This window comes from Narcine bancroftii, chromosome 1 (genome assembly GCF_036971445.1).
Source record: "Narcine bancroftii isolate sNarBan1 chromosome 1, sNarBan1.hap1, whole genome shotgun sequence".
Classification (NCBI taxonomy): domain Eukaryota; kingdom Metazoa; phylum Chordata; class Chondrichthyes; order Torpediniformes; family Narcinidae; genus Narcine; species Narcine bancroftii.
The window spans coordinates 105,412,846-105,701,203 of record NC_091469.1 but is presented as its reverse complement, the minus strand read 5'-3'; the positions used below and the strand labels follow the sequence as shown (position 1 = coordinate 105,701,203).

General features: G+C 42.4%; 1 protein-coding gene across 9 annotated transcripts; it reads right to left on the bottom strand.

The window, feature by feature from the left end:
* Nucleotides 1-84,884: 84,884 nt before the first annotated feature.
* On the bottom strand, nucleotides 84,885-274,704 carry LOC138762150 (tenascin-like). 9 transcript variants are annotated; one of them, XM_069935624.1, is made up of 30 exons: nucleotides 274,385-274,704; nucleotides 245,978-246,088; nucleotides 226,847-227,400; nucleotides 223,891-225,393; nucleotides 218,462-218,725; nucleotides 204,370-204,485; nucleotides 199,106-199,259; nucleotides 192,395-192,658; nucleotides 183,881-184,066; nucleotides 180,393-180,482; nucleotides 172,538-172,801; nucleotides 167,713-167,979; nucleotides 163,048-163,419; nucleotides 152,990-153,253; nucleotides 148,900-149,169; nucleotides 145,763-146,035; nucleotides 141,593-141,865; nucleotides 136,591-136,863; nucleotides 133,862-134,134; nucleotides 130,963-131,085; nucleotides 128,798-128,941; nucleotides 122,023-122,142; nucleotides 118,663-118,806; nucleotides 114,391-114,521; nucleotides 103,213-103,348; nucleotides 93,763-93,914; nucleotides 92,387-92,483; nucleotides 89,085-89,246; nucleotides 88,005-88,168; nucleotides 84,885-86,036 (listed from the first exon to the last, which is right to left on the bottom strand). In XM_069935624.1, the coding sequence occupies exons 3-30, from the start codon at nucleotides 227,313-227,315 to the stop codon at nucleotides 85,917-85,919; spliced, it is 7,068 nt and encodes a 2,355-aa protein (XP_069791725.1). In that variant the 5' UTR covers nucleotides 227,316-227,400; nucleotides 245,978-246,088; nucleotides 274,385-274,704; the 3' UTR covers nucleotides 84,885-85,916. The 9 variants fall into 9 exon arrangements, with proteins under 9 accessions (XP_069791725.1, XP_069791747.1, XP_069791736.1 ...); XM_069935646.1 differs by lacking the exon at nucleotides 167,713-167,979; XM_069935635.1 differs by lacking the exon at nucleotides 245,978-246,088.
* Nucleotides 274,705-288,358: the final 13,654 nt, after the last annotated feature.

The following is a 288,358-nucleotide window of genomic DNA, read 5'->3' as shown; positions in this document are numbered from 1 at the left end:
TGTTAGCTGTTATGTTGCATGCATTTTACAGGCAGAACAATGCCTTGCAAAGTCCGAGGGTAGGTGCAACAGAAGGTTCTGGGCTTCAGCAACATGTGCAAACATACTCCAGAAACTGAAACATTTGCAGAGAGTTGGGGCCAAGTGTTTTTTGGCAAAGCCTTGAAACTGCATCATTTGCCAACTGAAACCCAAAAAAAAACAGATCTTGGAACATCAGGAGGGGAGGGGCAGAGAATGAGAGAGAAGGAATTAGCAGGAGCCAGTCTGAGAAAAGGCTGGACAGAAGAGGATACTGCTGAAAAGGTTCCTTTTTCAAGACCTGGCAGAGTTCTGATATGGTAGCCCGAATGCACTCTCTGTGGAAATCAGGAGTGGCAGCTAGTCATCCCGGTTTGGCAAAGAGGAGAAGAACTCTGTGAGAAGATCCTGGAAAGAAGATGTTTCTTCTGGAAGACACTCCTGTTTGGGGTGTCCAACAAGCAACCACCATCTTTCTGTAACCCTCCACAACTTTCCTTTAATTCTAAGTAAAGCACTGAAGTTTGCCTGAATGTAATGATTGTTTGATTCTGTGCACAGGATTGAAGATTACTGGAAGCTGTAGCCTTGGAAGCATGGACAGTGGAAGATTGGCCAGTAAAAAAGGACTTCCTTGAAAACACATTTTGCACTTAGATTAGTTTGGAAAGAAGAGATTGTGCAAATAACTTAGGGTTGATAAGTTAAGTGTTGATCTTGTTGTTCTATACTCAGAGAATTAAACTAATTTTGTTTAAGGAACCTTTGCTTTGGTGTATTTCTATTGCTGCTGGTATATGGGTTCACTGAATGGCTTAAGCCTCTTTCTCCACTGAAGGGTTTCGGAGCTCAGCCTTGTAGGGTACGGGAAAAGAAAGCTACTGGCCTGCCCACCTGGTTAGGGGTTGTGGCCAGAGCTACATCGGAGACATCGCTCTCCACCAGGAATGTTGCGTTTGCGTCCACCGCATGCATGATGGCCTTAGCGGTATAGCTCCTGACAGAGCAAAAAGCCACCTGGGCTTTGGCCCATAACAGACAAGAGGTGAGTTTTAAAAGTGGGCGGATCTTGTCAGTCTAATGAGGTACCCACTGGGCATTGCATGGGAAGAAGGCCAGGCACCTCCTTAAAGCTTTCATGGTCCTTGGGATCAGCAGGTCTAAGAGGGGGCACATATGCTCAGGGTCTGGTCCAATGGTGACATTCTCCACCACATAACCCAGGATAGCTAGATGTTTAAACTGGAACACATACTTACTGACATTGTACGTGAGGTTCAGGGATTTGGCTGTGTGGAGAAACTTTTGAAGAGTGGCGTTGTTGTCCTCCAGTTTGTATCTGCAAATGGTGACATTGAGATAAGGGAAGGTAGCCCTTAGTCCATCCTTATCTACCATTTTGTCCATCTACCTCTGGAAAACCGAGACCCCATTTGTAATATGAAAAAGGAACCTCAGGAACTGCTAAAGCTGTCCATCAGCCTCGAATGCTGTCTCGGGACGAGCTTACAAATGGATCGGTAGCTGGTGATGTGCAACTTTCAGGTCAATAGTCAAATAGTCACGGTGCTGCACAATTTCCTTCACCATGTCCGAGATCCGGGGGATGGGGTATGCGTCCAGGAGTGTGAAGCGATTAATAGTTTGGCTACAGTCAATAACTAGCCTGGGCTTTTCTCCCTCTTTTACGACTATTACCTGGGCTCTCCATGGAATGTTGCTGGGTTCAATGATGTTTTCTTTTAGCAGCCGCTGTGTTTCGACTCTAATAAATTCTCGGTCCCCTGCACTGTATCACCTGCTCTTTGTGGCTATTGGCTTACTGTCGGGGGTTAAATTCTGAAATAAGAGGGGTTCGATATTCAACGTGGAAAAACCGCATGTAGTATCTAGGTTTAGGGACCATCCTTCTGCACTGTAATTGGAGGGAGTGGGCTTGAGTACTCCATGGTCACGCTTTTAAGGTGACACATGAAGTCTAGGCCCAGCAACACAGAAGCACATAAATCCCCCAATACATACATTCAGAACTTACAAAATTCTCCCCCCCTTTTATAGTTACTCTACAATACCCCTGAATAATCGCTGAATATGATTGTGATGCTAGATACATACGGTAGTCCATTGGGTAAACCTTTAAGTTGTACTGTCGAGCAGTTGCAGAGTTTATAAAGCTATCATAGAACATAGGAAGTAGGAACAGGAGTAGGCGAAAAATGGCCCATCGAGCCTGCTCCGCCATTCAATACAATCATGGTTGATCTAATTTATGACCTAACTCCACCTACCTGCCTTCTCCCATATCCCCTAATTCCTCTATCATGTAAAAAATTTATCTAACCAAATTTTAAATATGTTTAATGAAGCAGCCTCAACCACTTCCCTGGTTAGAGATTTCCAAACATTCACTACTCTCTGGGAAAAACTATTTTTCCTCAACCCTGTCCTAAATCTACTCCCCTGAATCGTAAGACTGTGTCCTCTCATTTTAGTTTCCCCGGCCAGCTCAAAAAACCTTCCTACATCTATCCTATCCATACCTTTCATAATCCTATATGTTTCTATAAGATCTCTCATTCTTCTGAACTCGAGCAAATACAATCCTGGACGATTTAATCTTTCATCATAAGTCAACCCCTTCATCCCAGGGATCAACCTAGTAAACCTCCTCTGAACCGTCTCCAAAGCCATTATATCCTTCCTCAAATATGGAGACCAGAACTGGACACAGTACTCCAGGTGCAGTCTCACCAGTACCTTATACAGTTGCAACGTTACCTCCCTGCTCTTGAATTCAATTCCTCTAGCGATGAAGGCCAACATTCCATTTGCCTTCTTAATAACCTGCTGCACCTGCAACCTAACTTTGTGCGATTCATGCACAGCACTCTCAAGTCCCACTGCACAACAGCATGCTGTAGTTTTTCACCCTTTAAATAATATTCAGCTCTTTTATTTTTCTTGCCAAAGTGGATAACCTCACACTTACTAACATTGTACTCCATCTGCCAGACCTTTGCCCACTCATCCAGCTTAACTATATCCCTCTGCAGACTCTCCCAATCCTCATTACAATTTGCTCTTCCACTCAATTTGGTGTCATCCGCAAACTTGGCTACACCACATTTTGTCCCCTCCTCCAAGTCATCAATGTAAATGATGAACAGTTGTGGGCCTAGTACCGACCCCTGCGGCACCCCACTTACCACTCTCTGCCAACCTGAAAAACTCCAACTTATCCTGACTCTCTGCCTCCTGTCAGACAACCAATTTTCATCTCTTGTGCGGCACCTTATCAAACGCTTTCTGAAAATCCAAATATACAACATCAACCTGTTCCCCTCTATCCACCGCACCCATTATATCCTCAAAGAATCCTAACAAGTTTGTCAAACAAGATCTTCCCTTTCTAAAACCATGCTGCATCTGCCTGATTGAACCATTACGTTCCAAAAGTTTCACTATTTCATCTTTAATGACGGCTTCAAGCATTTTTCCAACTACAGACGTCAAGCTAATTGGCCAATAATTTCCAGTCTTCTGCCTACATCCCTTCTTAAAAAATGGCATGACATTTGCTGTCTTCCAGTCTGCCGAGACCTGCCCAGAATCCAAGGAATTTTGGTATATGACCATCAATGCATCATCTATAACTTCTGCCATTTCCTTCAGAACCCTTGGATGCATATCATTAGGACCAGGTGATTTGTCTGGTTTTAGTCCCATTAGTTTCTCCATCACTACTTCCTTTGTAACAACTATTTTATCAAGGCCTTCCCCAACATTAGCATCTTTAACTCCACACTTGGGCATGCTGGACGTGTCTTCCACCGTGAAGACTGACACAAAATATTTGTTCAATGCCTCGGCCATTTCCTAATTTTTTGCTACCAGTTTTCCTTTCTCATCCTCCAAGGGTCCTATGTTAACTCTGGCCACCCTCTTCCGTTTTATATATTTATAAAATTTTTTGCTTTCTGTTTTTATATTTTGTGCCAATTTACTTTCATAATCCTTTTTCCCATTTCATATTACCCGCTTTGTAACCCCTTGTTGTCTCTTAAAGTTTTCCCAATCTTCTAGTTTCCCACTGCTCTTTGCAGCTTTGTACACCTGCGCCTTCAATTTTATACTCTCCTTTATTTCCTTTGTTAACCACGATTGATTTTTCCCTCCCTTGCTGCCCTTTTTCCTGACTGGAATATATTTTTGTTGAGCATTACAAAATATTTCTTTGAAAATCTTCCACTGTTCCTCAACTGTTTCATCAATTAGCCTGTGCTCCCAGTCCACTCTGCCAAATTCCTCCCTCATCCTATGGTAGTCACCCCTGTTTAAGCATAATATATTAGTTTTAGATCTAACTATTACCCCTTCCATCTGAATGAGAAATTCAATCATACTATGATCGCTATTTCCCAGATGGTCTCTGACTATTATATCATTTACTCTACCTATCTCATTGCACAACACTAGATCCAGGAGAGCATTTTCTCTTGTTGGTTCCTTAACATGCTGCTCAAGAAAGTTATTGCGGATGCATTCTATGAAGTCCTCTTCCAGACTCCCACGACCAACTTGATTTTCCCAATCTATGTGGAAGTTAAAGTCCCCCATGACTACTGCCATATCATTATTACATGCCTCACTTATCTCTCTATTTATTTCCTGTGCCACTAAACTATTGTTATTTGGTGGGCGATAGATAACACCGACCAATAATTTTTTCCCTTTTTTATTCTTTATCTCTACCCAAATGGACTCAACATTATGCTCTTTAGATCTTATATCATCCCTCACTAGTGCCTGGAGCTCATCTTTGATTAAGAGTGCAACTCCATCTCCCTTACCATCCTATCTCTTTGCACCACCTGATACCCTTGAAAGTTTAATTCCCATTTAGGGTCACCTTGTAGCCATGTTTCCGTGATGGCTACCAAATCATAGGCATGGGTACCGATTTGCGCCTCAAGTTCACTAACCTTATTTCTAATACTGCGGGCATTCAGATAAAGTGCCCTTATGCTCTTTGTCCTTTTAATATCTAGTGACTTCTATAACCTTTTCTTTTGATTTTTCTGCCCACTATTTTTCTTTGTAATTTTCTTAACACTATCATTGTCTCGAAAATTCACCGGACCATCTGATTTTTTACTTTCTCCTCCCAACATTACTTTTCCTATTTTACTTTTCCTGGCCATTTCTTTATCTTCCCTACCCTTTTCCCTATCACTCAGGTTCCATACCCCTGCCAAATTAGTTTAAACCTTGCCCCACTGCTGTACCAAACATACTTGCAAAAATGTTGACACCTTTTGGATTTGGGTGCAACGCTTCCTTCTTGTAAGATCATGCCTTCCCCAAAAGAGATCCCAATGATCCAATGATCTCAGTTGAGCCAGTGTCTATTAAACAGTCTGTCAGATGTCAGTTTATCCTCACCTCCATCATCGAGTTGCTCAGCTGATGGGGTTTTGCCTGGTCGAGGACGACTGATGCCAGTGCTCCAGAGGCTGCATCATTCTCCCCATTGACATCGTCTTTATCCAAGGGCCGGGAAGATGGCGTTGACCATGAGGAGTGGCAAGATGGCTGCTGTTCCTGCCATTGCTTCACTTCTGGATTTCCTCGATGCTTCACTTACTGGAGCAGCTCCCGCCATGAGGTGCAGCAAGATGGTGGTGGTGAGCATCATGGCAATGCAGGGACCTGCACTTCTGGGCTTGAGCACGGAGGGATACGATGGTTTGGGTGTCATGCACAAGGTCGCCTTCCTGGGGTTCCCCTTGGCCCTACAGACTTTTGCTCCATGTCCCCTCACTGCATCCTGAACACACTGAGTCCTTAATGGGGCATCTGGTGCGGGGGTTTTTGGCCTGTCCACAGAAGTTGCTTGTGGCTGTGATAGTCGGTACCAGGGATGGCTGCACTCCACAGGCCTGGTCTTCTGAGAAGGTGCCACTTTCATTAGCGAGGTCATCTGCTCCCATTTGGGCCTGTTCAAGAGATTTCACCAGATCAAGGGTACTGGCAAGGTCCTTCTTCCCCAACTCTAGCAGTTGCTGCCTCACGTACCTCAATCTCAGTCCAGCCATGAGTGTATCCCGGACTTGCTCACCTGGGCTGAGACTGCTTTGTAATGGCACTTTCTCTTCAGTGCCCATTGTTCCAGAACATAGTTGTCCAGCGATTCGCCTGGTCGTGGCCGACATTGAGAAGTCGATGCCTCACCAGCATGTCATTCTGAGGCCTAATGTAGTGGGCCTTCAGGCCTTCGATGGTCATCTTGTACTTCGTACAGTCCCAGATGACTCCGTATCCCTTGGGACCGATTCGGGAGAAGCAGGCCAATCTCCGGCAGCTGTCGGAGTGGAAGACTTCTTGGGTGGCCGTTAGGTAAGACTCAAAGCACTCCAACCAGTAGGCAAATGGGAAGGGGGGGTGGGGGGGAGACCTCATATAAACATTTTGAATGTTGAAATGTGTGGACAGAGTGGATGTGTCAAAGTTGGTTTCCCATGGTGGGGGAGTCCAGAGGGTTGACCTGGAGCATGCCTGGCTGCAATAGGGCTTCCATCCCATTTCCAAAAGTAAGCTAATAAAATTGTAACATGATTGATAGAACTCAGAGACTTGTGTGGAGCACAAACACGCTTTTATTAGCTCATAATGAATGCTGGTATCTATAATGATCCTCAGGTAAATTAAAGGTAAGGCGGGAAAACAGAGTTTGTATTGAGACTGATGGGGGCAGAGCCAAGAGCCAGTTCACTGCACTTTGTCTGGGGTAGATGCGCAAAACATGGCAGTAACCACCTTGCGTGTTGCAACACAAGACTAGCTACTAGATGGGGAAAGGTTCCAGGCTTTAAACACTTCTCAGCAAATTCAGTGAATCTACCCCACGAGAAATATGGGGACAAGTGTTGATTTGGAGTCCTGGTCACCTTTAATTCTTCAAAAATCAAATACTTGCAATAACAACCAGGTTCAACATAGCCACGTTTCCTTCCTCATTACTTACCTACCTGTTGTCCGTGGGCCCCTGCCCATCCCTCACACCATTTTATTCAGGCGCCTGCCGACAGTTTGCTCATTCCTTGATGAAGGGCTCAGCCCAGAACATTGGTTATATATCTTTATCTTTGCCTATATAAGGTATGCTGTGTCACCTGCTGAGTTTCTCCCCCATTGTTTTTTCTACTGACAATTATTGGTTTTGTTACCACGTCAACTTTGAGCTTCCAATCGAAAACCGGATTCCTTAGCTGGAAGAACAATTTGGCAGAAAGTGGATAAAACTATTAAATAGAATTTCACAAAAAGCTCCTAGAAATATATTTGGTCATGGAAAGTTCAACGAGAGGAACATGGTTTCAGGTTACTGACCTTCAGGAATGCTTCACTTCAAAGTGAAATAATAACTCTTTCTCCTTCTACAGATTTTACTGGACCTGCTAATTATTCCCAGATTTTTTAATATCTAAATCATCATGTATATCAAGAAAAAAATCTCCATTTTGTTTGCCAAATCCAAGGTCAATTATTATAATAAGTTGACCACTGCGTGAGCAGGCAAGCAACTTCCATGGTTCTTCAAGTTTTGTGTTAATGATTTGGATTGCAGAATAAGTGGCTTTGTGTCTAAGTTTGCAGATGAATCAGAGATAGGTGGTGAGATGGGAATGGAGAGGAAATGGAAGATCCAGGTACATTAGGAAAATGGGAAAATGAAATACAATGTTGGCAGAAGGAATAAAAGAGAAGACTATTATTTGAATGGGGAGAAAATTCAAAATTCAGAGGTGCAAAGGGACTTGGGAGTCCTTGTGCAGGATACCCTAAAGGTTAACCTTCAGGTTGTCTTGGTGGAGAAGAAGGCTAATGCAGTGTTGGCATTCATATTGAGAACAATAGGATACAAGAGCAGAGATGTCATGTTGAGGATTTATAAGGCAATGGTGAAGCCTCACTTGGGGTAAAGGGTAGAGATTCGTGACAATATTTATAGCAGGATATGCTGGCATTGGAGGGGTTCAGAGAAAATTTACAAGAATGATTCCTGGAATGAAGGGGTTAGCATTAATGTTAGAAGGTACTTGGACTGTACTCCTTGGTGTTCAGAAGAATGGGAAGGGGGGGGGGGAAAGAGACCTCATATAAACATTTTGAATGTTGAAATGTGTGGACAGAGTGGATTTGTCAAAGTTGGTTTCCCATGGTGGGGGAGTCCAGGACAAGAGGGCACAATTTCAGGATTGAACGGGACCCATTTAAAAGCAGGATGTAGAGGAATTCCTTTAGCCAGAGATTTGTGAACCTCTGGAATTTGCTGCCATGAGTGATCGTGGAGACCAAGTCATTGGGTGTATTTAAGCCAGGAGTCAGCAAAGTAGTCTATATTGACCCCTGGGGATCAATGGGAGTGTCCAAGGGGTCGATAAATGTCTAGACTATAGAGAAATTTATTGGTAGTAATATTTATTTATTTTACAAGCTCGGGGGTCTCGATGAGAGATCAAGGATTCCACGAAGAGGTTGATGGTTTAAAAAGTTTGCTGACCTATGATTATGCAGAGATAGATAGGTATCTGAATAGTCATGGTATCAGTGGTTATGGGGAAAAGGCAGGGGAGTGGGGCTAAGTGGGAGAATGGAATGGTGAAGTAGTCTCAACAGGCCAAATGGCCTACTTCTGCTCCTAAAGCATATGGTCTTTTTAGGCCCAGACCTCCAATCCCCTCTCCACCATTGTGTTATCCAATGGGTGCCAGACCACAAAATGCTAATGGATCTTAAAATCCTCCCTGTTCCTGGTTTTACTTTACTGCCTTGGGGAGCACAATGCCATTGTAGAAAGGTTTAAAATTTGATGAGAAATACTTAACTCTTTTCCGAATTTCAAGGGTCCCTATTTGAAATGAATTAACATTGAAACAATTTGGCCTTTGGTTCTAACTCATTATCAAGTTGCCTGTAGCAACCATGTTCAGTGAGCTGTACCATAGTCTTTTAAAATATGATGGCAAAACTCACACTACAGGTTCTCAAACCCCCTGAAGGAGGAGAAAAGAGACTGCATTTTTTTGGTTGTTACACCAAAGTCATTGAGAATGATTAATGCATGAAACATCTTTGTTGTTCTTTATAATACACCAACAGAACATATGTATAAGTAATATCAGACTGGCCAGATCTCCATTAACTTCTTCCAGAATATTTCTTTTCTCAATCATGTGTGCCTGTAAATATTCCTTCCAAATAACAGAATTCAGGCTTGGGAGGAATTGCTGACATGAGGGGCTTGGGATCCTGTTTATTTGGACCTGGAAATTGGTGTACACCATTCTTCATAAAGGACTTGCTCAAGAACTAATGATTCTTTCTGTCATTGGCTTCCATGCACACTGTGGGTGGGGAAGGTGTCCAGAGCAGTAGGGGAGGCTTGGGGGAGTTGACCTGGAGTAACGGGTGGCTTGGGCCAACTGGGGGAAGATCAGCTCTTTATATAGGAGTTGTTGAGAACTTGTTTCCATGAGAGGACACAGGTGTGGGAGTTGGTGTGATCGATAACAAAAGCCGCTGCTCAGATTTCCCTGTTCTAACCTCTCCTGCCACACAGGAGCCTGACTCAATGAGCAATCTCAGATATGAAGCTTGTGAAATTCACATCAGCCACGCAATACAGATCAGAACTGGGATTACACAGCTGCATTTCCAGAATGGACAAAAATATCCCAAAAATCTTTACGTTTTAATCTTAATGTAGACATGCAGCATGGTAACAGGACCTTTTGGCCTAAGAGCCTATGCAATTACACCCAATTGATCTACAACTCCAATACACTTTATAATGATGGGATAAAACTGTAATGTCTGGAAGAAACCCTCACAGACACGGGGAAAACATACAAACTCCTTACAGACAGTGCTGGATTAAATCCCTAGTTACTGATGCTGTAATAGCATTGAGCTAACCTCGATGCTATCTGTGCCATCCCAATTGTTATCATAATTTTTTCCCTGGGTGTGAGCATTACTGAACAAATCAAAGTCTCAGTTCAGATTTATTGTTAAAGTACATACATGACATTACATACATCCCTGAGATTCTTTATCTTGAATCTTGAATCTTGCACATTTCATTAAACTTGCAAGTTTATATTGCAACACAGAATATACATCAGCCTGTAGTGGCCCACTAACCGGGACGTGACCCAATACACAAAATGGCTGAAGAATGCGGCGACAGCCCAGACCCCACAGGTGACCACCTGCATCTGGGAAACAGCAAGCAACAGCGGAAATACGACCAGGTCAGAGATCGGCACTGCCGTGACATCACTCCTGACAGCAGCGAGGAGTGAATATAAGCAAAGATGCCAGTGCAATAAATCAGTCTTTGACTTTGACTCCTCGTGTGTGTGTCTTCTTTCCATACTTTGTGGTAGCGCACATGCTACATTGGTGAGCCCTGACCCCAAAGATTAAGGAATATCCAAGGTTTTACAAGGGGCATGGGTATTTTCAAATGTCGCCCTCATCAGGGGCTATCACCAGATCCCGGTCCATCCCAGTGACATCCCCAGAACCACTATCATTACCCCTTTCGAATTCCTGAGAATGCCCTTTGTACTTAAGAATGCAATCCAGACCTTCCAAAGGCTGAAGGATGTGATGGGTCACGTTCATCTATTTTGATGATATTCTTATTGCATCCAAACCCCACACAGTGAAGAGGTTGCAAGAATTTGCCAGTATGATTAACTTTTATCACCGATTCATACCAGCAACAGCTCGCATCATGCATCCCCTTTTTTGCATTCATGGCAGGGAAAGGTAAGGACATTACCTGGGAGAATGAGGCCTCGGAGGTGTTTCAGGCCAAAGTTGCTCTGGCCAACACCCCAGGCCAGAGGTGCCAATCACCCTCACAGTAGATGTCTCCAGCACAGTGGTAGGGAGTAATGGTCCCTGGCCTTTAGCAGGCACCTCTGGCTACCTGAACTCAAATGCAGTGCCTTTGATCAGGATCTATTGGCATGGTACCTGGCAGTCAGGCATTTCTGGTATTTTCTGGAAGGTAGGCAATTCAAGGTCTTCATGGACCATAGACCGTTGACCTTTGCCTTCCACAAAGTGATTGACCCGTGATTGGGCAGGCAACAGTTATACCTCTCATACATGTCTGAATTCACCAGGGACATCCAACACATCATGGATATGACCAATATGGAGGCTGACACATTGTCCATCCAGGCCCTAGGAATAGACTATTACACCCTAGCTGGGGCACAACAGGAGGACCTGGAGATCCTGGCATACAGAATAACAATTTCAGGCCTCAGGCTGGAGGATGTCACCATTGGCCCAGTAACAGATGCTCCTCTGTGACGTCTCCACTGGAAAACCCCACCCCATCGTGCCAGCAGTGGGGAGGTGGCAGGTTTTCAACACAGTGCACAATCTGGAGCACCCAGCCATCAAGACTTCTGTTAAAATGTTGGCCAGTAGGTTCGTCTGGCATGGCCCCCATCAGGACTTCTGTTGAAATGGTGGCTAGTAGATTCATCTAGCATGGCCTCTGGAGCAGGTCTGTCAATGGCCCAAGACCTGCATGCTGTGCCAGACGTCCAGAGTGCAGACACACATCAGGGCACCCCTCAGACATTCGAGCAAGCATGACGTCATTTCAGCCATGTCCATATTGACATTGTAGGGCCACTGCTGGTGTCCTGTGGAGTGAAATATCTCCTCACTATGATTGACCACTCCATAAGGTGGCCGAGGCAGTCCCACTGGCCAATACAACCACTGAGACCTGTGCCAGGGCACTGATTAATAGCTGGGTATGGAGGTTTGGAGTCCCAGAGCATATGACCTTTGATAGAGGTACACAGTTCTCTTTGGGACTCTGGGTGGTGCTGGCCAAGTTGCTGGGAACCCAGCTCCACCATACCACAGCTAACCACCTTCAGACCAACGCATTGGTGGAGCAGTTCCAAAGACACCTAAAGGTGGCCTTGAAGGCTTGACTCAAGGGCCAAACTGAGCAAACAAGTTTCCCTGGGTCCACCTGGGGATCCACACTACACCAACAGTGGACTTTGCAGTAGCTGAGATGGCATATGGCACACCGTTGGTAATACTGGGGAAGTTCTTGGCCACCGCTAAGGACCTGGAGGACCCCATGGCTTCTTTGACTAAGATGATGGAAATACTGAGCACTCTAATACCTCCACAGCCTCCACTCTATGGCCAGGCCAAAACCTACATCCCCAAAACCTAGAGACCTGTGGGTTCTTTACTTTTCAGAGGGAGACACACCAAACACTTCTGCAATGGCCATACGAGGGGCCATATAAAGTAATCAGGAACAACAGGTCAACACCTGTGCTGGAGATTGGCAGTAAGAAGGATAATTTCACTAATGACCACCTCAAACCTGCACATCTGGACATTAGCCAACTGGTACCCCACAGCCCTTATCACGGAGGTAGGTCACTGAAAGCAATGAACAGGGGTAGAGGGGTCATGTAGCGGCCCGCTAACAAAATGGCCAATGAAGCGGCGACTGCAAAGACCCTGTGGGGGCCAACAACCTCTGTCCCAGGTGACCACCTGCACAGTGGGAAATAGCGAGCAACAGCAGGAACGCCGCCCGGTCAGAGACCAGCGCTGCAATGACGTCACTACCAACATCAGCAGCAAGGAGTGAACGTAAGCAGAGCTGCCAGGGCAGTAGATCAGTCTTCAACTTCAACTCCTCGTGTGTGTGTGTGTGTGTGTGTGTGTGTGTGTGTGTGTGTGTGTGTGTGTGTGTGTGTGTGTGTGTGTGTGTGTGTGTGTGTGTGTGTCGTTCTTTCCACACTACAAGCCTATTAAAGCTTTAGTAGAATTTTTAAACTCCACTGAACGGGAAGGAATTTAGTCAAACAAAATAAGTGGAGTGGCAAGATATCCCAATATAAAGGACTGCAAAGTTGGTGGGACTAATGAAGAAATAACCTATTTGTTGCATCTGAATCTGTAGATTTTCTTGTTTAGGCCATTCATTGGAAGATTGTGCACAGAACAAGGCAATTCAGTGGTGCCTCTGAGAACTCTCCCCACAGTGAGCTGAAAAACATTCCTTTTCAAACACTTCATTAATTCTCTGTTGAAGCCTATGTTGAATTTGTTTCTACTCCCTGCTTGGAAAGCATATACCAGATCACGAGAGTGCTTTGTGGGAAAATAAATGGTCTTCAGCATATTGCCAGTCTTTGACTGAACCATGCCCACTGGTTTACACATTCAGTCTGACTTAGGTTGCTGTCTGTGTGGAGTTTGCATGCTCTCCCTATGACTTCAGGGGCTTTCATCGGGTGCTCTTGTCACCTCCCCTAACAGTTTGCAGATTGGTAAGCACTGGGTTCTTCCTTTCCTCTTCTAACAATATTCACTGGGAGTTTTGCTTAATTAGGGCTCAAAGAATGACTGGACTCTTTCCATCCATCACGCAGTATTGTTGACCCTCTACCACCAGGAAGAAGGTACAGGAGCATCAAAATCAAGACTGCCAGGCTAGGTAATAGCTTCTTCCCACAGCCTGAGAGATTAACAGAGTAAATCATCCCACAATATTTACATATATTGATTTTAAATTATATCTGTATGTATATATTGTATAAGATTACTATGTGCTGTGCATTGTGTATGTTTGAGTGTGCACCATATAGTTGTATATGTACAGTCAGATGATAATAAACTTGAACTTAATTACTGCTGTAAATTTCCCATCATGTATGCATGAGTGGGGGAATCTGGGGATGTTGATGGTAACATGGGAGAAAAATATCATTTTGGGTAAGACCAATGCATGAGTGGCTGGCGCAGGCTTGTAGGGCCAAAAGGCCCATTTTGAGTTGTATTTTTCCACCACAATATTCTGATAGCTGAAGCAGCCACCAGCTTTTATATCTGTACAGTATGAAGTATCCTGTCTGGATGTATCACAGCGTGGGACGGGAACTGCTCTGCCCAAAACCGTAAGAAATTGTAGGATTGTGATCACAGCTCAGACCATAAATCGAACATCCCTCACCTTCATTGGCACCGTCTGTATCTTCAGCTGTCTTAGGAAAGCTGCCCACATATGAAAGGACCCGCCCCACTACTGGCACACTCTCTTCCCCCACTCCTCCCCTCCCTCCTTATGTCACACAGAAGATACACGAGCTTGAAGACAGAAATCTCCAGTTTCTTCCATACTGTTATCGAATCTTGAAGAAGCATCTCACTGGCACAAGCTTGCACTGTTGTAGTTGTGTTTCTACCTGCAAGTATATATTCTATACTTTTGAAGTAAAACACAAAAGTCTACAGACATTGTGATTGAACTAAACACACAATGCTGGAGAAATTCAGCAGGCGAAACAGTGTACTTTATCTAGCATAGATAAAGATACATAACAAACATTTTGGGCTTGAGCCCTTCATCAAGGTATGAGTAAAATATAGGCAGGTGCCTGAACATTTGTACGGTTTTGCAGTAATAGCACTGATGTATGGGATGACCTGTCTGGTTGATGCACAAAACAAAGATTCTCACTGTATTTTGTGACAATAATAAACAATTCAATTCAATAATTTTATTAAAACTCCTCAAAATTTTAATACCACATGAAAATATGCATAACATTTTCAATGAATGTTTAAATCAAATTTTCTTCTTATCAAAGGAAAACAAGAAAATATAGATATCTAACCAAGGTTTCAGGCCTGAGCTGCACTCTTATCCTCTCCCCTTATCTCCTTTCCTCCCCTCCCTGATCAATTCTCAGCTTTTCTCTGCTGTCCATCTGTGGCTGCTTGTCCGTTGGTCTGTGCTCCTCCCCCTGCCCCTTCTTCCCTCCTCCCCCAGCCTTTTTAATCAGGGGTCCATATGATCTTTGTTCATACCTTGACAAAGGGGTCAGGCCCGAAACTTTGGTTATATACTGTATCTTCAATGGACTCTACAGGACTTGCTGAGTTCCTCCAGAACTTTTGTGTGTTTCCTTTTATGAAAGATTTAATTTACTAAAATTGGACATTTATTTGGATAACCTAATCATACCAAATGAATAAGGATGACTCATTTAGGGAAGTGTGAGGTGCTTCATTTTGGGAAGAATAACCAAAATAGGACGTATGCAGTGAAAGGGAGGGCATTGAGGAATACAGAGGAACAGAGGGATCTTGGAATAACAGTTCAGCATTCCTTAAAGGTGGATTCCCATGTGGATAGGGTGGTGAAGAAGGCTTTTGGTATGCTTTATAAATCATAGCATAGAATAAAGGAGCTGGGAGGTGTCGTTGAGATTGTTTCAGGCATTGGTGAGGCCAAGTTTCAATTATTGTGAGCAGTTCTGTTCTTCAAATTATAGGAAGGATATAAATAAGGTAGAGAGGGTGCAAAGAAGGTCTACAAAAATATTGCCTGGATTGCAATATCTTACATACAGAGAAAGACTGAGTAGACTGGGACTTTATTCATTGGAGCATAGAAGGTTGAGAGGGGATATGATAGAGGTATTTAAAATTATGAAGGGAATAGATAGAGTAGATGTGAATAGGTTCTTTCCCCTGAGGATGGGGAGATTGGAACAAGGGGTCATAGGTTAAGGGTTGGGGGAAAAACTTTAGGAGTAGTGTAAGAGGATTCATCTTCACTCAGAGAGTGGTGGCTGAGTGGAATGATCTTCCGGAAGTAGTTGCTGAAGGGACAATTCTATCATTTAAGAGGAGATTAGATGAGTACATGGATGTGAGGGAATTGGAGGGTTATGGGCAAGGGAGTGGGTAGGTGGAACTAGTAGTGTTTCATGTAAATCAGTGCGGACTAGAAGGGCCGATATGGCCTGTTTCTATACTGTAAACTGTTATATAGTTATATGTTATATGGAAGTGCGTCATGAATTTTCCATAGTGATGCAAAAATAGCTGGAAGTAGTCTCTTCACTCCAGTCTAAGTTCACATTCAAAATGCAAAGACTGAACAAAATAAAGAGTCAATAATGATAAACAATGATAAGTTGCACTACAGAGAAGAGATGGAAAATATCATGAAATGGTACGAGAATAACAACCTGAATCTCAACATGGACAAGATGAAGAAGATGATTATGGACTAGGAGGACCAGTAACGATCACCCTCTACTATACATTAATAACTCAATAGTGGAGAGAGTCAACAGCTCAAAGTTCCTCAGACTCCACGTTACAAGTGACTTATCTTGGACACACAACATCTCCTCACTTGTCAGGAAGGCAGAACAGTGACTGCACTTCCTGAGAAGACTAAAGTGGGCAAATACACTGGCCACCATCTTGTTAACTTTCTACAGGAGCTTTATCGAGAGTGTCCTGGCCGGCTCCATCACAGTGTGGTACGGTTGCAGTATATCATTGAATCAGAGGTCAATTCACAGGACCATAAAAGCAGCAGTGAAGATCACTGGGATCTCCCTCCCCTCCATTGAAGTGATCTATCTAGATCGCTGGCTGAAGAGGGCTCTCAAAATTGTTGAGGACCCTTATCACCCGGCACACAGCATCTTCCAGTTACTCCCATCAGGAAAGAGACACAGGAGTATCAGAGCCAGGGCCACCAGGCTGAAAAACAGTTTATTCCTGGTGAGAATGACCCCTCTGAGACTGTACTATACATTTAACAATATTTATTTATATTTATATAGTATATACGTACTGTAGATGAATTGTTTGTAAATATGTGTGTTAAGCCTGGTTCTGTGTTTTTGTACCGAAGACCGGAGAACATCGTTTCGTTGGGATGCATTTGCTTAATCAGTTGATAATAAACTTGAACTTGAGTAATCAAATTCCAGCATCATTCCTTGTTTTAGTCTTCACTTCATCCTTTGTTAAAACTAAGTACTCTTCTTTCTCAGCAGGTGATGCTGCTTGTGACACTTCCAAGAAAGAAACTAATCTCCAGTCAGGTGAATAGGTTAGTGCACTGTGATTTTATACTGTTCTCCATGTATGCATGTGATGTCACGTTGACTTTTCTGCTTGTTCTCTGCTCTTTGTTTCCTGTTTGGTTCATTTTCCGGAAGCTTTTACAATTATTGCACGCTCTCAATTTGCCACAGAGATTCATTCAATGCATTTGATCCAAAACATGAAATAAAACTAGACTCCAGCAGGACTGGTGGAGCCTTAAATTTTAAATTTTATTTACAACACAGTAGAAGCTAATTCTGGCCATTTAAATCTGTGCTGCCCAATTACAGCCTAATTGACCTGCAATATGTTTTTGGAGGTTTGGAGGAAACCAGAGCACCCAGTGAAAACCCATGAACAGATAAACTACTTACAGACAGTGCAATTTTAGAAGCGGGACTGCTGGTACTGTAACAGCGTCACACTAACTGCCATACTAACTGCGTTGCTCATTTTGACTTCTCAGTTTATTCAAAGCATCATTAATGAGTGGTGATCCATGATCTCACCCAAGCAAGTCTGTTTTAACCTTTTCGTCATACATGAATACATGAATAATCTTATTCAGTGAATCCTATTTCTGAAACAATTGGAGCAGGGGTTTGTGAGAAAAGGCAGGAGGAGATTTCCAGAAAATGGGGAAGACAGAATCAGAATCAGAATTTATTGTCATGGACATGTGTCACAAAATTTGTTGTTTTGTGGCAACATTACAGGTGCAAATATTGTGCTAAATTACATTTAAAAAAATAAACAAATTTGAGACAAAGAAGAGAAAATGAGGTAGTGTCTGTGTTCATTGTCCATTCAGAAATCTGATGGAGGAGGGGAAGAAATTGTTTTTGTACCATTGGGTACATTCAGGCTCCTGCACCTCCTTCCTGATGGTAGCAGTGAGAAAAGGACATGGCCTGGGAGGTGAGGATCTTTGAGAATAAAGACCACTTTCTTAAGACACCACCTCTTATAGATGTCCTTGATAAAGTGAAGACTGATGTCCATGATGGCGCTGGTTAAGTTCACATCTCTCTATTGTCCTGTCCAGTGCATTTAGCACCTCCATACCAGACAGTGATGCAAGCATTCAGAATGCTCTCCACAGTACACCTGTAGAAATTTTCACATCTGCAAGTCGATCTTAATACTGTCTGGTTGGAGACTGCTTGAATATTACACCTCCAATTTACTTGTGTCCTCAACCTGGCAGCACGTCAGAAGTAGATAGACATGTTAGTGTGGCAGTGGGGTGTGAAATGGAAGTGGTTAGTCATGGGGAGATCCTGGTACTTGGAAAATGGAGAGAAGGTGCTCAATGAACCTATCCCCCAGTCTCTGCCCAGTTTCTTCATTGTTGTAATCGAAGCACTGTATGCCCTGGAACCACTCTGTGAGATCATCCCTCTTTCTTCAGCATTCTCTGGAAGGGTGATGCAACTCCACCTTCAAATGTGCAAGGGTCATTTACTGTATCAAGTGCTCCCAATATGCCCTCCTTTTCATCGTGGAGACTAGATGCAGACTGGAAGGTCACTTTGTTGAGCACCTAATGAAGGGTTTCTCTCCGAAATGTTGAAATCATAATTTTTTCTAACACCTTGAAAAGAAAACTCCATCGTCATCTATCAAACGCCTTTTCAGCATCTAATGAATAAACCATTGCTAAATCAGATTTTTTCTGAGAAGCATGAATTAAACTAATTAATTTATCAATAATATCTGCAGAATACTGTTTTTTAACAAATCCAGATTGATCTAAATTAATTAAATTTGGTAAATATTTAGCCAACCTATTCACTAAAACTTTAGCTACAATTTTATAATCAACATTTGATAAGAAATTGGTTTATTTCAAAAATGTATGAACTACTTCAAAGAAAAATGTCCAAATTAGATATTTATAATCAGATTAATGTGGGAAATTGATTTAGGTAGAACAATAGATCAAGATGATTGGAAAATGTTATGTAAAGATAATATGACTAAAATTATTAATGTAAGATATAGAGTAATACAATGTAATTTTTTACATCAGTTATATTTAACTCCTCAAAAATGAAAAAGATTTAATTTAATTTCTTCAGAATTATGCTTTAGATGTGATAAAGAGATAGGTTCTTTTTTTCACTCGACTCGGCAGTGTATTAAGATTAGGTTGTTCTGGACACAAATTAAGCATTTTTGGAGAAAGTATTAAAGGTTAAACTTCCTTTGGATCCAATGTTATTTTTGTTGGGAAATATTAAAAAGTTTAGTTTAAAATTAAGGTTAACCATGTATCAAATTGAATTTTCATAATTAACTTTAGCTGTTTCAAGGAAATGTGTAACTATTACTTGGAAGTCTGATATTAGTTTGGGGATGCAGAGATAAAATATTGAAATGAGATTTTGTACTCCTCTGGAAAAAAAAATATAGTTTACTTGGTAAATAGCATTTCTTTTTGAAAATATGGAGCCAATATTTACAAAATGTTGGTTTGAAAATTTAGTCTCTCAATAACTCGTCCTGGTGGTGGTTCTTCATTTCATGGTGGTTGATTTGAATGCATATATTTACTTGATAATCTCCTTTCTTCAATCTTTCTTAGGGTGCTTGGGGGTGAGGGAGGGGGTGTGGAGGAGGGAGGGGTTGATGGGGAGGGAAGGAGGGACTAGTTTATATGCCACATGTATTTTCTTATATATAATTCATTATTAATTGAATGTATTGTGGTTTTAAAATTTTAAATAAAATATCCCAAAAAAAAGAGGGCATGGCCTGGATAGTGATGGTCCTTGAGGATAGAAGCTGCTTTCTTTAGATACCATCTCTTGTAGATGTCCTCTATGGAATGGAGACTGATACCCACTATGGTGCTGGTGGAGTTCACAACACTCTGTAGCCTTTTCCTGTCCTGTGCATTGGCACCTCCATATCAGACAGTGATGCAACTAGTCATATCTGTGGAGGTATACAAAATCTTCCCAAAAACTTACCAAGTATAGACACTGGCATTCTTTCTTCAACATGGAGGCTCCAGGATTAGTCTTCAGACAGCTTGATACACAGGAAGTTCTTAACATTTTCCATTGCTTTTGTTAAAAAAAATGTATATTTTTCCATACACATAATCATATCCATATGTCTAATACAGAAGACAAAGATAAGTGTCAAATCCATTTTGCATGATGGCATAAAACCCCAATGCCCCCCCCCCAACCTCTTCCCCCCAAACAAAGCATCAAGAAAAGAAAGGAAATGAAAACTAAGAAAAAAACAGAAAAGAAAGATAAAGAAAAGTAGGAGAACAAGAATAGAAACCTGGTTGCAAAAGGTCACCCCTCACCTCATGGTTCTAATCATTTATATATTTTAATACTTCCAAGGAGGTTATTGAGGTTCAAAGTTTAGGGAAAACATCTATAAATTAATCCCCTCAATTTGTAAATAAAGTTGTTAATTTTAAAAAAAATTACATGGTATTTATTTTTCATTATAAATAATTTTCTCTAGATGAATGCAGTTATGCATTTCTGCATTCCAATGCTCCATACCCATGTGGGTGTCCAATTTTCAAGATACTGCTATACATTTTTTTGCTACTGCCAAGGCAATCTTTACAAATTCTTTTTGTTATATAGATAATTTCAATATTGGTCTTATCCCTTCAATATTATGTAATAAACATAACATTAAATTAATTCTTCTAACTTGTTATAAAAAAGTTGCCAATTTTAACCAAAAAGATCTCACTTTAGGGCAGGACCAAGTAGAATGTAAAAAAAGTACCTCTCTCCTGACCACATCTAAAACATTGATTGGATAAATCTGATTTCAATCTATTTAATGTCTGTGGCATGAGATATAATTGATGTAAAAATTATATTGAACTAATCTATAACATTATATTATTTGTCATACTTTCTTGGCACAGATCTGACCAATTTTGTTCATCTATGTTAATATTTAGCTCCATCTCACAAAATTGTCTGGATCTATGTATCTCCTATTTGGAAGTCCCCTTCTGAAATAAAGTGTACAGTGTACATAGCAGGAATAAGTTCTTAAAATATATATATACTATGTATCAACATTTCTACATTTTGGTAATAACATTGTTGGACCCAATTTATCTCTCCAGTAAGCTCTTAACTGATAATAACAAAAAATGTATTAATTTGTACCCATATTTATTTTTTAATTGTTCAAATGACATCCATCATACAATTCTTCCATATATCTAATTCCATTCTGAGACCAAATACTTAAAAATTGATTACCATTGAGAATGGAATAAATCAATTTTATATCAAAGGTATTTTAGGTAGAACAGCCCCCCTCATCCCAATTTCATTGTTTACCTTATTCTAGATATTAATCAAATGTTTCCACAAAGATGCTTTCCTCTCCCCACCCAGATATTAATTTTGATTCTCATTTATATAAAAATTATTCTGATATTCTCTCTTCTATTTTTATCAATTTCTATTTTAATCCATGCTGGCTTTTCTCTCTCATCAAAAAAAGAAGCCAAAATTCTGAATTGAGCTGCCTTATAGTTGTTTTAAAAATTTGGTAATTGTAAACCTCCTAACTGAAACTTCCATGTAAACTTGTTTAAAGAAACTCTCAACCTTATACACTTCTAAAGAAAATTTTAATGTATTTACTTAATTATTGAATACACATTTATGGTATCATTATAGGTAATCTTTGAAATAGATTTTAACACAATTAACCCTACCCATTTGTGTTATTGGCAGTATCTTCCAATTATTTAAATCCTCTCCAATTTTCTTAAGTAAAAGTACATAATTCAATTTATATAAATTATCTAACTTATTATCTACCCGTATCCCTAAATATTTTATTCTGTTCATCGGCCATTTAAATTGGGTATCTTGTTGACATGGAGTATAATCCCCTACAGTAAGGGGCATAATTTCACTTTTATCCCAATTTATTTTATAACATAATACTTTCCCATATTCCTTCAATCTTAATATAATTTACATAGTGAACCTATTGGTTCTGTCAAGTAAATCCAAATGTCATCAGAAAATAAAGCAATTTTATATTCTTCTTGATTAATCCTTTAATATCAGGATCAGACCAAATAAATTCTGCTAGAGGTTCAATCACTAAAATAAATAAAGCAGGTGATGATGGACATCCTTGCCTACTAGATCTAGTTAATGGAAATGGTGTTGAAGCCTGCCCATTTGTAGGCCCTTTAGCCTTAGGATTATTATATAAAGCTTTAACCCAGTTCACAAATACCTGTCCATTCCCAAATTTTTCAAATACCTTAAACAAAAAGACCCTTTTTAATCTATCAAAAGCTTTTTCTGCACCTAAAGCCACTGCTACACTTAAGTTTGCCCTCTTTTGTGTTAGATGTATTATACTAAGTAATCTAGTTGCATTATCTGCAGATTTTCTCTTTTTCACGAACCCTGGCTGATCTATATTTATGAACTTTTGTACAAGTTTCGTCAATCTATTAGCTAAATTTTTTGCAATAATCTTGTAATCTACATTTAATAATGAAATAGGTCTATACCAAGCCATATTGAAGACGCTGTTTATATCCGGTACCGCACGGATGGCAGTCTCTTCAATCTGAGGTGCCTGCAAGCTCACACCAAGACACAAGAGAAACTTATCCGTGAACTAATCTTTGCAGACGATGCCGCTTTAGTTGCCCATTCAGAGCCAGCTCTTCCGCGCTTGACGTCCTGTTTTGCGGAAACTGCCAAAATGTTTGGCCTGGAAGTCAGCCTGAAGAAAACTGAGGTCCTCCATCAGCCAGCTCCCCACCATGACTACCAGCCCCCCCACATCTCCAGCGGGCACACAAAACTCAAAACGGTCAACCAGTTTACCTATCTCGGCTGCACCATTTCATCAGATGCAAGGATCGACATCGAGATAGACAACAGACTCGCCAAGGCAAATAGCGCCTTTGGAAGACTACACAAGAGAATCTGGAAAAACAACCAACTGAAAAACCTCACAAAGATAAGCGTATACAGAGCCGTTGTCATACCCACACTCCTGTTCGGCTCCGAATCATGGGTCCTCTACCGGCATCACCTACGGCTCCTAGAACGCTTCCACCAGCGTTGTCTCCGCTCCATCCTCAACATTCATTGGAGCGCTTTCATCCCTAACGTCGAAGTACTCGAGATGGCAGAGGTCGACAGCATTGAGTCCACGCTGCTGAAGATCCAGCTGCGCTGGGTGGGTCACATCTCCAGAATGGAGGACCATCGCCTTCCCAAGATCGTGTTATATGGCCTTCGTGACAGAGGTGCACCAAAGAAGAGGTACAAGGACTGCCTAAAGAAATCTCTTGGTTCCTGCCACATTGACCACTGCCAGTGGGCTGATATCGCCTCAAACCGTGCATCTTGGCGCCTCACAGTTCGGCGGGCAGCAACCTCCTTTGAAGAAGACCGCAGAGCCCACCTCACTGACAAAAGGCAAAGGAGGAAAAACCCAACACCCAACCCCAACCAACCAATTTTACCCTGCAACAGCTGCAACTATGTCTGCCAGTCTTGCATTGGACTTGTCAGCCACAAACGAGCCTGCAGCTGACGTGGACATTTACCCCCTCCATAAATCTTCGTCTGTGAAGCCAAGCCAAAGAAAAAAGGAGGTCTATAGGACAATGGCTTTAGAGGGTCTCTGTCTTTTTTTGGTAAAACCATTATTATTGCAGTATAAAAAGATTCTGGGAGAATATGAGTTACCGCCATCTAATATAAAAGGAGGAATCAGTAAATCTTCAATTTCTTTATAAAATTCAGATGGAAAAGCATCCTCTCCCAGAGATTTATTATTTTGTAATGTGCTTAATGCTTCCCTCACCTCCATTGTGGTGAAAGGAGCATCCAGCTCCACTTGGTCTTGTAAATATAATGTTGGTAACCATATTTGTGACAAGAAATGTTCTATTTTATTATCATCTCTCTGCGACACTCGATTTAACTGAGAATAAAATTGTTTAACAGCTTCATTAAATTGTTGAGGTTTGTAGATCGTCTATGGTCCTTCTTAATTTTAGAAGTGTAACTTATGATTTGTCCTCTTAAATACACTTCCATTGAGTCCCATGAAATAAATTTATCATTACCCAAATTAGAATTAGTTTCAAGAAAATTTTGAATTTGTCTTCTAACAAAATCACAAACATTTGGTCTTTTTAATAACATTAAGTTAAATCATCATCTGTAAATTGATTCTTCTTTATCTAACATTGTAAGTGTCATTAATACATATTGAAAGAATGAAAGTTGATGTAGCTTTTTTGCAAGAGATTCATTTAATTCAAACATAACATCAAAAATCAAAAGAGCCTGGGTGGGATATGTCACAGCTTCTTCATTTAATTCAAAAGCAATGAGTGTTAACTGGCTAAACAGACCTGTGAAGGTAAGAGAATATTGACACATATGAATACTTGGATGGTCGGGGAGGTGCGGGGAGAGATCAGATAAAATTTTTGCTTTATAGTCATCTTGATTGTTTCTACCTTGGAGATTTGCCAATATTAAAAATAAATCTATCCTTGAATAAGAATCATGTCTGTTTGAATATAAAGAATAATCTGTCTCTCTTGGGTGAATTCTCCTCAATATGTCTATTAAATTCACATCTTTCATTAATGCCAAACTGGCTTTGCTGCCTTTGCCCTTGTTACTGCTCTAGTTAATCTATCTAAAACTGGATCTAGATAAAAATTGAAATCCCCAGCTATTAAAATATTCTGATGTGTACTCCTGCCAAATTTAGAAATGATTCTTGTATAAATTTTTTGTCATCCACATTCATTGCAAAAGAGTCCAGAATTCTGAAAAGATTTGTCAATGTACTGTAACATATCTTCCTGAAGGGTCAATCACCATGTTTTGCATCATACCTGGAAGAGTCTTTATCAGGATTGCCACACTCATTGCTTTTGAATTAAATGAAGAAGCTGTGACATATCCTACCCAGGCTCTTTTGATTTCTGATGTTATGTTTGAATTAAATTAAATTCTTGCAGAAAAGCTACATCGACTTTCATTCTTTCAATAAGTGTCAATATTCTCTTCCTCTTCACATGTCCATTTAGCCATTAACATTAAAACTAAGAAAGTTCAATATGTTACTCATTGATATTTGGTTAAGTCCAAATCCAGTGACATTTCCCCTTCACCTCTCTCCCTGTACCTCCCCGACCATCCAAGTATTCATTGTCAACCATGTTAGTGGTCGTCCTCCTCTGCAATCCAGGTAGGAAAAATTATACATTATCAATTTAGCTTTATAACAATTATGATATTCAAAAATAAAAAGAAAAGAAAAATAACACAATCCCCCCATTTAATGTTGTTTAAATAATACACATTACCCCCCCCCCCCCATTTCACAGGTTGCAATGTCTGCCACAAATACACGAGTCAATTGTAGTCAGTCCACAAATCATCCAACCTTCCCCCCCACCCCACCACTCCCCCAACCATGCAGAGAATTTAAAAAAATACTTTATATTAATCAAACATTTTCAAACTCCTTCTTGGTGAGAGTGTTTCGACAACTTCTTCTGCACCAACATGATCTGCAAGAAATCTTCAAAGTGACAGGATAGCGCAAAATGAATCTGTAGCCCTTTTGCCATAAAATATGTTTCACTGTATTAAATTCTTTCCTTCTCTTCAGCAGTTCCAAACTTATGTCAGGATAGAAAAATTCCTTAGTTTCATGAAATTCCAATGGACCTTGTCTATCTTTGGCACCTTGTGCTGCTAGAGCCAATATTTTCTCTCTATCTTGATATTGAAGACATTTTATAAGTATGGATCTTGGCTTCTGATTTGGTGGAGGCCGTGATCTCAAGGCTCAATGTGCCCTTTCAATTTCAATAGTAATTTTGAATTTATCTGGTCCCAGGACCTTTGAAATCCATCATTGAATAATTCTTATCGGGTCATCCCCTTCATCACCTTCTTTAAGGCCAACAATTTTAATGTTATTTCTTCTAATAAAATTCTCCAGTAGATCAACTTTCCTCAGAGTTGCTTCTTTTCAATGGCCCATGCATCATACTCCATTTTCACCATTCTATCCTGTGCCTCCTCCATACCATCCTTCACAGTTTTAACTCTTTCATCTACATTGTCCAATTTATTTTGTAATTCTGTACAATAGCTAAGTACTTCTTCATCCATTAATCTGAACTTTTCACGTCTGTTCTCATCTTCATGAATTCTTTTACTAACTGAGCATTTGTACAATCTTCTTCCTGTGGCATTTTCAGTTTCCTTCCTTTCTCTTCAGAAACCTTCATCTGCATTAGTGCTTCCTCTTCTGGATCTTCTTCCTCTTCATCACTAGCCTGCAAATCAGACAGAGAAATCTCTTCTTGTTCCTGAAATAATGCTGGGTATGTATCTGAGCCACCAAAAATGCTGCAGTCTCCAGCGACATCTTAGAGCTCTTCTGGTCTGTGTATGCGTGTCTTCCTGTGCCTGCGCAGTTCGACATCTCCCTCTTCGATGCCATCACCCCAGAGAATCAGCTGCAACGGCGCTGTGTAGTGTTGGATGGCACCCATAGGCACCCGACTCACTCGGGGATGTGCTCTCACTTCACCTCCTGGATCCTTTGAGACGGTAGGCCTTTTCTCTTCATCTCATCATTGTTCTGTCTGTGTTTGCGACAGGCCAGCGATAGTCTTCCCTCTTTTAAGTGACAGTTAGATCATTGTAAAGTAGTTCTTAAGTAGTTTTTAATAAGTTTGGCTAAATATACTTTGTTTATTTAGCACTGTTTTTTAACTAATTCCCGGGAGAGTCAGATTTCCACTTCCTGACTCTACCTCATCACGTGACGTCCCCCCAACCCTTTTCACTGCAGACCCCTCAGTGAGAACTGGTTTGTGTTCTCCTGGTTTCGTCTTCCTGATTAGTTCCTTAGTTTTGTTACTGTTGAGTGCAAGGTTGTTGTGACACCATCTATCTCACTCCTGTACACTTCCTCATTGCCGTCTCTGATCCTGCTATGTCAAACACAGCATAATCATTTCATTAACATTCATGGAGAAAAACATCAAAGATTCACTGTCTCAGCACCCTCTGAATCCATCACAAATTAATACTGTATAGCAAATAAAAAATAAAGGAAGAAAATAATGTATTCAAAAGATGTCTTTCAAAGAATGAATTATGTTAATCACAGCCTAATTTATTTATAAAATATGTGTAAGCTTTGTTGAAAATAGCAGCTGGATAAATGATCAAGAGTTGTCTGGCAGACAATGATCATGAACATATTTTGTGTTTATGCAGTGAAGTTGTGATTGAGAGAGATGTTAACACAACTAACCAGAGACAGTGCAAAAGCATTAAGAGTTAGCAAGACTTTGTGCAAAAAGTATTGATTCAGATTCAGTTATTGTCAGAGTATATACATGAAATCACATACAACCCTGCTAATCCTTTACTTGTGGATGAGATAGAATTATCACTTATTGGCAGTACAAAAAACCCCAGACTCATTGTACTCACGTAAACAAAGAAATGTAAACAGACTGTGCAATACAGAGAAAAAAAATCAATGAAATGCAAAAGTAAGAGTCCTTAAATAAGTCCTTGATGGAGTTTGTCGTTGAGAAATCTGATGGTGGAGGGGTAGGAGCTGTTCCTGAACCTGGTGGTGCGAGTCTTGTGGTACCTATACCGCTTTCCTGATGGCAGCAGTGAGAACAGAACATGTGCTGTGTGGATCCTTGATTATTGCTGCTGTGCTCCGATGGCAGCGTTCCCTGTAGATGTTCTCGATGGTCGGGAGGGTTTTGCCTGTGATGTCTTGGGCTGTATCAACTACCTTTTGCAGGGATTTACGCTCAGGTGTATTGCAGCCGGTCAGCACACTTGCAGAAATTTCACAAGATAAAAGAACAGAAGCAGGCCACTAGGCTGATCAGTCTGTTTCGTGACTCTACACTAAGCTAAACTATGCTCACACCTAGTTCCAATTTCCAGCCTTTTCCCCATATCTCTTGATACCTTTACTAATGTCATACTTATCCATTTTCTCTTTAAATACTCCCATTGATCTCGACTCCACTGCTTTGTGCGGCAGTGAGTTCCACAGATCCATGACCCTCTCACTAAAGAAGTTCTTCTTTCTCTTTGTTTTAATTGGATAAATTCTAATTTTAAGACTGACCCCTTGTCCTCGATTCACCCATCAAAGGAAACATTTTATCTACATTCACTCTGTCAAAACCTTTCAATATTTGGAATGTCTCTATGAGATCCCCCCTCATTCTTCTATACTCCAATGAATACAACTCAAGAGCTGCCAAACGCTCCCCATACACCAGCCCCTGAATTCCAGGAATCATCCTAGTAAATCTCCTCTGCACCCTCTCCAGGAACATCACATCTTTTCTAAGATAGGGGGCCTAAAACAGTACTCTAGATGGGGTCTCATCAGTGTCCCATAGAATCTCATTAACACCTCTCTACTCTTATACACTATTCCTTTTGGCAGGGTTTCCAATGTTCCGCAAATGCCTGAAGGAAGTAGAAGGACTGACGTGATTTCTTCATGATTCTATTTGTGTGTTGGGTCCAAGATAGATCCTCCAAGATAGTGACTCCCAAGAACTTATATTTGCTCACCCTCTCCATCTCTGATCTTCCGATGATCACTGGATTGTATACCTCTGTCTTTCCTTTCCTGAAGTCAACGATCAGCTCCTTAGTTTTGGTGACATCGAGTGTGAGGTTGTTGTTGTTGCACCATTCACACAAGTTTTTAATCTCCATCCTGTATGCTGACTCATTGCTCCTAATGGGACTAAAGCCAGATAATGGGACTAAAGCCAGACAAATCACCTGGTCCTGATGATATGCATCCAAGGGTTCTGAAGGAAATGGCAGAAGTTATAGTTGATGCATTGGTGGTCATATACCAAAATTCCTTGGATTCTGGGCAGGTCCTGGCAGACTGGAAGACAGCAAATGTCACGCCACTTTTTAAGAAGGGATGTAGACAGAAGACTGGAAATTATCGGCCAATTAGCTTGACGTCTGTAGTTGGAAAAATGCTTGAAGCCATCATTAAAGATGAAATAGTGAAACTTTTGGAACGTAAGGGTTCAATCAGGCAGATGCAGCATGGTTTTAGAAAGGGAAGATCTTGTTTGACAAACTTGTTAGGATTCTTTGAGGATATAATGGGTGCGGTGGATAGAGGGGAACAGGTTGATGTTGTATATTTGGATTTCCAGAAAGCGTTTGATAAGATGCCGCACAAGAGACTTCTCAGTAAGTTACAGGAAAGTGGAGTCTGGGGAAGTATATTGGCCTGGATTAAAAATTGGTTGTCTGACAAGAGGCAGAGAGTCGGGATAAATGGGAGTTTTTCAGGTTGGCAGAGAGTGGTAAGTGGGGTGCCGCAGGGGTCAGTGTTAGGCCCACAACTGTTCATCATTTACATTGATGACTTGGAGGAGGGGACAAAATGTGGTGCAGCCAAGTTTGCGGATGACACCAAATTGAGTGGAAGAGCAAATTGTAATGAGGATTGGGAGAGTCTGCAGAGGGATATAGTTAAGCTGGATGAGTGGGCAAAGGTCTGGCAGATGGAGTACAATGTTAGTAAGTGTGAGGTTATCCACTTTGGCAAGAAAAATAAAAGAGCTGAATATTATTTAAAGGGTGAAAAACTACAGCATGCTGTTGTGCAGAGGGACTTGGGAGTGCTTGTGCATGAATCGCAAAAAGTTAGGTTGCAGGTGCAGCAGGTTATTAAGAAGGCAAATGGAATGTTGGCCTTCATCGCTAGAGGAATTGAATTCAAGAGCAGGGAGGTAATGTTGCAACTGTGTAAGGTACTGGTGAGACCGCACCTGGAGTACTGTGTCCAGTTCTGGTCTCCATATTTGAGGAAGGATATACTGGCTTTGGAGACGGTCCAGAGGAGGTTTACTAGGCTGATCCCTGGGATGAAGGGGTTGACTTATGATGAAAGATTAAATCGTCTAGGATTGTATTGGCTCGAGTTCAGAAGAATGAGAGGAGATCTTATAGAAACATATAGGATTATGAAGGGTATGGATAGGATAGATGTAGGAAGGTTTTTTGAGCTGGCCGGGGAAACTAAAATGAGAGGACACAGTCTCAAGATTCGGGGGAGTAGATTTAGAATAGAGATGAGGAACAATAGTTTTTCCCAGAGAGTTGTGAATGTTTGGAATTCTCTAACCAGGGAAGTGGTTGAGGCTGCCTCATTAAACATGTTTAAAATTTGGTTAGATAAATTTTTACATGATAGAGGAATTAGGGGATATGGGGAGAAGGCAGGTAGGTGGAGTTAGGTCATAAATTGGATCAGCCATGATTGTATTGAATGGCAGAGCAGGCTCGATGGGCCATTTTTGGCCTACTCCTGTTCCTACTTCCTATGTTCCTATGTTCCTTTTTATACAACCCATTTCCGAGGTATCGTCAGTGAACTTGAAGATGATGTTGCAGTCATGCCAAGCCACATAGTTGTAGGTGTAGAGTAAATAGAGTAGAGGGCTAAGAATATAGCCCTATAGCGCTAGATTATGGAGGGGATGTTCTTTTCAATCTTGTAGTCTGGAGGTGAGGAAATCCATGATCTAATTACATAGTGGAATCTTGAGTGTCAAGTCTTGGAGAATGCAAGGATGATGGTGTTAAATGCCAAACTGTACTCAATAAAGAGCATCCTGATGTATACATCCTAGCTTTCCAGGTATTCCAGGACTTTGTAGAGCATCTGCCATGGACCTGTTGCTGTTTGGCAAATTGGGACAGATCCATGTTGCTACTCAAATAGGAGCTGATTTGCTTCATCACAACCCTCTCAAAACACTTCATCACTGTGGATCTGAATGACACTGATCAATTCTAATTTAGGCAGGTTACCACACTCTTCTTGGGCATCTGTGTGATAGATGCCTTTTTGAAACAAGTGGGTACCATGTCCTGCTGGAGTGAGAGGTTAAAGGTATTAGTGAATACATTGGCAAGTTGGTCAGCACAGATTTTTAATACTCGGCCGGGTACTCCATCCGGACCAGATACTTTCCTCGGATCCACTCTCCTGAAGGCAGCCTGCATGTTATCCTAGATTATGGAGAGGAGAGGATCATCAGGGTACATGGGAGTGCATAGAGATGGTTCTTTCTTGTTCTTATGGTCGAATCGGGGGAAGAACACATTGAGTTCATCTGGGAGAGAAGCTTTGCTGTCTCCTACTGCACTGTATTTGGGTTTTTAGCTGGTCAAGTCATTTAGACCCTGTCACAGTTGTTAGGTATCCTTTGTTATTTCCATTTTTCTGAAGGTGGATACTCCACTTGGCTTGGGAGATGGTTTCCTGAAGGTTGTACCTCCCCCTGTAGTGATCTGGAGCTCTGGACTTAAATACCTCTGATCCAGCTCTCAGCAAGTTCTGGATTTCATTATTCATCCAGGCCTTCTAACTGGGGAAAACTGAAAGATTTGTTTGGGACACACTCATCCACTGCTGTTTTGATAAAACCTGTGACAGCCCTGGTGTAATTATTCAGATCATCAGCTTCGTCCTTGAACACTGCCCAATTTGCTGACTCGAGGAATTCCTGTAGGTTCTTCAAACCTCCTGTGACTACCTTTAAGCTGTCCTGATCTCTTGACCCTCTCTTTTTAGGCAGTCAGTATTAAGGCAGAAGAACAGCCAGGTAATCCGACCTCCCAAAATGAGATCTGCGAAAGAACAGTATGCTTTCCTTATCTTGGTGTAGCAGTGATCAAGTGTGCTGGGACCTCTGGTACAGCAGGTTACATGCCAGTGGTAGTTAGAATTTTCTTGACACAGGCCTGGTTAAAGTTGTTGACTAAAATTTGTAGTGCAACAGGCTGGGCCAACTCTTGTTTACTGACCACATCATGCAGCTCTGCAAGTGCCTGTTGTAACTGGCATCGGAAGGAGGATCTGCTTCTAATTGAGGTTTGTCCTAAAGCAGTAGAGCTGGAGGTCATCATCTCCCTTTCCAAAATCAATTCATTCTGTGAACAGTGAAACCCTTTGGTTGGACAACCCTTTGCTGTGCTCTTTGTTAGTGAGGTCTCAGGGCAGCAAATATCTGAAGTTTGTCTCACCGATCTCTGATAAAGCAGCTTTGCCCTTAGGTCATCGATGTGCTAGTTATTGTGTGCAGCTACATCTACAACAGTTGTCCACCTATTCTGATCAACAGAACACCTGACTTAGTGCCACACTGTATCGCCTCCACTGTATGGGTCTCCTGGTCCTTCATGGCATAGTTAATAGAACTACCACTTCCACTGCTCCACAGACCAAGGTTCAACCCCAGTCTCCAGTGCTGTCTGTATAGAGTTTGCATTGCTCTCTCTGACTGCATGGGTGCTCAGGTTGCCTCCCACATTGTAAAGACGTGCGGGTTGGTCGAATAAATGGCCACTCTAAATTGTCCCTATGTTGTAAGTGAGGGGTATACTCTGAGGAAATGTTGATGGGTATGTGAAGGGAAGAAAATGGGTTTGGCTAGGATGTGCAAAAGTGAGTGCTCATGGGCTTGCAGTTACTTGGTGGGTTGAAGGGCCTTTTTATGTGCTGTATCCTCTATATGTAAACAGGAGGTGCATTGATTTCCTAAAATGTTAACTGAATCACTCTGCACACATTCTGCCTAACCTGGTAATTTTTTTCAATATTTTATTTTGATTTTCATAGACTCAGAAAATTCAAACAAAGAGCATAATCTTTCAACAATCATACAATATACAGAATTAGTGTTTATTCTTCCCCACCACCTCCTCACCCCTCCCACCCTTACCCTGCTGAACAAAAACAGTTAATTAAATTGTACATATACAAATTCCGATGGGGTCATAGACCCCCTACAGAACCTAGGGAAAAAAACAACCAGGATGGCTAAATAATAAAGGCTAAAGAAAAAAACTTAAAACTAAACTGAAAAAAAAACTTTGCCGTCCCAATTTTTTGGTCACTTTCGTTTCCATGCTGGGATGAATTGCTAACATATCCCTATTTCAAAGCTGGTGGTAGTGGTGGTGGGGGGGGGGGGGGGGGTGGTCCTTAATCAATCTGTGTGCCAATATATTTCAAGTAAATTTGCCACACTATAATGAATTTGTTGTGTTTCTTCTTTAGGTTGTATGTGATTTCCTCCAGGGGGATGCAACACTGCATTTCCACATTTCATCATGTGGTATTTAGTTGGGAGTCCAACTTCCACGTGACCGCTAAACATTTCCTGGCTACCACCTAGGTGACCTTCATGAACTGAACTTGGTATTTGGACAGTCTAAAGCTCACATCCCCAGTGTCTCCCAAAAGGTACAATTATGGATCCTGTGGAAAAAACACTTTTGTAATTTTTTTCAGAGTGTCTCCTCAGTCTTTCCAGAAGGGTCTCCACTTTGTACACATCCAGGTGGAGTGGACAAAGGTTCCAATCTCCACATGACACCTGTAATGATAGTGATCATGGTTGCAAGGCAACTAGCAATGCCTTACTGTTTGATTAAACTTGGCTGCTACCAGGGGCTGACACAGAGCAGGAGGCACACAGTATGCAGAGCTGTAATGGAGACTTGCAGCCTCATGGCCTCATGGTGCTGTTCATAATAACTTTAAAGTAAAGAACTTTTTCCTTCATCCATGTGTTGTCTTAAGAACTCACACACGAATACAAGATCAAACAACACCTAAAGCACATTCTGAAATTTCAGGCTTTGATTTGTGTAATTTTTGTGGTGTGAGGTACAACTGCTGCAATAAATTGTACTGCACCAAATTGTACTGCATCAATATGACATTGATGACCCCTGTCACACTGTCCAGACACAGGTCTTGCCATTGCACTTCATTGATTGCTGTGCCCAAATCCGACTCATTGATTGCTGTGCCCAAATCCGACTCTCGTCTCTCCCTCAACCTGCGTAAGCTCGTCTTCAGGTCCTCATTTTGGAATATGTAATACATCTTGGAGCTAAATTTACACACATTCCCTTTCAAATTAGAATTTCCATGTCACTACATTTAGGTAGGGTCATAGATGACACCAGTTTTTCCCTTAAGAAAAATCTTATTTGCAGATAGGAGAAGAATGTTCTGTTGGACAAATCATATTTGTTTCTCAACTACTCAAATTACATAAGCTGACACCTTTTATAATAATCCTTTCTGGCACCAGGTGTCCAGGATTTCATTACCCAGAGTTAAGGGTATTAATTTATTCTGGGTCAAACCATATTGGGGGATATCCCCACCTTCCATCATATACATTGGTTTACTCTTTTCTATGTCTGAAGTATATGCTTTAGGATGGAGCTATCCATTTTCTTAGAGACTAATTTGGTATCTCACTTATGTATGAATTCCTCAGCTATCTCTTCGCCTACTGAGTGCAGTTCAATTTGCACCCATGCAGCTGTGGGGGTGGAGGGGGGGGGGTTCTCCTTCAAAGAATGAGGTGATAAACTTCGCCTGGGCTGCCCAGTAACACTTTCTGAAATCAGGTCATTTTAAATCACCCAAGTTGTAATCCCATGTCAACTTTTCCATGGAGATTCTAGCCAGTTTACCCTCCCACATTCACCGAACATCTTAATAAAACAAAATAGGTAACGATTGAAAGGATATTGGAGCCTTGGCATCACCTTCATTCTGACACAGTTGACTCTGCCCATCAATGTTATGGGCAGAGTCCTCCATCTAACCAGGTCCTCCTCAATCTTCTGGAGCAAAGGGAGATAATTACATTTGTATATGTAAATATTTATTTACTTTAACCCCCAGATATTTAGTGCCTTCCTGTAGCCATTTGAATTGACTTCCTTGTTGGTACTGCCCATAATCCCCACCCCTCAAAGGTATTATCTCACTTTTATCCAAATTGACCTTATACCCCAAAGCCTTCCTTTAATCCTGCAGTGTGATCCTTAGTCTGGCCATCATCTCCTTCATGCTGGAGATGAAAGTGATAGAGGAAGTTATATAATTTAAAATTACTTCAGCCTCATTAATACTGGGTTTTGGGGAACTTTACTCCAAATTTATTCAGCAGAAACCCTCTGTGGATAAGATGCCTGAATCCTGGACTGGAGTCACAACCAATTGTTCTCGTTTCAAGCAACTAAAGGTGCCCTGATTAGCGTAGCAGTTAGCATGGCACTGTTACAATGCCTGCAACTCAGATCTGAATCCGACGCAGTCTGTAAAGAGCTTGTATGTTCTCTCCATGACCTACATGGGTTTTCCCTGAGAGTTCCTGTTGTAAAACATATGGGATTGTGGGTTAATTGCATGTAATTAGGCGGCAGAGAGTTTCAATGGCTGGAATTGGCTTCTACCCATGTTGTAAATAAAAAAAATGTCCCCTTTGATAAAGTCAAATTAAGTTTATTGTCATATGATTGCACAAATACAACCCAACGAAGCAACATTCACTGGTCCTCAGTACAAAACATGCAGAGGCTGAAATAACTGCAAGTTCATTACCTACGGTAGTACGCAATGGGGTTCTTGCACTCCTGTCTAAATTCATCAAATTCAAAGGGATCTCTTTATAAAAGCAAAGTTTCAGATAAAATAGGTGCAGAAGACCATTCAGCCCTTCAAGCCTGTTCCACCATCTCACAGCAGATCAAGCTACCTCAGTTCCCTATTCCTGCTTTCTCTTCATGCCCCTGATCACTGTATCCATAAGGGCCACCTCTGACTTTTGAATCTATCTAATGAACTGACCTCAACAACTTTATGTGGAAGGAGGTTCCAGAAGTCCTGATGGCTTTCCCCTTATCCTTAAACTCTGACTCTTTGTTCTGGACTTCCCCAACATCAGGAATGTTCTTCCTGCATCTAACCTGTCCAGTTCTTTCAAAATTGTATGTCTCAATGAGATGTTCCTCATCTGTCAGTCCTGCCGTCCCAGGAATCAGTCAGATGAACCTTCGCTGCACACCCTCAATACAGAATGTCCCTCCTAGGATCAGGAGAGCAAAATTGCACACCAAAGTACGGTACAACTGCAGTAAAACCTCTCTGCTTCCATATTCAAAGCCTCTCGCTATGGAGGTCAACGTGCTGTTTGCTTTCTTCACCGTCTGCTGCAACTGCGTTCTAACCTTCAATGGGTCTTTTTGTAAAGAGAATGCTAATAATATGGGTTTATTGTCACGCACATTGTACAATGAACATATACTTGGAAATTCTTACTTGCTATATCCGAATAGGTACTCCTTGAAAAAAATGACAATAATATGCATAAAGTTAGATCATATATACAAAGGATAGGTAGCTAATGAATATTAAGCTCACACAGTTCAAGAAAAAATAAGCAGGTTTACAAAAGTGCAGACAGTACTTTTCTGGTGTTGGTGCAGTCCCTGTTTAGCGAACCCAGGAGAGGTTCAAGAGCCTGATAGCTGATGGAAAGAAACTGTTCTTGAGCCTAGAAATGCTGGTTTTCAAGCTTCTGTACCTTCTATCCAAAGGTAGCAGTTACCAGGATGATGGGGGTCCTTCATGACATTGGGTGCCTTCCTGAGGCAGCACCTCACATATATGCCTGCAATGGATGGGAGGTTGGAGTGAGAGATGAACTTGGCTATGTTTGTTACAATGTCAGCCTTCTGTGTTTCTGGGCACTTGAATTACAAAATCAGGCTGTGATGTGAACAGTCAGTGTACGTTCCACAGTACATTCTAGAAGTTCAATTGAGAATTGGACATCATGTTAAATCTCCTCAGACTTCTTAGGAAGTAGAGACACTGCTGTGCCTTCTTCATAGTTGCCTTGATGTACTGGCTCCAGGAAAGGTCTTCTCAAATATGGACTTCAAGAAATTGAAGGTAATAATCCTCTTCACCACTGTTCCATCAATGTAGACAGGTGCGTGGTCCTCCGCCACACCTTCCATAAATGTCCAATAATTCCTTGGTCTTGGTCATGTCGAGAGCAACATTGTTGGTATAGTACGACCCAACCAGATTCCTACTGTAACTGATTATAACTCATTGTTTCATGGTATTATGTTCTCTATTTTTTTCAAGTGATGCCTTCCTTTTGTGGGACACAGTACAAAATTGGCCACATTTGTCAGCATAATCAACATGTAAATTCTTGGCAAGCATGACATGACTTTAGTACAATGAAGAATTTATGTAGCTAAGCAAAATAAAAGATCCTAATCAGTTCAAACTGCAACACAGCTGCAGAATGTTTCTTGCACCCATTCCATGCACAAAATAAATAATTTCTGAGCAGACAATCTCACTCTGTTTTCATAATTCAGCATTAATGTTGCAAGAAAAGTGTTAGAAATACTGATTGTTACTTGTCCTTCTGAACAAGGAAGGGACCCTATCTGGGTTGAGAATTTGGGTAGTGCATGGAAACTGCACAAAAGTTTGCTTTCCTCAGAGAAAGTGTTGAATTTAGCAAAATTTTGAGGAAAGAGTGAATAAGTAGGCCAAGATTCTTTACATCTGAATAGTTCACTCAGAAGTCATTCACCCTCAGTGATGATTCTGAGGAAGATCCCATAAATGTGAACGGGTGGGTGTGTTCTCTACACTGTTACAGGACTTTAAATATCTCAAGATGTCAGGTCAATATGATAACCAGGGTTACTTGCTGCGCCATTGGAGTTGCTGAATACATCTTGAGACTCATGACTTGGCCAACTACACTACAGACAGCAAAGATCTCTCCTCCTCCCGGATGATGCCAGTCCCACTCTTCATGGTGTTCCATCTCCAGTCCCACCCATTCCATGATGTTCCATCTCCAGTCCCACCCATTCCATGGTGTTCATCTCCAGTCCCACCCATTCCATGGTGTTCATCTCCAGTCCCACCCATTCCATGGAGTTCCATCTCCAGTCCCACCCATTCCATGGAATTCCATCTCCAGTCCCACCTATTTAATGGTGTTCCATTTCCAGTCCCACCTATTCCATGGTGTTCCATCTCCTGTCCTACATCATTCCATGCTGGGTCAAGCAGTCCACATGGTCACTGACTTTCCAACTTTGGTTAAAAATAAAAGAATTGCAGATGCCACAAACCTGAAATAAAAATATATCATGATGAAACATTCAGTAACTATGAAAATAGAAGCAGATTCAATATTTCAGTTTGAAATCACTGTAAATGGGGTACAATTTTGCAGATAATTTAGTAATGAGGTTGGAGCAAGTATTTGAGAACATCATATCAGAAATAGGAGTTAGAGACAGCCATCGAGCCTGCACTGCCATTGAATTTGATCTTTGCTGATCTGTCAGTCGGCTCAGCTCCACTTACCTGCCTTTTCCCCCATTACCCTTAATTACACTACAATGCCAAGTCTATCTAATTGTGCCTTAAATGTGCTTAATGAGGAAGCCTCTACCCTTTGCTTGGACAGTGAATGCCACAGATTCGCTGTCCTCTCAGTGATTCAGTTTCTCCATTTTAACTCTACTCTGGATCTTGAGGCTAAATCTCCTTGTTTTGGTCTCATGTACAATTGGAGACAACTTTCTGGAATCTGTCTTATCTCCCCCTTTCAGAATTTTGTTTCCATAAGACCCCCTCTAATTTTTCTGAACTCCAGCAAGTGCAGTTCCAGGCGACTCAATTTCTCCTCCTTGGCTAAGCCCCCCCAATCTCTGAATGAACAACCTTTGATTCACCTCCAAAGCCAATGCAGTAAATCCCTTGGCATGGGGCACCTTCAGGGATTGGTAGATCCTGGATAAGTGAGTTTTCCAGTTGCTTTGAGATTATGTGTTGTTCAGATTGGTGAACTAATGGCAAGGTGCGCTAATTTTAAAAGTCAATTTTTTTTACCTACTTATTTTCCGCAATTATTTTGCTTGTTGCTTGAGGCTTCTGGTTGCTTGAACTCAGAAAAATAAGGGTTTGCCTTTCTTAAGTAAGGAGACTATAACTGCTCCCAGTACTCCATGTGCAGCCTCACCTGAACCCTATACAGTTGCAGCAGATCCTCCCTGATCTTAACTTCAATCCCTCTGGCAATGAAGGCCAACATTCCAATTGCTTTTTTGATTATCTGCTGCACCTGTGATTCACGCATTTCCAAGTCTCTCTGCACAACAGCATACCGCAATCTTTCTCCATGTAAATAATAATCTGATCCACTTTTTTTTTCTTTCAAAGTATTTAAATTTACATTTAGACATACAGCATGGTAATAGGCAATTTTGGCTCACGAGTCTTGGCCGCCGAATTACCCCCAATTGACCTACACCCCCAATATATTTTGAGAAAACTGGGGCCCCCGGGAAAACCCCATGCTAACATGGGGAGAATGTACAAACACCTTATGGAGAGGATGGGATTCTAACAAAGGTCCCGATTGCATAGATAATCTCACATTTACCAATATTGCACTCTAAGTGCCAGACCCTCGCCCATTCATCTAACCTATCTATGTCTCTCTGCTGACACTCTGCTCATCTGACCAGTGCTATCCCTTTAGTGATAGTGATTGTATTGAGGTTCTATCACATCCTTAACATCTCTCTTTGGGATGTTAGACGTGTCTTAAACTGAAAAGACCGACAAAAACTAATCATTCAAGGTCTTGGCCATTTCTGGATTATCCAAACTTAATTCCCCCTTTTCATCTTTCAAGGGACCCGCATTCACTTTAACCACAATTGTTTTGCTTTATATAATTATAAAAGCTTTCATGATTTGTTCTTATATTTTGTGTGTTTACTTTCATATTCTATCTTCCTTTGCTTTGTTGCTTCCTTAGTGGCTTGTTATTGCTATTTGAAGTTTTCCCATTGTGAGCACTGTTGTGGAAAGAATTCAGACACAAAATCCAGAGTGTGCAACAGGCTTTAATCAGCTTAAACTTGTGCACACCCGGTCTCTGCACCTTCCTGGCCCCACGTGCCAGAATGACTCCCAAAGGGTGCCGACTTGAGTCTTTATATGGGCCGGTGATTGACAGTATGGAGGTGGGGCCAGCCTCCCCGGTTGCCTACCTGCAGGTACAGTGGTTTCCCCCTGCAGTAGGCTGGTAGGAGTGCAGCCAGTGTAGTGAATGTATCACCACACCCAATCTTCCAATCTCCCTCTATTCTGCGCATGTTTATACACGTGCCTTTAGTTCGATGCCTTAGTTATCCAAGGCTGGCTCTCCCCACCTTTACTGCCCTTGCTTTTAACTGGAATATACTTTTGTAGAACACAATGAAAAATGTATTTGAAGGTCTTCTACTGTTCCTCACTACCTCATTATGTCGCCTGTGCTCCCAATCTACATGCGCAATGCCTTTACAACACCAGCGAATAGGACTGGGATTCGAATCCCACACTGTCTGTAAGGAGTTTGTACGTTCTCCCCATGTCTGCTCTAGCTTTCTATCACTGTTTGAAATGTACCGGGGGTGGGTGGGGGTGTAGGTTAATTGGGTGTAAATTGGGCTGCATGCATGGCCTATGACCGTGCTGCATGTCTAACTTTGAAATTTAATTCCTTCCTCATCTTGTTGTAATTTCCCTTGTTTAAGTACAATACCCAGTTTTAGATTGAACTATTGCATGCTCCATAGTTTGGAGTTGCAGTCTCCACAGTTGCATGAATGCCTGGCCCTGTAATTTCTCCAATACCTTTCCTTTATTGGGTTAATTGCTGCCTGCTTTTGCACTGGAGTTGGGATATTTTAAAATAATGATAACAAATCTCCACAACCCATGTGAAATCTCTCCACCACTTGAGTCTGAGAATCCAGCCACCTGAAATTATTTCATTCTGCATCTGAACTAAGCGTTGACTGGCCCTTTCAGTAGGGGAAAGCAATTGCTCTGTGAGCTGGCATGGATTCGAAAGGCTTAATGGCATCCTACATCAAAGGGAATTATGGAAAATTGAAAGGATGAGTGTGGCTGAGGTGGTGAGAAGGATAGGGAGGTCACCGTGGGAGCCTTTATCTGCTCCTCTCCTTTCCAGTGCTAAATAAATGAATGAAGGCCATAGATCAATAGGAAATACCAGGTGTATTTAGGATGGACATCAGAGGTAGGCTTTTTACACAGAAAGTGGTGGGTGTTTGGAATGCATTGCTGGGGACGGTGGTGGAGGCTGTTTCAATGGAGACATTTAGAAGACTCTTAGGTACATTGATGGAAGAAAAATAGGTTAGATTGTTGTGGAATAGGTCAGCATAACATTACAGGCTGAAGGGCCTGTACTGTGCTGGAATGTTTAATGTTCTAATTATGTTGCGCCTTAGTGCATCAATTGCGATTGGTAATCACTGAAATGTGACAAACAGCATTATTTGCTATGTGATAGGTACTGGACAACTTCAGTTGTGTTAAGGGGTCATAGTACATTGAAATCTACAACATAATACAGGCCCTTCAGCGCACAGTGTTTTGCCTCCTCTAACAACTGCTTGGAATTTCCCTACTGCATACCCCTCCATGTACCTATCTGATAGTCTTCTAAAATATCTCTTGTACATGAATCCATCACCATTGCTGGCAATACATTCCATGCACCCACCATTCTGTGTCTGAAGAATTTATCTCTGACGTCCTTCTTATACTTGCTCTCAAACACCTTAAAACTGTGTCCCCTCGTGTTAGCCACCAGCCTTGGGAAAAAAGCCTCTGTCCAGCCACACAATCAATACCTCTCATCATCTTGTACACCTCTATCCAACTGCTCATTTTCTGTAATTCCAAGGAAAAAAAGACCAATTTCACTCAATCTATCTTTATGAGGCATGCTCTCTAGTCCAGGAAATATCCTTGTGAATCTTCTCTGGACCCTCTCTATCACATCCACATCCTTCCTCTAGTGAGGAGACCAGAAATGAACGCAATATTCCAAGTGCGTTTAACCAAGGTTTTATACAGCTGTGACATTACCCACTTCTCTTTAACTTGATCCCACAGTTAATGAAAGCCAACACACCATATGCATTCTATCAATCTGTGCAACAGCTTTGAGTATCCAAAGGACTCAGTCCCCAAGATCTCTCCGTTCATCCACACTGCTCATTGTATCTTGCCTTCAAATTTGACCTACTGTAATGAACCACCTCATACTTTTTCTGGGTTAAACTCCATCTGTCACTTCTCTGCCCAGCTCTGCATCAATGCTCCTTTGTAACTGTGATAGTACAGATCTATCACCAATGTATATAGTGTATATAGTTACAGTATCTAGACTGTGCTTACAGCGATTGGCTGAGAACTTAGCCACGCCTACTGTCTGGGCTTTAAAGGGTTGTGTCCCTAGCCAGGTTGGATCATTCCAGACTGGTCGGCCACCTGTGAAGAGCTCCTGTCTTTTGCTAATAAAAGCCTTGGTTTGGATCAACAAGTCTTTGATTCTTTCGACGAGCTCTACAGTAACCTATTGCAACCATTCAGACTATTCACATCACCACCAACCTTCCTGTCATCCAAGTCATTTTTAAAAATCACTAATGGGGGGGTGCGGGGGTGGCCCCAGAGTATATCCCTATGGAACAACATTTGTCACTAACTTCTATGCAGAATACGAATGATCTACAACCACCCCATGCCTTCAATGTCAAGCCAGTTGTGTATTCACTCCTTGGGGCCCATGCCTCTTTACTTTCTGAATGACTCTTGCAGGAGAAACCTTATCAAGTGCCTTTCTGAAATCCTTAAAGACAACATCCACCACCTACCTTTACCAATGTGCTTTGTTACATCGTCAAAGAATTTATTCTGGCTCGTGAGACATGGCCTTCCCCTTACAAAGCCATGTTGACAGTCCCTAATCATATTATGCCTCTCTCAATGCTTGTAAATCCTGTCTCTGAGGATCTTCTCCAACAGCATACCTACCACTGCATTAAGACTCACTGTTCCATAATTTCTTGAGTTGTGCATGTAATTCCCAGTTGAAGAACCCGGGAGAGCTGGGAACAGAGACACAGTACTGCCTCACAGGGACTTTCTGCCCAGTCCTGATGACAACAGCTCCGTACAGCCTTTAAACAGCCTGACAGTGATTTTTTAAAATCCTGCAACTGCCAAAATCTGTGCCCAAGATGGCAACACCTGTGCTCGGCAGCACACCACAAGACTCTAGGCAGCAGACCGTCACTGGGAATCAGACATGGGGAGAATACCTCCCCATTGAGGAGGAAAAGCATAGGAGATGACCCTTCAGGGAAGTGACCACGGCAACAGACCAATGAGGGGCTCAACAGCTAAAGGACCCCATAGGTAAAGGGTGATTGATGATGACTTGTGGTCAAAAGAATCATACAGGCTGTGGGCTGCTGGAGATTGACTCATGGGAACCAGGTATGATACAAGAGGGTGCTGAGGGCAAGAAGGGCTCCCAAAGGGTATTGGTCACTGAAGGCTTTCTGAAAATATTGGAGGTTTGGATTTGGAGCTTAGGTTGTCGATGGTTCTATGTGGCTGCAGAGGCTGTGGAAGCACTGCAGGCAAATCCACGGACACTCACAGTCTCTGAAGGGACTCTCTTTTGCTTCTCTTTCTCCTATTGTTCGTGCCAATGCTCATGGTGACTCTTTTACAGCAGGCAAAAGTTGAAGTATATCATGTATATTACAATTTTATCTATTATTGCACTTCAATAAAAGGAACTTTAAATTCCCAACAGGCAAAAAGCAGCCCAGAAATGGTTGCTAGTGAAACTTGTGCAGGAAAAACAGGTGCAGTAGGTTTTAATTTCTTGGTTAATGAAAGGAAATTTAGCTGATGTTAGAAAGATGATTCAGGCAAGTTAAATGGTAGCCCCGTTCAAGTGATTGAATAACTCGTGAGATCGAGAAACAGTCCTGGGCTCCCATTGGATCCAAAACCATACCGATCAAACATCATCAGTCTGGAACAATGATTCTGTATCTCTCTCCACAGATGCTATCTGACCTGTTGAGTGCTTCCAACATTATCTGTTTTGAACAAAGATTTCCAGCATCCCAAGCCATTGGTTGCTTGTGCACTTTGATGTTTAGGAAGACGATCAAAGTTTGTTGACAATCTAAATTTTGTACATTTTTAAATTCTAAACAGGAAGTTGTTTGAATGAGGATTAATTTAATTCTATATCTACGGTGTGGCCTAATGTTGGTTAAAATAAATTTAATTTTGACTTAAGAATTTATTTTAGTTAAAGGAAATGTTTAAAATATTTTTATCTTTTACATTTGGACATATAGCATGGTAACAGACCCTTCCAGCCTGCATGCCTCTGCCACCCAAATACACCACTTAACTTCCAACTTCCATATGTGGTGGAGGGTAGGAAGAAACTGGAGCACCTGGAAGAAACCCATGCAGACATCAAGAGAGCTGTAATAGCACTGTGCCAAATGCTACCCTAACCATGCTGCCCTGAAATGCACAACAAAAGCCGTGAATTCAGTTTCTGTGGAGAATGCTCAATGTCACTTGGAGTAGTCGGACACGGTGAAGGTTATTTTTCTGCCACACCTTGTGTGATCAGCTTTTCACCATTTACCCCTTGGATATGATAGTCAACGTGAACAATAAATATTGATCAGGATGTGGGAAACATTTGAGAAAGGAGATCTCAATTACACCAGAAATAACTGTCATTCAAGTCAGCAAGGAGCAAAGTTTCTAAGCCTATTTTAAAAAAAAGAAATGCATTGTAAATATACAGAAGCTTAAAATATTCATGGCTCTTTTCTTGACCTTGAAATAAATGAATTATCATGAATTGATATTGAACTAGTTTATAGCAAATTGCAATACAAATTCCAGGCATCAAGGATTACAGTTAATAGTATCAATACACTGACACTAATGAGTTGAGTGGATTAATATCTCTTGATTTCATGTTCAATTGGCATTGAAATGGGGTATTATCTTACATGAATTAGTCCAGACATATTGATCCCCGGAAGATCTGACATTTAATCTACCTTGACATTTGGACTTATTCTGTCTTCCCTTCCTGTGTACCCAGGAATGGATATCAGGGCCCTTGCAGGAGATCTCAGAAATGCATCCTGCTCTGAGCTGCTTTCAGAAAATCTGCCAAGAGCAGCTGTGGATTTCCTTACGGGTTGACAAAGGTCAAAGGTAAAGGCCATGAATCAGACAAGATGCAGTTAGCGCTCAGGGCTCAAAGTAGGTGACGCATCCTCTGAGCCCTGCTCTAATGCGAGCTCTTGGCTTCCTACTGGGGGGTGGCTGGAAGTAGATCAGGAAGCCCCACTGATATGTTTTGACTGTCCAAATTATTCTAATGACCCTCTTCCTGTTTCTGCTGAAGCCAGGAGTAAATTCCATTTCTGTCATTATTTGCCACATGGAGCAGGGTGCATGGGAGTTCCAGAATGTTGACTGGAGCTAAATGCAGTGCAGAACCAAGGGCCACAAAAATACCAACATCAATGATAAATATCTTATAGCAGACATAGACATGTTGAGCATTCTCTGAAGTAAGTTGAGGTAGTTATGGGTGTATAATTTAGGAATATAGTATTCTGCTGGTGGATGCTCCAGAGGTGAGTACAATGGAGTTAGTAGCAGGTGTTGAAAAGGGAAAGGGGTTCTCTTAATTATTTTTTTTTCCACCATCAATAATTGATCAATCTTTCTCTATATGGAAAATCAAGGTATTATTTATTTAAAGAAGGTTGTCTAATGTCTTTTGAATAGCTGGCAAGTAAATATGATTTAGCAAATATTCATTTTTTTTAGATATTTACAGATTAGAAATTTCTTAAATACTATATTACCTGACTTTCCATTTGTATATCCACCAGATCTAGTTGATAATATTTTGAATCCTTCTCAGAAAGGTTTAATCGGAATTATATATGATAGAATAATGAAATTATGTCAGTACTTTATGATAAGATTAAAAAAGGCTTGGGAATTGGAACTTGCAAGACCCTTATCGGAGAGTCTATGGGACAAGATTCTTAGACTGGTGAATGCTTCTTCTATATGTGTTCGACATTCATTAATCCACTTCAAAGTGGTGCATCTTTGTACATAAGATGGCTTGTATCTTTTCTAATATTAACTCTACTTGTGACAGATGCAAATCTGATATTGCTACATTGACACATATGTTTTGGTCTTGTCCATCCTTAGAAATCTATTGGAAAGCAATTTTTAATATCTTTTCAACTGTATTTCAGGTGGAGTTACAACCCAATCCAATAACTGCTCTTTTTTGGGTTATTGAACCAGACATAGGGAGTTTTTCTATACCTGCACAATGAGTTGTGGCCTTCTCTACATTGTTGGCTAGAAGAGCCATCCTATTCAAATGGAAAGAATCTAGACCTCCAACAGTGTTTCACTGGTTTTCTAATATTATGTTCTGTTTAAGCTTAAAAAAAAATTAGATATCATGTATTTCATTCATCGGTGAAATTTGAAGGAACATAGTGACCTTTTATGTCTTATTTTCATTTGATGTAGATGCTTTTAATGTGATTAGATGTACTCACTCTTTGAGATGAGATACAGTTTTACCTTTGTTTTTTGATTCACAGTATGAATGAAAAGCTACAAAATGTATGTAACCATCAGGATAAGGTGTTCAGATTATTTTTTTTTAAATTGGTTAATTTTCTTTCTTTCTTGATATGTGTGTGTGTGTGTGTGTGTGTGTGTGTGTGTGTGTGTGTGTGTGTGTGTGTGTGTGTGTGTGTGTGTGTGTGTGTGTGTGTGTGTGTGTGTGTGTGTGTGTGTGTGTGTGTGTGTGAGTGTGTGTGTGTGTGTGTGTGTGTGTGTGATGTTCAGTTTTGTTCCCTTTTCTTTATTGTACTGTATTTATTATAAAAAGATTGAAAAAAAAGGGGAAAGGGGTGTCTAAGTGGGGTAAAACACATAAATGAAAGAGGAACTCAGCAGGTTTCACAGCATCCATGGGAGGTAAAGATATATTACTGATGCTTCGGGACTGAGTCTTTCTCAAGGTATAAGTAAAGTGCAGGAAAGGGAGCCTACATTAAAAAAGGTTGGGGAAAGGGGAAGACTGGGAAGAGGAGGAGTACAGACCAACAGACAAGACATTTAATTTGGATATGATAGGACAGAAAGATAAGAATTGATTTTGGGGAGAGAGGTTTTGGCCTTGTGAAAGGAGACAGGGAAAAGAGAAGAGAGAAACAGAGAGACAAAGCTAGAGGAAAGGAGATGTAGAAAAACATGAGGTTGGGGGGGTGGGGGGAGGGGTAGCTCAGGGATATGTAGAAGTCGATGTTATCACTATTTGGTTGGAGGGTGCCTAGATGGAATATGAGGTGTTGTTCCTCCAATTTGTGCCCAAGTGATGCACTGCTTTGTTGAGCAGGCATTGTCCTTCATGGACTACTGACACATGATTACATAGGATATTGATATTGATGATGAGCTTATTATTGTACACATTGTACAATGCACATATGCACCAAAATTCTTTCTTGCTTCTACCGAACAGGTACTTAATGATAAAACAATGGTATACTACTCTCGAACCTTGAGGTGCTGGTTTTCAGGCTTCTGTGTCTTCTGCCTGAAGGTAGCAGTGAGCAGACATTTTGACCAGGGTGATGGGGATCCTTTTTGATATTGGCTGCCTTCTTGAGGCAGTGCCTCACAAAGATGTCTTCAATGGATGGGAGTTTGGAGCCTGTGATGGACCTGGCCTTATTTGTTACTTTCTGCATTCCTGGGTATTTGAATTAACAAACCAGGTCAATATACTTTAACCATACACCTATAGAAAAGTATGAACGGTGGGCATCCTTGATGGTGGTGCAGCAGTGGTTGAGAGTGTTTGATCTCTTGACCAGCATTTCAGAGGACACACTAGTTTAGGTGACTTTCTTTAAGCTGACTTGGTCAAAATCCCCTGCGATAACTAGGATGTGCCGTGTCATTGAAGAATACAGCACAGGAACAGGTCCATCAGCCCACATGCAATTGTAAAAGAAAATAAAGAAAATGTTGCCTTTTAAAACCCAGGAGATTTTCTGAGATGCACTGGCAATCGACTGATTTGGAAGTGTTTCATTGTCGTGCCCTGGCTATTGATGATGAATGAGAGATACTGGCCACACCGCTTCTGGGAAATAACATGTGTTCCTGCTGCATGGCCTTAAGGTCATGGAACCATTCTGAAGACTGGGTCATCATGGGACAGTGATTCTGAAGAGCAAGTGAGGATGTTACATTTCTATAAGATGTGTTGGAACACATTATTGAACCTTGTGTCATGACCAACTCATCTCCTTCCAGCAGTGTGAAGCAGCTGTCCATTGTGAGCTAAGGAAGATGACATAGAACATTGCACAGTATAGCACAGGAGGCTCAGTAAACTGATTCCCTTTTGTCTGCACATTAGACATATTGCTCTATTCCCTGCATACTCATGTGTTTGTCTGGAACCCTCTTCAACGCTGCAATTGTTTCTGCTTCCACCACTATCCTGGCAGCCCATTTCAGGCACCCACCACTGTGTGTAAAAACATTCCCTGCACATCTCATAGAACATAGAACATTCCAGCACCATGCAGGCCCTTCAGCCCATGATGCTGTGCTGATCTATATAAACCTACTCCACAACAATCAATTTTTCCCTACCTCATACCCAGGACCTTTTATTTTCCTTACATCCATCTGCCAAAGAATCTTTTGAATGTCCTTATTGGATCAGCCGCTACAAACACCCCTGGCAATGTATTCCCAGCACCCACTACTCTCTGGGTTAAAAAAAAAACTTACCTCTGACATCCTCCCTAAACATTCCTCCTCTCACCTTAAACAGATGAAAAAGGTGCTGGCTATCTGCCCCATCTCACCCCCTCATAATTTTAAATCTCCTAAAACCATAAAATCCTTTAAACCTTCCCTTTCTCACTTGACCATCACTATACATGAAAAACTCAGTACTCCTCACTTGTCAGGAAGGTGCAACAGTGAGTACACTTCCTGTGAAGACTGAAGTGGGCAAGACTCTACAGAAGCTCTATTGAGAGCATCCTGGCTGGCTGCATCATGGTGTGATACAGTTGCTGCAGCGAAATGGATCAGAGGTAGTCTATGGGACCATGAGTGGCAAAGAGGATCATTTTTTCGGATGCCCACCGACATTTTTCCATACCTTGATGAAGGGCTCACACCCGGAATGTCCCCTACTTTACTGAAGCTATTAGGGTGTTGACCAGAAACTGCTGAGTCTGCAAGGAGTGCAAACCACACTTCTACCAGCCAGACAAGTCACACGTGATAAAGGCCAGCCAACCCTTAGTATGGATTTCAAGGTACCCCCTGCCCTCCACTAATTGCAACATGTACTTTCTCAAAATTGTTGATGAGTAATCCTGCTTCCCCTCTGCCATCCCCTGCCTGGGCATGACCACGGCCAGCATTGAGAAAGCACTGTGCAACATATTTTCCCTATTTGGGTACTCGAGCTACATTCACAACGAGTTGCATCAGTACCTGTTGACAAGGGGTATCGCCACCAGCAGGACCACCAGTTATAATCCTCGAGGGAATGGCCAGGTAGAGAGGGAGAATGCCAATGTTTGGAAGGCAGTCCTCCTAGCCCTGTAGTCAAAAAGCCTACCCATCTCCCACTGGCCGGGGGACCTCCCTGAGGCACTCCATACTATTAGATTCTTCCTATTGCTCTGGTTCCAATGCTACCCCACATTAAACACTGTTTTCCTTCCCCAGGAAGTCTATGTCGGGGACCATGCTGCCATCCTGGTTGATGTCCCCAGGACCAATCCTGCTCCGGAGCCAGGTAAAGAGCCATAAGTCCTACCCCCTGGTTGAAACGAAAGCGTCCATCTCCTCCATACAAACCCCCAATATGCCTATGTGGCATACCCAGATGGTCGAGAAGATACTCTCTCGGTCTGGGACCTAGTGTATGCAGGAAACCCCAGGACCCCCACCAACCACCCAGTACAGCCTCCTCCCATGATCACCTGCCACACACTAATCCCAAACCCCGGCCCAGCTTCCCCACCTCAGCCGCCGGACACCCTGCACGCTGACACACATAACTTTGCCCAGGGACCAGCAGCTGACTCATAGTCACCACTATGGTGGTCACAGAGGCAGGTGAAACCCCCAGACTGACAGATACTGTGATGAACACTAAACCCACTTCTCCCCCACTGGACATTCTTTTAAAAGAGGGGGTGAATGTGGTGATACCACTGCATTACTATTGGTTACTATCTCTGTATGTATGGCTGGCCCACCTCCGTGCTGACTGTACCAGTGACTCCTCCCCTTGGAATCCCCTAATAAATTATGTTATGCCCAGACCCCTCCCCCATTACGAGCTCTGGACTCGGCCCAAGCAACATGAGTGTACATACAGTTTTAAACAATTACAAACCTATTGTTCTGGCAATTTCTAGCCTTTGAAGTTAATTGAAGTGCATCAGTACATTAAGAAGCAGATAAAGAGTTCTTTAAAGGAGGCAGCACAGATGGACAGAGTTCTGAAGAGAGCATTTGGAATTCTTGCCTTCATCTGTCAGGGCATTGAGTACAAATGTTGGACGTCATGTTGAATTTATACAAGATATTTGTGAGGCTACACTGGAATATTGAATGCCTAACTATTGTAAAGGTTATTATAAAGTTGGAAAGGGCATAGAAGAGTTGTTGCCAGGATTAGGGAAGGTGAGTTATTGTGAGACACTGGATGAACTACATCTGTTTTCCTTAGTGCATAGGAGATTGAGAGGGGATTTTATTGTTATCTATAAAATCATGAGGGGCATTGACAAGGTGAATATGTTTCCCAGAATCTAAGATGAGAGGGCATAACTGTAAGGTGAGAGGTGGGATTAGAAGGGACATGAGGGAAATTCTTCACTCAGAGTGGTGGGCACCTGGAATGACCTGCCAGGCAAGGTGGTGAAGGCAGGGACAGTAAGAAACACTTGAATAACTCCCTGGAGGGGAGGGGATTGGACGGGTATGGGCCTAATGAGGGGAAAGGAGACTAAAGCAGGAGGGCACAATGTTCGGTATAGACAAGTTGTTTCTGTGCTCCACTCATCGAGGACTCGAAAACCAGAGTATAACGTTTAAGATGAGAAAGGAGAAAATTTAATCTGAGGGTTAGATGTTTCATGCAGAGGATTGTGAATATATGGAATGAGCTGCCAGAGGAGATGGTGGAGGCTGATGCAGCAACAGCATTTAAAAGGCATTTCGACAGGCTCTCGAATGGGAAAGGCACAGAGGGATAGGGGACTAAAGTAGACAGGTGGGGGTCAGCATCATGGCCAGCAAGGTTGAGGTGGGTAGCTCAGGCCTGTTTCTGTGCCATATGATTCTGTTACAATTTAAAGCATCAAGGATTCAAATATTTCCATCTTTTCAATGATAACTTGTTCTATATGTACAAAATGATGAGGGATACAGATACAGTAAATGCAAGCAGGGTTTTTCCAATGGTATGACACATACTAGAGTACATGAGTTTAGAGTGAAAGGTGAAATGTTTAAAGAGAACATTATGGGGAGCTACTTCATGTGGAGGGTGGTGAGAGTGTGGAACAAGCTGCCAGCTGAAGTGGCGAATGCAGGCTCCATTTTGAAAATGTCAAAAATGGACATGTACATGGATGGGAGGGGTATGGACGGTTATGATCCATGTGCAAATCAATGGGACAATATAGAATAATTGTTCAGAATGGACTAGATGGGCTGAAGGGTCTGATTCTATGCTCCATGATTCTGTGCTCTTTGGTTATGGGGTTTGAGAATCCCATCTTCCCGCTCCCTGCATTCTCCAGGTTCAATGACCTATTTGTTTACTGAATATAAATAAGGTGTTCTTTTATAGCCTCACCTTTATCCTCTGGCTCCTTTGGTTCTTAATGGCTCCTGCTCTTTCCTTGGTTTTCCCTTCACCTTGTTCATCAGTGAAGTTTTTCCCTCCTTGTTTTTTAGTATACTCCTGTACTTTCTGTACTCCTGAAGATCCTCTCCTTGTCTTCAGTTCCCTATACCTGCCATAAGCTTGGTTTTTATCATTATCAAACCTTTGTCATTTAGGGTTCTTTGGTTCCTTTGACTTGATGTCCTTATCCTTCATCATCACCAGATTAGATTGGCTGACTCTAAATCTCATCTGTGGTCCTAGCTGCTCATGTTTACTTCTGCTAGGCCCTGTCTAAAGTTATTAAAATCAGCCTTCCCCCATTCTGGACTATTGTTACTGACCCATGCTTGTCCTTCACCATTATCAACCTAAACCCTGAGTGTTATAGTCACTGTCTCCATAATGCTCCTACACCCACCACTTGTCTGAAAATATTTCTCTTGGACTTTAAGAATTCTGCTCCATTTCAGCCTTTTACATAAAGATGATTCTGAATAATATTGGGGGCATTGAAATTTCCGTGCAAGTTTGAGATTTGTCACCAAAGACATGCAAATTTCTACAGGTGTACCATGGAGAGCATTCTGACTGGTAACATCTCTGTCTGATATGGAGGTGTCAATGCACAGAACAGGAAAAGACTACACAGAGTTGTGAACTCAACCAGCACCATCACACGCATCAGTTTCCACACTATTGAGGACATCTACAAGACCTGGTGTCTTAAGAAAGCAGTCTTTATCCTCAACAACTTTCACCACCCAGACCATGCCCTCTCCTCACTGTTGCCATCAGTAAGAAGGTGCAGTAGCCTAAAGATGAACACCCAGTGGCAAAAGGACAGCTGCTACCCCACTGCCATCAGATTTCTGAATGGACAATGAACCACAGACACTACCTCTCTTTCTCTTCTTTTTACATTCATTTATTACAGTTTTAAATGTAATTTGATAGCATTAGTTACTCCGTAATGCAGCCACAAAGCAATGAATTTCAAGGCATGTTTATGACAATAAATTCTGATTCAGATTGCAACCACTGATACTCTTATTTTTGTATCTCTCTATGGTTTGTCCACACACATGTTCCTCTTTCTCCAACTGACCGTTGGTAGGTCTGTAGTACATCCTGGTAAAGTGATCACACCTTTTTTTGCCTTTAAGCTCAAGTATCTGAGACTCTGTCCATCTCTCCGCTATCAGATCCTTGACTTCTCAATGGCAGACCCCAATCAGTACAGATCAGCAACATCACTTTCTCCTAACTGACCATCTATGTGGGGGCTTCCCATCCTCTATTCCAGTGGTCCCAACCTTTTCCTTCCCACTCACATACCACTTTAAGTATTCTCTATGTCATTGGTGCTTTGTGATTAGTCAGGGATTGCTTAAGGTGGTATGTGAGTGGGAAGGAAAGGTTGAGAACCATTGCTCTAGACCCAATTGTTACCAAAATATTTTGCTTGAGAAAAATTGTCATTGGCCCATTTCCTTTGGAGTTATGAAACCATGCACATAACGAGTCAATTAGGCACGATTAAAGCAGTGGTTTTCAAATGTATTTCTTTCCACCCACATCCCACCTTAAGCAATCCCTTACTAATAACAGAGCACCTATGGCATAGAGAATACTTAAAGTGGTATGTGAGTTGGAAGAAAGGGTTGGGAACCATTGCTCTATTCCATTCCTGTGCATGCATAATTTGGAAGCAAGTTCAGATCCAACTCTATCTTTCTTTTCTTTCTTTCTTTCTACAAATTCACTGATAACACCACCATTCATGACTGAATATCTGGAAATGATGAGTCAGGATACACGATGGAGAGGGAGAACCTGGTTGAGAGGTGCCAGAACAACAATCTTGCTGTCAGCGTCACCAAAACCAAAGAGCTGATTATCGATTTTATGAAGGAGGGGGCGAGGGGCCAGGTATCTGCATTGATGAAGGGAGATGGAGAGGGCAGTTCCTGGGAAGCCATATTACAGAGGGCCTTTCCTCAAGCCAGCATATCAAAGCAACTGTGAAGAAAGCACAGCAGTACTTCCATAAGTGGCCAATCAGTCAACAACTTACTTCAACACAGTTGGCCAATCACTAGGAGATTGCTTTGATTCCATTGGCAATGGGTCAAACCTATTCAGCTCATTGTTTCTCCTCTGGTGCAGTCATTATGATTCTCCATCAGAAAATGCCAAGGCCATCCACAGACAGATGTATCTCTCTAGCATGCGAGGTTTTCTTGGTACCACAGGAGTAGCCCATGCACAACCTTGGGTTTGTGTTGTAATGGAATATTTGGAGATGTTTTTGGGAGATAAATTGGTAAAATTAGAGTAGCTTACATACATAAACACACTTTAAAACAGATCTTATTTGAAATACTGAAGAATTCAGTGACTTTACAGAAACTATGGAGAATGCCATGGAGATTTCACAAGTGGCTATTAATTGAATGTCTGCCAAGTTACCTGTCTCCCCTCTGGTGAGCCTTGCTGTACTAACATTGGCTCGTAAGAGGATCGTGAGTTTATCAAAGCTGAGACCCAGAGAATGGTTAAAGAGGGTTTTAAAGAGGGTCTTACTGAACTCAGTAAGAGTCTGTGGCGAGCCCAGGTGGTAGTTGTGAAAAATCACAGTAAGAAACGACTGGCTATTGACTACAGCCAGACAAACAACCATTACACTAACCTGGATGCCTACCTCCTGCCACGCATCAATGAAATGATTAATAAGATAGTCCAATACAAAGTGTTCTCCACTATCCACCTCAAAGCAGCTTAACAGCAAATCCTCATTAAAAAAAAGGAATGACCCTATACAGCCTTTGAGGCTGATGGTGGGGATGGGGGGGGGGTGGTTATACCAGTTTAAAAGGGTACCTTTTGGAGTCACTAATTGTGTGTCAGTGTTTCAGAGGGAAATGTATAAGATTGTTAGTACCTATGAGTTACAGGGTATGTTTCCCTATCTGGATAATGTGGGAAAACACAGGCTGAGCACGACAATAACTTAAATAAATTTTTAGCAACAGCTAAAGAACTCAACCTTACATTTAACGAGGGCAAATGTGTGTTCAACGCGACAGAGCTACCCATTCTGGGCTACATTGTCCGCAAGGGCAAAATTCGCCCCGACCTGGAAAGAATGGCCCCCTTAAGAAGTTACCACCCCCAAACTCAGCAAAAGCCCTTAAAAGGTGTATGGGATTCTTTTCCTTCTACTGCAAATGGGTTCGGGGCTTCGCCACGAAGGCACGCCTTCTGTTTGACACTAAATCTTTTCTTCTCTCTCCAATGGCCTTGAAGGCTTTCGAGAGAATTAAAGCTGATATTGCCAAAGCTGCACTCTCGTCCATTGACGAAGATGTCCCATTCGAAGTGGAAACTGATGCCTCAGATTGTGCCTTGGCAGGAACCCTTAATCAAAAGGGCAGACCTGTGGTGTTCTTCTCCCGCACGTTACGTGGACCTGAACTTAAACGTCCTGCCATTGAAAAAGAAGCCCAGGCTATTATTGAAGCTGTTCGCTACTGGAGACACTTTATAGCCAGCAGAAAGTGTACTCTTGTCACTGATCAGAAATCTGTAGCCTACATGTTCAGTACTAAACACAAAAGTAAAATCAAGAATGATAAGATGGCACGCTGGCGAATAAAACTCTCAACTTATAATTATGAGATCCAGTAAAGACTGGGCAGGTTAAATGATCCCTCTGACGCATTGTCACGATTTGCTGCTGGTGCTAAGCTGGAGGGGCTAAAAGAGATCCATAGCAGACTGTGCCTCCCAGGAGTAACGAGATTCTTCCGCTACATAAGGACTAACAATCTTCCTTATTCTCTGGAAGAAGTCAGGAAACTGACTAAAAGCTGTCCTGTTTGCGCAGAATGCAAACCGCAATACTTCAAAGCTCCAGAGGCCACTCACATTAAGGCAACCTGTCCTTTTGAGAGGATTAGCTTAGATTTTAAAGGGCCGTTACCTTCCAACAACAAAAATGTATATTTCCTTACTGTAATTGACGAATATTCCAGGTTTCCCTTTGCAATACCCTTCCCTGACGTCTCATCAATGTCTGAAATTAAGTCACTTGACAGAATTTTCAGCATTTTTGGTTTTCCCAATTACATTCATACTGATAGAGGCTCAGCATTCATGAGCGCTGAACTGCAGCAAGCCCTGCTACGAAAAGGGATTGCCACCAGCTGTACCACAAGCTACAACCTGCAGGGCAATGGGCAGGTTGAAAGAGCTAATGCTACAGTCTGGAAGACTGTTAATTTTGCTTTAAAAACACATAGTTACCCTGTTACCCTGTGGCAGGAGGTGCTACCTGAGGCATTACTTTCTATTCGGCCTTTATTGTGTACTGCACGAAATCAAACACCTCATGAACATATGTTTGCCTTTCCTAGGAAATGAGGAACTGTGATGGACTGGTCAGCCTGTTTATCTGAGCCTGGAACCGTGCTGCTGAAGAGACATGCTCGGGCGCGTAAAACAGACCCCCTAGTCCAACCAGTTCAGCTACTGCATACTAACCCCAACTACACCCATGTTAGATTCCCAGACGAGAGTACTGACACTGTACCCCTAAGAGATCTGGGCTTCCCTAGTTCGCTCCTTCCTCGCACCCCTCCTCAGAGGGAGCCTGAGAGGTTGGACTCACCCTCCCAGCCTGTGACCCCTAGTCAGCTTTCAGGTGGCCATGCTGAGGCTCCACTGCCTCAGGCTGGCGATTCTGAAGCGGGTCCAGAAGTCAGTCCTTCCCACACTACTGACCCAGGACCTGTACCAGTTCCCAAGGTTGCAAAGGAGCCACCTGTTTTGAGACGAAGCACCAGGATTTGTACACAACCTGATAGGCTGACATATTCATAAAACATCTCATTATATTTCGATTGCTTGCTAGATACTGGGATATTTTGGCTGTTAGAGAATCTCAAGGCCAAACATGGTATTCATGTATCGCTTGCTTCAGTCTTTCCTAGCAGCTGTCCTTTTGATTTTAACCCTTCTTCTGTCGGGGTGGGGGGGGGGGGGGGTGTGGGAGACTATGGTGAATGTCTGCCAAGCTGCCTGTCTCCCCTCTGGCGAGCCTTGCTGTACTAACATTGGCTGTGCATTCTCTCTACTGTTAAGGACACTCCCCTTGGGTATAACTGTATATGCACCTATTGTCTTTCATTACTGTACCATGAGTTTCTGCTAATAAAAGCCATGATTATTGTTTGACCACATCGTCTTTGTCAACTTCATCAACTATGTGAGAAACAGAAGTACCTTCACAGAATTTGCTCGAGACAAAAATTGGGAACAAAGAACATTTATTATACAACAATGCAAAGTTGGGTGCTTCCCCTTACCCTGGGAATACACACACATACACTGGGGCTCACCCAACTTTTATACAGTTTATTGCAGTATAGAAGTACCCTCCCCCTTACATTCTGCCTCCTGGATGTTTGGCATTAGGCAATCCTGTCTGCCTACATGCTGTTTCTGTGAACTTGGAGGACCAGGGGGTATCCTGTCGGTGTCCCATCATGTCATTGTCCTTATTCACACCTTCCCGACTCTCAGGGCTAACTAACTTCTTATATGCAGAACTTGCTAATTCTGTCTAAAAGGCTAGAAGACCCTTATTCAGACTAACTTTACTTCCTATTCTATTATCTATCCTTATCCTATTCATACTGGCTTTATTCATTACACATATATCCATACTAGTTTTCTTCATCTTTCATATTTTCATATTAGTTTTACTTATCTCTCACAACTAGCACTTCAGAAGTGAATGAATAGACGATTGTTTTTAAAAGCCACAGCAAGAGATAGGCCGTCTCCTAATACCTCTTCACAGAGAGGTCATTGAGAGGTTATTGTTTACTGTCGGACTCTGGCTTTACCTTACTCTTAATTTAGTCTATGTGTAGTCTGAGTCCAGCGTGTTCTTTGAATGAAGTGATAGGAGAAGGTATTCGGTTCAACAGTCAATTTATTACACAGCACAAGAATAAAACTTAACAGAGCTCTGGGTCAGTCGTTAGTTCATAGGTCACCTGCACAGTGAACTATTCCCCAAGACTGACCCCTATTGTCCAGTTGGCTCAGTTTATATAGATCAACCTTATCATACAGAACAAAAGTTAGCTTCCTTTGCTAGATTTCATTATCATACAGAACAAAAGTTGGCTTCCTTTGCTAGATCTTTTTGCATAAGGGTTATCACAAGTCATCTCCTGTTTTGCAGATATCTGGGGTGTAGCACTCCCATCTTAATCCTCCAAGCCAGACTATCCTGTTGATTGGATCAGAAATTAATTCATCCCCAGATATTTCTAATCACCATTCTGTCCCTGTCTAGCCTATTTCTGCTGTTCTCTTTAACACCTCCTCATGCCTTCATCTCCTAGACTGGTTATCCATTCCCTTTGTTTCTTGCAGGCCATTCTTTGTTCTGGTCTGGCCTGTGTCTCCTGTGCTACTCACCACCTCCTTCAGTTTGAGCATTCCTCCTAAATCGTTTTATGCATTTCCTCTCCCTGTATTTGGGAGCAGACCATTTTGCTCAGCCAACTTTGCTCCATGCTGTGATTGCCACTTAATCACATTCCTCTTTTTCCCTGACTCATGCAGTACATATAAACTTATTAATTAATCATTTGTTCCATAATGTTTTAACCCCTAGATTCCAACAGTCCCCCTTTTGGTCTCATGAAAATGAGACCAACCACCAGTTAACTTATGGGACCAAGACCTCAGGAGTTTTTGCAAGGACCGGCATCTCCAACCCCTTGTTAAACTTAACCTCACAAACTTGGCCATTATGAACACACTTCAGTCCAGTGGGGGCCCCAACACAGTGTTCACGAACGTCAGTCCAATCAGCAAAGTACTGTTTCGGTTCGTTATGGGCCTCCCAGGCTGACCACAAACTCTTCGTACAGTGGTTTTCTTCCCCAGCCCCTTCAAGGGCTTGGAACACCAGTACCCATAGTCCCCACATAGTATTCATCCCAGCTCCCTTCATTGTTTTGATGCCAATAAATCGATTATACCGTCCACCACTGATACACAGTCACCGTAGTCCAATAGTCTCTTTAAAAAGGGACGTGTTAAGTGTTCTTAGTCCGTGGTTTCTTCACAGGTTCTCAGTCATCTCCGTTCGAATCTGTTCCAGTGTCAATGTTGGTGGGTCCGTTGCTGTTCACTGACTCCAATGATACCACGTCTCGCCTTTTCCCAGTAGTCGAACCGCGTTGGACGTCCTCTCCACCACTCTGTAGGGTCCTGTCCACCTGGGCTCCGACCACTTTCTCTTGATGACCTTTAGCAGAACCCACTCCGCGACTGATGGTATCGGTGTTTCCCCTTTTCTTTTGGGACTTGTGACCTGTTTTGAAAAATCTGACACCAGAGCCGTTAGTTTATCATAATAAAGCTTGCACCCCATTGAACTTACCTCATTCTTCGTAGTCTGAATTCCGGCTCCCGGTCCCGGAAACTGGTGCCCCGTTTGTAGTTCATATGGAGTAAATCCTGTCACAGAACTTACCGAACTCCTTATTGACATTAATGCCAGGGGCAACGCATCCACCCAATTTAGTTTGGTCCGTGCCTGTACTTTCCCGATCTTACCTTTTATTGTTTGGTTCATCCTCTCCACTTTCCCTTGGGATTGTGGATGGTACACCGTTCCAAAGGCATGTTTCAATCCCAACATTGCTTCTACCTCCTGTAGATCGTTATTCTTAAAATGACTTCCATTATCGGACCTAATTTTTCTAGGAAATTCATGTCTCGGAATTTACTGGTTGATCAGGAATTAACATACCGTCCTTGCATCTTCTCTTTTGGCAGGGATTGCCTCTGGCCACCCTGTGAACACATCTACTGCCACTAAGAGGTATCGATAGCCACTTACCCTCTCAATCATGTCTGTATAATCAAGTACAATTTCCTGCCCTGGTAACGGGAACTGTCCTTCATGTGGCTTTACAGTCGCCTTTACAGTCGTTTACATCCGGTACCGCACGGATGGCAGTCTCTTCAATCTGAGGCGCCTGCAAGCTCACACCAAGACACAAGAGAAACTTGTCCGTGAACTACTCTTTGCAGATGATGCCGCTTTAGTTGCCCATTCAGAGCCAGCTCTTCAGCGCTTGACGTCCTGCTTTGCGGAAACTGCCAAAATGTTTGGCCTGGAAGTCAGCCTGAAGAAAACTGAGGTCCTCCATCAGCCAGCTCCCCACCATGACTACCAGCCCCCCCACATCTCCATCGGGCACACAAAACTCAAAACGGTCAACCAGTTTACCTATCTCGGCTGCACCATTTCATCAGATGCAAGGATCGACAATGAGATAGACAACAGACTCGCCAAGGCAAATAGCGCCTTTGGAAGACTACACAAAAGAGTCTGGAAAAACAACCAACTGAAAAACCTCACAAAGATAAGCGTATACAGAGCCGTTGTCATACCCACACTCCTGTTCGGCTCCGAATCATGGGTCCTCTACCGGCACCACCTACGGCTCCTAGAACGCTTCCACCAGCGTTGTCTCCGCTCCATCCTCAACATCCATTGGAGCGCTCACACCCCTAACGTCGAGGTACTCGAGATGGCAGAGGTCGACAGCATCGAGTCCACGCTGCTGAAGATCCAGCTGCGCTGGATGGGTCACGTCTCCAGAATGGAGGACCATCGCCTTCCCAAGATCGTATTATATGGCGAGCTCTCCACTGGCCACCGTGACAGAGGTGCACCAAAGAAAAGGTACAAGGACTGCCTAAAGAAATCTCTTGGTGCCTGCCACATTGACCACCGCCAGTGGGCTGATAACGCCTCAAACCGTGCATCTTGGCGCCTCACAGTTTGGCGGGCAGCAGCCTCCTTTGAAGAAGACCGCAGAGCCCACCTCACTGACAAAAGGCAAAGGAGGAAAAACCCAACACCCAACCCCAACCAACCAATTTTCCCTTGCAACCGCTGCAATCGTGTCTGCCTGTCCCGCATCGGACTGGTCAGCCACAAACGAGCCTGCAGCTGACGTGGACTTTTTACCCCCTCCATAAATCTTTGTCCGCGAAGCCAAGCCAAAGAAAGAAGACAGTCGCCTTGACATTGAAAGTTATACATACCTCACACTCTCTAATATGGTTCTCCACCATCGCCGGCAGGAAGGGGTGCCACCAGTGTATCAAGTACCTTATCATCTGCTTCTTTCCACAGTGTGTTAGCTCATGCGCCTCCTCGAGGAGGGGTTTCATGAGTCCAGATGGTAAAACTGGCCTCCCGTCTATCGATCTCCATAGTCCTTGATCCTCGGTTGCCCCCCTTTCCTCCCATACCATCCTTTCCTGAGGTGATGCCTTTGCTTGTTCCTGTATTATTACTTCTACCCTACACGGTGGTAATAAGTCATGTGCTGTTCTGTCTGCCTGTATCATAATAAACTGAGGGCCGTATCCTGCTGCCCTTTTAGCGGCCATGTCCGCTTCCTGATTTCCCCGAGCCACCATCGTATCTGTTCTATCATGTCCTTTACATTTAAGAACTGCTAATGCCCTTGGTTTCAGGAGGGCCTCAGCCAGTTTCCTAACGTCCTTCTCGTGTTTAATTAGGGTCATTGCTGCTGTTAAAAACCCATTTCTAATCCATTGACTAAGCTCAACCTGTATTGTCCCTACCACATATGCCGAGTCTGTATATATATTGACCTCCTTCCCTTCTGTCCATTCTAATGCTGCTATCATTCCCTGTAGTTCTGCGAGTTGTGCTGACTCCTTTCCTCTCACTGTCCCTGTAATGATTTCTTCAAATCCTCCTGTAGTTTTTCGTACCACCGCATAAGCAGCTTTCAATCCATCTGTGGGGTATCTGTAACAACACCCATCTGTAAACAAGGTTTCATCTGGTTCTCTTAAGGGTGTAGCCTGTAAGTCAGGTCTTATTTTAATATCCTTCACTACCCTCTTCTCACAACAGTGTGGTTCTCCCTCTCCCATATTGTCTGCCATGTTAATGCCTTCATGGGTAACCGTAACATTTGGAGCATTCAGGATCTTTTCTAGTCTCGTCTGCCTTGGCGAAGTCATTGTAAATGATGTCGAGCTCACAAATGCTACAATACTATGTGTTGTTAATACCGTCAGGCCATGTCCCATTACTATATGTGCCACCTTTTGTAGAATCTTTGCTACTCCCGCTGCATGTCTCGTACATGGTGGGTGTCTGTCTTCTGTTGGGTCTAGTGTGATACTCACATACATGAGCACACATCTTCCACCCCCTTTTTTCTGAAAAAGAACACCATCAATTGTGTGTGCTTTTTCAGAAACATCCAAAAAGAAAGGTAGTTTATAATTTGGAATCGCCAAATCTATAGCTGTTGTAAGAGCTTGCTTCAATAGAATAAAACTCATCTCAGCCTGTGCAGTCCAATCAAGTGTAGCTCCTAGATTCCTCATCCCCTGTTCATTCAACAAAGTTCGCAGTGGATGTGTCAACTCACCATACGATGGGATAAACTGCCTACTATAACCTGACAAACCCAAAAACGAAAGCATTTCCTTAACTGTCTTTGGTTTTGGATGATGTAGTATTGCTGTTCGATGGGCAGGGGAAATCCCTGTGCCTTTCGCTGAGACCATTCTACTTAAAAAGGTGACCACTTGTCTGCAGCATTGCAGCTTTGAGCGAGAGACTTTAAAGCATGCCTTGAACAGCTGCACTAGCAGGAGACAGGTGGCCTCCAAACAGGAAGTATGATCAGGTGCTGCTAATAGGATGTCATCTACATACTGGATCAGAACTACCCCACCTGGCAGTGCTAGACCCCCCAGCTGTTCTTTCAACACCTGATTGAAAATCCCTGGAGATAAGATAAAGCCCTGCGGAAGCCTAGTATACCGCAACTTTCTACCTCTATACGTGAACGAAAACACATCTCTTAATGGTTCTGCCAGCGGCAAGCAAAAGAAAGCATTCGCTAAATCTATGCAAGAGAACCACTTGTGGTTAGGGGTTAAAGCAGTCATGGCAGTATATGGGTTTGGTACTGGAACTGTGGGTGTTTGCACAATACCATTGATGCACCTTAAGTCATGGGCCATCCGATATTTGCCCGTGTCTTGTTTAGGAACAGGTAAGATGGGTGTATTCCAACTAGAACACGAATGTTCCAACACCCCTGAATACATAAGGCCATCAATGGTATCTGCCAAACCTTCCTCCGCTTCAGGTTTGTGGGGATACTGCATCTGCCAAATAGGGGTGTAATCTGACAGTTCGAAGGTTATGGGATCAACCTGCTGACAAAAACCCACATCTGCTGATCCCACTGACCACAGGTTCTCAGGGAGAGAATCTAGCATAGGGGCCGAGTCGGGGTGATCCATCTTCTCTCTACCATGAAAGCGTTCAATCTGTCTATGCTCAAGGAGGACTTGATCATATGTCGGGGACAAAATCCTGTATGCCTGACCAGATGAGGAGAACTGCACTGTCGGTATTTGGCAAAAGCCTGGTGAGTAGTGCCAATTGCAAGGGTGACATGAGGAATGGCCTCACCCGCCATAACATACCATTCCAGCTGCTCAGATGTCAGTGCCACCGTAGCGGCCACTCCCTCCTTTCTTACCACTATGTAGTCCGAATTAATTTCCCATAGCATGCCCTCTACCTCTTCATAAAAGGCATGCTGATATATTTCATCCCCATCCCTATCGTAAAAGAGGGTCATATGGGGAGGGTCCGAGGAAGGGGTATACGGGTGTAACGTCTGGATCCACGGCTTCCATTGATTATAAAGCTTTAGCAGCCCTCCCTTCTGTGGGTCCTCTGGTTCCAACAGCCCCCAGTAAATGTCAGCCCATTGTCCCTCAGACGCGGATCCTCTAGCTGCCGCCAACAACATCTGAGAACCGGAATGAAGTGTAGTTACTGAACAGTTCATAGAATATCCATTTGGAAAGGTGACCTCTATTCTGCTGGGTCCACAAAGGATCGATGCTCCGCACCTGACCAGCAGGTCTCTGCCCAAAAGATTAGTAGGGCACCTGGCTGACAAAATGTATTGATGTGTAAAAGTCTGTCCCGCCACAGAAGTGACTAGTGGTGTAGAAAACGGCAGATTTTCTGGTGTACCCGAGAACCCTATCAGCTGGACGCTAGAGGATGATGTTTTGGCTTGAAACTCAGCGCCAGTGAATGTTGAAAATCTGGCTCCCGTATCCACTAAAAAGGATACTTCCATGTCCATTACTTTAATCTGCAGGAAAGGGTCTGCCAACCTAGCCTGCTCGTGGGTGCTCGGGCTCCGTCACTGTGGGCAATATAGCTCCTCCTCTGTCAGCAAAGGGAATTGTCTCTTCGGAGCTAAAGCCGCATGGGGTGCCTGATGTACCGAGGGTGGCACTGCCGATCTCTGGGGCTGGACCCAATGCTCATTTTGTTGTGGTCCATATCCCCTTCCCCCAGTGTCCTGAGGACCCCAAACTAGGGGGCAGTCTCTCTTCCAGTGTCCTGGCTGACCGCATACAAAACATACGGCTGGCTGCATTTGTGGAGCACCCCGACCTCTCCCTCTTACTCGGAATCCCCCCATTGGACCTCCCATTCTGCCCACATAGGTGGGACCCGGTGCCCAATATGGGGCCGGGTGCCAACTCATATTATTCCCTTGAGGTGGCTGCAGTGGCTGCTGAATCATCTGGTTCGCACCCTTTGAGGAAATCTTTTTTGCCTCATTTGCCTTTTTCCTAGCCTCTTCCAATTGAAGCTTAAGGAGTTGCACTTGTGCCGACTCCGTAGTTTGTTTGTCCTCCTTTTGCTTAGCCCTGTAACGTTTCATGTGATGGGTCAAATGTTTTTCTCATTGCTCACTCGAGCAGCCAGGAATATCAGGGTTATTCTCTAACGCTTCCCAAACTACAGCTGGCAGTCCACTTGTTACTGCAGCCCTAAAGAGTGTAGTCTGCAAGGGATCTGTGGCTGGGTGTAGTCCTGCTTTATCAGTCCAACTCTCCCTACACTGACTCAAAAAGGTCGAGATCTCCTCATCCTCTGACTCCTTTTGTCTATTGTGAGGAGTGGGGGTGTTGAGATCCTCTGACATTCCTACCGAGAAGGCATTCTCAAGTGTCTGTTCTTGCTCTCTCTCATTTGTTTTTTCCAGTCGCATACTAGTTTCCCTCACTTTACATACATCATTCTGTATTTCCTTTGTTAACTCCTTCATTTCCTCCACGCTTTCCTGCATAACTCTCTTAAGTCTCTCCTTCGCCTCCTGGAGTTCGTGACCTGCTAATTCAGTGACATTCACTATTCCCTCATTTATCTGCATCACTGGCATCTGGGGAATAGGATAAGGTGGTGGCAATGTCTCTGGTAACTTTGGATATAGCGGGGCTGACGGCTTAACCTCCCCCGTTTTCTCCTTTATGATAGGGGTCCCTTTTTAATATCATGTTGAAGGTTCGCTTCCACAGCCATGCAAGCCAATGTCATATTGTGTAAATCTGCCCTTCTCTGTTCCTTCACTTCTTTCTGCTGTTTAAGCCTTCTTCTATTCCATATAGATCCTTGCCCTTTGCCTCATGTTCCTGTACCTTCTTGGCTGCTTCCCTCTCTGCTTCTCCTAAGTACAGTACCAGCCAGATTTTTTCAAACCCTCGTGGTACCTTCCCCTGACTCTGCAGCTCTTTCCATATCTGTTTGTACCGTGCAATAGACTGTACCTCCTCTCCCTTCGGTAATCCTCCCAGTAATTGATTCCTTGTTTTTTCCCACTGTCGGTTTACAGATGGGGGAACCCATCTGTCTTCCCCGAACTCTTGCCCTACATCCCTAATTACTCCTTCCATCTTATGTTCCGATTTTTAACCCTTTAGACTTCATACTTCACTGGGTCTCTCCCCTGGTAGGATTTTGCCACCCTACAATCTACTTCGACCCTTCCCACGTTATTATAAACACCAGCGGCACACTGTACACAATCCTTAAACAAATACTTACTATAAACAATTATGATACACTACACGATTCTTAAACAGATACTTATACACTATAGAAACAAATAACTATCACAATACACCTTATACAGATACTTATTATACACTACTATGGTACACGATCCTTAATCAAATACTTATTACACACTATAGAAACAAATAACTATCACGATACACCTTATTCTAATTGGCCAAGTGTCTAAACCTATCTCTCGAGATCGCTACGAGGGGACTCCAACCCCGTTCTACTAGGGGGACTCTAACCCCATTTTTTTATACAGGGGACTCCAACCCCGTTCTACTAGGGGGACTCCAACCCCCTTTTTTCTACAGGGGACTCCAACCCCGTTCTACTAGGGGGACTCCAACCCCCTTTTTAATACAGGGGACTCCAACCCCGTTCTACTAGGGGGACTTCAACCCCCTTTTGTTTTATTCTTTGGCTTTAACTAGGGCTTTGGCAGAGTAGTGACAACACACAATTTTATCGTTGCCAATAGCAGAATTTTGTTTAAACAGGCGTCTGCTTACCTCCCTTTGTAGAATGGTCACTTGTTGTTATCACCACACCACAATCGACCGGTGTTTCTTATCTTTTTCTTCCGTCACTTCTCCATCTTCATCAGGTCGGGGTCACCAAATTGTCGGACTCTGGCTTTACCTTACTCTTAATTTAGTCTATGTGTAGTCTGAGTCCAGCGTGTTCTTTGAATGAAGTGATAGGAGAAGGTATTCGGTTCAACAGTCAATTTATTACACAGCACAAGAATAAAACTTAACAGAGCTCTGGGTCAGTTGTTAGTTCATAGGTCACCTGCACAGTGAGCTATTCCCCAAGACTGACCCCTATTGTCCAGTTGGCTCAGTTTATATAGATCAACCTTATCATACAGAACAAAAGTTGGCTTCCTTTGCTAGATTTCATTATCATACAGAACAAAAGTTGGCTTCCTTTGCTAGATCTTTTTGCATAAGGGTTATCACAAGTCATCTCCTGTTTTGCAGATATCTGGGGTGTAGCACTCCCATCTTAATCCTCCAAGCCAGACTATCCTGTTGATTGGATCAGAAATTAATTCATCCCCAGATATTTCTAATAACCATTCTGTCCCTGTCTGGCCTATTTCTGCTGTTCTCTTTAACACCTCCTCATGCCTTCATCTCCTAGACTGGTTATCCATTCCCTTTGTTTCTTGCAGGCCATTCTTTGTTCTGGTCTGGCCTGTGTCTCCTGTGCTACTCACCACCTCCTTCAGTTTGAGCATTCCTCCTAAATCGTTTTATGCATTTCCTCTCCCTGTATTTGGGAGCAGACCATTTTGCTCAGCCAACTTTGCTCCATGCTGTGATTGCCACTTAATCACATTCCTCTTTTTCCCTGACTCATGCAGTACATATAAACTTATTAATTAATCATTTGTTCCTTAATGTTTTAACCCCTAGATTCCAACATTACCTAAAACAATAGATGGGAGCAGAAGACTAACTCCTATTGTTTGCTGGAGAAGGTGGTGGGGGGGTGCGGGTTTGCAAGTGAGAGAGAGAAGGACATGTGGCTGGCAGTTGGAATCTCAGAGAATGATAAAATGAACAGTGTCAGCCAGAAAAAGCTTGTTGGAACTGAAACAGAAGCTCCAGAGTGGTGGGTGGCTAGAAGTGCTATCTGTTTGATGTTTTTCTTGGAATAAGCAGAACAGAAGGGAACTCTGTCATAATCTGAAAGAAAGAGGTTATCATCTGGAGAACCCTAATGGGGCAAGTTTCTTCAACAAGACATTGAGGTGATTAATGTTGGTACCTCAGTTGTGGAAATTCTCGAACAACACACCTCTCTCTCTGCAAACATACAAGAACCTCCTGAGCGGTAAACATTTAACTTTCAAGCACTAAAGCCTGGTGAACTTTATACATGTTAAATTCTGTGCACAATATAAGAATTGCCTGCAACCAGTGAACTTGGAAGGAGAAGTGAGATTGAACTGTGAACCAAAGAACTTTTCTTAAATTTACACACACATTACATACATGTGCACTTAGAATTAGAAGGGGGTTAAGTTGGGTTAGTTAAGTTAATAGTGATAAGTTAAAGTTTGATTCTGTTTTCATGTTTAAAGATAATTAAAAACAACTTTTGTTTAAGTAACCATTTGTCATGGTGAACATCTATTGCTGCTGGGTTTTGGGGTCCTTTGGGCTCGTAACAGTGTTCTATGATTAATTATCACCTCATGTAGTTAGCACATTGAAAGCAGGTTGAATTGCCAATAATTGCATGATCTGGGTATTGTATCAGGTCTTTGCAGTGATTTTGGCATACTAAGTGGAAATTCCGTTTGCCTGCAGGAAAAAGAATCTCAGGGTTGTATGTGATGTCATCTATGTACTCTGACAATATATCTGAACTTTGAATCTTATATAAAACCCCAGTTGCAGGCTTCCAACCTCACACACTGATACACAGAGGAATCTGATCTGTTCCTCCTGTTTGTTAAGTTGACTCTCCCTTTGGCTGTAGAAGATTCTGAAGATAAGTTATCATTAATACGTCTTGTGGTTTTGGAGCTCAAACTCAGCTTCCAACTCAATGTTTTTCCCTTCACCAAGATTAGCTCCGTCCACCTTTGTAGCAATCCACCAATTTGCTGTGGAGAACCTCATCATTTCTTTCTAACTTCTTGCCAGCCAACCACGCACAATAAATCCCAGCTCATAAAAAAGCCACCATCTCTTTTTTTTTGGATTTTGACCAGTTGGACAACTGGGCAGAGGAATGGTTGGTGGAATTTAATACAGAGAAATGTGAGGTGCTGCATTTTGGGGGAGTCTAACATGGGTATGACTGACACAATGAATATTTAGGATCAGGGGAGTGTTGTAGAGCAGAGGATCCTGGAGTACAGGGAAATAGTACCTTGAAAGGGAGGACACAGATATACAGGGTGCACAAAATGGCTTTTGGCACATAGGCCTTCATCAGTCAGAGTATTGGGTACAGAGGTTGAGAGGTCATGTTGCAGATATATAAAATGATGATGAGGCCTCATTTAGAGGATTGTGTTCAGCTTTGGTCCACATGCTGCAAGAAAGATGCCGGCAAGCTGGAGAGGGTGCAGAGAAGATTTACAAGGGTGTTGTCAGGACTCAGGGGCCTGAGCTACTGGTAGAGTTGGAACAGCTGGGACTTTATTCCTTAGAGTGCAGGAGGATGAAGGGTGTCTCATAGAGGTGTATAAAATCATGAGAGGAGTAAACACAGTCTTTTGCTCAGAGTAGGGAAATCGGTAACCAGAGGACATAGGTTTAAGGTAAGGGGAGGAGAGATTTTACAGGAACCTGAGGGGTGTCTTTTTAACAGAGAGGAAGGTGCCATTATGAAAGAGGCCATTGGAAGAGGTGGTTGAGACAGGTACTATTTCAACTTTTAAGAAATATTTGGATGGATCATGGATAGGATGGGCTCAAAGGGATATGAACCAAACACAGGCAGATGGGACTAGTGCGGATGGGAAATTTTGGTTGGTGTGGGCAAGTTAAGGATCCTGTTTCCACACTATGTACCTCTGCCTCGACCATTCCCACTCCTCAGTAACTCAGCTTTCTCTGGGTGAATCCTTACAATCAGTTCCTGGCCCACCCCCTCAACTTATCGTTACCTTCCTTGCCCAGCCCATTTACCACTGCATGCCGTGTCCTTAGCACCCTAACACTCTACTTTAATCTTCCCTAATACCCCTCTTGAGACAATAGAAACAAGTGTTCGAGTTTTCTTGTTTTGGAATTTTCCAAGTTCAAACATTTTCCAGCAAATAGGAATTGGATCGAGAGTGGGACAGTTTAAGGAGGTGAGGGGCATAAGCAGAGTGGACATTGTGGGAGTGGCCATTTTGCAAATGAGCCAGATTTAGAGTGGTGAGCTGAGGCTTTGGTGAGAAGAGGCAGAGACTAAGGTAAGACTCTGGTGAGATTTTATTATTATTTATTCTTTGACCTTATATTGGTGCCAACTGGGATAGTGGAATGTTCATTGGTAAGAAATGGGAATTCTGGGAGTCTTACAATCTCCCTGACAGCTACATCTGCACGAGGTACATCGAGATACAGCTCCCATGTTAGGCAACTGGAGCTTCTGCTTGATGACCTTCATATGGGAGAATGAGGAGTTCATAGGTAAGAGCTGCAGGGAGGCAGACACACTGCAGCTGCAGGAGGCAGCTGACTGCCAAGAGAGGGAAAGATAAGGCAAACAAGCAAGTAGAGCAGGGTAACTCTGTGGCTGTTCTTCTCAATAATAAGTATACTGCTTTCTATACTGTTGGGGGAAATGACATACCAGGGTAAAGCTGCAATGTCCAAGTCTCTGGCACTGAGCCTGGCCATGTGGCTGAGACAGGAAGGAGGGAAAAAAAGAGAGCAGAAGTGATTGGACATTCAATAGTTAGAGGAGGAGACAGGAGATTCTGTGGACATGAGAGCAGTGCCCAGATGGTTTGTTGCCAGGGTTAGGGATGTCTCAGTTCAGAACCATGTGTAGTGATGTAATGTATTATGCTGACTGCTTGCTATTGGTTATGACAGTAGATTGGCTCCAACCTACTAGTATAACAGATGGTGCAACTTATCCCACTGGTCAGTAGAAGTGGCTTCTTCTGTTAATAAAAGCCTACAGAATGATATGTCAAGTCTGATCCTTGCTTATGGCATATCATCATAAGGGAGGGTGAGCAACCAGAAGTTGGAAAAGGGATGAGATCCTGAAGAGAGAATGCAGGGAGTTATCTAGGAAGCTGAAAGACAAGACCTCAAGGGTAATTATCTTAGGATTGCTGCCTGTGCCATGCACCAGTGAGTTAAGAATAGGATAGTTAAGAAGGCCTATGGGATGCTAGATTTCATTAATAGGAGAATTGAGTTGAAGACTAGAGAGGTCATGTTGCAACTTTACAAATCTCTGGTGAGACCACACAGAATATTGTGTGCAGTTCTGGTCACCTCATTATAGGAAAGATGTGGAAGCTATGGGAAGGGTGCAGAGGAGATTTACCAGGATGTTACTTGGATTGGAAAATAAGACAAGGTTAGCAGAGCTGGGACTTTTCTCTTTGGAGCATAGAATGATAAGAGGAGACTTAATAGAGGTCTACAAGATTATGAGAGGCATAGATAGGGTGGACAGACAGCACAGGTTTCCCAGGGCAGGAATATCAAACACCAGAGGACATATGTACACAGTGAAGGAATGGAAATTTAGGGGAACATCGAGGGCCGAAGAGCCTGTACTGTGCTGTCATAAGGCAGATGAATGCATGGCTTATATGTCCTCTCTTCCTACACCCTGAACTGGTGGCTTCCTTCGCTGGGAAAAGTCTGACCATCGGGTAAATGTGGAGCCTGATCCCCGAAAACAGTAAGTGCAGCTTGTCTGTGTTGGATGGGATGATCTTGGAGGAGGCTTGCAGAAACATATTGAAGCAGTTTAGCCATAGTCTGAACTTGTTGGATGCTTCTGGAGATCATTGGTCGATTTCCAGCCTCTCTGGTCTCAGCAACTTACCCGTTCCAAAATAAATTATGGTATAACATTGATGCGCTATCAATAACTCTAAAGACTAGAAGTTACCTGACTGAAAGGTTTTTATTACCATAAACTGACAGCACATCTCATGTTGCTGACCTGAGACCCGAGTTTGTTCTGTGGGAGGGGCTATGGCATTACCACTTTTATTAGGGGAATCAAGGGGGAGGAGCCACAGGTACAATCAGCAAGGGGCAGTCCAGCCATACACATACAAAGAATATTAACACCACACCAGGTATCGAAACTGGGACTCAAGGAGACGCCGATGATGCTGAATGGTTCCTGGACGTGTTCAGATCTGGAGCTCGGGTTGTCAATGGTTTGGACTGGACTCTGTGGGGCTGCCAGAGCTGTGGAAGTGCTGGAGGCAAATCTACAGACACTTGGTGTCTCTGGGGGGCGAGGGGTCTCTCTTTTGCTTCTCTTTCTCTGACTGTAAATCTGACTGTAGGAGGCACTTGGGGAATTCCTGCCGGTGGTGAATCTGTCGGCCTTGCAGCAGGCAAAAAGAAATTTCATATAATAGGATTGTTTTATTACTATGATAATAAATTGATGCTTGAATAATTTCCAAAGTTTCGATGGGAGGAGAACAGGAATCAATCCAACCCAAGATGAGAATGAAGAGACGAGGTCGTTGAACAATATCCCTGACAATGGACCCTCTGAGTCTGGGGATCGATACAGGATGTTCCCACCACAATAATAATAAATGGTGGGATTAAATTCCTGATATATACGTATAATCCTTAATAAAGGATAGAATCATTTAAAAGGAGGTTCAAATGCTATTGGAGATGGCGGATGGTGGGTCACGTGCTCGGATCATGCATTGAAAAAGCTAAGCACATGCAATTTCTGCCCGCTCTCTCATGGACACTCTCTCTGAACTCTAGGCTGCAGGCCATGGGTAGCTCTGGAGGGCCGAATGCAATGGGCCTGTCCTAGATCCTGAGCCGTGGGCAATGCTGGAGATCAGGTTCATTTGAACTTTAAGACATGGGTTAAGGGTGAAAAGTGAAACATTTAAAGTGACCATGAGGGTGAATTTCTTCATGCAGAGGATGGTGAGAGTGTGGAACGAGCTGTTAGCTAAAGTGGTAAATATGGGCTCACTTTTGTCATTAGAAAAAAATTTGGATGGGAGGTGCCTTGAGCAGTTGTTCTCAACCTTTTCTTTCCACTCACATACCACTTTAAGTAATCCCTAAGCCCTCGGTGCTCTGTGATTAGTCAGGGTTTGCTCAAGGTAGTTTGTGAGTGGGGAGGGAAGGTTGAGAATCACTGCTCTAAACCCAATTGTTACTGAAATATTTTGCTTGAGAACAATTGTCATTGGCCTATTTCCTTTGGAGCTATGAAACCGTACACATAACGAGTCAATTAGGTACAATTAAAACAGTGGTTTTCAAACTTTTTCTTTGCACCCACATACCTCCTTAAGCAATCCCTTACTAATCACAGGCCACCTCCAGCATAGGGGATACTTAAAGTGGTATGTGAGTGGAAAGAAAAAGGTTGAGAACCACTGGACTAGAGAGATACAGTCTGGGTGCAGGCCAATGGGGACCAGTCAGAACAATACTCCGGCACAGACTAGATGGGAAAAGAGTCTGTTTCCGTGCAGTAGAGTTCTCAAAACTCTAAGCTTGGTTGAACAATGCAAAAAAGATATTTTAAATTTAAATTAATTTTTAAAAATTAACAGGCCCATCCAGCCCATGAAACTGTGCTGCCTCTTTTACTTTTCTTTTACTCTTTTTTTTAACAATTCTGTATCAGAAACTATTCAGCAGTTTCAGTGCCAAGCATTGCTTGCCTATGATTTCCCAAGAATAATTTAATTTGCATTAAAATAGGTTAAAACAGACGAAGAACTAGATTGTCTTACACTGAGTGGAAGTGAGTGATTATTCTTGCTGAAGGTAGGGTTGAAAGTCCATCAACTTACATGTGCGAGGGAGCAGAGATGCAGCGCTCCTGTGGGGTCCAGCCACCCAGTCGACTTCCATCAGCTCTGCACGGGCTTTAAACTGCCCCTTGAGGGAGCTGACGGTGGTTTTCTTTGCCCAAAATGGCGGCACCTATTAATCGGCAGAAGCCACGAGGGGCTGCAGTCTCTGGGGAAGCGGAGGACTGGAGCAGGGCACCAGAGGACAGGAAGATCATGCACCATCTGAGAGAGAGAAGCAGAGGAGACGACCTGCGAGGTCGGTGACCAGGGTGTCGAACCAGTGAGGGGGCTCTGCAGCTGAGGGACCAATGCGTGCAGCGGACTGCTCTGGCTACTTGAGGCGAGGAACCCCACTGAGGCTTTAGGCTGCTGGAGACTGCTGTTGGGAGACTCATGCCAGGCTCTGGACTGGTTCAAACTGGCTGGAGGGATACCAGGTATTGGAACTGGGATGTGAGGAGGTGCCAAGGGCGCTGGAGGGACCCTGACCGTGTCGGAGGTTTGGATCTAGAGCTTGGGTTGAACAAAGATTTGGACTGGACTCTGTGTGGCTGCAAGGGCTGCGGAAGCACTGGAGACGAATCTACAGACACTCGGTGACTGGGGGGGACTCTCTTTTGCTTCTCTCTCTCTGACTGTTGGTGAGAATCTGTTTGCCTTGCAGCAGGAAAATATAAATTGCTTTATTACTATGATAATAAATTGAATCTTGAATCTTGATCATGGATGAATCTGCCCATTAGAAGATTCTAACTTTTTTATTTAAGGTGTGTGTTAATTAGCTGTCTTTGAATCTCCATTGTTTATTTCTAAAACATGAGACAGTGAACTGATGAAGAGAACAGTGGAACTTTGTCACTGGGGTCACTGTGGATGGGAGTACAAGGATTCTCCATTCACCAGCCTGTGGAATTCCTGGTTTGGTGCTGTGGTTCCCCCTGGTGTTAGGATGATAATTGCAACAACTGCTCAACACCTTCAAGCCAAATTGCCCTTGTCTTGTGGAGTTAGATATGAAAGTCTGCAGACACTGTGATTGTAATAAAAACACAAAATTGCTGGAGAAACTCAGCAGGACTCACAGAGTCTGAAACATTGGTTATATATATTTGCCTTCTATAGACATTGCTGAATTTCTCCTGCACTCTGCGTTTGTTTTATGCAAAAAAATTAGAAGCTGGAGAAACTCAGTGGGTCAGGCTACATCTGTGGGCAGAAATTTTCAGGCTCCAAATGCTTTGTCAGTTTGCCCTTTTCAGGATAACAACTCCCCTCATGTTGCTTGTGTGCCTGAGGCTATGGCTTCGGAATAAGATCACAGGACAAAGGAGCAGAAATAGGTTATTCAGCCCATCGAGTCTACTTGTCCTTTTATTTTAGACATCCAGCATGGTAACAGGTCCTTTTGGCCCACAAGCCTCCTAATATCCTGGCTAATCAAGAACCTATCAATCACTGCTTTAAATACACTCAATGACCTGGCCTTCACATCTGCCTGTAGCAACAAATCTCACAGATTTACCTCCTGCTAGCTGAAAAAATTCTTATACAGTCTCTGTTCTAAGTGGACCCCAATCCTAAAGTTGTGCCCTGTTGTCCTAGACATTCTGACCATGGGAAACGACCTTTATACATCTACTCTGTTCTGTCTTCAACATTCAAAATGAGAGCTCCCTTCATTCTCCTTAATTCCAATGAGTAGAGGCCAAGAGCTGTCAAACACTCCTTATATATTAACCCTTTAATTCCCAGAATCATACTTGTGAACCTCTTCTGAACCCTCTCCAACATCAGAACATCCTTTCTTAAATGAGGAGCCCAAAATGCCTTACAATACTCCAAGAGAGGTCACACTAGTGCCTTATGGAATTCTGTGGCCAGAACACTGACAACTAAGGGCAAAACACCAAAGTCTACAGACACGGTGATTGAAGTAAAAACACATAATGCTGAAAAACTCAGCAGGTCAAACAGTGCACTTTGTACAAAGTTTTGGGTATGAGAAAAATGTAGGCAGGCCTCTGAACAAAATGGTGGGGCAGGGGTGGGAGCGCAGCTCCACAGCCAGGAAGTAATAGGTTGATATGGGAGGAGGGTACATCAGCAAATAAGGGGGAGGGGGGATGCCTCTGTGAATGGAGAGGGAAGAGGGTAGAGAGCTTGTGATAGTACAGATTCTATCACCAATGTGTATATGTACATATGTACAGATTGTAGTGTAGGATGACTGTGATTGGCTGAGAGTGTAGCCACACCTACTGGCAGGCCTTAAAGGATTGCTCCTAGCAAGACCAGATCATTCTGGACTGGTTGACCTACTTGTGATATGCTCCAGTCTTTTAGTTAATAAAATTGTAGTGCGTGTCGAAAGAACCAAGACTCGTTGATCCAAACCAAGGCTCTTATTAGCCAGAGCAGCCTTCAACCACATCAAATTGGACATTGCTGCTACAACGCTGCACGCCATCACGAGTCCATTCTGTTCCAAGTCGAGACCGATGCGTCCGACTTTGCACTGGCAGGCACTTTGAATCAGGCTGACCGGCCAGTAACCTTCTTCTCCAGAACCCTCCAAGGTTCTGAGAGCCGACACTCCTCTGTCGAAAAGGAGGCCCAGGCCATAGTCGGAGCCGTATGAGACACTTCCTCACTGGCAGATGCTTTACGCTGCTGACCGACCAACACGCGGTCTCCTTCATGTTTAGCAAAACCCAGCGAGGTAAGATCAAGAATGACAAATTCGCCAGGTGGAGAATCGAGCTCTTCACCTTTAATTATGACATACTGTAACGGCCAGGTAAACTCAACGACCCGCCAGATGTGCTCTCCGGGGGACTTGCGCTAACATACAACTGGACAGGCTGCAGAAACTCCACGAGGAGCTCTGTCATCCAGGGGTCACTAGGTTTGCACACTTTGTCAAAGCTCGCAACCTGCCCTACATGGTCGAGGAGATTCGCTCCATGACCCGAGCCTGCCCAGTGTGCACTGAGTTCAAGCCCCACTTCTTCCGTCCAGAGAACACCCACATCATCAAAGCCGTAGCATCTCACCGTAGACTTCGGGCCCCTACTGTCGACCAACCGTAACACCTACATCCTTACGGCCATCGACGAGTACTCCCGAATCCCATTCGCTGTGCCCTGCTTAGACATGACTGCCTCCTCAGTTATAGAGGCCCTGCACAGCATCTTCGCCTTCTTCAGGTACCCCAGTTGCATCCACAGTAATAGGGGGTCCTCGTTTATGAGCGCAGAGCTGCAGCAGTACCTTCTGGAGCGTGGTATTGCTTCAAGCAGGATCACCAGTTATAACCCACGTGGTAATGGGCAAGACAAAAGAGAGAATGCCACCGTCTGGAAAGTGGTTACCCTTGCCCTCCGGTCCAAAGGTCTTCCCACCTCTCACTGGCAGGAATGCTCACTAGTGCCCTACACTCCATCCACTCCCTCCTATGCACCACGACCAATGCCACCCCCCATGAAAGGATGTTCTCTTTCCCGAGGAAATCCATGTCGGGTGACATGGAGCCACTGGCGTGGCTCATGGTTCCCGGTCTGGTCCTCTTATGACGCCACGTCTGGTACTCAAAGAACGTCCCTTTGGTTGACCGAATGACTCCATGCGAACCCACATTATGCCTACGTTGAGAACCTGGATTGGCGAGAGGACACAGTCTCGGTTAGGGACCTAGCCCAAGCCGGATCAGGTGCAGCAGTGCCTTTAACCCAACCTCCCCCTATTCCTTCTCCCCCAGGTCATGTGCTTGAACAGAGGGACCAGCACCACCCCACCAGCTCAGGCCAGTCTGTCGACAACGCCGTTGGGGAATTGAGCGAAGCAGTGGCCGCCAGCGACATGACTCCGGCGACCCCAATCCAGGTGCCACGGCAGTCACGCTGGATGGTCAGGCCCCCTGACCGGTACAGCCCCTAACCTCCATCCACCCTGGGGTCGGTTCTCAAAGAAGGGGTGAATGTGATAGTACAGATTCCATCACCAATGTGTATATGTACATATGTACAGATTGTAGTGTAGGATGACTGTGATTGGCTGAGAGTGTAGCCACATCTACTGGCAGATCTTAAAGGATTGCTCCTAGCCAGACCAGGTCATTCTGGACTGGTCGACCTACTTGTGATATGCTCCAGTCTTTTAGTTAATAAAAGCCTTGGTTTGGATCAACAAGTCTTTGGTTCTTTCGATGTGCACTACAGAGCTCAACGAAACGATCTCCCAGTCTGCGTCCAGTCTCTCTGATGTAGAGTTGACCACAATGGAAACACCGGATGCAGTAGTTGATCTCTACAGATTCACAAGTGAAGTGTTGCTTCACTTGGAATGACTTTTTTGACTTTGAATGGTGGGCACAAATGGAGCACCACCTGCTGTTACAGAGATAGGTGTCAAGGGGGAAATTGGTGGGAAGAGAGAGTTGGCAAAGGAGTCATGGAGGGAGTGGTGGTAGCCGGAGAGTGGGGTAGATGGGAAGTTGTGTCTGGTGGTGGGATCACATAGTAGGTGGCGGAAATGGCTATTTGGCACCAATTCCTCTCCTGCAAGAAGTCAGGAGACACTTCCAGTTCATTCAACAGTAATAGTGGCATTTTGAGTACAGGTACATTTCATTCAGCAATAATACTGGCAGGTCAGGTACTGGTACATTTCCCAGCCCTTTTCACAAGCCTTTCCTTTCTTCCAATGTTTGTGACCTTGGTTACAGGAAGTTTGAGTCTCTGGGTGTGAATCTTGCTTGCATTGGATATGTGGTGAGGTGTGACATTGTGACTTGGAGCCTGAGAGATGATTTGCCATGTGAATGTTGGAATCCCATTGACTGGTGGAACCTTTCCATACCTCTTCCAGTTTCTTAGCCCAAGCTCCCAATGTCTGTCTCTAATCCTCACGTAGATATAGGAGTCACAAGTTGGTTCTGTGACTTTAAGATCAAGGCTGATCTGATATCAGCATAATGGAAATTCCCAGAAGAATTGTGAGGACTAGCTTAATTTCTTTGGAAAAGCAAGGAAGTGAGCAGATGACGAAAGATCCTCTAGACATTTGTCCCTCTCTTTCCATAGCAGGTATAGGAGCAGAAATAGGCCATTCAGTCTGTTGGATATGCTCCGCCATTCTAACATGAACTGATCGATTCTCTCACTCAGCCCCACTCTCCTGCCTTCTCCTCGTAACCTTTGATACCCTGATTATTCAGATACCTATCAATCTCTGCCTTAAAAACACAAAATGCTGGAGAAGCTCAGCAGGTCCTTTATGCAAAGGTAAAGATATGTAAGTTTCAGGCTTGAAACGTCTTTGCCTTTGCTATTTCAAGAACACTGTTTGACCTGCTGAGCTTCTCCAGCATTTAGTATGGTTTTTTTTATTCCAACCACAGTGTCTACAGAAATTTGTGATTTACTTCTGCCTTAAATACACTCAGTAAATCTTTCTTCTGGATTCCCCAATTATGGGTCCGAATCATGACTCCGAATCATGGGTCCTCTACCGGCATCATCTATGACTCCTAGAACGCTTCCACCAGCGTTGTCTCCGCTCCATTCTCAACATCCATTGGAGCGCTTTCATCCCTAACGTCGAAGTACTCAAGATGGCAGAGGTCGACAGCATCGAGTCCACGCTGCTGAAGATCCAGCTGCGCTGGGTGGGTCACGTCTCCAGAATGGAGGACCATCGCCTTCCCAAGATCGTGTTATATGGTGAGCTCTCCACTGGCCACTGTGACAGAGGTGCACCAAAGAAAAGGTACAAGGACTGCCTAAAGAAATCTCTTGGTGCCTGCCACATTGACCACCGCCAGTGGGCTGATATCGCCTCAAACCGTGCATCTTGGCGCCTCACAGTTTGGTGGGCAGCAACCTCCTTTGAAGAAGACCGCAGAGCCCACCTCACTGACAAAAGGCAAAGGAGGAAAAACCCAACACCCAACCCCAACCAACCAATTTTCCCCTGCAGCCACTGCAACCATGTCTGCCTGTCCCGCATCGGACTTGTCAGCCACAAACGAGCCTGCAGCTGACGTGGACTTTTACCCCCTCCATAAATCTTCGTCCGCGAAGCCAAGCCAAAGAAAAAGAAAATACACTCAACAACCTGGCCTCCACAGATGCCTATGGCAGCAAATTCCAAAGGTTCACCACTCTGGCTAAAGAAATTCCTCCACAATTCTGTTTAAAATGGACACCCTTTAATCCTGAAGTTGTGTCGTCTTGTCCTAGACTCCCCTTACCAGGGGAAATACCTTTGCCACATCTGTTCTGTCCAGTCTTTTCAATATTCAAAATGCTTCTATGAGGTCCCCCTTTATTCTTCTGAACTCCATAGATCACAGTCCAAATCCCATCAATTGTTTCTCATATGGGGTGGGGTGGGCGTGGCAAGATGGGGTAGATCCCACCCCTCTTCAGCCAGTTTTTTAAGCACCCATCTTAAAAGTTTATCTAAGTGATTAAAAGTTGTATCTTTATTTTTGGGAACATTAGTGGGTCATAATGGCGACTAATGTTAAAAAAAATGAAAGCTCAATTACAGAAGAAATTACCTTTTAAAAGTGCTGAAGAATTGAGGTCTACCTGTCCAGCTGAAGCCACGGAATTGTCGTTTGGAACCTCCAAGGCATAGAAAACTCCTGCCAGGCTGAGTATTACACCGGCGCCGACCTTGTCTCCACAAGATGGCGCCGGCATGTTGATGAGCTCTGCCAGAGTTGATTTGCACGTTTGCGATGTCGGACGCACGGGTGACCGGCTGAGAGAAGAGCCCTTGAGCCCAGGCTACCATCGGGTGAGCTGGGGACACGCAGAATGGCGTTGGAAGCTGCCTCTGCACAGTCCCTGACCTTGCCAGGCATGCGCGGTGCTTCAAGGGTCAGTGGACTGCGTGTGGGCTGTGGGGGGCCCGAGTGACGACATGGTCGGGATACAGCCGTCAGGTGTGCAGTCCCACAGCTGTACCGGGAAGGACCTGACAACTTTGGAAGAAGAGGAAGTCTTACCTTTAACGAGCAGTTCAAGGGAACAATTGGAGGTGAAGTCTAGAGAAGGTGGGGCTCAAAATGTGGAACTGGAATCTGGAATGGAGTCTGTTTGTACAGTCTTGGAAGGGATTGCCTATTATATGGACAATATGTCTAAACAAATGACTCAAGGATTTTTGGATGTGACAACTAAAATATCTAATATGTCTGAAGATATATCTTCAGTTAAGAGGGATGGCAGTAAATGTATTAAATCAGTAGATACAGTGCAAGAAAATTTAAAAAAAAATTGAAACAGCTTTTTCTGAATGTAAAATTCAAGTTGTACATAATAGGGAAAAAATAGAGAAAGTGGAAGATTCGTTTGTGGATTGGGGAATCCAGAAAAAAGATTTACTGAAAAAAATTGATTCATTGGAAAATCAAAGTCGGAGAAACAATGTGAAAATTGTGGGTCTTCCAGAAGACATTGAAGAGTCCGATCCAATAAAATTTTTCAAGAGTTGGATTCCCGAGGTGTTGGGCAAAGAGTTTTTTTTTGGAGAGGGCACATAGAGCGTTACGAAAGAAACCGTTACCGGGACAACCACCACGAGCGGTCTTAGTTCAGTGCCTGAACTATCAAGACAGAGAAATGATATTACGGTTGGTGGGACAGAAGGTTCGACAAAGTCAATCTCCAATGATGACTCAAAATAACAGAGTGTTTTTTTACGCAGATTTGAGTCAGGAGATTATTAGGCGACGACGGGAATTTAATTCGGCTAAAGAAGTACTGTGGCGGAAGGGTTATAAATTTGCTTTTCGATATCCTGCTGTGTTAAAAGTCTTTTATGGTAACTTTCAATCTCAATTTTTTGAGAATGACCATGATGCATTAATTTTTGCTAAGTCATTACCAGATTTACGAGGACATGGAAGAGTTTCGCCACCGTCACCTAAAAAGAGGGCAAATGGAAATGTAAATGGGCAGAATGGGAAGAATGGGAAAAATGGAAAGAAAGAAGTTTTAACACAAAGTCTTATTGACATTGAAGATCCGGAACAATAATTGGGAATGGAGTCATTGGGTTGGATATATTTACAGTACTGGATTGTATTAATGTGAATGATGTATTTCTCGCTGGGGGTGCAGGGGTGGATAGCACTGAAATCTTTGATAGTCATTTGCTACTAGAGGGGTTTACCACACCCAGTGTTTTAGGGCGATACTATCTTTGGGTAGTTTTTTTTGGTGGGGGGATAATTAATTTTTTATATATATACTTTCTTTTAAAAAATATTTAGGGGAGGGAGAATGGATTTAATTTACTAGAAGGGGAGTGATATTTTGTAGTAAATGATTATATTGTTAGTTTATAAAGATGTCTAATTTGAAATTTGCAACTTTTAATGTTCAGGGTTTAAATAATCCAATTAAGTGAAAGCGAGTTTTGGCTTATATCAAAAAAATGAAAATTGATATCGCCTTTTTACAAGAAACACATTTGACTGAAAAAGAACATTTGAAATTGAAGAGATTGGGTTGGGCATGTGATTTTTTTTCTTCATTTAATTCTAAGGCAAGGAGTGTAGCAATTTTAATTAATAAGAATTTGTCTTTTGAGTTGCAAACTATGGAAGGGAATGCTGGAAGGGTTTTAAAGGTGGATTGTAAAATTTTTACTGAATTTTGGACTTTTTGCTTAATGTTTATGCTCCTAACGTGGATGAAGAGTGTTTTATTTCGGATGCTTTTTTGTTATTAAATCAAGCTAATAAAAATATTTTTGTTAGGGGAGATTTTAGTTGTGTCTTGGATCCTTTGTTGAATAGATCCCCAAAAAGTATAAAGAAATCAAAGATGGCGATACAAATTGGGGCCTTGATGAAGGATTAAAATTTTGTGGATATTTGGAAAAGGGTTAATCCTATAGAGAAGGATTTTTCTTTTTATTCGTCTCGACATGATTCATTTTCTAGAATAGATTTTTTTTTAGTATCGGCACATTTACAAGGAAGGGTATTACAGGCAGAATATAAAAGTAGGGTTATATCAGATCATTCTTTATTATTTTTTTCTTATGTAAGTTCAGAAGTGGTATGTTCATCTAATAGATGAAGAGTTAACACAATGTTGTTGAAAAAACCAGAGTTCGTTATCTTTGTTAAAAAACAGATTACTTTTTTTGGGTCTGAAATTGCTAATTCAGTAAATAGTCGTTTAGCATTATGGAATGCATTAAAAGCCTATTTAAGAGGACAGATTATTAGCTATTCCACTAAAGTTAAGAAGCAGTATATGGCACAAAGTTTAGAATTAGAAAAGCAAATTGATGAATTGGAGAAGGAATTTCAGAAGGAACTGACAGAAAATAAAATCTTTATACAAGTTAAATTAAGTTCCATTATTTAAAAAAAAGATTAAAGCAGATTTAATTAAGTGGAAAGATCTTCCGTTAACTTTAATCAGTCGAGTTAACTGTATTAAGATGAATATTTTTCCTCGTATTCAATATTTATTTCAATCAATACTGTGTTCTCTTTCAAAGAGTTTCTTTCAGGATTTAAATAAAGTTACAAGAGAATTTTTATGGAAAGGTAAACTACCATGGGTAGCATTATATAAACTTACTTGGAAGTATGCGTTAGGTGGACTTCAATTACCTCATTTTCAAAATTATTATGAAACAGCCCAATTGAAATTTATTAATAGATTGATGGATTTGGACCATTCCCCGAGTTGGGCTAAAGTTGAGATGCCTTGTATTTCTGAAGTTGAGGTGTATCAATTTATATTTCGATGGAATGTAAATTTGTTGAGGGAATATAATATGTCGATATTAAAACATCTATTAAAACTATGGATTAAAAAAAGACTTTAGGATCAAAAGGTAAATTGTCAATTTTAACTCCATTATATAATAATTAGCTTATTTATTTTTCAATGTTTAATAGTCATTTCAAGAGTTGGGATTCTAAGGGTATAAAAACATTACAGGATTGTTTTGTATAAGGACAGTTTCTTTCTTTCAATCAATTGAAAGAGCATTTTGATATTGCTGAAAATTCTTTATTTGTTTATTATGAACTTTGATCTTTGGTGAAAAATATGTACGGTAGAGAGATGATTTTACCTCTATTGACAGAATTCGAGTCTTTGATTCATTCTATACCAAAAAGGGGTTATATTTCTGTTATGTACCAAGTATTACAAGACAATATGGATAAGCCGGAATGGGAGAAGTCTAAGCTTAAATGGGAAAATGATTTAGCTTTTGTTTTTCCTGAAGACTATTGGGAATATGTGTCATTATAGTGTTACTAAATTGACGAATATGCGGTACGGAATGGTTAATTATAATTTTCTACATCAGTTGTATTTAACCCCAGAGAAATTGAAAAAAATATGGTTTTAGTAATTCAGATTCTTGTTTTAGATGTGGTGTATGTACTGGAACATTTTTACATGCTGTTTGGTCTTGTGTGCATGTACAACCATTCTGGGATGAAATTAAGTTAATTTTGGAAAAATTATATAATTTTAAGTTACCATTAGATCCATCTATTTTTTTAATGGGTTATATGATTCCTTTAAGGGAATTAGGGTTGGATAAATTTCAAAATGCATCTATTTATTTAGCATTGTCTGTAGCTCGAAAATGTGTAGCAAATAGATGGAAAGATAATATAGTGATTAATATAATGTGATGGGATAATGAATTGAAAGCTTGTATTGTTATGGAAAAAATTACATATCTGCATGACAATTATTCTTTTTTTGTTAATAAGTGGTTACCATATTTGGAATCTATGCATTTAGATATATCTTGATTTATTATATACTTTTAATTTCTGTTTATATATTTTTAGCTCTCCTTAAGAGAGTTGGCTGATGAGGGGTGGGGATTTGATTTATTTTTTTCCTGTTTTTTTTTCTTTCTTTTTGTTTTTTTTAATTTTTAAAATATATATATTCATATAAAATTTTCTTTATGGAATGTATTTTGTATTACTATTAATGATTCTTCAAATAAATAAAGTTTTTTAAAAAATTGTCCCTCATATGCTAACCCCTGAATTATGTGAATTATTCTTGTGAATCTTCTCTGAACCCTTTCCAGTGCCAGTACATCATTTTATAAATAAAGAGCCCAAAACTGTACCCCATACACTAAGTAAGACCTCATCAGTGCCTTATAAAGCCTCAGGATTATATCCCTGCTCTTATTTATCTTGATGGCACAGTTAACATAGCAGTTAGCTCAATATTGTTACTGTGACAGGGGCCCAGGTTCGAATCCGGTGCTGTCTGTAAGGAGTTTGTATGTTCAAAATAGGTTAATTGGTCAAATGGGTGAATTTGGGTTGTGTGGGCTTGTGGCCCGAAAAGGCCTGTAACTATGCTGTTTCTCTGAATTATACTAAATACAAGCATAGCATATTCAATAAAACACCATTACTTTATTTTAATTAGGAGTACACAAAAACATACATTGAAATTATTCCTGTGAAAAACAGGCATTATTTTACAAATGTATATTATGGTCTTCGTGGTACTGTGTAACCTTAGCCTTGTGATCAGGTTTTTCCAGTTTGGACTTCATATAATCAAGGAAAAAGATTTTTTTTTGTTGAAACACACACACAAAAAAAAAATCATTTATATTTGAGTTGAAAATAGAACTCCTGTAAAGTATTTCATTATTTTCTTGTTATTTCCAGCACAGTCGACATGCTATTTAAATAGATGGAAGATATATTAGGGTGATTCCAGACTTTTTTGGGGGAGAATGTGACTGAAAAATTGCATTAAATTTTGTATCATCAGTTAAGCTTCTGTTTTCCTCTTCAAGGGGACAAGGAGAGTTTGCAAGTGTAACCTCGGTGAGAGTTCCTCGATTTTTTATTTACATTACAAATGTTCCTGAACAGAAGGAACATTTGGTCGATTTTTAAATCGCAGCACCCTGAAGTTGCAAAATGAAAGTAAGAAACAATTTATGCTTTCTTATATTTACGATCCCTCTGTGTGGAAGGTGACAAATGTGGATGGACCTATGTACTTCAAAAGTAAAACCTCCACATCCACATCTTGACAATGAGTTTGTACATTTGATAGTAGAACATGAGGTTTCTGTACATTAAATCTCTCAGAGCGATGGGCCAATTTGTTGCCATGGCAACACCCCCCAATATGATGAAACATAGACAATAGACTTTGATGACTGTGCAAGCATAATGATGTGCATACAAGGCCCACTCTGCACTCTGAGCAACATATATAAAGCTGTGAGCCTAAAAGCGATAGCAACCTATGTTAATTATTGTCAAAATTATCTTTGGTGTTTAAACTGTGTGAATCTAAACACATGTAAGATGACAGAGCTCTCTGAGGGAGGCTCACGTGACTCAATAACTCGAATGACGTTTCTGTACATTATGAACCTTTTAATTTTTCAGCTAATTTGGCTCGTTAGTGGTGTTGCTGCGCTCTCTTCTTTCTCTGAAGGCCTCTGAAGGTCTGTGGTCTCATTTTCATTTCCACAAATTGAATCGAGTGCTCGTGACCTTTCCAATGGTACCAGTTGATGCCCTGTGGCAAATAACACAAAATTTAGTCTTATAACACATTACAGCAAGCCATCCAATAGCCACGTTGGTATTTTACAATGGAGGAGAGGATACATTTTGGACTAGGTTCAATTCATTTATATCCTATGATCATAGTTGTCAGAAAAGTTATCACACAGTTGTCGGTTGCATGGTTAGTGTAGCAATTAGGATGATACTAGCGCAGCGCCAGCGAACCAGGTTAGAATACAGTGCTGTATTCAAGGAGTTTGTACGTTCTTCCTGCCACGTGCATGGGTTTTATTTGGGTGCTCCCAATTAATTCCTTGCTCCAAAAATGCACAGGGTTTGTAGGCGAATTGATGCATTTGGGTAGCACAGGCCTGTTACCGTGCTGTAAATCTTAAAATAAATGCAATCGCAGTCGACTAGTCATGCCAATCAAATAGATTACAATAGGATCCAGAAAAGATGGGAGAAAATAAAAAAAATGGTGGCACTGCTGGAACTGCCGTTACAGCAAAGCTGCCGCTGTTGTGAACCCGTGGAGAGCAGGAAGCAGAGACGCAGCACTCCCCCCGCAGGATCCAACCACCCAGTCTGACTGCCGTCCACTCTGTACAACCTTTATACGGCCTGTTAAAGGAGCCAACAGTGGTTTATTTTAAAATCCTGTGACCACGAGGTGTGGGCCTAAGATGGCAACGCCCGTGCACAGCAGCAGCCTCAAGAGGTTGCAGACTCTGAGGAAGCAGAGGAATGGTGCAGGGCAGCAGGTAATGGAGGACAACCCTCCCATTTGAGAAGGAGAGGCAGGGAGACGATCCATGGGACGATGACCACAACAGTGGTCCCACAAGGGGCTCTGAGGCTGAAGAACACACAGGTGGCAGGTTGTTGGTGACTTGAAGCAAGGAACCTGTGCAGGCTGGAGGCTTCTGTCAACTGCAGTCAAGGGACTCGCACCAGGCTGGCATGAGAATGGCTGAAGGGGTATGCGAGAGAGTGTCAAAGGCGCTGAGGGCTTTCGGATTGCGTCAGAACCTTGGATCTGGAGCTTGGGCTTCCGATAGTTTGGACTGAAGGTGTGTGGCTGCAGAGACTACAGGAGCACTGGAGGTGAATCCACAGTGACTCGGGTGGGGGTTTGTGGTGTTAACTCTCATTTGTTTCTCTTTCTCGGACTTGAGGAGCACCTTCTTCATACATAAGGTGGTGGATGTGTGGAACAAGCAGCCAGAGAAAGTGATAGATGCGGGGACAAGTTTAAGAGATATCTGGAAAAGTATAGATGCAGGTTAGTGGGAAGAAGCAGGGCCTGTTTCTGTGCTGTAATGTTCTCTAGACTGGAGTCGCTCAGAGGGTTATGAGGTGAACACAGGAAGATGGAACCAGTTTGGATTTGTTGGCCAGAAGATGTGCCCATGTTTGTAGATAGAACTCTGACCCTGAACAGCCATTCTCAACCTTTTTCAGGCTGTTGACCCTTTCGGACTCTGCTCGAGGGTTATGGGCCTACTTCTGTGTGAAGTAGTCAAGTTTAGTTGGTGTTTTCTGCATTTCTCTCTTACCAACTACATAAAAAAATCAAAAATATTTTATGGTTTCAGCCCGTGGCCCCCCTTAAATGTGCTGCGGTCCCCCCAGGGGAGGGCTGTATGGCCCTCGATGAGAATGGCTGCTCACAATACCTGATCCATATTTATAGGGGGAAGGTCTTTCAAAACAGGTTCAGAATGTTTGTCTGTATGGTTTACAGCCAGTAAAATAACAGGTACAAAACTATTTTCTTCCACCTTCAATTTTCACGCTTTGATGTTGCCAAGTAGCAGAAAGGTCAAATGGCACATTGTGATTCTCAGAATCATGTCAGCTTTGATTTGATGAAGAGTTGATCATTAAACTGTTTTCCTGGTGCTCAGAGTTAACAATGTCCTGTTGACTTGTTGACATGCGCTGTCTCATACCATGCCTGTTTGCTCTGACGTACCTGGCTGTGGTTCTGGGCTCCATATCGTCCGTTCAAATTTACCCGATGGCAATTTTTGTACCACCAGGCTCCCTTGTAAGACAAGGCGCAGTTGGTCACAGCCACGTCATTGTCTCGGTCCCTGGTGGAGAAGGGCCGGCCTTCATGGTAGCTCAGAGAATCACCTGAGCAGCAAAGTAGAAAAACAGAATCATGAAATGTTGGAGTAGAGTGAGGGCATTCGGCCCATTGAGTCCACTGCGCCATTTCCTCAAAGATGATTTACTGTCATTTTATTCTCCTGCCTCTTCTCTTCCTAATCAATAACCTATCTACCTCTATCTTATATATACCCAATGACAGCCTGCACAGCCACCTGCGGCATCAAATTCCACAGATTTACAACCCTCTGGGTAAATAAATACCTCCTCATCACTGTACTAATGGGACATTTTTGTATTCTGAGGCTGTTCTCTCTGGTCCCAGACTCCCCCATCTTAGGAAACATCCTCTCCACATCCTCTCTATCCTGTCCTCTCAGTCTTCAATAAATTTCAATGACACCCCCCCTCATTTTTCTCATCTCCAGTGAGTACAGTCCCAATGCCATCAAACACTCCTCATATGATGGCTCTTTATTCTGGGCATCATTCTTGTGAACCTCCTCTGGACACTCTTCACTGTCTACGCCTCCTTCCTTAGATAATGAGCACAAAACTGCTCACAATACTCCAAGTGGGTTTAACCAAGACTCAGCATTACATCTCTGCTTTTATATTCTACCCCTCTCAAAATGATTGCATTTGCCTTTCTTACCACCGACTCTACCTGCAAGTTAACCTACAGGGAGTCTTGCGTGAGGACTCCCAAGTCCCTCTGCATCTCTGATTTCTGAACTCATTGCCCATTTAGAAAATTGTCTACATCATTATTTATTCCACCAAAATGCATGATCCTCTCTATGTTCACTCTATCCAGGCCTTTCAGTGTTCAATAGGTTTCAACATTCACAACATTGTCATCCAATGGTTTTCAGCTGTGGATGGCTTCTTTGGTTCTACTTGTACCTTCAACATCACCTTGGGTCCATTGGAAGTTTACCTGCTGTTCCACTGTATGCACCAATATGCAATTTGTATCGACTTTTAGCATTCAAAATTAAGAATTTGTCATAGACTGCGTAAGCGGTGTCTCCTTCATCCCGGAAATCAATGCGGAGTTGGTAGCGTCCCCCAGATGTAATCTTGTGAAGGTTCTCAAGGCCTGGTAAACATACAATGCAAAGATTTTATTCTGATCCCTTCAGTCCAACACAATGCAAGTTTAGTATCAGATACCCGGGTTCTAATCTGCTGCGGTCTGTAAGGAGTTTATACGTTCTCTCCGTGTCTGTGGGGTTTCCTCTAGTTTCTCATTTTTGTTTATTGCATCCTCCAGAATGATGAATGGGGTTACTAGGTTAATTAGTGGATTAGGGCAGCATGGGCCCGTGGGCCAGATGGGCCTGTTACTGTGCTGTATGTCTAAATTAAAAAAATAAAAAGCTGGTAGTGTTATCACTGGAATCTACAATTTGTTGAAAATATAACAGCTGGACAGTGGTTTTGTTTATACTCCTTTCATTGAACCACAGAAGAGGGGATCTTTGTTGTGTGGTGTTAGGTCTGCTTTGTTCATGAATGAGTGAGACAAACACCAGGCTGAGTCGAAATCAGGGTTCTTTGTTCTTTATTACCGGATTGTAACACTTGCAACTAACCATGTTAGTCGGAGAATGCATTCTGCCGTTATCAGCAAAATGGTGATTTTTTATACCCTTGGATACATGCTTAGAACATCATCATATCATTACTTGTCCAATGACTAAAACTGTTGCTATCCTTTCCCTGCTAGCTTCCTGCCTCTCAATCCATCAATGTCTCTCTTATCTTGTAAGTACAAGGATGCATTCACATCTTGTTACAGCCCTGTACAGGGTAACTCCTTACACATTCCCATCTCATGATGTTTTACCTTACAGTGGCCAGAGATGAACTAAACATTGGTTAAAATTCAAACCATGGCTAAAATTTGTTAATATTTAGAAGGAAACAATCCATCCCATTAGAGTCAGTCATAGTGTCACACAGTGGAAACGGACCCTTAGGCCCAACTTGCCCATGCCAACCAAATTGTCCCACCTACTCTGGCCCCACCAGCCTGCATTTGACCCCATATCCCTCTAAACCCATCCTATCCATGCAGCTGTCCATATTTATTCTTAAATGTTGCAATAGTACCTGCCTCAACCACCTCCTTTGGCAGCCCATTCCATGCACCACCACCTTCTGTAAAAAAGTTACTCCTCAGGCTCCTGTTAACTCTTCCCCCCCATCCCCTCACTTTAAACCTATATCCTCTGATTACCAATTCCCCTATTCTGGGCAAAAGACTGCATTCACCTGATCTATTCCTCTCAGGATTTTGCACACCTCCATGAGATCACCCTTCATCCTCTTGCACTCCTAAGGAAAAACCCCCAGCCTGCTCAATCTCTTCCTATAGCTCAGGTCCCCGAGTCCTGGCAACATCTTAATAAATCCTCTTTGCTCCCTCTCCAGCTTGACAACATCTTTCCTGAATCACGATGACCAAAACTGAACACAATTCTCCAAATAAGGCCTCACCAACACCTTATACAACTGCAACATGACCTTCCAACTTCTAGACACAATATTCTGACTGATGAAGGCCAATATATTTACACTGTGTCGCAACTTTCAAGGTCCTAAATACCTGTACTCCTAGATCCCTCTGCTCAACAACACTCCCCAGATTCCCACCCTTCATTGTGTAGTTTCTGTAGTGATATGTAATTACACCACTAGGTCACCAGGGGTCATCCCAGTAACCTTGTATATAAAGCAGTCCAGACCTACAGTCTAGCCTTCTAGGTTTGTCTTGCAGAGAGACAAGACCTTTTAATGTACATATTAGTTTATTAAAGCTGTCTTATACTTGCACTGCTGTTGTGGTTATTGTCAGTACAGGTTCTGACCATGTTAGACCTCCCAAAATACACTTCATATTTCCCCTTATGAAATTCCACCAACCGTTCCTCTACCCACCTGCCCAACAGATCAAGATTGTGCTGCAATCTTTGGCAACTGTCTTCACTATCCACAATAGCAGATATTTTAGTCTCATCGGCAATCTTTCTACTTACATTTTTATCTAAATCATTGTAAATTGTAAATTAAACACATAGGATGATAACAGGCTAATTTGGCCCATGAGCCCATGCCACTCAATTTACACCCAATTAACCTACAACCCCAGTACGTTTTGAATGGTGGGAGGAAACCAGAGTCCTGGGGGAAAACCCACGCAGACATGAGAAGAATGTACAAACTGCTTACAGTCAACGCAGGATTCGAACCCAAAACCCGATTGCTGGAGCTGTAAAGGTGTTACACAAACTGCTAAGTCAACCATGCTGCCCCCCAATATTGATGACAAACAGCAATGGGCTCAACACCGAATCCTGTGGCACATCACTAGTCACAGGCCTCCAGTCCGAGAAACGGGCTTCTATCATCACCCCCTTCTTTCTCCCATGAAGCTAATGGTCGATCCAGGTTGTTTGAAGAAAAATCCACAGAAACTCTGCACTAGCTTATCAGAAGCTAATTTGCAATAACAGACAAGTGATATTTGGAGCATTTACTTTGAGGGTTTTACTGGCTGTGGTGTGCAGGAGGTGATCCCCAACTCCCCCAACCTCACCTGAGCTGTGCCAGTAGATTCATAACACCAATGTTGCACATTGATACATGAAGTGGATAAACCCTACTCTACCGAGCTGATTTGTTTAAGAAAGCACAATTGTTTGACAGTATTAACATAAAATTTACATGTCCTCTCCCACCTAAGGAGAAAATAACATCAATAAATCACAGGCTGGAGCTACAGGGAGCGATTGAGCAGGCTTGGGCTTTATTTCTTGGAGTGCAGGAGGATGAAGGGTGATCTCATGGAGGTATATAAACTCACGAGAGGAGTAGATCAGGCGAATGCACAGCCTTTTGCCCAGAGTAGAGGAACCAGTAACCAGAGGACATAAGATTAAATTGAAGAGGAAGAGATTAAACTGGAACCTCTTTACACAGAGGGTGGTGGGTGTATGGAATGGGCTGCTGGAGGAGGTGGTTGAGGCAGGTACTATTGCAATGCTTAAGAAGCATTTGGATGGGTTCAGAGGGATATGGGCGAAATGCAGGTGGTGGGACCTTTTGGGTCGATCTTGGCAAGTTGGGCCAACAGGCCTGTTTCCATGGTATGTTGCTCTGTGACTTGTAATGTTCCCACTCTCTTTAAAATAAGGAAAAAGAACCACTTTTTTTTACCAATATTACTGCACTTACCTATCCAGAACTCGCCTGATGGATTCCCAAATCCAGCAGTGTAGTTCTTCCAGTTCCTGAAGAAATCCACCCTGCCATTCTCACGCCTCTGGAACACCTGAAATTTATTTTTTACTTGGTCAGTTCAGTTTTTTTTTTATCCGCTGTCACATGGATAACTATTGTTACTTGTGGAAGTTGTATCAGAAGCAGGATGTGTTTCTGAAGTTACAGAAAGGGGATTTCAATAAGTTTTATTATTTGCAGTCAAAGGGCAGGTCAAAGCCTCGAGGTGTGGGCTCTTTGGTCATTGTGTTCATGTACCTTGAAGATGACTGGGGGCTTTGCTCTGTCAGATTGCTGGAATCCACCTGGCTAGATCCCACTGACCTGTACCATTCCATGCCCTATTGTGGCTTCACAAACCACCCTCGCTTTCACCTCCCAGAATCATTGACCTACTCCTCCCACTCCATACAGTGAATGGTAGGGATATGGGGAGTGTTGTAGAGCAACGGGATCCAGTACAGATACATTAAACCTTGAATGTGATGACACAGCTAGTAAGAATGGTCAAAAAGGCTTTTGACACATTGGCCTTCATCAGTCAGAATATTGAGTATAAAAGATGGGAGGTCATGTTACAGTTGTATAAGACATTGTTGAGGCACCAATTCTGGACCCCCATGCAGTAGGAGAGATGTTGTCAAGCTGAGAGGGTACAGAGAAGATTTATGAGGTTGTGGCCTGGACTTGAGGGCCTGATCCATAGGGAAAGGTTGAGCAGGCTGAGGGATTATTTCTTGGAGCACAGGAGGATGAAGGTGAACTCATAGAAGTGTATAAACTCATGAGAAGAATGAACATGAACTTGCCCAGATTGAGGGAATTGATAACCAGAGGAATTGGGTTTAAGGTGAGGGGAGAGAGATTTAACAGGAATCTGAGGGATATTTAGGCATCTATATTCCAGTCGATGGGATCAACCTGAAATGTTGACTGCATTTTACTTTTTAATCAATGCTGAGTTTTTTGTGTATTGCATTCAACCCCAGCATCTCCAGGAGTTCCTCTTTAATCTGAGGGGGCAACCGTTTTGCACAGAATGTGGTGGATGTATGGAATGGGTTCCAGAGGAGATGGTTGAGGCAGGTAATGTTGCAACGTTTCAGAAACATTTGGACAGATCTATGGATAGGATGGCTTTAGAGGGATATGGCCCAAATGCAGGCTGCTGAGACTAGTGTGGGTGGGACATTTTGGCAGGTTTGGGCCAAAGAGCCCCTTTCCACATGTATAACTCCATGGTAATGTTAGCAAATGATCAACACCTTTGTGCTCGAGCTCATGTTTGCCTCTCACACAAGAGAATTAGAGGTTCCCGTGGCAGCACTCACCATCCAGCCCCCTCCATCGGTTGTCATGTCACAGTACACCTGAAGCGGCTGAGAGCGATTTCCATTCAAGAAGATGGTTTGGAGTCCAGATATGGTCTCACCATTCAGCAAGGTTTGAGAACAATCCTTGGGAAAGGGATACAAGAAACCAACTGCAACAAAAAGGGGGAAGCAGGAGCATAGTATCAGTCATAGCATAATCCAGAGAGACAAATAACCAGGTCAATGCAGCATTCCATCTAACACCTTTAAATAATATTTTTGGATAGATAGATAAATATGTGTGTGTGTGTGTGTGTGTGTGTGTGTGTGTGTGTGTGTGTGTGTGTGTGTGTGTGTGTGTGTGTGTGTGTGTGTGTGTGTGTGTGTGTGTGTGTGTGCGCGCGCGCGTGCGGGGGGGTGGGGGAGATAGACAACCCAGAGTACCCCTGTGGCTGTTCCCCTCAATAATGTCTACTGTTTTAGATACTGTTGGGGGGGGGGGAAATGACCTACCAAGGACAAGTAGGGGTGGTCGGGTCTCTAGCATGGAGGTTGGCCCCTTGGCTCAGAAGGGAAAGGGGGGAGAAGAGGAGAGATGTGTTAATCGGGGACTCGTTGGTTAGGAGAGTAGATTGGAGATTTGCTGGACGAGATCAGGGCTCCCTGATATTACATTGCCTCCCAGGTGTCAGGGTCAGGGATGTCTCTAATTGAGTACACAGCATTCTGGAGGAAGAGGGTGACCAGGCAGATCTCATGGACAACATGGCGACCAATTACATAGATAGAAGTGGGGATGATGTCCTGAAGAAAAAATATGGGAAGTTATGGAAGATGTTAAAAAGCAGGACATCAAGGGTGGTAACCTCGGGATTGCTGCCTGTGCCATGTGCTAGAGAGGGTAGGAATAGGAAGATATAGCGGATGAATGTGTGGCTAAAGAGTTGGTGGAGGGGGCAGGTGTTCACATTTGTGGATCATTGGGATCACTTTTGGGGAATGTCTGAACTGTACACAAAGGACAGGTTGCACCTGAACTGGAAAGGGAACAATATCCTGGTGGGCAGGTTTGCTAGATCTGTTGGGGAAGGTTTAAAATAGTTTGGCAGGGAGGTGGGAATCAAACTGAGTGTCTGAAAATTAGGGTAGAAGGACAACTAGATTTGAAGGAAGAGAGGAACCAGACTCCTCAAATTAATGAAGGAGCGGGGGTAGAAAAAGTAAATGGTAATCAAAGGAGTGAATGTGGTGGATGCAAGGAGCATGGTAAGAAAGGTGGATGAGCCTAGAGCATGGATTGACGCATGGAAATATGATATTGTAGCCATCAGTGAAACTTGGTTGTAGGAAGGGAATGATTGGCAGCTAAATATTCCAGGATTCCGTTGCTTAAGGCATAATAGAACATGGGGATAAAAGGTGGAGAAGACACATTGCATGTTAGAGAAAACATTATATCCATTCTATGGCAGGATAGATTGGAGGGCTCATCCAGTAAGGCTATTTGGCCTGAAGCAAGGAATGGGAAAGGCATGAAAAGACTAATGGGAGTGTGTGGTGATATACCACTAGGCTACTGCAGGGGGTACAGCAATGAGCTCTCTAAACCCTTCTCCATTAACAATGGCGTGAAGCAAGGCTGTGTTCTCGCACCAACCCTCTTTTCAATCTTCTTCAGCATGATGCTGAACCAAGCCATGAAAGACCCCAACAATGAAGACGCTGTTTACATCCGGTACCGCACGGATGGCAGTCTCTTCAATCTGAGGCGCCTGCAAGCTCACACCAAGACACAAGAGAAACTTGTCCGTGAACTACTCTTTGCAGACGATGCCGCTTTAGTTGCCCATTCAGAGCCAGCTCTTCAGCGCTTGACGTCCTGCTTTGCGGAAACTGCCAAAATGTTTGGCCTGGAAGTCAGCCTGAAGAAAACTGAGGTCCTCCATCAGCCAGCTCCCCACCATGATTACCAGCCCCCCCACATCTCCATCGGGCACACAAAACTCAAAACGGTCAACCAGTTTACCTATCTCGGCTGCACCATTTCATCAGATGCAAGGATCGACAATGAGATAGACAACAGACTCGCCAAGGCAAATAGCGCCTTTGGAAGACTACACAAAAGAGTCTGGAAAAACAACCAACTGAAAAACCTCACAAAGATAAGCGTATACAGAGCCGTTGTCATACCCACACTCCTGTCCGGCACCACCTACGGCTCCTAGAACGCTTCCACCAGCGTTGTCTCCGCTCCATCCTCAACATCCATTGGAGTGCTTACATCCCTAACGTCGAAGTACTCGAGATGGCAGAGGTCGACAGCATCGAGTCCACGCTGCTGAAGATCCAGCTGCGCTGGATGGGTCACGTCTCCAGAATGGAGGACCATCGCCTTCCCAAGATCGTGTTATATGGCGAGCTCTCCACTGGCCACCGTGACAGAGGTGCACCAAAGAAAAGGTACAAGGACTGCCTAAAGAAATCTTTGGTGCCTGCCACATTGACCACCGCCAGTGGGCTGATAACGCCTCAAACCGTGCATCTTGGCGCCTCACAGTTTGGCGGGCAGCAACATCCTTTGAAGAAGACCGCAGAGCCCACCTCACTGACAAAAGGCAAAGGAGGAAAAACCCAACACCCAACCCCAACCAACCAATTTTCCCCTGCAACCGCTGCAATCGTGTCTGCCTGTCCCGCATCGGACTTGTCAGCCACAAACGAGCCTGCAGCTGACGTGGACTTTTTACCCCCTCCATAAATCTTCGTCCGCGAAGCCAAGCCAAAGAAAAAAAAAAAAAAAAGAAAAAAAAAGACTGCAGGGGGTAACAACTGTACCTGCAGGAAGATCACAGGAGGACAGACAAAACCTGGCTGGCTCTCTGTGGTGGTACACCACCAGCCTACTGCAGGGGGCAACCTCTGTACCTGCAGGAGTGCATGGGAGCAGAACAACACCTGGCCAGCTGCCAATCAGTCAACCTGAATGAATCAAGCCCCACCTGGTCGGATGTCAATCACACTCCAGGATATAAGCCTGCGCCGGCCTCTGAAGTCTCACTCAGAGTTACTGCAGCAACAGCGAGACTGGCTCTGTGGAAGTCTTTGTTGATTAAAGCCTGTTGTACAGTCTTTACCTTGTGTGTGTCTGGTTCTGTCTAACAGTGCACCACAATTTAATCCACAAAGACTTTTTCCCACAGCTGCTATGGAAAAAGTCCTGAGTGCAGGAAGTCTCGAAGTCGACATATGCCACCTGGAAGCCCAAACACCCTTCAAGATCTGGAGGCACACAGTCGAAGCAATCATCGAGGTACACGCAGGTGGCTCAGATCGGAAGAAGCTCATTCTACTGCAATCAAAGCTGGGTCCCCATGCTTTCCAGGCAACCAAAGGCTGCTCCAAGTACAAAGAAGCAATGGACACTCTCGAGACTTTGTACAAGACTCCCATGAATGCGGTCTTTGCAAGATACATCCGCAATACCAGAGCCCAGCAACCCGGGGAGACGGCTGAGTCTTACCTGGGGCACTTGTGAGAGTTGGCCCGACGGTGTCTGGCTGAACCCAGGGTAGGCGCAGAGGAGGTCGAGAGGCTGATCTGAGATGCCTTCGTCTGAGGGCTATGCTCGAGGGCCATCTGGCAGAAGCTGCTGGAAGATAGCATCTATGCCCTGGCCAAGACAGTGGAAGTGGTCCAAACCCTGGAAGCTGCAGCCCTGCACATTGAAGCCTTCGATTCCAGGCTCCCCCAGGCTCCATCATGGCTGCCTCACATGGTATCTGCAGCCCAAGACCAAGCTGGGGAAGAGAACATCGCTGCAGCGGGTGCCTGGTGCCCCTGTAAGCACTGTGGGTCCTGATGTAGTCAGACTGCCCAGCTAGGAATTGGTACTGTTCCCCATGTGGCAAGAAAGGCCACTTTGCTAAAGTGTGCTTCTCAAAGCCAGCCGGCAGCTCAGCGCCCCTCTACAACACCCCCCACCTCCCTTGCGAACCCCTCCACATGCGCGTGCTGGGCGATGCCATTGTCCCCGCTACCACTTCCCCCTTCCCCGATCCCAACGGTGTAGCACCTGGCCCCACCAGCGACAATCGTCGCATGTGCCCCGTGCACTCGGACCAGCCCCTACTCTCGCCAGCGCCGCTTCTCAGACAAGGTCCTCCCACTGGCCCAAGCTACAACTTTTCCCCTCCCATCCGAGGCGGAGGCAACTTTCATGCGCATCAGGCAGGACATCGCAGATGCCACAATGCAGGCCATGGATGAGGTCTCCCCTTTCCAGGTGGAGAGCGATGCCTCCGATGTAGCCCTCGCCCGCTACTCTCAACCAAGCAGGATGCCCTGTCGCCTTCTTCTCTCGGACCCTCCACAGCTCCGAACTAGGACATTCCACCATTGAAAAAGAGGCCCAGGTGATTGTTGAAGTGGTCTGCCACTGGCGCCACTACCTGTTTGGCAGGAGATTCACCCTCCTCACCGATCAGCGGGCCATGACGTTCATGTTTAACACAGCCCACAAGAGCAAGATCAAGAACGACAAGATCTTGTGCTGGAGAGTCAAGCTGGCAACCAACAGCTACAACATCCAGTTCCGCCTGAGAAAGTTTAATGACTCCCCTGATGTCCACTATACAAAAATACAATATTTACAGATGGGTATATACACAACGGCAAACTGCACGAGTCCCTCTGCCATCCGGGTGTCACCAGTTGTATCATTTAATTAAGTCCCGGAACCTGACGTTCACTGTCAGGGACGTCATGGACATGACCGAGGCCTTCCACGTCTGCACGGAGTGTAAACCCCACTTCTTCCGCCCGCCCCAGGCCCATGTCGTAAAAGCCATTCGGCCCTTCGAGTGCCTTGACATGGATGTTAAAGGGACTCTGCCTTCCACGAACTGAAACATCTACTTCCTCACAGTAGAGGATGAGTACTCCCACTTCATTTTCACTATCCCTTGCCCGGACACCTCCATGGCCACCGTCATCAGGGCCCTGGAGCAGATCTTCACCATGTTTGGCTACCCCGCTTTCATCTACAGCGACCGGGGGTCTAGCTTTATGAGTGACAAGCTGCGCCAGTACCTGACGGCGAGGGGCATTGCGACTAGTCACATGACTAGTTATAACCCGAGAGGCAATGGGCAAGTGGAATGTGAAAATGGGGAGAACTGGAAGGCAGTCCTCCTGGCCCTCAAGTCAAAAGGGTGGGCAGTTGAATACTGGCAGGATGCCCTGCCCGAGGCACTCCATGCTATTAGGTCACTTCTGTGTACGGCTACCAATGAGACCCCTCATGAACGCCTGTTTTCATTCCCCAGGAAGTCAGCGACTGGAATGTCCCTCCCAGCATGTCTCACGTCCCCGGGACCGGTGCTCCTGTGTAAGCACGTATGGGCACACAAGGCCAAACCCCTGGTTCTCCTACACGAGAACCACAACTACGCCTATGTTAGGTTCGGCAGTGGCAGGGAGGACACTGTCTCAACCAGGGACCTGGCACCAGCAGGAGCACCCACCATTCCACAGCATCCTTCAGCCCAGGATGACACCGACTGGGCATACATCCCCATCCCCAGCTAGCTATGCGGCGCACAGGACCTCCTTGACCACCAGGGGCACACTTCAGCCATGGGAGATGAACTTGCCCCCCCCCCCCCACCCATCCAATACAACTCTCACATGTCGACCCTGGCCCTCTCGGCCACCCATCTGTGCGGCACCACGCCAGTCACTCAGACCCCTGCCACCAGACCCCCAACCTCCCCTCCGATCAGTGACCAGGAGCCAGTCCTACGACAGTAACAGAGACTCCTGTGGCCGCTGGATTGTCTCAATCTGTAAATATTGTATTTTTGTATAGTGGGAATGATTTTTTTGTTACTGCTCCCCCTCCCTGGGACCATTTTAAAGAAGGGGGTGAATGTGGTGGTACACCACCGGCCTACTGTAGTGGGTAAGCTCTGTACCTGCAGGAGTGTACCGCCGGCCTACTGCAGGGAGAAATCTCTGTACCTGCAAGAGTGTACCGCCGGCCTATGGCAGGGGGAAGCCTCTGTACCTGCTGGAGTTACCGGGGACAGGACAACACCTGGCTGGCTGTCAATCAGTCGACCTGAATAGATCAAGCACCACCCGGTCAGGTGTCAATCACCCTCTGGGATATTAGCCTGCTCTGGCCCCCGAAGTCTCACTCAGAGTTACTGCAGCAACAGCCAGTCTGACTCTGTGGAAGTCTTTGTTGATTAAAGCCTGTTGTACAGTCTTTACCTTGTGTGTGTCTGGTTCTGTCTAACAGCGTACCACACTGTCAATCAGTCGACCTGAATGGACCAAATCCCACCCGGTCAGCTGCCAATCAGCCACCCGGGACATAAGCCACATTCGGCCCCTCTCGAGGTTATTCATTCAGGAGCAAGGCACAGCTAGCCACAGCAGAGACTTTAAGCTGAAGAAAGCCTATTGTTTAAATCTTTGAATCTTGTGTCTGCTTACTGTCACTACAGTGCAACACAGTGTATAATAGATAACCTAATGGGCCGAGGGAATTAGAGGAGCAAATTTGTAAGGAGATAGCACATAAGGTGGTTATTGTAGGAGACTTTAACTTTCCACACATTGACTGGGACACCCATACTGTAAAAGGGCTGGAGAAGGATCAGGTGGGCCTATGATTCAGAGATTGGAATAAGGCTAATTTCGAGGAGATGCAAAAGGATTTAGAGGGTGTGGACTGGATAATTTATTTTCAGTGAAGTATATTCAAAGGGGAAATTTTGAGAGTACAGAGTCTGTCTGTCTGTCCCTGAGAGGATTAAAGGAAAGGTTAGAAAATATAGGGAGCCTTCGTTTTCAAGGGATATTGGGAATTTGGTTCGGTAGAAGAGGGATGTGTACAACAGGTATAGACAGCAGGGAATAAATGTGGTGCTTGAGGAATATAAAGAGTGCAAAAAAAATCTTAAGAAAGAAATTAGAAAGGTTAAAAGGAGATATAGGCTGCTTTGGCAGGCAGGTTAAAAAAAATCCCAAGGGTTTCTACAGGCAAATTGAAAGTAAAAGAATGGTGAAGGATAAAATTGGGCCCCTTGAGAATCAGAAGTGATAGGGGAAATTTAAAATGTTTTTTTTTACTTCAGTATTCACTAAGGAAAGGAATATTGAGTCAGGTGAAGTAAGGAAAACTAGTAGTGAGGTCATCGAAAATATACAGTTTAGTGAGGAGGCAGTACTGTTATTTTAAAGAGAATAGAGGTGGATAAATCTCTAGGTCCTGACAAGATATTCTCTATGACCTTAAGGGAGATTAGTGGGGGCTCTGACAGAAATATTTAAAATGTCACTGGCCATGGAAGAGATGCCGGAAGTTTGGAGGGTAGCTCATGCTGTTCCACTGTTTAAAAAAAGGGTCTAAAAGTAAATCTGGTAATTATAGGTCTGTGAGTCTGACATCGGTGGTGGGTAAATTAATGGAGAGAGTTCTTAGAAATAGTATATACAATTATTTGAATAGAGAGGGATTTTTTAGGAATAATCAACATGATTTTGTCTGTGGTAGATCATGTTTCATTAATTTTATAGAGTTTGTCAAGGAGTTTGTCTATCAGGCCTTTGACAAGTTTCCACAGAAGAGGTTAGTTAGGAAGGTTGAATCATTAGGTATTAATATTGAAGTAGTGAAGTGGATTCAACAATAGCTGGATGGGAGATGCCAGAGAGCAGTGTTGGAAAATTGTTTGTCAAATTGGAGGCTAGTGACTAGTGGAGAGCCTCAGGGATCGGTATTGGGTCCATTGTTGTTTGTCATATATATTTATGATCTGGATGATAGGATGGTAAATTGGATAAATAAATATGCAGATGATATGAAGATTGATGGTGTGGACAGTGAAGTAGGTTTTCAAAGTTTGCAGTGGGATATAGGCCAGTTGGAAGAGTGGGCTGAAGGATGGCAGATGGAGTTTAATACTGATTAGTGTGAGGTGCTACATTTGGTAGGAAAATTCAGCAAAGGTTATACATGTTAAATGGTGGACAATTAAGGAATGCATTGAACAAAGGGATTTAGGAATTCTGGTACATAATTCCCTGAAAGTGGAGTCTCATGTAGATAGGGTGGTGAATAAAGCTTTTGGTATGTTGGCCTTCACAAATCAGAGTCTAGAACACAGGACTTGGGATGTCATATTGAAGTTGTATAAGGCATTGGTAAGGCCAGATTTGGAATATTGTATGCAGTTTTGCACACCGAATTATGGGAAGGATATAAACGGAATAGAGAGAGTGCAGAGGAGATTTATAAAGATGTTGCCTGGGTTTCAGGGTTTGAGTTATAGGGGAAGGTTGAGCAGGCTAGGACTTTATTCCCTAGACTGTAGAAGATTGAGGGGTGATTTGATAAAGGTATTTACAATTACGAGGGGGACAGATAGAGTAAATGTGGATAGGATTTTTTTTCCATTGAGAGTGAGGGAAATTCAAGAGGACATGGATTGAGATTGAAGGGGGAAAAGTTTAGGGGAAACATGAGGGAGAATTTCTTCACTCAGAGGGTGGTGGGAGTATGGCACGAGATCTGACCAAAGTGGTAGATGCTGGTTCGATTTTAATATTTAAGGAAAAGTCGGATAGGTATATGGACAAGAGAGGTACGGGTTAATGGGACTACATGGGAGATGATGTTCAGCATGGATTAGAAGGGCTGAACTGGCCTCTTTCTGAGCTGCAATTGTTATATGATTAGATATGGTGTGTGTGTGTGTGTGTGTGTGTGTGTGTGTGTGTGTGTGTGTGTGTGTGTGTGTGTGCGCGTGCGCGCGTGCGTGCACGCACGCGTGCGTGTTTGTGTATGTGTGCACACTGTTGGCTAAAATTCTTTAATTTGGGGTGTGCATTTAGTTTAATGGGGTGAACTCAGTAGTAAGTATATTAAGAAATTGTGGATTGGTAATTAAAAGCTCTGGGCCATTGAATTATATGCCCTCCAAAGCATTTGGAGGTTTTATATTTTGGTGACTGAATATTTGCTGTTAACAGCTGGTGTCAAGCATCAAACTACTGGATTAGTATAAATCTCCATTTGCTGGATCACCGTCTTCTCTGGAGGTCCCTCTGCCTTCAGTGTCCCGCCATGTGTAATGTGATCAACTCTGCACTGTCTTACCAATGGTCTAGCATAGCACCGAACACGGGGGCACTCAGGAAGGAGCAATAAATCCTAGCTTTCCCAATGGCACTGAGGTCCGATAAAAGAACATGATAAAATGATGTTAATTTGCACAGGTAAAGGAATGCATTCCAGGTACAGAATTCAGCGAGGTATTTCACTGAAAAATTGACTTATTTTTGCAAGTAAAACACAATGGAAATTGGTAATTGAACTGGAAATAAAAAGAGAAAGGCATGCCTCATTGATAATAGGTTCTCAACCATTATTTGGCATATTTCATGGTGTTTTGCTTGTACCTGTTTTGAAGGAAGTCTCGATGGCATTACTCCTTTCTGAGCCAGCATAGGCCTGAAGTCTCACATTGTAGTTCAGCGATGCTTCCAGCTGTGCCAGACTGTATGAGAGCTCTTTAGCTCCAAAATATTCAACTTTCTGTTGAGGCATAAAAGTAAATAGCTCAGTAAGAACAAGGCTTTCTTGTAAAAGTAGCTGAGAATTTATAACTTAAGTGATGTGCATCAATAATCTATCCAGAAATGTGCTAACAATCGGCATTAGTTTTAAGGGAATGGTGCTGGGGTCCCCTCCATGGTTCAGTCTATTTGACCAAAGGCTCAGTACGACAGCTTGTGTATGTGATCTCAGCCACTGGGTTGTGGTCAGAACATAGAACATCATAGCACAGTGCAGGCCCTTTGGCCCATAATGTCATGCTGACCCATGTAAACCTTCTCCGCGACAATCTGACGCTTCCTTACCTCACTCCCATAATACTCTTTTTCTCTTATATTCATGTGGTTATCTGAAAGTGTCTTGACTCTTGGAGGGCTAAAAGTGTGATATAAGGAAGGGTTAGATTGTTGTTGATAAAAACACAATGCTGGAAAAACTCGGGAGGTCAAACATAGCAAAGATAAAGCTATATCACCAACATTTCGGGCTTGAGCCCTTCATCAAGGTATGAAGGTATTATCAAGGTATCATCATACCTTTATCAAGGATGCAAGACTGAAACATTGGTGATGTTTCTTTATCTTTGCTACATAAAGTACATTGTTTGACTTGCTATGTTTCTTCAGCATTTTGTGTTTTTACTTCAATTACAGTGTCTGCAGACTTTTGTGTTTTACTTATGTTTTTCTTGAGTAGGTTTATATATCAGTTGGCATAATGTGGGCTGAAGGGTCTGTACTGTGCTAGAACATACTATGAACTAGGTTAAGGTTCCACCACCAAGATTCAGCAGTCAAAGGGCTCCCTCTAGGTCACGCATGCCATTGGCATCTGATGGCTTGCGAGTATTGGGAGGCAGGGATAGAGGAGGAGCGACAGAGGGAGGGCAGCTGCCTGTGAGACTTGATGTCAGCTAAACTACATGTGGGGGAGATGGAGAACAAGTAACGTTAGTGTGAGAGATGAGTAAAACTAATATAAAAATATGAGAGATGAAGAAAGCTAGTATGGATATATGTGTAATGAATAAAGCCAGTATGAATAGGATAAGGGTAGATAATAGAATGTAGGAAGTAAAGTTAGTCTGAATAAGATAAGGGTCTTCTAGAGAGAGTCAGCAAGTTCCGCATATGTAATTAGTAAGCCTTAGACAGAATTAGCAAGTTCTGCATATAAGAAGTTAGTAAGCCCTGAAGGTTGGGAAGATGTGAATAAGGACAATAAGGACAATGACATGATGGGACACTGACAGGATACCCCCTGGTCCTCCAAGTTCACAGAAACAGCACGTAGGCAGACAGGATTGCCTAATGCCAAACTCATCCAGGAGGCAGAAGAATGTAAGGGGGAGGGTACTTCTATACTGAAATAAACCAAATAAAAGTTGGGTGAGCCCCAGTGTGTGTGTGCATTCCCAGGGTAAGGGGAAGCACCCAACTTTGCAATGTTGTATAATAAATTTTCTTTGTTCTCAATTTTTGTCTCAAGCAAATTCTGTTAAAGTACTTCTGTTTCTCACAAATGGGGGCTCGTTCGGGATCCCACTCCCTCCACTGACAGAGTGCCCGACGACGAGGGTAAGTGCACCCCGGCTGATTCAGCTGGACTCACGGGTGATGGGTGACTGGTCAGTGGATGAAGTGAGTGATATCCAAGAAGAGGCATTGAGAACAAACGACAGGAGGACGTTAAGGAAGCGCGCTAGGAATAGCTACTGGATCCCGGTAAGAGGAATTTTACTTACCTGTTACTATGGGAGGTGTGAGTAGCAAGGGAAATAGTCCTAAGGAAGGACGGGATGATCAGATAACTAAGCAAAGTCCGTTAGGATTAATGCTATCTGATTGGGGTGCGGGGAGAACCCGCGGGAAAGACAAACAGACCATGGTCAGGTATTGCTGTCTGGAATGGGTTAAAAACCCGATAAAAGGGAATTCAGTATATTGGCCAAAGTTCGGATCTGATGAGGACTGGATGTGTCAGGCATTGAACATCTGGCTCTATCAAAATCAAAGAGATAATATTGAGAGCAGAGAATATGCAGCCTAGCCTGCTGGCTCAGTGGATCGGTTGATCAACTGGTTTTGAATGAAAAGGAATGTAAGGACAAGAAGGATGAGGAACCTTTTGTCCCTGAAACACAAGAATGGGATGTGTTACATTCCCTTCCTCCACCTTATGCTCCTCCTATGCCGGCTCCTATCTTTCCCCTATGCTCTACCCTTCTTCACCTTTCCCTCCTCCCCCACAGCTAAAGAAAGGAGAAGAAAGTAGGGGTGGTATGATGACCCTTTCACAAAGTACTAGATTACCACCTCAATTGACAAGAGAGGGAGGAGACTTTGTTTCAGAACAGTGTGAGACCCTCTGGGAGAGAAGGGCAGAACCCTTTGATTCATTTCCCGGAGAGCAGGAACCTAGACATTATAAAGGAGAGGATAAGCCAGAAATTAACTGGATGAGACTTTTACGGGAAGTTCTCATGGGAGGGGGTCTCGGTTTCGTAAATGTGCTCCTGACTAGTATGGAGGTGCGTAACTTTAAGAGAGAAATTACCTCCCTGATAGAGGATCCTCAGGGATGTGCCGAACAATTAGATCAATTTTTGGGACCAAATATATATACATGGGATGAGTTAACATCGATCTTTAGGGCTCTGTTCACTTTGGATGAATGTGGAATGATTCGCCAGGTAGGGATTAGAGTCTGGGATAGGGAACACCAAGGGGGACCAGAGGCGATACCTGGGGAACTTAAATTACCCCTGGCAAAACCAAATTGGAATAAGAATACTAATGATGGTCGCACATTAATGGAGGAATATAGGGTTAATCTGATAAAAGGAATCAGGGAATCTGTTCCAAAGGGACAGAATTTTAAGAAAGCATTTGAGGTTCCCCAAGGTCCCGAGGAGACCCTCTCTGCATTTCTGAATAGATTGCGTATGGCCATACAGCAATATGGGAGTCTGGATATAGAATCCCCAGCGGGTGAACAATTGGTATTAACGGGCTTTGTTACAAATTCAGCCCCAGACATTAGAAGGAAATTGCAGAAGACTGAGAATTGGCATGAACAGGGAATAACATAGCTTTTACAGATCGCACAAAGGGCATACGTCCAGAGATCTGAGGATAAACAGAAAGGAAAGGCTAAGATTTTGATGCAGGCAGTCAAGGAAGTCGTGGAGGGACAACAAGGAAAGGGTAGGGGCTGTGTGCCAGCACATGGACATTGGGAGGAGCGCCGGGAGTGGGAGAGTAGACCAGAGCAGGGGCAAGGGTAGAGGGGAATTCCGGGGACGACGACCGTTCCCGGGACCTCGTGGTAATCCCGGTAGGAATTGGGAAACAGGAGCATTAGTTTGCTACCATTGTAAAAAGGAGGGACATTTTAAGAGAGAATGCCCAATGCGAGCCAGGGAGACGCGATCTTACGCACTGATGGAAGCAGATTATGAATGGGGGGGTCTCGGTTCTCAGTCAATACACACCGTGGGGCTACACGGAGAACCATTGGTAAATTTAAGCATAGGACCCCACAGTGACAAGATGACCTTTTTAATAGATTCTGGGTCAGCCCGGTCTAGTATTTTACAACCACCCGAGGTTGTTAAGATAAAGGGGACAGTGATGATTTCGGGAGTAGGAGGAAGAGATTTTACGGTCCCTGTTTTAAGGGATGTAAGAATACAAATGGGAGAGAAGATAGTAACGGAGGACCTTCTACTAGTTCCCCAAGCTGGAGTTTGTTTGTTAGGACGAGATTTACAGGACCAATTGGCTATTGGCACCAGAACACAGGAATCAGGTATCGGGGTTCAATTGTATGTATTAACCGAGGAGGATCGGGAACTAATAAATCCTGGAGTATGGGCAAAAAGAGGCAATAGAGGAGTGTTAGATATTCCTCCCCCGCAAGTTACTTTAAAAGATCCTGAGCAAGTAATTAGACGAAAACAGTACCCAATTTCTATGGCTGGCCGAAAGGGGCTGCAGCCAGTAATTAACCAGTTGGTGAAAGATGGTATACTTGAACCTTGTATGTCACCTTTTAATACCCCAATTTTACCTGTCCAAAAACCAGACGGTACCTATCGATTAGTGCAGGATTTGAGGGAGCTGAACAAAATTATTCTCACCCGTCACCCGATTGTACCTAATCCCTATACGATAATGGGTAAAATCGATCCCCATAGTAAATGGTTTAGTTTGATTGACCTCAAAGATGCTTTTTGGACCTGTCCATTAGCAATGGAGAGCAGAGACATGTTTGCCTTTGAATGGGAAAATCCTTTTACTGGACGCAAGAATCAATACCGGTGGACGGTCCTTCCCCAGGGTTTTACAGAATCACCAAATTTATTCGGCCAGGTCTCAGAACAAATACTAGATGAGACCCCTCGGAAAGAGAATTGCCAGTTGGTACAATATGTTGATGATTTGTTAATCACGGGAAAAACATACAAATTAGTTAAACAGTATACTGTTGAACTTTTGAATTTTCTGGGGAATAAGGGTCTCAGGGTGAGCGAATCCAAATTACAATTTGTTCAATCAGAAGTTAAATACTTAGGTCATCTGGTGAGTCAGGGGACTAGGAAAATAAGTCCAGAGAGGATATGTGGTATTCTACAGATCCCACCTCCCAAGAATGCCCAAGAACTTAGGAAATTCCTTGGTTTAGTGGGATACTGTAGAATCTGGATTGAAAATTATTCTAGCCTGGTCAGATTTCTCTATGATAAACTCGCGATTCTAGGGGGCGAAGCAGTTGTCTGGACAGAGGAAGAGATTAAAGATTTTAACTTGGTGAAACAGCACCTTATTAGTGCCCCAGTGTTGGCTTTACCCGACCTAAATAAGCCATTTGACCTATATACCAATGCGAAAGAAGGTGTGGCCACCGGAGTACTAATACAAGAGAGGGCAGGCTGTATGTAGACAGCCAGTTGCTTTTCTGTCAAAACTTTTATACCCTATTTGTCGTGGTTGGCCAGAATGTGTGCAAGCCATCGCAGCCACTGCTATTTTAGTTGAGGAAGGTTGAAAGATTACATTTGGTGCCCCGATGATAGTTCACACCCCCTCATACAGTCCGCAATATTCTCTTACAACGTGCTGGAAGGTGGCTTACAGACTCTAGAATTTTAAAATATTAAACAATCCTAATGGATAGGGATGATTACGAATAAAGAACACAATCCAGCAGCTTTCTTGGTTTCTCCAAATTCTGACAATACCATAAATGATTTAGAGCATGTATGTTTAGAGGTAATTGATTTACAGACCAAAATTAGAGAGGATTTAAGCGATGAGCCTTTACAGGAGGGTGAAAGGTGGTTTATTGATGGATCTTCCCGTTGCATTGATGGCACTCGCTATAGCGGGTATAGTGTAGTGGATGGTAAGGAAGGAGTAGTGATTGAAGCCGGTCACCTTCCCGGTCATTGGTCAGCACAATCTTGTGAATTGTATGCCCTCTGTAGAGCTCTCCAGGGTCTAGAGAACAAGGTAGGCACGATCTACACAGAGTCAAAGTATGCTTTTGGTGTAGTGCACACCTTTGGGAAGATCTGGAAAGAGTGGGGAATGATAACTGGGAAAGGACAAAAATTGATCCATGAAAACTTAATTGTCCAATCTCTAGATGCTCTTACATTACCTGAGGAGATAGCTGTAGTTCATGTACGGGGCCATCAAAGTGGTGACAGTTCTGAAGCATAGAGGAACAGACAGGCAAACAGGCTGCGCTCACGGAGAAAATAGACATGCAGCTGTTACTGCCCACCCTATATGAGGTTCAAAAGACTCCTATCTTTACATGGGAAGAGGAAGTTTACATGAAGGACCAGGGAATGCGTCAAATTATTGATGGGTTGTGGTGGACGGCAGAAGTACGCCAAGTGCTGAACAAAGCCTTGGCTCGGCAAATTATTGATCAGCTCCACCAGCAGACACACTGGGGAACACAGGCACTTTGTGGATACTTTTGTACGGTATTTTCATTGCTCGGGAATATACACTATAGCCAAGCAGAGTTCTCGGGGTTGTCCAATCTGTCAGAGAGTAAATAAGAAAGTTATGCACCAGGTAATGTCTGGTGGTCGCGATATAGCTGTACGCCCGTTTCAACGGATACAAATTGATTTTACGGAATTACCTAAGATAGGGGTTTACAAATACCTCCTAGTGATGGTAGATCATTTCACACGATGGGTTGAGGCTTTCCCGACCCCTATCTTAGGGGTGCCAGCACCGTTATCAGGATACTACTGGAGTCTGTGATTCCACGATATGGTATGATTCAAACCATTGACTCAGATCGAGGTACACATTTTACCTCTAAGGTACTCCAGGGTGTGTGTAAAATACTGGGAATAGATTAGCAGTTACATACCCCATGGCACCCCCAGAGCTCAGGCCGTGTTGAACGAATGAATCAGACCTTGAAAAATCAGCTCACTCAACTTCATGAGGAAACTGGCCTCTCCTGGATTAAATGCTTACCCTTAGCTTTAATTAGGACTCGCACAGCTCCTCGTAAGGACCTTGCTGTCTCACCATATGAAATTATGTTTGGTCTTCCTTCCATGAGATTCCACACTGATACCCCTACCCCTGAGGCTAATGACCAGTACATATCTAAATATTTACAGGGACTTTCTACTTCTCTGTACGACTTACGACAGAAGGGTTTATTAGCTCAAACCCCACCCCTGAACTATCCTATTCATTCTATTAAACCTGGTGATTGGGTATATGTAAAAGCATGGCAAGATCACCAACTAAAACCTGTCTGGGATGGCCCCTATTGTGTATTTTTGATTACAGACACTGCAGTGCGAACGAAAGAAAAGGGATGGAGCCACATACAACTAATTAAACGAGCTGCTGATCCACGGACTAACGCCATTGATAATCTACCCTCCACCTGGCGTGCAGTCCCTCATCCTTCTAATCTAAAAGTTACACTACGCCGGGAAAAAGTGCTGTAATGCTGTTTTTACGATTTGTTGTTATGTTCACTTGTTGGTTCCCAATTTTTGGGAAATCACCAAATTGCTCACGATGTATTAAGTCTTCCTGGAACAGGGGCAGCAGAGGTGACAATTATTTACCTTTAGAATGTAGACAGGGTGCAGGTATAGAGTATAGTCATAGTGGGGTATGGGTTAATATAGGATCCCAACATGGACCAGGGGAACAGAACAGCCCTAGGGGAGTAGATTTGATTTGTATTTCGGCCTTGGCTCTACAGGTATTAAAAAGAGGAGTTTTAAAGAGATAGCACAAAGAAGATGGTGGGACAATGACAGACAGAATGATAGTCAGGGTTGTACATGTAGCAGAGATAGAGTGAATACATATGCTAATGTTCACAGACAGGCTGCAACTCACAGGTTCAGTGATACTTATGCTAATGTTCGCAGACAAGCTGCAACTCACAGGTTAAGTGACAAGAAACACCCCTCCCCAACTTGGTCTCTTGTAAATCATCCTTTGGGTCACACAGACATTCGGAATGTTAAGAACCACCACTGCAAGGGGAGTTCCAGTTGTAAACGACGACGTAACCTGCTCCAGAACACCACAGCTGCTTGGCATTTAAATCGTTTAATCAGACTCCAGGCAGCCTTGGAGATCATCACCGAACAGACAGCGATGGCCCTGAATTTATGGGCTGAAGAAAGACGACAGATACGAGCCACAGTTCAACAAATCTGCCTGGCTCTCGATTACTCGTTGGCTGCTGAAGGCAGCGTTTGTGAAAGACTGGTTAATGACAATGCTCACAATGGTCAGGCGGTTAAAGACACTCCTTCAGGAGTTCGAAAATCTTCCCATGCCCAGGTTCAGACTTGGCAACCTTGGTTCGTCCTGTGTGGGATGGACTAGACTTTTTATTGGTAACTGGAGTCTGATACCCACAGCCCTTATAGCAGCTGGACTCGCTACTCTGGCCATTATGGTGCTCCCCTGCCTAAAGACGTGTGCAGTATTTAATTCGATGGACCCCTCATCAGATCACTATAACCCAAAGGATGTATGTTTCCCAAATTCTGTCTGATGATGCTGAGACTGCAGTTCGTTTACTGACTTGCTGGGAAAAAGACCAAGTTTACAAGTAATACATTCCAGTTGAGAATTCACGAAGCGTAGCTAAAAGAAAAGTGAGGATTGTGAGAGATGAGTAAAACTAATATGAAAATATATGTAATGAATAAAGCCAGTATGAATAGGATAAAGGTAGATAATAGAATGTAGGAAGTAAAGTTTTAGTCTGAATAAGATAAGGGTCTTCTAGCCTTAGAGAGAGTCAGCAAGCTCTGCATATGTAATTAGTAATAAGGTAATAAGCCTTAGACAGAATTAGCAAGTTCTGCATATAAGAGTTAGTAAGCCCTGAGGGTCGGGAAGGTGTGAATAAGGACAAAGGCAGGTGAATAAGGACAATGACATGATGGGACACCGACAGGATACCCCCTGGTCCTCCAAGTTCACAGAAACAGCACGTAGGCAGACAGCCTAATGCCAAACTCATCCAGGAGGCAGAAGAATGTAAGTGGGAGGGTACTTCTATACTGAAATAAATTGTATAAAAGTTGGATGAGCCCCAGTGTGTGTGTGTGTATTCCCAGGGTAAGGGGAAGCACCCAACTTTGCATTGTTGTATAATAAATATTCTTTGTTCTCAATTTTTGTCTCGAGCAAATTTTGTGAAGGTACTTCTGTTTCTCACAATAGTCAAGGCAGAGGTTATAAGGGAGGGGGAGGGGGCATGGGAGACAGCTATGTGATTCTTGAGGTCTTGCTGTCTCCAAAAGGTACTTTTTAACCTTTATTTCTTTATTTACCTTATAAAGTGGCACCAGAAAATAAAATGGCAGCACTGTTATTGGTGTGGACCTGGGGAGACCGGGAGGCAGAGACACCATACTCCCCCTTGGGGTCTCACTGCCTGATCCTGATGCAGACAGCTCTGTACAGATGTTAAACGGCCTGTTAATGGAACTGATATTGTATATTTTTTAAAACCCTGCAACCATGGTGTGGTAAACCACTGTTGTACATATTTGTTTGGTTGGGCACATCCATTTGCCGGCTGTACCTCTGGTCCCTCCCATAGACCCCTGTATAAAGGTGACTGTTCCACAGCCCCCTCCTCAGTGCAGGACAGTCAAGAAGGATGGATGTGGCTTTTTTCTTTAGTGAATAAAAGCTCATTAGTTTCTCAACCTTAGACTTTAAGTAATTGATGGTGCATCACATTGGTCTGTGGTCAAGATGGTGGTACCTGTGCCAGCCAGCTTACCACATAGGATTGCAGACTTTGGAGGAGCAGTGGATCTGTGCAAGGCACTGGAAATGGGGAGAATATCCCCGGTTGAGAAGGAGAAACATGGGTGATGGGACATTGGCACCCACAGGATGTTGTTCATGGCAGTGGACCAGTGAAGGCTTAGTGGCGAAAGGACCCACACAGGCTTCAGGCTATTGGTGACTTGCAGAAAGGTCCCACACAGGCTGTGGGCTTTTGGAGACTGGCTCATAGGAACCAGGTCTTGGAACTGGAATTTTAGATGGTGCAGAGGGGAAAGAAGGGCTCCTGAAGGGCCTCAGGTGCTGAAGGGTTGATTGGATCAGAGATTTAGATCTGGATCTGAGATTTGAACAGGCTGCAGAGGCTGTGGGAGGGCTGGAGGCAAATCCACGGACACTCAGTGTCTCTGAAGGGTCTCTTTTTTGTTTCTCTTTTACCTATGGTTATTGGCACTGGGCAATGCTCATGGCGACTCTTTGTTTCCTTACAGCAGACTAAAGTTGAAGCATGTCATGTATATTACATTTTTCTCTACTATTACGTGACAAGAAAAGGGACATTGAACCATGGCGATTCTTTGTCAGCCTTTATTTGGCATGTAGGAGAAAGTTTTTCTAGATGTAAATATAAATTAATTGGACGAAAATATAGGTGGACTGAATGGAAAGTTTGTAGACGACACAGAAATGGGTGGTGGAGTTGAGCATAGCAAGATTGATAAAGGATTCAACAGGATATAGATCAATTGGAATATGGGCAGAGAAGTGGCAGATGGTGTTTAATCTGCATGTGTGAGGTGTTGCACCTTGGAAGATTGAATGTTGGGAAAGGATGTGAGATTGAACAGCATCCTATAACCGGGACTTGAAATGGCAGGACCTTTAAGAGTATAAATGAATAGAGGTTCTTGGGGTGTAAGTTCATAGCTCCCTGAAAAATTCAAGCTCAAATAGTCAGGGGGATAAAGAAGGTGAATGCCTTGTTTGCCTTCATCAGTCTGGGCATCCAGTATAAGATTTGGGAACATTTGCAGCACTTTGGTTTTGATTGATTAGGAGTATTGTGTGCAATTCCAGTCGCAGCACTGTTCGAAGGACATGGCGGCTTTGGAGAGGGTACAAAAGAGATTCATGCAGATGCTTCCTGGATAAGAGAACATTAGCTGTAAGAAGAGGCTGGACAAATTTGGGTTTCTTTCTCGGGAGCGTTGGAGGCTGAGGTGTGACCTGAAAGTTCATAAAATCTTGAGACGCCCAGAAAGGGTGGTCAGGCAGAAACATTTTCATGGGATGGTAATACTAAATACCAAAGGAACTTCAGGTGAGGGGTGAGGCAGAGTTTAAAGGAGGTTTGTGAAGCAAGTGATGGATGCCTGGAATACATGAAAGTTTTTGTTAAATAGTAAAGTTTAAAAAGCATTTGGGCAGACACATGAATCGAGGGATATCGACCACATGCAGGCAGATGGGATCAGTTTGGATTGGCATAATGGTCAGCGCAGACCTGTTGGGCTGAAGGGGCTGTTCCTGGGCTGTGGTGTTCTATGTTCCAAAATACACCATTCAAATAGCAGATCTCGGCTCAGGTCATTGTCAAATTCCCTGGGTGAAGTCTCTGAGAACACGAAAGTTCTGGAGAATGGAAATGTCATCCCCTATGTACCACCTGGATATTCCTCTCTCTCCACACAGACTTACTTGTGTTTTCCCGTCTTCGGTCTCGATTGTCAGAATGTAGCCACTGATCTGAGCATGGGGAGGCTTCCATGAAATGAGGGCACTGTTCATTGAAATTTCACTCGCTTGCAAGTCTCTGGGTGCATCAATGGCTTTGAGAAATGAATAAAAATACGAGAATTAGTTTAAAAAGCTGATTGCATTTAAATCCACTTATCAGCAAATAATCCTTTTAAAATAAACAATAAAATCATGTCAACATAATTGAATCTTTTGCGGCCAAGAAAGCTTTTAGTTCATTGTTGAACATTGTTTAAAGTTTGTTTTCCCCAAGCAGTGATTCCTTCAGATACATTTATTAGAGATTCCTGTTAATGATCTTATTTGTCACAATGTTCTGGTCTTCTTGGATGTAATTTCATTTTGGATCCCTGCCAAAACAAATTCAGCTGTTTGATGATGAATCAAACTGTCTGAGATTGCCCAAATTGTATTTTAATATTAGTATTGTAGCTAGCACACTACTGCGAAGCGTTAAAAGAACGATACACACCCAAGAAGTCGAAGAATGGTTTATTGCTCTGGCAGATCTGGTTATATTCTCTCCCCGCTGCCGATGACAGGAGTGACCTCGGATTTGTCAGCGTTCCCACCATTGGTCGTTGTTTTACCGCCGTGCAGGTGGTCACCTGGGTCGAAGGTCATTGGCCCCTGCTGGGTCTGTGTGGTACATTGGCCATCTTGAGTGCCAGGTTGCATCCAGTTAGTGGGCCGCAACACAACCACTCCCACCCACCCCTCCAGAACCAGTGATTGGGGTGCTGTTCACCACTTTTGGTGGCCTACCTCTGCATCACGGGGGCTGAGTAAAGGGCAATTGGCTAATGATCAGATGTGCTGGCTTGTGGCAGTCGATAGTGAAAATCTCTTCTTTACCACTGATATCCAGCGCACATGTCGATCTGTTGTGTTTGACTTCTTTATACGGCCCCTCGTATGGCTTTTGCAGAGATGTCTGGAGTACCTGAAGGATGGCATTGACCAGTGCGTCATTTGCCTTCTGGTACACCTCTGAGGCCTTAATAAACCAGGTAATATCTTTACCTTTCTCCACCATGAGTGCGAAAAGAGGCCGCATGATAAGGGCTGCTGCCCTTAAGGTATGAATCGATGATAAAATTAATCATACCGGAAAATCCTTGGAACACCTTCACTGTGCGGGGCTTGGCGAGGTGCTGAATGGCCTCTACCCTTTTGGGCTGGGGTTTTGCTCCGTGCCTGTTGATACAATGTCCCAGGGTGATGATACCTGTAGTTTCCAAACCAAACTGGCACTTAGCAGGATTTATAGTTGGTCTTTATTTCTGCAGCCAGATGCTCAGTCACCTTAGGTGGGCCGCAGGCTCTGTGTAATTGTGGCTGGTGATGAGAATATCATCCAGATAGGAGAACGTGAATGGGAGATCCCGGCCCACCCCATCCATCAGCCTCTGGAGGAACAAGGGGCATTCTCAGGAATCAAAGAATCCAAAAAACGTAATGACGGCGGTTTTATGGATGTCATCGGAATGGACCAGGATCTGGTGATAGCCCCATTTGAAAATACTCGTGTCCCTTGTAATTTAGTGGTAAAGACTTGGATATGGCACATGGGTACCTGTCAGGTGTGGTGGCCTCACTGAGGTAGCGATAGTTATCACATGGTCTGCACCCTCCCTGGTACCTTCACTGCCATGTGCAGGGGGGAGACCCAGGGCCTGCTGGAATGCCGCACTATCCCCAGCTCTTCCATTTTTTAAAAACTCCTCCTTTGCTGGGGTGAGCTTCTCAAGGGGGTGGGGGGGGAGGAAGGCAGTGTGCCCTGCCCTGGTATCAAGTGAGGGGTCCTTGGTGAGGATGTGGTGTCTTACCCCATGTTTCAGTTCGGCAGAGGAAAACTGTGGCACCACAATCGTAGGAAACTCCACTGGGTTCTCCATAAAAGCATTATCAGACAAAGTAACGGAGTGGGGAGCAGGAAACTTGGCTTCCCCCGGGGGTGTTGTTTGAAAAGTCCTGGCCTGCACTAATTGCTGTGCTTTAAGATCCACCAGCAGGCAGTGGGCTCGCAGGAAGTCTCCTCCCAGGAGCGGTCGTGCCACAGCTGCAATCATGAATGTCCACATGAACTGATTGCTGCCGAAGCGAAGGAGAATGGTGAGGGTGCCGACATTTGTATGGTGGTGGTGCTTGCTAGCCTCAGTTCCAGGCCTGGTTTGACGTTCTGGGTGTCATAAGCCAAGGGTAGAAGGACACTTATTTTGGTGCTGGTGTCAATGAGGAAGTGCCGACCTGACAGAGAATCCCACATGTGGAGGAAGCTGCCACGTTGGCCAAATGCTGTAGCCATTAACAACATTTGGCCATGGCATTTCACTGAGACACGCAAGGTGTGCAGTATCGACGGGCCCCATCCCCATCATTGGTGATCGTAGCAAGACTGTTGGGTCAGGGGGATCCACTGGCCTCTCTGTTTGCTGTGGACTTGTTGCCGGCTGTGTGCAGGGCCTAGTGATCTGCTCCACTGAGGCGCCATTTTCTTTCTTTGCTGTCCAGAGCACATCTGCCCGGGCTGCGATTTTCCTACGGTTGCTGAAGTCCTCATCAGCGTGAAAGAGTCAGATATCCTAGGGCAGCTGCTCCAGGAAAATCTGCTCGAAGAGCAGATGAGGCCTGTGTCCCTTAGCAAGGGTGAATATCTCGCTCATGAGGGGGAATTGGGCCCTGTCCCCCAATCAGTCCACATGCAACATGCAACAATTGGGCAGTGCGCTAGCACTGTGAGAGCCTGAATGTGCGGGTTAATAGCTCCTTGATAGAATCATATTTTCCTTGATCCGGAAGCTGCTGCATGAAGTCGACGACCCTTGCTGCTATGTCCTGGTCGAGCGAGCTCACCATGTTGTAGTAACGTGTGTCATTGGTGATGATCTGTTGAAAGTGCAACTGTGATGTCCAGAACGTTGACAGCTTCAACGAAACCGCATGAAGAGCCACTTGGCCCACCATCTTCGGGTCCAACTACCGGTTGGACCTGCTGGGGTCACCAATGTAATGTGCACACTATCATGAAGTGTGCAAAGAACGACATTGAAGTCGAAAACTGATTTATTGCACTGGCAGCTCTGCTTATATTCTCTCCCCACTGCTGACAATAGGAGTGACATCACAGCAACACCGGCCTCAGATTGGTTGCTGTTCCTGTTGTTGCTTGATGTTTTCCCCCTGTGCAGGTGGTCATCTGGGATGAAGGTCGTTGGCCCTCGTGGAGTCTGTGCGGTTGCCATGTTCGTCGGCCATCTTGTGTACCGGGTCGTGTCCTGGTTTATGGGCTGCTACAGTATGGGTTTAATGATAAAGGTGCAATTTATTGGATATTTTGTGGTGCCTCTGATGAGCAATGAAATTACAACAGGATTGAGATGAACTGGGCAAGTGGGCCACTGAATGGCAGATGGAATTTAACTTGGAGAAGTGTGAAGTGTTGGATTTTGGCATGTTAAACCAGAGTTGGATTTACACAATCAAGCCAAGGGTTTTGAAGAGTGTTAAATTTAAAAAAAAATTAGTCCTATAGCATGGTACCAGGCATTTCCTACCTAAGATCCCGTGCCATCCAAATACAGCAATTAACCTACAAACCCTGTATGTTTTTGGAGTGAAGGAGGAAACCAGAGCACCCAGAGGAAACTCACACAGTCTCGAGGAGAACATACAAACTCCTTACAGATAGCACCGGATTCAAACTTGGGTCACTGGCTCTGTAATAGTGTTGTGCTAACCACTATATTAACCATGACATGGAACATCAGGGACATGATAGAACCATAGCACACTACAGTACCAAAACAGGTCCTTTGGCCCTTCTAGTCTATGCCAAATTCTTATCCTGTCCTTTCCCATTGACCTGCACCTGGACCATATCTTTCCATGCCCCTCCCCATCCATGTTCCTATCCAAATTTTTCTTAATTGAGCCTGCATTTTCCAATTCACCTGGCAGTTCATTCCACACTCCAACCACTCTCCACATGAAGAATTTCCTCCTAATGGTCCCTTTAAACTTTTCCACTTTCACCATCTAAATTTTATCGCTTGTAACCTCAGTGGAAAACCTGAGATGGGTACCAAATGTGGCCCACACCATCCTGCAACATTCTTTCTCATAATGACTGGAAAAAAATTTTTTGTCCACATCATTATAGTCAGCGTGTTCTCATTCAGCTGGAACCATGTGAGATGGAGCAGAACCTACCAGTGGTGAAAGAGAGGTCAGAGAAAGAACTTCTGAGAGAGCCTTTCACGGTGTAGATCGACACTCTGTAGAGGGTCCCGGGTAAAAGACTAGGTAGTTCCAACTGCACCAGATTTCCCAAAACCTTCTTTGTTACTGGCGACCCTGAAGACAAAGAATATCCTCAGTCAGTGAAACACAAAAATGTGCAGATGCTGTGATTGTAATAAAAACATAAAAATATTGGATGAACTCAGCAGGTCACACATCATCCATTGGAGATAAAGGTATACAGTAAGACCATTGGAATCTGGCCCCTATAGACAATAGACAATAGACAATAGGAGCTGGAGTAGGCCATTTGGCCCGTCGGGCCAGCACCGCCATTTTAGATCATGGCTGATCATTACCATCAGTACCCCTTTCCAGCCTTATCCCCATAACCCTTAACTCCGTTACCCACAAGAGTCTTATCTAACTCTCTTTTGAACATAGTCAGCGAATCCGCCTCTACCACCCTCTGTGGCAGAGCATTCCACAGATTCACACTTCTCTGGGTAAAAAAATGCTTTCTCATCTCCGTCCTAAAGGGACTACCCTGTATTCTTAAACTATGCCCTCTAGTCCTCGTCTCCCCCATCATTGGGAACAAGTAATCAGACTTCACCTTGTCTATCCCCCTGATGATTTTGTATACCTCAATCATGTCCCCCCTCATCCTTCTAAACTCCAATGGATACAAGTCCAGTTTTTCTAGCCTTGCTGCATATGACAACCCTGCCATCCCTGGAACTAACCTTGTAAATCTGACCTGCACACCCTCTATAGCTAGTATGTCCTTCCTCAAGTTTGGAGACCAGAACTGGACGCAATACTCCAGGTGGGGTCTCACCAGGGCCCTGTATAACTGCAGAAGGGCGTCTCTGTTCCTATACTCCAATCCCCTCTTTATGAAAGCCAACATTCCATTTGCCTTCTTCACAACTTTCTGAACCTGCATGCTAGCCTTCAGTGACCGGTGAACAAGTACTCCCAGATCCATTTATTTGTTTGCTTGAGACTGCATGTTGCGTGATTGACGAACAAACCACAAGGGGGCGCCAATTTTAAATGTTTGTATTTTTTTACCTGCAGGTATTTATGTTTGGAGATTGGCCAGTTGCTTGAGGCTGTTGGTTGCTTGAATTCAGATAACAGGAATATTATTGTATAACTAATGTTTCAGGCCTGAGCTCAGCGTTTTCACAAATTTTCTCAGTCAGGTGTTTTGCACTCTTCTGATGCAGAGCCATGCGTGGTCAATACTTAAACCGAAAATTCAAAGAATTTTTTAAAATTTATAAAACAAAAGTTTCTTGAACAAAAGCAGAAGTTTTGTCCTGGTTATTATTTCTCTCTCAGCCTGGTCAGCAAGAGCATAATCACCTGATCACGTGTGCATTTGCGCCATGTTCCTGCTTTAATCTCATCTGCACCTTTTCACCGTCTCAATTAATCTTTTCCCACCCTCTGATCTCAACATTTGACAACAAATGTGTCACGGATCAAACCACATGTTAATCCTCTCCCATCATTTCATCTTCCCCTTTTATTCTTTTTTCATCCTTGCTGAAATATCTATTTTTATTTATCAGGTGCATGAATTCAACCTTGATCCCCACAAATGCTGACTGGCCTGACAGGCTATTATTTTTTTTTCAATTTTTACTTTGAAACTAAATCGGAAGGCCTAAACTTTGAAGCAATACTCCTACCATCGACTGGTTACTTTGTAAAAACTGGTGGCGTTGCTGAAGTACAGCTGCGACTCAATTTCCAAAGTACTTAATTTGCAGTGAGCCACTGAGGCGAAGTTATAGGTAAATGCTGTAAAATGCATGTTCTTCAGTCAATTCTCAGTGAAGGAACCAAGAATCCAAACTGAATGGCAGATCCCTTGGCAATATCAGATCTCCTAGCTGAAGATATCCACTGGTTGGCACATCCCTTGAAATCATGCACAGCTTGCTTGGAGAGCATAGAACACTACAGCACAGCACAGGCTGTGCCTACCGATATTTTCTTTTGAAAAAGTACTAAACCAGTGGTTCTCAACCTTTTTCTTTATACTCACATACCACTTTAAGTATTTTGTATTTCATAAGTGCTCTGTGATTAGTAAGGGATTGCTTAAGGTGGTATGTGAGTGGAAAGAAAAATGTTTGTAAACCACTGTTTTAATCGTACCTAATTGACTCGTTATGTGCACGATTTCATAACTCCAAAGGAAATGGGCCAATGACAATTGTTCTGAAGCAAAATATTTCAGTAACAATTGGGTGTAGAATGGTGATTCTCATCCTTCCCTTCCCCCTCACATCCCACCTTAATCAATCCCTTACTAATCACAGAGCACCGATGGCATAGGGATTATTTGAGGTGGGATGTAAGTGGAAAGAAAAAGGTTGAGAACCATTGGCCTTAATGCTCCCTATCCTGTAACCCTCTTTTTTCCTTCATCCATGTGCCTGTCTAGGATTCTCTTAAATGCCCCTATTGCTTCAGCCTCCACCATCATCCCTAGCCAAGGCATTCCAGGCACCCACAACTTTCTGTGAAAAAAAAATGTACCCTAATGTCTCCCCTAAACTTCCCTCCCTTTACTTTGTACACATGTCCTCTGGTGTTTGCTGTTCTTGCCCTGGGAAACAGGGGTGTCCACCCTTTCTTGAAGTTTTTAGAAAGGAAATTCTGGTAATTTGCAGATTATTACCATTAATCATAAACCATTATGGAATAAGACTGGAATATTAGCACTTTCCTCCTGTTATCATTTGTTCACCTCGCTGCCAGGAATATCAATTTGTACTAGAAGCAAAAAATGGTGGAAATACTCAGACAGACATCATCTGTGGGAAGGAAATCAGAATGAATGTTTCAGCTTGAAGGCTCTTCATCTTCGCCTTCCACCTGAAATGCTCATTCCACTTTTCTTTCTACAAATGTTTGATCTGTTGAGTGTTTCCAGTCATTTATGTGCTTCTCAGCACCAATTTCTAAAGACACATCTCAAATGCAATTTGCAAAGTTATATAAGCTAATTTTGTGCAGGGTATTTTTTCTTTGCTGTTTGCCATGTGATTTGGTTCAACAGAGAATGCTGGAGGAACTCAGCAAGCAGGGCAGCCTCAATGGGTGATAAAGAATGTTTGACATTTTGGGCCGGAACCCTTTATCAGTTCAGAATGTTAACCATTCTTTCTCTCCTACAGATACTACTCGACCTTTGAGTTCCTTCAGAAGATTGTGTGTTGCTCCAGATTCCAGTATCTCCTATCTCCTGTCTATCTGATGTGATTTGATTTCCAGTCCATCTACCACAAGGGAGTGATTTGCCCTTACCTTCCTCAGCGTGATAGGTGATGATGTATTCGTCCACCGCTGCAATGCTGGGCTTCCAGACCAGCAGGGCTTTGGAATCTGTCACATTCAAAACTCTTAGTTCAGATGGACTGTCCAACACTGTTTGGGGGGAGATAAAGGGTACAGGAGAATCAAAATCAGGACTGCAAAATAACTTCTTCCCACAGGCTATGAGGTTGCTGAATGGTATCCTGCAACCCTGGGCCTCTCATGTAAGAAATTAGTCAATTATTCCAATCATATATATATATATATATATATATATATCTTTTATTATTTTTTATGTATATATGTAATTTTTATGTGTTATGACGAGTATAGGTGTGTTCAAGTTTAAATTTATTCTCATCTCATTGTCTAAGTATAACCCGTTGAAACAGCACTCTCTGATCCTTGGTGCAAAACATGCAGACACACATCCAGACGTAACCTACATACAGACAAATGATACATATGCAGTATGTATATAAAAATAAATAAATATTGCTTAATCAATAGTAGAGTCTCAGAGGGTTTGTATGATCAATTCATTCAGTCGTTCAGTCTCTCTGCCCATGGGAAGAGTGTGTGTGTGAGCACATCATGGTTCGTCAGGTTGTATATGTACACTCAGATGATAATAAACTTGAACTTAAAATGATCACAAGATATTGCTTTGAGCCTACTTAATTTATACCCTGGAAAATGGCTCTTACTGAAGCTTTTAACATTTGTTTCAACATTCGTCACCCTCATTATGACAAGGATCTCCAGACAAATGTGCGACATGCCCTGTCTATCTTCTGAAGCCTTTTAAACCATGTTTCATCACTGTACAAAGACACAGAGATGCTGGAGGGGGTTAAGGATACAGTATATTGCCCAATGATTCGGGCCTGAGTCCTTCTTCAAAGTATGAGCAAAAAACAGATGGGCACCTGCATTAAAAAACTGGTAAGAATAGAAGAATGGAAGAGGGGGGAGTTCAGACCAACAGTCACAAGATGTTAATTGGATATGAGAAGAGGACAGGAGAGAGGAAAGGTGAGAATTGATTGGGGAGGGGGTTGTTTTTGTCTCTGAAAGAAGACAGAGGAAAGAGAGAGAGAAAGAGAAAGCTAGAGGAAAAAAGACAAAGGAAAGATGAGGGTGGGGGGGGCTAATGAAACTGGAGAAGTTGATGTTAATGCCATCTGGTTGGAGAGTGCACAGACAGAATATGAGGTGTTGTTTCTCCAATTTGTGGATGGTCTCAGCCTGACAGTTCATGAGACCATGGACAGACATGTCACCAAGTGAATGGGATGGAGAATTGAAATGGGTGGCCATTGCAAGATCCACATCATTGCACCAGGCAGAGTTGAGGTGCTCTACAGCAATTTGCCAGTCTGCGCCTAGACTCTCCAATGTAGAGGAGACCACAGGAGAGCTTCGGATATGGTACATGAACCCTGCAGATGAAATGTTGCTTCACTTGGAAGGACTGTTTGGGGCCTGAAAAGGTGATGAGGAAGAAGGTGTAGGCACAAGTGTAGTATCTCCTATGGGCACAGGGGTAGGTGCCAAGGGGGTCTTTACAGGGGATCTGTTGCCCCATTTACTTCATCACTATACACCCAGAATATCAGTATTTTTCACCTGTGTTTAGTAGAAGGACACCTACGGTTCCTAGAATGCTTCCACCAGCGTTGTCTCCGCTCCATCCTCAACATCCATTGGAGCGCTTTCATCCCTAAGGTCGAAGTACTCGAGATGTCAGAGGTTGACAGCATTGAGTCCACGCTGCTGAAGATCCAGCTGCGCTGGGTGGGTCACGTCTCCAGAATGGAGGACCATCGCCTTCCCAAGATCGTGTTATATGGCGAGCTCTCCACTGGCCACCGTGACAGAGGTGCACCAAAGAAAAGGTACAAGGACTGCCTAAAGAAATCTCTTGGTGCCTGCCCCATTGACCACCGCCAGTGGGCTGATCTCGCCTCAAACCGTGCATCTTGGCGCCTCACAGTTCGGTGGGCAGCAACCTCCTTTGAAGAAGACTGCAGAGCCCACCTCACTGACAAAAGGCAAAGGAGGAAAAACCCAACACCCAACCCCAACCCACCAATTTTCCCCTGCAGCCGCTGCAACCGTGTCTGCCTGTCCCGCATCGGACTTGTCAGCCACAAACGAGCCTGCAGCTGACGTGGACTTTATACCCCCTCCATAAATCTTCGTCCGCGAAGCCAAGCCAAAGAAAGAAGAGTAGAAAGACAATGATGGATTATTATTCCCTACTTACCAGTTTTTACCCACCCAATTTTGACCTCTGCTCTCTCAATTACTTCCTTACAACTTTAGAGACTTGACCTCAGGTCAGTGAAACTCAGCTCACTGTTTTGAGACTGGTTGAGAATGTCAAATAACAGCATCATTTGTGACTACAGCAAAGGTGCATTCACGGATTGGTTATCATTTAATTCTGATATCCCTTCCAAATATTGCTCCCACTTTTATATTCAAAAGAACACTAGTCTCTATAATTCTGTGCCTTAGAAGACCCACACAAAAAATATGCCAACCTGAATTCTTCTACATTCAGACAGCAAACCTTTGTACCTGACATTAGTCAGAGGCCCACAGTTTCATGGCTCTATGACGTCATTGAATGTTGGAAGATCAGATGATTTACACCCAGGTTTACCGCCAACAGAGATGGAGATGGAAAGGCCTTTGCATCTTTAGACATTACAGCAGTGCAAAAATATTTTGAAAGGCACTTTGGAAAGTTTTGCATAACTAAACTAGAAAATACAGGGCTCCGGGTTAATGCATATTGTCAGAGACTCCAGTCTGATGAACCACAGATCTCTTGTCAGATTTTCAGTTAGGAATAAAATTAAATTGCAAATATTCAAGTGGGTTTTACTCACATTAGATTGCAAAAACCTCCAGAAGAAAATGCTGTACATGTACAAAACACAGTATTTATTGTCACTCTTGCCATGAGAAACACAAAAGTCCGTAGACACTATGATTGTAGTAAAAACACAGAAATGCAGGAGGAACTCAAGCCAGTCTCGCAGCGTCCACAGGAGGTAAAGATGCATTACTGATGTTTAGGGCCTGCGCCCCTGTGATGAATGTCTGCCAAGCTGCCTGTCTCCCCTCTGGCGAGCCTTGCTGTACTAACATTGGCTGTGCATTATCTCTACTGTTAAAGACACTCCCCTTGGATATAACTGTATATGCATCTATTGTCTTTCATTATTGTACCATGAGTTTCTGCTAATAAAAGCCATGATTATTGTTTGACCACATTGTCTTTGTCAACTTCATCAACTGGCTCTTCAGTTTTATTAGCAGAAATGGATGTAGCACTCAAGCCAGAGCGGCTGATAATCGACCAGTCTGCCCCGAGGGCCAGAGAAATTTTCAACCACTGGATCGCTTGTTTCGATTACTACACAACTCAAAACAATGTGGTCGATGAGGCGATACAGTGGGGCCACCTGAACTCTCTGCTGGGTGAGGTCCCTTTCGCCGTAATGCAAGGAGCTAACACTCTGGCTATAACCTGGGAACGTCTGACTGCTTAATATGCAGCGCCACGGAATGTGGTGCTTGCTCGACACCAGTTGCTGACTAGACGCCAGAAACCTGGGGAAAGTGATGCTGCCTATGCACTGGCCCTCGACTCATTGGCAAATGAATGTAATATCAGGGCAGTCAATGTGCAACAACACCGCAATCCCTTGAAGCTGGATGCTTTAGTCAATGGGATTGACTCCAGTTACATCTGTCAGAGGCTGCTGGAGACGGAGCCTTTAACCTACGACTGGGCAATAATTCTAGCCAAAACACTGAGAAGTGCCATGCGGTCCAGTGAAATGCTAGAAACCTAAAAGGAAACACCCAGGAGTGCTGGAACCCCGAAGGAAAGAAAAAGGCGAACTCTTGAAAAATGCAACTTCTGTGATAAGAGCTGGCACCTCCGACAGAAGTGCCGGGCTCGATTTGCTACCTGCAGCTATTGTGGGAAATTTGGCCACTTCGCTAAAGTGTGTAAAGCGAAAAGTACACCCACTGATAAGAAGAAGAGAAGCACCAAGAAAATGTGTCCTGGAGCAGCAGGAATGGAAGACAAATGTGAAAAGGAGGAATCTTCTGATGAGCAGGCTGAATTGACTTCAAGTGACGGCGAGGTGAGATCCCCTGTGATAGCTCAATTTACTCCAAAGTTTGGGGGATGTTATGGACTGGAACGATCGACTATAAAGGGGGAGGTGAATGGTGAGACTCTTGATTGTCTAATAGACTCGGGGAGTACTGATAGCTACATCCACGAGAAAGTTGCCAGAGCCTTAAATTTGCGGAGATATCCAGCGAACCGAAAGCTATTGATGGCTTGTAGTGAACTTACAAAAATTGTACAGGACAAGTGTAAAGTTACTTTAAATTTGCAGGGAGATTGCCTGGCTGATGTGTGGCTCTTTATTATGCCAGAGCTCTGCGCCCCTGTGGTGCTGGGGTTAGATATTCAATCTGAGATGAATAGTGTAGTGTTAAATTTCGGAGGGCTACTACCCACACTTACTATCCCCCGCACTAGTTACTGTGGGCTGTCCACATTAAAGATCAAAGCTCCCTCCCTTTTCAGTGATTTATCCCCCCGAGTGTCGGCTGATTGCCACTAAGAGCCGTTTTTACAGCAAAGAGGATCATGAGTTTATCGAAGTTGAGACCCAGAGATTGCTTAAAGAGGGAGTAATTGAACCCAGTAGGAGTCCGTGGAGAGCCCAGGTAGTAGTTGTGAAAAATCACAGTAAGAAACGACTGGCTATTGACTACAGCCAGACAATCAACCATTACACTAACCTGGATGCCTACCCCCTGCCATGCATCAATGAAATGATTAATGAGATAGCGCAATATAAAGTGTTGGCTATCGGCCTCAAATCAGCTTATCACCAAATCCCCATTGAAAAAAGGAATGACCCTATACAGCCTTTGAGGCTGATGGGGGGTTGTAACAGTTTAAAAGGGTACCTTTTGGAGTCACTAATGGTGTGTCAGTGTTTCTGAGGGAAATGGATAAGATTGTTAGGACGTATGAGTTACAGAGTACGTTTCCCTATTTGGATAATGTCGCTATCTGTGGGAAAACACAGGCTGAGCATGACAACAACTTTAAGAAATTTTTAGCAACATCTAAAGAACTCAACCTTACATTTAACGAGGACAAATGTATGTTCAACGTGACAGAGCTACGCTCATGTTAAATTCCCATATGGGAGTACTGACACTGTATCCCTAAGAGATCTGGCCTTGCCTGGTTCACCCCTTCCTCACACCCCTACTCAGAGTGAGCCTGAGAGGTTGGACTCAGCCCCCCAGCCTGTGACCCTGAGTAAGCTTTCAGATGGCCATGGTGAGGCTCCACTGCCTCACGCTGGCGATTCTGGAGCGGTCCAGAAGCCAGTCCTTCCCACACTACAGACCCAGGACCTGTACCAGTTCCCAAGGTTGCAAAGGAGCCACCTATTTTGAGACGAAGCACCAGAATTCGTAAACAACCTGATAGGCTGACATATTCATAAAACATCTCATTATATTTCAATTGCTTGCTAGATACTGGTGTATTTTGGCTGTTAGAGTATCTCAAGGCCAAGCGTGGTATTCATGTATCGCTTGCTTCAGTTTTTCCTAGCAGCTGTCCTTTTGATTTTAACCCTTCTTCTGCTGGGGGGAGACTGTGGTGAATGTCTGCCAAGCTGCCTGTCTCCCCTCAGGCGAGCCTTGCTGTACTATGATTGGCTGTGCATTATCTCTACTGTTAAGGACACTCCCCTTGGATATAACTGTATACGCATCTATTGTCTTTCATTACTGTACCATGAGTTTCTGCTAATAAAAGCCATGATTATTGTTTGACCACATCGTCTTTGTCTACTTCATCAACTGGCACTTCAGCCCCTCACTGTGAGTTTGGCTAATCTGAATATTCCAAAGATATGAGGAAGATTCCAAGAGGCTGCAGGGTGTCTTGGACCGATGAGAGTTGACAAATGCAGATGTAGTACAATGTAGATAAATTATCCACTCTGGCAGCAATAAGGATAAGGCAGATTATCGTGAGAATGATGAGAAATTAGGAAAAAGGTAGGTGCAATGAGAGCTGAGGATCATGGTGCATCAGTTTGAAGGTTGGAATGAAGATGCAGCTGGGTGGTGAAGAAAGCATCTGGTTTTTATTGCAAGAGGGTTTGAATATGGAAGCAGGGAGATCTAACTGCAGTTGTGTAGGGTCTTGGTAAGGTGATATCTTGAGAACTGTGTGCAGATTTTCTCCCAATCTGAGGAAGGACATTCTTGCTGTTGAGGAGGGTGCAGCAATGATTCCTGGGAATGGTAAGTTATACTCACTGCAATTTGGCAGAATGAGGGAGGAACTCATTGAGATGAATACAATTCTGACAGGACTAGGCAGGTTAGATGCAGGAAGAATATTCTCAGTGCTGGGGAAGTTCAGAACAAGGGACGTGTCTAAGAATAAGGGGAAAGCCATTTATCTCTATGACAGAAAGCTGTTGAGCCCATTTTATTAGATACTTATATTCAAAGGGAAGCTGGATTTAGCTCTTATGGGTAAAAAAAAAGATCACGGCCTATAGAAAGAAAGTAGAAATAGAGTACAGTCAATTTAACAATGTTGAATTGTGGAGCAGGCTCGAAGAGCTGAATTGCCTTTAGGTTTCTATATTTTGCCTGTATGATGGTGGTACATTCTGTAACTTACCTGTTCTCACCGTGCCTGAAACTGGTTCACTCTCCTCAAATCCTTTAACAGAGATGACTTTAATTTCATACTCAGTGGCTGGGATTAGATTGTGTAATACAGTTTCTGTCTTGTGGCCCCCAACAGTCACAGTGTTGCTTTCACCTACAAAATTCAGAGGGACACATGAAAATCTTTCACTGCACTGAGAGACCATTGTCCATCGTTGAAATAGCTTCTGCAGGAGATATCATTGCAAAGTCAGTGATAAATGACTGGATATATACGCTCTAGTCTCAACCATAGGACAGAAAAGTTAAATTAGTCCATTTAGCCTATCAATTCCACCCACCATTCCATCATGGCTGATTTTTGATGGCTGTGGCAACAAATTCCATTGTTTCATCAACCTCTGGGTAAAGAAAATCCTCTTAATCTCTTTTTTAAAGGGATGTTTTTGTAGGCTGTGCCCTCTGTTCTAGAATCCCCTACCACAGGAAACATCATCTCCATGTCTACTTTATCCAGGTTTTTCAGAATTCAATGGCCTTCAATGAGATCCCCCTCATTCTTCTAAACTCCAGCAAGTGCAGTCCCAGAGCCATCAAATGCTCCTCATATGATAACCATTTCATTCCAGGAACCATTGCAGTGAACATCCTCTGGCCCCTCTCCAACTGTAACACACCTTTCCCTAAATAATGAACCAGAACTGCTCACCATACTCCAAGTGGGTCTGACCAATGTCTTATAAAGCCTCAGCATAACGTTCCTGTGTTTATATTCTATCCCTTTTAAAATGAATGTGACATTGCATTTGCCTTCCTTCCCACAAATCTACCTGCAAGTTGACCTTACAGGAGTCTTGCATGAGGACTCCCAGGTCCGATGCATGACCAAGCAATGGTGGCACTCCTGCTGGTGTAGACCTGGAAGAGCATGGAGCAGGGATTGGAGATGCAGCACTGCTCTGAAGGGTTCAACTACACAGGCTTTAATTGGCCTGTTAAGGGAACCAATGGTGTTTATAAATAAAATCCTGCAACTATGAGGTCTGTGCCCAATCTTCGGCAGCAGCCATGAGCAGTTGCTGACTTCATGGGAGCAGTGGACCAGTGCAGGGTACCAAAAATGGGGAGGTCACCTCTACTGAGAAGGAGAAGCAGAGGAAACAACCCTACAGGACAGTAATCACAGTAACAGACCAGCAAGGGGTTCAGGAGCTCAAGGACAGACTGCCAGTGACCTAAGGTCAAGGGACCCGCTCGGGCTGCGGGCTGCTAGCAACTGGCTCATGAGAACCAGGTATCGGAGCCAGGGTTAATGAGGGTTCTGGGGGCAATAAGGAGATTTTGAAGAGTCTCAAGCACTGAAGACATCTGATCATTTCAGAGATTGGGATCTGGAGAGTTGCCGAGCAATCATTGGATGTGAATCCATGGACACTTAGTGACTCTGAAGGTACTCTCTTTTGGTTCTCTTTCTCCTAATGTTAGGGGCACCAGGCTCATGGAAGCTCTTGTTTCATCTTATGGCAGACAAAAACTTAAGTTAATCATGCATATTACATTTTAATATTTTATTACATGACAATAAAATGAAACTTGAACCTTGATTTGTTAATGTACTGCCCAGTTAGAAAATAGTCTACGCTTTTATCCCCTCAACCAGAATGGAAGATTGTATTCTTCTCTACGTGATATTCCATCTGCTATTTCTTTGCCAATTCTGCTTATCTGTCTCAGTACTTCTGCAGACTACATGTCCTTCATCCTGTCTATCTATCAATCATCTACAAACTTGGCCAAAAGCCGCCACTCCGTTGTCCAAATAAATAACCCTAGACAGAAGGTGGCTCACAACCTTTGCAGTATCACTTCTCTCTTTTCATTCGAACTGCATGACAATTTCAAACAGTCATACGAAATAGAATTAAAGAGCAAGAATAAATATTTATCAACTGTTCTGTGCAAAATGCCATTCACTTCAATGGAGCCAAATATCAGAAGCAATGTTTATCACCGATATTGCTGCATTGATACCAGAGGGGATTCACACCCCCAAAGAGTTGGAATGGCAACTCAGTACCTTTCGAGCATCACTTCTTTCTTCTAATTGTAACTGGAAGGCAGCATAAATATGTTTAAGTATATGGTCCTTCCAGAGACAGAGACCAATCTGCTTACCTCCATCAGTAGGGTCATAAATGATCTTGAAACTGGTCATGTAGGTTCTGGGAAGGTCCCACTGGACTGTCACTGTGGTGTCCATGACATTGGAAAACCGTAGACCTTTCGGAGCTCCTACCCCTGTGCAAAAAGTTTGGAGAAGGCACACATCTTTAAATTCTGATCTGAAGGGGCAGGTTAGTTGGTCTAGGCTACATGGGGGATGGTGACCTGGCTCAATGATAAGTTGGAGAGAGAGAGAGAGTGAGAAAACCTGTTAATGATTCAGATCAATGGTTCAAAATCAAGGCAGAATGATGACTGGCTTAAATCTATTTTGTTTCACGGCTGTGTCTGACCTGAAAAATGGGCCAGTTTCTTCATTTAATCTCAGGTTTCCATTTCTTGCAGCATTTTATATTCGTGAAGATTAAGAGAACTCATTTTCACTGTTAACAGATTGGAGGAGTTGTAAATATACAGTCAACATGTGAACAGCATTAAGCACTTCCCAGAATATTTAGGTTATGGGTACAGATGGATCTGAAAATATTATATATATGTATATATATAGATCTATATATATAGATCTATATATATATGTATATATCCATCTCTATTGTAGAACACTAAGCCATGCACTTGCTTCCAAACTTAGAGCCTTGTTGCTGAACCATTTTTGCCTAATCCTTAAAAGGACTGCTGCAGTTCCATTGAAATATATATGGAATGTTTATGTCCATTTATTTCCCAAACATTAAATGGTAATATGTCCATTGTGTTCTCCCCAAATCAACATGTTTTCTGAACACATTTCATGGAGGGAATGGCCTTTCAAGCAACTTAACTGGAAATGTGTAATTGTTTAACATCTCCAGGCTTGCTACATGGTAATATTTGGTCGTCAGTGCAATGCACCAAAGATATCAGGCTTTTAGCATGGTTGACCAGCGATAAACTTCTGAGCAATTATCTTTCTCTTCAGCGTTCAGCTCCTTAGTTGCACAAAGATGCAAAGATTCTTGCATGCAGCATATATATTTATTTAACTCTGTCTCATTTTTCCAATGTTTCACAATACAAAGAGCAGGATATCACTGCCAGCCAAAGCTCTGTCCAGACCAGCAGCAGAAACAGATGGAAAAGGCTTTCTAACCAAAGGTCGTCAATCTGAAAAGCTGTTTCCCACTATATTGATGAACTTGCTGAGGATTTAGAGCAGTTTCTGCTTTCAATTGTAAAATACATTCGCATTGTAAAGGAAAAGTATTTGTTAGGCCTGAACCCACCTCATTGCCTTGCTACACTTATAGACACCACCCTTCAACCTAAGACAAGGAATTAAAGTAGCATGTTGAGCCATCAAAAAATGTCAAAAAGAGCCTGAGGAAACAGCAATATTTACTTGGTAGAATGCAGGGATAATTGTCTGAAAAAATTGCAATCATTTAATGAGAGCCAACAAAGAGATATCAGAGGTACCAGAGCCAGCTCCACCAGGTTGAGGAACAGCTTCTTCCCATGGGCAGTGAGAATGCTTAACGACCAAAGGAACTGCTCACACTAACCATCCGAGACTCTCATTAGTAGAAAACAGTATCTATTTATTGATTTGTATAGATAAAATACTTGACTGTTTGTGTGTTTTGTCTATTGTATGCCTGCATATTGTGCATTGAGGACCAGAGAACGAACGCTATTTCATCAGGTTCTACTTGTACAATCAGATGACAATAAACTTGACTTGACTTGAAAATGCAAGGGCTCTTTGGCTGAAATCCTACAGGTCAGATGTTGTAGAACCTGATATGTCCTGTGCTGTGATGAGGAGAATCATTGTGAATGGTCAAGCTTGTAACCGGATTAAGAACCTCCAGTATATTTGATTGACCCACAGCCTGCAATTCCATGACCCCTCACCAATTCATCACTCACACCAGTCACTCCAACCAATAAGTGAATGCCAGTTACAAACAGCCATATGAAACATTTACCATGCTTAATAAAGAGAAAGAAAAGAAATTCATCAATGGGAAAGATAGTGAACTCAATATCATTCACTTCAATTGAATCAAAGATCAACACGGATGCTGGTGACATGAGCATTCAGTCCATACCACTCTCAACAGGGGGCATACTACCTCCCGGGCTGGGGGGGGGGGGGGGGTGGGGAACCACAGTACATTTAAGAGAGGGCCACAGAGTTAAATCATAAAAAAAAAATTATGTTTATATATAGATGGTAGGAGAGAAGTAAGGAAGAAACCAACTAAACTTGACTGTTTCACAAGGAAGGGGGTTCCATAAATTTTGAATACAGTCCCAAGGGGTCAATAGCCAAAAATAAAGGTTGATAATGACTGGCATAAATTTATTTAAAAAAAATTATTTACAGCACAGTCAGAATGTCACACTAACCCCTATGCTAACCGTACCACAAAGAGTTAACTCAGAACCTTGACAACATTATTTATTTCTTCTAATTCCAACAGCACGACAACTTAAACACATCCCAGAGACAGAGCATAATAGACTAAGGAAGAGCTAAGCTGAAAACATCATGGGCATCATGGAGCCAAGCATCTTTACCATTGGTTCCCTGGATAGAACTCAAATATCCTTCCTCTCAGCATCTGGGCTCACTGCTCTAATTGGTGATTGGTCAACTGCCCACAATAGAAATATTCTTGCTCCAATGTGATTTGTATTGGAAGACTCCATTTCTCAATTTGCCCTGCCTTGAGGGAGAAACAGAAGAGGAAATATTCATGCACAAAGTTTGGAAAATGATTGACTGGATGCCGGGCGTGGTCTGAGTTAACATCGTTTTCAGAATGACAGCCTAGAATAAAAATCATTGATCCATTCGATGAGAAAGAGAAAATAGAGTTAGAGGTTCTCAAACATAAAGTAATACCTGTAATTGCAATGGCATTTAATGGCTGCGATTGCCGTCTCTCTGTAACACCAACTAAGGAAATATCATATTCAGTACCATCTTGTAGGTCTTGCACGTAAGTGGTACGAAGGTCACCTGGAACTGTGTAGACCAGAGGAGGAAATTCCTTTTTGGAATCTCTAACTCTAATATTAAAGTGATCAAAGTGTTTGTCATCTGTTGTCCAAGAAAGTTTGAAGCCATTTGAGGTAACTTCAGAAACGTACAAGTGATCCACTTCAGGTTCTGCCTCTGAGAGAGAAACATGTTTTTAGAACATATAACATTCCAGTACAGTACAGACCCTTTGACCCACAATGTTGCCATGACTCATTAATAACAACCCTTCCCTAACTCACTCATAAGCCTCATTTTTTTGTACATCCATGTGCCTATCTAAGTAATTTGAATGTCCCCATTGTACCAGCTTCTACCACCACATCTAGCACCAATCATTCTCTGTGTAAAAAATTTGCCTCCACTAAACTCCCTCCACTATCCTTAAACAGATGTCCTCTGGTATTTGCTATTGTCACCCCAATAAAAAAAAAGTATTGGCTACCTATCTAAGCAACTCATAATTTTAAATACTTCTACTAAGTCACCTTATTGTTCCAAAGACAAAATCCCTAATGCTGTCAACAATATAACATGTACTCCAATCCTGGCCAATCCTGGTAAATCTTCTCTGCACTCTCTTGAAAGCATCCACATCTTTCTTGTAACGACGTGATGAGATCTGAGCACAATACAGTTGTATCTGGAGTAACCAGAGATTTACAGAGTTGCACCATCACCTCTTGGCAATTCTATGTACTGACCCATGCTCTAAATTCATTGCCCTTTATCTTATTACTTCTTGCATTAAAATACACCTATTTCAACCCATCCAACTGACGGCATTTATGCTCCATCCACTGTCTGTCCTTCCTCACCCTCTCACTACACATCGCATCGACCTTTCCACAAACTGCACAATCATCTCACCTAGCTCCTACCTCCCCACCTGTTTAACCCCTCCCCAACAGCTTTTGTAAACTTGCCTGCATGGATATTGGTCCCTCTCCAGTTCTGGTGAAACCATTCCCTTTTGAATAGGTCATACCTTCCCCAGAAGAGGTCCCAGTGATCCACAGTTCTAGTCCTATCTTTCAGATCTATGACATAGTTCATGTTAATGCATTAATTACTAAACAAAATAAAATTGCTATGGTTAAAAAATAAGGCTAATTGAGAATCTAAAGATGCACTTTTAATTAATGTAAATACCCTGTTACTAATTCTGCAGAATATTTGGGTAATTTCCAAACATTACACAATAATTTATTTGGAATATCAAGTGGTTTAGTTAACACTATGAAATAAAACAGAACAGCCATAAACCTAAAAGGGAAATCAGTTAACAATTAATTAGATAGCAGAAATGTGTCTCTGCGAGCTCAAGGAATTCAGAAAATCTGAACTTCTTATTTTGTTTCCCCACTGAGGATGGTTTTATCATGCAGAATACTGAGCGTCTCAATTAATTTTTCTTTGAAATATTTAAGAAATGAGAGCTGATGTATTAAGAAATTGTATTCAACACAAGCGACAATGTAGACAGATGAGAAATATTCAAAGCAATTAATAACCACAAAAGACACAGATGTCAATTAGATCCTGTACAAGGAATGGTACGTACACGATCACTAGTTTGTTAAACACAGCCAACATCAAATGTGAAGAAAGTACCTCAACACACAAAAGAAATATTTTAACTATTAACACAAACGAATATCAGCGTATAACCATCAGCAGTTAAGGTTATCCCAAGACAAACATGACCATAAGGGCATAAAGATTAGCATAACAATGATTAGATCAAGTTTTCATTGACCATAAAAATTTAAACACAACATAAATAGTAGTTAAAATTTTCAGTGCAAGTTCCACGTTATGGAGGTCATAATTCAAGTGCATTCTGAGGAGACTGGTGAACAGGTTAAACATAATCCACCACTGTAGTATTTCAAGAGAAGACTGAAGGACAAGTTAAATGATTCAGAAAAGACCATGCGGTGGCATGATGGAGTATTGCTTTCTCAACAGGTCACTCTGATCTTGCACGGTCCCCCTTATCCCAATACCAAGTTATCCTTTGCTTTGTCTAGTAGAGTAAATACTCTCTCATCAAATCAAGGGATCCCTGAAAATTGAGTATTTTTACATTTTCATCCCACTCTTGGAAGAACTTTTGCAGAGCACCAGTTCTCCATTCCAACCTCAGCCTGTTAGGCCAGGGATGTGGAAATAGGACTGATGCTACATTTTAAGAGATGATGGAATGAATGAAGTGATGCTTAATAGAACTCGATGGTGACAATGTGAACTCCACTTCAAATGCAATGTGAGGAACAAAGATTAAAATAAACCTAAAATATTTCAAATTAATGTTTTAAAATCAAATTTCAATGTCATTTTTACTTGTGAATTGATATAATCCAAAACAACTGTTTCATCCATGGCCTCCCTTTCCTTAAGATTAATTTAAACTCTTTATTTCTGGAAAAAAAACACAGCACAATCATTAAATGTTGAGATAATGGTGGATGTTCTCAACCTAAATAAAGTTTTCAGTGTTAAAAAGTTATGCCGAAAATAGAAAAAAAATCCTTGAGAGCAAAGGCATGCATTAACAAGCAATGGAGCCCTCTGCTGATTCGAAATACCTGTTGTGGTCTTAGTAAAGAGGGGCTTAGAGAGCTTCCCCTTGGCTACACCATAGATATTAACATCATAATCAATCCCGGTGATCAGGCCTGTGATGTTACTGGAGCGACGATCGCCTGATACTCTTTGCTCCATTGGCTCCAACAACCTGCCCGAATCTCTAACCACTACCACAAAACTTTCATAGGCCCCATCCGTGGCATTCCAAGAGATTTTGAATCCATGAGACTTTATGTTTGAAACCACAAGGTTTTCCATTTTTGTTTTGTCCTCTGGAGAAACAGGGAATTATTTTAGAAAAAATATTAATTGCGAATGTCACATTCATAAGTTGTCGGTTCTTCCACAATGATTACATTTTAAGCTAATTTGCACATTACATATTTCCATCCAGAGATGTCTGTGTACTAAGTATGTAAAGCAAAGAAAGTAATTAATTGCAAAGTTAATAGTTTGCAGAAACAAATCATTACCGGGGAGTATATTTCTGAAGCAACTTCACTTTGGCATAATGAGAGGGGAGCATTTCAAATAAGATTTCTGGGCTCTGAACACATCGAGCAAAACCGATGTGTGTCGATTACTGGGGGCATGAATAAGCCAGGCCTACAGGTAACAAATGCAATTGATCTTAATCTTCATAGGGTAGGAGAAAAATAAATACCTCTCCATTTCTTTCCATTGCAGGTGAACTTGTGAGAACTTAAGGAAAAGTTGCATCAAACACACGTGGCTTTTGCCAAAGACATGGAGCCTACAACATGCAGGTGTACATATAATGAATGGGCACTTTCAAGGACTCCGTGGACCACATGACAATGTGAGGACGAAAGTGAAAAACAAAAATAAATCTAATGATTCTTGACTGTACCACAGTTGACATCCAAATGAATAGGAAACAAGTCCTTTCAAAGGGACACATGCATATCTCATTGACATATCCATGCAAAGCTAATCATAACCTCATGATTCTAGCTTAGAGCTGTGACATGTTAAACCCACATTTAGAAAATGCAAACTGTTGGAAACAAGTGGGATAGTCTGGAAGAATGGCTATAGAAGCCTGTCCACTGTCTTAACCACAAAATACCAAAAGGAAGTTGACACTCACAAAGCAAATCCCATTGGATTAGGACTGCTGTAAATGAACACTGCATGCAAGAAATAGTTACGATGTTATTGGAGGATTCACAGGAGATAGGGGTATGCAACAACTTGTGTCACTTAAAATGTTTCATGAGCATGCAAAGGCATAATGATAGTAAGTATCACATGCTTTTCTCATCCTTGTACAGCACGGAAAGAGGTCCTTCTGCTCAACTTGGTCATGCTGACTGAATTGCCAGTCCCATTTACCTGCATTTGCCCATATGCCGCTGGCCCTTTCCTAGCCATGTACCTGTCCACATGTCTTTTCAAAGTTTTAATTGAACATGATTCTACTAATTTATTTGCAGCTCGTTCTATACACCCACTATCCTCTGTGTGAAAAAGTCTGTTTTAAATCTTCCCCCCTCCCCAATTCCAAAATGTGCCCTCCAGTTTTAGACTCTCCTACCCTGGAGGATATTCAGTTTATCCATACCCCTCATGATTTCATAATGCTCTATAAATTCACACACTGCAAGGTCAAGAGCCTTACCCTATCCAGCCTCTCCTTATAACTCAACCCGTCCAGTCACAGCAACACCTGTGTGAATCTTTGTGGGACCCTTTCTGATATCCTTATCACAGTTGAGTGACTAGAGAGAGAGCTTTCCAAATGTGGTCTCACCATATTTGTACAGCTGTTACGTGACATCCCAGCCTCTGCACTTAATGCTGTTAACAATGAAGGTAAGCTTGTTAAATGCCTTCTTCACTAGTTATCTACTTGTGCCCGCACTTTCATGGAATTTGGTACCTGAACCCGTTGGTTTCTTTTCCCTGGTTTGACTTAGCAAAGTGCAACACCTCTCACTTATCTGAGCAAACCGATTAGCACAGTTGACCATGGTCCCATTGCAGCCTTGGAAACCTTATTCATTGTCCACTATATCATCAATTTTATTGTCTTATTAACTAGGCCATCTGCCTTCTCATCTAGATCGTTAATGTAAATGACAAACAACGGTGGACCTGGTGCCACTTCCTATAGCACACCACAGGTCACAGGCCTCCATTCTAGGAACCAACCCTGGACCACCACCCTCTATAAATTACCAGCAAGCCAATTCAGCATCCAGTTGGTGAGCACTCTCTGGATTCCATATGATCTGATTTCCAGACCAGCATACCTTGTGAGTCCTTGATTAAGAGATAGATTAATGTTTACTGCCCTGCCTCATATATTTTCATAGTCATCTCTAAAAAAAGTCATCAAACTTGTGAGAAATAATTTCTCATGCTCAAAAATCATACTGACCAACCCTATTGCCCTTTCATATGCTGATAGATCCTGTCTTAAAGCACTCCCTTCAGTAACCTAGCCAACCACTGATGTCAAGTTCACTGATTTATAGTTTCCAGGCTTGTTCCTTGCCTACTTCCTTAAGTAAAGGCACAACATTAGCCATGCTTCTTTTAGTATCAGTGGCAGAGAAGGGCTTCTGAAGGGCCTTAAATGTTGAAGGCTTCCTGATCGTGTTGGAGATTCAGATCTGGAGCTCAGTTGCTGATGGATCGGACAAGAGTCTGTGCAGCTGCAGAGATGGCAGGAGCACTGGAGGCGAATCCAAGGACACTCTAATTTTCTGAAGAGATGCACTTTTGATTCTCTTTCTCTCTTACTGCAAGGGGCACCAGGAGACACTAATGGCGACTCTCTGCTTTACGGCAGGCAGAAGGGAATTTTGTGTATATTACTTGTTCTGTATTATTACATAGCAATAAAGAAATCTTGAAAATGATGATTAAAATATCTCTGCCAGGACTCCTGCTTCCCTCAGATCCCTTGATCAGACCCAAGGGAATGAACAACCTAAATCTTGCAAAATGTCTAGTCTATGAGGATTTCAGTAAGGCATTTGACAAGGTCCCATATGATATACTCATTCAGAAAGCCATGAGGCTCGGGATCCATGGAACCTTGGCTGTATGGATTTTTAAAAAAAATTAGCTTGCATGTAGAAATCAGAGAGTAGGAGTGGAAGGAAAGAATTCTGCCTGGAGGTCAGTGACGAGAATAGTTCTACAGGGTTCTGTTTTGGGACCCCTGTTCTTTGTGATTTTTATAAATGATTTAGATGAAAAGGCAAAAGGATGGGTCAGTAAGTTTGCCAATGATATGAAGGTTCGAGGAGTTGTGGATGATGCTGAAGGCTGTCATAAGAAACTAAAGGATATAGACAGGATTCAGAGTTGGATGGAAAAGTGGCAGATGGCGTTCAGTCCAGTTGAGTGTGAGGTGATGTATTCTGGAAGGACAAATCAGAAGGCTGAGTACAGGGTTAATGGTCTGTTACTTTAGAGTGTGGATAAACAGAGGAACCTTGGGATCCATACATCCCTCAAGGTCACCACACAGGTTGACAGGATAGTTAAGAAGGCCTATGGGATGCTGGGATTCATTAAAAGGGGGATTAAGTTCAAGAATGAAGAGGTCGTGCTACAACTCTACAAATCTCTACAAACTTCTGGTGAGACTACACTTATTTGTGGTCAGAGTATTGCATTCAGTTCTATTTACCTCATTATAGGAAGGATTTGAATATGGAAAGGGTGTTCAGTAAATTTACCAAGATGTTGCCTGGATTGGCAAATAAGTCTGACGAAAGGTGAGCAGAGCTGGGAAATTTCTCTTTGGAGCGTTGAAGGATGAAAGGGCTATGAGAGGCATAGATAGGGTGGACAAGTGCCTGTTTCCCAGGGCAGGAATAGCAAACACCAGTGGACATATATACAAAGTGAAAGGAGGGAAATTTAGGGGACACACCAGGGGAATGTTTTTTACATGAGTTGTGGGTGCCTGGAATGCCTTGCCAGAGATGGTGGTGGAGGCTGAAACATTTCAGGCATTTAAAAGACTTTTTGACAGACACATGGATGGAAGAAAAATAGAGAGTTATGAGGTAGGAAGGGTTTAGCAATTGTTTTTAAGAAATTAATGGTTTGGCATGACATTGAAGGCTGAAGGGCCTGTATTGTGCTGTAGGGATATTCTAGAAGGTCACCTTGTCTGTTATTTCCCATCCCATATATGTCTTTTCAATGCATGGGGTAATTGAGCCACCTTTGTGTAAGGTTGTTCAACATAGCATTTATTTCCCTATGAATGCCCTTGAGAAGCAGACATTGATAAACTTGAACCTTTCATTAATGAACCAATTCGTTGGAAGAGGAAAGGCAACTTAAATCAATTCATTGGCAGTGAAGATCATTTGATGTCATTTGATGATTTGAGGCAATCTTGGGACGTTCACCTTGTGCAAGGACACACATGCAGTACGGACTTCAATAATGACGTTAGAAACTGATCTTTGCACAATATAGTCACTACGTCTTAACTCTTCAATGAGCCAGTGAAAGCCTGGTTTAGTCCGAGTGTTTACCTCTCTATCTGCACCTATTTTATCTCAACCTAACAACATTGAAGGTAACAAATATCAAAGCATGAGGTGGGAAGTTTTTTGCACCTTCACTCTAAAACAATAGTGCACAGACAATAGAAATTAGTACTGGCAAAGAATATAACTCAGTTGGACTGGTTTAACTTTCTCGATGCTGTTTGTACTTTCGCAATGTCATTGCTCCTCTGTGCCCCATCACTTTTTAGATTGTCAACCCAATCAAATCTACATCTTTGAGCCGAAAGTGTTTAAAGTGTTGTTAGATGGATCTCAGGAGAGGGAGAAATAGGAACAAAATTAAGGAATACATGCAGGGAAAGAGTCTGAGCTTCTTCGAACTACATTGGAGTTGTTAAGTGCAGTCATTAACAGGAAGTTGCATTTTTCAAAAGGGAAAGTTATTCTTCCTTAAACCATGAAAGAGGCTGTCTGTTGCATGCTTTAAGTGATGTACCTGTTGCAATGACAGCAGTGAGAGGCTGTATATGCCAACCTTGGATTACACCAGTAACATTAACTTGGTATCCCGTGCCTTCTATTAGGCCTGAGATGTCAGTAGTTCGTGTTTTCCCTGATAAAACTTGCTGTATGGGCTCAAGCGAGCTTTCAGAATCGCTAATGTCTATGAGAAAGTATTCAAACGCCCCATCCTCTGCTGTCCAAGAGAGTGTGAAGCTTTCCGAGGTAATATCTGAAACAATTAGGTTCTCTAGTTCAGGTTCTTCTTCTAAAGGAAGGAAGATTTATGGAAATATTTATTTTAGTCATACTCATTGAAGCAAAATACCATTTTAGAGCAATTCTAATTTCAACATGAAGTGTGCAGTAGATTAATATATAACTTGTACATGCAAACCAATAAGATGGATTAAGACTCATGAAAAATGTGCCAGGATTTAAATGTGTTCTAAAATTTCCTGGTCCCTCTCACAAAACATTTGCAATGATCTCCAGTCAAGGGGCAAAGATAAAATAAACTTCTTTGATCCTTGTAAACTGATTGTGCTGGACGGTTTTGGTCTATGTGGATGCTAAGCTGTATTGCACTGGCTACTTCTGATATTACTGGAACTACATTAGCAGTGAAGATGGCACAGCAAGTACTCGACAATCTGTATACTGCGACTGATTGGGGGTGTCTTTCTCGATGCATATCTTTAGCAGCAAGCAGTAGGAAAGGATTAAAATGAAGAAAAATTGCAAGTGTAAGTGAACTTGTTAATTTGCCAGGAACCAGAGACAGATAATACAACAATTGCTTGGATTGCTAAGGCAATCAAATTGAATTAACTGTTCAGCATAAAATTAAAAACTTCTCTTTAGATGAGTCATTGGTTATTTTCAATGAATAACATTTTATCTGCAGGGTCGGTGCCAGAATGAATGTTAGAGGGGGGCATTAGCATGTTGGGGGGGCACAGTTCAATGCTCATAAACTTGCTCAGTGGGGTGGGGGGTGCTGTTGGATACTGAGACCTACCTGCCAATGAACATTAACATGATCCATCCCTCCGATGTAGGTGACGGGAGCGCTGCTTTTATTGCATCACTAGACACTAGTGGTGCTTGATGCACACTAGTGATGCAGCCTGGGGCGGGTGGAGAGTCACTAGTGTGCATCAAGCTGGACTCTAGTGACACCTGACACATGCTAGTGATGCCGGAGGGGGTGGAGGACAGGTCTGACAGTGAACGATGGCTGTAACTGTATGGGAGGGGGCAATGCCCACAGTTCCCCCCCCCCTCTGGAACCGAACCTGTTTATCTGCTTCTGTATTTCTTAATCAAAACACTTTTAGCCCCCTTGTCACCTCCCCTGTGTCCGCAGGAAGTGCTCCACATGTTCCCAACCTCTTCCCTCACCACCATTTGGGCCTCTTTAAATATGTACACGTAGTTAGTGGTTTTACAAACTAGTTTTTAAAGCCTAGGCCAGGCAGTCTAAATGTGCTTTTACAATCATAACAGGATCTTTAATCAAGGCACAACAGATTTCCAAATACTGTTGCTTGTTCAGGCTTACTAATTACAACACAGAAGGAGCCACCAGTAGAAGAATCACACAAATCTCATTCCTCCTTGTCTTTTTTCTCTGATCCTGCAATTTTGCAATTTATTTTCCTCAACTGCCTACTGTCTTCTCCTTTGGCTGTTTCCCTACAGTTAGCCAGTTAACCAACCCCCCATGTCCTTGGGATGTGGGAGGAAACCAGTACAGCTAGGAAAAACCCATCTGCTCAAAGGGAGAATGTGCACACTTCACAGACAGAATCCAAGGTCAATGGCAGGATTTAAAGGCAGTAGCTACACTGCATCTCTTAAAACAGCACCACAGTCTGGGGAAGAATACTGCTTCAAGATTCAAGATTTTTTTTGTCATGTAATAAAACAGAAATATAATATTACATGAAATTGGTGTAAGGCAGAGAAAGATTTGACATCAGCTGTCCACCGCCTCTTACATTCAGAGAAATATTATGCCAAATTCCAGCCAATTTAGAGTGCCGTGGTTAGCGCACATCTTTACACCGCCAGTGGTCGGAACTGGACCAGGGTTTGAGATCTTGCACTCTCCGTAAAGAGTTTGTACATTTTTCTCCTGTCTGCGTGGGTTTTGTCTGGGGGCTCCAGTTTCCTCCCAATATTCAACACGTAGATTAATGAGGTGTAAATTGGGTGGGACGGACCTGTGGGCCAAAATGTCCTGTTGCCATCCTGTATGTCTAAATTAAAAAAAATAAATTAAAAAAATATCTTTGCAGTGTGTCCACTTTCAGACATTTGGAGTTTTAATTTAATTCCCCCGAGATTTGGATTTACTGCATTCATATCTATAAAGGTCATAAGGTTGAATTAAAAATAGATTTTGGCAACTATCTATAATACTAATTCTTACTAAGCTAATTACAACTTGTTGCCTTCAGCAAATCCATTGTTTAAATAAAGCATTGCCATGCAGTTTAACAGAGAATGTCTTAACACAGATATATTTCTGTATGCAATTTCCAAACTCTGCTTCAAGAAACACAGCATGCTAAATTTCTACTAGTGAAGCAAAACTGTATGCCACTGCGCTGAAAGGTGATGTACTGCCAGATAGAATTGATATCCTTCTATGGGATGAAGCTTCCCAACCTGATAGCATCACATGCAATCTTTGAAAAAATTGGATTTGCTATCAGTGCAATGCCAACACCATTCAATCACTCAGCTCCATCAAACTCTGAGAAAATTTAGTTACCAATTGAAGTGGAGATAAAGGAACTTGTAAGCAATGAGCCTTTGAGTAAACACTCATTTAGATTTCTCAGTAAATGCAGGGGACCTACTCCAATGCTGTTTGAAGTGTGAATTTTGAAGCTGTGTTTCTCTTTTGAAGTACACTATTATTCACAGCTCATGTCCCCTGTGAATATTCAAATTTCCTGGATAAGTTACATCATGCTTCTGAGTTTTACAGTTGCTGTGTGACAATGAAATAAGCAAAACAGTCAGATGAAGTTGATTGTATGTTGGCATGGCTGTGCTACTTTACCTTCTCAGAGTAAATCTGGCAACAGGAAGCAAACAACAAAATAAAAGAATTCTCTTACTCAGCAGCTTATCAGTTAGAAGCTTTCAAACATAGCTGGAAATTATATCACATAGAAACTGGGTTCATCAGCGAGAGCCCAGGGTGTTTTGCGTACCATTCTTCATGCAAATTGTGTTTCAATTTACGCCTCAAAACATGTAGAACACTCAATGATTGATGCATGCCCCATTTGTAATTAGAGCCCCTTAATGCATATCGCAAATATTATGCAAAGCATGCAATGCATAAGTAAGACTCCATTATAAAAACCTCACTGATGTCTTTGACAAGCTGAAGATCATGGGATAGGACATGCAGCCACAGCAGTGGTGGGTTCAATACACCTGCCTGTCGTAGATCGTGAATCAGTCAGCAATTTGTGATGAGGAAGATGAATAAAGAAGCAGAAATTATTAGACAATTAATCTCAAGAGTCTCCAGAGGGAGCTTTCCTGCATTAGTTATGGCTGAGAACAGATCAGTGCTTTTCCTTGTCCAGCAATGATATTTAACCTTTCTAGTCACTTTCCCTTGGGTGCATCTCCTGACTCTCAATCAAATCAATCTTCCCTTATTCTTATTTCCTTTATCTTCCCACCTTCTTTGTATTTCATCCCATTTTTTGGTCTGTCGTTCCCATTTTGTTATCAGTCTTTAAGTCCCATTGGTTAAGGAGATACCTTGTTGGCACTGGCAATACATGGGTGAATTAAATTGGAGAATAACATTGCCAATAGTATTTTTCAGTTCAAAGATGGCTATGGTTGAAGGTATAGGAATGGTGTATGGGAATTCTATCTAATGGACTGTCCAGCAAGTTCTGAGCCATTCTATTAAGACACAAATCACCAAAAAAAGAACCCAAAAGATCAAACTATTATTGACGCTGAACCAATCTTCCTTTGTTACAAAGAGCATCTCAAGAAAAGGTAAGAAATCCTGCACACAAATGAAGCCAAAGATGGCAAATGATCTGTGCTAACATTTGCTTGATATTGTTCAATAAAAATTGAGAGACAATAAAATGATTTTGTGATAAAATACAGATACCTGTCAATGCTACAGTGGTCAGAGGGTTTGTTCGTCGACCATTGACAATGCCGTATAAATAAATCACGTAATTAGTGCCAGCTATGAGGTCGGAGAGTTTAGTAGTTTGCTGGGTGCCCGGTACTCTGTACTCCACTGAGTCTGAGAAATGGTCAGAATCTATAAGTTCTATAACAAAGCTTTCAAATGCCTCGTCCTTTCCCATCCAAGAGAGGCTGAAGCTGTTTGAGGTAATGTCTGAAACGACTAGGTTGTTGACTTCAGGTTCTGCTTCTATAGGGATTGTTTTGGAAATAAAACTTCAGCACTTTTAAAGCAATATAACAAAAGAACACAGATTAGCATAAAATTAAATGGAAAAGTCTAAAAATCAACTTGATTATTACCATGCACCTCCGGTTACAATGAGATGACTCCAGATCAGCCATTATCAACGTGGGCCCTCCAGTGCCCTTGGTCGCCATTGCACTTTTGAGTAAAAACCTTGCTTTCTTTTAATCTCTCATGTAATATAAATACTTTTATGTTTTTTATGTGAGAAGTACAGAAGAAACCAAAACTTGATTGCTTCATAGGGAAGCCAGCCCATAGAGTAGAGTCCTCAGTTTAAAAAATGGTTGAGAATGGCTGCTCTAGATAATTCACCTGCCACCTGTCTTGGAATTTTATCTTAACAGTTACTTGACCAGAATGCACCTTCAAGCGGTTTAACATGCCATTGTACACCACCAAGCTTTTGCCTTCTGATGAAGCAGTTACCTTTCATGCTCTATCTAAACATGTCAAAATTCACTTGGCTCTCCTGAACTGGAAGGCATATCACTACCATGTAGCAAATGTATTGTTGAGCTTGATAATTTGTATATTTGCATTATTTCTGAAAGTTACAATATTGTCCATACCATTACCTGTGATATCTCATTTATGAAGTCAATACTAATCTATGGTTGGACTGATTAGACCTATTGCATGCAAAAACCACCTGAGCATGTTCGTTGGTTGCTAATTGGACATCTATGAAAATATAATTTTATCTAATTGAAAAGAGCATCAAGAATTGTAAATACCATATATTTCAGCGTATAAGTCATATCTTGAAACCCTCAAAAATCTCTAAAAAAAATGGGAGTCGACCAGATATACTTTTCAGTCCTTAAATTCAACTCAAAAATATTGCTCAATGCCGATTCGGTGTACAAGTTGACCCTTGAAAAACCGAAGCCCCAACTACAAGAAATTTTCATGCTACCCCAGTATATTAGAACAATTTTTTATTGAAAAAAAAACATATTTAGAAATCTTCAAAATCACTATCATCCATCTGAGGCAAATATTGTGGCAAGTAACTCTCACAGTGAACATACTCTCACTGTTTAAACAGTCATCATACAGGTCCCAGTCTGTGTCTGATGAGGTGATTTCAGCTTCGTCACCGGTGTCCCACAATAAATCGTCTTCCATCAATTGCACAAGGGGTACTGCAATTTTAAAATGTTTTTACTAGAGTTTCAACTTTCACTTTGTCCCATGCCTTGAGCACGAAGTTACACAGCACATTAACTGATGCACCACGCATTGCCCTGCCTTTTGTAAATGACTTTTCTGCACTCGACATCCATGTATTCCATTCCTCGTGCACATGGCCTTTGAATGGCTTGTTCAAGCAGACTTTGAGAGGTGGCAATATAGACGTCAAACCACCCGGGATAATCACCATGTAAGTATTATGTAATGCTATTCTACTTTCAGTTTTCTCAGTTAAGTAGCTACAAAACATATCCCAGGCCAGCAAACTCCATTATTTGCGTAAACTGCCTTGCCATCTGTTCCACACATTGCCTCTCCATCGTTTTACACCATTTTCATCCATCCATCCTTTTTCATGAAAATGTACAAAAATACCTAGAGGGAATTTCATTTTCAGTTTAATTTTCCATTTGAAGATTACCATGGGTCTTAACTTTGTCCCGTCGGCCATGCACGATAACACCATGGTAAACCTGGTCCTTTCATGACCTGTACTTCTGGTTTGCACAGTTTTATCATCTTTCCATTCCACTGTTCTATTGCCTGTCATGTCAAAATTCATGGGGATTTCATCCATCTTTCTGATATTCGTCAATGCAAACGGTATTTCTGCCAATTACGTATAATAAACTGGTGAAAACATACAACTTTATGATCGTTTGGTAGTTTTTGTTGTAATACTATATTTTTCCTGTTCATGAAACGATTGCACCAGTCGACTGTAGCCTCAAAATCATCATTGCATTCTGGGTGCAATTTTGCTCACTTCAATGCAAATGCTCTTATTTTATTTTGGGTGACTCTGTAGCAATCTTGCCTCTATTCACATACCCATTCTCCTACGTGATTTTCCAATTCTGGCCAACAAGTGATTCCTCCTCTAATTGAACATTGCTTTTTTGGTATTTTTCTTAAAGTCTCTTCGTTCTTCTTCCAATGTCTTACCAACTTCTCATACACATCAATTTTTTTGCAGCTTGGCCATTTCTATCACTTTCAACAAAACACGCTTCATACTTTCATTGTTTTGCTGGAGCCTCCATGATAACAACCACCCTCAGCCAACGCTCAACAGCTCAGTCATCGCAATTTTTGAGGGTCGACATATGCTCGATATATAATAAAACTATTAAAATGAGACTGAAAATTGGAACACGACTTATCTGCTGGTCAACTTATACTCTTAAATATATGGTAATATGCTTGACAAAAAGGTACATATGATTTTTTAAAAACGAAACATGAAAGAAATGACATGCATTTGTGTTACTGCAATAATTTAGAATGAATTTATGCACAAGTTATTTATAGCACACTGCTCTTTTTCTCTTTTCTACTGAAGTCTGAATGCTAATCAGAACTTCACTTAAGAATGGAGATTGATTTTGAAAGTTTACATTATCATCCACTATAGTTGGAATAGAGAAGAATTATTGTCTATCCTGAACCACTGCTAAATTTTGGAGGGAGAAATCCGAATAAAAGTTTAAGTACTTATTTACTTCACTATGGCTAAATAAGCAGGTGTGTTATAAAAACTGGTTGTGTGAAAGAAATTAGTGATGTAGAATCAAATGATAGCCAGATGTCTCTAGCTGGAACTCAAATACCTGTTGTAGCAACTGCACTAAGCGTGTGCAAATGCTGTCCTTGATACAGGCCAGTGAGGTAAATGACATAATCAGTGTTGGCTGAGAGATTTATGATGTCAACAGAACGAAGATTGCCTGATACAGTGTACTCCAAGGTTTCAAAGACCCTGTTGGGATCTGTGACGTCTACTATAAAGCTTTCAAAGCTGCCATTTGCTATCCAAGAGACAGTGAAACCATCTGAGGTGATATTGGAAATCATTACGTTGCTAATTTCAGGTTTGGTGGCTGAGGAAAGGAAATAATTGTTTGGGGAAAAAGAAAATTAATCAGTATGTCACAAATAATAACTCTTCCCAACATGCAAACCACAGGTTTGTGTGATTAACTTCGATTGCATCTGACAATAAATTGAAGATCTCTAAAGTCTTACGCATTTCTGCACACAAAAAATATAAATGAATACAAGCAGAAAAGAGATGAAAGTGGTTCCAACATGCCAACGAGATAGGATTCTTCCAATATTTAGCCAGATATAAATTAATTAAAAGGTGAATCATATAGTAAAATATAAAAATAATAGGATGCAATTTATTCATAATTAAGGATTTTGTTATTTTATGTTTTTTCTAATTTTGTGATTGTGATTTTTTTAATTTTGAAAAATTTAGACATACAGCACAGTAACAGGCCTCTCTGGCCCATATACCCGTACTGTCCAGATACCCAAATTAACCTACAACCTCAGTATGTTTCGGAGGGTGGGAGGAAACCAGAGCACCCGGAGGAAACCCATGCGGACACAGATAAGACGTACAAACTCTTTACAGATTCGAACCTGGGTTCCAATCGTGCCATCCCTTTTCAGAAAGAGTTACATTAACAACATACCATGTTAAAACTTCTTGTCAAATTATTAGATTGAAGTTATGGGAAGACTATCTGAATGACTCATTCCTGTGTTTTATGGCTGCAGTCCCATGGCCTCTATTGGTGCAAGAACTGATCAGCTGTTATGTGGCCCAGACGGTTCTAGGATTTATGTGTTGAGTTAGCTGATTTAATTGTGAGTCAAGTTAGGAGCACCAAGCTGAAGCAAGTTGGACAATGATCCCTGCTCCTCTTTGCCAATCAATGACCCCAGTCTGGCATCATGAAAGGCTGGCATCTGCCTGTCTGTGATAGCTCAGTGGTGAAACATGCACTTGCATTTTTCGAGTATCACCGTGGCTATGGAACTACCAATATTGGACAGAGCAACTGCAGAATTCAGTGTAGCTTGGGCAGAGGGATCAAATAAGGGAATGACATACAATATGAAGGATCAGAGCCCATGGACCATTTGGAAACAGAGGGATCTTGGTGTACAGGTCCAACAATCTCTGAAAATGGCAGCAGAAGGAGGTAGGATCGTGAAGGAATCAAATGGGATGCTGGCGTTTATTGGCAATAAGCCTTGGGCAACACTGTTAGTGTAACGGATGATGCAACGGTACTGCAGCGCCAGAAACCCAGGTTTGAATCTGCCGCTGTCCATAAGGCATTTGCAGTTCTCCTTATGATCTGTGTGAGTTTTCCCTGGGTGCTCCAGATTTTTTCCACATTCCAAAGATGTACGGGGTTGGTAAGTCAATTGGATGTAATTGGGCAGCACGGGTTTCATAAGTGGAAATGGGCCTTCTACTGTTCTGCATGCAGTTCTGATCATCACTCCATAGAGAGGGTGTGAGAGCAGGGGCGCAGAAGATATTCACCCAGGATGTGGCCAGGAATGGAGTGGTTCAACTAGGAGGAGAAACTGGATAGCTTTAGAGTGGAGAAATCTGAGGGGAATACGTGAGAGAGTAATCGACATCCCAGAAGCATCAGTAGAGCAGAGAGTGAGAAACATTTCCCCATGCAGTGATGTCTAAGACTGGAGGGAAGAGGTTTTAAATGGAGCAGTAGGAAATATAGAGGTGATCTTGGGGAAGGACATTTTCACCTAGAAGTTGGATACAGTTTTGAATGGACTGGCGAGATGGTGGTGAGATAGAGACTAATTACATTTTAGAAGCATTGGATGAGCACTTGAATCCCCAAGGTAGAGTAGGCCAAGGACTAAGTGTGGGATGATGGGATTAATGTGGATTGATACCAGTGCAGACATAGTGGGTTGAATGGCCTGCTTCTCTGCTGTAATTCAAAGAAAGAAAGGAGAAGGAAACGACTCTGAAATATCATCTGATTGGCTGGGGAGGGGGGGGGGGGTCAGAAATGGCTGCTGATGTAGTCATTAGAAAATGGGAGAAGATTTTTAAAAATTGACACTATTTTGTATTTTTGACAAAGAATCAGACAGATTTGAAAATTAACCTTATGTTTTGGTACCAACACAGTATTATTCACACAAACATTTGAGCTGATTATGAAATTTAATCAGCTTTGGATATCCTTGTGTAATATCATATTTTTTAAGTAACATTTATAAATCCAATCTATTAACTTGATCTTTCAACTATAGAATTGTTAACATGCTTTATATCAGTGGTTCTCAGCCTTTATTTCTCCACTCATGTACCACTTTAAGTATTTCCTATGCCATAGGTGCTCTGTGATTAGTAAAGGAATGCTTAAGATGGTATGTGGGTGGAAAGAAAAAGTTTGAAAACCACTGTTTTAATCGTACCTAATTAACTCGTTAAGTGCACAGTTTTATAACTCCAAAGGAAATGGACCAATGACAATTTTTCTCAAGCAAAATATTTCAGTAACAATTGGGTCTTGAGTAGCGATTTTCAACCTTCCCTTCCCACTCACGATCCCTTACTAATCAGAGAGCACCGATGGCATAGGGATTACTTAAAGTGGTATTTAAGTGGAAAGAAAAAAGTTGTGAACCAGTGCTTTAGATGATTCTGATTTATTGAGAATTGAAAGTGTACGTTGTTGTAGATTTTTGATGTTAATTCAGAATGAGCACGCGCACAAAATCAGAAACAGATATTGCGATCCATTACTTCATTGCCACGTGTAGAAATTGTATTTCTCATGCAACCATGCAGTTTTGCAGTTTGCATTGCAGGCTTGCAAACTGTCACACTTCCTTTGTAGCACACATACTTCAATGCCACAACACAGAAAGGTAGAAATGGGAATTGGGATGTTTGAAAATAGTATACATTTAGCAGGTATTTGAGAGAACTGGGCATCATGAGCATACAACTAACATTTATCTGCTAATTATTGGAGGTACAACATCAATGGTTAAATAGTTATGATCATCTGTAGGTTTGCCACCCATTGGATTTATTGACTGAGCGCCTCCAAAATTTTTAAATCAATCTTTGCTTGCAGGAACTGTTCAGATTTTCAGTGATTGTCCAATGCAGTGAAGGAATTAAAGAACCAGTCAAAATTCCACAAAGCACAAAGTGGCAGTCCTACAACTGATTGAGATTGGGTGCGTCCCCAGGAATAGACAAAAACAAAGCCAAGTGACCTGTATCTGAGAAATAAAAAGATATATTTTCACACAGATACAAGGCCACACAAACAAATGATATTTCTAGGCCCCAAATCATTTTTGGGGTGGAGTTGGGAGGAGAGTCAACCTTGTTAGTACAGTGTGGTGCCTCCACTTGGGCTTTTGATGCAATTCCTTGCTGTTGTACAGAAAAGTTTAATGGCTGTGATATCAAAGCAAAACAACATTAAATTTCAGTTAAAGAAGGAGGTCTGCAGATGCTGGGGTTGAGTGCAATATACAAACGTGCTGGAGAAACTCAGCAGGTCATACAACATCCATGGGGAATAAAGGGTTACTGACGTCTCAGGCCTGGGCCCTTCATCAAATATGAGGCAACATTAAAATTCATGCAGTTTTAGGATGGCTGAGAAACATTCCATCACTCAAACAGCCATTCAGCACAGATCAGCTTCTAAACGTTCCCAATGAAATTAGTGAATGATTTGAGGGTGAGGAGAGGTGTTTGACTTTGAAACGCAGAACCTGCAATAAAAATGAATCAAAGGCATAACCTGGAGAGGCTGCAATGAAAAATAAACCGTGATAGACCTGGTTCATTTCTGTCTGAAAAAGAAGTCAGGAAAATAAATATTAAAGTACCTGTCTGAGCTTCAGTGTAAACTGGCTTTGTTGGCTGACCATGGATTGTACCATAAATGGAAATCTCATAGTCAGTTCCAGCAGGAAGATCTGGGATGACTACGGAACGTTGATCACCAGGCAGTGTGTATGTTAGTGGTTCGAACAGCCCATCAGAGTCAGTAATTTCTATAACAAAGTTTTCAAATGGCCCGTCAGAAGTCCAAGAGAGTCTGAAGCTGCCTGCGGTAACATCTGATACCGTTAAGTTGTCAAGTTCAGGTTCTGGCAAGGTAATTAATTATACAAAATATTATTATCTGCTGCAAACGTGTGCCCACGAGACACAAGTTACCAATCACTAACACAACTCTGAAAAATATTGAGGTAGATGGAATGTCCATGTCAGGCAATAATAAAATGGTGATATCTAACCAGATGTAATAATTTATAAAGCACAATGGGAATATACACATAAATTGGCAGAGGGAACCTGAAAAATAATACAGATCATGAGGTAGAACTGTAACAGTGGGTTAGTGCCATATCGAGCAAGGAGGGAGAAAGCAGCAGATTTTATTTGATTAGCAATGTGGTCAGAAATCCAAACCAGAAAACATTCACCTGTAAATTAACAGAATCATAGTGCATTCTTGCACTTTCAAATTGAATCTGCTCCTTCTCTGCAAAGTACAGCAATAATGATGCAGTTATTCTTTAATTAGAAATGTCCAAACCAAACATGCAGGAAGTGATCAGAAAATGTTTGATACTGTGGGATGTTAATGCCATTCATTTGAGACAGTGGGTCTCCATTGCACTTTTACTCTGAAGTAAAAACTGGATCATTGGACATCATATTTCACTAATTTTTTCAATCTGAAATTACTCAAAATGCACGGTTATTGACACACAGGAAAATTTCAATTGGGCTCAAATTTGGACCTGCTCAGCTCCTGGCACATTGCACAGTGGGCAAATGGGAACCACTGTCCCAACAAACTTCCCAGTGCAATGCTGGAGAAACTTAGCAGGTCATACAGCATCCATATGTAGTAAAGAGCAACCAGGTCTGGGCCCTTCATTGGCTATAAGCAAAAACACACATGCTTGAAGGGGGAGGAGAGGAGAGAGCAACGGACAAGGGGAGAGGCACAGGCTAACAGGGAAGAGGTCATAGGTGGATACAAGTGGAAGGTATCTGTGAAGGGGTTCTCTGATAGGAGAGGGATGGGGAGGAGGAAGAGAGCTGGAAGAAAGGAGACAGAGGGGTATGGAAAGAGAAAGACTGGGGACAAAGTAAATGGAAATTGGAACAGTTGATGTCAATGGCTGGGGGGGGGGGTAGGTGGGGGAGGGGGAAGGTGGGGTATTCAAGATGGACTAAGTTTCAGCCTTCTGCTCTCTCTGGGGTAGGGGGGAAAAACTGCCAAGTTCTTGATTTGAAGCTCCCATTGAACCACCTGTGGTGGGACATTATGTTACGTCCACTTGGGAGTGCATGCTCAGACTTAATTGAAAGTCTTTGCACTGTCCCACATTGCACAGAATTTCAGCTCACAGGAGGTCAGTGCTTTAAAAGAACTACAGGTAGGAGAGGAAATTCTGCGAACAGCAGGTATTTTTCACAAAGGTCCTGATTCTCAGTGAGTGACATGTCACTTTGTCATGGAAAGCAATGAGTCTTTTTTTCCCCAATGTTGTTGAACGAGACTCACAACATCAGCTCTCAGCAGCCGATTAGTAACTTAGCTTCATGAGGGAATATGGTTTCAGTGGATTTTTAGACTTAGTTTATGAGCAACTATTACATTCTTTTGACCAAATAATACTCGGAGATTAAAAAATAACAACCATTAGACAACTGATATCTGTTCAAATCTAAATACTATTTGTTTGCTGAAACTATCATTTTGGAACTAAAGCCCATTCTGTACACTGTGTGCAGTACACAGGAACAGTATACCACAGATATGCCTTGTAAATGGGTCTAGTGTCCATGCTACCTTGTTTAAAACAAAATGCCATCTTGTGGCAATGGGGATTAATAAACAATTGGGAGAGTTGGACGTGTGGAGTAGGTGGCAACTTCTCCTAATCCAAAATGAGACCGAGTTGGCACTCAGAGACGGGGGAGGAAGTTCCCCCAGTAGGGGGAATGCAGTCACGGGGATGGCAGTCTGCACAGGATGTGATTCTCCCTCTGGCTTGAGTGACAAAATGGAAAAGGGATGAAGAGGTGTTGAGGAATACCTGTTCTTGCAATCTCTGTCAGGGGTTGTGACAGCTGGCCTTGAATAATTCCATAAAGATCAATTTTGTAATCTCTACCCGGCACCAGACCTGTCACATGAGCATCGCGTTGACGGGCCAGCCGGGGTATCTTCAAAGGCCAGCCCAGTCCATTAACATCCTTTATAGTTAAAAGAAAACCATCAAAAGCTCCGCTCTGGGCAGCCCATGTTAACTGAAAGCTGGTGGAGGTCACATTTGTGAACACAAGATTCTCTGGTTTGGCGATGTCTGCACTTGGAGAGTGTGCAGTGGTGTTGTCAAGAGATTCTGCAATAGATGTCTTTGGATTAGAATCAATTAGTCCATCAATGGGATAGCTTCCTTCACAAGGTGATTGTAAGATGCAAAGATACCCTCAGATACCATCTACCCCCAGAGTTGGCGTGCGGTCATCAGATAATACTTTCCTTTAATTCCACCTCATCGCCCACAAAAACCTCCCCGGAAAATAAAAGCTCAGATTTTGATGTTGATGGAACCTTGGAATAAAAGTCTGAGGAAACACACCAGAAACAACGTTTATTTATGCTTTGACATTTGTACAAAAACATGTCTTTGCTCTTAGTTTTGATTTTCCGCCTATGCTGTTTAAGTGAGTTGTGGAAGGATCCTTAGGTTTGCAGCACATGGTGGCACTGTGCAGTAACTGGGTTATCAGGAGCTCTCTTGGTTAGCAATGGGCAATCAATGGTGGCTCAGCTGCAATATCTATGTCCCATTGGAAGAAAGTCTGCATCTGTGTTTTTATTCCCTTGCACAAGGATGGCTTGATATCCTAAAGGCAATCCACTCCTCAAGGCCCCAACCCAACACCCCAGTCCTCCTCAATACATTTCCACAGACAAATTCCTGTGTTCCCTTCTTTCAGATTATTAACCTGCCTATGAGCACAGCTGGCCTGTAATCTGACCGCAGGAGAACACTTTTACTTGTTCTTTGCCATGACACAGGCCAAGTCTTTGGCTGGATTCCCCGGACCAGGGAGATGTGTGGAAGCCTGGCTGATGTTCATGATGCACAGCTGCATTCCACTAAGGCTAACTTCGTGTCTGTCCTTCAACCAGACTGAGAAGTAACCCAGTGCACACAGGGGTTTGGAGAGACTTTCTATGAGCTGGAACCAAGCTATTGTGTGGTCAGGAACAACCAATACATTATACTTGCTGGACAATATTAATCTTCTTAAAATATAATCTACAAATTAAACTGCAACTTTGAACCCATCAAAACTGTCAATGAATGGGATTATTAGCAGGTTTGTAGAAAAGGATCTCGCTGTCAGTGTTGATAGATTTGAAGGAAAGCGGTGGAAATCTGGGAGGCCCAAATACTCATTGCTATCATTAGGAAGTTGGAGGGGTTTTAACATGGCTACAATCACTTGGTCTGCTCTGGGGTTCAGTGTTAAGGTTTGTTTGAACTACTTTGATGCACCCAGCCATACAAATGCTCAACACTGTTGTTGAAATAATTCCACATTCTAACTCACTCTACTCTGAAGGAATAATACTGTTGAACTTTATGATATAATTCCAATATTCTGCTTTTCCTCACCAGAAGAAATGTTTTATCTTTACACACTGAACTCCAAAATTGTTAAAAGATCTAGCCAGTAAAAGATGACTTGATGTATGCTTTCACCACTTAAACCCTGACATCATTCTGGTGCAGCAGCTTTGAATCTCCTCCAAGGCTAATATATCGCTCCTGAGTTTAACAGAACATAGCGTTCCAGATGGCAGGAGACCAAGGCTTTGTAAAACTTCAGCATTAACCTCCTTGTGCCTGATTCTTCACATCTTGTGATGAGGAGCATTGGTCTTTCAACTTTTACATTAGTTTTTGCAACTTTTCACAAGCGTTAATGAATGATCACTGGACACAACATAAAACATAGGATTAGGCCTTTAAGTTTTCCCCATTCAATAACATCATGCCTGATATACCTCTGGCCTCAATTCCTCTTCTGTACCAGTCCTACATTGTCTTCAATTAGTCAGTCTATTACAAATGTATCTAACTGCTCTTTAACTAGCTCTAATGATCCAGTCTCCACAACTGTCCTGGGTAGAGAACTCCAAAGATTCCATACCCTCCATAAAAAGTTCTTTGGTGCATTGGCTTTAAATGTTGAGACCCTTTTCTTGTAAACTTTTCCATTAGTCAAGATTTTCCCATGAAGGGAAATATCTCAAGTGCTACTCTATCATTCTTCCTCAGCATCTTGTATCTTTCAGTTAGGTCACCCCTCCGTTTTCTTAACTGCAAATAATATAGATCTAATGTCTTTAGATTTTGGAAGAACCCTCTCAATCCAAGAATTTGTCTGGTCAGTTTCTTCAGATCTGCTTTCAGTGCTGGTATATCTTTGCATCCATGTGGGTGCAGAGATTTTTCAGGATATTGCCTGGATTGGAAAACATGTCTTATAAAGCACAGGTTGTAGGGCTGGAATTTTCTCTTTGAAGTGAAGAAGGATGAAGAGTGACTTAATAGGTGTCTACAAGATTAAGAGAGACATAGATAAGGTGAACAACCAGCATCTTTTCCCCAGGATAGGAGTAACTAACACTGGAAAACATGTGTACAAAATGAAGGGAGGAAGGTTTAGGGAAGACATCAGGGACAATTTAGTTACACAGAAAGTTGTGGGTGCCTGGGATGCATTGCCAGGTTTGGTGGTGGAGGCTGGAACAATAAGGGCATTTAAGAGACACTTAGGCACATGGATAAAAGAAAAATAGAGGCTTATGAAGTAGGAAGGGTTTAGTTAATTTATAGGCATATATAGATCGGCACAACATCGTTGGATGAAAGGCCTGCACTGTGCTGCAATGTTCTACGTTCTATGAAGGGATTGAAACTGTCTACACTCCAGTGTGGCCCCACCTACACTTTGGACAATTGTAACAAACCTCCCCCATTGTTAAATTCCATCTCCCTTCCAATAGAGGCCAATGTGCCACTTGCCTAACCCTTGCTGCACCTGCCTGTAATCATTATGATTCATGCCCAAGAACACTTGGATCCTTCTGACCACAATCTTTCTAAGTTTGGATAGGAGTCTGTCTTGAGATACCTCTTACCAAAGTCCATGATCTCACCTTTTCCTCCTTCAAATCCAGAGGTGAGAAATATTACACCAGCTGGGTAACACAAATTAAATGTGAAACCATTAAAAAAAACCCTCTCTTGCTTTGTCTAGCACCTGCAAATCAACTGTCTCTCAACTTCACCCCTCACCCTCCATATGTGTCCGTCATCCTTCACCCCTCCCTGGCACCTCCATCCCAGTCATTACACTGGCTATCTCTCCACTGCCCTCTCAGTCTTGATGAAGGTCTCTGACCCAAAAAGTTGACCATTCCTTTCCTCACTCTGATGTTGCTTGATCTGCTGTGTTCCCTTGTGTGTCCTATCAGAAAAATCATCTGATTTTCCGAATCTCTTACAAGAAACAAAATCTATTGTTCTTACTTGGCCTTGTAATCTGAGAGTGAAACTTGAAGAAATACCCCAGGACTGGGAATAACTGCTGTCCTTGCCCTGGCTCTTTTAGTCCTGAGACACGCCAGGCTACACTTATCTTCATTCTACCTATTGGGCTGGGTGATGCTACCCCAGGTCCATGCTTGGCATTAGTTCCCTTGCCCTTGCCCCATTGCTGTGGGCTGCTCCTGAGGGGTTGAACTGTCTAGTTATGTAGAGTGACTAGGTGAATAGTCTGCGGTAAATGGAACTGGGATACCACCCACAGGTGACCCTGACAATTGCACTCAAACTCCTCCAACTCTCCCTGATCATCTGGGGCATTCAGGAAAAGCTGAGAAACATCTAACGATTCAATAAATATTAATAACAAAGTTAAAACTTAAATTAAAAAAGAATGCATATTGATTGAGATGTATAGAAATGAATTAATATATTAATATTAATGAAAACAGAGCAAAAATGAACAAACCACTGATCTTCTCAGGGAAGGTTCACTGCCCAAGGGGTCAGATAGGAAGACCTCCTGCTCTTCTCAGTTCAATGTGTTAAGGATAGGCCCAGAAGCAATTGAGGGTAGGAGGGGGGTGCAGGCATGGGATTCACAATGCTCTGCAGCCAGCCACTGCTCATCTAAGGAACTGCCAGTGAGACATCAGCATGTTCCAACCCAATCCACCTAGTTGTGTCCTTTGGCAAATTTTATTTCCCCCGGATGCTACTAATTGCATTCCCTAATTTGCCACCTGCACATCTGGGCAAGCAATTCTTCTTCCTTATGAGAACTCACAAAAGCTGAGACTTTGGTGGAGGTTCCCGGCAGACACATCTTATCAATTTGGCCATTTAAAGTTTTCCGCTTCACCCTTCCACTTTGTTTCCTCGTTCCCAATCCATTTCATGGAAACTCTTATTACATGGGCTTTCTTTGTCACTAACAACTTCTTATGTAGGATTTTGTTGAATGGAATGAATTTAAAAATATTTACATCCACCAGCTTAAGATAGAAAGATAAAGGTTGTACTGACAACCTAAAGATTGGGAGTGCTTATACTATCCAAAATTAATTTCCTTACAGCTCTTATTTGTAATAAATGCCAATTGGTGAATTGTATTTTTAAATGTTTTAATTAGCACGGACTGCCAAGTTTGAGACTTTAATCTTGAATCCATTGCAAGAAGACAGCAACATTTAAAAGTACAAAGTGTGGGTCCTTCCATTCAACATTTTAGCATATTGTGAATGATATTCCAGATTGAACAAAGGACAAATTTGACATCTTTCCCTCCAACCCCTGGTAGGCTGCAATACCCATGCATCTTGTGTGAACCCTAAACTGATAACATTTGAAAGTGCACCATTTGAAAGTCCATCAAGCAGCCTTCCAGCATTTATTTTTTTGCTAGCTTGGTTATCAGTCGATACCAAATATTGTATTGGATGCAGACTTCTACTTGAATAAGCAAATATGTGAAGAACCTTCCAGCCAAAGAACCTCTGCTCTCCATGACAACCCTTGTCCATTCAGAAACTGACCATTTGCTGAAATTCTCTGTTAGTTTCTTCTTTCACTGGAGATTGAGAAAAATATAAAATAGGCATTGATAGTGGAAGTGCAAGGCCATAAGGCCTTAGAGGAGGCTATTCAGCCCATTGTGTCTGCCCCACTATTCAATTATGAGCTGATCCATTTCCCCACTCAGCCCCACTGCCCACCCTTCTCCCCATAACCTTTGCTGCTCCAGCTAAACAAGAATCTATAAATCTCTGCCTTAATTACATCCAATAACCCGGCCTCCACAACCACCTAAGGCATCCTTCCATTTGTTTTCCTAAATATTGCAAAAGTACCTGCCTCAATCAACTCCTCCAGTAGCCTGTTCAATAAACCCACCACCCTCAATGTAAAAAAAAGCTGCCTCTCAAGTTCCTTCCTTCACCTCTCTTTCCCCTCACCTTAAACCTATGTTACTATGCCCCTACTCTGGGCAAAAGGCTCTCTCTGTTCATCCTCTTGTTATTTTTGCACTCATATGTAAGTTCTGTGCAATGAATGTTACATACATTCTTTGTATTGAGGTTCAGGTGAAGGTACAAAGCTTCTCTTGTGCCCACGTACATCCAGCAACCAGTATCTCGACAACTAATCTCCAGAGAGATCAATCTTCAAGCATGGTCTGAATATCAAAGGTGAATCCTTCCTGATAGTTCAGGCTTAACTATCTGTTGGAATCTATCAGGGAGTATCAAAAATTCATTTCAACTTTTAGGAGACCTATTTTCCTTTTCACTGTAATCCTGTACTCTATAAATTGTTCTCTTCACTCAGCTGTATGAACGCTAGAGATAACCTGTTGGCCTAATCGCAAAGGAGCTCTTCTCACTGCACCAAATATTTTGTGACAAATAACCTTAAACTAAACTATCTGAATATATTGATCATTTGAACACCAAATTTTGGAGCAGTATTGATTACCATATGAGATCTAATTTCTCTGCAATTCTCCATAGTAGGCCATGAAAAATATTTTCTTGCCATTGGACTTAAAGTTGACAACAATATTTACATGATGTTGGAGCTGGGATAGTTGCAGGAGCCATGGTGTTCTTATTGATGGGGAGTGATCTTTGCTTGTACCGTTTTCACAGGAGTTGGCTTCATCCCCATGTAATAAACATACAAAGCTGAGAAATACAGTAAACACCCTGGAGATACACTTCAGAAGCAGAGAACAACATGCACAGATGTCGTCCACACAAGAACAGGGCTGAGCTTCTTCCTCCCTTGTCTCACCCTATGTTACCTCACATCTAAACGTGCAACCTTGTTTACCATCGACACGCGAAGACATGCTTTGATTCACAGAATTGTTAAAAAAAAGGGGGGGTTCATACACAATCGTAATGAGAAGAAGAAGAAAAAGGGATGTAGAGGGAAATATTGTGAATAAAAACAATACCTGTTGTGGCTTCTGCGTTCAAAGGTTCTGAACGCCAATCTCCCACAAATCCGTACAAATATACCTTATATTGTGTACTATCCAAGAGACCAGTTACCTCCGTGCTACGTGTGTCACCATGAAGGGACATTTCCATTGGTCCATACAACCCAGTGTAATCTGTGGCCACTATCAGAAAGGCATCAAATGATCCATTTTGCAAAGTCCAGTAAAGCCCAATACTTTCAGAGGTAGTGTTTATCACAGTAAGGTTTCCCAGTCTACTATGCAACACCCCTTTCTCTGAATCATTTGTGGGCCCAAGATTAAAACCTCCATCTTTGTGCAGCCGAGAAGTGAGGGGCGTTGGGTGATTTATTTGATCACCAAGTGCGTTGTTTAAGTCAGCTAAAAACAATTTGGAAGGAATAATGTTTCAAAATTCTGTGCCGTCACGAGAACAATAGACAACATGTTTCCAGTTATATATACCATGGACAGAGATGGTTGGCAATATATTTTGCAATTTCTTGACCGGTTGCAAGAAATGGGTTTCCCGTGCCAATTAATTTTTTAGCAATTTCTGTTTGATGCATGCAAGAAACCAAGTGTGTTACAACTTCAACTGTAGATGGAAACAATTTGGTAATCTGTTTAGAGATTACAAATGGTAGGCAACAGTTCCTGACACTTAGGAGAAGCACTTGTTAAGGATTTCAGCACACAGGTCATTATTAAGTAAAATAACTTTAGGACAAATAAAAATTGAAGGGAATTATTAATTAAACAGGTTCAAACTATTCACTATTTAGTATTGAACAGGCTTTATTAAACCAATGCAACATTAATAACATGGTTATGTCTCAAATCAACATGCTTTTGTCTTCTTCTAACCTCAATAATTTCTTCTGAGCCACAACCTCAGAAAATAGACACAGGGTCCTCCCAACGGGCACAAGCAAGGAGAAAGGGATATCACCCCTTCGTTTCATGCTCCTTTGCATCCACATACATTCTGCCCCGGTGCACAAGACCTGAATGATTTTTGACCATTCAGTGCATTACAAAGGGATGCAACGCAATGCAAAACTGACCCACTCACCTCAGAACAATTAATAAGCCATGCAGGCCTAGGTCTCCTTCAGTCAGAGGGTGCATGCATTTCGAAACTCGAACTGCAGCCTGTTGACAGGGGAAGTCTCCTGGTGAACATATTAGTGCTCAGTCACACAGGCAAAAGCTCAACTAGTTGTTCAAACAGAGCAGGGATTCTCCACACAACTAGTTTTAGAAGAGGTTCAGTGCAAAATGAAAGCCAGTCTAGAGACAAGAATCAAAAGACTAAATACTGTACCTGTGGTGGCTATAATGTTCAGTCGTTCTGAAGTTTGACCACCAGCAGTTCCATAAAGAGTTATTTTATAAGGAGTAGAAGTCATGAGGCCTGTTATTTCAGAAGTTAAAACATCACCAGGCACGTAGATTTCTGCCTCATTGTCAACTCCAAGCTCACTCCTGTACTTTATGATAAAATAATCGTAGTATCCTGCTTCCGTCATCCAGGAAAGTTTGAAACCATCCGCGGTCACTTTAGAAACAGTTAGATTACTGATTTGACCATCACCAGCCCCAGAAAACTCAGGCACAGAAGCTTCTGATGTCACAGGAACTGGGATGGTGCCCCTTCCAAACGGACGAGCAGTGACAACTCCTTCCTCTGATATCGCTAGAAAAAGGCATTTCGAACGTTTGTTTAGTACAATTCTGTTCCGCGTACATGTCAAGGACACGACTGCTCACATTAATCGGTCAATGGCTGGATGTAAATATCGCTATGCTTAAATCCTTAAAACAAAAAAAAATTAATTGCCTGCAAAAGATAGTGAATGAATTAGCTTTCATGTCGTTTCCTGTAAGTGACCTAAGTAGATGGAAATAAGAAAAGAAACAACATTAAAGAAAATCACTTGGCTTTCTTAATATAGCAGAATGGAAGTTTACTGAAAATAAGGGTGTTTTGGGAGATGATCATCATCTGAAATGCAGCAAATGTGCCTCACCTCAGTTAGATTGGTGGGATGGGCCATAGGTTCTCCATCTCCTGGTTCAATGACCCGTCACGTACATGGGTGCTCTAAACACATGACACCGTAACACCATAAGACATAAGAGGAGATATAAGCTATTCACCCCATCAAGTCTGACCAGCCATTTAATCATGAGCTGAACCATTTTCCCACTCAGCCCCACTGCCTGGTCTTCTTCCCATAACCTTTGATGCCCTGGCTAATCAAGAATCTATAAATCTCTGCCTTAAATACACCCAATTTCTTGGCCTCCACAACAGACTGTGGCAACAAATTCCACAGATTTACCATCCTCTGGCTGAAGAAATTCTTCTGCATCTCTGTTTACACTTTTTTCTAAAAATTTATTTACAGCACGGTAGAAGCAAATTCCGGCCATTTAAACCCATGCTGTCCAGTTACACCCAAATTAACCTACAACCTGTATGTTTTTGGAAAGTGGGAGGAATCAGAGCCCCCAGGGAAAACTCACACAGTCACGGGGAGAACATACAAACTCCTTACAGACAGTTCTGGATTCAAACCCGGGATGCTGGAGCTGTAATGGCATTGTGCTAACCATTATGTTAACTGTGCTGCCCTAAACATAGAACAGTGGCAGATGGAGTTCCTTTAATCATATTGCAAACACAGGGCCCTGGCCTGGATGATGGCTGTAACCTGGATAATCATATTTCATGGGAAAAACAACAGTACCACACAGGAACAGGCTCTTCGGCCCACATGTCAGTGCTGAACTCGATACCTGAATCAAACTAATTGTACCTGATATCCCTTCACTCCCTTCACATCTTCGTGCCTATCTGGAAACCTCCTGAACACAACTATTGTATCTACTTCCACCACTACACCTGGCACCCCCTTCCAGGGACCCACCACTCTCTTTGCAAAATGTAAAGATACATGGCCTACCAAACCACAAGCTTGCTCCGCCAACATACACCAATTAATCTACCAACACCATACGTTTCTGGAGGATGGAAGGAAACCAGAGCACCTGGAGGAAACTCATGCTGGTCAAACTCTTTACAGACAACGTCGAATTCAAACCCATTTTGTTGGCTCTCTGGTAGCGTTTCTCACTTTTGAAAATATTTGCCCCACACATCTCCTTTAAATTCCCTACCTCCCCCAAATATGCATTAAGATCTAAAGTGTGTAAATGGGAAAAAGATTCTGACTGTCTGCCCTATCAATGACCATCTTGATTTTATACACCTCTATCAGGTCACCCTCAGCTTTCTTTAAAGTTTGAAGCTTAATCACAATGTTGATATGCTCAGAATTTTAAAAAAGAGAGCCTTTGAGCTAATGCTCAAAACTTTGGAAAATCAGAAACAGCTGCGGGCTTTGTCTGCCCCTTTCATCAAGGTGAGACCCTTCCAATGGAGATGGGCAGAACCATTGAGTTCCCCTAAGGCCACACAAATGACAGGTTAAATCCACCCAGGGTGCAGAGCTCCTGACCTGCACTGGACCAGAGGTCAGGGGCCGTGTTGGTGAACACAGTTAGAAACTATTTGGTGTACAGAGCAGACTGATGACTGCATACAGGGCTTGTTTGAGAAAGGAATCTGAGTGTTCATTGAGCCAGTACATTTCACAATTGTCACTTTTGATCAGTTGCATGCAATTAAATAATTTTTAGCATCTGTTGGCAGTAGCCTTTACACTGGGATGTTTTGTTTAGAATGAATTAAAAGAGCAAATTACAATAAAATCAAAATGTTCTAAGCAGGGGTTTGGTGCAGAAATAATGTTTAAATGAATAGATTTAATAATGTTACTCTGGAATATCTTTCTAATATTTTTGTTTAAATTTAAAATTTATGAACATAGCACAATAAAAGGCCCTTCTGTCCACGAGCCAGCACCGTCCAAATACACCAGTTAACCCCATACATCTTTGGAGGGAGAGAGGAAGCCGGAGCACACGGAGGAAACCCATGCAGACAAAAGGAGAACATGCAAACTCCTTACAGATAGCGAAGGATTTGAACCCACGTCGTTGGCACTGTAACAGTGCTGTTGTCCACTGTGGACTGAAATAATTTTTATCATGGCACATGCAACATCGGAATGATTGTTGAATGATACACAACTTGAGGAAATTATTTTGGTGACTCAAAGGAATCCAATAAGCATATTTTTAATCTCTAATATTGTTAAAAATAAAGGGGTAGGAGCATACAAAACTTAGAGGCGCCTCGAAATGTCTTCTTGGACAGTGGTGGATCTTTGAAATTCTCTACACTATTGGCAGCTAGATCAATATGGGTAAATGGAATATGGGGTAGGCTTGAGGGGGTGAATGGCCTACCCCGCTCCTGTGTTAGAACATAGAAATCTAAAGCAGAGTGCAGACCCTTTGGCCCACTGTGTTGTGCTGACCTAATAACCCACTCTAAAAACTGCTTAGAATTTCCCATCTGCATAACCCTCCATTTTTTCTTAGTTCCATGAACCTAATAGTTTCTTAAAATATCTTATTGTACCTGCCTCCACCACCATTGCTGGCAGCACATTCCATGCACTCATCACTCTGAGGGAAAAACTTACCTTACATCCCCCCTGTACTAACTCCCAATTACCTTAAAACTATGCTCCTTCATGTTAGCTATTTCAGCCCTGGGATAAAGCCTCTGGCCATCCACATGATCAATGCCTCTTATCATCTATACCTCTATCAGGTCATCCCTTATTATCCATCGGGCCAAGGAGAAAAAAACCAAGTTCACTCAATCTATCCTCAAGGCTTGCTCTCCAATCCAGGAAACATCCTTGTAAATACCCCCTGTACCTTTTCTATAGCATCCACATCTTTCCTGTACTGAGGTGACTGAAACTGAACACAATATCCCAAGTGGGGTCTAACCAAGGTCTTGTATAGCTGCAACTATAGCTCGCGACTCTTGAACTCGATCCCATGGTTAATGATTGCCAACACATCATACGTCTTCTGAATAACACTATTAACCTGCAAGGTCTCCAAGATCTCTCATTTTATCCACACTGCTCAGATTTGATCCACCAAAATGAACACTTCACACTTTTCTGGGTTAAACTTCATCTGCCACTGTGTTTCTATGTTTTGTAACTATACCAACCTGAAATGGAGTTAATACCACATGCCACATGAGGTTTTACCTGAAAGCATTGTAACAGGCTTAATAAAAGCTGCAGTATCAGACTTATTACTGAGCTTTGTCAAAATTCAATATCATTCAGAATTCTCTTTCCTGGTAATAAATACATGATTAAATAAAATTACAGAAACACTTTTCAATGTATAATTTAGTTTGATGTTATGTTCATGCTTGGATGCATGACATTAGTTAGTTAGTAATGATGGATAAAGTCTTGAAATACAACAATGCTCGCATAACCACGAGAGTGGAAAGCTTTTGTTTTAGTATTCCTACGAGGCCAATCTTCATGCTGGATAAAGCAGCCATCACTTAAATCTCTATCAGTTCCATCCAATCTATAAATGACACAGTGAGATGTACAAGTTTGTTTTACACATGCCATTGATTCTACAAGCAGCTTTTGGGATCCAAGTATTTAGAGCAAAGAGGTGCATCTAGAAATGTAAGTGAAATCATCCAAGACCTGTGAGAAGATTAAAAGCGATGATGGCACAGTGAGGAAATCCTCACTAAAAAGTTTTTGTTCGGCGAGGAGGCTTTCACTTGCCACGTTTTAGGCTGAACAACCACGGCTGAGGAAAGTTAGTGTTCTGCGATCTACATCCAGCAGGAGCAGGTGAGAGGAGACAACTACAGGGAAGGCCCATACATTTCAAATGAATCCTTATTCTCTGAAGGATTCCTGAAATGGGAAGCAGCACATGACTTGCCTTTCTACATACAACAGCAAGCAGATGACTGAACTATCGACAGACAGTGCCAAAATGATTATCTGGCAAGTACCTGTTGTGACAGATCCAACCAAGGGCTCTGTTCTTGCTGTGCCTTGAAGAGCCATAAGCGTCACCACATACTCTGTACCAGGTTTCAGATCAGTGAGAGCGACTGTATTCTGGTCTCCCTTCACAATGACCTGCTGGGTTTCTCCGTGCGTTTTAGGATTATAATTCACCACAAACATGTCAACAGGAGCTAAGGGAGCATCCCAAGCCACTGAGGTACTTGTAGGAGTTATCTCAGAAAATTTAAGACCTCGTAGCGGTTCAAGGCCTGTGGAATTTTGTTCAGAGAATAAAGAATTGCACATGAATCCATTCATCTTAAAACACTTCAATGTTACACCCTCTTCAGAAAGATGAGCATCAACCAAAAATGTACAATGTAACAGAGGTATTTTAATTACATTTAAACATGCAATGCAGGCCCTTCTGGCCCATGAGTCCGTAGCGCCCAAAATACCCCTACTAACCTACAACTCCTGAACGTTTTGGAGGGTGGGAGATAACCAGAGCCCCTGGAGGAAACCCACAAAGACACGAGTAGAACATACAAACTTCTCAAAGACAGTGACAGATTTGAACCCAAGTCACTGGTGCTGTAATAACATTGCACTAACCACTACATTAACCATGTTGTGTTCTCACCATGTTCTGAATTTAGCCCATGCTATCTTGGAAAACTCCATTTTCATTTCCTGTGAGTTATATCTGAGTATATTTAGTAAAGCATTATCTTGAAGAAAACACTCCAAAAATGATCGAGGGAGCTGGAACCGCAAGAAAAAGGACACCAAAGAAGTTGATGTAATATCAAAATTCCATGGCAAAGCCTATTGTAAATCAGATTTTCACAGATCAGAATTTAATAAAAAGAGCTTGCTCCAAAAAAAAAGATTGTTCGTGCTAGGAAAATGAGAAATACATTTTAAAATAACAAGCATGAGTTTCGGATCTTAAAAACATGCAAATTATTATGGTTCAATGTTGCAATCTACAGCTATTTTCATATTCTTGCATTATTCTCTCTTGAATTGAGCAGTTATTTTTCCATAAAGATGAAACCTGCACATTAAAAAATGGAATTGACTGAAAGAGACTGAGTGATTAATGAGAAAGGAACTTCTAAAATTTGTTTGATTTAGCTGAAACCTTCGTTCCAGAAATTCGGAAGTGGTCAGCTGTCACAATACCAAAATTGCAAGTTTCTGAAAATAGATATGTCAATCAGCTTTCTAAAAGGGGAAAAAAAGGTTTATCATCACAGAGAAATCCTTTGTTTTAATTTTAATAAAGTGAAAGTCATCTCCACATCAATTCACCTTGAACCTTTTTATGCCAGAAAATACTTGTTCACTGTGCTTCTAATCTTTTATTGGAACTCTGGCATTATTCAAGGTCATATCCTCCCTTCATTTTGAAAACATTAAAGTAGCATTTAATCTTGTTATTAAATTCACAGTTTGTTTTACCATATTACACAAAGGATTTATACTTTGATGTACAAGTTAACCTACAGCAAACCTTCATTGTGATCCTAGCCTATTAAAATCAGTCAAATGCCTGGAGTTTATGGGCCTTCCTCAGAGAGTGAGGAAGGCTGAGAATATCTCCAGACATCCAGAAGAATAGTGGGAAGCAGCTTTCGGAGAATTGGATAAAGGGAATGGGTCCGGGAGGAGGATTATGGTCCTTGACAGGCCATTCAGCCCAACACATTTCATGAGTCATTAAGGACCTAGCTCGATCTAATCTTATTTGATTCTCCCCTTCGACTCCCTCCCGATTCTCCCACGAAGGGCTCTTTTACTTTCTATCAGATGCCTACCTCTTCATACTGTTAACAATGTCATGCCAGTTTCTTTACTCTGGATCTGATCGAAAGGCCAATGAGTTTCTTTAGGCCCTAACAGTGGCTTAGACAGATCAGGATCTTGTGCATGCTTCTTGCATCAAACCCTGCAGTTTTAATAATTTGCTAATCCTTAAACATTTCCTTAATCTACCCCAGTAAATTTTTCTCATTGTTTATCTCGATACCCTTACTTGTTTTTTGAGGGGCTCTGGAAATAACTATTCAGAACCAGGCACATAGAACCTGAATAAATGATTTCAAACAGGAATCAGGGCTTCCTATAATTTTCAAGATTGTATCACAATGAGAACTTTTGGCAAGAGTGTCTATTAGTTTAAATTATATCTGAAACGCTTTTAAATTGAGAGTGGACTGAACCAAAACCCTGTAAATATCATTCCTTTATTAAATTTTACAGACTAATTTTGGAAAGATGAATTATTTGAGCCAGCAGCCAATTAGATTTAATCAACCAGAATGTTTGTCTTAATATTCATGTAAGATTGTGTGATGGGTCCCACATGAGCCTTAATTGAACCTGCTGTGCTGAAGAAGATGCACGTGGAGGATTCTCGACTGAAGAAATACTGTACTTTGTATTTTTGTTCCTTTGTGCCCTGCCAATTTTCCATTTTCCATCTTTTCCCTTCACAAGTCACTGATTATGTGAGGCGCTGCCTCAATAAGGCAGCCAATGTCAGGAGGGGACCCCCCCCCCCCACTTCCCCCTCCCAACACATCAACCTGAAATCTGGCACATCTAGGTTAAGGACAAATTTTTAACAACTACTATCAAGCTCTTTAAAACCTTAATCAGAGCACTGCCTGCACTACCAACTCAGCACCTTTTTAGAACCATTGCCATTTTTTGGTTTTATCACAAAAAAACCGTTGGCAAGGTTTTTTCACCACCTTTTATAGCATTATTCTAGTTTTCTCTTATGTGTTGTCATGTGATGTGTGTTTTATGCACCTGCTTGGTTGCAGCAAGCAAAGCTTTCATTGCATCTGTACATAGTGCTTATGTACAGTAAAACCCCAGATATCCAGCACCTATGGGAATTTGTAGATGCTGGATAGTGTGTTTCCGGTTGCTTGAAGTTTCACGGTGGCTTGGATTGACAAATTAACAGTGAGGCGCACCAATCTTAAACTTGCGTGTTTTTTTTAACCTTTTTATTTTCCTCAGTTTTTTATGCTGGCTGCTTAAATTTTGGATTTTACTGATTATGACAATAAACCATCAACTGATGTAGTTTCTTCAAGGTGTCGTGAGTTGAGACGTGGTCTCAAAGTTGCTGTTTTTTCTGTCAGAACATGAGCAATGAGTGTCAGCAGGCCTACAGGAGCTGATGAAGTTCACAGCGATCAACCACACGTGACCGGTTCCACGGTGATTTAAAGAAAGTTTTCCTACTTTTATTTCTATTGAGGAGCATCAGCCCAGCTCTTGTCGCTCTTGCACCTCTCGCTTAACATCAGTGAATACCGTGCTCATACCTCGGGCTTTGTTCGTGTGCTCCAGCTCACGCAGGAGAAAGGAAGACAATTTCCTGAGCACAGAAACCCATTCACCTTTGCACATGTCAGAAATTCCCTCACGCTCCACACCCCTCTGTAAATTCTAAACTATTCCATAAGCTGAATTTTTCAATAATGTGTAAAAAAATGCACTCGAAGGTCAGGAAAGCATTGCTTCCAACAAGAAAGCTGACACTGTATGAATTCTATCAGTGAAAGCCTTCTGTGAACTTACTCTGAAGGGAAACACTTGCAGACCATACGTCTGGCACTCCAAAGGTTTCCAACTGGGAATAATAATCTTTTATTATTTTAAATAATTTCCATCTTCCACTTTCTGCCACATTCGACAGCCAGAGAAGTTAGAGTCGAGTGGAATAAGGGAGCTGCTCTTATCCTAAAGCAAACATTGAACTTACTTCATGCCACACAGACAAGAACAAACATATAAATCTTGTTATTTTTGCTCTAGCCTTCACATCATGTGGTGCACATAACAAATAAATCTTTGGCTTTCTATGACTTTGTGCCAGCTTTATCTAGTTCTCATAACACAGGATAAAGCTAATCCACTTTATTTCTGCTCCTTTCATTTAACAGTGAGCCTGAATAATCTAGGAATCATTTTTCGATCACAATCTTACATGAACATTAAAATAAAGCTTGAGTATCTGATTGTATTAAAGGTTCACAGCTACTTGTAACAACTAATAAAGCCCAAATGTTGTACTAAAACATGGCATTGTAAGTTAACCCAGCTTTTCATTCCATTTTGAAACCGAGGTGGTAAATTCTATATCATCAAATTGTAGAACGTTGAATTTAAAATTAGAATTTGAAAATGAAAATGAATGAGTCTACATCCTGAATTTCTGAAAGTGCATAGATTCTACAAAATCACACTACCAATAAAATGACTTGGATTTACTGTTAATGCTTGGGACTCTGTTGAGGCAAAAATATTTTGCTAAGTTTGTCTACTATGTTATTGCATTACCACCGAACTCAATGATGGGTTGCCTGATTGCAAGAACTGGTACTATGGATCAAGGATACCCATTACGTTGTGAAATAAATAATCATCACCCCCAAATATATGAGTTAATATGGGTTTACTTTGATCTCTTCCAAACAAAACATTTGGAGTACAGCTAAACAACTCATCAGGAAAGGTAAGGGGGGAGGGATGGTTTAAAATCGCACCTATTTCTTTCGATGGATAGTAATATCAGGAGCACAGGAAAGGGTTAAAACTTTCTCTTCCACCCAACGAGAGAGAGAGAGAGAGAGAGAGAGAGAGAGAGAGAGAGAGAGAGAGAGAGAGAGACTGTAGCAATAAGACACTGATGAAACATTTGGCTCAGGTGCAGGTTGTGGAAATTAAATAGCAGAATAGAGACGCCAGGTAATTAAGTTACAGGTAAAGGAGGATGTAGAACATTCCTTGTGTTCTTACTTGTGGAGGCTTTGGTGGTGGAGGCACTGCTCTTCTGTCTCCCTTGGTGTGCTGTAAGTTTGATGGTGTACTCAGCCGTGGGTTCGAGCCCAGTAAGGATGTAAGACACTACGTCGGCAGCGACTGTTTCTTCAGTCCTCTCACCCACGGATGAGATATAGACAATGATATATCGGTCAATGTCTGCCAGCGGGCGTTTCCACTCTACAGTAATTGTGTCCTCTGTTGTCTTGGTCACTCTCAGGTCTTTTGGACTATCCAAATCTACAGCAGCAGCAAGTAATGAGAATCAGAATTTATTGTCATGAATATGTCACAACATTTGTTGCTTTGAAGCAGCGTGACAGGTTCAAACATTGCCATAAATTACTTTACAAATAAATAAATTAGTGCAAAAAGGTGAGATAGTGTCTGTGGTTCATTGCCCATTCATAAATCTGATGGCAGAGAGGAAGAAGCTGTCCTTGTGCCACCGGGTGTTCGTCTTCAGGCTCCTTTATCTCCTTCCTGATAGTAGCAGGTGAAGAGGAAATGTTCTGGGTGGTGAGGGCCCTTCAAGGTAGAGGCTTCTTTCTTGAGACACTACCTCTTGTAGATGCCTTTAATGGAGTGAAGACTAACGCCCATGATGGCACTGGCCGAGTTCACAACCCTCTGTAGCCTTTTCCTGCCCTGTGCTTTTGCACCTCCATACCGGGCAGCAATGAAACCTGTCAGAATGCTCGCCACAGTACACCTGTAGAAATTTGCAAGGGTCTTTGGAGACGTACCAAATCTCCTCAAACTCCCCGTGAAGTATAGCTGCTGGCGAGCATTCATGATCGAATCGACATGGAGGCCCCTGGAAGGATCCTCAGGGATGCTGACACCCAGGAACTTTAAATTCTTAACTCTTTCCACTACTGACCCCCTCAATGAGGTCTTGTTCGTGTTCTCCTGATTTCCCCCTCCTGAAGTCCACAATCAGCTCCTTGGTTTTGCTAACATTGAGTGGATGGTTTTTGTTGTGGCACCACTAAATCAAGTGATCTATCTCCCTCCTGCACACTTCCTCATTGCTGTCTGTGTTTCTATTGACTACCATGGTGTCATCAGCAAATTTGAGGATGGCGTTTGAACTGAGCCTAGTAACACAGTCATGGGTCTATAGTAAATAGAGCAGTGGGCTCAACACATCCTTGAGGTGCGGCTGTACTGATTGTCAGTGATGAGGAGACATTGTTTTCCATTTATACTGACTGTGGTCTTCCAATGAGGAAGTCAAAGATTCATTTGCAAAGGGGGAGGGGGTGCAGAGGCCCTGCTTTTGGAGCTTGTTGACCACCACTGAGGGTAGGATGGTATTGAAAGCTGAGTTGTAATCAACAAAAAGCAGCCTGATGTACATTGCTGTAGTCTAGGTGAACCAGAGACAAGATGAGAGCCAGAGATATTGCATCTGCTGTTGAGCAATGGTGACTGTAGATGAATTGCAGCGGGTCCAGATCTTTACTTTAGGTGCGAGCTAATTCTGGCCATGACCAACCTCTCAAAGCATTTCACCACAGTTGCTGTGGGTGCTACTGGGCGATTGTCATTGAGGGAGCTGACTCTCCTCTTGGGCACAAGGGTGATTGATGCCCTTTTGAAGCAAGTGGGACCCTCTCACTGCAGCAATGAGAGAATGAAAATGTTCATGAGCACTCTGGCTTGTTGGTTGGCACAGATTTTCAGTACCCCGCCAGGTACGCCGTCAGGGCCTGACACTTGTGTGAAGTGTGAGTGCCAGCCTTCGACAAACCCTTGGTTAGGGACATTATTATGCAGTGTTGGACTTCCTGACACTGGCCAGCGTTTTATGTCAGGAACCTGTTGGTGAACCTTGGAACAGGATAAGCTGCTTGGGAACACGATGAACTTCAAGCTCCATCCTGGTTTCCCTGGCCAGGATATATACAGCAGTCATGCGGGGGTCAAGACCCAGAAACATCTAATGAAACTTACAGCAACTCGGGAAGAGAGCTTAACACCAACATTTCGAGAGGTGGGATTTAAATGTAGGTTATCACATCATTGAATCAAAATAAATTACAATTGGCTTCAGCGAATCTGACCCACAATGAGACAAAAGAGATTGCTGATTGCATTTGGATGATATAATCTCCCATGATTCACTGGGCTGAAAATCACAGTCAACTGCCCACCCTTTTGACTCTGTGTTGCGGTTTCCAGAAACTCCCAAAAAACGCATAGACTCCATGACCCCATTTTCCAAGACTGGTTTTATACCCAACCACCTGCTGGTTTGCATAGGTGTTCATTCTGTAATTTACCCATGGACCCAGTCTGGAGTATACATTATGGAAGGTTAAAAATGGCTGGAATCCAAAGGATTAAGAAAGGAAGTGGTGATGTTGGAGAGGATTCAGAGGAGGTTCACAAGGATGGTTCTAAGAATGAAAAGGTTATAATTTGAGGAACGTTTGTCTGTTCTTCGTCTGTACTTATTGGAATTTAGGAGAATGCGGGGAGGGGAGGGATTTCATTGAAACATTTTGAATGTTAAAAAGCATTGGCAGAGTGAATGTAAAAAGGTTGTTTCCCATGGTGGGAGAGTCAAGGACAAGAGGGCATAACTTCAGGATGGAAGGGCTTCTACTTCGAACCGAGATGTGTAGGAATTTATTTAGCCAGAGGGTGGTAAATCTGTGGAATTTGTTGCCACAGTCTGTTGTGGAGGCCAGGTTATTCAGCATATTTAAGACAGAAATTGATAGCTTCTTGATTAGCCAGGGGATCATACGTTATGGGGAGAAGACCGGGGAGTGGGGCTGAATGGTAAAATGGATCAGCTCATGATTAAATGATGGGGCAGACCGATGGGCTGAATCGCCTATTTCTTTTCCTATTTCTTATGGTCTTATAACAGGTGACAAACTAGTGTTACTGATCCTTAGGGAAATAACAGTTATGCCACGCTATAGAGCTTCTGAATAAGTGACATTTTGCATAAAATAACCTTTTGCCATTGCAGAATTATAATTACAAGATCATCTTTGTGCGATGCAGTACAAATATGATGCCTCATATGCCAGGCTGGTGTTCATGGACTTCAGCCTGGCGTTCAACACGATCATGCCTCAACGGCTGGTGGATAAATTGCCCTCAGGCGACTCAGTACCCGTCCCTGAACTGGGTTCTAGACTTCTTGACTGAAAGATCACAATCAGTCTGAGATGGCAGCTATATCTCGAATCCCATCGCGCTGAGAACTGGCGCACCTCAGGAACGTCTGCTTAGTCCGCTAGTGTTCATGCTGCCGACTCCTGACTGCATCACCAGATTAATTTTTAGCAGAATCATCCAATTTGCAGACGACACAACAGTAGTTGGCCCCATTGGTAACAATAATGAATCAGCTGACAGAAACAAGATCGGAAGGCTTGTAAAATAGAGTGGGAAAATGAACAAGACAAAAAAGATGATTGTGAACTTCAGGACCATGAAGTTTGATCACTCTCCATTACACATATCATGAAAAGAGTGGAGGGCACAACATTTCTTAATGGGCATATAACGGACGACCTATCCTGGACCCACAACACCTCCTCATTAGTCAGGGAGGCACAGTAGGGCCTACAAGAGATTGAGGAGGGCAAGGCAACGAGCCCCCATCTTGACAACATGTGCTGTGTATTATGTGTGTATGTGAATGTCACCCCTCTGAGACAATGTTACTCCCTTAATGCTCAGGTCCCACTCTTAACCCCTAATCCTCTGATTTCCCCCAACCCCACCCCACCTCCTCCTACCATAATTATGTCTTCTTGCAGATCCTGGATCTTGGGCTGATCACCCCTCCACACAGCCCCAAACCCCTGACAAGATCTGGTCCCTCATCCTCCCCACCACCCATCTCCCAATTCAAGTCGGGACCTTTGATCCTGGACCCCTACCCTTCAACTGGATCCAGTTCCTGTCTCCCATTTCCTGTGACCCTAGATCGTGAGCAGAGGAATAGCCCTTGATCCTCTCCACTTTCATTCACATCCAAAGCAGAGGTTCCAGATGGGCTTCTCCCCATCCTGAATGGAACATACAACATGCAACATTACAGCACAGTACAGGCCCTTAAGCCATTGATGTTGTGCCGACCAATGCAAACTTACTCTGCAACAATCTACCTCTATTTCTCTTACATTCTGTCCAAGTGTTTCAGCCTCCACCACCACCTCTAGCAATGCATTCCATACACCCACCACTCTCTGTGGAAAAAAAACTTACCTCTGATGTTTTCCCTAAAATTTCCTCTCTTCATCTTAAACAGATGTCCTCTGGTATTTAACTAATGTCCCCAGGAAAACAGTGTTGGCTGTCATCCCTATCTCAGCCCCTCATCATCCTTTATACCTCAATTAAGTGACTGTTTATTTCCTCACAAACCAACATTAAGACCCAGCTGTAATACGCATTAAGTGCAAACAAATGAACCGACTTGAGCTTCCAGACCAATCGAATGTTTTCATATGCAACTTAGCTACCAGGATTTTTTTTAATGGTATGCAATACACTGAATAAAATTCATTCCAAAATGGGAACATTTCCATAACTCCCAAAGCCTCAATAAATCTACAACAGGAGAAGCCATGATAGAGGTCTTCCTGAGTGGAATTAGACTCATTCCAAAGTTCCTGTGCAATTTGTTATACTCATAAATGTACTAAACATCTGTTTTCCTTTTAAATATTATTCAGACCATTTTTTTCACTCGTAAAACGCATGGGTTGTATTGGTAGTTTCAAATGACTTCATAGAACAAAGAGCAGAACGGCACAAGTTTTGCTTGCAGATGTCCCATTTTCCTTTCTTCCTGGCCTGCTCATATGGTCATATTAATGTCATGGGTGTATGGGGACTCTTTGGTTAAGGGGGAGGGAGGGGTTGATTTGCCCCAAATTTTACACAGATAAAAATGCAAGTACAAATTTCTAATAAAAAGGTTTTTTGTTACTCAATGGACAATAGGCAGTTAGCACAAATCACACTGTTCTGACAAATTGGGGGGAGGGGGGGCAGGATGAGCCCCCTGCACCCTGAGTCACTCAACCTTGCTTAATGCCTCTTGTATACCAATGTTATGTCTGCTCTCACCACTTCCCCTGGCCACACAGTCCAGGTGGAGTGAAACACAAAAGTCTGCAGATGTGATTGCTGTAGAAAAACAGAAATGCTGGAGGAACTCAGCAGATCTCATAGCATCCAGAGGCGATAAAGATAAATTAACGATATTTCAGGCCTGACTCAAAACATTAGTTACATACCTTTATCGCCTCTAGAACCTGCGAGACTGGCTGAGCATCTCCAGCATTTTTGTACTTTATCGTGTTCCAAGCATCCATCACTCTGTGTGTTTAAAGAAAAACCTGCCTTGCAAATTTCCCTTAAACTTTCCCCTTCTCACCTTAAACCTACACCCTCTAATATTTGACTATCTACCCTATCTATGCCTCTCACAATCTTATTAACATCTTTTATATATTGCCCTTGAAACAATTCTGAGATGCCAGAGAGAATGTTTGTTGCAGTTATGACCAGCTTGCAGTGGTTAGCATCTCAGTCTCTTGATGCCTGACTGGAATCCTATCTGGTGCTGTGATTAATTCCATTAAAAACAGAGTCTCCTCTAGAAAATGTTTCTCAGTGTGAAATATAAAGTGTTCACAATCACTACTCTCGAGACAAAGTCTTGGAGAACAGGTTCAGCTTTATTTCGAGTCTGCAGAGTCGGGTGTCCCTGGTCTGGAGACACACTGGAGGTTCAGAATCATCACTCTTTTGTACAGTCCTGCACTCAACATCACCCCACCTTCATTTACTCTCTTCCAATCAGAATCTCAATACATTACAACCTTCTCCTTTTCCCTTCCATCGCTGTAGATACCACACAGTCCCTTCCTCATCATACATCGCATGTTATGCTAATTAGTCCATCCCCTCCTTAGGGGTGTCTAAGTTAATATTCATGTCTTTATTAAGCAAGCACAGTAGTGGCCATGGGTACCTTAGGTCACTGTGCCAGTCCATACCAGATTCCTGCATCCTTGAGGCTTCTGATAAGAAGGGGCCCACTAGCTAGTACGATCTACTCTCAAGCTCTAATCTACATACTTTGCATTCAATCACTTTCAATCATTTTTCACATTAGTAATGACTGTAGTGTTACCCTCTAGAAGACAGGGAACCAAAGTGAAGCTGAACAAGAAAATCTGCCGATGATGTGGTCTAGTGTGGTGCGTAAAAACACTGGAGAAAGTCGGCAGGGCGCGCAGCATTCACAGGAAGTAATGCGGCTGTTGATGTTTTGGGTTTGAGCCTTTCATCAGGATTCTTGATGACCCAAATTATCAACTCTCTTTTACTTCCTATCCATACTGCATACAGCACTTTTCTGTACCTCAAGAAACCAAGGTGATTTGGAAATTTTGAGAGTCTCAATTATAAAAGTTGACAAGTCTATTATGAAAAAGCATTTCTCTGGACCATAGTGCACACACAATACATTTCCCACACAGCACATAATAATCACATACATAAAAATGTAATATAAAATAAATGTATAAATATTCTGAAATAATTTATTCAGTTTCATTTACAAGAGATCCAAGGTCATCAAGTTGCTAGGTGTCAACATCTCTGAAGATCTATTCAGGGGTCTCCACATTGATGGAATCATGAAGTAGGCTCGCCAGTGGCTATGCTTTATTAGGGCTTTGAGGAAATTTGGTATGTCACTAAAGACTCTTGCAAATTTCTGTAGTGAAGAGCGTTCTGAGCAGTTGCAGAGTTGCACTATTGTCTCGTATGGAGAAGCCAATGCACAGGGCAGGAAAAGACTGCAGAGAGCTATGAACTCGGACAGCACCATCATGGGCATTAGTCTTCACTCCACTGAGGACATTTACAAGAAGTGGTGGCTTAAGAAAGCAGCCTTTATCCTCAAGGACCCTCACCACTCAGGCCATGCCCTCTTCTCACTGTGACCATCAGGAAGGAGGTACAGGAACCTGAAGACAAACACCCAGCAGTACAAGAACAGCTTCTTCCCCTCCACCATCAGATTTCTGATTGGACAATGAACCACAGACATTACTTCATTTGCTCTTCTTTTTCCACTAATTTATTTAGTTTTTAATAAAATTTGTAACTTGAATATTTGCATCTGTAATGATGCCGCAAAACAACAAATTTTGTGGCATGTTCATGACCATAAATTTTTATTCTGCTTCTAATCAATCCGACAGCCTGCAGGTAGAAGCTATTCCCAGTCTGGCCATCCTGATTTTGATGCTCCTGTACCTCCTTCCTGATGGTGGTGGGTCAAACATCCTGTGTGAGGATGGGAAGAATCCTCAATAATTCATTAATTAACAAACAAATGAAGGAGGTTGGGGTATCTTTTTAGGGAAGGAGAAAGTGTAATTGAAGCTGAGCAAAGGTACTGGGGAGTTCATTGAAATAAATTATGATAAAGATGAATTTCAGAACTAGTTTTACCTGCCTTTATAACCTCTAGCAAGATGTATAGTGTGAAAAAGCAGACTGGTTTAGCAATGGGAGGCAAGTATCCAACCTGCTCATGCACAAATCCCAATGATTAATGTATAGGGCTAGTTCTTTGGTACTAACATCTGTTGGTGCTAACATCCCTACAAGGTTTATTCTTGGTGCGTGTCTATTGTGTTGAGCTAATGTCTATGACCTGAAATGAATTTCTATGGTGGGGCAAGTTTTCACAACTATCACCATCCTGCCCAGGGTAATTGCCCCAACCACTTGATCTGTGCTCAGCTTATATTACAGGATTCTCGACTCTTACCTGTGGCTACGTTAATGGTAGCGGGGGCACTCTCCCTGCTGTCTTTGATGGAACTGACTCCAAAACCATATTCTGTCCCTGGCAGCAGATCTGAATAAAACAGGTTCACATTTCATCACTCATTGGGTGTAGAAAATTAGCACTCTTGTCTACATTCAATTAATGAAAGAATAAAATGCAGACAAAATAATAATCTCCATTGAGAAAGAAAAGCATGGGAGACAACCCTACAGGACAGTGACTATGGCAGCAGACTGCTGAGGGTGTCAGTGGCTGAAGAGCCCGGACAGACTGTGGGAAACTTGCGGTCAGGGGACCCACATGGGCTGCTGGAGACTGGCTCATGGGAACCAGGAGTTGGAGCCAGAATTCAAGAGGGTACTGAGGGCAAGAAGGGCTGCTGAAGGACCTCGGGCACTGAAGGCTTCCTGATCATGTCGGAGGTTTGGATCTAGAGCTCATGTTGCCAATGAATGGAATAGGAGTCTGTGCAGCTGCAGAGTGTGTGGGAGAACTGGAGGTGGATCCACAGACACTCAGTGACTCAGTGACCCACACATGTGGGTTGAACTGGATAATTTACTGGGTCCGTACCCTGTAATTGCACAGGTGTGAAACATCTGAACCTGGCAGGGTGAGTTAAATTCAACCTGCTCTCACATTGTCACCCCCCTTAAAATGCCAGATTGCCAATTAACCAGGTAACTCATGGTGCAGTGGGAAAGGCTCCAAATGCTGCATGCCCCGTAGGTTTACCTGCATCCTAGGAGGGTGGGCAGTGTTTATCTTTCTCTCATACTGTAAAGGGCTCCGCGCGACACTAATGGCAGCTCTTTGCCTGCCTTACAGCGGTCAGAAGTTAAAGTATTTTATGGATTTGGGCTGCTGATCACGAAAATCACCTTAAAATGTTCCTTTTAAATACTGTTGTTAAGAGAAAACCTATTTTTGTGATTTGCTGTCATATTTTTATCACGCTTCAAGCATACAGAGCTATGAAATGCAACATGTCATTGAAAATTCATTTTCTGCATTCGTTCATGGACTTCTTCCCTGCTGACCTTGGTGCAGTCAGTGATGAACACGGTGAAAGGTTTCACCAGGACATTGTGACCATGGAAAAGTAATATTGGGGCAACTGGAATCCATCAATGCTGGCCGACTACTGTTGGAGACTAACATGGGAGGAATCAGAAGTTGAGCACGTGAAAATAAGCGGCAAAACAACTTTACTAACACAACGTGTCAGCATCATTATGCAAGTAAACTTACTACATTCAATAAAAGTTAATTTAATGTTTCTCCAACTTCCTATGGTGTACAGCAAATCTGAAATAATCTTTTTGTTCAGACTGAAGTTGTCTATCATAATCCCCAGATTTTTTTAGGGAAGCAAACCTTTTCAAGACATGTGTTGTCCAGTGTAATTGGAGCACCTGCCAACAAGACAATAGGAGTGAAATGTGTCCCGCACATTGGAAATAACACAGCTTTTGACTTGTCTTCTGTTCATCTCGTGGGTCAGCAAAAAAAAAGACTACTTTAGCCCAAAGGATTCCGGAATAAAAGCACAATTGCGCTGGAGAAACTTAGCAGGTCGTGCAGCATACACAGGAAGTAACAGGTACCCAAAGTCTCGGGCCTGGTCCTTTCATCAGGATCAAGGGGAAAAAAACAGGCAGGTGCCTGAATAAAAAGGTAGCAGGAGGGGAGGGAGGTGAGGAGGGAGGAAGGGATGGGGCGGTGGAGCTCAGGCTGACAGGTAAGAGGTCATAGGTGGATATTGGTGGGAGGGTAGAAGCTGAGAAGTGATGGGGAGAGGACAGAGGGCAGGTCTCCGAATAGAGAAGGGAGGGGTGGGGAGCCAGAGGGAAGGAGACAGAGAGATAGGGAAAGAGAGAGACATGGAGGAGGGGGTAAATGGAAATTGCAGGTTGACGTTAATGCCACCTGGTTGGAACGTGGAGACGGAATACAAAGAGTTATTCCTCCAATGTGCAAGTGGCCTTGATTTGGCAGCACAAGGCCATGGACAGACATGTCGACATGGAAATGGTGTGTGGTATTGAAATGGATGGTCACTGCTGCTAATTCTGTAAACAACTCTTTCCAAACCACCAGGTTTGTGAAAATCAAAAGGCAAGTAAACAATCCACTTCTATTATATTAAAAAAGCTGGAGAATAAGGACTGGATTGACAGGATGTGAACAAGAAAATTTGCAGATGCTGGGGTCTAGCTCAGCACTCAAAAGCATTGAAGAAACTCAGCAAATCACGCAGCATCCGTAGGAAGGAAAAGGCAGTCGGCATTTCAGGCCTGAGCTCTTCATCAGGAAAGCTAAAAACCAGGCAGATGGCTGAATGAAAAGCGCTGGGGAGTGGAAAAAATTCAGTTTATTGTCATGTATTAAAAACATATGTATTATATGAAATTGCTTTTTCTTCCTCACAGCAGACAGATTTTCATCACAGAAATTGCTTGAAGGGCCTCTTACAGTCAGTCGGAGAAAGAGACGTAAAAGATAGTTTCCCTCCAGAGTCTCTGAGAGTCCGTGGATTTGCCCCAGTGCTCCAGCAGCCTCTGCACCCATGCAGAGTCCATTCCAAATTATTGACAACCCGAGATCAAGATCTGAACCTCCAATACGATTAGGAACCCTTCAACCCCCTCGGCATCCCCTTGCATCCCGGTTCCGATACCCGGTGCACCCTTCAGCCAGTTTCCAGCAGTCCGTAACCATGTGTGAGTCCCTTGACCGGAGTCTCCAGCAGCCCACAGCCTCCATGGGTTCTTTGCCTCAAGCCACCAGCAACCTGTTGCCTGTATGGTTCCTTCAGCTGCAGAACCCCTCATTGGTCCGCCACCAGGGTCACCATCCCACAGTTTGTCTCCTTCTCAGACTGGGATGGTCTCTCCATTTTTTGGTGACTCTGCTTCCCTGGAGTCTGGAACCCCTCGTGGCTGCAGCTGATCAGAGGCGCCACCATCTTGGGCTCAGGGTTGCGGGATTTTAAATAAAACTACCATTGACTCCTTTAACAGCTGTTTAAAACCTGTATGAAGCTGATGGCATACAGAATGGGAGGTTGGACCACACAGGAGCACTGTGTCTCCACTCCCCGCTCTATGTGGGTCCGCACCTGCGGCAGCGTTGCTGATACAACAGCTCTGGCAGCACTGCCGTTTTTTCTTGGGGAGGGGGAGAAGCATAGGCAAACAAGTATGAGGTAATTGGTGGATACATTTTCATTCATGTGTCTGTCAAATATTCAACAGGCCCGAAACGACGGCTACCTCTCACTTCCTGTAGATGGCACATGACCTGCTGAGTTTCTCCAGCGTGTTTGTGTACTGAACTGGATTGTCATGAGGCAATCTGAATTTTTCTGGCAATAATTGAATAGATCCTACCCCTGGAGAAAATGAACCACAGTGTCTTTGTTTAATACAAGCTAAAAGCACCCAAACTAATACCAATGACCTTACCTGGAATCTTAACAATGGTGCTGGGCTGTGCACTTCTCTCCACAGTGATCTCCTTATGTTCACCTCCTGCCAGTGGTGAAAATTTCACCTTGTAATTGCTGGCGGCAGCTTTGCTATTCTTCCACTTCAAAGTGATGGTGTCTTCTGTCTGAGACACGTTGCGGAGGTTTCTGGGAGCATCGAGGTCTGCGTGAAAAGAGAAGGTTTGAGAGCTTTATGAAGGAAGTCATATTGTATTTTAATATCTTTACTCAGACACTCTTGCCTCAGAATGGTTGAACTATGCACGCTGCCCAGTATTGGTCATACATTCCACTCCACTCTGCACAATGGGGTCACACATTACAATTGGGGCAGCATTCACTGCCACCACAATTTAGTGCTGCTTGTGAGGTTATGGTGGAACCATTGTATAGCTATTAGTACTGTCTTACGAATGTACTGTATGGTCTGGCCCACCCCTGCACCTGTGACTCTGCCCCTCGGAATCCCCATAAAGGCTGTTATGCCCAAACCCCTCCCTCAGTACCTGCCTTAGAACTGGGCCAGCAACATGTGAGATGTGCTGATGTTTTATGCTGATTGAAGCCTATTAATCACAACCCTCAGTGTAATGTAGCGCTACAATTTGATCACCATAATTTTCATGCCATGGACAAGGCAATATGGGCAGATAAACTGGACACCAACCCTAAAGACCTGGAGGCCTCCATCAAATTCAATCAGTGGTTGCACTGCCTCAATGCCTTCAAGAGACACAGCAACTTGCAGAGTGAGGAAAATAAACCTGACCTACTCTTCACTCAGGTTGGTCACCATGTTTTTCAGATGATCAGGGACTGCAATAATTACTTGGCCGGAATGGAACCCCTGCATAGACACTATCAGACTCCGACAAATGTTATCTATGTCAGGTACCTTCTCGGCAGTCATGGACAAGCGCCTAATGAGTCTGTGGATGAATACATGTGGGTCTTGTGGGAGCTGGGATGAGTCGGCGGCTGCAGAATTGTCTCTGCTGCAGTCCACTTAGAAGAACTGATACAAGATGCATGTGTGGCTGGATTGAAGTCTGATCACATCAGACAAAGACTCCTAGAAAAGGGCAATTGAAGCCTGCAGGAAGTCATTGGCCTGGCAATATCGCTCGAGACAGCACAACTAAATGCGCAGGTCTTCTCCTCTGGCAACGCGCCACCACGTGGGGAGCACAGGCGCTGCCATCTTGGGACATGGAGTCTCAGGTCAGCACCGCTGCCTTTGAGCACCTGAAGTGCTACATCTATGGCCATGCTAAACATTCCCAGAAGAGCTGCCCGGCCGGAAGCGTGACATGTTCTGCCTGTGGGAAGAAGGAACACTATGGGAAGGTATGTAGGTCCATTCCTTACTCCATCAGCTGCCATCATCTTGGACCACGTCACTTCCGGCAACACTTTCAGTCATGGGGAATGGCTCAGTGGGACTATGGGGACGGCTAACTGGGACAGCATCACTTTCACCAGTGAGGAACAGCACTGCATGCATGGTATGGGTGCAGCCATCTTGGACGGCACCCCTGAACCAGCACTACAACAGTGATTCAGACAGTGACCAGATGTTGGCCTCGATCACGCTGGACCAGGAACCCACTTTAACTAGCCAGGGCCATGATGGACATCGAGGTAAGCAGTCGCCTCACTAACTACCTATTTGTTACTGGGAGCATGGAGAGCTTTATTCCCCGGGCATAGTGCAGTGCTACTCACTCGTGGTAACCCCGGCAAAGTATAAAGTCGCCCTGGCCTCCAAATCCCATTTGGCCAAGATCCACAGCATGACTGCATGTGCCCCCTTCTGGAGCTTCCACTGCCCCACAACCTCAAGTCCCTGAAAAGGTGCTTGGGGTTCTTTTCCTACTATGCCCAGTTGGTCCCTAATTATACAGACAAAGCCCGTCCCCTGATGAAACAACCACCTGCCTCCTGTCGGGATAAGCCCAAGCCGCCTTCATACTTATCAAGGGCGACATCGCCAGGGCAGCGATGCACACTGTGGATGAATCGATCCCATTCCAGGTGGAGCATCCAACTTTGCTCGAGCTGCAACATTTAATAAGGCAGGCAGGCCTGTGACAATTTTTTTCCCTGACCCTCCAGGGTCCCGAACTCCAGCACTCAGCCATCAAGAAGGAGCCTAACTGCTTGCTATCATTCTACAAGATGTGAAGGAAGTGTGAGCATGAGAAATTTTTCTTTAAATTTGTATCTCTATATATCTTTGTGTTTTTAGAGCAATCTTTAGCTATTGCTTTTGTAATGACAACTTTTGAGTAATTAGAGACTAAAGGATTATCTTTATACGGTAAATGCTTTGTTATTCATCATTATGAAAGTCTTGTTGTGAAGCTATACAAATTGTTTATCTGTTCTATCAATGAATTAAAACTACATAAAGTAACAGCCACAGAGTTTGATTTGTTACATTAAAGAGATCTAAATTTGGGATATTGCAGTTTACGCTTTGGAAGATGATACTTTGAAATTAGGATATATTAGAATAAAGAAAATGTCTTCTACAGGGGGGTTAAAGAGGCGGGTCAGTGTGACACCATTACAGTGCTCGTAACTTGGGTTTAAATCCAGCCCTGTCTGTGAGGAGTTTGTGTGTTTCCCCATGGCTGCATGGGTTTCCTCCAGGTGCTCCTGTTATAGCTCACTTTCCAAAAATGTATGGGGTTGGTAGGTAAACCACTGGGTTTTACCTTCCCCCCATCAATGTGATCTGCTGGGATTGTTGTTTGAAGATGGCTTGCAAAATTTTCAAGGACCCCTACCATCCCACATACAGCATATTTGAGATACTTCCATCAGGAAAGATATCAGAACCAGCACCACCAGGGTGAGTAATAGCTTCTTCCCACGGTTGGCGAGAATGCTGAACGACTGAATGACCTACTCAGACAAACCTTCTGTGACTCTACTATTTATTAAACAATATTTATTTTTACATATGTCATTTGCCTGTATGTGTGTTATGTCTGTACATGTGTCTGCATGTTTTTGCACTGAGGACCGGAGAACGCTGTTTTGTTGGGTTGTACTTGTACAATCGGATTATAATAAACTTGAACTGTAATCAGGCAGCATGGGCCTCAGTGGATAGAATCAGCTTCTACCCAGTGGTAAATAAATAACCAAACAAACATCAATAAAAATTTTTAACAGATTACTTTACTTCCACCTCACAGTTGTGTGGGTTGCCTGTGTAATAACAATATACAATATATAATGACACAGTAACAATAGACTAACATTCCTCCCTTTGGATCGAACCCATTGACCGCATTAACTGAAACATCTGTTAGAATGACATTCACAGGCTTTTCATGAACTCCAAAGAATTAATACTGTGACATCAGTAACACACTGGCTGATAGAGTCGACAGAAACTGTTTCACAGCACAGAATTCTGCAGCAGTTGTTGAAAGTTGGATTCAGCTTGATTTTGAATGAAAGAATAATCATTCCTCTTTAAAAAGTTATTGCATGATTGAAAAAATTGAAATGACACAGAGTTTCAGCTCTCAAAGTTCCAGGGCATATCAGAATCAGAGAATTGTTTTGCAGCAATAATTACAGTGCAAATATTGATAAAAGTTAGACTCAAGAATAAATAAATTAATGCAAAAAATAAGAGAAAGTGAGATAGTGTCTGTGGTTCATTGTCCATTCAGAAATCTGATGGCAGAGGAAAGAAGCTGTCCTTGTGCCATTGGGTGTTCATCTTCAGGCTCTTGTACTTCCTTCCTGATGGTAGCAGAAGAGGACCAGGACACTCTTGATAGAGCTCCTGTAGAAAATTGACATAAATGGTGGCCGATAGCCTTGCCCATCTCAGTTTCTCAGGAAGTGCATTCAATGTTGTGCTTTCATGACATGTGAGGAGATGTTTTGTGTCCTGGATAGGTTACTACTTAAGTGAACTCTGAGGAACATGGTGCTCTCCACTCTCTCCACTACTGATCTATTAGTGTGTAGTGGAGTTTGGACATTCAAGGTCCTCCCGAAGTCCACGATCATCTTTGTCTTGTCCATGTTGAGACTCAGGTTGCTACTCACACCATAACATGAGATTTTCCATTTGTTGTGCGACTCATTGCTGTTGGCTAATGAGGCAAACTACTGTCGTGCCATGTGCCAACTTGATTCTATCCATGTACCTGTCTAAACTTCTTCTAAGTGTTGTAATTATACCTGATGATACTGTTTCTGCTGACAGCTCCTTCAAGTTCAATTTCAAGTTTATTATCATCCGATTGCACAAGTATAACACAACAAACAGTATTCTCCGGTCCTTGGTGCAAAACATGTAGACATACAGCCAGACATAATACACATACAGACAAATGATACATACACAGGACAAACATACATATATAAAAACAAATAAATAACTACAGTTTAGTACACGTGAGAGGCTCGGATGGTGAGTGTGAACAGTTCCTTTCATAGTTCAGCATTCTCACTGCCCGTGGGAAGAAGCTGTTTCTTAGCCTGGTGGTGGTGGCTATGATACTCCTGCATCTCTTTCCCAATGGGAGTAGCTGAAAGATGCTGTGTAAGGGGTGATAGGGGTCCTCAAAAATTTTGCATACTCTCTTCAAACAATGATTCCAGTAGATCACATGGATTGGGGAGGGGGGAGGGGGAAGGTGTGGGGAGGGAAACTCCAGTGATCCTCTCTGCCACTCTTCTGGTCCTGTGGATTGACCTCCAATCAAATTCTGTACAGCAACCAATCCACACATCCACCAACCTCTGGCCCCCTTTAAATACTTCTCCTCTAAACCTAAACCCAGATGCTCCACTTATAGACTCCCCTGACCTACGTAAAAACTGTAACTATCTCCTCTATCAATGCCCCTCATGATTTGATTATATAAACTTCTAAAAGGTCACCCCTCAGCCAAATGGAGGTAAACAAGGTAAGCTTGTAGATGCTGGGTTCCATAGTGCAGTGCACAAAGGTGCTGGAGAAACTCAATAGGTCAGGCAGCTCCCACAGGAAATAAAAAACAGTCAATGTCTCAGGCCTGAGCTCTTTTTCAAAAGAGTTGAAAATCAGGAAGACACCTGATTAAAAAGTTGGGGGGAGGATGGAGGAAGGATGAAGGGAGAGCACAGGCAACAGGTATGGGGTAGCAGGTGGATACAGAAGGAAGGGCAGAGGTGAATGAAGTGCTATAGGGAAGAGGAGTCTCTGATAGGATTAGGGAGAGGAATGCAGTTGGGAGCTGGAGAAAAGGAGACAGAGGGAGACTGGGGGAGAGGGTTAATGGAAATGAGGTTGATATTTAATGCCATCAGGTTGGAGAGTGCTGGAAACGAAATATAAAATGTCATTCCTCCAATTTGCAGGTAGCCTCCATTTGGCAGTGCATGAACCCATGAACAGACATGTTGGTGTGGGAATGGTATGTGGAATTAAAATGATTGGCCACTGGGAGGGTCCTTGTTATTATGGTGGACAGAGCACAAGTGCTCAACGAAATGATCTCCCAGTCTGCATCCAGTCTTTCTGACATAAAGGAGACCACAAAGGGGGTATTGGATGCAGCAGATGACCCCTGCAGATTTACAAGAGAAGAGTTTCTTCATTTGGAAGGACTGTTTGAGGACCCGAATAATGGTCAGGGAGAAGGTGTGGGTACATTGAAGCACCTCCTGTGGTCACAGGGGTAGGTGCCAAGGCAGGGGGATTAGTGGACAAGTGACCAAGGGAGGTCCTGAGGGAGCAGTCCCTGCAGAAAGCAGAAAGGAGAGGCCAGTGGAGGGGAGCTGTCCTCCTTTTGTGTTCTGCTCCCCTCACCCTTCTACCCTCCAGGAAAAATATCCTATTCCAATATCTCCTTGTAATTCAAGCCTTCCAGCTATTGCATTGAAGATGCTGGAGATTGTGCCATTTGCTTCACATAATCGATGCCATGCTGTGTCTTGAAGAAGTGCTTGGATAAGGCTGCATATTTTCCCTCTGGACAATTGGAGGCTGAGAGATGACCAGAGAGAAGTTTCTAAAGTTATGAGTGGCGTAGATTTGTTCAAGATAAAAAAGTCAGGAAATGAAGGTGAGAGGGGAAAAATTTAAAGCAAATATGCAAGGTGTTTTTTTTTACACAGTGGAAGGTGGATGGAAGGGGCTGCTGGAGAGATAGTGGAAGCAAATAGAGTAGTGATGTCTAAGAGGCATTTAGATAGACACATGATCAGGAAGACGAAAGAGGGACGTGGATTGTACAGGAAGATCATTTTTAACTTCATTTAATTTTAGAGATGCATCATCTTAACAGGCCCTTCCAGCTCACAAGCCCATACTGCCCAAATAAACTATGTGATCAATGCACCTACTAACCCTGTATCTCTTTGGAACATGGGAGGAAACCGGAAGAAACAAATGCAGACATGTGGAGAATGTACAAACTCCTTACGGTCAGCACTGGACTAGAACCTGGGACGTTGATGCTGTAATAGCGTTGCACTAACTGCTAAACTTTGATTTGGTATCACATTAAGATGAGGACCCTGTTCCTGTGCTGTACTGTCCTATGTTCTACGCACATTCAAATCCAGGTCATTAATATGCTTCACAAGCAGCAGGGGTCCCAGCAATGATCTCTATGGTTCAATCACAAACCACCCTTCCACCACGACCCTCTACCCATCAAGACAACATTAGATCCAAAATTCTCCAAGATTACTTTTCATCCTCGGCCAGAACATATTCTGCCTGAACTCTTTTAAACAAAAGCTCCCACTTGCCAGATGTTCTATTACCCACAAATATCTACTCCCAATCTATTTTCACCAGGTCATCTTTCACACTTTTGAAATAAACCTTCCATGCAATTTAGCACCTTAACTTAGACATGCATTCAGACATACAGCATGGTAACATACCCTTCTGGCCCACAAGCCTGTGTTACTCAATTGCACCCAATTAACCTCCAACTCCAGTATGTTCTAAATGGTGCGATGAAATCGGGTTACCCAAAGGAAACCCACGCAGACACGGGGAGAACATACAAACCCCTTACAAACAGTGTGGGGTTCAAACCCAGGTCCCGATCACTGACGATGTTACAGTGTTGTGCTATCCACTAATGCTCACCATGTTGCCTTGAAGTATACCATTCAAGATTTTAAACTTACCGAATTGCGGTCACCCTATTTTTAAAATAAATAATTGCTATAATTATTGCATCACATTGATAATTGTCTTTAACTGCATCTGATTTGCATGTATTAACTTTTATTACTCTTCTGGCTTGGCGGGCAGTGTTGCTTAGATGGAAGGATGTTGCTTCGCCCACACACAATCGATGGTTACATGATGATGTCACATTTAGACTTAGAGAAGATTCGATGCTCAATGTCCGATTTGAATTTAAGTTTTCAAACATTGTGGGAACCCTTTCTGAATTATTTTCAAAATTTTGATTTGGTATTAAAATCTAATAAGGTAATTTATTACAGTGACAGGGAATTTTTTCTCTCTCTCTATGCCAAACAGCTTCAGTTTTGATAATGGGACTAGATTTTATTTTTATAATAAATATTACTGTAATATAATTTGCTTGATTAAGACTGTGGGGTACTGTGGATGAAATAGTGTGATCTGAGTGTGGTGTACTCTACTCGTTTCTATTTTTTGATTATTTAATATGTATTCTTAAGTACTCTTATTTTTTTAAATGTGGAATTTCAATTTCAATAAATGTTTTGAAAAAGAAAGAAAATAGTCTGCCAGTGCCCTGTGGAAAGTATACTGACTGGTTGCATCACAGCCTGGTTTGGGAATTCATGTAAAACATGAAGATCAGCAGACGCTGTGATTGTAGTAAAAGCACAGAAATGCTGGAGGATCTCAGCAGGACTCGTAGCATTCTTAGACATCGGTAAAGACATAGTATCAACATTTCGGGCCTGAGTCCTTCCTCGAGGTACGAGCAAAGAGCAGGCAAGTGGGCGCGAATTCAAGTGCCCAGGAAAGTTTCAGAGGGTAATGAACAGAGGTGCATCACAGACTAGGACCTTCTATCCATTGAATGCATCTAGAAGAAGGCAGACAACATCACAAAGGACACCCATCACCATGGTCACAAACTTCTCACTGCTACTTTCAGGCAGAAGGTTCAGAAGCCTGAAGACCAGCCCCTCTAGATTCAAGAACAGTTTTTTTCCAACATCGATCAAGCTTTTGAACTTCTCTTTGTCGTACTAATGAGCCACTGGTCCAACACCACAAAAAGGCTTGTCTGTAATATTGTAATGCCACTTTTTTTTGCACTTTTGTAACGATGAATATAAACTATCTTTTGTATTTATGATTTTTTTTTCAATTTAATTTGATCTATTCTATTGTATTTTTTTAATCAAAGTACCTTTTTTGGCTGCAACAAATGAGAATGTTGGTGCATATGTAAATTGTAAAATGGATACATCAATAAACTCATTATCATTAAAAATACAGACTTGCCTGTTGTGAAGGTATTGACAGCAGGAACACTTCTCATGTCTCCACGCTTTGAAAACAGCAATACTTCATACTCCGTGTCTGGTTGAAGCTGGGCAATAGAATGGGTCGTCTCGGTGTCAGGAAGTTCGACAACTTCTCTGTCACTGCCTGAAGTCCCATAGAGCAGGCTGATTCCCTCAACTTCAGCAGTCGGGTTGAGCCAGGTGATGTGCGCAGTGGTGTCTGTGACCTCATTCACTTCTACTTGGCTTGGGGCATCAATCACTGAGGAAATCATCAGTAAATTGGATCACCGGTCATGTCAGACATGGGAGCTGAATAAACGATTAAAATAACTCATGCACTTTCTGAAACGGGAGTTTCTTGCTGCCATTCTGTAGTAGTCTTGACAGTGAAATACCCAGCAAGATGTCGAACGAAAGTCTGGAAATGCTGGGGGTTGAGTGCAATAGGGAGGCACAGTTGGAGTAGTGGCTAGGGTAACACTGCTATGGCACCAATGATCGGGTCTGGGGTTTGAATCCCATGCTGTCTGCAAAGAGTTTGTACATTCTAACTGTGTCTGCTTGGGTTTTGCCCAGGGACTCTGGTTTCCTCCCACTGTTCAAAATGTACATGGGGCTGTAAGTAAATTGGGTGTCATTGGTCGGCACATGCTTGTGGGCCAAAATGGCCTGTTACCATGCGTAATGTCTAAATCTAAAAAAAAATTAAAAAAAATTTAGAGTGGCTCTGGCAGGGCTCTGCGAGGGCTGGGGTACTGAGCGGGCTGGGGCACTGAGCAGGCTGGGGCAGGAGGGCGGGACACACCTTCCATCCACACGCTTCCCTGCTTGCCACTGCACTGTTGCAGGTTTCAATGCTTCGACTGTGTGTGTGTGTGTGTGTGTGTGTGTGTGTGTGTGTGTGTGTGTGTGTGTGTGTGAGTGTGCATGTGTGTGTGTGTGTGTGTGTGTGTGTGTGTGTGTGTGTGTGTGTGTGTATGTGTGAAGCTTTGCATAGTCCAATTAATTGTTGTGAGGAATGGAGACATTTCTTGATCAGCCTTCTGCATCCAGCTGAAAACCATTAACAACTGCACTTGGATGGTGACCTGATTCTGTACGCAAGTTAAAGTCCTCTTGCACAGCACAGAAGCAGGCCACTTGTCCTAACGTCCAATTTGATAGACCCCTTTGCCTTCATTTGGCAATCATTGCTCAAGGCTTTTCTATCCACAAACCTGTTCAAATGTCTTTCAAACTTTGCCCACCTACTCCACTTTACTGACACATTATTCCATCTACCCAGCACTTTTTTTTTTGCCAACAGTACGATAACAGACTCTTTTGGTCCACAAATCCATGCTGCCCAATTGCACTCAATTGACCTAGAACCCCCATTATATTTGTGAACAATGGGTGGAAACTGGAATCTTCGGGGAAAACCCACACAGACATGGGAAGAACGTACAAATTTTTTAAAGACAGTGGGATTCGAACCCTGGTCCTGATTGCTTAATCACATCCTTCCAATAATATGGTGGCCAGAACCATCCACGATGTTCATGGACAGTGCAAATGTAACAAGATGTCCCAACTGGTGTACTGAATGGTCCATCCAATCAAAGAAAGAGTGCAATATGCCACCTCCTTGTCACCTCTGTTACAGTACTGTGTGTTGTATCCCTCTGTCTCTTTCTGTTCTGCAAAACACTCCCCAGGGACCTGTCATTCTTTGTGTATGTCCTGCCCTGGTTCAACTTCCCAAAAAGCATCACTTTGCACTTGAGTTGAATTTCATCTGCCATTCCTTTGTCCACTTTCCCAGTTGATCTTGATCCTGTTGTAATCTAAGACAACCTTCTTCACTGTCTACTATACCATCAATTTTGGTGTCATCTACAAACTTGTTAACAAGGCCACAGACATCTCATCCAAATCACTAATATATAAGGTGAATAGCAGTGGATCCAGCACCGATCCCTGTAGCACACCACTGGTTACAGGTCTCCAATGTGAAAAACAGCCTCTCTCTACTTCCACCATCTGACTCCTCCCAGAAATTTTGTACCTAATTGATTTGATCAGCCTGGGTCCCAAGCCACCTAACCTCTGGGCAAATCAACTCTGTGTGACCATGTTGAAGTCAATGTAGATTGCACCTGGTTCCTTGGATTTATCAATTCTCTTGCTCACCTCTTCAGAGAACTCAAATTCATGAAACATGATCTCCCTTGGACAAGTCATTTGACTATCTCCAATCAATCCTTGCCTCTCAGAATGCAGGTATATATTGTCTCTCAGGATCATCACCATTGACCCTCCTACCACTGATGTTCTACTCAGCAGCCTGTTCTTTTTTTTAAAATTTAAGACTTAGATTTAGCCATACAGCACTGTAACAGGCCCTTTCAGCCCATGAGCCCATGCCACCCAATTACACCCAATTGATCTACATGCCCGGTATATATTGAATAGTGGGAGGAAACTGGACACCCGGAGGAAACCCACACAGACATGGGGAGAATATACAGACAGTGAGGGATTCGAACCCCAGTCCTGATCGCTGGTGCTGTAACAGCGTTGTGCTAACAGCTACGTTAACTGTGCCGCCCGTCGCTATGCTAACAGTGTCGCACATGGAATTGTCCCTCCAGCTCTTCTGAAATAAAGGCACAAATTAACCATCTGCCAGTCTTTGCCTAATGATTTCAGAATTTTTCTTTTTACATACATAACCAACGTTTCAGGCTTGAACCCTTCATCAAGGTCTGAGCAAAATGTAGGCAGAACAAAATGGTGGGGAGAGGGGTAAGGGGAGGAGCTTTGGCCCACAGGCAGGACGTAAAAGGTGGATAAGGGAGGGAAGGCACAAGAGAAAACAGGGGGAGGGGGTATAGCTCTGTGAGTGGAGAGAGAAGGGGATGGAGAGCTGGAGGAAAGAGATAGGATAGGGAGGAGAGGGAGAATGGGGAGTGGTCCAGTATAAACCAGAGAAATCAATGTTAATATCATCTGGTTGGAGAGTGCCCAGATGGAATATTTCATGTTGCTCCTTTTATTTACAGGTGTTTTTGGTTTAACAAAATTGAGGCTATTTCGTGGTATTCAACAGGGACTGCCAGAGGTTAATCCGGAGAGCCTGCTTTCAGTTGAAGGAACATCTGGCCACTGAGAAGCTATTAAAAGTGGAAGAGGGAGAGACCAAGGCCAGTATGTTACTGTTTGATGAAAGGACAAGGTTAGCAGGATAAGTGAGCCCAGACTAATGAGCGGTATTGAGGATAAAGGAGGAGGTATTCGACACTTCCAGGCAGTGTAGATCAAGTCAATCCCTTGATCTATATTTTAGGTGCAAAATAGTTACCAAGGGAGAGAGTAGGTCAGGTTAAGGATCAGTGTGTTAATCAATGTGTGGAGCCACAGGAGAGCAGCAAAGTTTTATAAAGGGCACAACTTCAGGATTGAAGGGCGTCTGCTTAGAATAGAGATGTGGAGGAATTTCTTTACCCAGAGGGTGGTGAATTTGTGGAATTAGCTGCCACAGGCAGTTGTGGAGGCCAGGTCATTAAGTGTATTTAATGTTAGAGATTGATAGGTTCTTGATTAGCCAGGGTTATGCGGAGAAGAACAGGCAGTTGGGCTGAGTGGGAAAATGGTTCAGCTCATGATTAAATGGTGGGGCAGGCTCGATGGGCTGAAAAGTCTAATCTGCTCCAATGTCTTATCATCTTGAATGAATACTTCTCATCTGAACTCACTATGGGGAGTATTACAAAATCACAAGATTCTGGAGCTTGATGCCCTGACTAATCAAATACCTGTCAATCTCTGCCTTAAATACACAGAATGACCTCACTTCCACAGCCACCTGAGGCAACAAGCTCCACAGACTCACAACCTTCTGACTAAAGAAATGTGTTCGGCACCTCTGTTTTTAATTGGCGTCCTTTTATCCTGAAGTTGTGCCCTCTGGTATTAAAACCCCCTACTTTGGGAAACATCCTTGTCACATCTACTCTGTCCAGGCCTTTCAGCATTCAAAATGCCTCAATGAGGTTCCCCCTCATCCTTCTGTACTCCAATGTGTCAGTCCAAGAGTCGGCAATTGTTTCTCATATATTAACCCTTTCATTCCTGGTATCATTCAAAGGAATCTCAAAGATGGCAGCGCTGCTGAGGCCGCTATAGCGGCAGCGCTGCCGCTGATGCAAACCCGCGGGGAGTGAGAGAGCGGAGATGCAGCGCTCCTGAGGGGTCCAGCCACCTATTCAACTGTCTTGAGCTCCGCGTGGGCTTTGAATGGCCCATTGAGGGAGCAGACGGTTGTATTTATTTGAGATCCCTCAGCCTCGGGATCTGCGCCCAAGATGGCAGTGCTTAGTAATTGGCAGCAGCCACGAGGGGCTGTCGACTCCAGGGACGCAGAGGACCGGAAAATGGGAAAACCAATCCCTGTCTCAGAAGAAGAAGCTGAAGAGACGACCCACGGGACTGGGAGCACGGAGGTGGACCAGTGAATGGTCTCTGCGGTGGGGTGCTGGTGAATCGACATGAGGAAGCCACAGAAGCTGCAGGCTGCTGGAGACCGCTGTTGGGAGACTCACACCAAGTTGTGGATTGCTGGAGACTGCCTTGAACTGGTCGCAGGGGTGCCAGGTATCGGAACCGGAATGCTCGGAAATGCCGAGGGCTCTGAGGGGTCCATGACTGTATTACAGATCTGGAGCTCAGGTTGCCAATGGTTTGGACTGGACTCTGTGTGGCTGCAGAGGCTGTGGAAGTGCTGGAGGTGAATCTACGGACACTCATTGACTCTGGGGGAACTCTTGCTTCTTTTTTATCTGACTGTAAGAAGGCAAAGGCAACTTCTGCCTGTGGCGAATCTGCTTGCCCTGCAGCAGGCAAAAAGGAATTTCATGTCATAGGACACTGTTTTATTACTATGACAATAAATTGAATCTTGAATCCTGAATCTTGAATCATTCCAGTAAATCTTCTCTAATGGCAGCACGTCTTTTCTCAAGTACAGCGTCCAAAACTCTACACAGTACGCCAAGTGAGTCAAGGAAGCTTGTGAGTTCGGCAAAGAGAACAATTTGCTCTCCCTATCTCTCCCACTTATCAGATGACTCTTTACCTCGAAACTATCTCTCCCAGTAAATCTTCGTAAGTTTCTCTCTGATGTCAACAACATCATCCTTGTCCCAGTGTAGGACAGAACATTTGGAGCAGTCGTTCCTTGATTTCCTACCTGATCCATGCCTCTTATTAGCTCATATAGCTCAGAAAGGTCATCCCACAGCCACCTTCACTAAAGGGAAAATAAGCCAATAAAATTCTCTTATCCAGGCAACATTCTGGTGCATATACTCTACACCTCTCCAGTGCAAACACAGCCTTCCTCTTCTTTGTAGATTTCCAAGTTTAGTTATGAATGATCAAAATCCTGAAGTTGTCAATTTCACCCTATCCTGACACCAAAAACTGACTGATTTGTTTTCATAGCAACAGGATCCTGAGGGGTAACATAGAGGGTGGTGGGTGTATGGAACACACTGCTGGAGGGGGTGGTTATGACAGATACTATTGAAATGCTTAAGAAACAATGAGACAAATACACGGAAAGCAAAGGTTAGAATAGAATAGGCAAGGAAGAGAATCAGAATTTATTGTCATGAACGTCACAAAATTTTTTTTTGTTTTGCGGCAGTATTACTGAGCATCACAAGGGAAAAATCAATGGAAATTACATTTCTGTAAGTTGATTAAAAAATAAATAAATTGGTGCAAAAGAAGAGAAAAAAAATGAGGTCGTGTCTGTGGTTCGTTGTCCGTTCAGAAATCTGATGGCGGAGGGGAAGAAACTGTTTTTGTACCATTGGGTGTTCATCTTCAGGCTCCTGTAGCTCCTTCTTTATAGTGGCAGTGAGAGAAGGGCTGGTTGAGAGGGAAAGAGGCTGAATGCAAGCAGGTGGGACTCGTGTGGGTGGGACATTTTAGTTGGCGTGAGCAGGTTGGGCGAAGGGTCTATTTTCACGCTCTGTGCCTCGATGACAGAAAAACTGGACTCTTAGCAATGTGATGAATTATGGAAAAGGTTCCCTGTGACATCACTGACATTTGGTCTCCTTTAATCAGCTCTGGGAGTAGAGTGCACTGACCAAAATTGATGACTGAGTTTGAATATAATCAGGCAGAGATGAAGGTTTAAGTAAAAACACAGAAATGAACTCAGTAGGTCTTGCAATGTCCGTAGGAGGTAAAGATTATTGACATTTCGGGCCTGAGCCCTTCCTTGATATATGAATAAAAAGCAGGCAGGTACCTGAATTAAAAGGATGGAGAGGGAAGAATGAGCAGGAGGAGGAGGAGGACAGAGCAACAGGTAAAAGATGCTCATTAGATATGAATGGGACACAGGAGAGAGGAAAGGGGGAGAATTGACTGGGGGAGGGGGACTTTGGGGCTCTGTGGAAGCAGAGCTGGGCAAAAAGGAGACAGAGGAAAAAGGGAAGAGAGAGAGAGGGACAGAGCTAGAGAAAAGGAGACATAGGAAAAGTTGGGGGATGGAGTGCTAACAGAATCCAGAGAAGTCCATGCTAATGCCATCCAGTTAGAGGGTACCCAGATAGAAGATAAGGTGTGGTTCCTCCAATTGGTGAGCAGTCCCAGTCTGGCAGTGCATGTGACCACGGACACACATGTCGGCAAGGGAAAATTTACTCACTCGTTGTCAGTTTCCGTGTAGTTGCCGGTCCACGGGTATTATTCTTCACCACATGAAGACTGACTTCATATTCTTGTCCTGGAGCCAGTCCTGTTTGCACAAATGATACTTGTGACCTCTTCACGCTGTTCAAAATCTCGCCATTATCCTTCTTCTGTAACCAAGAGAAAAGTTGTTGAGGTGTAGATAAGATAAAAGCAAGGTTGTTTACACTGGCAGGTGAGACTGGAAATAGGGCACACAGTCCCCCTGCCTTTACTTCTAACTCAGGTGCCCATCTGCATTTTACTCATGTCATACTCAAGCCCAAAATATCGGTGATCTTTACCTCTTGTGGATGCCATGAGATGTGCTGAATTCCTCCAACATTTCCGTGTTTTTAAACAGTCTCAAGTTTGGGAGAGTAGATTTAGGACGGAGATGAGGAGGAACAGCGAGAGGCGTATCTGTAGAATTTTCTGCCCAAAGAAACAGTAGAGGCAGCCTCATTGAATGTATTTAAGATCCAGATAATAGGTTTTTGAAGAATAGGGGAATTAAGGATGATGGCGTAGAGGCACTGAGTCCACATCCAGATCAGTCAGGCTTGATGGGTCAGATGGCTGACTCCTGCTCCTCTTTCTTATATGCTTATCAAGCTACAAGAAACTGGAACAAAAGGTGCTTCATGGAGATCATTTATTTTTGTAAGATATAGATATAGCAATAGCTGTTCCTGGACATAAGGCAGTGAGTTTGTTATTGTAGATGGACAGATGACAAGATGTCTGGAGGAAGTTGGTGGTGAATTCACCCCTCTTACTTCAGAGCTGACTGCTATTTAGATCTGAAAATATTGTGGTTACATTCCAGAGGATTATGTTTCCTCCTTTCTCTCTGCCATTGAGCATATATACTTTCATATCAGCTATGAAAGAGAAGGAAACTATTCTGTCCATCAAGAATATGCTGCCTCTCAGAGCAAGCCCATCTATCCTGTTCTTCCTCCTGTTTACTCTTACCCTATCATCTCTCATCCATCCATCTATTCCCCTACCCCCACCCTGGCTATTCTCCTGACATCTGCCTAGTACGCGCAAAGATAATTACTGAAGCTAATTATCTCTTTTCACCAGAGCATCCAGGAAAAACCATGGTGCAACAGGGAGAACATGTGAACTCCACGCAGACTGCACTGGAGGTCAGGATCGAATTGGGGTCACTGGATCTGTACAGAGGTGGCCTTAGGTGCTACATCACTGCACAATCCATTTCTGCATGTTGTTCAAGTTCAAGTTTATTATTGCCATACAATTGTAAAGTACAACCGGTCCTCAGCATAAAAAACATGCAAACACATATATAGACATAGTACAAATATTTACATATGATTTATATGCAGTACATATATAAAATTAAATTACTATTGTTAAATAATAGGAGATTCTCAGAGGGATTGTATGAACAGTCGAGGAGTTCAGCTGTCTCAGAACCCGTGGGAATTAGCTATTTCTCAGCCTGCTGGTTCTGGCTCTGATATTCCTGCATCTCTTTCCCAATGGGAGTAGCTGGAAAATGCTGTGTGCGGGGTGGAAGGGAGCCTTAATGATTTTGCGCGCTCTCTTCAGCCTGTGATCCCGGTAGATCATGTTGATGGTGGGGAGGGAGATCCCAGTTATCCTCTCTGCCACTCATATGGTTCTGTGGATTGAGCTCTGATCCAGACTGTGATGCAGCTGGCCAGGACACTCTTTATAGAGTTTCTGTAGAAGACTGACAGAAATGACAGCCAGTAGCTTTCCCACTTCAGTCTTCTCAGGAAGTCCAGTCACTGTTGAACTTAAGTCCTCTGAAATCCACAATCATCTCCTTTTTCTTTTCCACATTGAGACATGAAATTTTCCACCACTTCTCGGTAGTGCAACTCATCATCGTTCCTGATGAGGCCAATTACTGTCGTGTCATCTGTAAACTTGATGACACTGTTGGAGCTGGATCAGGTGATATAGTCGTGGGTCAGTAGCACGAACAGGAGTGCACTGAGCATACAACCCTTCAAGTGCACCAGTGCTCAGCGTGGCAGCGCTTAATGTTCTGTTACCAACCCAGACAGAATGTGGTCTTTCCGTTAGGAAGTCCAGAATCCAGTTACAGAGAGGTGTGTTGAGTCCCAGTGAGGACAGCTTCTCCACCACCCTCTGGGGAATGATCGTATTAAACGCTGAGCTGAAGTTAATGAACAGCAGCCTGGCATATGGGGCATTGTTCACCAGGTAGGTCTGGATGGAGTGGAGGGACAGGGCTATAGCATAATCAGTGGAACATAGGGAGATTGAAATAGGTCCAGTGTTTCTGGGAAGTGTGCTTTGAGGTGTTCCATCACCAGAACACTCAAAGCATTTCATAATAGTGGAGGTCAGTGCCATAGGGCTGTAGTCATTAATGCCTGTTCCTGTCACCCTCTTTGGTACTGGGATGATGGTGAGTCCTTCAGTAACTGACTGGGTATGTTGTCTGGTCCCGCTGCCTTGTGTGGGTTCACCTTGGATAAGATTCTCCTCACTCAGCCGTAGCTATGCAGGGGGCCCGTCATCAGGGGGTTGCAGAGCTTTTTCCAGCATCAGCCTGTTCTTCTCATTGAACCATTTATAGACGTTCAGTCTATCCAGAAGGGAAGCATCATTGTCTTTGTCTCACAAAGTTGTCTTGTGGCCTGTTATAGCTTTGATCCCTTGCCCCACATGGTCTGTTGTTCAGCTGACTGTGAATTTTCTGTGTATACCTATGCTTTGCCTTCTGGATTGCATGGGAGAGTTCTCTGCTGTCATTAGATTCTAATATATTTATTCTCGCTCCCACACCGCCATCCACCCCCACCCCCTCCACCTTCTTATTCGGGAGTTTGCACATGTTTTATATACCTGATGAAGGGCTCAGGCCCGAAACATTGACTGCCCTATTGCTTTCCATGGATGCTGCCTGGCCTGCTGACTTCCTCCAGCACTTGTGTGCATTTCATCTCTTAAATTTTAAATTTAGACCCACAGCACGTTAACAGGTCATTTCGGCCCAATTATCCTACAACCCCTGGTATGTTTCGAAGGGTGGGAGGAAACTGAAGCTCATGGGGAAAACCCACGCAGACACCAAGGAGAACATGCATACTCCTTACAGACAGTGCAGGATTCAAACCCCAGACCTGATCGCTGGCACTGGAACAACATTGTGCTAACTGTGCCGCCCAAACTGTCCTCTTTGAGTATTCACAATTCCCTTGAAAAGGCTGCTGTGAATGCATCCTTTTCCAGAATCAGTCAATGCCTGGCCACTCACCACATTAACTCTGTCCGCACACCACAGGATATAGACAGGATGCAGAGTTGGGTGAAAAAGTGGTAGATGGACGTCAGTCTGGATAAGTATGAGGTAATGCATTTTTGAAGATCAAACAAAGGCAGAGTACATTTCTAATGGTAGGATGCTTAACACTGTTCAAGAACCGAGGGACCTTGGGGTCCAAATCCATAGATTCTTTCAAGGTTGCTGCAACAGTGAAGAAGCCCTATGAAATGCTGTGCTTCATTAGTCAGGGGATTGAGTTCAGGAGGCATGAGGCAATGTGGCAGCTCTATAAATCTCTGATGAGACCACACTTAGAATATTGTGTTCAGTTCTGGTCACCTCATTATTGGAAGGATGTGAAAACTATGGAGAGGGTGCAGAGGAGATTTACCAGGATGTTACCTGCATTGGAGAATATTTCTTATGAGGCAAGGTTAGCAGAGTTAGGGCTATTCTCCTTGGAGTGAAGAAGGATGAGAGGTGACTTAATCATGGTCCACAAGAGAAAAATAGATAAGGTAGACAGCCAGCACCTTTATCTCAGGGCAGGAGTGGCCAACACCAGAGGACATCTGTACAAAGTGAAGGGAGGAATGTTTCAGGAGACATTAGGGGTTGTAGGTGCCTGGAATGGCTTGCCAGGGGCAGGTTGGTGGAGGCTGAAACATTCGGGGTATTTCAGGCAGGCACATGGATGTAAGAAAAATAGAGGGTTGCGAGGTTGGGAGGGTTTAGGTTTTATTTAAGAATGAATGGGTTGGCACAACATTGGGGGCCAAAGGGACTGTACTGTGCTGTACTATCTATCCTCAAATCTATGTCTTGGGAATGTGAAACTTTAACCAGTTTCTATCATTCCATCCCAATACTCCGTTCTATTTTCTCTGGTCATCAAGTTAGCCAAGGCTTATTGGATTGACACCATTAATTGTTACAAAAAGTAATGGCAAGAAATATGACTTCTAGTCATGCATTTTTTGAAACAGATATTCAAATATTTTACAGCTGTCTGCATTTCATAAACTTGCGAGAATTTACTGAAAGAAAATGATATGTTATTGCTTGTTTTTCATTGAGGGAACATGTTGTGGCAGGGTGAGGGGGGGGGGGGCGTGAAGGAGATTGGAAGCTTGCATTAACCCATTGTTTTGGTGTACATGCTGAAAAATCTCTTACTGTATGAGCCTCCACCACCAGCTGTGGCAATATGTTCCAGGCTCCTCCATGTGAACAACCTACCTCTGACATCTCCACTTTTTCCCTGGGATGGAAATGTCACACACTAGAGGGCACAGATTTAAGGTTAAGATTTAAGAGGGGAAATGTTTAAAGAGCGGTAGGTACCTGGAACACTCTGCCAGGGAATATATCATACAATGTTTAACAGGTAGACACATGAACAGGCCAGCAATGCAGAGAGTTACATGACGTTCAGGCAGATGAGATTAGTTAGATTGGCATCATTGTTGACACAGACATGATGGACCAAAGGGCCTGTTCCTGTGCTATACTGTTCTGTGCTCGAAGAGAAAAGTGCCCTAAATTACATCATAGAGTTTAGTGAGGAGTGGAAAGAAAAAAGTAAACTTTAAGTAAGGCAGAATAATTTGCAGACATAACATTACACTTTAAAAATATCAATTAATAACATCTATTTCATGATACTCATTGCTTTTGAGGTCAATGTTGCGAAGAAATCAACTTTGATATCTTCTCTATCCAGAACAAACCCAGCTCATGTATCCACTGGCACTTTTGTTGAATATACAACAGAGTTGTGCAATACATTGCGCTCCACTTCTGAAAGTGAAGTCACTTTAATGGCTGCATATGATCATGTGCTTATGGATAAGGCAGAACGACAAAAAAGTTTGCAAATTCGAGATATGTGATCAGAATGTGGCCCATCATAATGTAGCAGGATGTTTTAACATTTGACTTACAGGATCCTTGAAGATGATGTCCCAACCATCAAATGCAATCTCCACAGGGTCCCATTCCACCTCGACGGAGGACTCGCGGATAGACTTGAACCTCAAGCCATCCGGGGTGGGAAGATCTGCAGGCAGAGAGGAGTTATATATAGTAACCTCACATAAGGCAATATCCATTAGAAAAAAAGATACATCAAGAGAGCCGACATCAAATAGTGAGTGTGATGCTGTTGCAGTGCTAGCCACCCAGATTTGAATCTGGCACCATCTGTAAGGAGTTTGTACATTATTCCCATGTCTGAATAGCTTTCCTCTGGGTGCTCCAGACTCCTGAAGGTTGGTTGGTTCATTGTCTATTTTAAATTGCCCCTTGTGTGGAAGTGAGTGGTAGAATATGAGGAGAGCTGTTGAGAATGAGTGGGGGAGGGTGGGGTGGTGGAGAAGATGGCAATTATGGATTAGTGTAAGTGGTTGATGGTCAATATGGATTTGAAGGGTTGAAGGGACAGTCTCTGTGCTGTATGTGTTGGTGACTCAGGTATTCCCACCAAGTTGCATACCATCAGCTTACAAATGTTCCCTTTGGTTCCCACTGCCAAACTGTTGCCTTGGACTGTGGCTGGATCTGAAGCATTAATTTTGCTTCTTTCTCCCTAACCTGCAGAGTTCTTTGTGTTTCAGATGTCACAGTCGGCATAGCGGTTAGCACAATGCGATTACAACATCAGTGCCCCACGTTTGGATCTACTGCTGTCTGTAAGGTCCTTGTATGTTCTCCCCGTGACTTGCATGGGTTTTCTTCTGGTGCTCTGATTCCCTCCTACCCTTCAAAATGTACGGGGTTGTAGGTTAATTTGGGTGTAATTGGACGACACAGGTTTAAATGGCAGGAATTGGCTTCTGCTGTGTTGTAAATAAAATTTTAAATTTAAAAAATATGCCTAGTTCTTAACTACAGGATCCCCCTCAAGGAAAACTCCTGAAATGAGTGAGGTACCTTCAGAGAAAACAAATAATTTAGACAATGAACAATTTTGACAAAGAAATGCAAGAATACTTTGAGAATATTTTAGGCATGCTCTCAAATATAATTGCAGTAAAATCCCCATTATCCAGAATTTTAATGATCGGAAACTCAAACAACTGGCTAAAACAAACAAATAAATAAATAAATAAATAGACAAATAAATAAATAAATAAATAAATAGACAGATAAATTCGGACAATAAGATTGGGTGGTTGGACCCCACAGAGGAGTGTTGAGACTTTGTTGGTCATGTGCAGGTTTGCCTCGCTGAACTAGCAATGCCCCACATTCTTTCCTCTGTTGCCACTTGCATGGAGGTGAGCCAAGTTGTCAGCGTGAGGAAGGTTCGCTGAGGGCCTGACCACAGCACTTGCTTGGAGGTGAGCCAGGTTGCCTGGGTGGGAGCAAATATTCAGCCAGCGGAGCTCCCTGGTCGTGTTCCATCTACAGCAGCCATTTCGATAAAGTTGCGTTGGAATGAAATCCCCCCGCCCCCACCCATGATGAAAGAGCTGGATGATGCTGCTTGCTGATGAGGCAATTGTCTCAAACGTCTACCTGTCTACATGTGTGTTATGTCTGTTGTGCATTTGAGCATTTTGCACCAAAGACCAGAGAACGTTGTTTCATCGGGTTGTACTTGTACAATAAACTTGACTTGACTCGACTTGACTATCCCTGCCTATTAAGAATCTTTATTTTTATTTTTATTATTCAGTGTATTAGTAAGGTTTTATCTGTAAACTTGGGAGAGGGGGTGTAAATTATTAGCTTAACAGTGGGAACAACACTGATTCAGCGCCATCGACTGGGCTTCGAATTTAATTTTTTTTAAGTTATGGAATTTACTTGATTAAAGTGAACTTTAAATAATTAAAGACTACAAATGCTGATTTTTTTTCAAATTACTTTGTCACGGTCACATAATTACCTTCGCCGTGAGCAGTGCCGGCCACCACTGATGTCGTAAGTGATGCGGAGATGGTTGCTATGGCTTTTGTGGATTTTTGCATTCCATCTTCCTGTGTCCTGGTCACTATTATAATGGATCGAGGGTCTCAATTCAAGTCAACATTGTTCCAAGCTCTCTTTGGTTCTCTGTGCATGACCCATATTCACATTATGGGTTACTATCCACAGGCCAACAGCCTCGTTGAGCATTTCCATCAGCAATTGAAGGCAGTATTAACAGCAGGTGGTGATGCATCTATGTGGAGTGAATGTTTGCTCATGGTCCTGCTTAGTGTGCCTACAGCTGTTAAGGCAGATCTTTGCGTTAACCTTGCCAGAAAAGTTTATGAATCTGAGTCCAAGCACAATGGTCAATGATCCGGCTAGTTATTTTGATCATCTTTGGGTATACATGAGATTACTCTGACCTACTCCTACGCGGCAGGTGTCACCTGCAGTGTATGAGCCAGATGATTTACAACACTGTAGTCTTGTGTTCCTCCGGCATGATGCTGTTTTCAAACCATGTCAGCCCATTTGCGATGGCCCTTTTCAGGTCTTACGATGCCAACTGATAAAAAGGAATGGAAAAGCTGACACAGTTTCCATTGACAGGTTGAAGCCGGCGTATGTCGATGGTCCATGTTCTGCATCGGAGCCAGAGTCAGAGGGCCAGTTGCACCATTGACTGCCGGACCGTACATTGTCTGTCTTACACTATCATACAAGATTGGGCAGAGCTGTCAGCCCTCCAGACTGTTACATGGCGGGATAGTTCTAATTAGTCACCTCCCTTGCGTGGCTCAGAGGCTGGGGGGAGGGTGGGGAGTTGTCATGGTCGGGTACTTATCTTCGTCGGGAGTAGAAAAGTGAGTGACGGGATTACCCGTGTGGCAGTGAACCAATAAGATTAGAGGAGTTTAGTTGGGTGATGTTTGGCGAGTTGAAAAAATGCAACATTGTATCTAGTGAATAATAAAAGAAAGTGCTGAAAGAAATGAGTGAGAGTATTCTTTATTTATTTGTAAGCTGTGGTAAGTCAGTGCAGTTACAACTTTACATTTTGCACTGCCTTTTGTCTTTAAATGGTGGATTCTTAATGAAGGTGTATTAGTTAGGCATTCAAAGAGGGAATCTCAGGTCAGCCAAAAATTCATATTTCTGGCACCCACAATCTCAATAGGTGCTGGATATGGTGTGCCATCAAATAGAAGCAGACACACAAAACATAAAGTCTGCTCTGCAGGCTTTATTCAACATAAACTTCCACAGAGCTATCTGTGAGAATACTGTTGCAAGCTCTAAGACTGGCTTCGAAGGACCGGATCTAGCTTATATCTCGGAGGGTGATTGGCAGCCGACCGTGTGGGGCTTGGTCCATTCAGGTTGGCTGATTAACAGCCGGCCAGGTGTTTCCTTGTCCTCCATTACTCTTCTGCAGGTACACAGGTTTCCCCCTACAGTAGGCTGTATCACCACATTGGATAATGGGGATTTTACTGTATTATGAACTTTGTAAAGGAATCCAGTTAGAGAAAGGCAGAGGCAAAATTAAATTATTGTTGTAAATAGATAAAGGAACACCAATGGATAAAGGACAAATAGCTGAACACATCAGGCACTGTTGTAGAGAAGGGAATACAGTCAACGTTTCTTTCTCCCCATACAAGCTGCGTGACCTGCTGAGCACTTTCCTGGCACTTTCCATTTTTGTTTCTGATTTCCCGCATCTGCATTTCTTTACATCGAATCCTTCAAACACTGGCATCATTAGTTGACCAGCCAGTCTTTAAAAAAAACATCTTTGTTTGAAATATTTACTGCAAAATTGTTGATATGTCGCAATGGTTTTTGTCATGAGTATTTCCAAATGTAATGTTGCTATGTTATTTATTTAAATCACAGTAAAATTGATTTATGGTGTATATCAAAAGCAAGAATTCAAGAAAAAGCAATCCTTGTAGTGATGTCTAAATACGGTCTCTAACTGGGAGTGTAGCAAAAAGAATTGACCAAGGATTACGGAGGTTTTACATTTTTTAAATGTAATTTAGGCGTACAGCACAGTAACAGTACCTTCCAGCCCACGATCCCATGCTACCCACATACACCAGTTGACCTACAAACTGTGCATCTTTATGGAGGGTGGGAGGAATCCGGAGAACTCAGAGGAACCCCCCCCCCCCCCCCCAGACACGAGAAAGTATAATCTCCTTTCAGGTAGTGACAGATATGAGCTCAGTTCACTGGCACTGTATTCTTTTTTTTCTTTGGCTTGGCTTCGCGGACGAAGATTTATGGAGGGGGTAAAAGTCCACGTCAGCTGCAGGCTCGTTTGTGACTGACAAGTCCGATGCGGGACAGGCAGACCCGGTTGCAGCGGCTGCAGGGGAAAATTGGTTGGTTGGGGTTGGGTGTTGGGTTTTTCCTCCTTTGCCTTTTGTCAGTGAGGTGGGCTCTGCGGTCTTCTTCAAAGGAGGTTGCTGCCTGCCAAACTGTGAGGCGCCAAGATGCATGGTTTGAGGCGATATCAGCCCACTGGCGGTGGTCAATGTGGCAGGCACCAAGAGATTTCTTTAGGCAGTCCTTGTACCTTTTCTTTGGTGCACCTCTGTCACGGTGGCCAGTGGAGAGCTCGCCATATAACACGATCTTGGGAAGGCGATGGTCCTCCATTCTGGAGACGTGACCCATCCAGCGCAGCTGGATCTTAAGCAGCGTGGACTCGATGCTGTCGACCTCTGCCATCTCGAGTACTTCGACGTTAGGGATGAAAGCGCTCCAATGGATGTTGAGGATGGAGCGGAGACAACGCTGGTGGAAGCGTTCTAGGAGCCGTAGGTGATGCCGGTAGAGGACCCATGATTCGGAGCCGAACAGGAGTGTGGGTATGACAACGGCTCTGTATACGCTTATCTTTGTGAGGTTTTTCAGTTGGTTGTTTTTCCAGACTCTTTTGTGTAGTCTTCCAAAGGCGCTATTTGCCTTGGCGAGTCTGTTGTCTATCTCATTGTCGATCCTTGCATCTGATGAAATGGTGCAGCCGAGATAGGTAAACTGGTTGACCGTTTTGAGTTTTGTGTGCCCGATGGAGATGTGGGGGGGCTGGTAGTCATGGTGGGGAGCTGGCTGATGGAGGACCTCAGTTTTCTTCAGGCTGACTTCCAGGCCAAACATTTTGGCAGTTTCCGCAAAGCAGGACGTCAAGCGCTGAAGAGCTTGTATTACCACTGTGCTAAATACCATACTAACCTTGAAATGACTTCATTTGAAAAGTTTTAAGTCATTTGCATTTTCTTTCAGTCACTCATGACCTTGGTGTTGCTGACCAGACTTCTAAATGTAAATCTCAAATATTTGCAACCTTGATATTAAAAGTAGGAGTTTTTTTTGTCCATTTTGCACCATGATATTGATGTCAGGGAGAATCATTCAGCGCCAATATACTTTGATGATTGAGAGACCAAACAGAACAAGTTAGAGGAACATTAAGAGTTCTGAATCTTTGGTATTGGAACCGGGATGCAACAGGGTGCTGAGGGCGCTGAAGGCTTCCTGAAAGTGTCAGAGGTTTGGGTTGCCAATAGTTTGAAGTGAAGTCTGTGTGGCTGCAAAGGATACGGGAGCACTGGAGGCGAATCCACAGACACTCAGTGACTCTGAAGGGACTCTCTTTTTCTACTCTTTCTCTCCCTGTAAGGGGCTCCAGGCAATTTCTACTTTGCAATTTTGTGTAATATTACATCTCTTATTACATGACAATAAAAGAATCTTGAATCTTTGGCATTCTCACCCTACAGAGCAGTTTCTTGTGCAATCACTGAGCATATTCACAATTAAGATTAAGAGATCGTTGGCCACCCAGAGCAGCAAAGAAAATGGGAATAAAACACGAAAATGCTGTCGATTAAAAATTCAGCTGGTGACCTATGGATTGGAGGTGCCGAATAATGTACTCTTGCATATATTTTGATTTGATTGTAACCACTGTAGTTTTTCAACTTCCATTCAATTTCACTTTGGAGAGGCTTCTTTTCAGCCACTGCACGTTAGTTTGGAATTTGTAAGGTCATCTGTATGGTTCAACAGAAGGAACTCATTCCCATCTGAACAATGCAATTAATAGCACTCAAGGTAAAAGCTTACATCGAAAAGCACAAGTTAAACATTCTGCTGATGTCATTGCCACATACTGGTTTGAACTCCCAGTGAACATCAATACCAAAAAGTTGGCTCCAAGATACGCAAAGAATGTTTTCCACCCTTGCCAATTACAAGTGAAGTCTCTCCCACAAGCAGGCATGTTATGAAAAGTACTTTGCTCCTGACTTTCCAAAGAAACAAACTTGCACATCTTTGGATGGTAAACTTACCAAGAACCATTGCAATCAACAGAGCTTTAAGGTGAAACTGATTTCAACAGAATTTTGTTTTAAAAAAAAAATCCTTTGCAAGTATTTGATTAACATAGAAGAAAGATGGATATGCTACAGTCTATAAGCATGCAAATTTACTGTATCAATCCATCACCAGGTAAACCTGATGAAATTACCTGTTAAAAATTACTTAAATCTGATGCTAGTTAAAGTGGTGTATGTTCTCAAATGCCTCATAAAAGTCACCTCACATTTAGGATGTACCTTTTTCTCTCCTTGAACCCAAAGGAACCAGATAAGTCTCTTTAAAAGACTCCAGCAAATTTCTAAATGTATCCCATAGATAGCATTCTAACAGGCTGCATCACTGTCTGGCATTGAGATGCCATTGCACAAGACAGAGTTGTCAATGGCCAGCATGCTCATGGGCACCAGCCTTTACTCCATTAAGCACATTTACAAGAGGTGAAGTAAATTCCAAAATTCTGTGAACACCGTGGTTGATGTAAAAACCATATAACCATATAACCATTTACGGAGCGGAAACAGGCCATGTCGGCCTTTCGAGTCCACACCGGTTCACTAGAACATGCTGCTGAAGACCCAACTGTGCTGGGTGGGTCACGTCTCCAGAATGGAGGACCATCGCCTTCCCAAGATCGTGTTATATGGCGAGCTCTCCACTGGCCACCGAGACAGAGGCGCACCAAAGAAGAGGAACAAGGACTGCTTAAAGAAATCTCTTGGTGCCTGCCACATTGACCACCGCCAGTGGGCTGATATTGCCTCCAACCGTGCATCTTGGCGTCCCACAGTTCGGCGGGCAGCAACCTCCTTTGAAGAAGACCGCAGAGCCACCTCACTGACAAAAGACAAAGGAGAAAAAACCCAACACTCAACCCAAACCCACCAATTTTCCCTTGCAACTGCTGCAACTGTGCCTACCTGTCCTGCATCGGACTTGTCAGTCACCAACGAGCCTGCAGCAGACGTGGACATACCCCTTCATAAATCTTCATCCGTGAAGCCAAGCCAAAGAAGAAAGAAAGAACCATAGAGAGCACTCTGACTGGTTGCATCACTGTCTGGTATGGAGGCATCAATGCACAGCCCTACATCTACAGGTGATGTCTCAAGAAAAAGCCTCTATCATCAAGGACCTTTACCACCCAGACAATGCCCTCTTCACACTGCTGCCATCAGGAAGGAGGTACAGAAACATCTTCTTCCCCTCTGCCATCAGATTTCTGAATGGTCAGTGAACCACAGACACTGCCTCACTTTCTCTGTTCTTTCATACTTTTTGTTTATTGATTTACCGTATATTTCAGTGTATAGGTCGACCGGTATATAAGTTAAGCCCCTGGTCAACCTCCATTTTCTGGATGCCAGAGGCACCCTGTTGACTGGCATATAAGTCGACCCCCAAAACTTGCAATGCCTGAGATAGGCCGTTGACCAGCATATATGTCAACCCCCATCCCCCATAGATCATGCGGATTGATCTGCTAGGCGTTGGCTGGAGGTGATTACTACACAATGCAGCATGTGATGAAAATATGAAGCGATATTTAAGTTGAAAGTGATAGAAATGGCCAAGAAAACCAACTGCACTGCTGCAAGAAAATATGATATATATGAGAAGTTAGTAAGAGATTGGAGGATGAAAAAAAGACTTTAAGAAACATATCAAAAAGGTAATGTTCTTTGAGAAAAAGATCACTTGTTGGCCAGAGTTGGAAAATCATGTTGCAGAATGGGTATGTGAACAAAGGCAAGATTGCTACATAGCCACCAAAAATGAAATGAGAACATTTGCACTGCAGTGGGCCAAGTCACATCCAGACCTCGGTGATGATTTTGAGGCTACAGTTAGCTGGTGTAATCGTTTCAAGTACAGGAAAAATCTGGTATTCCAATGAAAAACAAGAAATGTACAGAAACTACCGAAAGCTCTTGATCATAAAGTCGTACGTTTTCACCAGTTTATTATACAGAACTGGCAGAAACACCAGTTTGCATTGGGAAATATCAGAAAGATGGAAGAAACCCCAATGAATTTTGACATGATAGGCAATAGAACAGTGGAATGGAAAGATGTTAAAACTGTGTAAACCAGAAGTACAGGCCACAAAAGGACCAGGTTTACCGTGGTGTTATTGTGAATGGCCAAGGGGACAAAGTTAAGATCCATGGTAATTTTCAAATGCAAAATTAAACTGAAAATGAAATTTTCTGCAGGTATTTTTGTACATTTTCATGAAAAAGGATGGATGGATGGATGGATGAAAATGGTGTAAAACTATGGAGAAGCAATGTGTGGAACAGGAGGCCAGATGGTTTACACAAAGAACAGAGTTTGCTGGTCTGGGATATGTTTTGTAACCACTTAACTGAGAAGACTAAAAGTAGATTAGCACTACATAATACTAACATGGCAGTTACCCTGGTCTATACTACAACCTCTAGATATCTGTTTGAACATGTGCGTGAGGAATGGAATACATGGATGTTGAGTGCAGAAAAGTTGTTTATAAATGTCAGGACAATGCGTTCTCTGCATCACTTTATATGCTGTATAACTTAATGCTCAAGGCATGGGACAAAGTTAAAGTAGAGACGGTGATAAAATCATTTAAAAATTGCGGTATTTCTTGTGCAATTGATGGTGCGGAAGATGATTTATTCTGGGATACTAAAACCGCCTCGTCAGATACAGACTGGGACTCATATGATGACTGTTTAAACAGTGAGAGTATGGATGTGCTGGCTGCCAACTTTCCTTCGGATGATGATAGCAAGAGTGATTTTGAAGGGGTCTAAATGTGTTGTTGTTTACAATAAAAATCTCAATGAAAATCTGTCATAGTCGGGTTTTATTTTGATTTTTCAAGGGTCGACTTATACGCTGGAGCAGCACAGAATGGATTTTGAGCTGAATTTAAGGTCTCAAAAGTATATCCGGCCTATAAGTTGGCCTCCATTTTTTTGAGATATTTTTTTGGGTTTCACAACATGACATATGCTGAAATATATATAGCTATCTGTTAATTCCATCATTCATTCATTTATTTATTAATTTGTTTGTCTATTTATCCATTTGTTTACCATTTATTTATCCATTGATATATTCATTTTTAATCACCCATCTATCTATTTATTTATTTATTTATTTATTCATTTATTTGTCTATTTATTTAACCTTATCTAAATATCCACTAATACAATTTATTTATATATTTATTTATCTGCCTATTAAGCTATTTATTTATCCATTCAGTATCCATTTATTTATTTATTGTTTTGAATGTCATTTATAGCAATATTTGCACCTGTAATGCTGTAATATTTGCACTTGTAATGCTGCAATATTTGCACCTGTAATGCTGTAATATTTGCACTTGTAATGCTGCAATATTTGCACCTGTAATGCTGTAATATTTGCACTTGTAATGCTGCAATATTTGCACCTGTAATGCTGCCACAGAGCAACAAATTTCATGCCATGTTCATGGCAATAAATTCAGATTTTGATCCTGATTCAAATGAGAGGAGTTAGCAGAAACTTCCAATGGTGATTAATTCACAGAGAGTGCAAGTCAGGTGAGTGAGAAGCTCCTGGGTCCAGTGACTTATAAAAATAGCCTTCCGCACAGATGTGACCTGACCTGCTGAGTATTTCCATTACTTTCTTTTTTGAGCACTTCCAGCATTTTTCTTTTTTTAATTTCAGATGGCCAGCACGTGCAGTTCTTTTTTTTACATTTTCACCCGCATCTGGGGTTTTCCTTAGCCAAAAGGAGCATGGAAGCTTGGGGTGTGTTGACAGCAGATAACATGTAGAGTTCCACTATCTTTTGTATGAAAGTTGCTAACTAAAGCAAAATAGCACCATTGAGTACAACCTTGAAGTTATGGATGAGAGGCTGGAGATGTTGCTCTGACAAGTCACTTTCTCCTCCTTCCCATTGTATCACCTGTTCCTGGCTTAGCTTTCCTATACTCAGAGTGAAACACAAAATACTTCTGCTGTCAGTTTAAATTTATCGTTGCATACTTTGTTTCATGAAAAATGCCTCGTGTTGTTTCATGGAAAGTGCCGATGTATATCCATATTCACAAAAATTGATCTCCAGTGGACAAAGCTCATCTTGGATCTTTATTGAGGTGATCATAAACATCAGTTATCTGTGTGTGGGGAATCTCAGACCACAGCGAGATTGGAGACATTGCCCTGATGTTTGGAAACATTTATCGCTTAAGGTTCATCTGGTTGCTCATGTTTCCGACCTGTCACTACGTGGCGACAGGAGTTATTCGAAATATACCATAGAAATCATGTAGTCAGCTTGTTTCATTTAACCAGCACCATTTAAGTTAAATGGTAATTCTTTAATTTTAAATCATTTGTGGTGAGCATTTTCCTGCTAAACTTTTCACTTCTTTTTTAGCATTTGAGGTTGAACTAGTACTGATGTTTCACTGCCAGAAGGTGAATCCACGTGAGGAAAAGCTACTGGCATTCTTCTAGTGATACACTGGTTGCCTTTTAGTGAGCTCCCCTCAGGCTCTGTGCTGGACAGATGTGAGCCTACTCTCCAAAGTGCAAGTGTCGCTTTCTCGTTTTTTCAAACCCATTACAAACTAATAGTCTTTTCACTAGTCACACCCTCGAAATCCAATCCACAAGCCAACATGTCAGGTGGTTCCAGTGGCCTGAGTTCAAAATATATTTAAGTGCATATGCGTAAAATCTGCACATATAAATAAATGATATTAATGCGCTATCATAGTCTGTTTTCAAGTTTTAAAGAAATATGGTCACCATTCTTAGTAGTAAAAGACATAATCAAGAAAGTTTGCTGCTTTAAGAATAAGGGAGGTTGAATTATTTCTGGCAATTGTGTGTGATATTTTTCATTTGTCCGAGGCCTCAGAGGCTTGTCAGTCAGTCAGGGGTTTCATGTAACGCATGCACACAGATGCTGACATCATGAAGCTTACCTGGTAAGCATTTTTATTTTCACACCACCAGAAGAGGATTGGCAGGTGAACTTAGCCGGGCTCCGAGATTACCCCTGACCCAATTGATTTTGACCGGCCCTGTCCAGTCAGACCTTTTCACACTGCATAATTCCCAAGTAGGTAATAGGGTAAATTGCCTGGTTAACCACATACACAGTGGTGTGAAGGCTCTCTCTCTCTCTCTCTCTCTTTCTTCCCTTTTCCTTCCACAAAGCCAAAAACACCTCCACTCCCCAATCAATTGTCACCTCTCCTCTTTCCTGACTTCCAATCCATATCCTATAAACACCTTTTGTCTGTTAGCCTGTGCTCCACCCCCTACCCATTCTTCCCTTCTCCCTGCCCTTTTAATTGAAGCACCTGCCTGGTTTTTCACTTTGAAGAAGGGCTCAGGCACAAAACATTGGTTATACATTGTTACCTCATATAGACACTGTGAGACCTGCTGAATTCCTCCAGCATTGCTGTGTTTTTGCTATATTCAGAAACAAGTCCTGTCATTTTATAGGAAATTAATTAAATCTTCACAAAATTTATTTTTCACTTTCACAAATGGAAACAGTTTGAAAGCAAAAGGCTATCCTTGACGACACTTCACATTCTCAGCAAGCATCAGCATATTAAAGCTGCAACATTGGCACTCCCTCCCTGTTATCTCTCGTTCTGATGGTTAATTAAAAGTGGCAATAAAGCATAATTTCGCTGATCAATAGATGACATAACTTAGATAAGTGCACATGTAGTTGAAGAAAGTTTTTTTTTTACTTTACTCTTTTGTAACATATCTTTCATCCCTGAGGTCAAATTGGAATCAATTGTAGACTTCATGTGTAATGTTTTATTTCCCTCTTGTGTTCATTTCATTGATGGTATTTTGCTTGTTAACAATTTTAAATGCTTTAAATGCTGGTAATTAATCAAAATATTAAATTCAACAAATAATCTCCATTAAAGATGTCGAAAGATAGAGGTAATTGATGGGAGTGGACAAATATTTGGTGAACTCAATTTAAATCTGTCATTAAAATCCAGAAATAACAATCATTCAGTTGTTAAACTCAGAGTTGACCCTGCCCATCTGTGGTGTCCTCTTTGGAAATGGTTGAAGAGTCATGGATTTGATGGACACCAGATATGTGCATCATAACACAGTCAATAACACCTTTATGTCTGGGTTTTCCCACTGAGTGGAGTAAGGCTTCTTGTATCAGCAGGTAACATTTACCTATTTTTGTTCAACCTGTCTATAGTTTTGCTTTGGAGCTAAGGCTGCTGCAAACAAGGAATTTTGTGACATGTTCATAATACATTCTGATTGTCTTCTACCATTTGGCGCAGTTTGTTAGCTTTCTTTTCTTTGGCTTGGCTTCGCGGACGAAGATTTATGGAGGGGGTAAAAAGTCCACGTCAGCTGCAGGCTCGTTTGTGGCTGACAAGTCCGATGCGGGACAGGCAGACACGATTGCAGCGGTTGCAAGGGAAAATTGGTTGGTTGGGGTTGGGTGTTGGGTTTTTCCTCCTTTGCCTTTTGTCAGTGAGGTGGGCTCTGCGGTCTTCTTCAAAGGAGGTTGCTGCCCGCCAAACTGTGAGGCGCCAAGATGCACGGTTTGAGGCGTTATCAGCCCACTGGTGGTGGTCAATGTGGCAGGCACCAAGAGATTTCTTTAGGCAGTCCTTGTACCTTTTCTTTGGTGCACCTCTGTCACGGTGGCCAGTGGAGAGCTCGCCATATAACACGATCTTGGGAAGGCGATGGTCCTCCATTCTGGAGATGTGACCCACCCAGCGCAGTTTGTTAGCTAAACCTGGATTAAATGTTAAACTCTTTATTGCAGGTAAAGATAATATGCTGGTCTTAACTTTTAATATTTTGAGTTTCAAACCACATTCTATCTCAGAACTCAAATGCCCAAGTCACAATGTTGTAGCATTTCAACTGGAAAACTCTCACCAAAAGGCCTATTGTTTGCAGGATCACAACTATTGCTGTTAATGGAACATAGATCAGTACAGCACAGGAACAGGCTCTTTGGCCCATCTGTTTGTGCTGTATGTGATCCAAATCAAACTAAAACTCTACTGCATGCACCTGATAGATGTCTCTCACCCTCTTCATATCCATCAAGAAGTCCTCTTAAGTGCTACTATTCGATATGTTTCCACCACTACTCCTGGCAGCCCATTCTAGGATATAAGTATAAAATATTTGCTCGCGCATCTCCCTTAAACTCCTGTCCCTTACCCTAAAGGTATGCCCTCTAGTATGTGACACTTTTGCTCTGGGGAAAAGATTCTGACGTTCACCCTATCAACACCTCTCATGATTTTGTACACCTCTATCAGATCGCCCCCCTCAGCCTCCAATGCTCCAGGAAAAAAACAACACAAGTTTGTCCGACCTCTCCCCATAACTCACCAGGCAACCTTAACCTAAACCAGGCAACATTCTGGTAAACCACTTTCCAAAACCTCCACATCCTTCCCGCAATGGAGCGATCAGAATTGCACATTGTATTCCAATTGCGGCCTAACCAAAGTTTTATACAGCTGTGACCAGCTACTTCTGGCCCACAGGGTACATTTGCTTTCTCTTAGTTGATAACTGGCCTTGTTTTCATGTTACTAGAGGTTCACTGAATTTGCCTTGTGCACCAAGGCTGTAAACAGAGGTTTGCTGTCTTGTTGGCAGGCTCATATATCCCAAGAAACAGATGGCACTCACGTGTTGCCACTCTGGCACTAACAGGAATGCTTCTCTTGTTGTTGAGGATCGCATAAACATTGATTAAGTATTCAATCCCTGGCTCCAATTCCTGGATGGTGGAAGAAAGCTGGTCGCCAGGCACACGGATCTCTAGCTGCAGACCACCTGGAGCAGTGGGGGCATAGGTGATGAGGTACTCGTTAACTTTCACTTCATTTTGCCACTCCAGGTCCACAGTTTGAGGAGTCACATCACTCACCTTCAGCTCTTTGGGAGGTGACACTGCAAGAAGACATAAAAAATGGAGTGATGTAATTAATGCAGCACATTCTAGACGAAAGAACAAGATCAAGCTAGCATATCTCTACATACATTGTCCAAGCTGAGATGGTCCAGCAGTCGGATCATTATTGAATAGGATGAGAGCTAGAGATGGTGATAAAATCTCCTCTCACTGCTGTCTTTGGGCAGAAGGTACAGAAGCCTGAAAATTAGCACTTCCTGGTTCAAGAATAGTTTCTCTCCTTTAAGAGCTATCAGGCTCTTCGACCTCCCCTGACTACATTAATCAATGGTAGTTCCAACATCACATAAGGCCTCTATGCACTATTGCAACCCACTTTTTTTTGCATGAGGATCACAGTGAATATTTATTATTTATTGACTCTTTTAATTCAATTAGTTTAACATTATAGTTTTTCTTTGCAAGCAAGTAAGAATTTCAGTATGCATGTACATTGCACACTAAATATGATAATAAACTCATCATAAAAAAGGAGAGTAAAGGAGTCGGCAACCCTTTTTTCCATTGGCATCCCAGTTAATTGGCCGTGCAGTTTCCTGGGATTGGAAGCTATTTGTGCTCTTTCCACTGGGCCACCTTTCACTGGGACACTGACTGCATTTGACGTCGACGTGCTGATTGTTTTCCTTTTCCATTGGACCCTTCACCGGTTGATTCCCTGCTAATTCCTGGGACAAGGTGTCAGTGGAAAAGGGGCTAGTGGTGCAACCTGATCTACTGTAGACAAACATAAAATCTGCAGCTGTCGGAATCTTGATCAAACAAAGAATTGCTCAGTCCAGTAAGTTGCTTTAGGAGGGATGCATTTGTTTAATTATCCACAAAATGGGTCTAATCCTTGATTTGTGTTTCATTTTAATAGGTGTAGTATTGGAAATTCCCTGAAAATTAGCTACCACAGGCTGCGTGTCTGAACAGTGCAGTCTTGATTTGGGAAAAGCAAATTCAGTAAAGGATGGTGTGACGGTGAGGTGCTTATTTTTAAGGATTTCCCAGAAGTGCAAATATTTAAGCATCAGATCCTAGAGGTATGGAAGGAACAATTTGTTTTCCAGATGATTTTGAAGATTTTTTTTCAATGTTACAACACGGTAGAAGACAATTCTGGCCCTTGAAACCCATGCTGCTCAGTTACACACAATTAACCAATGAGAGGATACCAAAAGAACAGATGAGGCTCACGCAGGTCACAGGGAGAACATCGAAACTTCTTACAGAAAGTACCAAATTCCAACCTGGGCCCCTGGCACTTTAATGGCGTTGCACCATCCTCTATGCTAACCGTGCCATTCTAAGTAGTAAGAAACACAGGCCCCTTTTCCACTGGCAACCCAGTTAATTGACTGTACAATGTCCCGGGATAGGAAGCCCTTTGTGGCGTTTCCACTCGGCCATTCTTAACTGGGACACTAATTACTTATCCAATGAGTTCACTCATCCCCGATTGAAGTGTTCTACCTTCGACTGGAAACGGGTGACTTTCTGCTGTCCCTTTTCCACTGGTTTATCAGCACGCCGGCATCAGCAAATGCCAAGGATATAAATAGGGGTAGAGGCAGTTGATCCCTGACATGGAATGACATCATTTGATGTAGGCGTTCAGACAGTGTTCCTTTTCCTTTGGAACCTATCCAGTAAATTCCCAGTTAATTCCTGGGACTGGGTGCCAGTGAAAAAGGGCTACAGATTGTGGTATATCTGGTGTTATAATTCTGCAGTGCAGCAGGTTAAGTCCGGCTCAGTGCCTCAGACAGGCACTGAATCAAAAAGCAACAGAACAACACAAGGTTAGGTCAGCTAAATAAGTGAATAATGTCTTCCTGTAGAGGCCAAGGCAGCCAGCATCATATCTAACCTTGCACTGACATTGCTAAAAATTTTTTTTTATCACCACCTTCACTCATATAAATTCATCCTATATTTGAATGTGTGCTACAAATTTATTTATTTAAAAAAAAAAATTACTTTTAATTTTCTTTATAATCTTTGCAATTCAGGAATAGATTTGATAACATAGCATTTTACATCTTTCAGGGGTTGCATGTTTTAACCTTTCAGGATATAACACATACAAAAATAAGGATAAAATATAAGTAAATTCCAAATTTATTGTATTTTCCATTTGAAGATTTGTTACCCAAATTGTTTTCAAGCAACTTTCTCCAATAAAATTGAATTTGTTCGGTTTCCTGAGCGAACCATTGATGAACTCTTGCTGATGGACCTTTGACCTCTTCCTTGTGCTCCTCCCACTTCTCTCTCCCCACCCCCATTTTTTTTGTCAATTCCCAATGAGGGGCTCCCTATGGATGCTGCATGGCCTACTGACTTCCTTCAGCACATTTGGGTACTGTATTGTTGAAATCTGACAAGGCAGGTGATCACTTCATGCAGGATAACAGTTATAAAGCTTACCATTATAAAAATCACAGAATAACTGCACAGATGGCATCCACTTGCCCCATCATGCTTATGCTGGCCCTCTGAAAGAGCGAGTCACATGGTCTTCCTTTCTATCACGTGTTTATGCAATTCCCTTTTTTAAGTCTACTATTGAAAACATTTCCACTGCTCTCAGGCAAGTCTTTGCAGATCATTGTGACTTAATCTATGTAGTTGAAACATATTCATGGAAACGTGGATGAGGGAGGCATTGAGAACGAAGAGGCTCTTTGGCCTCGGATGTTGTGAATTTTCAAGTTAGGCAATGCATGATAATCACCTGGGTTTGTCATATTATGACTGGCCCTGTATCTTCCCAATCGATCCCCACACTCTGTGATCCATGGATTTATTCAATGACTGATTATGCACATCTCTCTGGAATGGAGAGTTTGCTAGAGCTCTGAGTAAACACACTTAGAAGAGATGAAGATTTTAAATGAACATTCAGTGAAAGTGTTACTGTGGAGCAATTTATCAGGTGTGGGGAGGGGAAAGAGGATGGAAATAGTTGGAATCTTGACAAACATTTTTAACCCCTCTCTTGAGGGCAAAAGTTCTAGAGGAGTGGAGGATGAGGTTAGTGAAGAAGGCTGAAGAAATAATACATTATCATTCTGACATCAGTGTTTGGGAAACATCTGGAGAGGATTCTGAGGTTTATGAATTTGCTTATGAAGTTGATTTATCAAAAGAGACTGGAAAACCTGCGTCTGTTTCTCTTGAAGTGTAGGAGGTTGAGATGGGATCTGGGTCTATAAAATTATAATGGGCATAGATAAGGTGAAAATAATAGTTTCCTAGAGTGGGATAATCATAACTGAGATGAGGGGGTTGTATTTAGAAGGAACATAACGGGACAGATCTTTACTCAGAATGAGGGGGATGAGGACATAGAACAAGTTGCCAGATAAAGTAGTGGAGGCAGGGATGTTAGCTTCCTTGAAAAAACACTTGGATAACTCCATGGAGGGGAGGGGATTGGAGGGGTCTGGGGCCTCATGCAGGAAAGTGGGGCCATAGCAGGGGAGCACGTTGTTCGGCATGGACAATATGAGCCTTTCGGACAGTTTCCATGCTATCAGACTCTATGATGTCTGGATTAAGACAGGGGTTAAAGGTCCTACAATCAAATAAGTCTTCAGGAAAGAAACAAGAGTTTTGTTGATTGTCTATCAAGACCTACAGGAGGTGCTGAGACCAATAGGCAGCAAAGACTAAACAGAATTTCCACTTTGTCAGTTGTTGACAATTTCAAAAAATTAATAGAGGAAAACAAAATATAACTGGTCTCATGTATCATTGTGTCAAACTGTATTTATAAAATGCCAAGGTTTTGGCACTGTCATTTAAACATATGGAACACTCTCTTGGATGTATATGAAATTCTTTCCCCACATCCCTAAACCTGACATTGAGCAATTCAATAGCTTACCTGCAGTTGATTGCAAATCGGAAACAACATCTCCTCCTCACTGACAATCCACATGGGCGCACCTCAAGGATGCGTGCTTAGCCCACTGCTCTACTCTCTCTACTCCTATGACTGAGCGGTTAGGCAAAATTCACATGCTATCTACAAATTTGTAAAGACACTACAGTTGTCAGCAGAATCACGAAGGGCAATGAAGAAGTATACAGGAGTGAGATAGATCAGCTGGATGAGTGATGTAGCAACAACTGAGCTGTCAACATAAGCAAAACTAAGGTCAGATTGTGGACTTCAGGAAGCGGAAACCAGGAGAACATAAATCAGCCCTCAGTGAGAGGTCAGCAGTGGAGAGACTAAAGAACTTCAAGTTCCTGGGTCTTATTCTCAATGCAATCATGAAGAAGCCTTATTAGAGGCTATACTTCGTGAAGAGTTTGAGGAGATTTGGTTTGTCACCAAAGACACTTGCAAATTTTACAGGAGCACTGTGGAGAGAATTTGACTGGTTGCATCACTGTCTGGTATGGAGGTGGAAATGCAAAGGACAGGAAAAGGCTACAGAGAGTTGTGAACTCGGCCAGCACTAACATTGGCATCTGTCTTCGCTCCATTAAGGTCATCTACAAGAGCAGTGTCTTAAAAAGCAGCCTCTATCCTCAAAGACCCTCATCACACGTTACCATCAGGAAGGAGGTACAGGAGCTTGAAGACAAACACCTAATGGTTAAAAACAGCTTCCTCCCCTCTACCATCAGATTTCTGAATGGACAATAAACCACAGACACTACCTCACTTTCTCTCTTCTTTTGCACTAATTTATTTATTTTTACAATGTAATATATAGGTATTTTTGCCCCAATAAAACAACACGTTCATGATAATAAATTCTGATTCTGAATAATTTTTTTGCCCTTTGATTATTTATTTAGATATATCTATATCTTGCATTTTGAACACTGAAATATCTTGGTTGAAATGCATCTAAAACAGGTTGGGGATGATCAAAATCCTAAGGCTAAAAGAAGTGATTTCCAGAATTGAAGGAGCATATTCTAAACTACAGGAATTGGAACTGTTGGGTGCTAAAATGCATCAGAGGCCCTTTCCTACATTAAATAATAACCATCTGGCCATGGTTGGGAGCATTGTACTCCTACTTTATAATCCTTGTGTAATGCAATAAAATCTATTAAAGAAAATAGATCTTGAATGAAAATGGTATTTGGACTAACAGTCACCAAATGGAACCAAATTTTATCAATCACTCACCTGCAGAGCAGTCTTCACTGACATAACCCTCATTACAGATGCATTGACCATCAACACATTGGCCTCGGTCATTACAGTCATTGGGACAGGACAGTTCTCCACAATCGACTCCTAGGTAATCTGAATCACATACACACTGGCCATTGACACAACGTCCACGATTGTGACAATCGTTGGGGCAAGCTAGTTGTCCGCAGTCCTCACCGATGAAGCCCTGCTCACAGACACACTGGCCATTGACACAGCGTCCGCGGTTGTGACAGTCATTGAGGCAGGCCAGTTGTCCACAGTCCACTCCAGTGAAACCTTCCTCGCATATGCACATGCCATCAACACATTGGCCACGATCATAGCAGTCATTGGGACAAATCTGCTCACTGCAATCTTCGCCCATGTAGCTCTCGTCACAAATGCACTGGCCACTGACACAGTGGCCACGGTTGTTGCAATTGTTGGGGCAGGATAGCTCACTACAGTCTTCACTGGTGAAGCCGTAGTTACAGATGCACTGCCCATTAACACAGCGGCCACGGTTATGGCAGTTGTTTGGGCAGGCTAGCTCTCCGCAATCTACCCCAACAAAACCTTCAGCACAGATGCAGTGCCCATTTACACAGTGGCCACGGTTGTGGCAGTCATTTGGACAAGCCAGTTCCCCACAATCTTCACCAGTGAAGCCTTGATGGCAGATGCATTCCCCGTGGACACAGATGCCGCGATTGTTGCAGTTGTTCAGGCAAGACCACTCGCTGCAGTCTTCTCCTGTGTAACCTTCACTACATACACATTGGCCATTGACACACACACCATTGTGGCTGCAGTTGTTAAGGCAGTCAAGTTCTCCACAATCTTTGCCGCTGAATCCTTCATCACAGTAGCATACGCCTTTGATACAACGTCCACGGTCATAACAGTCATTGGGACAAATGATTTCTGAACAATCCACATCGGCGAAACCTTCATCACAGATGCAGTCTCCGTCCACACAGCGGCCACGATTAAAGCAGTTATTAAGGCAGGCAAGATCCCTGCAGTCTTCTCCAGTTAAACCTTCATCGCAGACACACTTTCCATCAACACAAACACCTTGGCCACTGCAATTGTTGGGGCAGAGCTTTATTCTGCAGTCCTCACCTGTATAACCTTTGTCACAGACACAAACTTCTTTCATGCACGTTCCATAGTCACCGCAGTCAAACCTACACACCTCCTGGCTGCAATCTTCTCCTGTGAAACCTTCGAAGCAATGACAGACTCCATTTATGCATCGCCCTTGATCACTACAGTCATTCAGGCAGGAATACTCGACACTACAGTCTTCACCTATGAAGCCATCTTCACATATACATTTGCCATTGAGGCATGTGCCCCTGTCATTGCAGTTCGCTGGGCATTCAGGCTCTGTGCAGTTTTCTCCTTTCCAGCCAGCCTTACACAGGCACCCACAGCTGTCTGCACTGTAGTTTCCATGTGCTCCACAGATGGGCTTTACATCAATGCGTCCTAAACAAAGAGTACAGTTAGTGAATGGGCAGATGAGGCTTTTTTATAGACATACAGCATGAAATCAGGACCTCCTGGCTTATGAGCCTGTTTCTCCCAAATAACTCAATTGATCTACAACCCCTGTACATTTTTAGAGTGTGATAGGAAACTGGAGCACCCATAGGAAATCTGGGCAGATATGGGGAGAATATACAAGCTCCTTAAAGATAGTGCCAGATTCGAACATAAGAACATAAGAAACAGGAGAGGAGTAGCCCATCCTGTCTCCTGTCCATCAAGCCTGCTCCCCCATTCAATGGCAGATCACCCATGGCTGATCTGACAATCCCCACCTACCTGCCTTTTCCCCATATCCCTTAATTCCCCTACTATGTAAACATCATTCCAACCTTGTGTTAAATATATTTACTGAGGTGATGTCCACTGGCAGTGAATTCTACAGATTCACCACCCTCTGGGAAAAGCAGTTCCCCCCTCATCTCCATCCTAAATCTACTACCCTGAATCTTGAGGTTGTTTTCCCTAGTTCTAGTGTCCACCACCAATGGAAATAGCTTGCCTACCTTTCATAATTTTATATGTTTCTACAAGATCCCCTTTCACTCTTATAAATTCCAGTGAGTACAGTCCCGGATGACTCAATCTCTCCTCAAAGGCTAACCTCCTCATCTCTGGAATCAACCTGGGGAACCTCCTCTGCACCGCCTCCAAACCCAATACATCCTTCCTCAAGTAAGGAAGCCTCGTCAGTATCTTGTAAAATTGTAGCATAATCTCCCTGCTCCTAAATTCAACCCTCTAGCCATGAAGGCCAACATTCTATTTGCCTTCTTGATAGCCTGCAGTACTGCTAAACCAACCTTTTGGAATTCATGCACAAGCACTCCCAAATCTTTCTACATGTCAGCATGCTGCAGTCACTTGCCAGTTAAATAATAATCTGATCTTCCATTTTACCTTCCGAACTAGATAACCTCACATTTACCGTCAGACCCTTGCCCACTCTCTTAACCTATTTACATCTCTCTGCATACTCTCCGTATCTTCCGCACAATTTGCTTTTCCAGTCAATTTAGTGTCATCAGCAAACTTAGATACAGTACACTACATTCTGTCTCCTCTTCCACATCATTACTGTATATCATGAATAGTTGAGAGCCAGCACTGCACATATACATATACCATTCTCAATGGGAACCCTATGGTTCTCCTGGACACACAGCACATTTAATTAAAAGCTTTATTTTCTTTTCACCTCACACATGTAATCAATACGAGAGGAGTATGGAAAAAAAAACAAAGCCTGACTGCTTCATAGCAAAGGGGACCCATCAGCCTTAAGCAGAGTCCCAGAGAGGCCATGGTTGAAAAAAAGGTTGAGAATGGCTGGTTTAGAGCACTGATCTCAGCGGCAGCATGGTAAATATTCAACCGATCATTGTTCCCATACCCTTTCCTTGTTGTGCTCCATTTCCACAGCATCCTCCATTGGCGCACTGTTCCCGCAGGGATGACACGTGGCCTTCTAACACTTCCAGCCGATTGAGCAGGTCTTGGATGTCTGGTCCGGCCACACAGCCGCAGGCCTGCCTTGGAATGTTGATTCGGTGCGTGAAGACAATCTGATTTTCGCCATCAGCTGTATGCTCCACGTGCTGGTCGCTGGAGTCAACTTTTGGTTTTGCAATGCCATCTGGGGACTCCAAGTCCACTGAACAAAGAGAGCCAAGGGGAACATTGATGTTGTAGACGTGGTTGAAGTTGATGGGTTGTGTTCCAAGTGGTAATGTGACATTCTCTTCTTTAGGCTGCAAGATATCTCTCTTCTGCCTAATAATTTTCTTAATAAGTCCACCATGGGTTTCTCCCACCAAAACAGACATCATGAAGCAAACTAAAACTTGCCACTGAAACCCCATTTAGAATCGTCTTCTTGTCCACAATCTATTTGTTCCCCTATATCGAACACAGTAATAACTTCACTTCTTATTTGATGGAATTTATCTGCAAAAACATCAGAAAGAGGCAGGTGAAAGCACATTCAAAGCAAGCATAATTTTTTTTAAAGCTACAATGAAAGCCCTGATATCTGGCACATATGGGGTTTGGTAAATGTTGAATAAGTGTATTTTCTGGTTGCTTGAGATTATGTGGTTGCATGTGGTTGCATGGATTGGCAAACTATTAGTGAGACGTGCCAATTTTGAACACATTTTTTAACTATTTATTTTCCTAGATTTTCTTGCTGGTTGCTTGAGGCTGGCAATTGCTTGAATTCCAGAAACCAGGGGTTTTACTGTATTTTTCATCTAATTGAGGCAATGAAACAAAGCATTAAAAAATCCATTCAATAAAGTTATAACTAATTTAAAATTCCAATGTTGACACCTCATTGGTTATTCCATTTTTTTTCAGATGACTAAAGCATTCCATTCGTTAATTCCTAAAAAAAGATAAAGACCTAACAGATAGTTCCTCCTACAGGCCAATAATGTAGATTCTAAAATCCTTTCTAAATTTCAGCCAACAGATTAGAGAATATTCTACCCTAAATTTACATCTAAGCAGTAAACTGTGTTCATTAATAATAGGTATTTTCATTTTAATATTCAAAGATTATTTGATTCTATTTACTCTTCATCTGAAAAACCTGAATATGTTATCTCCCTTGATGCTGAAAAAGCATTTGATAGAGTGGAATGTCCCTACTTATTTGAGATCATAAAATTATTTAATTTTGGGCCAGGATTTATTTCTTGGATTAAAATGATTTATCAAGAATTACAACCATATCTATTAACAGCTATTTTTGGAATCATACCAGCGGAGTCTGGACATATGCCTGTTTCCACAGAGTGAATATTATTGGCTAGAAAAGCCATATTACTTAAATGGAAGGGCCTTAACCCATCTACTCTACTTCAATGGTTCTCTGCTGTCATATTTAAATTTTAAGAAAATTAGGAGTTGGACATATGATACATCTTTTAAACTTGAAGAAGTTTGGTGTCCATTTGTTCAATATTTCCATAGCCGTCTTAGATCTCACCATGTCATGAGGGTAGGTCTGGACCTGTGCAACCCTTACTCACCTAAATCCATTTATGCACATTCATCCTCATATCAAACCCCACAAACTGACTGAAATGAACCATCTTTATCTTATGGGATGGATAGCCAGAAGAAGAAAGTTTCCTTAAAGTTTAACCAGGAAACCTTTTGTTTTCCTACTTTACTCACAGATTAGTTGGAGGGGATTTTGCAATAAAAATTATTTGTTTTCTTTCTCTTTTTTTCTTTTGGTTTTACAAGAGAAGAAATTTATGGTTAATATATATTTGTTAAATACTAATATGTTGTTTTTCTTATAGTCTACTCATATAAATAAATAAATAAATAAATTTGTTTATATATATGTTCTATATAACTCAAACAGATTGGAAAAAGAAAGACTAAAGCACTCCTAGTGGATTTACAGGCTCAAATAAATTGCAAACACAAAAACCAAAGGTATGACAGAAATTTATTAACACATCACAGAAATGCTCAGTCAAAATAAATAACATGAAAACTATTGAGAAATTGTTATTTCCTGAAACTGGTTTGTCTGACAGATGGGCTACAAATTGAAAGAGCATCTGACACAGTTTACATTTACACGTAATTATTAACCAAACAAAGCAATTTGCCAAATTTGTGGACCACTGAAGGTTTAACATAAGCAGTCAGTAAGAGATTTCTGGCGCAGATACAAGTTTATATTTCATTTTGAACTTAGACATACAGTATGGTAACAGGCCCTTCTGGCCTTTGAACCTGCGGTGCCCAGTTATACCCAATTAACATACAAGCCCCACATGTTTTTGAAGGGTGGGAGGAAACTGGAGCAGCTGGAAGAAACCCACACAGACACGGAGAAAAGGTACAAACTCCTTACAGACTCGTTGGATTCGAACCCTGGTCACTGGAGCTGTATCCACAATTCTAACTGTACTGCCCGGTTTTAGTATGGCAACAGAGATTTTCCTCTTCAAAGCAACAATGGGGGTGGGTTTAGGTTTCATAATGGTGGCAGTGTGGCCGGCCCTTAGCCCAATTAATTTCTCTGTGTGAAGCGATGAATGTTTATCCATTTGTTACAAAGTATCATTACCTGCTGTGACATTTAAGTCTTCTCCTGATGCCTGAAAATGAGTACTTATGAATTTATTCAGCTTGTATCTGCATGAAAGCCAGGGGCCATAATCACAGGATTAAAGTTTGGCCATTTAGGACTGAGTTAAGAGTGACTTCAGGTTGAGTTTAGAGAGCATCTTCTATGAGTGTATGGAATTCACTTCCACCAGAGGGCTGATGAGGTCAGTACTCGCTCAATGATAATATTGAAGGTGGAGATTGACAAGAGTTTTGTCAAGGATCTTATGGATTGGGAGATAGATGGGGTGCGATCTTTTTAAATAATAGAGGAAGATCCAATGGCCAAATAACTCCTTCTTGTATACTTTTCTGAGAGAGTTTCATGTTTATTGCCCTTTTCATAAATCATATTAACATACAGAAATTAAATGTGATGAGAGACTTTGAGATCAATCAATGAAGGTGTGTAAGACCATCTCATGCTGTAGTAGTTTCACATCAGGCCAGCATGGTTAGCAGAGTGGACAACGGGGGTTTGAATCCCACGTTGTCTGTAAGAAGTTTGTACATTCTCCCCATATCTGCATGGGTTTTCTCTGGGGGCTCCTGTTTCCACTGTTCAAATCTTACTGGGGTGTAGTTCAATTAGGTGTAATTGGGCGGCATGGGCTTGTGAGCCAAAATGGCCTGTTACTATGCTGTATGTCCAAATGTAAGCGTATAAGTTAGAATACAGTGAGGTGTTGATAACATTCTAGGCCTCTTCCAGACACACAAGCATCAGTAACAAGTTATTATTCAGGGTTACAAGACAATGGCACAGATTGATGTGAGACCGTTAGTGTCGTTGTTAGCATTATGCCACTACAGCACCAGAGACCCAGGTTCCAACCTGGTGCTGTCTCTAAGGAGTTTGTACATTCTTCTCTTGACCACATGGGTTTTCTCTGGGTGCTACAGTCTTGTTTTCTGTCCCAAAAACATATAGAGTTAGTAGGTTAATTGGTCACATGGGTGTATTTTGGCATCGAGGGCTTGTAATCCAGAAGGCCCTGTTACTGTGCTGTATCTAAATTTTTAAAAAATTAAATTGGAAATGTAGTTGAGGCCAGAACAGATTACCATCGCCTGCTTCCACTTGCTTATGTTCTGCTGCCCTCGGAATGTGGTCACTGTTGTAATGTAGAAACATATTGAAGTGAATTTCCATTCAGCAGATGCTCCACAAATGGCAAAATCATATTCCTCAGATTTTGGGGGTGGATTTCTGCCTGCCCCTTCTAAATAGCCCCAGCCACAGCCTTCAACTTGAGCCCAGAACAAGGGCTTTTCCCTTTGCAGGCGCCTGCTTCAAAGGCTGGTGAGGCCCTGCTTCTGCCAAACCAGCTTTTAAAGATCCCACTTCAATGCATGTCTGAGAATAATTCTGACTTCCTCAGATATTCAAAACCACTCCAAATGTGTAAAAACTAAAATAAGGGTTAAAATATTTATATGACAGTTTTATTGAACAAAAAGACTCAAACATGTGCACACTAAAAACATTTTAAAACATTTAAACTGTTAATTGAGAACACACAAGAGATTGTAGTTGCTGGAATCTGAGGTCAAATACAATCTGCTAGAGGAACTCAGCAGGTCAAACAGCATCAGTGGAATGATCAATGTTCTAGGCTAGAATTTGCCATCAAAGTAATTGGGGAACCTTTCTCCAATCAGATCATTTCTCCCATGCATTTCAATGGGAAATCTACAGAGGTGGTGGCACTGGATCTCATGACTATACCTGACCCTGGTCCATGTCCCATGACCACCACACTTGGACACCATTCGTTTACCATGGCCACTACATCTGGACTCCATCCATGTCACATGATCACTACACCCATATTATCCGTGCATCCTGTGAACACTATTCTGTATGTGTGTGTGTGTGTGTGTGTGTGTGTGTGTGTGTGTGTGTCATAAACATTATGTCCATGGGCTAGTTTTTAAGCAGACAGCAAGACCACACTCCAGCCTTAACTAGGAAGGAGCTCATCTGCTGCCAGATCTGGGCAGATCCTAGTGGATCCCATCCTGTACCAATCAGGTCAACTGAAGGACCAATGCGAACATTGTTCATTCCCTCTTGGAATCTTTTGCCTGAGGACCTGAGAGAGTTGAGCCCCAGTTTAATGCCTCGTCCAAAAGGCAGCATGTCTGACATGGAACCTCACAGCAGTCAAATCATTCTGTCTTTGCTCAATTCTAACTGGTCTCTCTGTGACTCTGCACTCTGTCATGTGCTTTTTACTGTTTTACTGTGAATGGGTTGATGAGCTAGATTGCACACAAAGCAAACTTTCACTCAATACCTTGGAACCACTGACATAAAATTTGAATCTCAGGTCCGCACAGAATCATCATCCAGGATTGTTCTGGTCAACTCTGTTTAAATAAATGTATTGACAAGGATGCAGAGGCAAGAATTCGATTTAGAAATTGGCTGAGGACCTTCTCTCCATGACCCAGGGACACTGCTTAAGGGGTTACTTGATAGAAATGAAGGGAAATTTTTAATTCCCTCCCCTTTCCCCCACCCCACCCCCTACTATTTTGTTCAGGTGCCTGCCTACATTTTATTCAAGCCCAAAATGTTGGTTATGTATTTTTCTATTGGATATATATATGCTGTTTGACCTGCTGGGTTCTCCAACATTGTGCTTTTACCTCAATCACGGTGTCTGCAGACTTTTGAGTTTTACTTCTTTACTTCTTTTAATGTCAGAGGTCATGAGCCTTTGCAACTCTCTTCCTTAAAAGTTTTTATGACTATATTTAAAGGTGTGCAAATAGACAGCATCTCTCTATCCAAAGGTGATTGATTCTTAGCCAGTAAGTGGTCAAAAGTTACTATGTATATCCAACGATCAAGTGGAGATCACAGTCAGATCAATTGTGGTCTTGTTGAGTGGTGATGCCAGCTCAAGGGGATGGGAGATCACCTCCTGCTCCAACTTCTGTTGTTTGCATGGATTGGTCTGTTGTGGCCTTACGCCCATGCATGTTTTTTTTTGTAGGGCCAGTTGCTGCCAGTGAGTCAACAGAGGTGATGCTCCGGACTCCAGGTTTGCATCCGTGGACCAGCCAGCCAAGAGCAAGGACAGTTTTGTGGTCATATGTGGAATGCAGCCAATGGGCGATGCAGGGTGGTCAAGTCTGCAATGGAATCATGCCAAATAAACGAAACGCACAATGTGGCTTGCTCAGCTTAACAGCATTTACTCCTTATTCCATGGTGAGATGTAGCAACATCTTGTTCAAGTTCAAGTTTATGATCATCTGATTGTACAAGTACAACCCGATGAAACAGCGTTCTCCTTCCTCGGTGCAAAACATATCCAGACATAACACACATGCAGACAAACAATACATATGCAGGACAAATATTCATTTATATAAATAATTAAACAATCATTGCTTAGTAAATATAAGCATCTCAGATGGTTAGGGTCTGTTCAGTATTCTCACTGCCTGTGGGAAGAAGCTGTTCCTTAGCCTGGTGGAGCTGGCTCTGAAACTCCTGTGTTGCTTTCTTGATGGGAGTAGCTGAAAGATGCTGTGTGCAGGGTCGAAGTAGTCCTCAATGATTTTGCATGCCCTCTTCAGACAATTATCTTAGCAGATCATTTTGATTGGGGGGGGGAGGGAGACCCCAGTGATCCTCTCTGCCATGCTTATAGTCCTGTGGATTGACCACCGATCCATTTCTTTGCAGCAACTATACCACACTGTGATGCAGCCGGCTAGGTTGCTCTTGATAGAACTGCTGCTAAAGAATGACACAATAATAGGTAGTAGCCTTGCCCACTTCAGTCTTCTCAGGAAGTGCAGTCACTGTTCTGCCTTCCTGACAAGTGAGGAGATGTTGAGTGTCCACGGTAAGTCCCTTGTTAAGTGGACTCCAAGGAACATGGTGCTCTCTACTCTTTCTACTATAGAGCTGTTGATGTGTAGTGGAGGGTGGTCATTCCTGGTCCTTCTGATGTCCATGATCGTCTCCTTTGTCTTGAGCACAATGAGACTCAGGTTGTTATTAATGCACCATTTCACAAGATTTTCCTTCTCTTCTCTGTGTTGCAACCCTTCATTATTGCTGATGAGGCCAACTATGGTTGTTTCATCTGCAAATTCGATAACACTGTTGGAACTGGATCTGACAATGCAGTCGTGGGTCAATAGCATGAACGAGAGCAGGCTGAGCACACAGCCCTGTGTTCTCTATAACCATGGTATAAACTACCACAGGAAGAGAAAATCCTTTCAACTAACCACCCATTAAAATGCCACCTGTGCTACAAAAAGGTCATCACTATTTATATGGGCAATTTAAATGTTCAGTTAATAATTGCCCTCTTCTCATTGGCCTGGCTATTTCACATAGACTTCTGATCTGCAAATGTCCCTGCAAATTGTAATTCAATTATCCTTTCTGTCCTGTTGCCAAAGCAGACTTAGATGCCGTAACCAGCAGCAGACTGAAAATGTGTTCATCAATCCAGAACCGTTTACAAAATAATGTAAAAAAAAACATGAGAAGAAATTGATGAAAAAGTTGCCAAATGCAAATATGGAATTTCCTTCAAACTGTTTGAAAACTTTATAGAACTCTGCAAAAAGTTTTGAGCAGTTGGATTTTCAATTGGCTTCTTCCAGAATATTCCCTTTTTGTGCTGAATAATTATTGATATATTGAGTCTGGGAATGTCTCACTGTCTGCAAACTTGGCAGTAGGTGGTTTAGATTTACACATGTGCAAAAGACAAAAGAATTTTAATTGAAAACAGAATTGCTTGTTACCCACGGCTAATATTGTTCTTCAGGTAATGGAAGGGTGAAGGAGAAATCCATTGCCTCAACCAAAAATACGTTTCTTGCAGCAAAAAAGTTTGAATGATAAAAAGGGTTAATTTGAAACCTGACGCAAATTTGTATTTGACATGAATATTGCAGTGCTGGTGCCCCAGGTCCAAATCCAGCACTGTCTATAAGGAGTTTGTACATTCTCCCTGTGACTGCGTGGTTATCCTCTGGGTGCTCTGGTTTCCTCCCATGTTCCGAAGGCATGTGAGGTTAGTAGGTTAAATGGGTGCTACTTGGGTGGCACTTGAGTGGTTAATGAGTGTTATGACAGAAAAATGCAAAATGATCCAGGACTATAATTGGATGAAATACTCAAATGAAAGCTTTTGTTTTAAAGCTGAAGATATTTGATTTTATTGTTTCTATTAAAAAGGACAATCTTGCCAGGAAGAGCATCCGTCACTTTTCCACGGTTATTTGTGATGCGCTGTAGGTCAGGAGCAAACACACAAAGCCAACAGGATTTATTCGATGTAAACCATGGGCTGGAAGAACCTGTTACCACACTGTATCTTTACGTTAATAAAAAAATACACTGCCACATTTCCAATTCCAAACCTACAATTTCTCAGCAGGAAGCTCCTCAGTCACATGTAAATGGTGCTGGGTCAGACACAAACTTATAAGTGTCACCAGATCACAGGATATAAGAGCAGAAAGAGGCCCATCAGCCCATCAAGTCTGCTCTCCCATTCTATCATAAAATGATCCACCCTCCCACTCAGCCCCACTCCCCGGCTTTCTCCCTGTAGCCCTTGATGCCCTGACTAATCAAGTACTTTTCAATCTCTGCCTTAAATACACCTAATGACCTCACTTCCATGACCGCACATGGCAACAAGTTCCAAAGACTCATCAATCCCTGGGTAGAGACATTTTTCAGCATCTCTGTTTTAAGTGGATGCCCCTTTATCCCAAAAAAGTGATCTCTTGTCTGAGAGTCTCCTATCATGGGAAACAACCTTGCCACATCTACTATGTCCAGGCCTTTCAGCATTCTTGCAAGTTTGGAAGGGCACAGAAAATATAGAACAGTACAGGCCCTTCAGCCCACAATATTGTCCTGATCTGTGTAAGTCTACTCCACCACAATCTAATTTTTCCTCTCTCACACCGATAAGCCTCTATGTTTTATTACATCCATGTATCCATCTAACAGTCTTTTAAATGTCCCTCCACCACCATCCCTGATATTGCATTCCAGGCACCCACCACTTTCTGTGTAAAAAGAATCTACCTCTGACACCTCTCCTAAACTTTTCTCCATTTATCTTAAACAGATGTCCTCTGGCATTTCCTATTGTCACCCCAGGAAGGAAGTGCTGGCTGTTCACCCTATCTAAGTCCCTCATAATCTTAAACACGGTACTTCTAAAACTCATTCATTGTTCCAAGGAGAAAAGTCCCAGCTCTGTTAACCCTGCCTCATAAGACATTTTTCAAACCAGGCAACGTCCTGGTAAATCTCCTCTGTGCCCTCTCCAAAGCACCTACATCCTTCCTGTGATGAGGCGACATACAAGTTAAATTTAGGCATATCAATCCTAAATCTGCAGAATACTTGTTATTGCTTTATGCTGCTTTTAAAATAATGTGGTGGTACACCTCTGGCCTACTGCAGGGGGCAACCTCTGTACCTGCAGAAGAGCATGGGGACAAGATAACACCTGGCTGACTGTCAATCAGCCAATCTGAATGGACCAAACCCCACCCGGTCGGGTGTCAATCACCCTCTGGGATATAAGCCTGAGCTGCCCCTTTGAAGTCACTCTCAGAGCTTACAGCAGCACAGTCTCACAGCTGGCTCTGTGGAGTTTTACGTCGAATAAAGCCTGTTGTACAGTCTTTTGGTTTTGTGTGCTTGCTCCTAACCTGCAGCGCACCACAAATAACTTTGTGGAAAAGTGATGGATGCTCTTCCTGGCAAGATTGTCCTTTTTAATAGAAACAATAAAATCAAATATCTTCAGCCATAAAATTAAAGCTTTCATTTGAGTATTTCATCCAATTATAGTCCTGGATCATTTTAGAGGAATTCTACATTTTTCTGTAATAACACTCATTAACCACTCCTCCTGTCCCCTCCCCCCACCCCACCCATGCACACTTCTTTGGTTGAGAATGGTGCATATCTTTGAATTTTGAATGGTTACAAAATAACTTCCCTTAAATGAAACTCCTTCCCTATCTGGCCTCTTGACTCAATTGGATCCTTTTCACCTCTGAGTCAAACGTCTGACGATGTCAGCACAGATTCAAGGCTGATATATCAATGCAGAACTCAACGGCTGTGTTATTAGAGGTTATATTCCTTGTTGAGGTGTCAGTTAAAGTAAAAACCATCTGTCCAATCAAGCAGATACAAAAGATCCCCTTTCACTCTACAAAAGATACATTGCACCATTTGTCTCTGTCAACGTTAATCATTCAACCAACCAACCCTCGGAAGTCTGCGGGACATTCCTGTGCATAAGTTGACCACAGAGTTGTCTTGCTGATTTTGCACCTATCAATATTTGTGATCCATCCAGCAACTTTTGCACTTTTTGGAAGTACTTAATCAGTTGCAAAGTTCTGTGACATGTAAAAAAATAATTCCTCTTTCCTTATCAACCCTTGACTTCAACTGGTTGACCCCCTTTTCTTATAATACTCAATCTACATTTGCTGGAGCCAGGTTGAGGACAAGTCAAAGACTGAGGCTTTGAAGTCATTTATAGGTTCAGCAGATAGTGAGTTTTTCATGTTGATCTGAAAATAGCCAAAACAAAATGAACAAGAGATCATTGCACTTTTCCCCATGCACATTTTTAAAGGAATAAATATGACTTCCACAACTGGCTTGATAATGAAGGTAGCAGTTTAAGTTAATAGCCATTCTTCAATGTTCATTTATTTTATTTGTTTCCCTTTCCACAAATAGCATTTCCTATTTTTATTTCAGGTTTTCAGCATCTGCAATTTTGTTTTTATTTGTTAGGACAATTGAACTTCACAAAATGTCATCCCTCTTGGGTTTACATCAAATGGTCTAGATACTGCATCACACAAATTGTGAGAATTGCATATTTCATGTCGATTAAATTACGAAGAAGGTTCACCAGCGCCTATGCTTCATGAGAAGTTTGAGAAGATTTGGATTGCCTCCAAAGACCTGAAAATTTCTCTGGGTGTACCGTGGAGAGAATTCTGACTGGCTGCCTCACTGTTTGGTATGGAGGTGACAGGAAAAGAGGGTTGTGAACTCGACCAGCACCATCATGGGCATCAGTATTCTCTCCATTGAGGACATCTACAAGAGGCGGTCTCTTAAGAATGCAGCTTCTATTCTCACCTCCCAGGCCATGCCCTCTTTTCACCACTACCATCAGAAAGGAGATACAAGAGCCTGAAGACACACACCCAACGGTACAAGAACAACTTCTTCCCCTCCACCATCACATTTCTGAATGGATAATGACCCACAGATGCTACCTTACTTTCTCTTATTTATGCACTTATGTATTATTTTAAAATGTAATTTATGGAAATATTTGCACCTGTAATGCTGCCGCAGAACAACAAATTTTGTGACGTTCATGACAGTAAATTCTAATTCTGATATTTTTGCACTGAGCTAATGAGCTATTGTCATACACATAGTGCAGATCCACTGGAATTCGTACTTGCAGCAGCCACATACATGTGTAAGATACACCATCTCTGATTGTATACATTAATTCTCCCCATTAGTGAAAGAGATAATAAACATAAAGGAAAGATAGATAAATATTCACAGTTATAGTTAGTGCAAGAAGAAAAAGTGGCATTTCAATAGAGTGGTCCTGGACAAGTTTATATTTAGGTAGTAAGATCATGACATGGCCACAACTGCCTGTGGCCACACATTCCACAGATTTCCCACCCTTTGGCTAAAAATATTCCTCCACATCTTTGTTCTAAATGGATACCCTTCAATCCTGAACAACCCTTCTACATCTACTCTGTCCATGTCTTAATTGGCAGTTCAAGAACCTGATAGCCATTGGAAAAATACTGTTCTTGAACCTAGAAGTGCTGGCCTTCAGGCTTCTGTACCTTTTGCCTGAAGGTAACAGTGAGCAAACATTGTGATCAGGTGTAATGGTGGTTCTTTTTTATATTGTCTGCCTTCTTGAGGTAGCACCTCACATAAATGTCTTCCATAGATGGGAGCCTGTAATAGACCTGGCTACGATTGCTATTTTCTGCAGCTTTCTTAATTCCTGGGCAGTTGAATTCCCAAGCCAGGCTATGATGAAATCAGTCAGTATAATTTCCACAGTGTTCCTGTAGAAATTTGACAGAGTATTCGAAGACATGCCAGATCTCCTCAGACTTTGGGACAGTAGAGGCATTTCTGTGCCTTCTTTAAAATTGCCTGACTCCAGGAGTATACATGTAATTATCTGCTTAGATGAAACCAGTTATCACTCTCAATTCTTAGGTTCTAAATATAGAAAATGGGTTAAGCTGAAATTGATTGAAAGTGTGCTAGATGAGCAGTTCTGAATCACACTCCTGTTCTTTTTGCTGACAATTCTTATTTGTGCAAAGCTAAAGACTCCTTATTTCCCTGCACCTAATATTTAAATACATTCTAAATACTGATGTTATATCCATGACTGGCTTGTAATGGCAGAAGTTAGTATGTAAACTGGGCTATTCTCGAAACACTTGCATCCTTTTTTGGACAGTTCTACTTTCCATCTGACTATGGTGAGACCCACACCAGCCTCTGTGCCAAAAGTACATGTTCAATGGCAACATTTAAAACATGCGAGTTGCTACACAAAAACTGAATGGTGTGAAATCATCACTTTGATGGCTCACAGAATTTCACAGCTGGACAAGACAGACTGACAACATGGGGGAGAAACATCTTTTAAATGGGAGCCTTTAATCCAAAGATGATCCGAAGAGGCAGCATGGTTGGTGTAGCAGTTAGGAGGTGGCCTGGTTAGTGTAGTGGTTAGGGATCAACACGTTAGCATAGTGTTTTGGGGAGGACGGCCTAGTTAGTGAAGTGGTTTGCACAATTCTGTTCCAATGCCAGTGACTCGGGTTCAAATCCCAAGTTTGTATGTTCACTCCATGTCCATGTGGGTTTCCTCTGGGCACTCCAGTTTCCTCCCACCCTTCAAAGAGGGTTAATAGGTTAATTGGGTGTAATTGGAGGGTGCGGGCTTGTGGGCTGGATGGGCCTGTTATGGTATGTCTAAGCTTAAAAATATGTTGACCTTTCAGTGTAATGTAAAACTATCACCTTAAACAAACAATTGTGCCATTCATAATGATAAATACACAGTACAGTCATGGATTTATTACTTTAGAAGGAATGGAGAATGGAACTGAGATTTTAAAGCCCAGATTGGGTACATATGATAGATGAAAAGAATGAGTTGACTTCAAGGGGGAAGATTAGATCTCTTAATATCCAGTGTCAATCAGCCAAATGAGTAAAATTACAGAGGAGAGGATGAAAATGATGAATTGTATTCCTCTTTAATTACCAATACAAATTCAAAGTCAAAAATTACAATGCCACCTTTTGGAGCCTTTAATTAGTCTCAGAGGGTCCTCAGGCAGAAATTACAATGACTTACTTCAAAGGCAACTGTCTTTGGTGCTTTGAATTTAGACAGATCAAAGATTTAATTCAGATCAGACGAAACATCAAGTCAAACAAATATATCAATATTTATACTCATAGCATTCTCATTTGACTTTATAGTTCAGTCATGCCAATTCTAACACATGCTAGTATGAGAACCTGGAGCCCAATGTTTCCTGTTGCAACAGGCAACTTCCTGGCCCTTCCCATTTACAGTATACACCATTCTGTCCCAAATTACTCCATGGAAATAATGCAAGGTTTTAATCTTTCCTATAATCCCATTACACCATTCTGAGTTTTAAAAAAAGCTGTCACCGAAAGCCTAATGGTTAGTTCAATGCCATTGCAGTGTAAATTCAATTCTAGCGCTGCCTGTAAAGAGTTTCAACCCTGTGACCTGTGTGGGTTTTCCTTGGGTGATCCAGTTTCCTCCCACCATCCAAAAAGTATGGGGTTAGTAGGTTAATTGGGGACAATGGTTGGTTTCATGGGAGGAAGGACCTTTTATATGCTGTACTGTTAAAATTAAAATGAAAACTTAAATCATCCATTAACTATTGCATAGATAATAGAACACAATGTTGTGGTCCCCACCTTACCCTACCATACACCTCTATTTTAAGGATCCTTATCAGTGTGGAGAACAGTGTTAAGCCAGATCAGGGATTCAGTGAAATCACAGCTAATCTGGCTGTGAACTCAGCTCCTCCGAACTGCCATTTCTCGGTACCCCTTAATTTTCCTACCATGCAAAAATCAATCGGATTCTAGTCTTAACTATTTAATAAGGCAGTGTCTACTGCTTCCTTGGACAGAGAATTCCACAGAATCACTAATATCTGGGAAAAGCAGTTCCTCCTCATCTCTGTCCTACTTACCAGGATTTTTTAGGTTTTGTCCCCGAGTTCTAGTCTCACCTACCAACAGAAGCCAACCTCCCTGGTTCCATCTTATCCATTCTTCAAACATAGAACATTCCAACACAGTACCTCCCCCTCACCCGATGATACTGTCCCATTCTATGTAAACCTACTCCACGGCAACCTAACCTTTCCCTTCCTCACATCTATATTCCTCTATATTTCTTACATTCATGTGCCTACCCAAGAGTCTTTTGAATGTCCCTATTGTACCAGCCTCCTCCACCTCCCCCAGCAATGCATTCCAGGCACCCATTACTCTCTGAGTAAAAATCCTACCTCTGACATCTCCCCTAAATTTTCCTCCACTCACCTTAAACTGAAGTCCTCTAGCACTGGCAGTATTCCGAGGTTATGTTACATTTCTCCCAATTGGGAAATTTCTGATTGATAACGTATCTTACTTTAAAGATTCAAGATTCGTTTATTGTCGTGTAATAAAACAGATGTAATATGACATGAAATTGCATTTAGTCTGCTGTTGCCATGACCAGAAATTGCTCTGCACCCCTTACAGACTGAGCAACAGAAGTAAAAGAGAGTCCCTTCATAGTCACCCCATATCCATAGATTCACCTCCAGCACTCCTGCAGCCTCTGCAGCCACACAGACTTCAGGCTAAACCATCAGCAACCTGAGCTCAAGATCCATCCTCCAAAATGATCAGTAAGCCTTCAGAGCCCAATGGCTCTCAGGATCCCCTTCTGTCCTTGGCATCGTCTCGCATCCCGGTTCCAATACTTGGCAGCCCATCAGCCAGACTCAAGCCAGTCTACAGGAGTCCGTAGACTGGTGTGAGTCCTTTGACTCCTGTGGGTCCTTTGACTCCTGTGGGTCCCCACTATGGCCACTATCCCATAGGGTTGTCTCCATCGTTTCTTCTTCTCAAACGGGAGGTGTTCTCCCTGTTAATGGAGTCCTTTGCCAGTCCGTTGCCCCCCCAGAATCTGAAACCCCCCTCCCCAAGCCTGCTGCCAGCACAGATGGGACCAGACTCCGCGGTGACAGGATGTTAAAATAAAACACCGACATCTCCTTTAACAGGCCATTTAATGCCTTATGGAGCCATCGGCAGATGCACTGTGCAGTAGAACACTACGGATGAGCGCAGTGTCCCCTCTCACTACTCACTCCGTGTCCGCACCAGCAGCAGAGCTGCTATTTCAGCAGGCTCCAGCAGTGCTGCCATTTTTTTCAGTCTTTCTCCTGTAGGTCACTTCATGTATCTTAGTTGTGCATGAGTGGTACATTGTGCACCTTTCAACAATTGAACAATTGACTGATGTTTTATGTCCTGTCTTGGATACTGAAGATGGTTTCTCCCTTTTGGTGATCTTCAGATTCCGAATTAGGATCAGAATTTATTGTCATGAACAAATCATGAAATTCGATGTTTTGGGGCAGCATCACAGGGCAAACGTGCATATTATAACCATCTTACAACATTACTACAAATAAAAATAATAGTGCATGAAAAGAAAGGCAGTGTCTTTGGTTCATTGATTATTCAGTGGGGAAGAAGCTGTCTTTGTGCTGCTGAGCTCTTGTACCTTTTCCCTGATGGTAGCTGAGTGAAGAGGGCATGGCTTGAATAGTGGGGGGTCTTTGAGGATAAAGGCCGCTTCATGTAGATGTCCTTGATGGAGTGAAGTCTGGTGACTGTGATGTCGCAGGCCAAGTTAACGACCCTCTGGAGTTTGTCCTAAGAGTTGGCTCCTTCACACCAGGCAATGATGCAACCAGCCAGAATGCTCTCCACGGTACACCTGTAGAAGTTTTCAAGAGTTTCCGAATCTCCTCAGACACCTCACGAAGTATAGATGCTGGTGAGCCTTCTTTGTGATGGCGTCAACCTGGAGGCTCCAAGACAGATCCTCAGAGATGTTGATACCCAGGAATTTGAAATTCTTGGCGCTCTCCATTTCTGAGCCCTCAATGTTCCCCTAACTTCCTTCTGAAGTTTAGCGCAAAGTTGTTTCTGTTACACCATTCAACGAGCTGATCTATCTCCCTCCTGGACGCTTCTTCATTGCCATTTGTGATTCTGCTGACAACTGTGGTGTCATTGACAAAATTATAGATAGCATTGGAATTGTGCTTGGCCACATAGTCGTGGGTGTATAATGAGTAGAGCAGTGGGCTTAGTCACATGCCAAGCCTCACACACTATCCTCCAACAGATAAAGCATACGGTCTCTGCAGGAACTCATCAGTATGACTCCCAGTCTTCAGCCAGTTATTCTAAAGTTCCTGTCAACAAGCCTTTGCCAACTTCCTCTTTATTATTAACCAGGCTCCGTTGTTCAGTGATATTCTCCTCTATTTATTATTAAGTCACTGATGATAGGACCACGAAGAACTGTTTGCTATCCAGGCATCTTTTCTTGGTGACATTCCCTTCCATCTATTATTCAACTATGAAGGAAAGGTGAGAGTTGCATGGGATCAAATCACACATTAACTGTATTAACTTCTATCTCATCGATGAAATTCAAATCTTATGAATGAAATTCCCTTCTCTGACATTTTGCCACAGGAACCAGATGGTTTAAGAACTAAGTGCTAACTTATTTGCAGAGATATTGGCTAAAGAGCCTCAGTCAGAATGTTGGTATACAAGAGTCTGTAGTTGCCTGAGTTGAGTGTGATACACAAATGTGCTGAAGAAACTCAACAGGCCTCACAGCATGCATAGGAAATGAAGAGTAACCAACATTTCAGACCTGGGCACTTTCTCAGGTATAGGGAAGAAAAAAAAGGTGTGAAGAGGATAGGAGAGATGGGAGGAAGGGTCAGGGGAAGGAACAAGTCATAACAGGTGGCAGAGAAGAAGAGAGAAAAAGCTGAGAAGTGATAGTGGGAGATTTTCCCCCACACCTCCTCCCTCAGCCCCATTTTGGGCTCCCATCAGTCATACCAACTAAAGCAACACCTCACTTGGGAATCTGGAGGGCCCATCTACTTCATCCAGTGCTCCCGATGTGGCTTCCTCTCCATCAAGGAAACAGACTGAGTGTAAGTTTCTGTGATGCGCTGTGGTAACAGTAAGCAGACACAAAACACAAAAGACTGTACGACAGGCTTTATTCTGCTAAAAGTCTCGACACACCAGTTTCAGCTATGGTGGCTCCTAAGTGACTGGCTCAGGAGGGGCCGGCTCAGGCCTATATTCGGGTCAGCTGATTGACAGCTGGATAGGTGGAGTCAATCCTTAGGTGGTCTTCCTGGAGGTACAGAGATAGCACCCCGCAGTAGGCTAGTGGTCGTATCTTCATAGTTTCATTGAGTTCTTTCTCTCTGTTCACTGCAACGGCAAGGACCACCCAGTGACCAATGATTTTAATTCCACACACCATTCCCACAACGACATGTCTGTCAATGGCCTCATGCACTGCCAGACCGTGGTGACCTGCAAATTGGGGGAGCAACACCTTATCTTCCATCTGGGCACTCTTCAACCAGACAGCATTAACATTGACCTCCAGTTTTCCATTAAAGCCTTCATCTCATCTTTCTCTTTCCCTATCCTTCTGCCTCTCCTCCTCCAACTCCTGATCCCCTTCCCTTCCCTTTCCTATCAGAGTATTACCCTCTGTCATCTTCTCCCATCACTTCTCCCCTTTTTTCTCTATTACCCTTCCACCTGTATTCACCTATGACCTCTTAGCTGCATCACTAGTCTCCACGTAATATAAGCAGCATGCTTGTCTGCTATGTCGGAGGGAGTAATAAGTGTGATGGTGGCAGTGCCCAGAGGAGGTTCATTTATCCTAATATCCCCAACTAGACACCGACCCTGATTCTCTGCCTCCTTTTGCATAGACATGATCAATTCTACCTAGTCCCTTATCATAGGCAATTAACACCTTTTGTTGGTCTGGATTCCTCCCCCATTGTTTGAATTCTGAGACTTTCTGATATTTCCTGCTTCTGCCTTTTCTGATTTTTCCTTGAAGAAGGGCTCAGGTCCGAAACGTCGGCAACATGTCTCCTATAGACACTGAAAAAAGATTGGCTGAGTTCCTCCAGCATTTCAGTGTGTTTACTACAATCATAGTGTGTGTGATAGTACAGGATCACCAATGTATATATTCATATATATTTACATATAGTAATAGTGATTGGCTGAGAGCTGTAGCCACGCCTACTGGCAGGTCATAAAGGGCTGCTACTAACCAGACCCAGGTCAGTCTGGACTGGTCGACCTCGATGTACTACGCTCCAGTCTTTTGTTAATAAAAGCCTTGATGTGAGTCAAATCTTTGTGTCATTCGACACGCTGCACAGTGTCTGCAGCCTATTGTGTTTCATTGACTTTTTCATTTGCCTCCACTTTAGCAAATTCACATTAAAACCTTGCAAGAATTTCCCATCTTGTGGAGGAGAGATGCTCTTTCTCTCGCACCGACTCATCCTTAGATTACCAACTTCGCGCAAGGAAAGAATAACCTGAAGTGATGGATGTTTGGCTTGGCAATGCTCTGAAATGTTCCACCTATCAAGTTGTGCCTCTGGGAGATAGCGAGCATTTGTACACAAGCTGTGTGATTGGTGAGCTCAAACGCAATTCCAATTCCAATCGACTGATCCTCACATCTATGACGACAAAGTTTTCTAAAGCATCAATTTCTAATCTGAAGCCAAAATTTAAAACTAATCATCAGTGTTAAAGAGCATGCTTATTACTTATCAAAATTTCTTTCCACAAGTGAAATAGCTCTTGAGTTAATTTTATTGATCCCTATTTCCCTTTTTTTGGTCAATGAGTGAGTTTCGTATCCAGGAGGCAGAGCACCCTTGGGTAATTTCTCATGGTGCTCTGTCACAATGGCCGTACTGCTCGGTAACAGGCGAGGAGTCACTGATTGGACTTCATCTTGTCCCACCCTTTGACACAATGAGCTGAAGCTTTCAATCTCTGCTCCGATATGCCATCTGCTAACTATTTATTGCAAAAAGAAATGAGTGAAGCCAGGTGTTTTACCTCTTAAGGTTCCACAGCACCTTTTCCGCCCGAACAGTGTGAGTCACAAGGCACAGGGCTCAGTGCAAAGAGTAGTTCAACACAGAACCGATGGGATTGGAAATGGCCAACCTGAAAACCAAACAGGGGAGTTTAATGATCACACAGCTCTCCAGGACCTGGAAACCATCAGTGTTTGGGAAAGGTAATTGCCACAGCAGCGAACCAAGCCTCAAGAAAGGCCATGCAGGCCGGAGAAGTGAGTCCACGAGAAACCAGAGGTATTCGAAGATAATGAAAAGTATCTGGATAGTTCCTTTCCTGAACAGATTCATTACTGCGTGGAGGTCTGCTGATGACATCTTTGCTTTGGAAACCAGGAAAAAAGACATTTAGCAGAATTTTTAACCATGAAGACCTAAACACAGAAATTGCGATGTCCACGTTCTCTCACATGGCTTAAACACATTTTATTAGCAACAATAATCAGTAGATTCTCTGCAGAATGTTTATTCTGTTTTAAATTGCCTCATTTATTTTAATATGGCTTATGGGTCAAGCATCAACCAAGAAGACTGCATGGGAATTTCTTCCCAGAACTCCACCAATGACAATCTGTGCCTGGTTGCCAAGAGGTGAATGGGACACCCAAAAGTGCTGAAGAAACTCAGCAAGTCTTGCAACATCAATAGAAAACCAAAATTTCAGGCCTGGCAAAAGGCTTAGGCCCGAAATGTTGGTTGCCCTTTTACCTTATATGGATGTCGTGGGACTTGCTGAGATTCTTCAGCACTTTTGTGTACTGCAATCGACCCCAGTGCCTGCAGATTTTATTGTTTAACTCAACAGGAGATGAATAGAAGTAGATTAATGATAACTTAGTTGGCAAACTATTAATAACATTATTAATAAGTTAGAGGGATTATTTATTCATCATGATTTGACAAATATTTGGCATAATTTGATTTTACTAAGAACTCAATGAAGGCTTTCATTTGGAAAGTTCAAAGCCTCCTTTTTTTCAGATGACTGATCAGTAGGTGTGTGAAAAAATCCTGAATATCACTCGATCTCTAACTCTTTTAATGGGCTCTACAGCCTGGATGGTTCCCCTTGGCTGAAGAATGTAGGACCAAGAAGGCATAAAAAGGAGGCCATTCAGGACTGGGATAATGGGAAGTTTCTTCACTACAGTATTTACAAATGTGTTCTTCACGTGGAGGTCAATAGATTTCCATATGTTCAGGAATCAAGGGATTTGGGGAAGGTATTGGGAAATGGCACTGAGATACCAAGTCAGACATGATTCTGATCAATGGCAGAGCAGATCAGAAGGGCAATATGATGTATTCCTGCTCCAATTTCTTATGCTCTTATTTTCTCCCCAAACAACATGACTGTGGTACTGTTAGAGTAGCACTTGGTGCAATGCTATTTCAGTACCAGGGACCTAGGTTCGAATCCAACTGTGTCTGTGAGGAGTTTATATGTTCTCCCTGTATCTGCATGGGTTTCTTTTGGTTGCTCCAGTTTCCTTCAAAAATAGTAGGTTAGTAGGTTAATTGGTCATATGGGTGTAAGTGGAGCAGAAGGGGTCTATGTTTAATTTTAAAACATAATTAAATTAGAGGAGGAGTTGACATTGGCTCCTGAACACACTGAACAATTTTTAGATTTAATTTTTTAAATTTTATGTTTCATTAGTTGTTTAGGCCTTCTAATAATTTGTTAGAAAGCTAATGACAGGATTGTTGTTTAGTATGCAAACCCAGTCCTGGAGCTTGCCCATCAGAGGGGCAAGTCTAGACATCGTTCTCTTCATGCAGATGCAAATCATCTTGAAGATTTCCAAATTGGAGCTTTCACCAGGCAAGGCTCCAACTCAGGATCAAGCTGCTGCCAAGCAACATATTGAAAGAGCTATGCAAAAACTGACATACTCAGCCTGAACAGGATAAAGCCAAAATTTTAATTTTTAATTTGGAGATGCAGCACAGTAACAAACCCTTCTGGCCCATGAGCCTCACCACCCAAATACACCAAATTGACCTACTCACCCTGTACCTCTTTGTAACATGAGAGGAAACCAGGCACCCGGAGGAAACCCACGTGGACACGGGGAGAACGTACAAATTTGTTACAGACAACGACGGATTTGAACCCTGGTCACTGGCATTGTTCATAGCATTGCACTAACTGCTGCACTAACCATGTCGCCATTTTGATCTGAAAATGCAGGCAATACCAAGCAATAGTCAGCGAGCTCTTTATTACTTCTGTGTTTGGAGACTTTTGACGTTTGTGTTAGCAAAGTCAAAGTATTTATAAAGCAGTTTCAAGATAATCCAATATTCCAAGATACTACTCTTAAGAATCAGGAAGTAAAAATTAATCCTAAGCCACACAAGGAAAGAAAATATCATAGAATCATATGGCACAGAAAATGGACCTTTTGCCCATTATATCCATGCTAACCATAAACTCCCATCTCCATTCAGGACATTTACCAGGTCTTGGGTCATAGACTTGGCAATTCAAGTACTCATCTAAATGTTCCTTAAATGTAGCATCTTCTCAGGCAGCATGTTCCAGATGTGGATGAAAAATTCTTCTTCTGATTGCCTCTATGCTTCATAATGCTCATTTTAATTTTATTGCTTTGGTCTTGGACACCAGTGCCATGGGGAAAAGTTCCTCAGTATGTACTCCATGCCCCTCAGCTCCTCTGCTCAAAGGGAAAAAACCCAGACATTCCATCTCAGGCAATATTCTGGCCAATTTTCTCTGAACCATCTCCAATGCAATCCTTCCTATAATGTAGTAAGCAGAACTGCACATTGTACTCCAACTGTGACAGCATCAGAATGTCCTACTGCATCCTGTGCTCCCGTTTTGGCCTCTTCTACATCGGAGAAACTGGAGGAAGACTGGGAGATCGCTTCATTGAGCACTATTGCTCTGTCCTCTGCAATAGCAAAGACCTCCCAGTGGCCAACCACTTTAATTCCACACTTCATTCCCACACTGACATATCTGTCCATGGTCTCATGCACTTCTAAACAGAGGCCACTCGCAAAATGGAGCAACAACTTCGTATTTTCCATTGGACACTTGCCAACCAGATGGCATTAACATCGACTTCTCCACATCTGCTGAAATTGCATATCCTTTGAAGAGGGACTGTGTGTGCCTTTATCGAGTTCTGTGAATAAAACACTATGAACATAATTTGCCAAAAATGCTATATTGTTTCAGAACCTTTAAAATGTAAAATGAATTAAGCTGGTGGTTTAAAATCCATTTTATTTCACTGAAGTTATGGGCACAGTGCATTTTGGGTAAATGGGGAAGCAGAACCCCAATCCCTAGAGGGGTTCAGTGGACTTTGAGGTGACTACCTGTAACACTGAACTTAGAGAATCTTCAAGTTCAAATTTTTTCATCATATGATTGTACAAGTACAACCCGACGAAACAGCGTACTCCACTCCTGGGTGCAACAAACTGCAAACGCACATCCAGACATAAATGATACATATGCACAATACATATTAAACTATTACATTAAATAAATATTATTGTTCGATAAATAGTTGATTCATGGAAGGTTTGTATGAGCAGTTTGTCAGTCATTCAGCAGCCTCACTGCTCATAGGTAGAAGCTATTTCTCAGCTGGGTGGGTGCTGGCTCTTATACTCCTGTATCTCTTTCCTGATGGGAGTAGCTGAAAGATGAATCCTCAATAATTTTGCAAGCCCTCTTTAGACACTGATCCCAGTAAATCCCATTGATAAGGGGAGGGAGAACGCAGTGGTCTCCTCTGCCACACTTATGGTCCTATGAATTGATCTCCAATCCATTTCTCTGCAGCAGCCGTAGTCTGATGCAGTCAGCCAGGACCTCAATAGAGCTCCAGTAGACAGCTGGCAGTATGGTGGCCGGTAGCTTTGCCCACCTCAGTCTTCTCAGGAAGTGGTTGGTGTTGCCCCTTCCTGACAAGTGAAGAGATGCTTTGTGTCCAGGACAGGTCATTTTTTAAGAGGACTCTGAAGAACTTGGCGCTGTCTACTCTCGTCACTATCAAGCTATTAATACTTCGTGATGGTCATTCCTGGTCTTCTTGAAGTCCACGATCAGCTCCTTCATCTGGTCCATGTTAGGTTGTTATTCTCATGAGATTTTCCACCTCTTCTCTGTATTGTGACTCATTGTTGTTGCTGATGAGGCCGACTACTGTCATCTGTAAATTTGATGACTCTGATTGGAGATGGAGCTGGCATTCTTCGATGTAGACTTGATTCGCCCCGATTACTGGCATAACTCAATCCCTTCTGATGATTCAGTAACATCCCTCCTGCCCCTCTTTGAGATGCTGTACAGAAAAACAGACTAACTCTCACCATTTTGCTGCAATGGCTCTCTGCCCCACCGTGACTATAAAATTCCAATTCAAACAGCATTATAGTTAGCGTAACAGTTAAGCCAGTGCTATTACAGCATTTATTAGCTGGGTTCAAATCAACCACTGTATATAAGGAGGTGTATGTTTTCCCCATATCTGTGTGCGTTTCTTCCAGATGCTCTGGTTTCCTCGTATGTCCAAAGGTGCACAGAGTGAGTCGTTTAATTGATCATATGGGTATATTTTGGCAATATAGGCTCAGGGGCCAAAAGGACCCGTAATAGTTAAAATATGTTACGGAGTCCAGAGGACTCCAAACACCAGCAGCAATAGATATGCACCACAACACAGGGTCACTTAAACAAAAGTAGTTTTTAATTATATTTGAACAGGAAAATAGAATTGAACTTTAACTTATTACTTAACCTACTTAACTACTTAATCCCCCACTCCAATACTATGCGCAGGTGTGTGCAATGTATTTTTAAGATTAGAAAAGTTCTTTGGATCACAGTTCAATTTCACTGGTTGCGGGCAATTCTTGTACTGTGCACAGAAGTTAGCATTACCAAACTTCACCAGTCTTTGGTGCTTAACAGGTAAATGGTTACCACTCAGGAGGGTTCTTGCTGGTTTATAGAGAGAGATTCCTTTTCCAGGACATCCCCAACTGATTCCTTCTCAATCAGTCTTGCTGACTAAACTTGCCCCCTTCCGGGTTCTCCAGATGATCCTCTTTCTTTCAGGCCACTTTTCAGACCACCAGTCTTCACCTTTGACCAGGCAGCCTTCCAAAGTTTTCCAGCCTGTCTCTCTGGAACTACTTTCTATGACTCTTTCTCTCAATCCCTCCCTCTCTGAGAGCAAAGCTGTTCTGTCTTTGCCTGTAAAAATCACATTCTCACCCAGGCAAGCTGCTGTATGTCGATACTTGGTTGCTCCTCTGCAAAAAGCACTCTGCAAAAGTCCTGCAAAAATTATGTGTTTTAAAATGTTTGTGTGCAAGCTGCTCTAACAATTCCTCCCAAACCACCTCTAAGTACTCTGTCACAAATAGACCAGTGGGGTTCTAGAACATTGTTGATGTCAATGTGCATCTGTAAAATGCTGGAGCAGTGGTAACAGCAGTCCTACCACTGGTGTGGACCTAGGAGATTGAGGAGCGGAGACATAGGTCCTTCACAGAGTCCTACTGCCCCCTGGTTACATCGACAGCCCCTTTGTATGGGCTTTAAATGGCCTATTGAAGGGAATGGCAGTTTTATCAACACTTGTGAAACCCACAGGGTTCCGTGCCCAAGATCGCGGTGCCCATGCTCGGTAGCCAAGATCATGAAGGATATGGACTCCAGGGGAGCAGCTGACCAGTGCAGGACCAGAGTGGGAGAACACCCACTTCCTCCGTCAACCTTCTCCAAGGCTGCAATACAATCCTGCAATGTGGGGCCTCACAATAGGCCATGGGCTGCTGGAGACCAGCTCGTGGGAACCGATCTGGGATCCAATGGTGGGTAGGGATCCCAGAGGGCCTCAGGCGCTGACAGCTTCCTGATCAAATCGGTGATTGGAAACCGAGAGTTCAGAGTCACCAGTGAAATGGACAGGATACTGTTTAGCCACAGAGGTCATAGGAGTGGAGGAGGCTAATCCACGGACACTCGGTGTCTGTGAAAGGTCTCTCTATTGCTTCTTTTTCTCTTTTCATTGGGGGTGCTGGGTTAGTCATGCCCCTTGGTGTGCCTTTGTGTGTCTTTACAGCAAGCAAAAGTTGACAAAATTGTACATTTACATGACAATACAGCAATCTTGACATTAAAATTTGCTGTATTTCTTTTCTCTTGGTAAGAATCTTTAAAGAGATAGATAGAATCAAATTTATTGTCATAAACATGTCATGAAATTTGTTGTTTTGCAGCAGTATTACAGGTGCAAATATTGCTATAAATAACCTTTTCAAAAAAATAATAAATTAATGCAAAGGAAGAGGAAGTGAGGTAGTGTCTGTGGTTCATTGTCCATTCAGAAATCTGATGGTGGAGGGGAAGAACCTGCTTTTGTATCAATGGGTGTTCATCTTCAGGGTCCTGTACCTCTTTCTGATGGCAGCAGTGAGAAGAGGGCATGGCCTAGGTGGTGAGGATAGAGGCTGCTTTCTTGAGACACTGTCTCTTGTAGATGTCCTTAATGGAGTGAAAGCTGATGTCCATGGCTGAGTTCAAAGCTCATTGTAGCCATTTCCTGTCCTGTGTATTGGTACAATGATGCAACCAGTCAGAATGTCCTCCACGGTACACCTGCAGAAATTTGCACGAGTTTTTGGTGACATACCAAATCTCCACAAAATCCTCATGAAATATAGCCACTCGTGTGCCTATATTGACAATAACCACACCAGCAGTGCGAGTATAAAACAGCTTTAATAAACTAATATGTACACTAAGAGGTCTTGTCTCTCTGGAAGGCAAACCTGGAAAGCTAGACTGTAGCTCTGGACTGCTTTATATACAAGGTCACCAGGATGCCCCCTGGTGACCTAGTGGTGTAATTACATATCACCACAGTACCATCAATGTGGAAGCCCCAGGGCAGATCTTCAGAGAAGTTGACACCCAGGAATTTCATATTCTTTACCCTCTCCACTGCTGACCCCTCGATGAGGACTGGTTTCTGTCCTTCTGATTTCCCCTTCCACAATCAGTCCCTTCGTTTTGCTAATGTTGAGTGCAAAGTTGTAACACCACTCAACCAGCCAATCTATCTCTCTCCTGAAGGTTTTCTCATTGCTGTCTGTGATTCTGCCTGATGACCGCGGTGTCAATGACAAATTTGTTGTTGGGACTTGAATTGTGCCTCATCTCACAGTCATGGCTGTAGAGCAATTAGAGCAGTGGGCTAAGCAAGTATTGCCTGTCTTGATTGTCAGCGAGAAGGAGACAGGATTGTCAAGTTAACAATCTTCACAGATGAGTTTCAGGCAAGTAGTTTTTTCAAGTGGATAAAATATTCTTTTTTTTAAATTATACCAATTTATGACTCAATTATACATTTCGCCAACATCACTTTTCTGTAAATTGAACACTTTCGAAGAAAGGTTGACACTGGTGGAAATCCCCCACCCTACATTTCTAAGGAACTATCTAAACCAACAGATAAAAGTTCAATAAGTAACGCCCAGATCCGAGTTAAAACTTGTTAGTGAATTATAAACAGTGTTAGTGTTATAACAGTGTTATAAACTACGTGTTAGTGAGGACCTTTCAAGTATCACGTGTTGTACATCTCAGTGATGTGATGAATAATAATTGCAGTGCGTAAAATGTTACAATCCTGTAAAACAGATGTCTATTGATTCATTCTTAACAACTAATATCAGCCAAAGAAACCTTCAGCAAAGTGTCAGAGTGAATATTAACCGATAAACAAAAAGATACACTTCAGAAGATAGAGCTTATGGTCTGTTATCTCTTAATTGATGGAAAAATGATATGTCGTTTATAATCTTTAATTATTAAAGATCGCCTTTCACTAAAGGTAAATTTCATGACAGGAAATCAGCCTGACCTTATCACTGTTTTTCACAGAATGGTGCCATTAAATGTAAATATCAGTTTAACTTATTTTTTTAGAGATACATCACGGCAACAAATCCTTCCAGCCCATGAGCCACCACTGCCCAAATACACCCATGTAACCAATGAACCTGCCATCCCTGTACATCTTTGGAATGTGGGTGGAAACTGGAGCACCTGTAAGAAGCCCAAATGGTGCAAGCTCCTTACAGACAGGAGTGGATTCGAACCTGGTTTGCTGGCACTGCAATAGTGTTGCACTATCCGCTACGCTAACCTTGGTGATGTTTACCTCTTCCTTATTACATAGTGAAACTCCATAAGTTCTGAAGCATCTGAAATAAGATAGAATTGAGTTTGAAAACATGATTGCCAGAGTGGGTTTTGTCTGCTAAAGCAAGTAAAGGCCATCTATTCATTATATGTATTATCTCTTTCAGCACTGGGGTAATTTAATGTAAACAATTGGAGTTAGTGTATGTTAAGTACATGTGTGGCTGCAGAAGGCATGAATATCTATGCCTATGTGCATATATATACACAGATTGAATGTGGCAAAATTGTTTCCCATGGTAGGAGAGCCCAGGACAAGAGGGCACAACTTCAGGATTGAAGGGCGCCTATTTAAAACAGAGGTGTGGAGGAATTTCTTTTGCCAGAGTGGTGAACCTCTGGAATTTGCTGCCATGAGTGGCTGTGGAGATCAAGCGTAGGTGTATTTAAGGCAGAGATTGATAGGTATCTGAATAGTTAGTAAATCAAAGGTTATGAGGAGAAGACAAGGGAGTGAGGCTGAGTGGGAGAATGGATCAGCTCAAGAGAGAATGACAGAGCAGACTCAATGGGCTGAATAGACTACTTCTACTCCAATTCTTATGTATACAACAATATTATGAATTGCTACAGTGACAACTGGTCCTTCCACAGGGTTGAACATTTGAGTTGGTTGTTGCAATTTTTAATTGAAGAAGTAAAAGGTTGTTCGTAATGAACATACTGATGGATATATGTTAGTTTAGCACCGTATACCCAGGGTTTGAGGGAAATACCTTCATCATTCCATGTGGTTTTTTTACACAATGAGAGGTTAATTAATTGGTAAAGAGTATCATCTTAGTTTCCTGACCTGACATTTACCTTTGTGAGCTTGAACTCAACAATGAGTTAAGTGCATAATCTAGATCGAATGTTCTGGTCCAGAACTAAGTGGATACTGTTACACTATAAGTGCCATATTTTGGTTGATATATCAAGTTGCCTGCTCAGTGAAACAATGTAAAAGTCCTTCTCAGGTTGTTCGGAGAACAGAAGAGACCTCCTATTTGACTGCTTCATATTCATTCAGATTTCAGATTTATTGTCAGAGTACATACATGACATCACATACAACCCTGAGATTATTTTTTTTTTCTGTGTGTGTGGCAGAATTACCACTAATTAAAAACTGTACACAGGTAAACATGTAAACAAATAAAGAACTGTAAGCGTAGCGAATGTAATACAGAAAGAATAAAAAAGAAACTCAATATAGTACTCAAGTAAGAGCCCTTAAATGAGTCCCTGATTGAGTTTGCCATTGTGGAGTCTGATGGTGGAGGGGGTAGTAGCTGTTCCTGAACCTGGTGGTACGAGTCTTGACCATTCTCCCTAAAATGATTGAGCGAATCAACTAAACAAGGAACAGCTGGTGAGAGAAATGACTCATGCAAAGATCACACTACAGAAATATTAATTAAGTATGAAACATCCTGAAATGGTCTGAATATTTTAGCAGCGCCATGCAGGTAGAAATCTTTATTTTATTAAAAAAATAAGGAGGGTGATATTTATTTTCTGGAATAAAATAAATGGAATTAAGTGGTCGCATAGGGTTATGAGATGAGAATTATTGTGATGTTATTTCAATCTTAAAACTAAACCATAGAATCAAATTATTATTTCTATAATGAAACTTATCAGATGGCACAAAACAAACTTTATCACTACATCTTGGTACACGCAACAATAAACTTGTTCTTGAACACTGTTTATAATTCACTAAATGTAAAACAATATGAATCTCTGCTTCAGTTACAGACTTAATAGCTTCCTGTTCTGTCTGACAAAGCTTTCACCAGTTTCTCTGAAGCTAGCTTTAATTTATGTTATTTCTTGCCAATTACCCTCTTTCATCTGGTGCTAAAAACTCACACAGTTGTAGTTGCCAATTATAACGCTGTTTTGAAGCAAAAATCTGCTCAAAAGTATTTCTCTACGGCAATGTGAAGCTTCACCAGTCACCTTCAAATCTATTCCCCTTCCACAATGTAAAGTTCATATTTTGATTTAATAATATCTCCAAATCTGTCCACAATCAACTAAATTGGAACAGTGTTTTAATGTAAGTATTTGCAACAGAGGCTCAAGCCATCCATCTGAGCAGATGATCTATGCTGGAGTTTAAGATTCAACATATGTAATACAAGGCTAATATTACCCAAAATTGCCTTTAGTCTGCAGACAAAGAATGCCTGACTCCCCTTACAGTCAGAGAAAAAGAAGAAAAAGGGAGTCTGCAACCACACAGACTTCAGTTCAAACTCTTGTCAACCCAAGCTCCAGATCCAGACCTCCGGTATGATCAAGAAGCCTTCAGCGCCCTCAACACCCTCTCGCATCCCGGTTCCGATACTTGGTATGCCTTCAGTCTTGAGCCAGTCTCCAGCAGTCTGCAGCCTGAATAGGTTCCTCCCCTCAAGTCACCAATAGCAATGTTGACTGTGCGTTCCTCACAGGTCCGCCACTGATCTCACTGTCCTGTAAGGTCATCTCATCTACATCTCCTTCTCAAATAGAGGGTAGTCTTCCTGTTTTCAGGTCCCCTGCACCGGTTCTCTGCTTCCCCAGAACCTGTAACCTGCACTGGTTCTCTGCTTCCCCAGAACCTGTAACCCCTCGAGGTGCCGCCATCTTGGGCCCAGTCCCTATGGTCACAGGATTTTGAAGCCTGCACAGATCCATCAGTAGTTGGACTGGGCATTAAAACCCTGCAGACCAGCACTATGTCTCCCCTTTCAAATGAGTCTTCTCCCACCCCTCTTCAACGACACATGTTGGGCCAGAACTGGCTGGGAAACATTAGCGGTTCTCGGCCAGATTGCTAGCATTTAACCCCTCATTAAATGGAGATTCCTGCACTATTGGCAAAAAACAAACTTGCTGCCTGAGCTCTGCCAGAATATTCAGCTGTGTTCCAGCAACTGATTCCCCTATGAAATGCAGTGATGGAACACGACCCAACTGCAGCTCCCCAGTGGTTGTAGTGAGGACCGTGCTCACTAAACCTGCTGCAGGAACCTCATTCATTGTTCATGGAATTTGGAGACGGCAAGAGAGAGAATAGAAGAGAATGTGCTGTACATTTATTTGAAATTGAATTGAGTTTGCTTCTGTGTTTTAATTACTAGAAGGGCTTTAAGAAACTTTTTAAAATGTTTCATAACATTTCACTCTTTAAGTTGTTTGATTAATTTTTAATTATTGTTGGCTATTGATGGATGTCAGGACCACCCAATGTCCATTAACCATCCCCAGGAGTTAGCTGGGTTTTGGTTGTTTCCAGTTAGTTTATCAGGAGGGTGGAGAATCTTCATTCTGGTTCACTCTTTGCACATGGTCCTGCTGTCAGGGAGGATCTTGGCACTTTACATCAGAAGGCATTAACCTGCTGGTAAATATTGCTGGATTTGGAAATGGTAAATCTACGTATGAGCAGTGATCCTGGACTCTTCACCAATGGCAGTACTTTCTACCTCAACAATGGATCTTTTGTCTATTCATCTCATCTGGAGTCCTCTCATAACATCTGCCTCTATTAGATAATTATATGAAACAGAGAAAATTGAAGGGTTATGCAGTGGAGAAATTCTAGGCAGTTGTTAGAGTGGGCTATTTTGTTGGCACAACACTTTAGGCCGAAGGGCCTTTATTGTGCTGAAGATTTCTATGTTCTACATTCTTTGTTCTGCCTATGTATGGTTCCACATTATAACCATTCCCTGGATGAAGTGGGTTTTCCTAAAAAACCCAACACTATTACAGCACCTGGGTTCAAATCTCGCTCTGACTGTACAGAGTTTGTATGTTCTCCCCTTATGATGCTCCGGTTTCCTCTAACATTCCAAAGATGCACAGGGTTTGTAGATTAATTGGTGTATTTGGGGAGCATGGGCTCGTGGACTGTAAGGGTCTATTACCATGCTGCATGTCTAAATTTAAAAAATATTAAAATTAAATTCTCTAATGCACGCAGTCAATTATATTTAGTGTCTTCTGTGTGAATACGCTGTCATCCCTCAACCCATTCCAGAGAATTCTTTCATATTGAAAATAAAATTTTAAATTTTAACATTTTTAAATTTAAATTTTATTTGCATCTATTTTAACCTGTACTGCCAAATTATACCCAAGTTAACCTAGAATCCCATACGTTTTGGAGGGTGTGAGGGAACCAGAACCCCTGGGGCAAATCCAAGCAGACACAGAGAGAATGTATAAACTCCGTACTGACAGCATCAGATTCGAACTCAAGTTGCTGCCGCTTGCAACAGCATCGCACTAACTGCTTTGCTAACCGTACCGCTACAAATCTTTGCCCCTTATTCACACTTTTATTATGAATGGTGAAACTGTCCATAGTGTGGTCGAACCGGAATCTGGGAGAGTTCAGTTTAAGGTCCCTGTTTTATAGTGATGTCCCAACAATCACTCATGGCCAAATGAGATGATGGCTTGGTGCCCAGTCTGGAAGGATCTGTGCCTCTGATGGGCGGAGGTGGACAGTAGAAGATTCTGTCCTGTCTCACCTCCCCAACACTCATTGCTTTTGTCCTTATATCTGGAATAAATGACCTCACCTTCTCATCACGATTCATTTCTTTACACTTCTCCACGTTGAGGTTCATTTTTAATTTGCTGCCCATTACACTTTGTCACTGTCTGGTTTTCTGTTAACTGTTTCTCCAAATTTGGCATCAGAAACAAATGCTGGAGAAACTCAGCAGGTCAAACAGTGTACTTTATATAGCAAAGATCAAGATACATCACTGAGTTTGAGGCCTTCATCAAGGTAGGAGCAAAATGTAGACAGGTGCCTAAATAAGGGGGTAAGAAGGGCAGGGGGAGGACAGGTCCACAGGCAGGATGCAATGGGTGGATAATGGAGAGAGAGCACAAGAGAAAACGGGGAGGTGGAGACAGCTCTGTGAATGAAGAGCTGGAGGAAAGGACACAGATGGATAGGAAAGAGAGGGAGGAAGGGGAGATTTTTTTTATGTTTTGCATTTTGCTTCTTTGGAAGCAGCACCCAAGGATTGGCTGGCAGTTAGGTCTTATGGCTCAGCTGTTTCATTGGTTCAGTCCACTAAACCATCAGGGAACTACCTTAAAGGTGACTTTTTTCTGTGGCAAAACAAAGGTGTTTTGGCCCACAACCACGTTGTTTGGTTGGACAATGCAGGTGTAAGATATAAACAGTTGCCACATGGATTTTAGACATTTAGTGGGAATACAGTCAAATTTCCTTTCATTAGAACAATGTTTTATCACTATGAAAGCAGCAGTGATTTCAATTGAATCTTAATTATAGAGATTCAATACCATTGCAGGCCCTTATAGCCCATGTGCACGCACCACCCAAATACACCCATGGTATCAATTAACCCACAAACACCATATATCTTTGCAACAGTGGAGGAAACTGGAGCACCCGGAGGAAACCCACACAGACACACAGAGAATATACAAATTCCTTACGCACAGTGCTGGATTTGAACCAAGGTCACTAGCAATGTAATAGCGTTGCACTAACTGCTATGCCCACTGTGCTGTCCTTGAGAATCAGCATTCACACAGGTCCTTCGGCCCAAATTGCCCATGCTGACCAAAATGTCCCACCCACAGTAATTCCACCTGCCTGCATTGATCCATATACCTTTAAACCCATCCTATCCACATATCCATCCAAATATTTCTTAAATGTTGCAATTGTACCTGCCTCAACCATCTCCTCCAGCAAACTATTCCAGATATCCACTACTCTCTGGGTAAAACAAGTTCCCCCTCAACTACGTGTTAAATCTCTTCCCCACCTCACTTTAAAGCTATGACCTCTGGTTACAGATTCCCCCACTCTGGGCAAAAGATTCTGCATTCACCCAATCTATTCCTCTTGTCATTTTGTACTCCTCTATGTGATCACCCTCATCTACCTGTGATCCAAGGAATAAAGTCCCAGCCTGCTCAACCTCTCCCTATAGCTCAGACCCATGAGTTCTGGCAACATCCTTGCAAATCTTCTCTGCATCTTCTCCAGCTTGACAGTATCTTCGGTCTTTAGAGGAGTGTTCAATGGGTTTGAAAAGATTGAAATAAATGTTGATGACTGATGGAACTACTTTGAGTTCTTCTTACCAGCTCTCACATCAGTCAGTTTTGGTCTTCTCATTGGTGGTATTGTCATCTGCTCTTCTGCATCAGTCATGCCAATGAGCTGTGGGAGCTCAAGGTCACTCAACAGACCCCTGTTGAAATCTGCCATTGCTGGGGTCCAGAGCAGTGCACAAAAGTGATGGAGAAACTCAACAGGCCACGGAGCACCCAAAGGAAGTAAAAGGCAGTTGACTTTTCAATCCTGAGTCCTGAGTACCTAAAATCACCAGATGTCTGACTAAAATGGTGGGGGAAAGGGGCAGGGTGGGGAGCACAGGATGACAGGTTGACAGGTAAGAGGTGGATTCAGGTGGGAGGGTAGAAGAGAAAGTTGGTGAGAAGTGATAGGGGAGAGGGCTAAGAAGAGTAGCTCTCAGATAGGAGAAGGAAGAGAAGAGGGTGGAGAGCTGAAGAAAGGGAGACAGAGAAGTGGGGAAAAAGAGAGGGGGCGAATGGAAATTGGAAAAGTCAATATTGATGCTGTCCAGTTGGAAACTACTGAGACAGAATATAGAGAGTTTCTCCAATTTGTAGATGGCCTCAACTTGGCAGAACATGAAGCCATGGACAGTTCATTTCCTGTTCCTGTCACCTGGGCCTCTGTTAACTGGTCAGTATAATTATCATCCTGCTTTGCTCTTCTAATTGCCTATGTGATACCTTGGAAAATTAACAAATCCTTTTGAAGGGTTTTGAAAATAGTCCAGGATTTGTTATTATTTTAGAATCAGTTAATCTCCACTCTCCTTCATATCATGAAATAAAAACTAAACTAAGACTTTAACTTTTCATTTGTCTTGCAATTGATTGAATGATTCTGTCTTCGTTTGTGTTGGAAATGACATAGATCTACAAGCATGTCTTTGGAGGGATTGCCCCCAGCTACACAAGGAGAGAGCCCATTCATCATTAGACCATTATCTATTCCCGAAATTCACTGGGTCAAGGGTGATTGTGAGTATTGGCATTTTGCTGCATTAGACAACAGCTTTCATATGCAGACATACACCCAAAATTGATTGCTTTCCAAGGCAGAAATTCCAAAAAGGTTTTGATTCAAGTCTAAACTAGTCACTAAATCTCCAAAGCAAAAACAGTACAATCTGCACCCAATTTGCTCCACCACAAGGAAAGGATGTTACTGGTTTGTTGAAAATATCAAGGGCTGAGAGGAAAGTTACTTCCTTTTATCTGAGAGGTTGAACATGTGTTTCAATATCTTAAGCATCACTGGCTCTTTTTACTCTGCTCTCATTCACACTATCTTAAGGGAACACAGGGTTCTGGGGAAAATGTGCATTCATCTCTCTCCCTAGAAACAACAAATCAGTAAATATTTTAGGTATTGGGAACAAGGAGGATATTTTAAAATTCCTCTGGCACAATCCAAATCTGTAAAGTCTTCCATTGTTTCTTTTTCCCATTTTAGGTTCATTTCTGTGGAATCTAACTTGTATGAGAGAAAATTTAACTGGTGTTTTTAGCACAAGAAACACTTTTTTTTTCCAAACTTCATTTAAAGATTAAAAAAAACATAACATACAATCCAATAATCAAAAATTGATTTTACAAGATAAATCCCAAACCCACCCTCCCACCTCTTCAGCCAGCTCCCTTAAGGGGAGCCAAAAATATAAATGATATATAGAAAAAATTTATAAATGTTGAAAACAATTCAAAGTATATCTAAATGCATATATTTTAAATACGGAGACCATTTGCTAACAAAAAGGGAATAATTATCATGTAAATTATAGGTAATTTTTTCCATAACAATACAAGCTTTCAATTCATTATGCCAACATAATATATTAATCTCTGTATTGTCTTTCCAAGTACTCGCAACACATTTGCGCGCTACTCATAACACCAAATGCACAAAAGCAATTTGAATTTTATCCAAACCTAATCCCCTCAACGAAATCAAATTACCCAATTAAAAATCGTTGGATCTAATGGTAATGTAAGGTTGTACAATTTTTCAAAAACTACTTTAATTCCTTGCCAAAATGGTTGAACTATAACACAAGTCCAAACAGTATGTAATTACTAAACACATATTTTTTCAGTTTCTCCGGAGTCAAATATAATTGATGTAAAAAAATATAATTAACCATTCCATATCTTACATTTGTCAATTTGATTACATTGTCCTGGCACATATCTGCCCAATCACTTTCAGAAAAAAATAAACATTAAATCACTCTCCCATTTAAGTTTAGATTTTTCCCAATCCGGTTTATCCATATTATCTTGTAACAAATTATACATAAATGAAATATAACCCTTCTTTGGTACAGAGGAAATCAAAGACTCAAATCTCGACAAAGTGGGTAAATTAATCTCTCTAACGTAATTATCCTTTACCAAGGCTCTAAGTTGGTAATACACAAACAAAGAATTTACAGATATATCAAACCTTTCTCTCAATTGACTAAAAGAAAGAAATTGTCCCTCTTCAAAACAATCCTGTAGGGCCGAACTGGCCTGTTCTGTGCTGTAAATGGTTATATGGTTATATGGTTATATGGTCTTTATACCCTTAAAATCCCAACTCTTTAAATAATTATTAAACATTGAAAAAGGAATAAGCTGATTGTTATACAATGGAGTTAAAATTGATAATTTATCTTTTTATCCCCAAACCCTATTTTTTAAAATCCAGATCTTTAACAAATGTTTCAATACTGGCATATTATATTCCTGTAGCAAATTCAAATTCCAACTAAATATAAATTCATTTACCTTAACCTCAGAAATACATGGCATTTCCACCTTAGCCCAGCTAGAAGGATAATCAAAATCCATCATCCTGCTAATAAACTTCAACTGGACCGCTTCTTAATAATTTTGAAAATGTGGTAACTGAAGTCCACCTAACACATATTTCCATGCAAGTTTATACAATGCCACTCGAGCTAATTTACCTTTCTATAAAAACTCCCGCACTACCTTATTTAAATCCTGAAAAAAAACCATTTGAAATTAAACATGGTATTGACTGAAATAAATTTTGAATTTGAGGGAAAATATTCATTTTAATACAATTGACTCTTCTAATCAAAGTTAATGGAAGATCTTTCTACTTTATCAAATCTTCTTTAATCCATTTTAATATAGGTACATCATTTAACTGATATAATGACTGATAATTAAAATCTACAAACACATCAAAATATTTAATTTTATTTGTCGACCTTAATTTTGTAATAATTTTAAATTCTGAATAATCTCCTATTCCAACTGGTAAAATTTCACTTTTATTCCAATTAACTTTATATCCTGACAATTCTCCAAATTTTGACAAACACTCTTATAACTGCTTCAACGACCATTCCGGTTCCGTCAAATATATCAAATAAATTAATCTTATATTCTTCATTCATAGCCTTCATCCCTCTAATTTCATGATTTTGCCTAATAGTCTGAGCTAATGGTTCAATAGCCTATGCAAATAAGGCAAGTGATAATGGGCAGCCCTGCCGAGTTGAACAAAAAAAGAAATGGTAAAGAAATCTGACCATTTGTCACCACCCTAGCAATTGGGTTCGCATATACAGCTTTAACCCAACCAATAAAAAAAGGGCCAAATTTAAACTTTTCTAACACCTTAAATAAAATATCCCATTCAACCCTATCAAAATATTTTTCTGCATCTAGTGCAACCACCATAGGATAGTTAGGCTGCTTTCACTATGCATTGACAAAATTAATTAATCAAATAATATTATCAGATGCATTGCTATTCTTCATAAAACTTGTATGATCAGTATGTATCAACAGATAAGTATGTAGCAAATCTATTAGCTAGTACTTTGGCTATAAATTTATAATCTACATTTAATAAAGAAATAGGTCTATATGAAGACACTTTGAATGGAGCTCTATCTTTTTTTGGAATAACAGTTATTAAAGCACTTGACCAAGATTCTGAGAACTTCTGTTCTTCACTAACTTGTTTTAACACATCCCAAATACACTAGATGAATCATAATTTAAAAATTTATAAAATTCCACAGGAAATCCATCATCCCCTAGGGACTTTCCATTTGGCATTTCATGTATAGCTTCCTTAATTTCAAAATCGGTAAACTGACACTTCAATTCCTGGATATCTTTCTCATCTAATACCAGTAACCTCAATTTAGATAAATATGATTCAATAGAACCATTATCCTGCTTCCCCTCAGAAGTATATAGTTTTTGATAAAATGAATAAAACTGGTCATTAATTTCCTGAGGCTTATAGGTAATTATTTAATTATTTTTAATGGCATTAATAGTCCAAGATGCCTGTTCAGCATTCAATTGCCAAGCAAGTACCTTATGAGCTCTTTCTCCCAACTCATAATAACGTTGTTTAGTTTGATTAATTAAACGCTCAAACTGATAAGTTTGTAAAGTATTATAGCATAATTTCAATTTCGCTAATGCAGCTTTTTTTGTCTTTGGTCACATCCTTCTTAAAGTCTTTCTTTAACTCAGCAATCTGATTTTCCAACTTTAAACTTTCTGCCATATGTTGTTTCTTAACTTTCATAGAATAACTAACAACCTGTCCCCTCAAATAATCTTTTAACCTGTCCCATACTACAAAATGACTATCCACAGAATTAATATACTCAGTCAAAAATAAAAAGATATGCTCTTTAACAAAAGTAACAAACTCTGTTTTATTTCAATAACACTGCAGTAAACCTCCATCTATATGACAAATGTACCACTTTTGAACTTTCACAAGAAATAAATAATAATGAATGGTCAGATAGAACTCTACTTTTATATTCAACTTGCAGTACTCTACCCTGTAGGTGTACTGATACCAAAAAAAATCAATCCTAGAAAATTAATCATGTCGTGATGAATAAAAAGAAAAATCTTTCTCTGTAGGATTAACCTTTCTCCAAATATCTACCAGATTTAAATCTTTAATCAACACTTTGATCTACATTGCCGTCTTTGATTTCCTTATATTCTTCAGGTTTCTATCCAAAAAAGGTTCCAAAATACAATTAAAATCTCCCCCAACTAAAATATTTTAATTAGCTTGAGTTAACAATAAAAAAGCTTCTGAAATAAACTGCTCATCATCTACATTAGGTGCATAAAGATTAAGCAAAGTCCAAGATTCAGCAAAAATGTTACAATTCACCCATAACACTCTACCAACATTTCCCTCTGAAGATTCCAAGTCAAATGATAAATTTTTATGAATCAAAATCGCCACCCCTCTTGCCTTAGAATTAAAAGAAGAAAAAAAACACATGTCCAATCCAATCTCTTTTCAATTTCAAATGTTCCTTTATGGTCAAATGTGTTTCCTGTAAAAAGGCAATATCAATTTTGATTTTTAAAATATAAGCCAATACCCTCTTTTGCTTAATTGGATTATTTTATCCCTGAACATTAAAAGTTGCAAAATTCAAAGTAGACATTTTTACTAACTACTAATATACCGGCACCACCTACGGCTCCTAGAACGCTTCCACCAGTGTTGTCTCCGCTCCATCCTCAACATCCATTGGAGCGCTTTCATCCCTAACGTCGAAGTACTCGAGATGGCAGAGGTCGACAGCATTGAGTCCACGCTGCTGAAGATCCAACTGCGCTGGATGGGTCACGTCTCCAGAATGGAGGACCATCGCCTTCCCAAGATCGTGTTATATGGCGAGCTCTCCACTGGCCACCGTGACAGAGGTGCACCAAAGAAAAGGTACAAGGACTGCCTAAAGAAATCTCTTGGTGCCTGCCACATTGACCACCGCCAGTGGGCTGATAACGCCTCAAACCGTGCATCTAGGCGCCTCACAGTTTGGCGGGCAGCAACCTCCTTTGAAGAAGACCGCAGAGCCCACCTCACTGACAAAAGGCAAAGGAGGAAAAACCCAACACCCAACCCCAACCAACCAATTTTCCCCTGCAACCGCTGCAACCGTGTCTGCCTGTCCCGCATCGGACTTGTCAGCCACAAACGAGCCTGCAGCTGACGTGGACTTTTTACCCCCTCCATAAATCTTCGTCCGCGAAGCCAAGCCAAAGAAGAAGAAAGAAGAAGAATATATTTACACACTATAAAATAACACTCCCCTTTATAATTCTTCAAAAACACCAAAAAGAACACAAAACCCACCCCTCAATAAAGAAAAAAAATTAAAAATTAAAAAAAACCCCAAAAAATAAAAACCATCCAAAAGGTAGTAACACTCTAAAAATCTGGGTGCGGTAAACCCACTAGTGGTAGATGACAGTCAAAGCCTTCAGTGTCATCCACCCCCCCGACCAGATACATATTCATTATGTAATTAAGAACAATCAAATATAGTAAATATATACAACCCAATGATTCCAAGCCCAATGATTGTTCTGGATCTACAATGTCAAGAAGACTTTATGTCAGCTCTTCTTTTTTTTCATTCTTTCCATTTTTACCATTCTTTCCAAACCCATTCCCATTCCCATTTCCATTTACCCTCTCTTAGGAGATGATGGTGAAGACCGTTCATTTCTTTTCAGTCTAGGAATGAATTAGCAAAAACCAAGGCATCGTGATCATTCTCAAAAAATTGAGATTGAAAGTTTCCATAAAAAACCTTCAAAATTGCAGGATTACGAAAAGCAAACTTATAGCCCTTTCGCCATAAGATATCTTTAGCCAAATTAAATTCCCGTCGTCTTTTAATAACCTCCTGACTCACATCAACATTAAAAAAACACTCTACTGTTTTGAATCATCAATGGGGTTGACTCTGCCGCTCTTTCTGTACCGGCATTCGTAAAATCATCTCTCTATCTTGATATTTCAAACAACAAATCAAGACCGCCCTTGGTGTTTGTCCAGGAAGTGTTTTTTTTTCCTCAATGCTCTATGGGCCCGATCCAGTTCCAAACCTTCAGGAAAATCTCTTTACCCAATACCTCTGGGATCCAAAGTTTAAAAAATTTTATTGGGTCAGAACCTTCAAAGTCCTCTGGAAGACCAACTATTTTCACATTATTTCTCTGACTTTGATTTTCCAAAGAATCAATCTTCTTCAATAAATCCCTTCTTTGCATCCCTCAATCTACAAAAGAACCTTCCACTTTTTCCATTTTTTCTTTATTGCGTTCAACTTGATTTTGACATTCAGAAAAAGCTGTTTCAATTTTTTTAAATTATCTTGTACAATATCAACAGATTTTCTACATCTATTAATATCACTCTTAACTACAGTCATTTCTTGTTTCATAGTTGACATTTCATCACACAAAGTATTTATTTTTATTTTCACATCCATAAATCCTTGGGTTATTTGAGTTGACATTTGTTTTGACATATTATCCATTTGAAAAGCAATTCCTTCCAAAACAGTGAACACTGAATCCAATCCAGATTCCATAGCCACTCTTTGAGGTCTACCTTCTATAAGTACAGGTTCCTTCTCCTGGGCAAATTCCAATAAGGTAAGTTCCTCTTCACCTTCAGTCACCATAGGTCTTCTGACTGTGCGGTTGTGGGTCTTGATACCCGACGCCGGCACCCCGGCCTCGACGGAGCGCCGGCGCTTGGGCTCCCCCACAGCCCACACTTTTTCTAAAAGGTCCCAGACCCAGGATCCTCCATGCATGCCCGGCAGAACCGCCGGACGTGCAGGGGTGTCCTCCGATGCTACACTGTGCATCCTCAACCACCCAACAATGTCGCGGGCTCACAGGCCCCTTTGTCGGTTGGTCCGCCCACGCGCACGGCTTCACGGGCATGCGGGTCAGCTACGACTGAACTCACCGAACCTGAGTGCAGGATTGGCACTGAAGTCAAACTTGAACCAGCAGGAATCCTCTGGGGTTTGGAGACTCCCACCAACAACTCCATGGATTCAACTGTGCAGATCGTCTATACTTTTATATGGTAATTTTTTCTGAATTTGAGTTTTAGATTTCTTCACATTAGTAGCCTTGATGAATCACTGTTTTTTCAAAAACTATAAATATTATTTTTAATCACTTTTATACTTTTAAAAGTCAGGTATTTAATAATCCAGCTGGGGAAAGGTGGAACACACGTCTTTCTTCTACGCCATCTTGCCACGCCCTCCCCAACAATAAACACTGTTTGATGGAACTATTTTCTTCCTTCCCAATTGGAGAAAACAAAGGCGAGCAATAAATAAAATTATATAAAATAGCTGGTTATTTCGACATCAGGGTTTGGGACATGGAAGCTTTAGGGAGGATGCAGAGGAGATTTACCAGGATGTTGCCTAGATTGGCAAATGAGTCATATGAGGCAGGATTAACAGAGTTAGGGCTTTTCTCTGGAGCAAAGAAGGATGAGAGATGACTTAACAGAGGTCTACAAGATTATGTGAGGCACAGATAGGATGGATAGCCAGTACCTTTTTTCCCCAGGCTGACAGGAGCAAATACCGGAGGAGATCTGTATAATAGGAGGGGAAGAAAATTTAGGGGAGATGTTAGGGTTAAAACTTTTTAGACAAAGAACAGTGGGTTCCTGGAATGCAGAGGTACATAGGGAACATTTAAAAGACTCCTAGACAGGCACATGGATGCAAGAAAAATAGAGCATTATGGGAGTGAGGTAGGGAGTGTTTAGATTGCTGAGTAGGTTTCTATAGGACGGCAAAATATCATGGGCCAAAGTACCTGTACTTAGCTGTGATGTTCTATGTTTTATTATACCATCCTGATTCTTCATTCCTGTGGAATCTTCACTTTGCAGATGATAAATGAGAACTGAAGGATCCAATGTGATGAATCAATGTTCAGTCATGCCAAAGTACAAATGCACATCACATTGATTCGAGAGACTTGTCAATGTGGAGTGGTCCCGGAGGAAGGCTTTTGGCCCACGTCCAAGAAGAGTGGAATTGCCACAGATTGTGGTTTCCTTCTCTGTCGATAGCTTCCACTTAAATTGCCCACAATGGGGAGAGCTGGTGGAGTGGCAGCTCGGAATTTCAATTTTACCAGCAGGAATTCAGTAACACAGAAAAGCCAGTGGAAAAAGCAACAGTAAGTAATAGTAACAGGTAACAGCAAGAGCAGAGGGATGGAAAAAGGTCAAGAATCATCTGTTAGATGATAAGAATTCATCGTAGCTTTAAAACAAATACTGATTTTCCCACTATTAGTGATAGATGATTCATCACTCATGTTTTCTGCTCCAATGAGGAAGCTCTATTTTATTGATTAGGATTAATGTTGAGAAAGGCTGTTGCATCCAAAGCCTTTCATGTCAAACTAGTCGTGCCAATAAACACTCTGTCCAAAGTTGCTGGCCTTCTGTAAAATTGGATTTGAGACCCATTTGAATTACATAGGACCACAATAAATGAGAGGCTACAGATTAGACTGAAAACCATGGAAAAGAAAAATTGGAGTTAAACAGGGAACTCTGCAGCTGCTGTGGTTTTAGTCCAATATTTAAAAGTCCTGAAGTCTATTGAAATCAAAGGGATATAACCAATCTTTTGAGCCTGAGCCCTTAGTTGAGAAAGGAGAAGACAAGAGAAGACCTTTAGGGTAGGCATCCCTCATAAATTCATGAAGGCTCAGGCGTAGGATATTGATTATATCCCTTTGCTCCCAATGGACATTACTTGACCTGCTGAGTTTTTCTCTTGCACTTTTGTATATTAATAAGATAGGATTCCTATCTGATGGCAAAAGCTCATGACAAAGTAAAATCCATGCATTACCTTTTCCCCTTTTTTAGTGGAGGACAATACACTTACAGACCAATGGAAAGAAAGGCATTCTGGCCATCTTGAAACAGGAGGTAGCACAGTTAGCAGAGAGCTTTAATAGCGCCAGTGATCTGGATCGGGGTTCAAATCCTGCACTGTCTGAAAAGAGTTTGTACATTCTGTCCATGTCTATGTGGGTTTAACCTGGGGGTTGTGTTTTCCTCCCACCCTTCACACATGCCAGGGTTGTAGGTTAATTGGGTGTAACTGGGTGGCAGGGCCTCATGGGCTGAAAGGGCTCATTACTGTACTGTCTAAATTTTGTTTTGAATTAAAAATTAAAAAGGAGATTAAAGGCATGCATCGGATCATGAATTAAATCAAGCTCCCATTTAAACCTGCCAAATAAGATTGACTCAGAGTTCTGGCCTGAACTCATACTTTCCTACAACTGTGGAACAACGAGTCTCTCTGTCCTTGGTGCTAAAGCTCACTTGTATGCATGAATGCAGCCTTTTCTTTTGTAATGCTTTAATTAAAATGGCTCCTTTTCATTGTTGCAATTATGTCCTTTAATTTTTATTTTCCCTGCAATTATTGTTAAAGAAGAGATTTGCAATAAAAGTTTGTATCCCCCCCCCCCCCCACCTCAATCAGTTATTGTTAGCAGATTATTCTTTTCCTGTATTCTGCTTTAAATTAAACACATTCTAAAATTGTGTCTTTTGACCCACTAAACTGATTTGGGACCACACTGCTGAGTCTAGGTCTAGGAATACCTTACCAAAAGCCCTCTGGGAGTGTCTTCAACAGAAGGACTCCTTTGTTTCACAAAGCTACCTTAACACCGGCTTCTCAAAGATAGTCAGACACTGTCAGTAAGTGCTACCCTTGGCTTGAAACAGCACAGTTAACGTGGTGGTTGGTGCAACACTATCAATGCGCTGGCGATCCGGGTTCGAATCCACATTCTCCCCGTGTCTGCAAGGGTTCATCCCACCCTCCAAATGTTTATTAGTGTTTTGGGCAATACAGGCTTGTCGGCCAGAAGGCCCTGTTACCACATTATATTTATAAATTTTAAAAAATACAAAATTATAAAAATGTGAACCTAAGTTCCAGACCATGCCAGCTTCTCACTCCTTCCTACAGGGATCATGTCCCCAGATTCAGGCTTCCAGCGATGACCCTTACATGCTGATAATGGGTGGAGTATAAAGAATGAAGATTCACACCCCTCTCTCCTACCAGACCATGTCTGCAACCAATAATATGAATATAAATGTGATTAGGATACATAGCAGGTTAGGTGGCATCTATGCAGAGAGAACACATTGCCCTCCAAGCAGAAGCTACTGAGTATTGGTCATCTGGCCAACCTTCGTCTCCATCCTGAGCTGGATGGATACTCCCTCCTGCTTCTCTCTGCAACTTAAGCAAAATAACTCTTATTCTCTTCCTTCCTTCCAGGTCTGATGAAGAGGGAAGTGGTGGGGGTCGGTAGGGGGTGTGGTCAATGGCCTATCCTGGACACACATCTCCTCACTTGTCAGGAAGGGGCAACTGTCCTGGCCGGATGTATCACAGTGTGGTAGCGGTGGCTGCGGAGAAATGGATTGGAGGTCAATCCACAGGACCATAAGAGTGGCAGTGAGGATCACTAGAGTCTCCCCCACCACCCCCACCCTCCCCCCCATAGAGTGATCTACTGGATTGTTGTCTGAAGCTGGCGCATAAAATCATCGAGGACCCCTTCCACCCTGCTCCCATCAAGAGATACAGCACCACCAGGCTGAGGAACAGCTTCTTCCCACAGGCAGTGAGAATGCTGAAGGACAGAATGAACTGCTCATACAAGCCCTCTGAGACTGTACGATTCATTAAACAATATGTCTTTATTGTTATACATGTACAAGTACTGCATGTGGATATCTCATTTGTATGTGTGTTGGGTCTGTGGTTTTGCACCGAGGACGAGAATTGCGTCGGGTTGCACCTGGACATTCGGATGATAATAAACTTGATCTCGTTTCTCCGCCTGACCTGCTGAGGGCTCGCAGCATTTTCTACATTATATTTCAGATTTCCAGCATCGGCAGCTTTTTGTGAAGCAGAAACTCTGCTGCTCACTGGGGCTCGAATGCGTTCACTTTCCAGGGGAACTCTCAGATGTGCAGGAAGATCGCTACTCCCGTTTGGCAACCCCACCCCTCGTGCCTGGATGCCGATGTGTGCAAAGCGCTGCAGTCATGTCGCTGTCAAATTAGAAACCCATTCAACCCAGAGACGACTTCCTTTTCGCTTCGGTGCAATGAGATCTGTGGGCGACAGCCGGGGCAAGTCAGCTTACCCAGTCCGAGTGGGGATGCCTCCCCGGGACGTTCAGGGAACCGACGTTTGGTTTTATGATCAACTCCTTTGGCCAAAGAGGCCACACCGATAGAGCACAAACTACCCCCTCAATGGAGGTGGACGAAGGGAATTGTCAATGCATTGGGGGCGTGAAGTAGTCTCTCGTTCTCTCCCTGAAAGGGCTCGCTTCTTACATTTGCAACCCCCTTGTTTTAAAGGGACGATCCCAGATCCCGGCGGCTCCTGAGATGAGCAGCAGAGGCGACCACGGGCCGAGATGATCACGGCGAGTCTCCATGGGCGGCCCGACCCGCTGATGATCCCAGCCCTCACCCCCGACTCCAGCACCTCCAGTTCTCACAACATTAGATCCAAGGCTTATAAATAAAGGGTTCAATCAAATCCGCCCAGTTAGATATACTCTTGCCCAGTGGGAGGCAGAGAAAGAGGTCGCGTTCCCGTCTCTTTGACCATTGTGCTTGCTTGGCCCCCTTCGACCGTGAGCAATGCCTCTCTCCTCGTCTCCCTGCCTCCCCTCTCGCTGTTGTGCAGCGGCCGGGTGGGCTGCTGCCTGCCGCCGGGACCGGCTCCGACACGTCCCCCACGGCCGTCCCCGCTAACTCGTGGCGAGGAACTCATTGATCTGCAACGGGGAGGGAATCGGTAGGGATGAAGGAGCACAGGCAGGAAGGCACGCAAAGTAACCCCAAACTACTGGATGGAGAGCAAAGGTCTGCCGTCCGTTCGCTCTCGCTGGGTTCGGACAGCTCAGGCGGTTCCAGGACACAGGAGAAGGCGTGGGGGTGGGGGGGGGGGGGGTACAGGCGAATCCCCTGCTCCTAATGTATACCTCCTGTTAGATGACATGCACGTGTGTGTGTGAGAGAGAGAAAGTTTGTGTGTGTGAGACAGTGTGAAAGTCTGTGCACATTGTGTGTGTTGTATGTAAACGTGTGTGAGACATAGAATGTGTGAGAGAGAGAGAGTTTGAAAGGGAGGGTGTGTGTGACTGTCTGTTTGTCTGCTCGACTGTCCCTGGGAGTGTGCGCTACGTGCCACTGGATCGGAGCCGGGGTTAGCCCGGCGTGGGACTTGATACCGACATCGGAAGGGAGACCCGGGGTGCGACCCTCTGGCGAGAGGGGAGGTCGGCGAATGACCATGTGAAGATTCGGGCTTCAATCAAAGCAGCAGTAAAGGTCTTGATGAAGAACACGCCAGGTTGATGTCCGCTTGAAGAGCAGTGACTACCGGCGCTGGAACTGCTTCCACAGTTATGGTTTCAAAGCAGGATCGCCTCACCGGGACTCTGCTGTGCAGTGCACCCGTCTGCCAATCGCACACTGAACTCAGCAAGAAGCAGAAACTAATCACTTACGCAGGTCGAAATGCCTGGTAGCAGAAACTGTTTTAGGACAGTAGCTTTTTAATTTTTTAAAAGGAAGTCTATTTTAGCCACAAAGTCTACTGAGCTGAGAAATCCACGCAGATGCCTTGTACAAACGTTCCCCGTTTTGCGTGAGTGGAACGATCCCTTCCGATAAATTCTGCCCTGTCCTCTTCCTCCCTTCTCCCCCTCTCTCTCACACCCTGTTTCCCTCTCATCTTCTCTCTACCTTTCTCCCTCTCTCCCCCCTCCCCCTCTATCTCTCTTTACCTCCTCTCTCTCTCTCTCTTTCTCACACACATATATCCCCCTCTCTCCCCCCACATTGGCCATGGCAGGGGATAATATTTGCAATATGTGTGTGGGGTTGGTGGGGGTGGGGTGTATTAAAGAGAAAATATCCTCTGAAATACCTATACTGTCAGCATTAAACAAGGTATCTCACCAGAAGCTGCAGGCACTTCTAGCAAGGCTCTATACTGGTTAAAACAAAGAATCTGAGATCTCAGCTAAATATGCTGGAGAGATGTTAAAGTTCAGAGCAGTTCTATAAAAATACTTTCTTACCTTAGGTTGTGCCGACTGCAAACCATTCAGTTCTACTGTGAACTGACTTAAGGATTCAATTAATTTGCCCCTGAAAAACTTGTCCTTCTAGCTCTGCTGCTTCTTGCATTGGCAGAGATGAAATAACCTGCATGAAGTACTGTGTAGGTGCTCGGCAACGGAACTGCAACCCCCACCTTTTTTTATATAGAACTGCAGAGTGTGGATTGTCAGGCAGGCAAGCAATCTCTCCGTTTATATAGCATCTCTGCAAGCAATGAACTTTGGCATCTTCTGTGTAATAAGATGCCTTCAGGCTGACTGCATAGAAGTGATGAATTAAAGCTGCAGCCACACAGTGGTGCTAGCTTTTTGGGAAGAGTGCTTTAACATTCCATTTATGGTGAACCTTGAAAGCTCTAACGGCTACATCCCTCCCCTCTTCCACTCCCACCACACCACCCCCCCCCCCCCCAACCCCCAGCCGTATCACCAACCCACCAGTGACTCAGCTCATAGGAAGAATCATCACCCAATGTAAAAGTTTCAAGACCAATCGGTTAAGAGGTGGTCTGTTGCCTGATCACAAAAGCAAGTCTAAACTCAAGAGAGGTTTTAACTCCAGCTGCCTGCAGCAACACATGGCAAACTTCAGGTTTCTTTTGTGAAGGCTGCCGGTACTTCTGGCTGGTTATATAGTCAGCAAGAGGTTGCTCATGTTGGAGTTGGGGAAGATGTAGGGGCACTGGACATGGGTGACCACCACCTGCCTCCAAAGGAACTCTGCAGTGATTGTTCAGTGGGCTAACACCTTGAGGATGCTTCACAAAGCATGCTGTAGATATTGATGAACATTGCACAGCGCATCTTTCAAGCAAAGATGATCGATTGCAACATTTAAGGTTGCAGGAGTGTGGCTTTGAATACATCAGCTAAAACAGTAAAAGATCCAACAGTCATCAATTCATGATCAGAGCATCGTAGTGTGATACAGCATAGAAAATGGCCCTTTGCCTCACTGACTTCGTATCCATTTCTGCTAATTATTCATTAATCCCATTTTTCAATCTTCCCGCATTCCCATCAACTCCTTCTAGAATCTACCACTCACCCACACAGCAGGGACAATTTCCAGTGGCCAATTAATTCTTCAAACTGCTCATCTTTGAGGTGTGGGTAAAACCACAATACCCTGGTGGAAATGCAGATGGTCACCAGGAGAATGTGCAAACTTATCACAGACTGCACCAGAGGTGATAATTGCTGTGAGGCAGTTATTCTGCTCTGCCACCCTCATACAGAGTTTGTCAAAAGCTAAGTCATACAATTCAGGTTTTGTTTACTGTAATAAGTTAGAACACAATACATGGAGCATTACAGGACAGAACAAGTCCTTCGGCCCACAAGGTTGTGGGAACCTATATAAACCTAAAAATTCTAACCCTTCCCTACTTCACACCCATAACCCTGTCTAAGAGTCGTTTGAATTGCTTCATCCTCCACCACCATCCCCGCAATACATTCCAGGCACCCACCACTTTCTGTGTAAAAAAGAACTTATCCATGGCATCTCCCCTGAACTCCACACCCCCCCCCCCTCACTAAAGCAGATGTCCTCTGGTATTTGCTACTATTACCAGGCAAAAAAAGTGCTGACTATCCACCCTGTGTATGCCTCTCATAATCATTTAGACATCTATTTAGTCACCTCTCATTCTTCTTCTCTCCAAGAGAAAAGCCATAGTTCTGTTAACCTTGCCTCGTAAGACACATTCTCTAGTCCAGCCAACATCCTGGTAAATCTCTGAACTCACTCCAAGGCTTTCATATCCTTCCTGTCATGAGGTGGCCAAACTAATACAATACTCCATGTTAATACAGTCTTCCACAATATTCGATATTCCACAATAACACAATATTTCAAGTTTAGGAAAGGTTGCAAAAGGATTGACACAAATTCTCAGTGTTTTAAAGGTCCAGAAGGCTCTCTTCAAACATCTGTTTGAGGCACTGGTTCAAGAGGCAGTCAACATCATAAAGGACTGCCATCACCCTGGACACAAATTGTTCTCACTGCTGAAGGCAACATCTTTAGAATAGATATTTTCCAACAACTATCAGGCTCACTGTACTACACTACCCCAGGACCACCAAAAGATCTGTCTGCACTATGGAAACCTCAGTTTTTTCCTTGCACTAACTGCGTCAGAATATTTATTTATCCTTTCTGTTTTGGAACATTGTGGCAAAGTGATTTCTACAACTGTGGCTGTGTGGTACATCTGGACATTGTACTTATGTGCAGAATATGACCATAAACTCTCATCTCAATGAAAAACGTCATCTCTGCTGTGATGCCCACAGATTCCAATGTACTGAGGCTAATATCTAGTCAAATATTTTTCCAGTAATTAATAAGCAAAAACAAATGAAAATTTTTTTTTATAAATCAAAGTTCAAATTTATTGTGAAAGTACATACATGACATTCTTTTACCCGTGGGCCAGGCAGAATCTCTACCTATCAGTAGTGCAAAAAAAATCTATACTCAAGAAAATATATGTATACAAAAGAGATAAAAGAAACAAGAAGGAAATGCAAGCAAACTGTTCAATAAAGAAAATAAATATTTAATAATAAATGAGGTACAAAGAAAGAGTCCTTAAAGGAGTCTCTGAGTTTGTTGTTTAGGAGTCTGATTATGGAGGGGTAGCAACTGTTGCTGAGCCTGGTGGTAACGAGTGTATGGCACCTATACTTCTTTTCTTATGGCAGCAGTGAGATGTGGATCTTTGATAAGTGCTTCTGGTCTCCCATAGCAGTGTTCCGTGTTGATTTTCTCAATGATGTACTGGGCTGTATCCACTGCCTTTTGCAGAGGTATCGGTGTTCCCATACCAGGCCATGATGCAACACATTCACATGGGTTCTTACTAGTTGACTATTTTCAGGAGTTTATTTTAGCAACTTGTGATGCTCTGAGATAGCAGCAAGGAAGCACAAAACTCAAAAGACTCTACAACAGGCTTTATTCAGATAAAAGTCTGAACAGTGGCTCCCATCTGACTGGCTCAGGAGGGGCCGGCTCAGGTCTATATTCAGATCGGCTGATTGACAGTCGGCCAGTTGGAGTCAGCCCTTAGGTGGTCTTCCTGCAGGTACAGAGATCGCCCCCTGCAGCAGGCTGGTGGTCGTATCACCACACAACTGCAACAGTTGCTCTGTGAAATCCAGTTAAATTGTCCTAATGTGCATGCTTCTCTCAATGTTGATGGAGAAAGCAAAACTCAGTCAATCGAGTAGTCGAGTGGCTTGGGTGAAATGATTGGTGGGAGGGTGGGGGGGGTATGTGTTGTCACCATCATGAATGTAAAGAGAAAACATTCTCTTTGTTCCTACACACTCTTGACATCAATATTCCAGGAAATTTCCCAATGATGCCAATGCAAAGCTGGCAGGAACATCAAAGTCATCAATCGAGAAGAGGAGTTTCCTCTGGAAAGAATGTAGCATCAACAAAAAGATATGTACTGAGAGAAAGAGAAAAAAATGGATTTATTTTATTGATAGGGATTTCTTTTGCTTTTGAAAACCTTTTGAAATTGTTTCTGCTTTTTTAAGTAATAATGAAAAGAGATCATGGTCATTTTGATAGAAAATACAACAAAAGCATCAAAACCACTAAATGTAATATCTAAAATAAACCTTCTTCAACCACAAACATCTGATTCAAATCCAGCAAACACTTACGTTGTCTCCAGCTTGCAAAGTTTAAAGAGTGGATTTTGTGATTAAAACTAATGCTGAGGCCATCAGCATTTGTATATTGGTCAGTACCTGCCAAAGGGCAATTCAATGGTTGCTGTTCACAATGTCCTGCACCTCTACAGGTCCTGCAACAGAGGTATCTTTGTCCAATGCCACAAAGTTTCTGCTCTTAACCCACCAGATGCCCACTGCATCTTGAGCAATACACAAAATGCAGGAGGAGTTCAGTAGGTCAGGCAACTTTCTATGGAAGTGTTCTGGCCCAAAATGTCCACTCTCGGTCTGTTGATTTCCATGGATGCTGCCTGACCCACTGAGCTACTCCAGCACTTTTGTGTTGCTTCAGTTTTTCAGCATCTGGTATCTCTCTTGTTTACTCACTAAACCTTGTCTAATCCAGTGTGACTGAACATTTACCAGCATACAACTGACAATTACTGTTTACAACATGGACTCTCCTTTCAGACTCCAATCATTGTTGGAAATTGAATGAATTAAGATGAGGGGTGTGTGGGAGATATACAAAGACTCAGTTCCATGTAGCTTGGAAATCTGTGATAACCCCATTCATTTCAATGGGGCATTGGCCCTGTGGTAGAGAATAAATAGTCATAAAGCCATCAAAGATGCAACAGGGAAACAGTCCCTTCGGCCGACTGTGCCTATATTATCAATCCTACAGTCATCAGATCTTTTTTTTCTATTCCGCCAACATATTGTAGAACTAATCTAAGGTTAATTTTTATAAGTGTTTCAAGGTGCTTTTAATTAAATATATTTTAATTGCAATATAAATCTATCTTAATATATAAACAAAGCCATTCAGATGCCTCTGACACTCACGAGTTTTGGCACTTCATGTGGGCAGGGCTTCAGAATGCCCTACCTAAGGTCATCTCACAGAGTGGAACCCACTCTGCTCCATGGGTTGCTTTATAGTACATAGAATATTCCAGCACAGTGCAGGTCCTTCAGCCCACAATGTTTTGCTAACCTATGTAAAACAACTGCATAACAATTTAATTTTTCCCTACCTCACAATCATAGCCCTTTATTTTTCTTATCTAAGTCTTTTGAATGTCATTATTGTAGCAGTCTTAACCACCATCCCTGGCCATGCATTCCAGGCACCCACCCTTTCTGAGTTAAAAAAAACTTACTCCTGACACCTCCCCTAAAATTTCCTCTACTCACATTAAATAGATGCCCTCCAGTATTTGCTATTATTTCCTTGGGCAAAAGTGGCTGGCTGTCCAGCCTATATGACCTTATACATTTCACTCTTCATTCTTCATCACTCCAAGGAGAAAACCTCTAGCTCCGTCAAAAGTAAAACACAAAAATCTGTAGACACAGTGGATGAATTAAAACACAAAGCTGGAGAAACTCAGCAGGTCAAACAATAGCAAAGGAAAAAATACATGACTGATGTTCAGGGCTTGAGCCCTTTATTAAGGTCATTAAAAATGATAGCTTGATAAAGGGCTTAAGCCTGAAATATAAGTTATGCATTTTTGCTATACAAAGGGCACTGTTTGACCTGCTGAGTTTCTCCAGCGTTGTGTTTTTACTCTAGCTCTGTCAACGTTGCTTCGTATGAGACATTCTCCAATCCAGGAAATGTCCTGGTAAAACTCCGCTGCATTCTCTCCAAAGCATCTACATCCTTCCTGGAAGGAGACAATTCGAACTGAGCACAACACTCCTAGTACGGTCTCGAACCAGAGTTTTATAGAGTGACGATATTAGCTCAAGACTCTTGAACTCAATGCCCTGACTCCTATGGGTGTGGCGGATCAGTTCAATCAACCCTCTGCAATGAAAAGGTGGGGACTATTGCTGGAGAGTCTCAGCAATGGACCATATTCTGAGAAATTTGGTACATTTAAAAAAGTATATGAATTCTTGACATGTTTGTTTCGATCTATTGTAATGAGTCTTTCTTGAACCCCTTTTTGTTGCCATTTGCAGGGCTTGGCTATGAATTAATTCACACTTCCATATTCAGGTTCAGCCATTGATACAGTTACTTGCCCTGTTTACAAAGGGTGCATGAAGGGTCCTGGCTCAAAAAATGAGCCATATTTTTTTTATCCTTGCTGATGTTGCTCGATCCGCTGAACTCTTCCAGCAGGTTGTGCTTGGCTTCAGCTTCCAGCATCTGCAGGCTCCCATGCATCTCCTTCTGCAGGATGCCTGGCTGAGATGGCTTTCTAATCATGAGTCGAGCGAGTCTGTGCGCAAGTGGAAGAGTAGTTGGCACCATTTGTTCACCACCGATGAGAACATATGTTCCATTCTCACATCAGGTGTCTTGAATTTCAACAAGACTGTGCTATGAACAAGCCCAAGTACTTCCACACCAGAAACACACATTACAGAAAGAGGCCATTCTGCCCATCAAGCTCTTCCACCTCATTGAACAATTAACCAATTAGTCTTAAATCCCCAATCTTTCCCTGGAGTCCTGAAAATTGACCCTTTTCAAGCTTTTATCCAGAATCAGTATCAGAATTTATTGTCATGAACATGTCACGAAATTCATTGTCTTGCAGCAGCGTCATAGGGGCAAATATTTATATAAACCACCTTACAAAATAAATAAAAATAGTGCAAGAAAAGGTCTATGGTTCATTGATAATTCAGGAATCTGATGGCAACGGGGAAGAAGTTGTCCTTATGCTGCTGAGTGCCCATCTTTAGGCTCCTCTACCTTTTCCTTGATGGTAGCAGAGTGAAGAGGGCATGGCCTGGGTGGTGGGGGTCTTTTGAGGATAGAGGCTGCTTTCTTAACAAACCACCTCTTATAGATGTCCTCGATGGAGTGAAAACTGGTGCCGGTAATGTGGCAGGCCAAGTTAACAACCCTCTGGAGTTTTTTCTTTTCCGTACCAGACAGTGACGTCCTGCTTTGCGGAAACTGCCAAAATGTTTGGCCTGGAAGTCAGCCTGAAGAAAACTGAGGTCCTCCATCAGCCAGCTCCCCACCATGACTACCAGCCCCCCCACATCTCCATCGGGCACACAAAACTCAAAACGGTCAACCAGTTTACCTATCTCGGCTGCACCATTTCATCAGATGCAAGGATCGACAATGAGATAGACAACAGACTCGCCAAGGCAAATAGCGCCTTTGGAAGACTACACAAAAGAGTCTGGAAAAACAACCAACTGAAAAACCTCACAAAGATAAGCGTATACAGAGCCGTTGAAATACCCACACTCCTGTTCGGCTCCGAATCATGGGTCCTCTACCGGCACCACCTACGGCTCCTAGAATGCTTCCACCAGCGTTGTCTCCGCTCCATCCTCAACATCCATTGGAGCGCTTACATCCCTAACATCGAAGTACTCGAGATGGCAGAGGTCGACAGCATCGAGTCCACGCTGCTGAAGATCCAGCTGCGCTGGATGGGTCACGTCTCCAGAATGGAGGACCATCGCCTTCCCAAGATCGTGTTATATGGCGAGCTCTCCACTGGCCACCGTGACAGAGGTGCACCAAAGAAAAGGTACAAGGACTGCCTAAAGAAATCTCTTGGTGCCTGCCACATTGACCACCGCCAGTGGGCTGATATCGCCTCAAACCGTGCATCTTGGCGCCTCACAGTTTGGCGGGCAGCAACCTCCTTTGAAGAAGACCGCAGAGCCCACCTCACTGACAAAAGGCAAAGGAGGAAAAACCCAACACCCAACCCCAACCAACCAATTTTCCCATGCAACCGCTGCAATCGTGTCTGCCTGTCCCGCATCGGACTTGTCAGCCACAAACGAGCCTGCAGCTGACGTGGACTTTTTACCCCCTCCATAAATCTTCGTCCGCGAAGCCAAGCCAAAGAGAAGAAGAAAGAAAGAAGACCAGACAGTGATGCAACCAGCCAGAATGGTCTCCACAATACACCTTTTTGAGAGTCTTTGGTGACTCTCCTTTGACTGTTAGTCTCCAAGTGAGTACTACTTTTAAGTTTCTTTTTATGAACCAAATAGAGTACTACCGAATGGGTGAATTTATCAGACAAAGGTAGATCTGATTACTACGGCAACCAATCAAGTGAGGACATCTAGGTTTTCATCTCATCCCTGTGGAATGCATTCCATAAACCATGTCAAGATATTAAACCTTATTACCTGTTAAAAGACATAACATTTTAGTGTTGCAGAAATGTTGCTGCCCCAAACTGAAGTGATTCAAAAAGATTCAATCATAAACAAAAGATAATTGTTTACAGCCTTTTATCAAGTCAAAGCAATTGTTTAGGATAGAAAATAGCGGAGGCAGCAAAACTCTTTCAATGCAAACCTATTGGGTGAAATAGTAAGGTGTCTGCATGGTTTATAGCAGAACCCTGCAGGCAACAGGAGCAAACATGTGTTAGACCTTAGATATTGCTTTCCTCTCCAAAGATTACTTTTTGAAATCAGTGAAATTATTAAATGTTCATCCCCCACCAGTCCCTTATTTGCATCGTTCTGGCTAATTAGTGTATGTGCTCTGAATAGACAGAAATTCTGTACAAAGCAATGGAAGTAGATGAGACATGGATTTGAATATATTCAACCTCGTCTCATTAGTCGTTTCCTGTAATTACATGAGCAACTTGTATTTTTAATTAAGTTGTTTCACATTATTCTCAGAGCTCAAGGCAGTCTGTCGGCAAGGAATTTTTTTTTGAATACTTTATTTTCATTTTGTGGACAGCATGTATCAAAAAATGACCATTACTTAAACACATAAATTAATCAAAGAAATGTTTTGAAGCAGAGTGATGTGGAAATTTCTTTTTTATAATATTTATTTTAAAATTTTAAAACCAAATCAAAGTCTCATAAAGTTCATACATAGAAAAATATATGTGGATAATGTAACAAAATGCCCCCCCCCCCACCTCCCTTCCCCTCCCCACCCTCCTTCCCCTAAACTACCCCCTAAGAAAGAAAGGAGAAGGAGATTATCAATTATATATACAATACAACATCTCAGCCATGGAACCAAGAATCATCACCAGAATGGATTGAGAGTTCAAATATTCAAACTATCAATTTTCAAATATGGGCTCCATCCTTCCATAAAAAAATAATTTTTGTCTCGTAAATTATATGTTGTCTTTTCACGAGGGATGCAAAATTTCACTTCAGTGTGCCATCTTTGCATTCCCAAAACCAAATCAGATTTCCATCTAAAAGCTAAACATTTCTTAGGTACAGATAAAGCTAAATGTAAAAATTCAATTTGATAAATAGTCAATCTTAATTTTAAACCAATCATTTTAATGTCTTCTAATAAAAATAACATTGGATCAAACGGAAGTTTAACTTTTAATACTTTTTCCAAAAATAATTTAACTTGTATCCAAAAAGTCTTGACTTTAAGACAGATCCAGGTCAAACGAAGAAAAGAACCTATCTCTTTACCACACCTAAAACATTAGTCTGAAAAAATTAAGTTAAATCTCTTTAATTTTTGAGGATATAATTGATGCAGAAAATTATATTGTAATAATCTATACCTTACATTTATCACCTTAGCCATGTTATCTTTACGTAAGTTCTCCAATCATTTTCATCTATCTTTTTCTATCCAAATCAGTTTCCCATTTCAATAATGACTTATGAATATTTGGTTTAGACATTTTACTCTGTAATAATCTATACATCTCAGAAATACATATTAAAAAAATCTTATTCATTGAATCATGATGCAGGATGTTAAAACATACAATTAATGAATAAAACTTAAAAAAACAATGCTCAAAATATATACATGATATTTTAAAACTAATCCCCTACAATCCCCCACTCCCCTTCCCTAACCAAACCACCCCCCTCTAACCTACCCCAAAGGAAAAAAGAAAGAAAAAGAAAGAAGAGATCATATAATATAAAATTCATCAAGTAATTACCATGGTTTGGAACAACACCACTACTGTACAGCAAGGGCAAGGAGATTAAATAATTAAACCCCATATAATCCAAATACATGCTCCAAGTTTTACGATTAAAAATAATTATCACGCAAATTATATATTATCTTCTCCAACAGAATACAAAACCTCAATTCTGTATGCCATCTCTGAATACTCAAATCAGTCTCATTTTTCCAAGTAATTGCCAAATGTTTTCTAGCCACAGTTAATGCTAATCTCAAAAAATATATTTAATTTTAATTCTAAACTAATTTTAGCCAACAAGAGTACTAAAGAATCTAATGAAAATTTCACTTTCAAAATAACTTTATTCCATAAAGGTTTCACTGTTCACATGACCAAGTAGAGTGTAAGAAATACATTTATTTATCTCTTCTTTAGTAGACGCTGTTTACATCCGGTACCGCACGGATGGCAGTCTCTTCAATCTGAGGCGCCTGCAAGCTCACACCAAGACACAAGAGAAACTTGTCCGTGAACTACTCTTTGCAGACGATGCCGCTTTAGTTGCCCATTCAGAGCCAGCTCTTCAGCGCTTGACGTCCTGTTTTGCGGAAACTGCCAAAATGTTTGGCCTGGAAGTCAGCCTGAAGAAAACTGAGGTCCTCCATCAGCCAGCTCCCCACCATGACTACCAGCCCCCCCACATCTCCATCGGGCACACAAAACTCAAAACGGTCAACCAGTTTACCTATCTCGGCTGCACCATTTCATCAGATGCAAGGATCGACAATGAGATAGACAAAAGACTCGCCAAGGCAAATAGCGCCTTTGGAAGACTACACAAAAGAGTCTGGAAAAACAACCAACTGAAAAACCTCACAAAGATAAGCGTATACAGAGCCCTTGTCATACCCACACTCCTGTTCGGCTCCGAATCATGGGTCCTCTACCGGCATCACCTACGGCTCCTAGAACGCTTCCACCAGCGTTGTCTCCGCTCCATCCTCAACATCCATTGGAGCGCTTTCATCCCTAATGTCGAAGTACTCGAGATGGCAGAGGTCGACAGCATCGAGTCCACGCTGCTGAAGATCCAGCTGCGCTGGATGGGTCACGTCTCCAGAATGGAGGACCATCGCCTTCCCAAGATCGTGTTATATGGCGAGCTCTCCACTGGCCACCGTGACAGAGGTGCACCAAAGAAAAGGTACAAGGACTGCCTAAAGAAATCTCTTGGTGCCTGCCACATTGACCACCGCCAGTGGGCTGATATTGCCTCAAACCGTGCATCTTGGCGCCTCACAGTTTGGCGGGCAGCAATCTCCTTTGAAGAAGACCGCAGAGCCCACCTCATTGACAAAAGGCAAAGGAGGAAAAACCCAACACCCAACCCCAACCAACCAATTTTCCCCTGCAGCCGCTGGACTTGTCAGCCACAAACGAGCCTGCAGCTGACGTGGACTTTTACTCCCTCCATAAATCTTCGTCCGCGAAGCCAAGCCAAAGAAGAAGAAGTAAGTAATAACTCTAAAGCAGACTGTCTGGGTAATTTTACACCTAACTTTTCAGTTAAAAAAGCTTTTACTTGGTAATAACAAAAAAATATTATTAGGAATCTCATATTTTTCCTTCATTCGATTAAAAGATTTAAATTTCTCCAATACAAAACAATCCTCCACCTTTTTAATCCCCAATTGATTTCAGAGCTTCAAAAATTGATTATTACCAGTGAAAGGAAAATATTTATTTTGATATAAAGGTGTTTTAGATGAAATACTACCTTTCCCAACTATCTCATGATCAATTTTATTCCATAATTCAATTAGATGTTTCAATATCAGTGGGTCTCTACCAACTAACAAATTTGAATTCCATTTATAAATAAATTCTTGCGTACATTCCTCATCAATTTTCATGAATTCTATATTTGTCCACACTGAAGATTCATTTAAATCAAACATTCCACTAATAAATTTCAATTGCACAACTTTATAATAATTCTGAAAATGTGGAAGTTGTAAACCACCTAATTCAAATTTCCAAGGGTTTTCTAGTCATTTTTCCTTTCCATAAAAATTTTCTAAAAATTAAATCAAGTTCTTTAAACATTTTTTAGGTATATGGCAAGGAATAGATTAAAAAAGATATTGGATCCTTGGAAAAATATTCATCTTTGTACAATTCAGTCTACCTATTAAAGTTATATGTAAATCATTCCACCTATTTAAATCTTCCTTAATTTTACTAAATAATGGTAAATAGTTCAACTTGTATAAACGATCTAAATTTTTATCAATTTTAATACATAAATACTTAATAGGACCTTGTGTCCATTTACATTGAGCAATTTGCTTACATCGATCATAATCCCCCTCAACTAACGGCATAACTTAACTTTTGTCCCAATTAATTTTATAGCCAGATATTTCTCATAATCTTGCAATTTCTTATATAATGAACACAATGAATTTTCAGGATCTGTTATATAAATTAAAAAATAATCAGCAAACATACCAATCTCAAATTCCTCCTTCTTAACTTTAATTCCTCTAGTACTAACATCTTGTCTTATTGATTGTGCCAATGATCCAATTGCCAAAACAAATAATGCCAGAGAGCATTCTGATTGGTGGCATCACTGTCTGGTTTGGAGGTGACAATGCACAAGTCAGGAAAAAAACTGCAGAGAGTTGTGAACTCAGCCAGCACCATCTTGGAAACTCGATCGTGCAAGAGGCAGTGTCTCCAAAAAGCAGCCTCTATCCTCAAGGACCCTCCCCATGAAGGCCATGCCCTCTTCTCACTTCCATCAGGAAGGAGGTACAGGAGCCTGAAGACAAACACCCAACAGTACAGAAGCAGCTTATTCCCCTCTGCCATCAAATTTCTGAATGAACAATAAACCACAGGCACTACCTCACTTTTATTTATTAAAAAAATGCAATTTACAGGTGCTCTTTGACTTACAACGGGGTTACATCCATCGGAAGTGGAAAAATCATAAGTCTAAAAAGATACAGAACTACACCTACCAAACATCGTAGCCTAACCTAGCCAACCTTAAACATGCTTAGAACACTTAGCATAGCCTGCATTTGGGCAAAAATCGATCTAAAACAAATCTCTTTTATAATTAAACGTGGAATACTTTTTATTCCACACTGAAAAGAAAAACAATTTAAATCATAAAAGATAACAATAATGATAATCACAACTGCAAAAAATCATCAGTCGGACCATCGTGTGGAGGAGCACCTGTATAACAATCTTGCCCCTGTAATACTGCTGCAAAACAACAAATTTCATGATCTGTTCTTGACACTAAATTCTGATTCTGGTTCAATCTATGAAAGCCCCATATGCTTTCTTCACTATTTGTGTTGACACTTTCAGGGAACAATGGAGCTGGACCCCTGGGTCTCTCAGTTCATCGAACCCCCTCAGTTCCTTTCCATTTACTGTCCACAGTGCACCTATATACTATGCCCCAAAATGCATTACCCCATGTTGGGATTATCTTCCATCTGCCAATCCTCCCCACTCCTCCATCTCATCTATATTTTACAGTTGCATTAGAAGAAGAAGAAGAAGAAGAAGAAGAAGAAGAAGAAGAAGAAGAAGAAGAAGAAGAAGAAGAAGAAGAAGAAGAAATTAAATCTATTATCAAGAACATCTCACAAAATTCATTGTTGTTAAGCATTACAGGTGCAAAATTGCTAAAAGTTATAAATAACAAATATATTTTTTAAAAATGAATAAATTAGTCGGTCTGTGGTTCATTCTCCATTCTGAAATCTGATGCCGGAGGGAAGAAGCTGTTTCTGAATTGTATCTTCAGGCTCCTGCACCTTCTTCCTGATGGTAGCTGTGAGAAGAGGGTGTGGCCTGAGGGGGATGGTGAGGGTCCTTGAGGATAGAGGCTGCTTTCTTGAGATACTGCCTCTTTTAGATATTCGTGATCGAGTGTAGATTGATGCACACGATGGCGCTGGCATAGCCTGGGTGGTGAGGATAGAGGCTGGTTTCTTGAGAAACTGGCTCTTGCTGACATCCTTAATAGAGTGAAGGCTGATGCCCATGATGCCACTGGCAGAGTTCTCAACTATCTGTAGTCTTTCCCTGACCTGTGCTTGGCACCTCCATACCAGACAATGATGCAGCCATTCAAAGAGCTCTTTGCAGTACACTTGTACAAATTTACAAGAGTTTTTGATGACATACCGAATCTCTTGATCCTTCTTCATGATTGCATTGAAATGGAGGCCCCCCAGGACAGATCATCAGAGATAATGACTCCCAGGAATTTGAACTTCTTAACCCTTTCCACTGCTGACCTCTCAATGAGGACTGGTTTGTGTTC

What these genes read in the sequence shown, in the direction of transcription:
- LOC138762150 (XM_069935624.1), bottom strand. Translation starts at nt 227,315, where the DNA reads ATGGGGTTTCAGTGGCAAGTTTTAGTTTGCTTCATGATGTCTGTTTTG. An exon ending in TGTCAATACCTTCACAACAG is followed by an intron (nt 184,067 to 192,394) that starts GCAAGTCTGTAT and finishes CTTTTCACGCAG; the next exon opens with ACCTCGATGCTCCCAGAAAC. An exon ending in CACCACCAAAGCCTCCACAA is followed by an intron (nt 167,980 to 172,537) that starts GTAAGAACACAA and finishes AAAATTCCACAG; the next exon opens with GCCTTGAACCGCTACGAGGT.